The sequence below is a fragment of the Oryctolagus cuniculus genome, chromosome 3 (genome assembly GCF_964237555.1).
Source record: "Oryctolagus cuniculus chromosome 3, mOryCun1.1, whole genome shotgun sequence".
Taxonomy (NCBI): domain Eukaryota; kingdom Metazoa; phylum Chordata; class Mammalia; order Lagomorpha; family Leporidae; genus Oryctolagus; species Oryctolagus cuniculus.
This window is the reverse complement of record NC_091434.1, coordinates 58585444-58873801: the sequence shown is the minus strand read 5'-3', so window position 1 is coordinate 58873801 and position 288358 is coordinate 58585444. Positions and strand designations below refer to the sequence as shown.

Genomic DNA, 288358 nt, shown 5'->3' with positions numbered 1-288358 from the left:
TGAACAACACCTGACCATGGCACTCCCCTTCTTGAAAGTACTTCAGTGGCTTTTCATTGCCAAGGATTATGATTCATAATCCTAGATTTACCACTTGCCTACCAAAGCTTAAAGAACAAAAGAGCAAACTTGTGCAAATCTAGCCTCAGTGTTTATAGTTGATTTATATGGCAGGAGAGATAAGGGTAAGGTGAATAACTTATGATATACAAGACAGTCTTCAGTACCATCTCTCATTTGTGTGTGTGTTTCAGATGTTTACTTCTAAAATAATTACTTCATTGGGGCACCAGACCAGGTACCAAATCATTTCCTCTTTGCTTGAATTTTAATTAACATCTCATTCCTTCGGGGCTTCACTGAAGTGCCTGGCAAAGTTCATAAGCTTATTCTCATGAGTGTTAATAAGTTAATATACAATGCATTTCCACATACAGTGTTGCTATTTTGACAAATATCCTTCAAGATGACCTGTGAAAGGCATTTCATACCCTGAAGCAACAAGTTAAGGAAAAAGTTTGAGCAATGGGCTTTTGGACACCTTTTAAACCATAGACTTTTGCACTGACCATAAATAGAACTGGACTTGAAGGGAAGAACGAATTGCCTTTTGTATAATCTGAGCCCTTCAGAAGAAGGGACCATGCTCCTCTGTATAATACTATGACCTGGCACAAATCTATGCCAATATATTTTGTTGTCCAACTGTGATTCATCCTTAAATTGTCCATATTTTTAAAGGAAACTTTTTTATATATGCTTTGCATGCCATCAAATTTACCCTTTGATACATTTCAGTAGTTTTTTTTAAATATATCATTACCATCACCCCCTTCAAAATATTATACCCATTAAAATCATTCTTAATTTCCATTTTTGCTACCACAACTCATCACTGGATAATAATTTCTTTTCTGACTATAGATTTCCTATTCCTAATTTTTCATATAAATGTAATCACATGAAATGTGACCTTCTATGATTTTCACCTCTATATTTTCAAGGGTTATCTATGTTGTAGCATATGTTGAAACTTCATTCCATTTTATTGCCTAATGATATTCCATCATATGGATATTCCACAGTTTGCTTATTCTTCAGTTGATAGGTATTTGAGTTGCTTCCCAATTTGGCTGTTATTAATAATGCTATTATGCGTACTATGGACATTTATGAACAAGATTTTGTGTGGACATATGTTTTCAATTCTTTTGGTATATACCTGTTGTGAAATTGCTGAGTAACATGGTAATTCTTTGTTTTTAATATTTTGAGGAACTGTCCATTTGTTTCAAAGGGGCTGTACCAGTTTATATTCCCATTTGTAAAATACGACAGATCCAATTTTGATGCATCTTTGCCAACATTTGCTGTTGCCATACTTGTGGTTGTGAAGTAGTATTATAATTTGGATGAGTACTTCTCTAATGATTAATGATGTTGATCATATTTTCCTATGCTTAATATAATTGGAGAAATATATTCAAATCCTTGGCAAGGTGATATAATGGGCTTTAAAAAATTAATTTTCAGATATAATAATTCTTCATATAATTTATATATATATCACATATACATAATTTTCAAATATTTTCTCCAGTTTTGTGGGCTGCCATAACTTTTTTTTTTTTTGGTGACAGGCAGAGTGGACAGTGAGAGAGAGAGACAGAGAGAAAGATCTTCCTTTGCCGTTGGTTCACCCTCCAATGGCCACTGCGGCCAGTGCGCTGCGGCCAGCGCATCGCGCCTATCCGAAGGCAGGAGCCAGGTGCTTCTCCTGGTCTCCCATGGGGTGCAGGGCCCAAGCACTTGGGCCATCCTCCACTGCACTCCCTGGCCACAGCAGAGAGCTGGCCTGGAAGAGGGGCAACCAGGACAGAATCCGGCGCCCCGACCGGGACTAGAACCCGGTGTGCCGGCGCCACAAGGCAGAGGATTAGGCTACTGAGCCGCGGCGCCGGCCCTACCATCACTTTTTTATTGATATCTTTCGAAGCACATTTTTAATTTTAAGGAGGTCCAACTTAACCACTTTTTTGATGCTTATACTTTTTGAGTAATATAGAATGAAGTACCATCTAATCAAAGGTCCTGAAGATTTAGTCACATCTCCTTCTAGGAGTTCTATAATTTTAGCTTTTACCTAGATCTCTGATCCATTTTAATCAATTTTATCTAAGGTATTAGGTAGCAGTCTAATTTAATTCTTTTACACATAGATAACCAGTTGTCCCCACCTCATCTGTTGAAATTACATGTGGCTTTACTTATTTATTTTTATTTTTTATTGTAATTGAGAGGCAGAGAAACATGGATAGAGAAATGGAAAAAGAATTCCTATCCACTGGTTCACCCCCCAGATGTCTGCAATAGCTGGAGTTGGGCCTGGTCTGAAGCTAGGAGACAGGGATTGGAAACTCAATCCAGATCTCCCACCTTGGTGGCAGGAACTCAGTCAGTTGAACCATCACTGCTTCCTCCAGGGTGTGGTGTCAGAAGCGCAAGGTGTCAATCAAATCCATTCTACTATGGGACAGGCCTTCTAATCAGTGCCTTAATTTGCTTGCCTCATATGTGTGGTTTTAAACCATATACAAAGTTATTAAGTTGTTATTTACAATAGCTGTCACCATCCTAGCATCCTAATAAGCAGTTTGAATTCTGAGGGACTGTAAATTTACATGCATTATACATCTCTTCTTGTAGCTGACTATTTTGTGAGTACTGTTATATTAAATATCTTACATATTTTGATGTATTTCATATCTCCAAAGCTAATAATTTATTACATTTAATATAAAAATGGTGAGTACTTTCTCAAGTAATTACTCTTGACCTGAAAGAAACCTAGCAATTCATATATTCATTCCCTTCACAAATATTTATTGAGAACCTACCATGTGCCATAGATTTACTACTGAGGACATAGTAATAAAAACACAAGTTTGTCCTTAAGGAACATGAAAAAACATAGCAAATAGATACATAATTGGTCTGACAACTGATAGGAGGAAAATGAAAGCACAGTAGGAGAGTAGTGAGTGGTGTAGAAAGGGATTTCTGATTTATACAGAATAGTCAAAGAAGGTCTTTTTCATTAAGATAACATTGAAGAAAAAACCTGAATGTTTCACAGAAATATTTATGCAAATATACTGAGCAAAAGAGTTCTGTGTAGTAGAACACTTTTGTGTAGTAGGAAAAGCAAGTACAGAGACTTGGCTCAGCTCCATTTTTTTTTCTCTCTCGCTTTTTATGTCTGCGCACATGAGTAATCTCTGTACACATCCTAATTTAACCACAGTTTCTCTTCAAAAATAATTTTGCCATAATGGATTGTACATTACAGCATACTTAAGAAGATTCCTTTAATGCTTCAAAATTTAATAAACTTGCAAACTAAGACAAAAACAAAACAAAAAGTTTTCCTATATTACATTTTATGTCCTTGCAAAAGCACTATTTCTGATACTGCCAACTTTTTTTAATACCTATGGTGATATTTCCCAACTGAACCATGTTTGTGATTCAGAACTTTCACTAGGGACTTAACAATGGCTGAGTAATTAAGGATAGTTAGACTTCAGTAATTTATGATAACTATAATAATATTCTAACAGTAGGGAATGTAGTAAACATTGTCACTAGGATTACTTAATTTCAAGATGTATGTTGAGGGATCTGGATGGCTTATGAGCAGTTTTCTTTGAGTGTCATCATTTATGACACACTGGGTGTGTACAATGTGGTCAGTTCATCACTTACACAGGGCCCTGGTGGTTGAGTGACTCACTAGAGTTAATTTTAGAAAATTGGACATTTTTGCCTATGTGCTATTTTCCATTGAGTATTAACATCCAAAGAGAAGACCAATTTGCTATGAAAAATTCAGTGTATTTTATAGTCATTACTTTTTCAGGAGCAGTGGCACAACAATCAATACCCAACTGTTCTCTGTTCATCCTTTCTCAGGTCTGTAATCTCTATTACAGATTATCTCTTCTTAGCAAATCTTCAGCAACTTGGATATGTGAAAGCAAGATGATACAATGCTTTCCATATTTAGACTTGAAACATTCCAGAATTCCCCAAATCTCCACATTTACCAGATACTTCTAGGTATAATGGAACTTAAAGATTTCCCAGCGAGACTGCTGGCAAGTTGGCCTGTAATGGAGGCACTTTAAACAGTAAAAAATTTTAAATAAAAATGCAATTATGGGGCCAGTGGTATGAGTGGTTCAAGCCACCATTTGTAATGCCAGAACCCTATATGGACACCAGTTCAAGTCCCAGCTTCTCCACTTCTGATCCAGCTCCCTGCTAATAGCCTAGAAAAAGCAGTGAAGGTTGCCCAAGTGCTTGGGCCCCTGCCACCCATATAGGAGACCCAGATGAAGTTCTTGGCTTTGGCCTGGCTCAGCCCTGGCCCTGATGTGGCCATCGGGGGAGTGAAACAGCAGAAAAAAGATCTCACTCTTTCTCTCTCATCTCCCCTTGCTCTCCCACCCCATAACTCTGACTTTCAAATAAATAAATCTTTTTTAAAAATGTGATTAAAAATGCCCTCTTGTCTTTTCATCACGTATAAACAATTACCTTCCAGTGACAAAGCTGAAATAATCCTTCCTGACCCTCAACTCATATCAAAACTTCAAAACTTCACTAACCTTTCGTATGTCTTGTTTTCTACTCTGATTTGTATATTGATTTGGTCTTCAAAAAAGCTTAAGGAAAATGAAATTATGAAAAAACTATGCAAATATTTAAAAATTTTTGTAGCAAAATAAACATATCTTTTAATTATACTTTCCACAGACTTTTAGAAGTAATTTTGTTATGTCTGTTGACTGCCTGTAGAGGGTTCTCAATAAATATTTACTAATTTATTATTACTATGGGTTGGAAGGATCAGGGAGATAAGTATCACAATGATCCCATCAGGTTCAGCTTTGTTTCTGTTTGGAGTTTTGGGATGTGATTGTTTAATTTAGTAAGACTTTGGCTTAAAAAAAAAAAAAAAACAGGAGCAGATGAGTGGGAAGAAAAATTTAAAATGTGTTATTCCTGAAGGAATATTTTTTTCTTCAGTTTTACCTGCACTGGACAGAAATAGAATTCAATTTTGTAAAACAAACAAACAAAAAATGTAAAGTCCTAATAGTGATTTCTCGTAAGTGTGACTGAAATAACATTCTTTAAAGGCTGTTACTATATTAAAGTTTTGCCAAGTAAGGAAGGAGGAGCTGTGTGAAAATGAGGTTTTGTTTAATTAGGTTATATAACATTTTGCTGAGACATGTTGGGAAAAGCAATCTCAAGTAGCATGGAATCAGTATGAAATCAAAGACTGGAGCACATCTTATAAAATGTACAGATATTTTGTGTTCATTTTGGAAAATTGCATAGTAATGCTAGGGAAAATGAACTCTGTTTAATGTGTGCATATATGCCTAATATTTGTAAGACTAGAAAAAGTACATATAGATACCTACTAAGAGGGTATTTCAAAAATATCATGGAAAAATGGAATTAAAAGAAAACGTTATTTTGGTGCAAAAGATTTGAAATACCTGTTGCTTTTTCATAATACACATTTTCATGTGTATTCCAATTTTGAATACCCATCATATATAGAATTATAAATCATTGTAAATATCTTTAAATTTCTTTTATTCTCCCACTTTCAAGAATATTCTTTCATAAAAGATTCAAATTTAGAATTCTTTGACTGCTTAGAGCTGTACGTTTTAAAAATGGAGATTCTGGGAGAGATTCCTCCAAAGCCCATAGTCTAGCCCCGCCACCCCCCTTTTTTTCCAACCCACAGCTGCTAACTGAAAGAAAAGAGTTCTTAAAGAGTATATAGGTGGCCACACCTGCTCAAATATCCAAGCTCTATCTAGACCTCCTGCAAACAGCTGCCACTTGGGTATTCCTCAGACCTAAAGAGTGTTTCATCCAGACAGCAACCTGTGCCCAGAGACAGACCAGGGAAGAAGCTAAAGTAGGTTCATGGCCATCATGGTCATTGTATGGGGTGTGGGTAATTCTGAGATTCTAGGTACCAAAGAAGGCAAAGGAGGGGGCACAATCATTTCATTCTAGAGTGTGCCCAGAACAGAGGCCTTCTTGCCAGGACTGAGAGTTGTTCTCTTTCTCTTCACACATACACATATACAAGTACATATCAACGATGTCAATCCCCGCTGCTTAATATCTTTTTAAAGATAGAAAGTTTAACATATCATGATGTATTAATTATCTTTTTAAGGGAGATGAATAATGACATGGATGATCCAAAGAACAAGCAATATAACACATTTGTGCTTGGGGGTACTAGAAAGATTAATTGGCTATGGATATCTAAATACTGCAAACAAAATAATGTTATACTATAAAATAGTGAGACTGAATCTCTTCTCAGAAAGGCCTGGAAAGCCGTCATGTTTCTCTAATGCATAAGAGAAATAAGGATCAGCTTTGCCTTATTCCTGGCTGCACTGCACATTACTGTGGATATAAGGAGTACTAATTCTTCTGAGCAGAGCCAGACAAAGGACTAGTTTGGGGATGACCACTTCAGCTACATCTCTCATGCCTTTGAAAGTCCTTATCCTTCTTTTATGCTCTTTGAAATGGTTTTTCCTTCTTTCTTTCTTTTATATATTTACTGGCTTATAAAGGAAACAGATGAAGAAATGCACAGGAGGAGATAGGGAAAAAGGGCAGAGAGCTCCCATGCTGTCTTTGGACATATCACCTTCCTCCTTGAAACTGACTTTTGGGTTGTTCTAATGAACTTCATTGCATAGGCATGATTGAAGCATGGACCACTATGTCAAAATGTGACTGGACAAAAAGGGGATCACCCAGTGCTAGCAGACTGGGGGAAGAAACCTAGCAAGGCCTGTCTAATCAGATTCTTCTTGGCCTCACTGTGCAGCATTCTTTTGGAATGAGGAGGGTCTCATGACCAACTATCAGACAAGGTAGAATAGAGAATGCTTTTATTCCCAGCAAAAGGCAAGGGGAAATTATAGTTTCTATGAATGCCAGAGGGAAGAGAAATTCTAATTTCTAAGGCCTGCCTTGGGGAGGGTGTTAGGAGCCAGGAACCATGGTTAAATACCAGAAAGTATGTATCATAATATCACATGCAACTCTTGGTTTTCAAACACAGATCCCTTCCGGAAAAACAATATACAACTCAAAAGACACCAGCATTACTGGAATTGGAATGAGTCTTCTTAAAAACATCCAACATTTTTTCCTGTGAGCAACAGCTCTCTTTAACACTGGTGACAGCTGAAGTTCAATCTTTAGTTTTCAAGTAAAAGCAATAAAGCTCTAACTATGTTTAGTTTTGTAATTGGGTAATATTGAGACATAATCATAAAAATGGAACACATGCATAAGAAGCTATGTTTTTAAAAAATAAATATTTTCTTTATTTGAAAGGTAGAGCGACAGAGAGAGAGAGAGAGATAGGACAGACAGACAGAAATATATGCACTGGGTTATTCCCCAAATGATTCCAACAGTCAGATTTGGGCCAAGCTAAAGCCAGGCATTAGGATCTTGATATGGGTCTCCCACGTAGGTTGCAGGGACCAAATACTTGAGTGTGTGTTAGCAGGCAGCTGGATCAGAAGCATCAGGTCTTGAACCAAACATTGCAACTTAGGCATCCCAAACTTTCTGCTAGACCCTGACCCCAGAAACTACTGTTTTTTTATGTATATGTGTGAATGTTTTTATGAGGTAATGTTTCAGCTAATGTCTATGTTTTCAGAGAAGCTAAAGACTTGAATGCAAATAATAGGAGAGGTGTCAGAATATATAAATGCAGTAGAGCAATTCTTAGTAAAATACTTCATCAGATACTTGAGCAATTATTGAAAATTTGTTTATGACAAGACTAGTGTCTGCTAATACTAACTGATAGAATAAAAAAGGGAAAGAACGATCCAACATGGGAAATGGGATACACAGCAGACTCATAGAATGGCAGATGTCCTAAACAGCACTCTGGCCTCAGAATCAGCCCTTAAGGCATTCGGATCTGGCTGAAGAGCCTGTAAGAGAATTTAGGCATGAAAAGCCAAGACACTCTGGCAAAAAAAAAAAAAAAAAAAAAAAAAAAAAAAAAGTACCTAAATGAAAGATCTCTGTGAGTGAGATCCCAGTGGAAAGAACAGGCCATCAAAGAAGGAGGTACTTTTCTCTGCTTTCTCTGAAGGGAGGATAGAACTTCCACTTTGACTATGACCTTGTCTGAATAAGATCGGAGTCGGCGAATACAAAAGGCTTCCATAGCCTTGGCAACTCATGACAGGAGCCTAGGGAGATTACTGACACCATAAACAAGAGTGTCAAACTGTTAAGTCAACAACTGGAGTCACTGTGTATTTACTCCTCATGTAGGATCTCTGTCCTTAATGTGTTGTTCAATGTGAATTAATGCTATAACTAGTACTCAAACATTATTTTACACTTTATGTTTCTGTGTGGATGCAAACCGTTGAAATCTTTACTTAGTATATACTAAGTTGATCTACTGTATATAAAGATAATTGAAAATGAATCTTGATGCGAATGGAATGGGAGAGGGACCGGGAGAGGGGAGGGTTGTGGGTGGGAGGGAAGTTATGGGGAGGGGAAAGCCATTGTAATCCATAAGCTGTACTTTGGAAATTTATATTTATTAAATAAAGTTAAAAAAATTGTTTATGTCAGGTCAGGCATTTAGCGTACTGGTTAGGATTCCACTTGGAACAACTGTATCCTATACTACAGAGCCTGGGTTAGAGCCCTAGCTCGGTCCCAGTTTTAGCTTCCTGATAATGCACACATTGGGGAATGACAGCAAACAATCACTCACATGCCGGTTCCTGCTACCCATGTGGTTGACGTGGATTGAGTTCCAGTGTTAGCCTGGCCTCCTCCTGGCTTTTGTAGGCCTTTGGGGATTAAGCCAGTGCATGGGATCTTTGTCTCCCACTGTTTTTCTGCCTTTCAAGTAAATAAATAAAAGTTTAAAAGTATGCTAAATAGTCAGGTTTAATAAGATACTTAATAAATTGAGGTAACTTGAGCTAGTGAATTTAATCTGTTGTGATATGATTGGCAAGGATTTGTTATGGGACAAGGTAAATTTCTTATATTGTAAGTGATCTACATCCTGGAATATGATCATTATCATTACTTGTGAGTCTCCTTATTACTAACCATATTCTCAAATATTTTAAATGGAAGAAGTGAGCAAGAATGCAAACTCCTGGGGACAAGGCCATCTCACTTCTTCATGACCCTTTTTCTAGAGACAAGAATCTAAAAAGTCTGGAGTAGGTTCCTTAGTAACAATGCATTAGTTAATGAAAGAGGTGAATTAATTTATATCAAGTATTAACTCTTGCCTAGGAATTAGTGTTTTAGATTGGTTATTGTTTACTTTGTTTTATGGCATTAACTCTTCTGGTACAGATATAGAAATGGAGGTTCAATGAATCTGTATCATTTCCCAAACAAAACATGGCTTGCAAAATCATGGAGTCACCTACCAACTGCCATAATTTCTATTCCCTCATAATATTTATACACATCACAACTGAAACCTTTTAGGTCTAACTGGAGTGTTAATATATTAGTTATATACGAATATGGTCCGTAACTTTCTTCCAAACCTAGCAGTCAAGCTGAAACAAGGAAGTGAGTGATCTGTGTTCCAAAATGGCAGATCTCTTTGTCAAGTGTTCCTGGTTGCTCTGCCTTGATGACAGGCAGAAGTCTCAAGCAGACTACTAACCTCAGCCTGGGAGCAATCAGTGGCCAAGGCATCTGAGGGCCACATGTAGCACAAAGAGCAGAGTAGGGCAAAAATCAAGTGGCTCTGGCCCTTCACAGTTACTTGTTCTCAACCTTTCTTTCCAATTCACAGTCCTCCTGGACTCTGGACCTTGGTTACCCAGAACAATGGTCCTGGTCAGTGAGTGCTTGGCCTTGCCAGCCTTCCCTGGACTGCTGCCTAAAATATAACAACTTTGTGCTCCTCCCAGCCTCAACTCTATGGCTCATAGTCTCCCTGAGGCTCTTAAATTCAGTATCTGCCAGAACCTACTGGCTAGTTAGATTCCTTGGGCCAGCGCCGCGGCTCACTAGGCTAATCCTCCACCTTGCGGCGCCGGCACACCGGGTTCTAGTCCAGGTCGGGGCGCCGGATTCTGTCCTGGTTGCCCCTCTTCCAGGCCAGCTCTCTGCTGTGGCAAGGGAGTGCAGTGGAGGATGGCCCAAGTACTTGGGCCCTGCACCTCATGGGAGATCAGGAGAAGCACCTGGCTCCTGCCATCGGATCAGCGCGGTGCGCCGGCCGCAGCGCGCTGGCCGTGGCAGCCATTGGAGGGTGAACCAACGGCAAAAGGAAGACCTTTCTCTCTGTCTCTCTCTCTCACTGTCCACTCTGCCTGTCAAAAAAAAAAAAAAAAAAAAAAAAAAGATTCCTATGTGTGCTGTCTGGGCCCAGAGAACCTCATAGCCACCTAAGAAATGGACTACAGGAAACCTTAGGAGTTCTTAAAAACTTTGAAAAATATGGGGCCAGCACGTGGCATAGTGGATTAAGTTGCTGTCTGTAATGTGGACACGCCAGATGAGTGCTGGTTTGAGTCCTTGCTGCTCTACTTCTGTTCCAGCTCCCTGCTGATGCACCTGGGAAAGCAGTGGAAGAAGGTATAAGTGCATGGGCCCCTGCTAACAACATGGGAGACGGATGGATTTGCAGGCTCCTGGCCCAGGTGCAGACTTTGAAGTCATTTGGGGAGTGAATCAGTGGATGAAAAATCTTTTTCTTTCTCAATTTCGTCTCTTTGTCTCTCTCTGCTTGAAACTCTGCCTTTCAGATAATTAAAATAAAAATTTTTAAAAATATATTGGAAAATAAATTAGCTGTTATTCTAAACTGCATTCTCTGTTAGTGTACTACAATTACGTGGGTCTGCCCTGCCCTCTGTTTGGATAAACTTAAGAACCTTCAAGAATATAATGATTATCTGCAGTTACAAATACATTGCAGTGTGTATCTGTTGGCTGAGTGTGAATCATTTTGGGTTGTTTTGCTATGGTGTTAAATGCTAGTGTAAGCTGAAATAAAATGGATTTATGATAATAATATCTTTACTGTAAATACTGATCAAACAAATCCACATCAGAGACTGTCCCTACTGTTAGCAAAAAGCATACATGAGGTGACATAATGACTGAGATGGTTTAGAGAGAACACTTTAAAAAATGTGGTGTATCCTGGCTCCTGCCATCGGATCAGCGCGGTGCGCCGGCCACAGCGCGCCGGCCGCGGCGGCCATTGGAGGGTGAACCAACGGCAAAGGAAGACCTTTCTCTCTGTCTCTCTCTCTCACTGTCCACTCTGCCTGTCAAAAAAAAAAAAAAATGTGGTGTATCTTTAATGTCTTTAAGAATTGTTTGGCTCACCAAGGACAGAGAACAAGGAGGGAGGTAGAGAGAAAATGTTGACTGGCCTTATCTAACAAGAAACTGAAATAATGTTACCAAGCTTACATTTTCACTCTAAAATAATGTATATTCAAATCATTGTCTTCTGTTCTGAAATGTGAAAGTTATTCATCATAAATTGATTTCAGAGTCCCTAGGGGAAAAGCAATTAACGTGTTTTCTAGGTTTTCACCTGACAAATTGTACAACAGGGAGATAAAATCTGGGAAGTTGCTCAACTGAACTAATTTGTTTAACACCTGATATTAAATATTTGATTAAATTTTGCTTACCAAACTCAGTTTGGAAATAGTTGAAAATGTTCATTTCAGCATATCTCAGACATGAAATGTGCTTTCAGATTGTCACTAGATTGATCTATATAGAAAAAGGTATATAACTTTAGGATATCTGGGAGTTTTCTGAGGCATTTGGAGGTGCTGAGGCATCTAGAATGAGCTATGGAGTGGCAGTAAGAATTCCACTGGCTTCTGGTTCCAGTTCTACCAATAACTAGTTTGGTGAGCTTGGGCAGGTCATGTGATCTCCTTTAGCTTTGGATTTCTTTCTTTGTAAAGGAGGGGCTGGGCTCTGATTTCTATGGTCAATTAAATATCTAAGGTCAATAAAATTTCTAAGGTCAATTAATGAAATCATGTGATCTTTCTAGATGTTTCTTTCAAACTACACTTTGCTTATTTATTTGTGTCTTACAGGTATTACTGGACCTTATCCAGTCATAGCTTCAGCAAACAATACTGCCACAGAAAGGCTACTTGCGTCATTCAATTATATTTTTTCACACTCAAACAATACCTGGCAAATAAAGAAAGTTTTCTAAATTGTGACTGGCACAATCATACTTGGTCAGCTGTGCTGAGAATTGAAGCAAACTATATAAATATTTAGGGCACAGAATGAAGATGAGGCCTGATCTGCTTTTACCTGCATGGTGAACCAAACATGTTATAAATTGTGGACATGGGACAAAGGCCAAAATCCAGCAACTTCAGTACTCTCATTTGGCTTTTCCACTAGAATGCACAAATACACCACAACTTTTTCTAGCTCTCTTGCTCCTGAATCTTCTATTGCATTTACCACCATACTCCAATTCTATTCCTGGGCTCCCTTGTTTCTTTGACATTATCCACTCTTCTACTGTGTCTCTCATTCTCATTCCCATAGCTTAACTTTAGCTACAACAAAATATGTATTTTTAAATCTTGTTGTTTTTTGTATACTGAATTTTCCTCTCAGAATTTTCTTAATTTGTCATTAATATATGGACAGCTCCCAAATTTATATTTTTACCTTGTATCACTTTTGTACAGATAAAACTGTCCACAGACTAAATTCTTATTCAGTAATTCATGTATTAAAAAGAACCCATAATATGAAATGATTCTTTAGGTAAGATGAGATGCATGAAGGATATTGTTTAAATATGTCATTTCTAGAAAGTGGTCTGTGACATGTCTCAATATTTGCTGCATATTTAGAAAGCATTCTCAGTTTTATATAGGACTAACTCAGAAGTTATATTTTATAGAGTTAATTTTTTATGATTCAGAAGTTATTTAGGAGAAATAGAATATAAGAATAAGACTTGTAGGGTTTTAGAATATATTTTCAATTAAAAGGAATCTTACTCTTGCAGGTAAACAAGAAGCTTCTGGTGTGCTAGTTTCTTGAGACTGCTCCCATGCATGTCATAAAATTACTCAGACTTTTCTTTCTACTTTAGAAACCTAAAGCATACTCTATGTCTCCAGCCCAAACCAGCTTTCTCCATTTATGTTTATAATAGTGTCATTCCCCAGGTCACCCAGCCTTAAAAAATACAGAAAGTCATGGCTTTCCCCTTTCCTCTTCTCTACTTGTATGCACTCTCTTTACTTTCAAAACCACGTCTCTGCATCTCTTCTGCACCCACCCAACTCAATGTTCTCATAACCTGCAATATTGCAAGTCTACTAGCTGTAGTCTCAATTCAAGAACCCCTTTCTAAATCTCCACTGAAACTTACCAATTTCATCTTTGTCAGCATTTTATATGATACTTCTATATCATTAACAACTTTCTAAGACTACAGAATGAAGTCTAAATGCTTCACATACAAGACCCACCATAAACAATCTGATCTCTTCAAGAAAAGTTAACTTCTATGTTTAGAAAAGGAAAAAGATGGTTTAGAACTGAAAATCAGCACCCTGGCCTCATAATCAGCCCTTAAGGCATGCGGATCCAGCTGAAATGTCCATGAGAGTATTTCAGGCATGGAAAGCCAAGACACTCTGGGAAAAAAAAAAACCTAAATGAAAGATCTCCCCGAGTGAGATCCCAGTGGAAAGAATGGGTCATCAAAGAAGGAGGTACCTTTCTCTGAAGGGAGGAGAGAACTTCCACTTTGACCATGGCCTTGTCTAAATATGATCAGAGTCAGTGAACTCAGGGGGCTTCCATAGCCTTGGCAGCTCATGACAAGAGCCTAGGTTGATTGCTGATGCCATAAACAAGAGTGTCAATTTGTTAAGTCAACAACAGGAGTCACTGTGCACTTACTCCTCATGTAGGATCTTTGTCCTTAGTGTGCTGTACATTGAGATTTAATGCTATAACTAGTACTCAAACAGTATTTTTCACTTTATGTTTCTGTGTGGGAGCAAACTGTTGAAATCTTTACTTCATGTATGCTAAACTGATCTTCTGTATATAAAGAGAATCGAAAATGAATCTTGATATGAATGGAAGGGGAGAGGGAGTGGGAAAGGGGAGGGTTGCGGGTTGGAGGGACGTTATGGGGGGGAAGCCATTGTAATCCATATTCTGTACTTTGGAAATTTATATTCATTAAATAAAAGTTAAAAAAAAGAAAAGGAAAAAAATAGTTTAGAACTGAGAAATCTAGAGAACTTTTGATACTTAGTATAGCTTATTTCTTATTTAATCTGTCAACAGGTGTGTTTAAAGATTATCTTATTTTGCAGTCAAACAGAAATTAAGAATACAACTATGGAAAAGGACTTTTAGAGCAAATATATTGAGGAAGGGAATACAAGCATACTTCAAAAGGTTAATGGAGAACTTAAAAGATAAGTTTATTTTGGTGCAAAAAATGTTATCCATGCACTTTTTCCCCCACAATATACATTTTTCATGAAATTTTGAAGACCTCTCATGAACATCGATTTCAAAATTTTTGTACCAAAAGAAACATCCTTTATACTCCTTTTCCATGAACTTTTTGAAGTAACCTCCTATGAATGGCAGAAAGCAAAAGGATCTGGGTTCCTTTTTTGAGTGAGCCCAGGGTCTCCTAGAAAATAACAAAGGTGGGGAACATCTGACCACAAAATTATTTGTTCTGACCTGCCTAGGCAACTTTAGGCAGGACTCAAAATTCAATGAATCTATAGCAGGCTAATTTTTAAGCTGATAATTCTGTATGGCCTGCAAATGATGTTATAAATATCCAAATGGCCCTTAGCAGAAAAGTTTTCCCACTCCTACAAAGCACAAGATAGAAACATCTAGAATGAGAGCATTTGGTGTCAGGCTCAGACTAGACATAAAGGAAGACTTTAATGTGCTTGTGCATTAAGGCCTAAGAGAAAAGACTTATAGAATAAAGACTTACTATGATCCTTTAAAAATCTATCAAATTTATTTGAAATCTATTCTCAGAATTACTGCATGTGAGACTTTATGGAAGCTGAAAATAGATAATGATACTTAATGTCATCAAATAGAATTGGTGACTCAATCGAACTACTTGAAACAAAGTAAAATATGGTATAGATCTTACAAATGACTGCCCAGGTCCAAATCCTGGTTATGCCCTTATTCGCTGTATATCCTTAAGCAAGTTACTTTATTTTTCCTGTGTTTCAGTTTCCTTAACTACAAAATATAGACAATAATACAATATATCTCATTTACTAACTAGTAAATGAGATAATGCATGTACGGTGCTTGAAAAGGCACCAAGTACATATTTGAGTACTTGTTCACAAACCTGTACAGTGAGCAGTATTATACCTGTTTGAAAAGATAACAAATCTATGCCATAGAGAGATTGGGACTTGCTAAAAGTAACACTGCTGCTAAGTGCTATAAACCTGTGCAACTCTAAAACCTTTACTCTTTCTCCACACTGCCTTATTGCTATGTATTGCTGAAAATGAAAGAATAGATAGGACATAGGACCTACCTTCAAGGACAACACTATAATACAGAAAAAAGCAAGACACGGATGAACAATTCTGCATAAGTGTTCAAGTTACAATGGTATTGTGGAATGTAATCTTGCCTTGAAGGGATAGAGATGACTTCTACAGAAATTTACAGCTAAACCATATCTTGAAGTGTGAGTAGAAATTAGGTCACTAGCTGCGGTTGGGTAGAAAGCACTCTAAACAGAGGGGAAACAGCAGGGAAATGAGTGGAGAGGATGCTGAACACACCAAGGTGCAAAGGCCGTGAAAGGGCACAGAATTCTGGTGCTTGCAATAGGCCAGCTCTGCTAGAATATGGAATGTGGAGTAGGGATGAGGCCTGATTTTAAAAGGACAAAGTCAGTGTGGTTCTGTTCTACCAGCTGTGGAACTACAAATCAAGCAGTAGAGGCAACACTACCTGCAACAATCAGTATGCTTATTGGATATATAGGCTGGTGCTTACTGGTATTGAATCATGGGTTAAAGTCCTTTTAAATACAATATATGCCTCAGACCTAAGGTGATCAGATCTGTCTATAGGTGGTATATACTTTCCAAGGAAAATAACCTCTTAACAATTGAAAAAAATATCTCTTACTTCCCACTTCCAGGTATTCTTTCTTAAGGAAACTTATGTATGTTAAAATTGCATGTTTAAATTTCTTTGTTTCTAATGGTAAAGCATCTTTAGTACTTATTGTGTGAAAAATATATTTTTAGTGCTTTATTCTAACAGTTCCCATGGTAGTAGACTAGTATCCTAGAGATGGGCTACAGAGAAGTGTTGGTATAAGAAGCACTTTAAACTCCATTCCTTTTTTAAAAATTTTATTTAAGTTATATAAGTTTCGTGTATGTTGTATATACATAATTAGGAACGCAGTGAGACTTCCAACCCTACCCTCCCTCCCATGCATGATCCAACCCTTCTTTTTCCTCCCTCTCCCATTCCTAAATTTTTACAAAGATCTACTTTCAGTTTACTTCATGATCATAAAGTTAACCTTATACTAAGAAAAAGAGATCAACAAATGGTATGAAGAAAAATAAAAAGACACTGTTCCTCAACAGAAAAGACAATGGCTATAAACATCATCAAATCTAAAATGTCCATTTCACTCCAATACATTACATTTCATGTACTCTATTAGTTACCTTGGACCAAGGAAAACTATCAGTCTTTTGGGGACTGGCTTATTTAACTAAGTATAATGGCTTAGTTGCATCTATTTTGTTGTAAAAGATAGGATTTCATTTTTTTTTTTTTACAGCTGAGTATATATGCACTGCTCCATAGTGTAGATAGACCATAATTTCTTTGTCAGTAGACATAAACTCCATTATTTAAAATAGATTTCTTATCAGTGGGATTCAATAGTCAGTACAAGTTTACTATTAAAAGGGTTATTAAGAAGTAATAAAAATATAAGCCTAGTAGGGCACCTTAACAAATTTCAGCATAATATGTTTTAACTCTTAAAGATAACTTCATACATGGTAAAAGTACTTCATTTAATGCCTTCTTGTATAGTTTGTGGTAAAGTTATCTGCATGATCCCAGTATGTTGAAAAACTACATATTTTAACAATATTAAAATCTGAGACTGTTAAAACTCCTGGGATGTAATAATCTTTTACCGATGAAGTATGTAGTAAGAGTCAGGTGCTTGGTAAGCACTAGGAAGACATAGCTGTGACCAGGAAAAAAATTTATATGGATTAAAAACATAAAATAACAGGGCTGGTATTGTGGCACAATGAGGGAACTACCTGAGATGCTGGCATTCCGTATGAGCACCAGTGTAAGTCCCAGCTGCTCTGTTTCTGGTCCAGCTTCCTGACAATGTATCTGGAAAGACAATGAACACATTTGTGGAGTGAACCAGAGGATGGAAGATCTCTTTTCTCTCTGTCTCGCCCTCTCTGCCACTCTGCCTTTCAAATAAATAATAATCTTTTTTTCTTAAAAAAGATAGAGTGAAACCTCTCTGTCAACCCTTAAAAACATAAAATAACCATGATGTAATATGATATTTAGTAAAATAGAAGTATGTATCAAATACTTATAGACTTGAGAATCAAGAGAAGACATTCCTAACTTGGAGGAAAAAAAAAAAAAACCTGATAATTAAGCAATTCGGTACAAATTTTTTTACCCAGTAACCAGACTTGGGAAGGTTGAGTCATTTATATAGATCAGAAAAACATCTGATTAGCATTAACTTGCCTAGTGTTTGATCCTAATTCAAATGATAATACTGAAATTATTAGTAGTTCTCTTATCTTTTAAAACAACTTGGCCTCCCTTAGAAGCATTTTAAAAAGCAAATTATGCAACATTCACCTGGGAAACTAGAAAAGTTTCCTTAGCTTATATAATATCTTTCAGTCAAGTCACTATCTAAAGTATGACGGCATTCCTGTGAGCACTTACTGTGGCTTATATAATTTTTTTCAATTAAGATTCTTCTGAGGGGCTGGCATGTGGCTCAGCAAGTTAAAGCCATGGCCTGCAGCACTGGGATCCCATATGGCTGCCAGTTCAAGCCCCAGCTGCACCACTTCCATACAGCTCCCCACTAATATGCCTGGGAAAGCAATGGGATATGGAACAAGTGTTTGGGCCCCTGCCACTTACATGGGGGACCCAGAAGAAACTCCTGGTTCCTGATTTGGCCTGGCCCAGCCTAGCTGTTGTTGCGATCTGTGGCATGAACCAGCAGATGGAACTCTCTCTGTCTCTGTCTCTTTCTTTCTCTCTGTAAATCTGCCTTTCAGATAAATAAGTAAATCTTCAAATATTCTTTTGAGACTTGAAAATGTACAAAACATTTCTTACAAACTGTGAAGAGTTTTTTTTTTTCTTTTTGGTTGCTTTTATTTTTTTTGTTGTTGTTGATGATATTTTCCCCAAAGAAACATTTTATTTAATGAGTACAAATTTAATAAGTACAACTTTAGGAATATAGTGATTCTTCTAACCATACTTGCCCTCCCACCCCACTTCCTCCACCCTCTCCCATTCCAAATCCCATTATCCATTCAGAAAACAAAAACAAAACAAAAAACAATTGTTCCTCAACAGTCAAGACAAGAGCCGCTCAAGTCATTGCTTCTCAAAGTGTCAATTTCATTTCTACAGATTACCTTTTAGGTGCTCTATTAATTATCACAGATAAGGGAGAATGGTATTTGTCCCTTTGGGACTGGCTTATTTCACTAAGTATGAGGTATTTTCCAGATTCATCCACTTTATTGCAAATGATTAGATTTCATTTTTTTTTTACCACTGTGTAGTATTCCATAGAGAACATATCCCATAATTTATGTATCCAGTCTTCAGTTGACAGGCATTTTGGTTGATTCCATGTCTTAGTTATTGTGAATTGAGCTGCAATAAGTATAGGGGTATAGATAACTCTTTTATTTGCTGGTTTCACTTCCTGTGGGTAAATTTTCAGAAATGGTTTTGGCTGGGTCATATGGTAGGTCTATATTCAGATTTCTGAGGTATCTCCAAACTGATTTCCATTTTGGTTTTACCAGTTTACCTTCCCACCAACAATGGAGTGGGGAACCTTTTTCCTCACATCCTAGCCAGCATTTGCGGTTTGTTGATTTCTATATGAAAGCCATTCTAACTGGTATAAGGTGGAACCCTGTTGTGGTTTTGATTTGCATTTCCCTGATGGCTAGTGAGGCTAGTGATCCTGAACATTTTTTCATGTGCCTGCTGGCCATTTGTATTTCCTCTTTTGAAAAACATCTGTTTAAGTCCTTGGCCCATCTCTTAACTTGGTTGTTTGTTTTGTTGCTGTGGAGTTTTTTGCTCTCTTTATGTATTCTGATTATTAATCCTTTATCAGTTGCATTGTTTGCAAATAATTTCTCCCATTCTATTCATTGACTCTTCCCTTTCCTGAGTGTTTCTTTTGTAGTACAGAAGTTTCTCAGTTTGATGTAATACCATTTGTTAATTTTGGCTTTGATTGTACCTCCAGGGTCTTTTCTAAGAAATCTTTGCCTATGCCAATGGGTTCCCCAATGTTCTCTGGTATCAGGTTGTAGATTTAGGTCTTTAATCCATTTTGAATGGATTTTGGTATAAGGTGTAAGGTAAGGGTCCTGCTTCATATTTCTGCATGTGGAAATCCAGTTTCCTAGTACTATTTGTTGAAGAGACTGTCCTTGATTCAGGAATTGGTTTTAGCTCCTTGGTCAAATATGAATTGGTTGTAGATGCTTGGATTTATTTCTGGTGTTTCTATTCTGTTCCCTTGGAATAGCCATCAGTTTTTGTACCGGTACCAGGCTGTTTTAACTGCCTTGTAGTATTTCTCTTGAAATCTGGAATTGTGATGACTCCAGCTTTGTTTTTGTTGTATAAGATTGCTTTAGATATTCGAGGTCTTCTGTGTTTCCATGTGAATTTCAGCATCATTTTTTTTAACTGAGAAGAATGTCTTTGGTATTTTGATTGGCATCACATTGAATCTGTAAATTGCTTTTGGAAGATGGATATTTTGATGATATTGACTCTTCCAATCCATGAACATGGCAGATTTTTCCTTTTTTTTTTTTTTTTTTTTGCTATGTTCTTCTATTTCTCTCTTTAGTGTTTTGTAATTCTCATTGTATAGATCTTTGACATCCTTGGTTAAATTTATTCCAAAGTATTTGATTTTTTGTGGTTATTGTGAACAAGATTGATCTTAGAAATTCTTTCTCAGCCATGGCATTGTCTGTGTACACAAAAGCTCTTGACTTTTGTGTATTGATTTTATATCCTTCTACTTTACCACACTATTCTATGAGTTCCAATATATATAAATCATGTCATCTGCACATAAAGATAGTTTGACTTCCTTTTCCCAATTTGAATCCCTTTTAATTTTTTTCTTGCCTAATGGCTCTGGCTAAAACTTCCAGACTATATTAAGTAACAGTGGTGGGAATGGACATCTTTGTCTGGTTCCATATCTCAGTGGGAATGCTTCCATCTTTTCTTTATTCAATAGGACACTGGCCATGGGTTTGTCATAAATTGCATTGACAGTGTTAAGGAATGTTCCTTCTATACCCAATTTGCTTAGAGTTTTTATCATGAAAGGGTGTTGTATTTATCAAATACCTTGTCTGCATCTATTGAGATAATCATATGGTTTTTGTTCAGTTTGTTAATGTGTTGTATCACAATGCTTGATTTGCAAATGTTGAACCATCCTTGCATACCAGGGATAAATCCCACTTGGTCTGGGTGAATGATCTTTCTAATGTACTATTGGATTTGATTGGCCAGAATTTTGTTGAGGATTTTTGTGTCTATGTTCATCAGAGAAACTGGTTTGTAGTTCTTTTTCTTTGCTGCATCTTTTCCAAGTTTAGGAATTAAGGTGATGCAGGCTTCATAGAAGGAGTTTGGGAGGATTCCCTCCCTTTCAATTGTTTTGAATAACTTGAGAAGAAGTGGAGTTCATTTTTCTTTAAATGTCTGATAGAATTCAGCAGTGAAGCAATCTGGTCCTGCACTTTTCTGTGTTGGGAGAGTCTTTATTACTTATTCAATTTCTGCAGGTAATGGATCTGCTAAGGTTTTCTATGTCTTCATGGCTCAATTTAGGTAGGTTGTATGTGTCCAGGAATGTATCCATTTCTTCTAGGTTGCCCAGTTTTTTGGTAAGCAGCTGATTGCAGTAATTTCTGATGATTTTTTCATTTTTGTGGTGTCTGTTGTTACATTTTCTTTTTCATCTCTAATTTTGTTGATTTGCGTCTTCTCTCTCCTTTTTTGGGTGAGTTGAGTCAATGGTGTATCAATTTTGTTTATTTTTTCAAAAAACCAGCTCTTCATTTTGCTGATCTTTCGTACTTTTTTTGTTTCAATTTTGTTGATTTATTCTCTAATTTTAATTATTTCTTTTCTCCAACTAGTTTTGGGTTTGATTTGCTATTGTTTTTCTACATCCTTGAGATACATTGATAGTTAATTTATTTGGTGCCTTTCCAATTTCTTGATGTGGGCACCTATTGATATAAACTTTCCTCTTAACACTGCTTTTGCTGTATCCCATAAGTTTTGACATGTTGTATTGTCATCTTCATTTGTTTCCAGAAATTTTTTTACTTCTTTTTTGATTTCTTCTTTGACCCACTGTTCATTCAGGAGCATGTTGTTTGGTCTCCATACTTTGTATATGTTCTAGAGATTCCTGAGTTGCTGATTTCCATCTTCATTGCATTGTGGTCCAAGAAGATGAATGCTATGGTTTCAATTTTTTTGAATTTACTGAGTCTTGCTTTATGACCTAGTCTGTGGTCAGTCCTAGAGAAGGTTCCATGCACTGCTGAGAAGAATGTGTATTCCACAATTGCAGGTTATAAAGTTCTATAGATATTTGTTAGACCCCATTTGTTCTGTAGTGTTGATTAGCTCTGCTGACTCCTTGCTAATTTATTTTTTTTATTTTTATTTTTTTTTTATTTTTATTTTTTTGACAGGCAGAGTGGACAGTGAGAGAGAGGGACAGAGAGAAAGGTCTTCCTTTTGCCGTTGGTTCACCCTCCAATGGCCGCCGCGGCCGGCGCGCTGCGGCCGGCACACCGCGCTGATCCGATGGCAGGAGCCAGGAGCCAGGTGCTTTTCCTGGTCTCCCATGGGGTGCAGGGCCCAAGCACCTGGGCCATCCTCCACTGCACTCCCTGGCCACAGCAGAGGGCTGGCCTGGAAGAGGGGCAACCGGGACAGAATCCGGCGCCCCGACCGGGACTAGAACCCGGTGTGCCAGCGCCGCTAGGCGGAGGATTAGCCTAGTGAGCTGCGGCGCCGGCCTCCTTGCTAATTTAATGTCTGGTTGATCTGTCCATTGCTGAAGTGGGATATTGAAATCCCCCATTACTATTGTATTTGAGTCTATGTCTCCCTTTAGATCCTTTAAGATTTCTCTTAAATAGCCAGGTGCCCTGTAATTAGGTGCATATATGTTTATAATAGTTATATCTTACTGTTGAATTGATCCCTTAGTCATTACGTAAAGTCTTTCTTTGTCTCCTTTAACAATTTTTGTGTTAAAGTCTATTTTGTCTTATATTAGGATAGCTACACCATCTCTTTTTTGGTTTCTGTTAGCATGCAGTATTTTTTTCCATCCTTTCACTTTTAGTGTGCATGTATCTTTATTCGGGAGATGTGTTTTTTGTAGGTGGCAAATGTCTGGGTTTTGTTTTTTAATCCATTCAGCCAGTCTGTATCTTTTAACTGGAGAGTTAAGGCCATTTACATTCAAGGTAGCTATAAATAACAACTTTGCCCTGCCATTTTTCCATAAATATTCCTATTTTTTACTCTTTGTAGGTTTTTTTTTTTTTTTGACAGGCAGAGTTAGACAGTGAGAGAGACAGACAGAGAGAAAGGTCTTCCTTCCATTGGTCCATTGGTTCACCCCCCAAATTGCCGCTACGGCTGGTGTGCTGCACTGATCTGAAGCCAGGAGCCAAGTGCTTCCTCCTGGTCTCCCATGTGGGTGCAGGGCCCAAGCACTTGGGCCATCCTCCACTGCCTTCCCGGGCCACAGCAGAGAGCTGGACTGGAAGAGGAGCAATCAGGACAAAATCTGGCACCTCAACCAGAACTAAAACCCGGCAATGCAGGCGGAGGATTAGCCTAGTGAGCTGCGGTGCCAGCCTTCCTTTGTAGTTTTACTGGTGGATTTCTTTCCTTTGCCTTCTTTGGTAGTGATTATCATGTTTTAGTGTTTCTGTGTGCAGTACATCCTTAAGCATCTTCTGCTGGGCTGGATGGGTCATGACAAATTCTTTCAGTTTCTGTTTGTCATGGAAGTTCTTTATTTCACCTTCATTCATAAATGTGAGTTTTCCAGGGCATGATATTCTGGGTTGACAGTTTTTTTCTCTTAATGCTTGGAATATATCTTGCCATTCTCCTCTAGCTTATAGGGTTTCTGATAAGAAGTCCACTGTGAATCCTGTGCGCTTCCTGTACTTGGATGTCCCTTTCTTTCTCCAAATTGGGGAATGTTTCTGTTATTTTTTTCATTAAAAAGGCCTCTAATCCTTTCTATCTTTCCACACTTTCAGGAACTCCTAGAACCTGTATCATTTGAAAGTATCTCATTTGAAAGTATCCTGTAGATTCCCTATAGTGTTTTTTAGTATTCTAATTTCTTCTTCTTGTGTTTGGTCTGACTGTATATTTTCCTGTGCTTTGTCATCTAGTCAAATATTCTTTCTTCTGCTTCACTGATTCTGCTGTTAAGGCTTTCCACTGCATTTTTTAATTTTTTCTATTGATTTCTTCATTTCCAAGATTTAATTTTGCTTTCTCTTTAAGATCTCAATTTCATGGGAGAAATTTCCTTTCATATCATGTATGGATTTCATTAGCTCATTCATTTGATTCTGATTACTTCTAAGTAATCCTATGGACAATGTTTTGAATTCAATTTCTGGCATTTCTTCCATCTCATCATCTTCACAATCCAGTACTGAAATGTTGTGTTCTTTTGGAAGTCTCATGTTGTCTTCCTTATTCTTGTTTCTTGAATTGGTGCATTTGTTACTCAGCATTTGTGGAGGTACTCTGGTTTGTTTTTTCGCTGTGGTGGGTTTTATGTTGGTATTATGCTACTGTAATTAGTGGAGTATCTGCTTTCAGTGCATACTTAGAGGTGTGTGGTGGGTGTGGCCAGGGAGCTCTGTTCCTTTCTCCAGCATGGAAGGCGTGTCTGAGCTGACACACCCAGGTTTGGTAGGGTAGATCTCTCTCTCTTTTTTTTTTTTTTTTTTTTTTTAATTCAGAGGGGGAGTATGTTCTTGTCTGTTGGCATAGACTCAACTGAGCTCCTCTCCTCAAAGGAGACCAGTGCCTGTGCACTAGCCACAGTGTGTATATTATTGGTCCACTCTGCCACAAGGACCACACAAATATTCTGTGCAGTCCTCAGTGTAAGCCCAGATTCCCGAGCAATGTCTCTTGCCCTGATCGTGTGTAGCCTCCCATAGTGACTTCCCAAAGTCCCAGCCACACCTTTAGTCCTCCCACACAGCCTCAGTGTTTTCACAGTCCTAGCACAAAAGCCTCCCACAGTCCTGAGAACCTAGCCCCTGTCTATTCTCCCTGCCAAACTCAGGATTCTCTGCTTGGCTAGTTGCTTGGCGCGGACATGAGCTGACACACCTGTTACGTATGTCCAAAATGGTGCCTGCTCTCTGTCAGCTTGTTACAGGACATCTTTTTAGGATCATCAGGGAGAGAGAAAATGTACCCTCCTTTTGTTTTTGCTTTTCTAGTTTGGCAGGTACACTATCTCCCATGGGGCTCCAAGCTGGATTCCATGTAGGTTCTCCCTGCAGCTTTTTCACCAGTGGACTAAGCTGCTGCACTCTGGTCTCACCTCACTCTTCAATGCTGGTGTGGAGGCTCTTGGCTGCTGGAGTCCTAAATTGTGTGCATCCTTGTCCTCCACGTAGGTCCATTGTGTTCCTTCAATTTGTGTAGAGTTTCCTCAGCTGCTTTCTCCCTAACTCTTCCCTGAGACAGCACTCTTTCTACTTTTTTAAAACTATCTTCTCCTAGAATTGAGCTGCAAGCTCCCTCCATACTCAGCCATCTTAATACAAACTTGGTTGCTTTTAGAACAGAAATTTTTAATCTGTGAGCTACTGATCCTTATAATCTGAATTCTTTATGATAGATAACAGATAAATCACAACTTTTTTTTAACATATAATGATTTCATCATCCCTCTACCCCTCCTGGACTTTTGGACTAAAGTAATTCCATACAACTCCTGCTTTATAAAAAACAAAAGGGAGGAATGTTAGGAAAATGGTGCATTTTTATCTATGGTGTGATCTACACCCTAACACCATCCTAGGCTCTAGCCCCCGCCACCATTGCTGGAAGCCAGATGGCCACATGGCCCAACCACCTTTGTCAAGCTCCACCCCCATCCTAATGGGATTTGCTACTCCTGCTTCCCTGCCCGATCTCTGGAAAAGTTTTAAAAGGACCTGTTCCTGAACATGTGGCTCTCTTGCTCTCTCTTCTCTGCGCTCTCTGCTCTCCTCTCCTCTCCCCCTCTAGTCTCTCTTCTCTCTGCTCTCTTTCTTCTCTCCTCACTAGATCCTCTCCTCTCTGTCTCTCTCTCTCTTATAATCTCCTTCTCTCTTTTGCCCTCTTTGCCCCTTCCCTCCAGTCTGCTGGGTTTTCCCTAATAAACCTTTTCCCTTAAAAAAATACAATGATTTAAATGTTAGTTTGTTTTCATCTACTTGGAAGTCAGAGAGAGAGAGACAGAGAGATAAATAAATATTTTCTCCCATCCACAAATTCACTCCTCAAATGCCTGCAGTAGGCAGAACTAGGCCAGGCCAAATCCAGGAGTGTGGAATTCCATCCAGGTCTCTAAGTGGGTTGCAGAGGCCCAAGCATTGTACCATCAGCTGCTGCCTCCCATAATGTATTAGTAGGAAGTTGGATGGGAAATGGAGTGGCTAGGACTTAAACCTATACTCAATATGGGATGCTGGCATCCCAAATGGCAACTTAGCCCACTGTGCAACAACATGCCACAACTCCTGTTCCAATAAATCACAATTTCAAATCTGAGCAATCCTTACATTAATGTGTTTTGCTTTTGGCTAGTGATAATTAGAACTTATGTTTTTATGGAGCCAGCGCCATGGTGCACTAGGTTAATCCTCCGCCGGCAGCGCTGGCATCCCATATGGGTGCCGGGTCTAGTCCTGGCTGCTCCTCTTCCAGTCTGGCTCTCTGCTGTGGCCTGGGAAAGCAGTGGAGGATGGCCCAAATGCTTGGGCCCCTGTGCCTGCATGGGAGATTGGGAGGAAGCACCTGGCTCCTGACTTCGGATCGGCGCAGCTGTGGCTGTTGAAGCCACGTGGGGAGTGAACCAACGGAAGGAAGATCTTTCTCTGTCTTTCTCACTGTCTGTAACTCTACCTGTCAAATAAATAAAATCTTTTTTTAAAAAAAAAGAACTTATGTTTTCTAAGGTACATGGAGAATAAATTTTTAGTATTTCCTCTACTTTTCCATGTAATGGTGATGTCAGCTTCTATTACCAACAAAGCTGTTAATTTCTTTTTGGCTACTCCAAAGAAATATAACTTCACTTCTTTAGCTCATTTATTTCATTCTCAAATTCCCTATACCTAATAAATATATGTCTGCAACAGAGTGATTTCATGATACATTAATGGGATTATTAGATTACAGGATTCACGAATCATTTAAAAAATTAGTGCCTTCCTATTTTTCAAGTTATAGAAAAGTAATGATTCTGGCTCCATGTATTTAAAAGCACAATGTTAACATGTGCCAAGTATGTCAAATCTGTTAATGTTGGCTCCCTTTCTCACTTGCTTCTCTACTTTCTCTAGCCTTTAGAATTTCCCTAGCCAGAGTCACTCTTCTCATCCCTGACAGCTTTTCTTTTTTTAAAAAGACTTTATTTATTTGAAAGTCAGAGTTACACACACACACACACAGAGAGAGAGAGAGAGAGAGAGAGAGAGAAAGAGAGAGGTATTCCATCCAATGGTTCACTCCCCAAATGGCTCCAATGGCTGGAGCTGGGCCGATCCAAAGCCAGGAACCAGGAGCTTCCTCTGGATCTCCTACATGGGTGCAGGGGCCCAAGGACTTGGGCCATCTTCTACTGCTTTCCCAGGTCATAGCAGAGAGCTGGATCAGAAGTGAAGCAGCCAGGACTCAAACCAGTGCCCATATGGATGCCGGCAGGGCAGGCAGTGGCTTTACTCACTACAGCACAGCACTGGCCCCAATGATAGTGTTTAAAAACTGATTGATCTTAGTAAAAAGATAAGAGGGATAGAAAATGTAACCAAGAATCTCTCCTTACTACTCCAAGTGAAAAATTCTCCCATCAGTTTGTTTCTGGTCTCACTTGCTTTTTGATGTTTTTAAAAGGTAATTTTGAAGCACTTGTCTGCACCATGAAGATGATAATTACTTGATATTGCAGTTCCTCCTTGTGGTTCTCATTAGTTAGCAAATTTGAGGGTATCACATGAAAAATCTTAGTACTCAATTCCTGTCTGGGTCAAGTAAAGGATCTTGTACAAACATAAGTACTTATTGAAAGTGAATAAAATGTTCATGGGCTGAATATTCTTAATTTAAGTATATTTAAATTGGTTATATAACTTTTAGTAATAGGAGCATAATTTTGAAAAAAATTAATTTTCACTAAGTTGTATATGATTTATTTCCAATGTTTAATGCACTAGGAATGAGATTAACAGTAAATATTAATAAAATTATATATATATTATATATATATATACATGCACACACATACACATTCAAAGGTACTTTAAAAGGTTGGTAGAAAATGGAATTAAAAGATAAGTTTTTTTGGTACAAAAATTTTTGAAATCCTTGCATATGTCTATTATGGAAAAAGTACATATGGATCTGAAAACTGAACTGCAACAAGCATGAACTTTTTGAAGTGCTCTTGCACAGACTACAGAAAATGGCCCTTCTGTTGATTCGTATGTTATAATATATTTTTAAATGAGAAATTTTGGTGAAAAGATTAGCAGTAGCATTAGTTGTTTTGATCAAGCCTAACTAACAGTTAAGGCCCTTTTTATTGATAGCTGAGTCAAATCCATCTGATGGGAAAACCAGGAATTCTAAAAAAATTTATAGATGTTGGCAGTTACATTAAAGTTCTCTGCAGTTAAAAGCAGCAACAGTTTATTTAACAGGTTGCCCAAATCAAGAGGAACTTACTGTTTTGGTATTTTGCCTCCCCCCCGTTTTTTTTTTTTTTTTTTTTTTTCCATTTACAAATGAACCAGTGCCCTGTAGAAACAGTTTTTAAATGTAGCCAAGCCAAAATGTCCTGCTTCCACCAATATGTTTTATTAACTGGAATGGGAGAACTTTTTTACTGGTACTTGGTCTACACTGGGTTTGTGTATTTGTTCACACATTCTGTTAAGTGAACACTAGCCAAAGCAAATATCAGAATGATATTTATACCAGATTGTTTCTATGTAGGAACACTATGTTAAACTGCTTGCTTCCTTGAAGTAACACAGATTAGAAATTGTGAATGTTGAATACAAACTTAGGTTACTTTTTTGGAAATCTTAACTCCAAGAAGAATTTTCAAACCTGGAGTTTACTGATAAAAGGACACCAAAAACCAGAATTTAAATGGCATAAATTGTTAATCAACCCTAGACACTAATTTTTCATCAATCAGTATAAGCCAATTTTTATAAGGAAATATCTGAAAATATTGATCCAATAGAACAATAGAACATCAAAATAGTGTAGGCATGATTCTCTCTTTCTCTTTGTTTGAGTGTTTCTTGCATTGCCAGACTTTTATTTCTTTTATTTTTTTTCTATTTATTTTTTTTTGACAGGCAGTGTTAGAGAAAGAGAGAGACAGAGAGAAAGGTCTTCCTTCCATTGGTTCACCCCCAAAATGGTCGCTATGGCCGGCATGCTGCGCCAATCTGAAGCCAGGAGCCAGATACTTCCTCCTGGTCTCCTATGCGGGTGCAGAGCCCAAGCACTTGGGCCATCCTCCACTGCCTTGCCTTCCCAGGCAACAGCAGAGAGCTGGACTGGAAGAGGAGCAACCGGGACAGAATCCAGCGCCCCAACTGGGACTAGAACCCAGGGTGCCAGCACCGCAGGCGGAGGATTAGCCAAGTGAGCTGCAGCACTGGCCTCTTTCTTTTTTTTTTAAAGATTTATTTATTTATTTGAAAGTCAGAGCTACACAGAGAGAGGAGAGAGAGAGAGAGAGAGAGAGAGGTCTTCCATCTGCTGGTTCACTCTGCAATTGGCCACAATGGCCAGAGCCATGCCGATCTGAAGCCAGGAGCCAGAATCTTCCTCCCGGGTCTCCCATGTGGGTGCAGAGGCCCAAGGACTTGTGCCATCTTTCACTGCTTTCCCAGGCCATAGCAGAGAGCTGGATCAGAAGTGGAGCAGCTGGGTCTCGAACAGGCACCCACATGGGATGCCGGTGCTTCAGGCCAGGGCCGGCCCCCAGACTTTTCAGTTTATTTGAGTGGCCTCTGATTATCAAGTTAATTGTTTTGAAGGCTAAGGAAAGAGCTTTGTTTAAGTCTAAACAGGGAGAGGACGGCAGAACTAAGGCCAGGATGTCTCCTTTTCCTAGGGTATTTCCACTGTAGCTACCTCATCCCTCCCTTCACACATCTTAACAAGCGTCTTCTCCACTTACATCTGTTCCACATATTTGAAGAAAGAGTTTGTAAAAAAAGAAAGAATTCTGTTTCTAAGAACAAATTTAGAAACCACTGTATTATCACATGTACCACAGGGAAAGAAGAGAGGGAATATCATAAGGATCCATATCTGAAACATCACTGTTAGTAGCCAGCATGAGAAATCCCAGATAGTGCACTACATATAATAATGGAAACAGGTTCATCAATGTATTTCTTTTTGTACAAATAAAATCTCATTTTAATTTTTCCACTTTTGTCTTGGACTTTGGTGGTTGACTAGTGTTTCTGGAAACCTAAATGGTACAGAAATGAACAAAGCTTGGTAGAGCAGATTCAAATGTGTTTCAGAATTCAAGATAGAGGCTATAAAAAGCAAAGAATTAACTTGTGAAAAGAAATTAGAAGAGAGAAATGCTAAACTGATATATGTTAGAATGCCTGATGGACTAAGAAACTCAGGAAGAATTCCCTGAAGAGGTAGCTTCTGAGATGCTCAAATAAAAAGAGGAGAAAGGAATGACATTCCTAGCAGAGGGAAATTGTAGAGATGAAGGTAGGGGAGAGCATTTTTACTGAAGGAAAAGAAAATAGATTTGAATGGAAAGAAGGGCTTATGTCCGTGGGATATAAGCTTGAATTGGTAAAACAGGATTACATTGTAGAAGGACTTCGAAGGGAATTAGTGGATGTTGTAGAAAGGCAATATATCACTACTGTTGGTACTCAACAAAAGAGGGCTCTGGTCAGCAGGCTGGCAGTGTGTTCCAAATTTTCAAGGGGTTTTTCTTCCACTGTCTTAAATTTCTAATGGTGGGGAAAAATCAATGGCATATCAAGCAATGCTAGACTGTTTTAACTGATTTAAAATTGCATATGCAGTAGTAGACAGGCTTGGTCGTTGTATACTGCTTTCACAATTGTGTCGGGCTTGGGGCGGAAAGCTTAGGACTCACACAGCAATGACCTAATCCATCTGTTTTATATCAGATTTATGTAATACACTTCCTTTTGTTTTATATCAGGTTTATGTACTACATTTCTTTTTAATTTATATCTCCTTTTCAAAAGAATTTGGAAACATATTAAGAAACTTTGCTTTGGTAAATTCTATTTGTTTGAGAAACGGTGTTTAAAGTAAAATACTCCTTCTTAGTTTATTATCTGGATACATTGGAAAAACAATGGCTATCAGTAGAGAATTAAAATCAGGGAAAGAATTTCCATTAGAAAGGCTTCAGTGAAATAACTCTGAAGAAGTGTTCTTTTCTATTAATAGCTTTTACTCGTGTTTCTCCATTATGCAATATATGCAAGCAAAATTTTACCTAGTATGAATAAATATAAAGAAGTAACTGGCCAGCACCTTGGTTCACTAGGCTAATCCTCTGCCTGCAGCACCGGCACCTTGGGTTCTAGTCCCGGTCGGGGAGCCGGAATCTGTCCCGGTTGCTCCTCTTCCAGTCCAGCTCTCTGCTGTGGCCTGGGAGTGTAGTGGAGAATGGCCCAGGTGCTTGGGCCCTGCACATGCATGGGAGACCAGGAGGAAGCACCTGGCTCCTGGCTTTGGATCGGTGCAGCGTGCCGGCCATAGTGGCCATTTGAGGGTTGAACCAATGGAAGGAAGACCTTTCTCTCTGTCTCTCTCTCTCTCTCACTGTCTAACTCTGCCTGTCAAAAAAACAAACAAACAAAAAAAGTAACTGGAAGTAACTTTGTAAGATAATCCAATTAATGGTTTTTAGGAAGAGCTTATTGTATGACATTAATTTTAAGGTGACAAAATAAACTTTTTTAAAAAATAGATCCCAATATATAGCTTAAAAAGATTTCAAATAAGAATTATCCTATAGAAAGATTTTTTAACTTACAAATATATTTCTTTGATCTCCAATATCTTGAGGCCTATAAATTAAAACATCAAATGGTGTTCCTCTCCTTCCTTTCTCTCTAATTTATTGTCCTTACTTGTGGGTAGATGTGAATTTGCATGCATATGCCGTGATTCTCCTTACTCAAATCTGATACAAACACAATTACTTCCCTAAAGAGCAAAATTTCCTGGCAGAACCTTCCTGGTTTTGCTGGATGGATTCGATGATCTGGGAAATGCACATGGGACATGTTCAAGAACTGTTTCAGTGAGAATAGTGGCAACTGGACAGACTCTGTTAATGGAGAGGAGAAATGCAGGAGGTGGCTAGAGGTCAGAGCATAATTCTGAGGAGCACTGGTAAGCCAGACAGCAACGTGAATGGTGAACTTCTTGGTACCCCCCCCCCCCCCCCCGGCACTTTCCACCACTGTAAACATTTAGTAAAATTGAACGCACTTGCTTTGGTATCGTAAGGCTGGATCTTCCTTCATGGTGGGCATGTGGGAAACAGCAGAAGCTGCCAGGCTCCCTGTGGGAGAGCACCCACCGCTAGCTCACTTACAGACAGGTGTACACAAGCACACAAGTATGTATCACCAGGGGAAAAAATTTCCAACCTCTCTTCATAAGTCATTCCCTCACTGACTATGGAAACTCAGTTTGTGTGAAATTTCTTCTGCTTTCAAATCACTGTAGTTGTACCTGGGGCTGAAGAAAGAACTTTATGAGTATTATATTCACAAACCGGTTTGGGCCTCTGATAAGACTTTGGAAAGGGATAGGAAATGTCAACTTTAATTGCTTCCAGGGCTGTACAGCTTGCATAATCATTAAAAAACTTTTCCAGCATTTATCTTATTTTCTTTTGCTAGAGATTACTTAATTCTTTTTGAATATTAAGATGTAAAACTCTATATGAAGGACTATATTCTAATTTTTATTCATAACTCAAGAAACACCAGGAAGAACATGCTGAATGTTCTTTTTCATGATGCTTTACGTAATGGTGAAACCATAAATATAGCCCCTTTAATCCTTTAGAAAAGATACTGTTGTCAAAATAAGCATAAAGTTATATAATTAATTTTAATACTGGATAATTTTTATTATGTGGCCTGATTGTTAGATATTTTGATAAGCAATAAAATATTTGTCCCACTTCTACATCTATTTTTTGTCACATCTTCATTTGTCCTACAATAACTATATTTTCTGAACTAGAAATGATGCTAGGGGTCAATCAATTCAGATAACCTGTGCAGATAATGATATAAATGTTATGCATTTCACAAGAATAATTTTTATGGAGTAATAAAGCTATGAATTATGAAAACAGAGTTCATGTTGAAAAACTTTCACAGAGACTTTGAAAAAACTAATTAGAATTTTTATTGTGATACTTTGAGATGAACAATATGTATTATTGATTTGCTCAATGGGAGGAACAATAAAACTGCATTAGGCTGCTTTTAGATATAAGTAACAAAACACATAGAAAGAAGTAGTAAATAGTAAGGAAATTTCATTTAATATTAAAATGTATTGAGTTTTGGTAGTCTCAGTATTTGTTAATTCAGTAGCTCAATTACTTCTTCCTTGAGCTAAGATTTTTCCAAAGTCAGGTTTTGTCATCTTCAGCATTTAGAGTTGTGAGATAAATATAAAACATCTACTTAAATTTGAATTTCAGATACAAGTGCATAATTTTTATAGCACATTCCAATGTTATTTGTTATCTGAAACTCAAATTTAGCTCAGTGCCTTCCATTTCTTTTTCCTCAACCTCAGATCCTTACCAGCCTATTGATTTGCTTTCTCAGATCAGCTTCCTTCAGGGTCACAAAATAGCTACCATTGCTCTTAGTGTCACATGTACATAACCATATCCAGTGTCATAAAAAAGATTCAGCTGGTAAGGAACAAGGTGAGGGAGTGGTGTTTGGTAGTTAGCCACTAACATAGGTCACCAAGGCAAATCTGAATTTCTGTTGACTAAAACATAGTTTCCTTGAACATTTAGTAATACTAGTTCTATAATAAGCTATTATACACCTTGCTTTCTGATTCAGGAATTCAGGAATAGGAAGCTGATCAGTCAACTGTCTTATTGATATAGAAGTTTCTGTCCTTCTTTTCTTTATTATGTTTTATTTTTGACACTCTTAACTTTCTCAGAGCCGGGAATGCCCATATCATTGAATCTGAAACAATTAATATGATTTTTATTGAGTATTCTGTACTGAGGGAAGAAGGTGATTTACCTGCAGTCTTTCTTTTCCCAACCTGTCCCTAGGACCTATATGAGCTAGTTCTCTGTGTTCATGGTTGGAAATTCTTTCCTTTTGCCATATGTGAGGTGTTCACATTATCCATGGCTAAATCCCTCCTCTATTTCCCATGTCCCCTTTACCTTCCACTCTACTCCCCCTCCCCACCCCCATCCTTTAAAACTATATCCATATCTTCAGGGCCCTGTTTGTATGTACTTAAGTGATAATAGCATTAAACATGCTAAAAAGACTAACCTGTGTTAATATTTACTCTGCTAATGTGTTGGACTCTGAAGTAATTTAAGGCTTTAATCATTTCAGATGTTCAACTCCTTTAAAAGCTCTTCAGGAATGCTGCCAGTTCAGGCACTTTAGTGGCAAGGCACTTGTAGCTTCCCCATTACACCCATAGAGGCAGGTGGCTACAAGAAAGGTTGGCCTATATGAAAGCACTGTCTGAAGCCTGTTTATTATGTCAGTCTGGTTTACTCCATGTTTCTTCCCTCATGGACTCACATTATAATCCACTGGCCTCTGCATCCCTTTTCTCCACCCTATTTCCTGGCTCATCCTGAGTGAGTCATACGTGACTTCAATATTTGTAAAGATGCCCCACCCGACACCCTAGACTCGTAATTTCTTGACTTCTGCACAGACATTTTCCTTGGGACTTTGGTGCTCTACTACCAGTGCCACACCCCAGTCCTACCTAGTTATCTCCAGCAACTCCTCACCTCCCTAATTACTCTTCACAATCATGCTGTCTTCATCCAATTTCCTGTTCATTCCATTTATCCCACTTCCATAAGACTAGCATACTGCTTTATCTAAAACCTTGGGAACAGAGCAAAGATTCAAGTCTCTGAGCCCCTGCACAGCCTGCTTCCTTTTCTCCTCTCCTCCATCTTCCATTAAGACTAAATTCTGGGGCCAGTGCCATGGCACAGTAGGTTAATCCTCTGCCTGCAGCGCTGACATCCCATATAGGTGCCAGTTCTAGTCCTGGATGCCCCTCTTCCAATCCAGCTCTCAGCTGTGGCCTGGGAAAGCAGTGGAGGATGGCCCAAGTGCTTGGGCCCCCGCACCTGCCTGGGAGACCAGGAAGAAGCACTTGGCTCCTGGCTTCGGATCGGCGTAGCGCCAGCCGTAACAGCCATTTGGGGGGTGAACCAATGGAAGGAAGACCTTTCTGTCTCTCTCTCCCTCCCTCTCACTGTCTGTAACTCTACCTCTCAAATAAATAAATTTAAAAAAATCTTTAAAAAGACTACATTCTATGATTTACCTCAATAATGAAATCTTCATCTCCTCTGTCTCTCAAATTTCCATCACAACCAACTTCTGAACTCTTATTCTTATTGAATTTTAAAAAAGTAATCCTATTTTGATTATTGTTTACAGACCTTGTATATACTATTGAGGAGTAATATATATTTTTTCTTTTGTCTTCTTACAATTTATTGAATTCTTTACTTAGTGGAGGGTTAAGCTTATGATTATGAAATAAATGGAAAGTATATCATTGTAAAAATTAAAAGAATAAGAAAGGAAATAGGAGGGAGGGCAGGAGTGTGGGAACAAGGGAGGGTAGGGTAGGAAGTATCACTATACTCCCTAATCCGTATATATGAAATACATGAAACTTTTTCACTTTATATAAATAAACAATACTTTTTAAAAAAGAAATCTTATATATTAAAACCTACTAAATAAAGTCAAGTCATTGCTACATGGGCCCTCTAGGGTGCCTGACAATAAGGAGGCAGCATAGGGGCCAGCATTGTGGCTTAGTGGCTAAAGCTGCTACCTGCAGTGCCAGCATATGTGCGCCAGTTTTTGTTCCAGCTGCTCCATTTCTGATTCAGCTCCCTGTTAATGAACTGGGAAAAGAAGGGGAATATGGCCCAAATGTTTGGTCCCCTGCCACCTATGTAGGAGACCTGGATGAAACTTCTGCCTCCTGGCTTCAGCCTAGCCCAGGGCCAGCCATTGCAGCCATCTGAACCAGTAGATGGAAGATTCTCTCTCTCTCCCTCTCCCTTCCCCTTTTTCCCACTTCTCTATAACTCTGACTTTCAAAGTAAGTAAATACATGTTAAAAAAAAAAAAAAACACCAGGAGGCAATGTGCAAACTAGTTAAAAGTATGGAGCTCTGGTTCCTGGCTCTTCCATTTACCAGTTGGACGCCTTTAAGAAATAGCTTGACCACTTCATGTCTCATTTTATTCATCTACCCAAAAGTGGGAAATTTAACCAAGGATTTCAAAGACCTCTATGATAAAAAACACAAAACATTAAAGAAATAAGTAGTAGAAGACATTAAAAAATAGAAAAATCTTCCATGTTCAATATCATTAAAATGTTCATTCTACAGAAAGCAATTTACAGATTCAATGAGATTCCAATCAACATACCAATCACATTCTTCTCAGATCTAAAAAAATTATTATAAAATTCATATAGAAAACTAGAGACCCTGAATGGCTAAAGCAATCTTATACAACAAAATCAAAGCCAGAGGCACCCGAATACCACATTTCAAGACATCACACACACACACACACACACACACACACACATATATATATATATATATATATATACACACACATAGCTACCAAATGATCCAGTCATTCCACTCCTGGGAATTTACCCAAACCAAAAGAAAGCAGCATATGAAAGAGCTTTCTGTACCTCCATGTTCACTGCAGCTCAATTCATAATAGCTAACATAAGGAATCATCCCAGATGTTCATCAACTGTTGACTGGTAAAGAAATTATAGTATATATATATATACACACACACACACACACACACACATATGCACTATGGAGCTATAAAAAATGAAATCCTATCTTTTGCAACAAAATGGATGCAACTGTAAACCATTATACTTAATGAAATAGGCCAGTTCCAAAAAGACAGATACCATATGTTTTCCCTGATCCGAGGTAACTAATAGAGTAGCTAAAATGTAATGTATTAGAGTGAAATGCACATTGAGATCCTGTGATTGTTTACAGCCCTTGTCTCTTCTGTTGAGGAACAGTTTTTTATTTCTTCAGACTATTTGTTGAACTCTTTTACTTAGAGGAGGGTTAACCTTAAGATCATTAAGTAAACCATGAAGTAATCTGAAAGTAGATCTTTGTAAAAATTAAGAGTGAGAATGGAAGAGGGAGGAGAAAGAAGGGTTAGAGCATGGGCGGGAGGGAGGGTAGGATAAGAAGTATCATTATGTTCCTAAATCTGTATATATGAAACAATGAAACTTGTATAACTTAAATAAAATTGAATGAAGAGAGTAGAATGGTGGTTATTATATGTGCTTGGAGAGGTGTTAGGGAGATGATGGTCAAAGGACACAAAATTTCAGTTGAAAAAAAATGAGGAAAAAGTTTAAGAGATCAGTTGTACAACATGGATTATAATTAATAATATATTATATTATTGAAAAATAATATGGCCGGCACAGCGGCTCAGTAAGCTAATCCTCCACCTGTGGCACCGGTACTCCAGGTTCTAGTCCCGGTTGGGGCACTGGTTCTGTCCCAGTTGCTCCTCTTCCAGTCCAGCTCTCTGCTGTGGCCTGGGAAGGCAGTGGAGGATGGCCCAAGTGCTTGGGCCCTGCACCCGCATGGGAGATCAAGAGGAAGCACCTGGCTTCTGGCTGCAGATTGGCACAGCGCACCAGCCATAGCAACCATTTGCGGGGTGAACCAACGGAAAAGGAAGACCTTTCTCTCTGTCTGTTTCTCACTGTCTAACTCTGCCTGTCAAGAGAAGAGAAGAGAAGAGAAGAGAAGAGAAGAGAAGAGAAGAGAAGAGAAGAGAAGAGAAGAGAAGAGAAGAGAAGAGAAGAGAAGAGAAGAGAAGAGAAGAGAAGAATACTAAAGGAGTGAATGTAAAATGTTCTTATCACAAAGAGATAACTAAATGAGGTAATACATATGAAAGCTGGCTAAATTTAATTATTCCAGAATGTATATAAAACATCATGTAGAACATGCTACCTATAATTTCCATAATAATAGTAATAAGCACAACCTTTAGAAAGTTCTCTTCTGGAAATTTAACTATTTTTTTATTTGAATCTCCTTCCCATTTAAAAGAAAGAAATGACATTTTAAAGTTACTTTTCTTCTTAAGATTTCATCTTTTAAAATAACCTTTTGTGTGTATATTTAACATTTCTCTTTCCTTTTTTTAACCAATAAACATGTCTTGTTCCCATGCACCCTCCTTCAAAAAAATGAAAAATCTTTCTTCAACGCTGCATGTCTTTTATGTTATTTACTTAATCATTGCATGTGTCTGCATTTACCATTTCTAGCTTGCCTCTCTCATTAATGTTTTACCAAACATGATAGTAAAATGAATATTAATGTAACTGAGAATAAATTCAGCGGGGTTAAGACCTTAGAACTTGGCTCTTTCTTCCTTTTTGGCCAGGCGTAGACATTTGGGATTTTAAACAGTTATATATTTGTATAATGGTTTTCCTGCTCTTTTTGTTCTTTGTGAGCCAATTAATTGTGTCAGTTTGAATACTTCTGCTATTTCCTGTTTTCCCTCTTATAATAGGAACCAGTACACAGATTCCCACTCTAATCAATGCTTCATTCTTCTCCATCCCCACCATAATTATTGTCCAGGTCAGCAATAACATCCATGTTGCCAAATCCTACATCTTAATCAGCTTCTCAGGAAGCAGGTAAATTGATCACTCCTTCCTCTATAAAACCCCTTTTCATTTGCTTTCTGGACAACACTTTCTCTTGGTTTTCTTCCTAACTTACTGGCTGATTTTTCTCAACCTCCTTTGGCTATATTATTCTCAGTCATATGCCTCTAAAATGTAGAGTATCTCAAGACTATATTCTTGGATAGCTCTTCATTCTTTACCAAAACACCCCTAGTGGTTACAGCTAGCTACTTTAAGCTTTGGATACCATCCATATGTTTATAACTCATTAAAATATTCCCGTCCAAATTTTTCTCCTGAACTCTATACTTATACCCAACATCTCCCTTGGTTGTCTAATAGCTTTTCCAAACGTAACGATGTCAACAAAGCTTTGTTTCCCTGAAAACTGCTCCACTGGAAGTCTTCTCTATCTTGGTTTTCTACTTTGCTAGATCAAGAAATGGAGCCATTCGTGACTCCTTACTTTTATACACTATAGCCAATCCATATGCAAATCCTCTGGGTTTTATTTTCAATATATACCCATAATATGTATCATTTCTTACCTTATTCCACTCTGGTAAAAGCTTAGATTATTTCATAAGCCTCTTGGTTTTTAATCCCTTCTTCTGCTTCTACTCCTACTAATCAGTTATACACATAGCAGTCAGAGTCAGTCTTTCAAAACATAAGCCAAAGGGGCTGGAGTTATTGCATAGCAGGTTAAGCCACTGTCTGCAGTGCCAGCCTCCCACATGGGTGCTCGATTGTGTCCTGGCTGCTCCACTTCTGATCCAGCTCCCTGCTAATATGCCTAGCAAAGTGGCAGAAGATGGCCCAAGTACTTGGGCTCCTGTACCCATGTGGGAGACCTGGAAGAAACTCTTGGTTCCTGGCTTTGGCCTGGCTCAGCCCTGGTGATTTGTGGTCATCTGGGGAGTGATCCAGTAGATGGAAGATATCTCTCTCTTTCTCTCTCTCACCCCCCAGCCCCCTTCTTCCCTCTGTAACTCTGCCTTTCAAATAATGGACAAAATCTTTTAAAAACAAAGCCAAAAGTCAATATCCCAATCGGCCTGTGTCTCAAAGAATAAAAACTAAATCTCTTCAGTTATTTGAAGACCCAATGTGATAGTTTTATACTGTCTCTCTCTCTCCTTAACCAGGGAGACAGCAAATTTGAGGGAGAGGAACTCTCAGGAACATAGTGATAAACTAGTAAATGAATCTGAGAAGAGAATCAGAAAATGTAAGATCAAAAATGAAATGAGAGTACTTAATTCTACCAAATTTATATGGTCACCTATAAAATGAGGACTAAAAAGCATTTCTGGATTTGGTATTTTGGAAGTCATTGATGATTACTATCTCAGGAGGTTTGGACCAGCTTACATGAGAAAACAGAACAGAGTTGGTCAGGATCATACAGTAAGAAGGCTAGCTGGTATTCATGGTTCAAAGCACGTGTGCACACACACACACACAATTTAAGTCAAACTTACTCAGAATTCCAGTTCAGAAGTGGATTTCTGAAAGTGTGGAGCCATATTTCCATTATTATATCTTATAAGTACTTCACATCTATTGTGTCCAGTGATACTAAATTTCCTTTACCTTGTTCTCCTTATTCCTAAACAAATTAACCCTAAATGCCAAAGTCTTATAAATTCTATATCATGTTGAATGACACCAAATTGTATCCAATCATGTAAAGGAGAAAACAAAGTTTAGAGATCATTCTAAATTTTCCTCTCCACCCATTTCTCAGCTGTTAAATCTTACTGTGGCCCCTATCTCTACCGCTCTAATTTGAATCTTTATCAACCCCCCTCCATGATACAAATGAGCTTCCTAACTGGGTCCCTTTTGTAAGCACTTTCCATGACCTACATTTTCAATTATACAGTTGGTAGTTAATCTTTCAGTAAAGCTCTTAATTTAAAAACTGAAAGTTGCTTTCGACTTCCCACTGGCAATAATACAATCCCTTACAGTAGCACAAGACCTTTGGCTTTCACCTCACATTGCAAGTTCCAATTTATAACAGTTTCCCACTTGTCTTAATATAATCAAACTGAAGTACATTGCATGGGATTATGCACGTACTTCCCTATGCTCCTACTTCTGCAATAAATAGCTCAAGCTTTCAATGTTCAAATATTTTTTCACCATAAATTGTAAATACAATTTCAAAAGACTTGGAAAAAGTTAGGCAGAGTATTGCCATTTTAACAGAACACCTTTGTCTATTTCTCCCCAATTTCCTCTGTAAGTTTAAACATAGCAAATGTATAATTTTGTATATTTCTCCCATATATATTATACTTAACCTATTCCTTGTCATGGGAAAAAATAACATATCAAAAACAAGAAAAATTTGAAAAGGAGAAAAACAGGATAAAAAAGGACAAAACAAGGGTGGGGACAAAATAGAGCCCTGACTAAGGTTGAAGATCCATAGCATGAGGATTTACTCATCTACCATGGGTGAGCAACACATTTGGCTCTCAATTTTTCTAGCAGTGAATGTAAAACGGAAAGTTTGTCAGTTATCCAATTCTCAGTGCCCATAAATTTCTCCTAGAACACTCAGTGACACACTAAATAATGTTTGGGAAGATTTCTTATAAGAGGTGGTTAATTCTCTTTTTATGTCAATGCTCATATTAGGAATCAATATAGGCAGATGCCACTCTGCATATCAGAGTGATTTGGTAAAAACCATCCTTGGGCAGTCACTGGATAGTTATCAAGGTACTCAGTTCTTTTCTGGTCTATTTGAAATAATGGATAAATATTAATATATACTCATATATAATGATATATTTGAGTATTAATAGTCACAGTAGTATCTGAATTTTTATCACTTAGAAAATTTTCTGAATATTTTTTCTCTTCATGCTACTTTTAAATAGTTCTTAGGTAAAATCTTAAAACTTCAGGTCCTATCTGGCAGTTGAGTCTTGCCTGAGAGGCTACATTTTAGGTTACAAAGCAAAAATTACACTTTCTTTTCATGGCCATTTTTAATCACTGGGAAAGTACTCTGAGTACAAGAATGCAGCTAGGTCAAGGATGTTACAGTTTTGGGCTTTTGTCCAGGATAGAGAATAGGATGTTATCATAGGGATAATCAAACACAAAGTTGAATAGCATGCTCAGATTTGCCGAGGTTGTCCCCAACCTTGAATGCCCTCCATAAATATGACTAGGTGGAGCTATAAGTTTTCGATCCAAAGATTCAACTTTACTGTGGAATTTTGATATTAAACGCTGTTAAGAAACATAGGTTCTAAAATCTTAATTTTCCCATTTCTCATGATTGCTTTATCAGTGTTTGTAGGGCTGTTGAGATACTTGGATCACATATGAAAGGAACACTCTTCAAGTTACAATCTATAAATGATTGGTCTTACACACTTACTTCCCCTGCTTAAATACATATAAGTTGTTTAGATATATGGTTACATTGTAAAGATATTTTTAGACAACATTTTAAGGATCTCAAGGCAGACCTAATCATTTGGCAAGAATAGTGGCCCATCTATTGCATTCCATCCTAGAGATGGAGGATTATGGGGCAAGTGAATTCTCTCTCTTTCTTTGTCATGTGAATAGAGGTTTGAGGTATTGCACAGTACTAAAAGACCTGTGGTAAATCTCACCCACATCTACATTGTAGGTACCAGTTAGTGTAGCTCCTTTCTCAACTCCACCACTATGAGTGTCAGTCCTCACTCCTAACATCTTTCAACTGGCTCCATGTGGTCTTCTAGAAAGCAATGTTTTATCCTTCGATTTTTCCCTCTCTATAAAGTGAGAATAATTCAATATTTATAGTTCTTATATTAAATGAGATAATATAAATATTGCACTAAATACATTGTCCAATATAAAGTTAAGGATTAAGAGATCCTATAAATTAAATGCAATCTGTGCACTGACTTTTATCCTGTGGTTATTTTATTTAATAGCAGTCTATTAATAAATACAACTTTATGTTGTTTGATCAGTACTATGCTGATGCTACCTAACAGTTGTAATAAATTTGCTACCTAACAACTGTAATAAATTTCTTTCCTCACAGAAATTTAAGTGGAAATCTGCTTCACTTTTTGGTTTGTTTGGAAACAGATTTTTGGGAAGTTTCAAGTTTGGGGGTTACAAATAAAAATTAATTACCCTTGACTTTGATCATATGTAGATTAATTTAAATATAAATAAATTAAATAAAAATCATTCCTAGGTAAGAGAGATATGTTTGGAATACTGTATAAATTCTCATTTTATAATTTAAAACCAATTACTTAACCATGTAAGAGAAGTGAAGATAAAAAATGTTCTAAAATGTGGGAAGCCAGAGTACTTTGCTCTGCCTATGAATACAGAAGGAAATGTCTGTCTGTTTACCTTGACCCTTCAATAGTTGATTAACTTTCTAACAGAGTTTTTATTCCCTTTACCAACAACTGTCACCATGCCTTGTAGAAACTGATAATCTGCAGGGAGTTCAAGAATACTTGTGTGAAATCAGTATGGCCTAGCTTGTTCCCACAACTTGGAGAGGGATCCCTTTTGAACAAGCAACACTTCCAACTGCAGGACCCCCTGTGTTAATTGGCTTACAAAAATATGCTGAGTCAATCTGTGATCATGATGAATTTACGATCTATTAAATTTTATAACAAGAGTTCTGTTAGCATTATGTGTTTAAGAATGTGTCTTTGTTGATTCTAGGTTTCTTCTCATTCATGAGATGTGAGCCGAAACTGATCTGTAGCTAGTTGTGGAAAAGAAATCACTTATAGTTCTGCTACAAAGTCTCTACAGGATACAAGGTAAGTAATGTGTTTTATAGATAAAGAATCTACATTGATTTACAAACCTTCCTCATGTTAAATATCTAAAATTTTTAATCCATTCTATAGTGAAATCACTGATCCCAGGCACTTTAGTAGGAAACTCGATCAGAAGTCGAGCACACAGGATTTGAACCTTGTGCTCAGGTGGGATGCCAGCATTGCAGACAGCAGCTTAACCTGATGTACCATAATAGCAGCCCCTAGACTTTTATTTTTTATAATAATTCAATTTTAGAAGTTTCTTAGGAATTAGCTCATTATTTTCTGTCTCTATAGTTCTATTTAATGTTATCATTTGATTAATCCTCATGAAGTTTTGCTTTATTTTTTAACATTTGTTTTATTAATTTGAAAGACAGAGTGTCAGAGGGAAAAATACAGAGAGATAAAGAGGTTTTTATTCTGTCAGCTTAACTTGCTCCACCACAACACCAGCAGATTTCACTTATCGTAAGTGTAATTTTAAAGGACTGAATATTGAATTTACATACAACTTCCTATTTTGTCCAAAATTAATCAGAAGAAAAGGATTATTAACTGAATATATTTTACAGCTTCTGAATTACAGACAGATCAAAAGGAACACTTAAAACCTTGGTTAAGCTATTGTGGATCTACCTGCTATGCTTACCACCACAGTGCTAGTTGACATGGTGTGTCTGTTTTGATATCCTACCTGCCTAATTTGGTACTCTGTGGTTGGTGATGGTAAGGGGAATAGGTATAGCCAAAAATGGTTTACCAGAATTCTGTCTGAGTCTGGCAGAAGCCTTGCTCTCTCCCCACTTGTCCACTCTCAAACTTGCCAAGCCTTGTTCACTTTGGCTTTATTTAAAAAAATGCATTTCTGGTGAGAAAAGGTTTTGTACTGTGTTTTCAATGACTCACCCAAAATAACTCCATTCAATTTGTAAAAGGTCCTGTTCTGAATGCAGATTGTATTTGTTCTGAGATGGGCATGAAGGCGCTGCAGAAGGGAGATTAGAGAAGGGAAACGAGGTAGGAGAGGCCAGTGCAAGTTATATTTATTCAGCTTCTGGCACACACCAAAAGAATACTTTAAAGACGTGTGTGTGTGTGTGTGTGTGTGTGTGTGTGTGTGTTTGAGAGAGAGAGAGAAAGTAACCATTGTGGGGTCTGTGCCTTTTAAAGCTTTTCAAAATCCATCAGTATAAGATAGATACTTGATTCATTTAGTCAGTCACCAGCTTTCCTTTTCCTGGTCTTCATAAAATGCAGAGTAGAGATCTACACATAAATATATAACTCCAATCACTCTTCTATGGACAGCAAACTCACACAATTTTTAAAAGTTCTTGTAGATATATATTATATATATGTAAACATAGGAACTAGAAAATAAACTAATATCTGGGAGTAAAAGTGAATCAATAAATTGATCAAATTGTAGGATGGCATTAATAGTAGGAGACACAATAATGACATCTCCTATTAGTTTTGTACTGCAGAAAAATCCTTAATATCCTTAATGTAGTTGTTATACTAAGCATTTGATATTGATACATACATGTCTCTAAAAGCTTTTATGATCCAAAATGTCAGAGATCTTTTAAAGCAGCATTTTAGGGCAGACTGAGAAAAAAGAGAAAGGATTGGTCCAAATGAGCATCAAGGGTAATTCAGTACATTCACAGAAGAATTTCAAACATTTTGGCTTTCCCATGTGTAACTGTGTCCAGTAAAGAGGATTTAAAACTTCCTTTGAGTTATTTCACAAATTCATGAAACCAAACAAATGAAGTTTATTCTGTTACATAATCTTGTTTCCCTCCAGTGTTGATGAAGAATAGATGAGCATTCTTACCTGTTGCTCAGAAACACCAGAGAATTGAGCCTCTGAAAAGAAAACAAACTAGCCACACGATTTCACAGTGCAGGAGAGAAATTTAGGATTCTGTGGTAAACTGAAGAAGCTGAGATATGTGAATATCTCACAAAGGCTTACAAGAAATATATCAAAGACTTAATCTAAATCAGACTAATTACTTCTTATAGTTCACTGATATGATTTGTAAATAAATCTTTGAAAGATTTTGAAGAGTTTATTCTCGTATTAAAGGATCCCAAAAGATTCTCTGTTAAGATAAATTTTAGAACTATTGGATTGAACAAAATTATACCATGTTTTTTAAAAAATAAATTTTGAATACTTCTCAAGTTTTTTTACATTCATTTGTGACCTGGTTGGAGGTGGAAGAAGTAGAGAGGCTATCATATGAAGAATTTTCCAAGCTTTTTCATGTAGAGTTTCTTATTTCAGGTAATTCTATTGAAATATTAAATGCTGCTGTGTTCATTTATCTGAAATTCTACTTAACTTATGCCTCCAAGCTCAATACTGTCTTAATAAGGGATGAAATTCTTATATGCCTACAACTCTATCAATCTTTGATCAGAGTTTGAATTATTAAAATTTTGAGGCACAAAATCAAATTTTTGATTACATAGATTATATCAAAGAAACAATACCTTAGCTGGAATCAAAATGCCTAGACTACCCAATAGTAAATTTTGCTTTGCCATGTTGAGGCCTGTGTTAAGGTTTAGAAAAATTAAAAATGACTAAAACAATTTAATTCGGCACACGGTTTCCCCTTAAAATTGTCTAATTTAACCAGAGTATGCATTCTGTACAAGCATGATTTGTGCCAATTTTAAAATACAACTACATAAGCATAAAGATAGATACTATAACTAGTATAATGATCCGCAATATAAATAAGTTGACTTATGCTTTCCCTTTTACAATAGTTATTCTAATAGGTATTCTGAGCACTTACTTTATTTTGTGTGATCCTGACATCAACTTGGGAAAGTAGTTATTATGACTGCTATTTCACAGATGAGGAATGTGATGGCTAGGGATATTACCTGTCTTGTCTGAGACACAGCTAGGAAAAAAGGGAAACACATTTCAAACTTTAGTCTAATAACATAGCCCCTATTGTTTCTACTTTATTGCACTGTTTGGAATTATCCACATCTCACACAAATTTATTGTTTCCTCTAGCATGTAAGAATCAATGATGTAAACAGTATTCTTTATGTAGAAGTTTCGAAATGTTGACTTGCAGTTGGTCTTCAAATCTGTACTTGTTTGGGAAGAAAAAAGTCAACATCTAGACTCTTCTCATATGAACATTCATTATTGAGTAAATGAAACACCATGAACATTTAAAAAAATTCAAAGGTGACAAAACAAGTAAAATCCTCTATGTGTCAAGGCATTACCACCCAGTTTCATGGAGATTTCCCTCTCTTATTTCTGCATCCTCAAAAGTTGCATGAAAAATGACTATCTAGAAGAAAACATTTACTTGTTCGGTTAGAGGATTGATAATTGCTATACTCTCTTATAATGTTAGTTGCTAGAATTTCCTCCATTATTTGACCCTGGGTGTTCTGTATTGAAATATAAACTATGGTTCCTTATTGCTTTTCTCAAGAATTCTTTGTTGTTGTCTAAAAATGTACTTAAATAAGAGCAAAGCTAAATAACAGATAAAAGGTCTTAGAGAAAATAACATGAGGCAAATATTTTATCAGTCTGAGTGCCTTTTCTGAAGAACATAATAATATCAATAGATAGGAAATTTACCTCAAGAAGGTTTATTATCCCTTGCCGGGATCAACTCTGTAAACAAAGTGTGAGAATAGGGGTACAAGAAAAACACTGAGAAATGTTCTTTCATCTCCTAGGTATACAGTCTGGCTGGTAAGCCAAACATCCCCTTCAGGGTTAGTCCCATTATGCACTGTACATTCCATTCAAGAAATAAATGCTATAGATATTCTGTGGTGTATCAGAGAACTGCGGGAGGGGTATGATGAGAAGTGGTGCAATGATGGAGTCGTGAGTTTCTGGCTAAGCTGGATTTTCAAAGTCCTGAAGGTACTGGACAGAAAGAACAGGAATGCATAAGAGGCAAGGACAAGCACCAGCTACAGCACATGGAGATGACAGAATTGAAGCTGAGCCCCAGTGGACAGTGCGGGACCCCTAAAGGCTCTGTAGGATACTGAAGGCAGCCTCTGTCGTAGGATTTCACCATCTCTTCCAATGCCTGCTCTTTAGGCAGTTCCTGTACTCCCTCTTACTCGCCCTGCAGGCAGCTAGATTCTGCCCTATAGTGCAGGGCCATTAAACTGTTGGCTGCATACTACTTTAGGATTCTTGAAGGCTGAAGACCTAAGGAGTCAAGGAAAATAATCCCTAAGAGTGAAATGTCAAGCCATGCAGAGACTTCAGTACCACTGTTCTTTACATTTCACAGGAAGCACATAAGGCCCAGGGTAATGTTATGATGGTTCTGGAAAACTCATTAGAAGTCGTTGATTTTAGTAAGAAATAGGGATGCTCCAAGAACTGTAAATCAGGAGCAATGTGCTAAACAGAAGGGAAGAATGAAAGCAGGAAAATCAGTATGCCACCTCTCATATTTTAGTACTCTGTGTGTTTCATGAGTAAATACCCGAATCAGAATTATGCACCGTATCACCTCAAGAGCATTCTGTGTCCTAACTTCTCCAAAAAATTGTGATTTCCTTCAGCTATCAATGATGATACATTTAAGTGCTAGGTGATACAAGTGTTTCAGTACCATGCTCTTGATTTTACTGTCATAATTTCCAAATGAAAAAAAATTTCTTCCTTAAAATATCATGTTAATGCAAAATAGTTTCAAGTAAGCATCAAAAAGTGTTCTAACGTGTTCTTCAGCGTATAGACAGTACACTAAGATATTGGAAGGCTTGCACAGAATGTGTAGGAAGCTTAGGGGCCATTGTTGCTTGTTATGCCATACTGTATCTGATTCTGCGTAGAATTTGAGTCTTTCTGCTAAGGAGATTTGAAAGTAACAAAAGGGAATGCTCAAGCTCATCTGAAACTTTGTTCTGAACTTTGACGTTTGTTTCTCATAGCTTCATGTAGCACCAAAACGAACCAATTAATCTACATTTTCAGGTCATTCCTTCATTCCCCCCCCCCCCTTGGTCCAAGCTTCCAGATGAAATGATTTTCTCTCAGTTCATTTTCACCCATGACTGCAATAACTAACTTTTTAAAGTCTGAGAGCAGCACGCCACGAGCTTGGCCATCCCTGGTCTGACAGCCTGACAGTGCCAATCACGCGGCTCTCTGTCAGCCTGGGACACCAACCTAGCTTACAGCCAGGCACCTCCTCAAAGAACACGTCCCGGGAGCTCAAGCAGACACTTGTTTTCACGCGGGGGCGTTTTGCGAGACTCGGCCCTCCCCTCTTTATCGCCATGTTCGCGCGAGGGAGCGGGAGTTGACAGGAGAGGAGACTCGGCCAGCACACTAAGCTCGCAATTCGGGGCGGCAGCAGCGGGGGGCGGGTCCGCTCGGCCCGCCGCGCCCCGCCCCGCAGCGCCGCGCCGCGCCCCGCGCGCCCCTGGCCGGAAGGGGGCGTGGGCCGCCGCCGAGGGAGGGGCGTGCCGTGGCGAGGCGGCCGGCCAAGGCTGGGGCGCGCCGGGCGGGGGCGGAGGCGGGAGGCGGGGGGCAGGGAACCGGGGCCGGGCCGGCGCTCGGCTCCCAGCCGCGCTCGCTCGGGCCACTCGCGCTCCCGCGCCGCGCCCCGCCGGCTTCATGTGAAGCGCAGGCCCTCCGCCCCCTCCCTCCCCTTCCTTCCCTCCCTCCCTCCCTGTCCCCTCCTCCTCCGGCGCCCGCTCTCGCTCCCCGGGGCCCCCAGCCCGGCCGGGCGCTGACAGCAGGGGCGGGGGGTCCCCGCCGCCGCCGCCACCGCCACCGCCACCGCCACCGCCGCCGTCGTGTCTCACGCAGGCTCCCGGCTAGCGCGGCCGAGCCCCCCGGTGCGGCCATGAGCCGGCCCCTGGCGGCGTCGGCGGAGGCGGAGGAGGAACTGGAGTGGCAAGTGGCGAGTCGCCGGAGGAAGGCCTGGGCCAAGTGCCGCAGCTCCTGGCAGGCGTCGGAGACGGAGGACCTGTCCACGGAAGCCACGACGCAGGACGAGGACGAGGACGACGAGGAGGACCTGCCCGGCGCGAAGCTGCCGGCGGCCGCCGGCAGAGGTGGGTGCGCCAGGCTCCGGGCTCCGGCTGCGGGTTCTGGAAGCTCCGCCGGTGCTCGACAGGCCGGGGAGGGTGGGAGCGGGGACACTTCCGACCTTTAAACGCGCGCGCTTGACGAGGCATCTCCTGCGTCAACGTAGACACCTGGCAGCCGTCTGCTTCCCCTCACTCGGGCGCCGAGGCGCGCCGCGCTTAGAAAGGCTGCCAGGGGCCCCGGTGGGTTGTCCTGCTTGGGAGTGCCCGCGGTGTCCCTCTGGGGTGGCTAACGCGCTCTCGTCCCCTCGCTCTGGCCCGCAGGAAACGTGCCCAACGAGAAGATCGCGATATGGCTCAAGGACTGCCGGTGAGTCTGCGGGCGCGCTGGCCGCCCGCGTCCCCCGGGGAGTTGGGCGCGCGGGGACTCCGGGCCGTGTCCCCGCGGGTCTCGTGGTCGCTGCAAGCTAGGAACCGGAAAGCGAGCCGGGCCGATAGCTTCCTCTCTCAGCGATTGGGAACGGAGGCAGCGCGGCTGCTGGTGACTCGGTGACCGCGTTAACTCCGCAGTTAGGACTTCGGCCCTGGCATCCTGGGCGGTCCGGGACCCTGAAGCGGATGAGCCAGCCGTCTTTTTTTGCTTGAGGCAGTGCTCACGTTTTGCAGGCTGTTTTGTCTTGCTTGTGTTTTGGCATCTGGGCATCTGGTAGTGAATCATCACCCTTGCAAGTGTGTTTTAGATAAGTTTCATATACAGAGCGGCGTGAACTAGGCTTTCATTGCCCGTCTCTGCCTTAATTCGGCTTGGAGAGCTGTTAGAACTAGCTAAGATTGTGTTTGGAGTTTGCTTCTTGGACATGGACTTGTCACATGGCATTGGAATTCACAGAAGGGAAATGGGGCTTAGAGAGCATTCAGACTTCACAGATCTGTTTAATTACATGTTTTGGCAACTGGTACAAAAATGCTTGATAAAATACAGCGGACGTGAGCCGCACTGCAAGTAAATCTGACTACAGTAAAAGGGGCTCGTTTCATATTGTTTCCCGACTTACTTGCTAGTTGTAAAATTTTATATGAGGAACGTAGTTTTTAACGTTTTTGATGTTGCCTCTGAACATATATTTGCCTTCTCGGTCAGCTTTTGTTAATATTTGGTTCACGTATCAGCATTTGAGAAGTTTTCTTTTTGCTTGTAGTGTTTTTTCTTGAGACTGATTCTCATGTGCTAGTTTATTTTTCTTCCCTAGAGACAAATACTGACTACTGCTACTATTATTGCCTTGTTCTGATGAATTGACTGGAACCTTACTGAATCTTTTCACTATAGAACTCTTTACCATTCACTGGAGATGTCCTAAGCCCTCTGGAGGCATTGTGAAATGTGTGGGTCTTCTCTTTAAAGATGCACCAGGGCAGACAGACTGCTTGATGTCTGGACCTCAGAATGAAAGTGACACTTTAATTCAATCCCGTGATTTCCAAATTAGGACAGTATGTCCTTAACTGCTTCTACTTAGAACTAGACTGTAGGTCCAGAACTCATCATATGCCAGTGTTTCATTAATTGTTCAGTAGCAACATGCTGTAAAATTTAAAGGTTGAAGAATTTTGAAGAAGCATTTCAGAACATCTCAGATCTTGTGAAACCAAAGTCTTTCAGGTTTCCTACTAGAAATGTGTCTGAAGAGGGTGTTTTATTACTTTGACTCAGGTTTTTAAAACCCTTCAATCTGACTCTTGATTTAAATACAGTCTGAAGCACAGTATTGGCTTATAATTAGTATCTCAAAATAGGCTGAGCATTCACAAAACAATCTAGTAGTGTTTTATTGTTGAAGTTCAAGTGTATGTTTGAAAGTGTTTTTAAAAATTAAGAGCAAGAGATGAATCACTTTATGATCCATGGGCATTTAGATTGTGTAAGATCATATGAAATAGTGCTCTTAAGTACATCTTTTGGGATAAATAGGCAACTGTTGGTACTCACCAAGGCACAGTCATTATGAAAATTCCAGAAGTTTTTGTTGCCAGTCTTGACTTATGTAGGCATGTTTGTAGTCTGCTGCCCCTTCTGTCATAGGTTCCCTTCTTGTTTCCTGCAGTTGCACCTATTCTATACAAAAGCGGCATTCATTTGTACCTTCGGAAAGCTGGAACAAGACGTTTTTTAATGCTAGCTATATTATCACAGATTTGGCTGCTATGATACGTGCAACTATATTTTTTTGTTGATACCAATTTAGATTTATCCCTAGAATTGGGCTTCCATGTTTCTTATGATTATGTACAAAACTGGAAGATAGCATTTTTCTTCACTGATAAGTTCTCAACTGTGCTTTGTTTTCTTATTGCTGTCCATATCCTAAATAAAGATACCATGTTTTCATTCCTTACAGGGAGTTTTTAGTTTGATAGCCTTTTTTTTTTTTTCCTAAGTGGAAATGCATTGCTTGAATTGACATCTGAGAAAAGATAGATATTTTGCTAGAATTTGGAGGTGGATAACTCTTAGCATAAGAGACTTGTTTTTGAAGGAGGATGGCAGTTACTTTTGCTTATGAGCCATTTTCTTTCCCTACACAGACTAATGGAGATATCAGTGGATGTAGTAATGTAGTGTTTTGAAGTAACTAAGAAAGTAGCCATAAGGGAAGAAGAGTGGCATTTTAAAGGCATACGTTAAAGTTTTATTAAAAACATGTGCAAAAACTTAGCTTAAAGGTTTTACTAATATTGTTATGATAGTTGATTTTGGCTCTTTAATATTTCAGAAGCACTGATCTTTTGCAGCTGAAATTATATATTTGCTTACAGAAAGTTTTATCATTTAACTGCCATTTCAGTAAATTTCTTTCAAAGTGTTATTTTTATGATAGATTCCAATTCTGAAGTGAATGTGTAGCAGGTATAAATTGTTACTAAAGAAAGGGTGGTATCACAAAATAGAAAATAAAGCAACATTCTTCTTACTGTAACTTACTTTTGAGAATATTAAATGTATTTTTGTATTTGAACAAGGGAATTTATGTCATCTATGTTTGAACTACAAGGATGTGAAAAAATTTTAGTAAAGACTAATTCTTAATGTTGATTGTAAGTGTACTATTTAGTATTTTTCAGAATTAAGTGAAATCATAGTTTAAAAGCAGAAGATGAGTCTCAGACTTTACCCTTTATATCAAAAAGTATAGTTTTGGGGGTAGAAGAGGTAGTACTCTGAAATGTTAGAGCTGCTAGTGATAAATTAATAGATGAAGAAAACTGTAGAGCCTCATTTCTTTTCTTCCTCTTAATTCTTTTTTTTTTTTTTAACAGTTTATTTTTATTTATTTGAAAAGCAGAGTTACAGAGAGAGGCAGAGATTTTCCAGCTACTGGTTCACTCCTCAAATGGCTGGGCCCAGCCGAAACCAGAAACCATTAGCTGCTTCTGGGTTTCCCGTTTGGGTGCAGGGGCCAGGCACTTTGGACCATTCTGAACTGCTGCTTTTTCAGGCACATTAGCGGGAATGCTGGATGGGAAGCAGAGCTGTTGGGTCTCGATCCAGCACTAATATGGGATGCTGGCTTCACAGGGGGTGGCTTAAACCACTGCACCACACTGCCAGTCCCATGTGCCTCATTTCTAATTAGACTCAACTTTTTAATTTTATTAAGGTTAAATTTTCATCTAATTCTGTTTTCCATTTCAGTAAAGGGCTCGAGAAGAACATTTTCTTATGAATTACTGTCAATCTGTGTTTGTTTTTGCAAAGAAAATGCTAGTTCATATCACTTGTAATTGCCGTTCTTGCTCTTAATTGCTGGCAAATCAGACATGTGATTAAATCATTCCTGGGAACTGACTTGACTATAGGTATTTGCTTAGTTAGTAAGATATTATTTATGTAATCCACTTGCATTCCTCATGTGTTTTGAGAGGAGAGTTAGATTAAGAGCTAGCTTTAAGTAAGGCTGTATAGGGACAACTCTCCAGATAGCTTTTGATGAGGCTAAGACCTCTATATTTCTGTGGTTTCAGTACGCCTTTGGGAGCCTCACTGGATGAACAAAGCAGTGGTACACTGAAGGGTAAGATAAAATTGTCTAAGTCTCTTCTGCATTGAGGATTTCACTTCATTTGTCCTCTGGGTGAAAGTGTGTATGTGAATGATAAAAGTGATGTTCATGTTTATAAAATAGGCATTCTGAGCTAGAAACCAAAAGGGAGAAACTCTGTCATAACCAGTAGGTGAATTTAAGCAAATTGCCAACTTTTCTACAATGTAAAGCTGGTATTTTTATTGTCCAGTCAGATATTATAAAGACTAATTAAATATAGAAATATGCCATGTAAATATAATGAAAACATATATTGAGTGAACTAGATCAACTGTAGTGCAGCATTTCTTTGCTTACATTAACTGAAATTGCCACACCTGAAATTTTACCAGCTGTGCAAGATAGAATTCTAAAGTTCAAAGTACAACAAGAATGTGCAGGTAGTGGCAAGGCATATAAAAAGCACTTATAGAGTCAGGAAAATCTAGCTTGAGATCCGGAATTAGTGCGAAGAGGATAAAAGGGATTGTTGCTCCAAGATTGGTTTTCCATGAAATTCTTGGGTACGGTATGTTAGCCAGTTGAACATCCTCAGAGGTGTAGTAAGCCTATAGATCTTGCTTTTGAAACTTTACCTGGCTGCAAGTATGGTTTCTTTAAATAAAATAAAGGCTTATACTTGCTTCTCGAAATTATATAAGCAAGAATGTCCAAGTATATTCAGGTCTGAAACATTTCACTTTATCTTATGAATAACTTGTTTGGTCAATTTTTTTTAACTAAAACCGGGGGAGAACAGAACAGATCAGAATTTTCTGAATTTTCAAACGTTTGTTTCAGGTGTGCTTGTGCGAAATGGAGGAAGTTTTGAAGATGATTTGTCATTGGGAGCTGAAGGTATATTTGTTGGGAAGAACTGTGTTTTCATGTAGTTTAAAAAAATAATAACTGATGAGAATGTTGAGTGTTTTCAGGTTTATGAATCTCAGAGTGAAATGTAAAAAGGTCTTAAAAGTGGCTCACATTTTATGGTACTTCCCTTTTATAGATTAATAATTTAATCATAGCCTGTAGGGTACATGGAGGGGTGACTCTGAAAAACCATTGTGAAATGTCTGTATGCATGTCTTCCTTGGACTTAAATGCTTAAAGAACTGTTTGTGACAGACTTGTGATAGAACTAAATGAAGAGTTGTCCTGAAGAAGGAAGAAAGCTTAAATATTTATACATGAGAAAACTAAATGGAAGCTTATTTTTAGTGTGAAGTAGACTTATGTCATACTTACAGCTGCAGTTTATCTTTTGCTTTGCATTTAAGTGTCCTTTCTTTTCCCTTCTTCTTTTTCCTGATATTTAGGTTAAAGGACAAAGAGAAAATAGCAGTTAGTAAAATTTAATTTGAGAGTATTATGTTCGTATCTGTTTCAGACTTCATTAGCATTTTGGAAGTGTCTTGTGCTGTTTTTAAGTTTTCATAGGTTTTAAATAATACTTCCCTGTAGATTCAAAATAAAACTTCCTGCCATGTAAAATTAATGATTTTCATTGTTTTACTAGTATTTTAAAAGGTTTTTTGTAGCTTAATGATCATGTTTTATTTCACTGACTTAAATTGGTTATTGATAGCTTATAGCTTATTATTAATGGAAACTTTTAAAGAAACTAATGATTTTACTAAAACTTTTAAAGCTGTAAGAAGATAGTAAATTTACCCACTGAATAATATACATGATGTTTTGCTATTTTAAATCCATCTGTAAGATAAATTTCTTGTTTAGAAACTTCTAATAATGAAAACTCTTATATGTAAATATATAAATGTGAATGTATTGATTTTTATTATTTTTTGTCAGTATATTTTCAAGGAGTAAACACCGTGAAACCCTAAATTTATTGCTTCCTAATCACAACAGTCTACTATCAAAATGAATTTCAGAATTACTGTAAAGGTCACTTAAAATATATTTATTTGAAAGACAACGAGAGTGAGTGAGAGGGAGATATTGATTGAGATGTTCCATCTGCTGGGTCACTCTACAAATAAATATAGCAGCCTGGGCTCTAGGAGGAGCCAAGAACTCAATCTGGGTTTTCCACATGGGTGGCAGGAACTCAGCTACTTGAGGCATCACCTGCTGCTTACCCCAATGCATATTCGCAGGAGATTGGAATCTGGCATGAAGCTGAGACTCAAACCCGGGCACTCTGATATGGGATGTGGGCATCTTGCACAGTGTCTTAACCACTATTGCAGATGCTTACCCCATAAATAGCACTTTTGATATCTGTCTTGGTACTTCCATAATTTTAAGTGATGTTATTGTAAATCAGACTGGGAAGAGGAATTGTAAACATGAGTCCATGAAACTATTACGTTGTTTTAAGGAAAATTACTTGGGAAAGTTACTTTTCGTTCCTTAGTGCCATGTGTTAAGTATCTTTCAGGTAGATGTACCAAGAAACAAAAAATTGTCATAGCTTTGCAGATATTCAATGATAAATAAATCAAGTGTGCTGTAATAGATATGTTTGTTGTTAATTTCATTCTTTATATTTGTCTATGCATGCTTAAATATATTTAATTCATGCAACTGTTAACATTTACTGCTTAGAATTTTTAAATCTAAGGTAAAGTTAAAAGGTAATTTTTAAAAGAAAATTTATGTTGAAAAGATTAGAGGGGTGGATGTTTGGCATAGCAGTTGAGTCACTATTTAGGATGTCCGCATCCCATTCAGAGGGTTTGAGTCCTGCCTCCTTTGCTTCAGATCCAGACTCGTGCTGTTGCTCATCCTGGGAGGGAGCAGATGATGACTCTGGTGTTTGGTGCTTGGGTGCTTGCCACCTATTTGGGAGGCAGAATCCAGGCTCCTGGCTTCATCCTGACCAAGCCCTGGCTGTTTGGAGCACTGGGGCGTGAGGTTGTAGATGGAGGATCCCTGTCTCTCTATCTTTGTCTCTTTGCCTTTCCAATAAAATGGGAGTAATTTAAAAATAAAGCTTTTTTTTTTTTTTTTCATTTGCCAGGTAGAGTTATAGACAGTGAGAGAGAGAGACAGACAGAAAGGTCTTCCTTTCGTTGGTTCACTCCCCAAATGGCCGGCACTACACTGGTCCGACCGAAGCTAGGAGCCAGGTGCTTCTTCCTGGTCTCCCACACGGGTGCAGGTGCCCAAGCACTTGGGCCATTCTCCACTGTCCTCATGGGCCACAGCAGAGAGCTGGACTGGAAGAGGAGCAGCCGGGACTAGAACCTGGCGCCCATATGGGATGCCAGCGCCGCAGGCAGAGGATTAACCAAGTGAGCCATGGCACTGGCCCCCAAAATAAAGCTTTTTTAAAATAAAGAAAAGAAAAAGAAATTTTCAAGTTATGTGCCTGAAACATTGCTTGTAATCTTATTAGAAAACCCACATTACAAATGATGTTTAATTATTTAATGCTGTGCCTAACCAATGATAAATTATGTTGTGTCTTGAGATATTCTTCATTAACAGCTTTTAAATTTAATAATTAGTATTCCATATACCACATATATGCCACCTGTTTTCCTTATTATTTCTAATCTAATAAACAAATTTAATTAATTTTAATAGGTCTTTTTATGTATTCAAGTAGGTATAGTTTTACATCACCGGAAAATAAAAGCACCTTCAAAACCTGCTAATCCTATCCTTTTCTATCTGATACTACTTTTAATGATGCTGATTTAATAAGTCATGACATAACATTGCCACATTGGGTATGTGGGTATAATATTGTAAGTAATTTGCTTTCTTGATATTTTTATCGTAGTAGTTGCGGTCCCACTAACAGTTGTTCTCTACATTTATTGTTTTTACCTGTAGCCAACCACCTTCATGAAAGTGATGCTCAAATGGAAAATTGGTGAGTATCTATTTTGTTCTCTTACTTCCTAAAAATGGAGAACATTCACAAAAATAAATGTCTGTATAATCTTATGTTTATAGCAATAATATCTTGGCCAAAGAGAGAAGACTACAGTTTCATCAGAAGGGGAGAAGTATGAATTCCACTGGATCTGGGAAAAGCAGTGGGACAGTCTCAAGGTAACTTACTATGAAAGTATGTTGTAGTTACATGGTTTTGTAGAGAACCTACCCTCATTACTTTTTTTATGTTTAACCTTGAAAGTGAGAAATTAGAAAAAACTTAGTGTTTCCTGGATCAGCACAACTGTCAGGAGCTTTTTTTTTTTAAATCATGATTAAATAAAAACAGTTTGTAATGCTGCTTGAATCCATTGATAGTATTTTGAATGCTATCATTGGCATCAAAGAGGAACTCCATAGTGGAGTAACATCAATTTGTAGAAAGCCAAAATATTTTATTAGGGATTTGAATTAACTATGACACAGATGTGAATTAGAATAGGGGCTGGCATTGTGGTATAGCACAAGTGGAGCCAAGTTTGTGTCCTGGCTGCTCCACTTCTTATCTAGTTCCCTGCTAATGGCCTGGGAAAAGAAGCAGAAGATGGTTCAAGTGCTTGGGCTCCTGCCACCCACATGGGAGGCCCACATGAAGCTCCAGGCTTTAGCTTGGCCTAGCCCCAACTATTACAGTCATCTGGGAGTAAGCCAGCAGATGGAAGATCTCGCTTTCTGTCTCTCCCTTGCTCTAACTAAATAAACCTTTAAAAAAATGAATCAGAAAAAAAAAAGAATCAGAATAAATCTTTCTAATTTAAAGTTTGAAATTTAAGCATGTATTTTCAATGTGTTAACCTAAAGATCTTGAAAATATGTATTAGAATAAGCCAAAAAATGTGTCTGTGGAACTAGTTTAAACTATTAGCCAAATTATTATACTGGATTCTGAGCATTTTCTCTGAAACTGATTCAGATGTCCTGTTCAAATTCCATCTCTAACTTTCCTATTTTCTTCAGAAAGTTCTAGAAAGCTTGGATTATCATTAGGGTGAGAGGAAAGAGATGAATAATGTTTAATTTTCAATAGAATCAGGGCAGAGAGTTATAGCTTTGTGGAATCCCTACTCTGAACTTTACTCTTGTCACTTCCTGTGTAGAAGGGACAGTGAAGAGTAGAGGATTAGCTCCATTCCTCTGCTTAGAGGTCAGGTGGTTACCTCTGTTGCCTTTCCTTGGCCAGAGATAGAAAAAAAGCTGAAGTCTTGCAGTGTGTTCCACAGGATCAAAGTTTTATCAACTTTCTGGTATATTTTTCCTTTTCATTTCTTCTTTAATCTGTTTACCCCGTCCCTTCTCATTTGTCCTCTAATTGTGTTTAATAAAGAAAAATAAGGTGAGCAATCACACCTTTTTTGCCACACTGGAAGCTTGAGAAAACTAATTGACCCAAAGCATTTTAGTATTCATTTAATTCACAATGTATAAAGCTATTGAAATAAGCAGTAATTTAAAGAGCAGAAGCTGAAATAAAGATTTCTCATAGGAGAGCAAGAAGATGTAATCATGTATAATGTGATGTGGATTAGGTGCTAAGATTTATTTCAGACTATAAGATGTATTTCTCAATATTTCTCTTTTTCTTCTATCATTTTGTAGTGTTTCAGAATTGTTGGAACTTTATGAGGAAGATCCAGAAGAAATTCTTTATAATCTTGGATTTGGACGAGATGAACCAGATATCGCTTCTAAAATTCCTTCCAGATTTTTTAATTCATCATCATTTGCCAGAGGGATAGACATTAAAGTATTTTTGAGTGCTCAAATGCAACGGATGGAAGTAGAGAACCCCAATTATGCTTTAACAAGTAAGGTTTTAAACACCAACATATTATTTTTTTAATTTAACATCCGTAGCAAGATGACCATATTTTAAAGGTTGATGGATTTTCAGAACTAGCACTGGATAATTAGTAAATGATGTTAATTGACAGCCTAGTTATGAAATCTGCATTTTTATTCACTTACCCACTCTTTATAGCTTACCTAGTGTTCTTCCAATTCCTAACTCATTTATTTAAGCATTATCATAATTTACTTGGAAAACCTTATGTTTGCCTTCAGATCACTTTTGTTCAAAAGTAGAGGAGTGACCTTAACATTAAATGAAGTTGATCAATTCAGGTGCTTTTCTGTAAATCAGAGAGCATAGCTAATTTGTTCATTTCTACCTGTAGTATATCTTTGCTTATTTTTTTCTCTTTGCCTAGAGGTTTGAAAATTAGTATTCTCTAGGTTGTTCATGGAACTCCTTGGAGAGTCCTCATTATTCTAAGAGCTCTATAAATATGCTTCCTCCTCATTCCCCCCCCCCCAAAATTAGGTATTATATATACATTTACTGTGTGCCTTTTTTTTTTTTTTTTTTTTTGACAGGCAGAGTTAGACAGTGAGAGAGAGGAGAGAGAAAGGTCTTCCTTCTGTTGGTTCACCCCCCAGATGGTTACCGTGGCCAGCGCGCTGTGGTGATCCGAAGCCAGGAAGCCAGGAGCCAGGTGCTTCCTCCTGGTCTCTCCTGTGGGTGCAGGGCCCATGTACTTGGGCCATCCTCCACTGCGCTCCCGGGCCACAGCAGAGAGCTGGACTGGAAGAGGAGCAACTGGGACAGAATCCATGCCCCAACTGGGACTAGAACCCGGGGTGCCGGCACCACAGGCGGAGGATTAGCCTATTAAGCCACGGCGCCGGCCTGTGTGCCTTTTCTTAAGAGAACATTTGTAAAAGTCTTAGTGGAGTCCACCACCTAAACATAGAGTCTGAGCTGTAGATCAATAGCTAGTTCTTCCTGGTTTATTTAGTGTTGTCATCATGCTTTGGTCTTATTTCTGATTTTAAAAAAATATAAATTCTAGTGTTTGTAGTAAAAATCTTACTTTCTGTGCTCATTCAGTAAATGGAGAGATTTCAATGTTAGATAAGGAAAATAGGTTTTCCTAATTTAAAATGTAAGTTCAGTTGTTAGAATTGTAAACAACAATAGTTTTTAACAAATATGTACACAGAGAAACATGTATAACCACACAGGTATATATATAATTTTTCTTTTTCTTTTTTTAGGCCGTTTTCGCCAAATCGAAGTACTTACTACTGTGGCCAATGCGTTTTCTTCTTTATATTCTCAAGTCTCTGGGACTCCCCTGCAGAGGATCGGAAGTATGTCCTCAGTGACCTCTAACAAAGAGGCAGACTCACCTCCTCCTTTAACTCGAAGTAACACTGCAAATCGCTTAATCAAAACACTATCAAAACTGAATTTGTGTGTTGATAAAACAGAGAAAGGAGAAAGTAGTAGTCTTTCTCCAGCAATTGAAAAGGGAAAAATTCTAGATGTTTCAATGATTGAAGACAGTGGCAATAAAAATGATCAAAAGTCTCAAAAAATCATAAAGAAGAAAGACTCGTCTTCTATGTTGGCTACAGTCAAAGAAGAAGGCTCAGGTTGTTCAGCAAGTGCTCTAGAGAATGCAGACACTGATAGACTTTCTGATGAAGCAAGTGGTAATTTTCACCAAGAAACTGAAAGTGAACCAAGTAAAGAAACTCAGAGTCATAAGAGTAAACTGGGTGAGGTGTCTGGCCTTCTAGAATCTGATTTAGGAAGTGATATCAACATATCCAGCCACGGTGTGTTAGAAAATAGCAGTGAGCTGAGAAACGTTCATGTGTCCACACCTGAAAAAGAGCCCTGTGCACCGCTCACAATCCCTTCCATAAGGAACATACTGACACAGCAGAAGGACTCCTTTGAAATGGAGGAGGTAGGTAAAAAATTACTGAGACCAACTTCCCTTAGTGAGCTAGAAGAAACAGGGCCCAAAAATATTTATAAAATGATGGGTAGCTAATAGATTTGTAATAGAAAAAGTCATCTCTTTTTGAGCTTCCAGGTTTCTGTTTCAAAAACCAAGAATTGGTCACAGGGTCACAGGATTATGTGATGTCAAGATAGTGGGACTGTTCAGCTCCTCTTCTGTGCTGTCATCCACTAGCTGATGCTTGAATTTCAACTTCTTCTCACTCACGTGTAAGATTTTGACACCCGAGGAAATCCTGAGAGTATATTGAAATACAAATCAGTATTGCATAATAGTTAAAAACTGCAGGCCTTGAAATGAAATGGGCTTGTGAATTCTTTCCTGCTGAGTTCCTGTGTGCCTTTAGGCAAGCTTTTCTGAATACATCTCAATGGTCAGGATAAGTGTAGAGTGCTTTGAGCATAGATGTTAGTTATGACTGGGAAAAACTTGAAGATGTTAAGCTTCTGCCCCTGTAGAGGTGGATGGGGGACCTTAGGAAGGAGGTTTGAAAGGCCATTGAATAGCATTTCTGCAAGACCAGAAGACAATGTTTGGTTGTTTTTAATTTTTACACTGTGATAGGCGTGCTGGTTAACAGAAATGTGCAGTTGAACAAGAGCTGACTCTTACTTTGATTCAGCTAGAACTGCTTTTGGAAGAGCAGGACTGATCTTTCTGAGGTAAAGCTACATGGCTTAGAGTGGACCCTGACATCTGTCAGACAGGTGTCCTGTGGTGGGCACCCTGGCCCTTGAAGTGCTTTAAGTCTACAATGCAGGCAGTGAAGGTCTCGTGGTACACATCAGGAAACTGAGGCATGTGTGTGCTGGTGAAGAGTTAGGGCAGTTTTTAAATAATGTACTACAGAAAGATTTGCTTTTGTAATAGTTCACAGTTGTTCTAGAATCACATGCCATTGGTTTAGGGAATTGGAAAATCGGTAACTGATTGTGTCCATAAATGTCCTCCTAGGTGTTTATCTCTTGTATTAGTGAAATTTTTTTATTTGTTTAAAATTTCAATTATCAATACAGCTATTCACATTTTGTTTAGTTTTAAATATATTCTTTTAATGCTTTAACTGCAACTTCAGGGTGAAATAAAAAGGGAGTAAGACTAGGCCTTTGGAATATTTTACATTTTTGAGCTTTTTTCCCCTCTATTCATAGACTTTTATATTTATCCTATTTCTTTAATTACTAATATAATTTATTTCTCATTGTAATAAGTATGAAAGGTGACTATTTTATAATGACTACACTAAAACCTCCCTTTATTGCATTTTGCCATGTGATTCCTTTTTGACTTTGTTTTGATCTAAACTTGTCCTAGTATTCATAATTAAGGGATAAGTTATTGCATTCTATTAGAGCCTCTTTTTTATGAAAATTAGATAGGATAGTCATCTTCAGTATTTTATACACTAGCAGCAAAGTATGAAAATCAAAACAGATTGTTAGGTAGCTGATATTGGTAACTCAACACAGTACTGTTGTATGTGTAATCTCAAGTAAATCAGAGTTCAAGTTCTTTTTAATTTCCAGAGTTCTAAGCTACAGTCATCTGTATGTGTTTAAAATACTGTACATAAAAAGTCTTTTCAACCTCTATAAAGTGCTAGGTGCACTTTGGTGGTAGGTTAGTTTGGCAGATTATATATATTATTGCTCCCTCTGCTGGCAGAAGAAGCTAATGAAGAAAGTAATGTGGCATTGATGGGACCCCCTTCCCCACTTTTAAGTACAGATTATATGTATTTGTGGTTGAAGAGTAATGCCAGATTTTTTAAAGAATATATGGTCAGCCATAACTATACTGTAAATATGGGTAATTCTAAGGATAATGCATCCTTATTCTTGAGATATTTTCAAATAACCGATAAAACCTCCTAGAATTGTGTTTTTATCCCTTTGGGAGCTTGACAAAGAGCTTGTAGAACAATGGATAAAGAAAGGAAATAATGTGTTACTTTAATTTCCTCTTCTCCCAAGCATGATTTGAATGATGCTGACAAATGAAGAGAACAATCTTACTGAAGCAAGCTTTTAGATCCCATTTAAAATAGCATGTTATTTTTCTTCTTTTGGACTTCTTTTGGTTGAGGTTTGATTCCTGTTGTGAACTTTGTTCTGTAAAAAAACAAAACAAAAAAAAAAAAACTGAGCAATTATCAGAGTTATTTCTCTCAGTAAGCCAGTTCTCAAACACCTTATCTGAACGCCAGCTGCTTTGGGGTACTAGGAAGAAGAATATGGTGCAGACGTGGCTCTGGGCACGAAGCTGGCTAATCTGAGACAGAAGGTAAGACCAGAGAGTCACCAGCAGCAAGCAGAGGAGATATTCAAATATAAAGAGAGCTAAATGGCTGACAGGACTAATCCAGGAGAATGAGAGTGGCTACTATGATGAAAAAAGAAAGAGAAGAGGGGAAAAGGGCAGAGTCTAGTTTCAATTAAACATCTTGTTGTCTCATAAGAAGCATTTTGCAATTTTACTGTATCTAAAAATTGGAGAACCCTAGTCTTGTGTTTTCTAATTCTTGATGACTTGTTGAATAGTTTTTATGTTCTTGACTGGCTTAAATACATTGTAATTTTCTGGAGCCATGAATTAGTAGTATGAATGATTCACAGTTAAGCCAAAATGATTCTAATTAATGAGCAATAATTTATCTTTTAAGCGTAAAGGACAAACTTCTTAGACCTCAGTGTTAGAGGAAGGAGAAATTTAACTTGTGGCTGTACATTTCTATTGTGTGATCTTTCTACTCTGTAAATGAATTTATATTTAAATATAACAACTGTTGGATGTACACACAGATTCTTTTTTTTTTTTTTTAAAGATTTATTTATTTGGGCTGGCGCCGTGACTCACTTGGTTGATCCTCCACCTGCGGTGCCAGCACCCCATATGGGCACTGGGTTCTAGTCCTGGCTGCTCTTCTTCCAGTCCAGCTCTCTGCTGTGGTCTGGGAAGGCAGTGGAGGATGACCCAAGTGCTTAGACCCTGCACCCACATGGGAGACCAGGATGAAGCACCTGGCTCCTGGCTTCGAACCGGTGTAGCGCCGGTCGTGGCGACAATTTGGGGAGTGAACCAATGGAAGGAAGACCTTTCTGTCTGTCTCTCCCTCTCAGTCTGTAAAATCTTTAAAAAAAAAAAAAAGATTTATTTATTTATTTGAAAGCCAGAGTTACACAGAGAGAGAAGGTGAGGCAGAAAGAAAGGTCCTCCGTCTGATGATTCACTCCCCAATTGGCCGCAACTGCTGGAGCTGCGCTGATCCAAAGCCAAGAGCCAGGAGCTTCTTCTGGGTCTCCCACATGGGTGCAGGGGCCCAAGGACTTGGGGCATCTTCCACTGCCTTCCCAGGCCATAATAGAGAGCTGTATAGGAAGTGGAGCAGCCGAGACTCGAACCAGCGCCCATATGGAATGCTGGCACTGCAGGCAGCAGCTTTACCCAGTACGCCACAGCGCCAGCCCCACACACTGATTCTTTTTAAGCTACCAAAGTTTTAGTAACTTTCTAATCCTGTCTTCATACTATTGATTTAACTTATTTACCTCATTACTTATTTTTAGCTGTTAAAATTATGAGATTACTTTCTATTTAGTGGCCTGAGTTAAAATAATCACAGATTCACAGATCGATCAGCTGTTTGACAAAGAGTTAAATTGGCCTTCCAAACTTTATGTTGAATGCAGGTCTGCTCTGAAATATCTATTCTTTTTTCTCTTTTTTTAAATTTATTTGACAGAGTTACAGAGAGAGAGAGAGACAGAGAGAAAGGTCTTCCTTCCGTTGGTTCACTCCTCAAATGGCTGCTATGGCTGGCACTGTGCCGATCTGAAGCCAGGGGCCAGGTGTTTCTTCCTGATCTCCCATGCGGGTGCAGGGGCCCAGGCATCTGAGCCATGCTCCACTGCCCTCCTGGGCCACAGCAGAGAGCTAGACTGGAAGAGGAGCAACCGGGACTAGAACCCGGTGCCCATATGGGATGCCGGCAGAGGATCAGCCAAGTGAGCCGAGGCGCCAGCCCCTGGAATATCCGTTCTTAACATGTGACGTGAGTGCAGATGTCTGCCGCTGCACAGCCCAGTTAACCAATGAATTTTGTTTATTGTTTATTTAAAATACCTTAAGCCAACATTTCTTAAAAAGTATGTTAAGTCAAAATAAAACATGTGAGTAGAAAATCTTGGGGTTTTTTAAAATAAACATTTATGATTCACTATAGGCTGATAAACAAATACAGAAAGAGAGCTTTGAATTTATTTTCCTGTTTTCTACCTTTCCAGATAAGCATTCCTACTCTACAGCAAGGACTCTCACAACATATGTCTATGAAATGTGAAATCTCCTTTAGTGTCAGTGCTTCAGGGGAAAGGGCACAGGGAGTGTTGGCCGCAGAGAACAGAGAGGGAGCTCCTGTTTTATTTCTTTTCTACTATGCTGTTTTAAAAATACTTTCACTAACTGTCACTTATTATCCTGAAGACCTGTGAAATAGTTTTTATTTTGCAGTTAAGACAATTGGAATAATTATCACAGATAATTGCTAAAAGCCATTTAACCAGGAAGCACCACACATAAGGCTTGAGTGCAGATCGTTCTGCAGACTGGCTGCTTTTAACTAAAGGTCAGATTGGTTGGGTACTATCAGACATTGAACAAAATTTAAATCCTTCAGATGCACAGCCCCAAATACTGCCGTAGATTTTTTGAGATGACGTTAAAAATTAAATTTGAATTTCTTAATCTCCAATTTTGATTTTATTTTAAAATAATTTTTTAAAAAGATTTGTTTATTTTGAAAGGCATAGTGACAGAGAGAGGAAGAGAGTGATATCTTCTGTCTACTAGCCCAATCCCCAAATGGATGTAGTGTCCTGGACTGGGCTAGGCCAGAGCCAGACGCCAGGCTCCAGGAACTCCATCCTGGTTTTCCACATGGGTGGTAGGGACCCAAGCTCTTGGACCATCATCTGCTGCCTTCCCAGGAGGACCAGCACAGAGCTGGATAGGAAGAAGAGCAATCAGGACCTGAGCCAGCAATCTGACATGGGAAGCCAGCATTAAAGTGGTGGCCCAACCTGCTGTGCCATAGCACTAGCCCCTAAAATTATTTTTATATACAACATCTCTGCAATGATCAGAGCTGTACTATACCGTGTCTCTTTAAACCTTAAAGGAAGGGTAATTTAAGTTAGAATATCCACACTTGGCTCTTCTGTAGTATGTAGTGAAGTGGTATTATATTGGGAAGATGCATCTTAGTCAAGATAAAGGGGACAGCTGTTAAAAAATCAGAGTAGGTGCCTGTCATGAGTAGGACGTTGATTCAGATAGTTTTTATTAAAATACTTTTAAAGTAACTAAAAACTTTTTAGTTTTTTAGTAACTAAAAATTTTTTCTTTTTACTCTAAAGCTCTTTTCTTCATCTTTATATTGAAAAATAGACCAAGTGATTTTATAATTTTGGGTTAGTGGGATTTTTTCCATTAAAAATATTTATTTGAAAGAGAAAAGAAGAGAATGGGAATGCTCCCATATGCTGGTTTACTCTGCAAGTTCTCATGGTGGCGGTGGCATAATAACTCCATTCAGGTCTCCCATGTGGTTGTCAGCAACGCATTTACTTGGGCCACCACTGCTGTCTCCCAGGGTCTGCATTAGGAAAGTGGAGTCAGGAGCTTAGTCAGGTATGGAACCCAGGTACTCCAGTCTATAATGTACACTTCCCAGCTGACTTCTTAACTACTAGGCCAAACAGCTGCCACTTCCATTTTTATTATGAAAAGCTTCAAACTTTCCCAAAGCTTAGAGAAAATATTATAATGAACACTCTTTATGTATCACTCAATTCAGTTACATTTGTAAATTGTTTAGTAAAAGGCCACGTGTAGTGGCATATAATGAGAGTTCCGCTGAGCATTTTAAACCATTAAATATGGAAAATCTTACCATAAAAATCTGTATTTGTTTCATTATTCTCTGTGGTATACCCCAACTTTAATTCATTTACACATTTTTGATCAGTAATGAAATAAGCTAAGAAATTCACTCATTATCATTAGCATGTCTGTTTCTCCGTTTAACAAGTGGGTACTCTGTTTTTTCTCAGAAGGATCCTCACAAGTTTCATTGGTGAAATTTTACCCTATGCCCTTTCTCAAAATTAATTAAGGAGTTTGTATTGAAAAGAAAGAGAATAGGAGCATCATGAAGGATGGAACGCTGAGGAAACATGTTCATTAAAGTCGTGCTATCTTATGATTTGTTTCCTGAGTCTGCAGAAGTAGAATATGTGATAATCTGCACTGAAAAGTGAGAAATTATAATTTGATGTATCATAGGGCTGTGCCTAAACTGAAATTCTTAGAGTATGAGTAAAACAACATTTTAATTTCTGTTACACTTTTGCTTTTATCTGGCTGATAATTATTTTATAGAATATTCTTTGAAGTACTTTGGGTCTGAATAGCAGCTAATAATAGACCATTTGTTTCATATAAAAAGAAAATGTATTTTGTGTCCTCGCACTCAAAACAATGGTTTTCCTGTTGAACTTACATCTGTTGCTTTGAAGAACATATTATAACTTTTTAAATAATAACAAAGAATAGAACTTTATTTATCTGATTTACAGGTGATAGTTTTAAATTACTAGTGTGCTTTCAGTGTTTAAAAGATGTTTAAGCTTAGATTCATGGTACTGTATAGAACAAAGATATCACAAATCTGGGGAATTTTTAGGTTGTGTAATATCTTTAGTATTTGGAATTTTTTCATATTATTTCACTTTTATATCAGTGGAATGGTTCTCTTAATCCTTAAACAGACTCATAACTCAAAGCTACCAGAGTTGTGTTGAAAATGTGTTTGCTGTTTGCTCTGTGGTTTTGTGAAAGGGTGAAAACCAACTTTTGGCTAGATTTCTTATTTCACTAAGATGATATTTAATATTTAAGTGTTAATTGCAGGGTAAAGTGACAGAAATTAGTATACTTGTGCAGTTCCCAAATGTTCAGTTGTTTTAGAATAGTTGGAATATCTGTGATATGGGGCTAAGAATTTAAAAATTCTTAAATGGAATAGGTAGAAAAGCACAAAAAGATGGCTTTTGTGGGTATGGTACCTTTTTGAACAGAATTTTATGTAGGATTTATAGTTAATATCTTCCATTGTCTCAGTTCTGTAAAAAAACTTACAATTCCCAAGTTCCCAAGTTAGGTCTTTTTTTTTTTTTTTTTTTTTTGACAGGCAGAGTGGACAGAGAGAAACAGACAGAGAGAAAGGTCTTCCTTTGCCGTTGGTTCACCCTCCAATGGTCACTCCAGCCGGCGCACCGCGCTGATCCGTTGGCAGGAGCCAGGTGCTTCTCCTGATCTCCCATGGGGTTCAGGGCCCAAGCACTTGGGCCATCCTCCACTGCACTCCCAGGCCACAGCAGAGAGCTGGCCTGGAAGAGGGGCAACCGGGACTAGAACCCGATGTGCCGACGCCACAAGGCGGAGGATTAGCCTAGTGAGCCGCGCCGGCCCCAAGTTAGGTCTTAAAAGAACATTTACATCAGAACAAAGCAGTCCTACATGTGTGTGGCTCTTAGTACCTGCAAATTTGTGGTATTTTTGAAAATTCTGCAAAGGGAACAGATTTTCTATTTGCAAAGATGGAAGTCTGGGAATTACCTCAACTGTATGTCAGTCATAGTCTGCTGCATAGGCTGTGTTTACATTTTTTCTTGGTTTTGACACTAATTTGAAGTTTTCATTTACAGAAGTTTTTCTAATGGGTCTCTTTTTCATCAACAGCAACTTTTTAAAAAAATTAGAGGGTTTAATATATGCAGTTATTTTCCTTTGCTAGCTACTAATTTGACTGCTATTGTTAAGGAAATTAGATCAGTAAATTGAGTCCTGGGGCATTCTAATAATTTTGAAGTAAATTGTCTTTAAATATAAAATGCATTGATGTTCTTTATGTACGTTGATTTATCAAGAGGTTATTCTTGGCCATAGATTCTTTTATTTTTAACTACTTAACATTCTTCTTTAGGTTCAAAGCACAGAGGGAGAAGCTCCTCACATTCCAGCCACTTACCAGCTAGGCCTTGCCAAGTCAAAAAGAGGTACGTAAAGGAAAATGCACTAGTTCCTGAAAACATTGCCAGAGTGTTTTTGGTTGACTTTGAAAAAGGGATGGTTTTATGTGTCAGTGTTCATAGTCCCTGTAAGGGTGCATAGCAAATTAACACAAGGAGGCATGCTTCATTTATTGTTTGGTTCCTTGAAGACTTTCATGCACACAAACTAATAGTTTGCTTAGCCTATAATGACTTTGTTACACAATTTTGTGTACTCCACATATGTTTCAGTTCTGCATGAGGGCTATAGGGAATGGAAAGAAAGCAACAGATTAAGGCCATATTTTACATCGTTTTGATTGAAAGATACATGTGTGTTATCCATCTCTGGGTTTTCATTATTCAAACACTTGTATAGCTCCTAGGTATAAAATGTGATTGTGTCTGGCAAAAGACACCAGTCTCTCAGAAATAATTAAACCTAGTTAAATTAAATTGAAGCTACTGATCAAAGGTGAGTGGCTGTAAGTATCATTCTTCTCTTGAATCATTAACTATCAACCAAAGAACCTTTGAATCCATCCTTTTCACTTTTAACTTGCAACCAGAAAAGAACATGTCTGGCCTTTAAATTGACAAAGCTTTTGAGATTTAGAGAAAGAGAAGTAGTAGTTAAAATGACCACTGAAGGTAAGGGTGTTTATTTTTAAAGCTTTACACATGCTGAACCACCCTGTTTTTTTTTTTTTTTTAAACAGAGTTATATGTATGTTCCTAGAATAGGAAATTGCATGTTTGTTCCCTCCTGATCTCTGAAATTACTTCATAAGAGTCAATTTGCATGTAATTTTTCTTTTATTACAGTATGGTACTAAGGAACAACAACACTACTCTCATAAGGTCACTACAGTTCCTGTCAGACACACAGTGAACTTTTATATTTAATTTCCCCTTTTGAAAGCCCATAAATGTATGTCAGTGTTTCTGAGCTGCAAGGCAGGGTTCACAGCAATAAAGGAGTCTTTACTTTAGATTTGTGGACAAAGGATACCTTGGGAATAGCACCTTTCTGTGTGTCACAAGAGGATATACATCAGTGAAATTTCTTGAAGGTCTTTTAAGAGCAGGCTCCTATGATGGGAAAGATGACTTGTGAATTGGGTACACATCTGGTACACATTCTTCTTATCACTTTTGGGTCTTTTATTTCTGGTGGCATAAGCAAAAGTGTTAACATTTTTATGAGTCAGATTTCTATAATAGTAAAATGATTTTGTGTATGTGAATGAAAAGAACATAATGTTTTAGTCATTTTGGAAGGTAGCTTAATAAATTTTGATTATGTATTATGTGTCTTAGATTAATCTTCATTGCATACTTAGAATCACTGGTAATACATTCACTTCATCAGTTTAGTAAAAATGGACATAGTATTTTAATAGTTCAAAGTTTAAAATTAATCTCAGGGCCAGCCTGGGCCTCACATACTGAACCCCAGAGAAAGGGTTTATAATTTAATAATTGTTGCAAGTTAATGGCAGGTATGTTGAAAGAAGGTTAACATTTTTCTTACTACAGAAGACATAGTACTTTCTTTAGCAGAAAATACATTGTTGTTTTGTTTCTTGATAGTAATGGACAAATAAAAATTTCCAGATTTTGCCATTTTTCCATTTTAATGTTACCTTTAACATCCTAATTTTAACTAGAGTACCTTATATCTTCAGGGTATATCAGATTCTTTTTAGATTTTTTTTTTTTTTTTTTTTTGGTGAAGAACCCCTTTTGTGTGTGTGTCTGAGACAGGAATGTTTGGCTAAATAACCTAGATTGCAGTTTTTAGTTTATACAAGACAATTTGACCAGGCTTCCATGTGGTACTTGAATAGCCCTATTAGATAGCAGAATTATTACCATCCTGTTTCACAAAGGAGAAAAGTGTTGGTTATGGTCATGGAACAGAGCCAGAAATTGCACCCAGGCCTCTGTTCTTTCCATTGCCCAGCACCTGCTCTGAAACTTAAGCAGCACATACTGTGACCTAACCTCTTTGAACTCAGGTGGGGAGTTACAGGTGGTTCCGTGTTGCACATAAAAACAGTTCTTAGCAGAGAGAAGCTAATCAAAGTTGGTCACTCTGGCTTTCCTTTGCCCAATCAGATAGGCAATTTCCCTTCTACATCATTTAATTGGCTGCTTAATTCTATTGTTGCTTAAGGAAATTGTCATCTAATTGATTCATTCACCAAACATTATTTATTGTCCGCTTCATCTTGGTACTGAGATACAAAGAGTAAATTAGTTTCCTGCTTTCAAAGGCTCACAATGTAGTTTGTTTAAAAAAGACATGCAAACGTTTAATTACATTGATAATGACTATGAGATAAGGTGTTATCATTTTCTAATTAATATAATGCCAAGTTAGTATGGTAACAGTTTATTATAATTTAGTGTAACAGTTATTTCAGTATACATAGGTTTATTAAGGATATGGAGTAATTTCTTATATTTCATTGTACCGTTTTGTTGATATCAAAACAGTGTTACAGTCTTTCCATGGAACCTGAGGCAATAGTGGTATATTTCTTAAAATCAAGGCTACCTTTATTTGATTTTGGATATCATCAATCATCTGATTCTGGTTACTGTATGACTTAAATGTTACATGAATGTGGATTTGGTAAACAGTTGAATTAGCATGTTACTTTTGAAGTTTTGTATAACGCTAGTGCCTCATAAAGCATCTCACTTAGTGAATGTAGTAAGGTCTCCTATTGTGGTGGTTGTGGTATGGATGGAACTTATGCTTCCTATGCTTAGTTGGCCATTGTAACATACTTAAAACATTTTTTAGGTTATAGGTATATTCATCAGGAATAGAGTTTTGAGGAAGAAAAGTGAGCAGAAAAATGTTAAACAATTAACATGTTAATTAACAATTATGTGCCAATTGCACCTGTTTTTCATGTAATAGGAAAGAATTATTTCATAAGTTCAAAATGCTTGCATCATTTGATGCCTTAGAGATATTTAAATATTTTTGAATTTGAAATTGCTTAATTTATTGGCCTTAATTGTATTGTTAATTTCTTATTAGGAAGATGCAGCAGTTTTTATCTACTATATATATATTTTTTTGACAGGCAGAGTAGACAGTGAGAAAGAGAGACAGAGAGAAAGGTCTTCCTTTGCCGTTGGTTCACCCTCCAATGGCCGCTGCAGCCGGCGCACCGCGCTGATCCGTTGGCAGGAGCCAGGTACTTCTCCTGGTCTCCCATGGGGTGCAGGACCCAAGCACTTGGGCCATCCTCCACTGCACTCCCAGGCCACAGCAGAGAGCTGGCCTGGAAGAGGGGCAACCGGGACAGAATCCGGCACCCCGACTGGGACTAGAACCCGGTGTGCTGGCGCCTCAAGGTGGAGGATTAGCCTGGTGAGCCGTGGCGCCGGCTTCTACTATATATTTCAATAACTTTATCTCCTACATACCTTTACATATTTACATAATGGAAATAGTTTATTTCTGGACTTCTGTTTTTATTATAGCCATCTTTTATTTCAGCCAATTATTCTCTAATGATAAGATAGTAATTGGATTTGCCACAGTACATTATAATTACTATTAGTTAAATATGGAGAGTTTCTGATAGAAGATCTGATTTAGTTTTGTCTGAAATCGTTACCTCCTGTGTTTTAAAGCTACAATTTTGCAAAAGTAATACATACTTTTCTAAGATATAATCAATGTTGTGCATCATTTATCTGTTGGGAATCATGTATTTGTATTAATTTTGTCCTGATTGAAATTTCATTTAGTAGTGTTTTGTAACTGCATTTTTTATTCATAGATCATCTATTACGTACTGCAAGTCAGCATTCTGATAGCAGTGGTTTTGCTGAAGATTCTACAGATTGTCTCTCACTTAATCATCTTCAGGTAAGATTTTTCTATTGTAATAAGTGCTATCATTAACTTCTTCATTTAAAGGTGATTTTTATTAATAATGACTATATTTCAAAACTGAATCTCATATTTATTTTTCAAACATTATTGACTAGAAATTTCAGATTTTGTTCTCCATCTCTCTGAATATTGAAAAACATTAATTTTGAACCACTATCAAACAATTTTTTTGATAATTAACTTGTTTAATCTGCTTTTCTCATTTTTTAAAATTAACATATTGTCTCAATACTTAATTTTTTAAAAGATTTATTTTATTTATTTGAAAGGCAGAGTTACAGAGAGAGAGAGGGAGAGAGATATCTTCCATCTGTTGTTTCACTGTCCAAATGGATTCAATGGCTAAGGTTGGGCCAGGTCAAAGCCAGGAGCCAGGAACTTCTTCAGGGTCTCCCATGAGGGTGCAGGAGCCCAAGGACTTGGGCCATCCTCCTCTGCTTTCCCAGGTGCATTAGTAGGGAGCTGGCTTGGAAGTGAGCAGCCAGTACTTGAACCAGCACCCATGTGGGATACCAGCATTGCAGGCAGAGGCTTAACCTATTATCCCACAACACCAGCCCCTTTTTTTGCTTATTTAATAACAGTCAGTATATACCCATTGCATTCTGAATGTTAGGTTTTTATGCTCTACTATGTTATATAACTCAGGAAGCAGGCCCATCTTCATCATCAAGGAACATGTAACCTGTATGAGGAGTACACAGAAGTATAGAAAAAGTGTTGTTTTTTTTTTTTCTATAAGCCAATTTTAAGGAAAATTGGAATGAGAAAAAGAGAACCCCAGAAAGCATTTAGGAACCTGACATTTAAGTGGTGAAGAAACAAGACATAGGTAAAGAGACTCAATCATAAAGTGGACAGAAAAATCAAGAAATAGAGGAGAGACTTGGAGAAGGGCAAGGTGTGACCATGAGAGCAGATGAGGTAGTGGCTGTCAGGGAGTGGCACTGGGGAGAGTGATTTTGAGGCAGCAAATGAGGCCAAAGGATGTTTGGGAGTAAACCAGTGGTGAGGATAAGGAGATAGAAATCTTTATTTTCCAAATAAAGAGGCTTTTTTTTGTTTTGTCTTATTAGCAAGAGAATGCCTGAGTGAAATTGTGCGCCTAAGGGAAGGGACTGTAAGACAAGGAGAGTTGGGTCCAGGGAAGTCTGCAAAGAAACTGGAGAAGTAATTGTTCATGGGAAGGATGCAGGCAGAAACATAGGTTGGAGGGATTACCTTTGAAAACAGGGACACAGTTTCCTTTCAGAATGGAGAGAAGGAGGGATTGATCAGCAGTTAAAGAGGATACTGACAGGTGTTGTGGTAGAATGTTAAGAAATTTTTGTCTGTTTTGTCTGTGAGTTTGTGTCATGTTGAAAGAAAAGGAAGAGAGTGATTGAAAGGGAATTTAAGGAAAATAGTGAAGATATGAAATAATCTTTGTGAGAGAATGGGGAAAAAGAAAGTTGTTAGAAGCAGCACTAGGGCCACAAGAGAGGTGGGAGACAGTCAAGGTGTAGAAGCATCCCATCTGTTTGGCATTTTGTTAATGATACTTCCTACTCTTCATCCTTTCACAGGTTCATGAGTCCTTGCAAGCCATGGGGAGTAGCGCTGATAGTTGTGACAGTGAGACAACAGTCACATCATTTGGTGAAGACCTTGTTACACCAACAGCACAAGATCAACCTTATTTTAATGAATCAGAGGAGGAGTCTCTCAGCCTTCTTCAGAAAGGAAGAGTGAAGGCTGCACCAAAAGCTGACAAAAGGCAGTCAGATGGCCAGGATTTGGCTCAGCATGAGACTGTTGAAGACACAGAAAACAAACAGTCCACCTGCAGCCCAGGGGATCACGTCACTGAAATTGAAGAGGATTTGTCTCCAGCACAGACAGTAGAGTTGCCGAGGGAAGCCAGTGCTGAAAGTGATTTGGATAAAAGCAGTGAATGTGAATTCACTCAGTATACCACACACCATATCCTGAAATCACTGGCATCTATTGAAGCTACTACATGCAGTGAGATGAGCTCTGAAAATAAGGTGGAACCTCCCTCTTCTGTGGACAGAGTTCATACAGCCTTGCAGAGAGCTCAAATGAAAGTTTGCAGTCTGTCTAATCAAAGGGTAGGGCGTAGCCTCATAAAATCAAAGGATCTGTTAAAACAAAAATATTTATTTGCAAAAGCTGGCTATCCTCTGAGGAGGTCTCAGTCTTTACCAACCACGTTACTGAGCCCAGTTAGGGTTGTGTCCTCTGTCAATGTCCGGTTGTCTCCTGGAAAAGAGACTAGATGCAGCCCACCTTCCTTCACCTATAAGTACACACCTGAAGACGAGCAGGAATTGGAAACAGGGGCTGTTGAGCGTGACGGTCAGTCTTTAGTTAAATCCACCATTTTCATCTCTCCATCATGTGTGAAGAAAGAAGAAGCTGCCCCTAGTGAGATGACCCAGCTGGAGGAATGCCATCCTAGAAGGACTGCTGCTGGTTTACACTTTGCTCCAGCACCCATCTCTCAGTCCACCTGCTCCCTTCACTCTGTGCACTCAGAGTGGCAGGAGAGGCCCCTGTGTGAGCACATGAGAACTCTGAGCACTCACAGTGTTCCCAACATCTCAGGTGCCACCTGTAGTGCCTTCACTTGCCCTTTCGGGTGTCCTTACTCACAAAGACATGCTGCCTACCCTCACCGAGTGTGCTCTGCGAATCCTCCTTCTGCCATTGAAATGCAACTGCGAAGAGTGTTGCATGATATTAGGAACTCACTGCAGAATCTTTCCCAGGTATGAGAAAAAGTGTATCTTCATTAACTTCATCTTAATTCACTGAGGAGTTGAGAGGCCCATCTGCCATGAAGGACCCTAGCTTTATATTCTTCCGTGCCTAGAACTTAGCTGGACCTGCCCTCCTCCGGACGCTTCCCTCCTGTCTCATGGGAAAAGCTCCTTCCCTTGCTCGTAGTCTCCTTCCCTTGCTCAGGGAGGGATTTTGCACAATAGGTGTGCTTTCTTTTTCAGCCTAGGCTCCGTTGACTTTGTGTTAGTCTAGAAACTTTGTCAAGTCATCCCTGTTGTTGAAATCTTCCCTTTCAAAGTCCTTTCTGCCTTTTTCTCTGCCTTTCTTATGTGCTGACCACCTCTTCCTTTTCTAAGTTTTCTTCCTGTTGGCATTGGTGGCCCCGTGTTCTGATTCTACTCATAGCTCTCTGACTAAGCTTTCCCCTTCACCTACTGCTGGTCTCCTGGCACAGAATTAGTCTACTTCCACTGGGCCCAAAGACTGGAACTACTCCAATAAAAATCAGGTAAAGTGTGGATTTGAATTAAAATGATCTATTAATAATAATAATAAATAATTTGTTAGTGGACTGGAAGTGATTTTTTTTTTTAAAAAAAGCCTTGAAAATAAGGTGTCTTCAGGTTTATCTTTCACATTTCCTTTCTAGATCTCTCTCTGAACTTAAGTAGGACACTGAGGTAATGAAGAAAATGATAATGTAATATAATGACAAGAGTGTCGTTAAGAGTTGGGAGGCCTGTGATGCCTGCAGTCCCCTCATCATGAAGTAGTAGGCAGGAAGCCACTTTGAAAGTTAAAAAGTGAAATTGTAACTTCTCAAGTTATAGTAAGATACACCAGAAATACAGGTCTTATCCTCATGACAGGGTTCTCACAATGGTTTGCAGTCTAACCAAACTGTGGGCGTTTCTTCCTCCTTACAAAATATGGTTGTCTGTGACTGCGCTACTTACCCTCTCAGCAGTAATTATGTGAGGCTGGGGATTTCCAGGCCCCTGCCCACCTGCACCCTCATGGTGTGCTCTTCTTTCTCAGCCAGTTTATACTTCTGCTCTAGCTGTGGTCTCTTTCTCTTGGCTGTTCCATGTAACTCAGCTCATAAATCCCCTCACCCTCAGAGACAGATGTTTTTCATTAACTGGCCTCTGTCACTCCAGTCGCATTCCATAGGTGTGTGCTTCTATTGGATTGCACGCAGGGTTCTGCGTGGTTGTTTATTTTTCTATATATGCACCTGCCCCCTTGTTTTAAACCTAGAATGCCCCACCCTTGCCTCTCTTTGCAAGACAAAGTTGTAGTCACTGGTAAGGCTCAGCCCAGTTGTTACTACTGTTGGGAAAGCTTACCTAGTCTGAATTAGTGTTTGTGTCCCTCGTGACATTCCCCCATTCCAAACATTATAATGTCTAAATTTCTCTTTTTTTGTTTTTGCACTGTAAGAACACTTAAAGTTGGGGTATGTCTTTTATTATCACTGCCTAAAATAATATAATAAAACAAAAGCTCAAATATCCAAGAGAAAGTGTGATGATTACTTGTTTCCTGCCGAGCCAATGGTCACTATAATCTCATAGTGGCATTTTTTTTTATTTCACACAGCAAGAACAAAGTCCTGTAAGACAGATATGAGCTGAGCTGTGCCTTTTCCCCTTCCTTATTTGAAGTACATTGACTTATACCTGAAACATCTAGGAGTAATAATTGGTAGAGCATTAGGGAATGATTACTTTGGTTCTTATTTACAATGTGAAGGATTTTTTCTTTCTGTCCTCAAGAGAAACATATGTAGCCCCCAAATTCTATCTTTTTAAAACCTTAATTTGGAGATAGTAGCGTAAACACAAGGTTTTAATCCTACTTTCCCTTTTTTTGAAGTACCCTATGATGAGAGGACCTGATTTTGTTGCTGCTCCATATAGTACTCAGAAATCATCTGTTCTACCTCTTTATGAAGTAAGTTCTTTTTTAAATCTTTGTATTACAAAATACTTTGTATGATTTGAAATATAATTTTGTTGTATTGCATTCTAGAATACTTTGCAGGAGCTCCAAGTAATGAGGCGGAGCCTGAATTTGTTTAGAACACAAATGATGGATTTAGAGTTGGCAATGCTGCGTCAGCAATCCATGGTTTATCATCATATGACTGAGGAGGAAAGGTAGAAGTTCATTTTGTTCCAACAAGTCAAAAAAAAATTTTCATTCAAAGGATTTTCAAAGACTGATTTGTTTATTTGAGAGGCAGAGTTATGGGGTGGGGGGTTGGGGGGAGACCTTCCATCCACTTGTTCACTCCCCAAAGGGCTGCAATGGCCAGGACTGGGCCAGACTGATGCCAGGAGCTTCTTCCAGGTCTCTCACATGGGTGCAGGGCCCAAGGACTTGTGCCTCCTCTGCTGCCTTCCCAGGCGCTTTAGCAGGAGCTAGATGAGAAGTGGAGCAGCTGGGACTTGAACTTGCATACATATGGAATGACAGCACTGCAGGCTGCGGCTTTAACCCACTGAGCCACAGCAGTGGCCCTGACTTGGCAGTTTTTAAAACTTGAGTTTTATTTCTGTTGCTGTGTATTTTCTGCTTTGTGAACCAGTGTAGACAAAATGAGGCATACCTGGTGTTACACTAGACTTTTTTGCCTTAGTGTATTAAGCAAGATAGTGATTGTAACCTGGTGATTGATTCTCAGTGTTTGGGATGTTTGTAAGAGAATAGAGGAAGAAATGGCTGTGATCCTTTATATAGAACTTGTAATTTTATTACCTTTTGTTAGCTTATAGTACTTCTCAAAAGAGTTGTGAAGTGGAATCCCTAAACTGCTTTTTCCAAACTTTGTGTCTCCCCATGTACTGTAGGTATGAAGTTGATCAGCTCCAAAGTTTGCGAAATTCAGTTCGTATGGAGCTTCAGGAGCTGGAACTGCAGCTGGAGGAGCGCCTGCTGGGCCTGGATGAGCAGCTGCGCGCAGTGCGGGTGTCCTCACCTTTCCGCTCCTCGGCACTTGTGGTATGCATGCACCTTGGGGCTTGACAGGAGCTTGCAGCAGATTCATATAGGATGTGCCAAGTAATTGAGGAGAAGTTGCTTTATTTTCCGCCATTTTCTGAATTACATTAGGTGCACGCAAGATGTTTAAAGAGTTTTCCTACAGATCAGTTGACTGTTCGAGCTGTGATACTTTGCTTAAGTAATTGTTATATTTAGAAATATACAGAAAAATTTTTAATGCTAGCTAATAATTAGGAAAATGATCAGTATAGAAGTTTATGATCTTTTAAGGAAATTGATAGTGGATTTATGAATGATTTAATTATTACATATAACTGCAGAGTAGAAGTATGTTACTTAGCCTTTATTTTTCCTTTCTTGGTTTTAAATAAATAGCTACTCCCATTAAGCATTTGCTTTTCATTCTGGATTCTTTTTCACACTTTATGTTCTTGTAAGGAATTAAATGAGTTGTTTAGATAGAAAACATGTTGATAACCAAGATTATAAAAAGAAACGTTATTTGACTTTGTACTATTTTTCATTCTAATGTTCCTTTCCATGAAATTTGAACTTCCTTGTTGTGTTCTTATTTTTCTGGTATTTTTGAAGTCGTGGAATATGTTGGTTTCAAATATTGAAATCATGAATTTTTCTCTTTTTTACTTTAACAACATAATGATTTTGTTAAAAATAAATGAATATATATATACATACACAGGTATGAAAGTACTTTAAAAAGTTCTTGGAAGTTCTTGAAGATGTTTATTTTGATGTAAAAAATGAAATACATGCATAATTTTTTCGTAATATTCCACATATGTCCTATGAACACATGTGAATATAAAATATAGAGAAAGTAGAATATGATATACATACACACATATATGTATCACATAGAGTATGACTCTTCTATTACATTAATGAATATAATTTTTCTGTAATTTTGATCCATCAATTTGAGAAGTGTTTGTTGGTGACAGCAGAGAATCAGAACATCTGAGCATCTTATGGTGTCAGCTTTCAACCATAACAACACCTTTTGTAGCATTCCATGACACCTGAGGGTGACATAAAGGGATGCTTCAGGGCAATAATTAGCCAGTTAAATTTTCTCATAAAATGCTTACATTGTGGAAAAAAATATATATATACATACATATATTATTCTTTTTCAGGGAATGTGTGGCAGTAGAAGTGCTGATAACTTGTCGTGCCCTTCTCCATTGAATGTAATGGAACCAGTAAGCCTTTCTCTTTTTCAGTCGTTGGGGAAGGGAATGCTGTACTTTTCATAAATGCAGAATTTTTCTATTGCATTATCCAGTAATTAAGATGTGTGTATATTTTCATGCAGATTGTGATGAGTTACTTGAATTGATTGGAAGTGAATGTGGCAGTTGTGAAGTATGTTGTCATCTCAGCTCACTGGAGAGCTAGCTTAGTTGCATAGTGTTTTATCTTTATTAGCTACAGGAGATAAATTCATCATAAAACGTATTTTATTTGTAGTCTAGTGCAAATGTGCTTTCACAGTCTAACCCAAGATCCTTTAGGAAGTTGGATCTGTAATGTAGCTAATTTTATGAACAAGAAGTCTGATTTTTGTTGTATTTTAGACAAGTTGATTCATTTAGGTACAAAAACATTAAGAGTAACTATTTTGTTTTTTGCTACTTACTCTTCCTGACAAGTAATTTGGGCCATTCCTGCTACCGTATAAAATTTTGTCCCATTATGTATTCTAGTTACCTATTTTATTGTTTAAATTCATTATGAAATTACATCTTCCATGCTGTTTCATAAGTGAGATACGGTAGTTCAGTTAATTAATAGAATTGTATAAGTTATATGATTTTTCACAATCATCACAGAATTTTAACTTTCTTTTTAACTACCAAGCTTAGTTTAGGAGAGAAAAGTAACACATTTTCTTATCTCCAGGTCACTGAACTGATACGGGAACAGTCATACCTGAAGTCTGAATTGGGCCTGGGGCTTGCAGAAATGGGATTTGAACTTCCTCCTGGAGAAAGCTCAGAATCTGTTTTTTCTCAAGCAACATCAGAGTCATCTTCTGTGTGTTCTGGTCCCTCTCATGCTCACAGAAGAATTGCAATACCTCCTAGTGACTCAGTAGGCAGACCTAAAACTCAGTTAGTGGCAAGAAAGAAAGTCTTCCGAGCATCAGTGGCCTTAACACCCACTGCTCCCTCTAGAACAGGTTCTGTGCAGACGCCACCAGACCTGGAAACTTCCGAGGAAATTGGAGCAGCTGAAGAAATCTCAGAAGTTGTTGGAATTAAATCTGAAGTGGAAGAAGAGCAAGGACAACTCCCGTCGAGGCCAGCTGCTGAGGAAGTGCATAAAAATGTAGAGCAAGATGAATTGCAGCAAGTTATACGGGAGGTGGGTAAAACTCTGAACTTAATTCTTTTATTTGGAGACTGATGTAAGAGGAACTTTTATTTGAACATTTATTATTTATAAGATACTCTTTCGATTCACCATATTCAATAATTTTCTGAGTATTTTTAAATTAACTTCCTCACTGATCCAGTTCGTGTCTGGGGAGACATGTTTATAATGGTGTTTTTGCAAATTCCATACCTCAGTGTGAAATAATTGCAATTGTCTGTGCAAAGTTAAACATAGATGAACACATTAAAAACTGTTTGGATTTTTTATTTCCACATCTGTAAAACTGAGAGTTTAAAACTTGAATCTGACCGGCGCTGCGGCTCACTTGGCTAATCCTCTGCCTGCGGCGCCGGCACCCCGGGTTCTAGTCCCGGTTGGGGTGCTGATTCTGTCCTGGTTGCTCCTCTTCCAGTCCAGCTCTCTTGCTGTGGCCCAGGAAGGCAGTGGAGGATGGCCCAAGTGCTTGGGCCCTGCACCCTCATGGGAGACCAGGAGGAAGCACCTGGCTCCTGGCTTCAGATCGGCACACTGCGCTGGCCGTAGCGGCCATTTGGGGAGTGAACCAATGGAAGGAAGACCTTTCTCTCTCTCTGTCTCTCTCTCTCTCTCTCTCTCACTGTCTAACTCTGCCTGTCAAAATAATAATAATAATAAAAAACTTAGATCTGATACAAGATTAAAAACCATCACTTTCATTTCAGTTGACATGAGAAAATAGTGTTTGTGATTTTAATAAGTATAATAGTTTTGATCTGTTTGGTTAGAGGGTGGAGAAGTAGGGAAATTACATGAATTATTCAGATTGACATACAGTGTGAAAAGACTTTGCTCTGACTGATAGCAATGGGAAAATTTGAATCTTTAAAATGCTAAGTTACCAAAGTGACTGCCAAAAATTATGATAGTTAATGGTTCAAGGTCAAATGTCAGTTGAAAAAATTAGTAAAATGCCTATTTTTAGCTCGAATACCAGAGAATAGGAAGGAATAGCATACATCAATTAAAAAGGTTGACCCTCTTAGACACGTTTTTTTTTTACATTTATTTATTTATTTATTTATTTTTGTAGATTTTATTTATTTGTTTTTTTTTAAACTTTTATTTAGTAAATATAAATTTCCAAAGTACAGTTTATGGATTACAATGTTCCCCCCCCCCATAACTTCCCTCCCACCCGCACCCCTCCCATCTCCCGCTCCCTCTCCCATTCCATTCACATCAAGATTTATTTATTTATTTTTAAAATTTATTTTTTAAGGAATACAAATTTCATATGTACAGCTTTAGGAATATAGTTATTTAGATGTACTTTTACAGTGACTTCTCTACCTTTTTTTCTCGAATCACATTTTCATTTTAATTGTGAAATCTAATAGCAATACATAGGATAAAAGTTAAATATATTGGATTTCTTCCATTATATTTCTTTGTCTTAATAGTTCTTAAGAGTAACTGAAGAAGAACCCTACTTATCTATAGTTTTTTTCAAGCAATATACTGACACTCAGGATGAGAAAGTCTCATTCTTTCTGTTGGCTAAAAAGAAGCCTATCCTGTCCATTAAAAAAAGTTATTTCATAGATGTCTAAATGTTTGTGAATAACAAAAAAAATACTAAAATATAAAATATTTATCTTTAAAATCTGGTAGGAAGGTAAGCAAGACTAACTCAATAAAAACTATATAGACAAATATTTAGTAAAAAGTATTCAAGAGCTAAGGATTTTGAAAATATAAAAGGCCAACATGGGCCGGCGCCGCGGCTCAATAAGCTAATCCTCTGCCTGCGGCACTGGCACACCGGGTTCTAGTCCCGGTCGGGGCGCAGGATTCTGTCCCGGTTGCCCCTCTTCCAGGCCAGCTCTCTGCTGTGGCCAGGGAGTACAGTGGAGGATGGCCCAAGTGCTTGGGCCCTGCACCCCATGGGAGACCAGGAAAAGCACCTGGCTCCTGGCTCCTGCCATCGGATTGGCGCGGTGCGCCGGCTGCAGTGCGCCGGCCGCGGCGGCCATTGGAGGGTGAACCAACGGCAAAGGAAGACCTTTCTCTCTCTCTCTCTCTCTCACTATCCACTCTGCCTGTCTTAAAAAAAAAAAAAAAAGGCCAACATGAACCAGAGAAAATAGGGTCAGTAGCTCCCTGTTTTTAAACTCATTCTAATGTATTTAGCAATGTAAACCTAGTGTGTTTTCAGAATTAATTTGTAACGTAGAATAAATTTCTAGTGGTTATGGGTCAAGGATGGTGGCAGAAGACCAAAACCTTCTCTCAAATGGGCTATTGATCCTCAGAGTTCAGAGGTTAGTTCATGGTTATTAGCTAAGTGATTGTAGTTTGAGAAATATATTAAAAATAGGCATAGTCACTTCTGCCATAGTGGGATATGTGAAATCCTGAAAAATCTCTCTTCTGTGCAACTTCATAAAATAAAAACCACAGGACTTATGTAGAAAATAGCCTTAGAGGCATAACACTCAAAACCTTGTTAGTGACAGATTAAAATGGTAGAAGATAGAAACCTTATTAATAAAACCAGTAATACAGGTTTATACATGTCAAATGATAAGGACATATGTATATACTATAATGAACATAGTGTTTTGCTTTGAAAACAACCTAAAGCTTGCTTGAGGAATTGGCTTTCAAAGGTGGCAGCTTGTGAGTTATTGTGAAGGAGTGGAAAGACAGTGATGTGAAACTCACAGAAAGTTTTACTCCCAGATGTGGATAGATGTAGGCTGAAAACAGAGAACCAGGGTAACTGGTAGATATTTATAGTGTATGCATTGTGTTACTGTGTTCCTAGGTTCACTTATCTCTGTTCATCCAAAGCATCTTGTGGGTGAAATTGCACATGAATAGAAGTGAAATTTTCATTGTAAGCAAATTGTTTGCTAGTATTTCATTCATAGCAAGTTCACATTTTCAAAACAAGCATTATGGCAGAAGACAGCCTATCATTTATTTTCATGATGTGAGTCCACCAACTGAAAATTTAAAAGGTCTGAAGTCTATGAATTTATTGGTCCTACAAATGTAATTATGTTTTCGCAGTTAGTTGTGGATGGCTAGTACCTAACTCTGTATATCTACTATACTCAGTAGGTGTGCCAATGATTGGTAATCCATTCCTGTTCATATGTTTTATATCAAAGACCAATTTTTGACTGAAATATTTGAGTTCTTCTTCGTACTACATATCCCAACTAACTGGGGAACTAAGTTTTAAGGTCATTTTTTTCCTTGAAATTTGATATTTTTATTCTCCTTAACTTGTTTTGGTTTGAGAGTTTTTCTGTAATAGTTGATTTTGTGTTGCATCTTTCTCTTAAATACTCCATTTATGTACACTTGAGTCTTCATTTTTAAAGTTTTGATGGCCTGGTATATGTTTTAGTTAGTTTCTTAGGAATAAAACATTCACTTTAGGCCAGAACATTTGTTTTTTTGGCCAACAGAACATAGCAAGAAAAGAGGCAGTTCTCATTACTCTGCCTTGATCATAGAGAATTACTTAATCATTTGTAAGGACAGCCCCTTAAATATGAAAGATTTTATGATTTCAGATATTCAATCTGACATGCCAAGCAAATTTTTGGAAAATTTTCTCAGAATTTGTTACTAAACCTGTTAATTAGAAGCTAATTCAGAATTTGGCATGTTTTAGAGGAACGTAGGCTTAACATTTACTCTTTTTTTTTTTTTTAAAGATTTATTTTATTGAAAGGTAGAGTTACAGAGAGAGGTAAAGACAGAGAGAGGTCTTCCATACGCTGGTTCACTCCGCAAATGGCCGCAGTGACTGGGGCTGGGCCAGGCAGAGGCAGGAGCCAGGAGCTTCTTCTGGGTCTCACATGTGGGTGGGTGCAAGGGTCCAAGCACTTTGGGCCATCATCTGTTGCTTTCCCAGGCATATTAGCATGAAGCTGGATTGGAAGTGCTGGGGCTTGAACCAGCTGCCTATATGGGAAGCTGGTGCTGCAGCCCCGGCCCAACATTTGCACTTTAGCTACCTATAAGGAAAGCCTTACCAAGCAAAACAGATCAAAGAAAGCATAAGAGAAATATTGATGTACTTAGGAAAACATATTCTTTTGAAGTACTTTAAAAGCTGGTTTTAATTTTATTTTTTAAGGTTCATTTATATTTTTGAAAGGCAAAGTGACAGTGAGGAAAAGACAGAGTGAAAGAAAGATCTTCCATCTGCTGGTTCACTTCCCAAATTCCTACAGTAGCTAGAAGTAGACCAGGCTGAAGCCAGGATGCCAGGTCTCCATCCAGGTCTCCCATTTTGGTAAAAGTCAAAAGCACTTCCGTTATATTGTCTGCTACCTCTAAGGCACAATAGCAGGAAGCCTGATTGTAAGCTCAGTGTAGCTGGGATTCGAACCAGGTACTCCAGTAGGGAACATGGGCATTCTAAGGGCTTAAACCCCTGCACAACAACGCCTGTCCTCTGGTTAAAACTTTTAAAAATAATTTGTTTTAATGTTGTCAGTGCAATTACAGTGATTTTTTTGTTAATATTTGTTTGCAAAATATTTAAAATTCAGATTCACCTGCATTTCAAATTGGTAATCTTTTTACTTAAATGCATACAGTACTGAATTCAATTATTTTTTCCCCAAAGTTAGTCTATCAGCTGTTAAGAAAATAAAATTCTATCTTCTCAGTAAATGTTGAGTCCCTGGCCTCATTAACAAAGCTACCATTCAGGAAGACAGGATTTAATCTTGGGTTGAACAGTTTTGCAGGTGAGGATTAAGCAGGTTTGGCAGGCACTTTCAGGGAAGCTTTCTTACTGCACTTGTGGGTGCATGAAAACAATGATGTCTGCCAGGGCTTTGTTTTCATCATTGCACCACATGTGAGGTTTTTAAAAAGAGTGATTTCATTGTTTATGATGTGTTATTACTTCTTTGGAAGAAGAGCATTGAGAGAAAGTCCTTACAGACAAATATTTAATTTGCTCATTCAGTAACTAAACTTTTGTCCTCCTACAGCTAGCCTTGTTCTGTGCAGATTGTATATGTTGCTGTAGAAAAAAGTACACTGTCTATAGACTTTGCCAGAGTCATCTGCGATGTATGTGATCAGCAGTTTGAGACTGTTTACAGTTGCTTTAAAAATGTCTATATGAGTATAAATAAAACATTTCTTAATAAAATGAATGAACATGTACCCACAGCAGCAAATTCAACAGAATTAAATCTCAAAGAGTAAACATAGATTGCTTCATGTTTAGAGAGTTCTTTGTTTATGGAACTTCCTGTGCTTGGTTCATGCCTACTAGAGTCTTTATTCCAGTTCATCTGACATGTTTTAAACTTGTATTTTGGTAAAAACACAGCTTGCCCATGTGTTCATATTGATCCTTCTTTTGGGGAACCATTAATATAATGGGTTGCCATGCAGCAGGTGCTCCGTAGATGCATGTTAATGGTATGTGTTGCCCTACCCTTCAGATTGCCAGTGAACATTCCTTTCTTAATCTCAAGTGTCTGTCTTTAGTTTACACTGCTCTTTGGAAATTGTGTTTGAAGGGAATCTTACCATCTATCGCAGTAGAGTTTTCTCACTTCTCATCCTTCCAGTGTCTCTGTGGTATATGAGACTTTAGAACTAATTTATTTGTTCATGCCTTTGTTTTTCCAATAAATTACTAAAGACATTTTGTCATTTTCTTTAAGTTACACTGGGTTCATGTATTTTATGTATACAAATTTAGGAACATAGTGATACTTTCCACGTTACCCTCCCTCCTGCCAGCACTCCATTTTATAATTTTCAATAGAGATCTAAGTGTAGTCATTTGTTTTTCTGTTTTCTCTTCCTGCCTTGCTCTCATTCTTGTGTTCTCCTGATCTCTCTTTGATTGGACATTTAGCTTAGGATACATTAACTAATCAGACCTGGTCCCCTCCTTGAAGTCACTCACAGTACACTTTCTATTTACCCGTACCCTCCTAGTGGATTTCATTCTACTCCCTATGGGAACTGTCTTTTCTGCAAGGCTCCATTCTGCTCTCTCATCCAACATGCTCTTGCTGCATTCTCACATTTCTACTATCTAAAAATTGCAATAAACAAGCAAATATGCCTGTATTTTCGTTTGCCACTGTTGAGTTGTTTTGTTTTGTCTTAGTAACAAGAGCACTTTTTGATTATTTTGCAAGGTAGACATTAATAAAAACATAAAGTAAACCTAACTCAGTCCTCCAAAATTATTTTATCTCATGAAACAATTTATCACCAAGTTTTCCAAAGCCGTCAATTTTAGGATTATGATATTTATTAATGTAGTTGGTAGAGTTATCCTAGACCCAGACCTCAGAATATGATCTAGGTCTGAGCATAATCTGCATAATCTGTATAGTCAGATTGAAGCAAATCTGATGGATTTGAGTCTCCAGTTTCCCTTTGTCTTGTATGGAGATTGTGATTTTGTCTATGTTGTAGCTTATTACAAGAATTAAATGCTATTCATGTTTTTGAAAACAAAAAAACATGAATTGGCTGGTGCCGCGGCTCACTAGGCTAATCCTCCACCTTGCAGCGCTGGCACACCGGGTTCTAGTCCCGGTCGGGGCGCCGGATTCTGTCCTGGTTGGCCCTCTTCCAGGCCAGCTCTCTGCTGTGGCCAGGGAGTACAGTGGAGGATGGCCCAAGTGCTTGGGCCCTGCACCCCATGGGAGACCAGGATAAGTACCTGGCTCCTGCCATCGGATCAGCACGGTGCGCCGGCCGCAGCGTGCCGGCCACAGCGGCCATTGGAGGGTGAACCAATGGCAAAGGAAGACCTTTCTCTCTCTCTCTCTCTCTCACTGTCACTCTGCCTGTCAAAAAATAAAAAATAAAAAAACATGAATTATGGTCATATTGTTAAATGCTTATTTTTCTCTTTTTCCATTCTAGATTAAAGAGTCTATTGTTGGGGAAATCAGACGGGAAATTGTAAGCGGACTTTTGGCAGCAGTATCTTCAAGTAAAGCATCTAATTCTAAACAAGATAGTCATTAAATGGAATTATAGGTAAATTCTTCTGAATTTCTTTGTTTAGCAATATGTAAGTTAGTATTTAGTTTTTAATTCTTTGTTGTCTTAGTATATAGGTCTGTTTATTTGATTTCTAAAATATATGTATGTTATCCTATAGTGTGAAGACCTCACACAAGGGTAGGGTATACTAATTAAATACTTTTAAATCTCTAAAGATTTATCCATATTATATAATTTTATTTAAAAGATTTATTATTTTGATAAGTAAATCTGAAATGGACCTGCAAACTAATTATAATGATATTTCAGATGAATGGTTTATGGAAAAAAATTTTCAGAATTAATCAAGTTCTTACTGTCTTTCCTAGTAATTTGTTTTTTAAAGAAGCATACTGCACAGATCCATTTCTAATCATAACTTATAAAAACAGTTTTATATTTTACTTACTAAAATGAATTACTATTATTTTATCTCATAATGTAATACATTTTATAAATTATATATTAATAGTAATACTTGGTAAATACAAAAACTAATAACATACTTCAGTGTAATAATATCTTTAATAGAACCAAAATATCCATTCAACAAAATATCAAGAGCAAAAATATTATTTGCCACGTAGGATGTAATTGCTACTATAGAAAATGAGGAAAAATATTTTGATAAATTACATCATAAAGCAACTGATATTCTTTCAAAGACATTGATAAAAGCATTAACACTCAGGAAAATGAATAGAGATCACAGGAAGATTATGTTTACTTGTGTATATATTTGGATAAAATTCTTGTCTCCCTTTAAAAATTTTTGTAACAATAGTGTTTATAATGTATATGACTGTAATTGACATTTTGAGATTGAATTATTGCTTATACCCCTATGTTATACTCTTAAAGAACAGTGGTTTTTCTACTGCTTGTTGAATTCTTTATTTAGCGTAGGGTTAGGCTTGTGGTTATCAAGAAATTTGAAAGTATTTCTTTGTGAAAGTTAAAGGAAAAATAAGAAAAGGACGAGGGGAAGATATGGTGGAAAATACCATTGTGCTTTCTCAAAACTGTGAAATACAAAAGAATCTTATTGCAAAAATTAAAGGAAAAAAAGAAAGGGAAAAAGGAGGAGGGCTTAAGGAAGGGAAAGAGGTATGGTCATCTTGAAATTCTATCTATGAAATGTGAAATCTATTCTCTTTATATTAATGAAAATGGAAAAATAGTGTTTGAAAGATGTTTCATGGTGATTTTTCTTTCTTTCGTGAGGTTAGTGTGGACCCTGTTGGCTGTGTGATTTTGGAGCTGTTGACCATGTACACTGTGGAGAAGTTACTTGTGCTTCAGAAGACACTTGCTGCTGAGTGGGGCTACTGTAGACAGTGTACCAGGTGTATCTTCTCTGCATATTCTTTAAAACATATAGAAACTTAGGCACTTTGCTGACTATTTTCTAAACTTTCAAAAGCAGTTTGTAACCTAATATTTATTTCTATGTTAACATTTTTCCAATTGATTCCCTATGTAGAATTAATTATAAAACTTGAATACTTCCAGACTTAATCCACTTATAAATAACATATTTCTTCAGACTAGCTTCTTAAAACACTGACCTCTGTGAGGTATGTACTGTGCAATAACTGATTCATTTTTTTGAGAGCTTGAAGCAACCAATGATTTTCCCTCCACTGCTGTTTGTTAGTGTCACTTCCAAGAAGAAAAACTGTTCTGTTGTACAAATTACTCTGAATTCTTGGGGAGGTTACTAATAGCAGTAGGATAGAATTATATGAGGTTACCTATAACTACTTAATGTTCTTACACTGTAAACCTTGTTACTTTATCCAAGACAAATGTAATTTTATTATAGCTTATGTAGTATTTTTGTTTTGGAAAAATGTGCCTTATGTTAAACACTATGTACCTTTTGCATTGTCCAGACTTCTTTATTCTAAGAACATGTTTCTTCTACTGTGTTGTAGACTAAGTAGTAGAATTTCATCAAAATAATGGGGCCTATGACTTGAATGGATAGAATTGAATAAGCTGGTTTTGTTTTTGTCAAAATGGAAGTAATTTAGATTTGTTCTCCTTATACATAAATGCATAAATGGTTTTAATTCAAGTTTTAACCAATGAAAACTGTTTTTTTGAAAAATGGAAAGTGGTTTCCTATTTGGTTTTGTATGTGTTAAATAAATGTGTAAAATAACTAAATGTTATTGGAATTCTTCTTTTAGAATTTATGATTTCCAACTATTGTTTCTTTTTGTGTGACACTTTAATCAAAAGTGGTTGAGATGTTAACAGGTTCTTTGAAAGAATATCTAAAAGGTTTATAAATGTTTGAAATACCACTCAAAAGCTGATTTCTAAAAAAAAACAATTTAAAACAATAAAGTATTTATTTTGCCTAAGATGTCATGATTTCTTTTCTTGAACTGCAGCATGAAGAATTTAGGATTAGATTTAATTCTTAACAAATAAGGTCTAAAGGAATTGCTGCATTTAACCTTGCAGTTTGGATCATCTCTTTTTTGGATCAGTAGAGGAGCTATTCTATCATGGTTTCAAAAAATGCTGTTAAGACTAGACCACCCTAGAGAGGGCGCATTTAGATGCTTCTTGGGATCATCTAGTTCTGTGGTCATAATGATTACCATCTGAGGCCAACTAAAAGTTTTCTTTAAAATGTACTTACTGGTAAACTATTAGAACAGATAGTAAAATTGTTTTTATTCTTTTGTTCATTCTATTCCTTTTAACCAGTTGATTCTAACATCAGTGATGACATGTATAAATCAGACACCCATGTAATTACAATATAGGTATCAACAATTTAATTATTCAGTTTTGTGGCCACTTTTGGTTCATTTATGACTATACAAGACATCTAGAATTTGGTAACCAAAATTAGAACTAAAACAGTTGCAATTATTGGCTGAGCCAGTGGAACAATCACTTATATAGTATACAAATGAAATGAAATGAACTTCAGCACTAAAAAGGTTTTATTTTTCCTCTATCCATTTTAGACCTTTGTGTACATAATAAACACTTGAAAGCTGTTATATTCAGGCCAGCATGTTAACTGCTATGTAGAATGAAGAATGAAAGAGGGTTTAAAATACAGTATCTTTTAATTTAGTATTCTACAAATAAACAGTTTTTAAAGAGTAAGAATTTGAGAGAGGGTAGCCTGAGGTGGTCATAGAAGTCTTTCCAAGGAGATGTGGCTTGAGTAAAGTCCTAAAGACTGGGAGGTGTGAAGTGTGGAGTTTGAACAGTCAAGAAGAGCATTAACAAAATTATCCAAATGGCAAATAAGTTTGAATGACCATGTAAATGATGAAAAGTCTTCGAAAATGCTAGCTGTCTATCCATAGCTTATACATATAATTTGCAACGAGCCTGCCCAAAGAAGGCATAGAAGAAAAAAAATGTGCTGATCTTGAAATTTGTTACACCATTGACAAAAATGAGCAGTTTCTCAGACTTGAAGTAATATTGTTCCACTAAGAATATTTGGTTGTTTTTTAGTAACATTTAAATATGCATGACATCAGATTGGAAAAGATGAGTGCAATAAAATGCACATTAAAAAAAAGGGGGGGAGGGCAATGCTGTGGCATATTAGGTAAAGCCACCGCCTGTAGTGCTGGCATCCCATATGGGTGCCGGTGTGGGTCCCAGCTGCTCCACTTCTGATCCAGCTCTCTGGTGTGGCCTGGGAAAGCAGTGGAGGATGGCTCAATTGCTTGGGCACCTGCACCCGTGTGGGAGACCTGGAGGAAGCTCCTGGCTCCTGGCTTTGGATCCTCGCAGCTATGGCTGATGTAGCCATCTGGGGAGTGAACCAGCGGATGGAAGATCTCTCTGTCTCTACCTTTCTCTCTGTAACTGACTCAAATAAATAAATCTTAAAAAAATAAAAATAAAAAGTTTTGGCGGGGATTCTGGAAGAAATGTTGACCTGCCCATGTTCCTCACCTTCCAAATGAGAAGATGGTGCTAGTGGACGAACCAAAAAAAACTATAGTTACTGCTCTTTTTCTGAGAATTTGTACAAATAGACTCTGGCTGAGTAGGTCTGGGGTCCAAATTTTTGCATTTCTAGAGGCTTCCATATGAGATTATTGGTGCTGGTCCGTGAACTGCCTTTTATAATAGTAGGGCTTATTGTATGTTTTGCAGGTGCTTCAAAGGAAAATTTTGTCAAGCAGGAAAAGGGCTTTAATATCCAAATGGATGCTGTCTTAGTGATCCCTCTTCAAGAAATTTTCACTGTAACCCAAAGTTCAAAATGAACCGAATAAGCACACATAAAGGAAGACCCCCAGAGGATTCACTAAGTCAACATGGAGATGTACAGTGGTCCAAAGAAGGCTGTGTGGCAGTGTGATGAGCTAAGAGTTGCTTTGCTGTTAATGATAGCCAGTATCAAGTCTTCAGAATATGGCAACTGGACACTGATATAATTCAGTCAAAATGTTCTAGGTCAACCAGTCAACCACCAGAATAAGACCTGAAAGGAAATAATTAGCTCTAGAAATGCTGCAACAATCATATAGCTCTAAGATGTAAAATTTGTTTGCAGTCATTATTGTAGATTAAAGAGTTTACCATTCCTTCTGGGAAGTTATTACCGATTAAAAGCTGCCACTGCAGTGCCAGCATCCCATATGGGTGCCAGTTCGAGTCCTAGCTGCTCCACTTCCAATCCAGCTCTCTGCTATGGCCTGGAAAGGCAGTAGAAGATGGCCCCAGTGCTTAGGCCCTTGCACCCGCGTGGGAGACCTGAAGGAAGCTCCTGGCTCCTGGCTTCGGATCAGCACAGTGCGCAGGCCACAGCGCGCCAGCCACAGCGGCCGTTGGAGGGTGAACCAACGGCAAAGGAAGACCTTTCTCTCTGTCTCTCTCTCTCACTATCCACTCTGCCTGTCAAAAATAAATAAATAAAATAAAGATTTATTTGAAAGACAGATAGAGGGAAAGATAGAGAGCTTCCAACTGCTGGTTCACTCTCCAGATGGCTGCAATGGCTGGGGTTGGGCCAGGTTGAAGCTAGGAGCCTGTGTCTCCCATATGTGTGGTAGGGACCCAAGTACTTGAACTATCATCTGCTGCTTTCCCAGGCTCAGCAGGGAGCTGGATCAAAGGTCGAGCAGCCAGAACTCAAATCGGAATTCATATGGGACGTTGGTTTTGCAGGCAACAGCTTAACCTGTGGTACCACAAGGCTGCCCTCTCTTAAGAGGTTTTTAAAAGATATTTTAAAAGTATATATTTGAGGAGCCAGCGCCATGGCTCCCTAGGTTAATTCTCCGCATGTGGCGCCGGAATCCCATATGGGTGCCGGATTCTAGTCCTGGTTGCTCCTCTTCCAGTCTAGCTCTCTGCTGTGGCCCGGGAGGGCAGAAGAGGATGGCCCAAGTGCTTGGGCCCCTGCACCCACATGAGAGACCAGGAGGAGCACCTGGCTCCTGGCTTCGGATCAGCACAGCGCCAGCCATAGCGGCCATTTGGGGAGTGAACCAACAGAAGGAAGACCTCTTTCTTTCTTTCTCTCTCTCTCTCTCTCTCTCTCTCTCTCTCTCTCTCTCTCTCTCTGTCTATAACTACCTGTCAAATAATAAAAAAAAAAAGTATATATTTCAGAATGAGAGTGAAAGCAAGAGCAAAAGTGAGAACTATTCCCTCTGGTTCACTTCCTAAGGACCTGCCTCACCTGGGATTGGCCAGGGCAGAAGTCAGGAGGCAGGAATTTAATTCAATTCTCCCTTGTAGGTGACAGGAATCCAATTACTAGAGCCATCATGGCTGCTTCTTAAGATCTGAATGAGCAGAAAGCTATAGTCAGGAGCCAGAGCCAGAACTCAAATTCAGGTATTCAGATGTGTGATGCAAGGCTCTCTCAACCGCTAGGCTAGATGCCTTCTCTCCCTAGAGTTATTTACGTATCTTCACAATAATCCTCATAGGTAATTCCAAGCACTTTCTTCTCTTGCTCTCTTTGTTGAGGATCCCAGTGTTCCCCTGCTCTTCCACTGGGGTTCTCAGTTGGCCAAAGTTAGGCTGACACCATGTTGTATGGATAGAAAGAGTACTTCTCCTGTATCATCTGTTATTTCCTTGGCAGAAAAGCGTTGCTTATAGCCCAGGTTTCTCACATGAATCTTTTGTGGCAGTATCTTTACTTATTTCTGCGTTTCAGTCCCACTTTCATGAGGTTGGCCATGGGAGAAAAGCACCTGAGACATTGTTGCTCTCCTTCCTGTCCCAGTTCTCTTTGAGAGCTGGTAAACTCTAATTCAAAGCTACCTTGACTGAAAGTATAGAAGCAAAAACTGGTCCTCTTCTATTTTGGGGTACAGAGTAGCATTTCAATGACAAGTACTGAGGCTTTATATTTTTACTATTTTCTAATCTGAAATCTCATCATAATTAGCTGAGTTCAACTAACATTTAATAAACAACTTTTGAGTATGAGGAACCAAGTTAATTTTTTCATGACTTTTTTTTCAATATTTTCTACTTTACTAATTATACTAGCATATGAGTCAAGTCATGTAAAATTCACGAGTGAATTCTTGTTTTGATGTGGTTTGTTAATACTTCATTGTTTGCTAAGAACCTGAAAGCTGAATAAAAATAATATCTCAATTTTGTTCAGTGTAATCCTAAATGGCTACCATAGAGCCACCATTAATTATCTGGAAGAGTTTTTGTTTGATCCACTGTTCTTGCATTGTCTATAATGTGAAAGAGAAGTAAATGAAATGGCCCATAATTCCTCAGATTCTGGATACACATTCTGACAGAAATTATTTGTAGAAGGGCATAAGGGCATTGGAGGAAACTTAATCCCCATCAGAAATTTGTGTGGATTAAAGTATAAACTTGTAATGATCAATCATGATGAGGTAGCATTTTTTTTTTCTCAAGCAGGCTTAACTTCACATGGGTTTTGGATTTTGTGGCCAACAGTCCATTTACCTTAATTCTTGCTTGATGGATTAGCTACATTATACTAAAGCTAGCTGTAAGCACATTGCTCTAAAATACTTCGTATAGTTTCCAGTATTAACAAAAGTAAAGTGGACATAGTAGGCGGTAGTTGGAAGAGTCAGTAATACCTTGAATTTGGGTCTTGGGTGAGAAAACATTTCTATGAAGGAAAATTTCTAACCACAGATAACTCACAGAAATATTTTCACAGTGTTTTGCTGTATTTTACTTAATGATCTTTCTGCTCTTTTCTTTCTTCTTTCCCTTCAAAAAGTTCCCTTGAGGCTTCAGATTGTGTAGAACAAGGTAGTTCTTTACGAGAGCTGGCTTATATACTTGAGTCTCTGCTGAGCTTTCTAAACCCCAAAGCCACTGTACAAGAGAATGTTGCTAAAAATATGCATAACTAGGCTGGTGCTGTGGTGTAGTAGGCTCCACCTGCGGCTCCAGCATCCCATATGGGTGCCAGTTCATGTCCTGACTGCTCCTCTTTTGGTCCAGCTCTCTGCTATGTCCTGGGAAAGCAGTAGAGGATGGCCCAAGTCCTTGGGCCTCTGCAACTACGTGAGAGACCTGGAAGAAGCTCCTGTCTCCTGGCTTCGGATCTGCACAGCTCTGGTCATTGCAGCCATTTAGGGAGTGATCCATCGGATGGAAGACCTTTCTCTCTGTCTCTCCCTCTTTCTGTCTGTAACTCTACATCTCAAATAAATAAATAAAATCTTTTAAAAATGCATAACTAAAGAAAGTAGAAGAATATCAGTGTTAGGAGATCCAATCCAGAGCTAGATAAGACTTTTCTCAAGCACCAGCCCTAACACTTTTTTCCTGTCTAATCATCTCCTTCCTGTGAAGAGGGAAGTAACAATAGCAGGTACCTCTTTGATTTACTGGGGAGATAAATAAAGTATAATAGCTAAAGTATATTTGATTAACTGCCCAGCATATGGAAGAGCTGAACAAATGTTAGATGCTAGCCATAGATAACAATAATAGTAGTGTATCAGTAATAAAAACAACAATGAATTAAAATATCAAGATGATTAACTGTATTGACTATCTGAGTTGAATATGAAAGGAAATATAGTTGATTTTAACCCAACTTTATGGGAAATACAACAATAAATAACAAAACTGTATATTTTGCCCTGCAGAATCTATTTCACTGAGGAAATGCTCCATTTGAGGTACATTGTTCAGAGTTTCTCTCTTCCACTATTTAAAGAAAGTACTTACTCTTTGACACCACAGTCAGCCACTAATTTGGATAGCTGTCAACACTGAAATGCATTGGCCTAGATAAATTTTTATTTTTTATTTTTTAAAGATTTATTTATTTGAAAGTCAAAGCTACACAGAGAGGAGAGTCAGAGAGAGGGAGAGAGGTCTGCCATTCTCTGGTTCACTCCCCAGCTGGCCACAAGGGCAGGAGCTGTGCTGATCCGAAACCAGGAGCCAGGAGCTTCTTCTGCGTCTCCATATGGGTGTAGGGGCCCAAGGACTTGGGCTATCTTCTACTGCTTTCCTAGGCCATAACAGAGAGCTGGATAGGAAGTGGAGCAGCCGGGACTCGAAGAGGCGCCCACGTGGGATGCTGGCACTGCAGGCGGCGGCGGCCACCACTAATTTATTTAAAGGATTTAAGTCTTCAGAAAAATGCCATCTTTGTTTTGGCTATTTGTAGTCTTTTGGGTATATTTTTTAAAGAGTATCTTGATACTCACTTTCACTCAGAATTATCTTCTTGTTTCTTTTCTGTGTTTCTCATTTTAAAAAATAAAGAACTGAATCAAGCTTTTTAAAACTGTATAGTATAGCAATTCTCAGACAGGCAAAGACTGGTATTAGACTATGTGTTGTGTGTGACACATATGGGTTTATTGTTTTTATTCACTTCTACACTTTTGTGTTAGGAAAAATATTCATTTGATATATAAATTATAGAAAACACAGTTTTTAAATCTGGGCTGATGAGAAAAACTATAACGTATTAAGCCAACTTATACTTACTGTGAATTCAGAATTAAATAATTTAATTGTTATCAACATAGGAACATTACAATTAAAGTACTCTATTCAGCGTGAAAAACAATTATTTACTTTTGCGAAGTTTTACTATTCAGAATTTTAGAATTCTAACTGATGTGTGATTAGTGAAGTGATTTTCAACTTCCTGTAGTTGCCAAAAACATGCTAAAGATGAATAAACATTCAACTGCTAGATGGTACAAAATCATTTGGATAACAAATTTTTAAAGTGTTGCTATGGAATAGCACCTTGTTGCTAGGGGGGGAAATGTCGAGGGTAGTTCAAAAGGATCAGGGAAATAGAATTAAAAGATGTTGATTTTGGAGCAAAAATTTTTGAAAGCCATACATATGAGGGATTCTCAAAAAGTCCAGAGAAAGTGTGTTATGAAAAAGTTGTACATGGATCTGTTATGAAAAACACGGATTTCAACATTTTTCAGCAACATAAACTTATCGTCTAAATCCATTTTATATAAACATTTTGAAGTTCCTATGTAGATCTGGTCTGGAGATTACTCAGAGAGCAATGCTTAACCATGACTTGTATATACTAAAGACTAAGAATCAGGAAGTGTGGACATCATGTTTCATGACCTTGACAACTGAATACAGGAAAGAAAACGAAGAAGGACTTTAGAGAAGTGATGGGCACTGCCAACTTCCTGGTTTCTTGTTTAAACAAGGAAATTTTAGGTAACTCCAAACTGTTTTAGTACAATGCTAAAAAAAATCCCTTATGCAGCAGGTGCTTCTTCCCAGCTCACCTATTTTTGTGGTTACTGGAGCAAAACTTCATAACTGCTTCTCTAAAAATTAAGGGACTTCCATTGAGTGATCCACATCTGTAACAACCATAAAAAGATCTTCATCACATCTATGAAAAGGCCCTGCTTTGGCAGATATTGAATTGTTATAATCAATACTTGGCTTCCCCTCAAGAAGAAATGAGTGAATGGCTTTACCTACTTGAGCCATCTGCACAGATTACAAATGTATTTTTAAAAGTTCCAGATTGTGCCATACAAAGATTGTTATTTGAAGGATTATCTATTTCAGATTACTTTTTATATTTTTCCCTTCCTGAAATAGGAAAGTACCATCAAACTCCAATTCCACTTAGCAAAAATTTATTGTCTATTTTATGACACGTACTGTGCTTCTTTTCAGCAAACCCTGAGATTCTAACTTTGTCATAGCAAGTTTTCTCTACTCTTACTATTTTAATCCCTGCTCTCTTTTCACATGAATTATGGATTTACTGCCTACAAGAAGTACATCTCTGTTTTATCAGGTGATGGTTATAAATGCAAATACGACCCTTTCAGCTCCTGACCTCCATTTTAAAAAGTCCTCCAATTATTCTCCATTGATTTTGAGCTAGAGTCAAATGCTTCCCTTTCTAGCGTCCCAGTCCTCATATCCTGAAATTCCTCAATACGCGGCTGTTCTTCAGCCACACTCGACCATGCTGCTCCTTGCGTATTTGTATTTGCTAGCTTCTGTTCTCTACTCCTGGGAGTCCTTTCCCTTTCCTCTACTGCTACACATCTGGCAAACAGCTCTTCCTCCCTGAAGCCCTCTGTGACCCGTCAGGCAGAGAAGATCATTGCTTTGTCTATGCCTCCAATTTATCCAGTACACACCTTTAAATGTGTATAACGGTGTGTGCCAACATCCTTGTTGAAACATAATTCGCATATTAAACAATTCACTCATTTAACATGTAGTGTTCAATGGTTTTTAATATATTCACAAAGTTTTGCAACCACCATCACAATCAATTTTAGAACATTTTTGTTGCCTCATAAAACTCATAGAACTCAATCCCAGTCACTCTTCCAATTCTCCCCAATCCACCCTCACTATACCCCTAGGTAGGCACTAATCTACTCTCTGTCTCTATAGATGGACCTATTCTGTGCATCTCATAAAAATGGAGCCATAGAATATGTGACCTTTTGTAACTGACCTCTCCGCTTGGTGTCTTATTTTGAGGTTTTATTCGTGTTGTGTCATGCAACACTACTTTGCTCCTTTAGATAGTCAAATGACAATATGTTATATGGATATACCCTGCATTCGTTTACTCGTTCATCAGTATATGGATATTTGGATTCCTTCTATTTTTTGCCTGTTATAAATCATGTTGTTTTGAACTTTTATGTGAAAGTTTTTGTACAGGCATGTGAATATGCTTTCATTTCTCTTGTTATACACAAATATATTTGTTGGGTCATCTGGGGACACTCCAAAAAGTTCATGAAAAGTGGTTAAGAGTTAAGGGTTTTGGGTGCGCCGGCCACAGCAGCCATTGGAGGGTGAACCAATGGTAAAGGAAGACCTTTCTCTCTGTCGCTCTCTCTCTCACTGTCCACTCTGCCTGTCAAAAAAAAAAAAAAAAAAAAAGTACTCATTTTCCATGATTTTTTGAAGCTAACTTTTACAGGTATGTTAAACATCTTGAGGAACTACTGGGTTACTCTCCATAGTGGCTGCACTATTTCAGATTTCTGCCTGTAGTGTATGAAGGTTCCAATTTTTCCACATCTACCCAAACTTATAATTGTTTGTCTTTTAAAATTCTAACTATCCAGCTATTTTTTATTTGAATGTGGGCTTCTCTGAATGATGTTGGGCATCATTTCATGTGCTTATTAGTCATTTAAAGATCTTTGAAGAAATGTCTGTTTTGATCTTTCAACCATTTTTAAATGAGTTCTTGTCTTTCTCTTATTGAGAGATAGTTCAGGTACAAATCCCTCAGGTAGATGATTGCAAACATTTTCTCCTATTCTGTGGGTTGTTTTACCTCTTTCTTGGTGGTATACTTTGAAGCACAAAAGTATTTACTTTGGATTGAGCTTAATTAATTTTTATTGTGCTTAGTGTGCTTGTCTTATACAAAAAAATCATTGTCCAGTCAAGGTCTTAGTCATAAGAACATTGTAGTTCTAACTCTTACCTTTATGTCTTTTGTCCATTATGAGTTAATTTTTACATATAAAATGAGTTAAGGATCCCACCCCATTTATTTTTGCATGGGATTGAACATACCTTTAACTTTTTATTTAAAATAATAAAATGCAATGAAATATTTGTGTATGTCTTCCCAATTACAATAATATAAATATATGACTTACCTAGCAGAGTGTTTTGCACATAGTAAGTGTTGAATAAACATTTGTTAAATGGGATTGACCTTTTTCTTTTTTGTTATTAAAACCAACAGGAGTCAGCATTGTTGTGTAGTGCGTTAAGCCACCACCTGCAACGTCGGCCTCCCATGTGGGCTCTGGTTCAAGATTCAACCACTCTGCTTCTAATCCAACTCCCTGCTAATATACCTGGGAAAGCAGTGGGCCTCTGCACCCACGTGGGAGATCCAGATGAAGCTCTTGATTCCTGGCTTCAGTCTGGCCCAGCATTGGCCATTGTGGCCATTTGGGGAGTGAACAAGTGGATGGAAGATGTCTCTGTCTCTATGTGTAATTCTAACTTTCAAATAAATAAATAAAATTTTAAAAACCACAATAGAGTATTTTGAACAAAATAAGAAAATTTACTTAAATTTTAGGGAGGTCCTGTTATATTGTAAGAATATGTCCTCTTTAGAAACAGATGGATTTCAAGACCAGGTTGGGACCATAATCTATCTAGACAATTTTTTTTTCATGATTAGAGGAACACAAGGTATATTACAGAGTGTTTAGTTTTTCTCTACAGTTTTGGCTTTGGTGAGAAGGAATATAGTCCCCCAATATTAATTCCTCAATGCAGTCCTTTTTTCACTTGGTGTAGCAAGTTGTATTTTCCAAAGATGTGTCCAACGGTATCTCCTGTCCCACGTAGTCTAGATCTTTGCCATTCCCCAATAAAGAGAAGGAGTCTAGACCTCCTCTTGCAACTAGTTGAGCCTTTGTGACTGCTTTGCACAATAAAGTGGGGGGTGGGGAGGGAGATAACAATCTGTGATTCTCAAGGTTAGGATAGGAAGATTGCCGTAAACTTTTATCTGATTCTCTTGTGATACTCAATCTTGGAACCCAGCCACCAGACTGTCAGGAAGACCAAGAACTGGGATGAGGCTCACACGGAGAAGAACAGAAACTTCTAGCCTTTGGCCCTGGCTGAATGCCCAGCCAAGAGCACTAAATCACCAATCATGTGGATAAGTTGGCATCCACATGGATTCCTCGCTGCTAGTCAAGCCATCCTAGGAGATACCAAGTGGGGTTGAGACAAACTGTCCCTGCTAAGCCCTGCCCAAAGCGCAGATTTGTGAAAACAAACAAGCAAACCATGATTATTGTTTCTATAAGCCATTAAGTTTTGGATATAGTTTACATATCTACAAGTAATAGTTAAAAAAGTTGGTGCCTGGAAGTGAGATACTGTTTTAACAAAACCCAGTCTGTGGCATTATCCTTCGCCCTAAGCTGTGGGAAGAAGCTGGAATAGCCTGGAGGAGACTGTGTGTGAAAGCAAAAGCATCTTGAGGACAGATTCGTGGAAGCCTCAAGGGCCTTGAGGAGGCTCTCGGAGAGACTGAAGGGGAAATGAGGAAAATGCTATTGGAAGCTGACAGGAAGAGAAACCTTGTTAGGTGATGGCATGGAGTTTGTCAACATAATCACCTGCTAAACTCAGTGATCCAGGTAAAACCATTTCCAGGCAGAATATTCAAAATGCCACCTGATTTTTTTTCTTGTTCCTCTGATAAAACATGGGCAAGACAGAGGAGCTAAAAATAAACTTTAAAAGGGGCAGAGCTTGATAGCTTTGCAATAAAAACTTCCTCATAGCCAACTTTTTTAGAAACAACTAATAAGTAAATGTTTCTGGAAAAGATAAAATCTAGAGTAGGTCTAAGGAGTATTTTTGTTAATATCTCAGGAGAATTTGAGAACGTGGCTCCGAAAGCACTGCAAACACAGGGCTGGTCCTTTAAGAAAAGTCCTATCTGCTCGCTTTGATGCTGTGATATGATAGTGTGCAAGACCCATAAGTTTTTTTTCCCCAAATAAACTTTTTATTTAATGAATACAAATTTCATAAGTAAACTTTAGGAATATAGTTATTCTCCCCACCATACCAGCACTTCCACCCCTCCTCCTTCTCCCTCTCCCCTTGCCAGTCCCATTCTCCATTAAGATTCCTTTTCAATTAACTTTGTACACAGAAGACCAACTCTATACTAAGTAAATATTTCAACAATTTGCACACACATGAACATACACACATACACAGAAGTGTTTGAGAACAAGTTTTACAGTTAACTCTCATTATACAACTCATTGAGGACAGAGGTCCTGCATAGGAAGTTAGTGCACAGTGACTCCTGTTAATTTAACAATTAACACTCTTATGTATGACGTCAGTGACCACCCCAGGTTCTAAGTGTGTTCTTCCACAGCAATCTCATAATAAGCCAAGGGCTGACCTTGAAGAGCTTTGTGCATTTGGATTTATCTAATGGGGTTTGTTATCAATTGATTCATAAGAAATGCACAAAATTTTTTAATGAATTTTTCCACTTGGACTAAAATCAGAAAAAGCAATATAAAAATGAAGAAGTCTTTGGATATCTAAACTTTTAGAGTTAAGAATCAGGCCATTTTTCACTCGCACTACTTTTGTGTTGCATCAGGATTGCCTTGTTTGGGTGAAATATACTTTTTTTTTAAATATTTGTTTATTTTTTACTTGAGAGTCAGTTACACAGAGAGAGGAAAGGCAGAGAGAGAGAGACAGAGACAGAGACAGAGACAGAGACAGAGAGTTCTTCCATCTGCTGGTTCACTCCCCAGTTGGCCACAATGGCTGATCCAAGGCCAGGAGCCAGGAGCTTCTTCTGAGTCTCCCACGCAGATGCAGGGGCCCAAGCACTTGGGCCATCTTCTACTGCTATCCCAGGCCATAGCAGGGAGCTGGATCGGAAGTGGAGCAGCCGGGACTAGAACCGGCGCCCATATGGAATGCCGGCGCTTCAGGCCAGGGCTCTAACCCACTGTGCCACAGTGCCGGCCCCAAAATATACTCTTTATGACATAAATTTCTGTGTTTCATTCTGCAGAGGACATTATTTCTAATATTACTAAGATTTAAAAAGCACGATGCTTTTCACAGTCCACTGCTTTATTAGGTTTCAAAGGTATCAAATCATCAGTCTGAGTTTCAGTTTGAAAAACACTGGACTTGGTCTCTTAGGATGTAGTTCCTTCCTATCAACAATCCATCATTCATATTTATCCAACAGTTTTTGCTTCCCTGTTATCTATTTTCTGAGATTCTTTCTGCATTTCTTAAAATGTATCAAGCAGCATAACACATAATGATTCAGAACAGATGTATGTACGCTGCTTTTGTCAAAGATCAGGACAATGTTATACCTATTGCTTAACATACTTTTCTTGATATCCATGAATATTATATTATTTTACCAAATAGGGTAAAACTGAAAGATTAATGAAATACATTTAATCATAATCAGAACGAGGAAGTTACAGTTTTAGCTGACTATATGTTTTATGGAAAATAATGTAGGAAGAAACTATCTTATCAAATGTGGCTAGTAGAAACAGTAAATATTGGCAGATCCCTGTTTAAACAGTGATGGAACATTGTTCTGTGTGTTTGCTATGATTCACTTCAGTGACGTCCGCTTGGAGGAGTTGAATTGCAGTCTAAATATATATGAGATCCTTCCCTCTATATATGGTAGCTTGGGATTGGAAGTCGATGTTGCAGTGGGTACATATTTGGGATTGTCCTAGCCCCTGAGTGAAGTACGTCTTTCCCTGTGCAGTGTGCATTTGCAGGGTCAACAGTAAATCACTATGTACCAGTTGAGCTGCACTCCTCATAAAACAATCTTACTATGGTAAGCCCAAAGACCTTAGCCCTGGTGATAATTTCCAGAGTGAAATGTTCACAAGATGAAATGGAAAAACATCAGCAGCTCATCTTTTTCTCTGTCCTTCTTGTTTATGAAATGTGAATGACCTGTCCTTGTTTTGTTTTCCAAGCTTCATAGGGACATATACAGAATTGGTCATTGTGGGTTAGCTGTTTTATGAAAGTTCTGTACAAATGGCTTTCAACAGTCTGAACAACCAGTTCCTTTTGCTGGATTCAAATTCAGTTACTGACAAAGAAGCAAACCAAATATGTTCAAATCCTTAACTCAAGGCCTAATGTTGAGTAATGGTGGAATCTCACTTTTTAGTCACTTATCATTTGGTTAGTTCAGTTTTGTAGCATTTAGCACTCAAATCAGAAGATAAAAGACAAACACTAAAATCCCTTTTCTCAGGGCTGTGATGCAGAGCTAATTCTGCAACACCAAAGAAAGGCTGTTTTATGGACCCTTGTACTCCCTAAGTCTCAACTGTGGCCCTCATGTTTTGACTGCTATGTGAAAAAAAACAGCAGTACAACAGGCAGCAACAAACACATTTAGGATTGGGGTCTGGAGAAGTAGGAGTGGTACAAGTTGGATATGTTAAACCCTGGTATGTTTGCTCTCTTCAAAAAATACTTTTATTTGTAAGGGACACAGACACACACACACACACACACACAGAGAGAGAGAGAGAGAGAGAGAGAGAGAGAGAAAGAGGGAGAATAGAATTCAAACATCACAAACTGTGTGTTAACCACTGTGCCAAAGGGTCATCTCCAACTCAGACAACTTTTGTAGAACCCTTGTTAAGAAGGACTTCCTGTAGAAAGAAAATCTCACTCCCCTTGTCTAAGGAAATTCTCAGGGAGGTGAAGGGACACCCTTTGTAAACTGGAAAGTTCATTAAAACTAGAACTTCCAATCACTGGATCAAAGTGAGGGAAGCTGGGGACTCCAGGAGAGGGATAGCTTCACACATTGCTTTTCATGTCCCTTCATTTTCACATCAGTGGATAAAGATCTGTGTACTTACCTTAAGAATCAGCTGGTGAGATTGTGCCCAGTGTTTGATTTGGGTACAGAAGCCCAAGGAATAGGATGGGAAAAGGAAGACTAATCTCTTGGAAAGTCAGTTGATCTGGTGAGTTTGATTGATACTATGACTCAAATAAAGTAGGTTTCTAATTCATTCATTGGGAATTAAATGTGTAGCTAGATTTTTATTTTTTTTAAATTGAGCTTGCTTACCATCTCCATTTGCATTTGATATAGCAAAATATAATTTTCAAAAAATTGAAAATGTGTGTCTTGCATTAACTTAACAAGTGTCAATGACTGAATTAATTACTGAAGAAGCTGTGGGAGATGCACATGATAAGAAGAAATATTATTATAATTAGAAAGTAATATCAGAATGAAATATGAAATTTAAATTTAAAATCTTAGATTTTGATCCTTTTTTCCCAGGAAGAAATTATTCATATTCCTACAGGGAAAATTTTATTTTACATGTTATTGGAAATCTTTTATTTCACCCGTTGTAATTCTCTACAAATTAACATGGACTATTTTAGAGTCATAACATGCCCTAATTAATAGAAAATATACGTTGAAACAAAGGTATATATTCTGGGGGAGTTAACCTTTGGCCTATTTTCTGAATTGAGATTTGATTTTTTTTATGTGCTGATGTAATTATTCACATTTTCTCTCAAAATAGGAGGTTCAGAACAAATCCTTCAGAGTTACAGTCCAATAAGGCAGTACAACTATAATACCAATATTTATCTTATATAAAACTGCATACCAGGGGCCGGTGCTGTGGCAAAGTGGTTAAAGCCCCCATCAGCAGTGGCATCCCATTTGGGCACCAGTTCGTGTCCTGGCTGCTTCACTTCCAATCCGGCTTTCTGCTGTGGCCTGGGAAAGCAGTAGAAGATGGTCCAAGTCCTTGGGCCCCTCTGCCCATGTGGAAGACCTGGAGGAAGCTCCTGGCTCCTGGTTTCAGGTCTGCACTGCTCCGGCCATTGCAGCCATGAGGGTAGTGGACCACTGGATGGAAGACCTCTCTCTCTGCCTCTCCTTCTTTCTCTGTGTATTTCTTCCTTTCAAATAAATAAATTTAAAAAAACCTGCATACTAATGTTATTTTTAAATTTTAGAAGTTTGTTCAGAGTCTTAAAATAAAATATATATTCTTAATGGGTTTCAAATGCAAAATTTATTACAAAATTCAATTATAAAATATAATTTAAAAGATACCTTATAGAACACAATTTAAAAGAAAATAAAAAGCTTTGTAATGATACTTTATAAAACATAAATGGCAAACACTGTATCATCCTATTATAAATTAAAAATAAAAATTTTTGAAAAGCAAAGTAGTAAATCATATCATTAGAAATAACATTATTCTTTTTTAAAATTACAATTAAGAAAAATAAAATTTGTGAATGGATTTGTGGTAAAGTGGCAAGATTCTCATTATCAAATTGTTCCAGAAGCTATAAACTCTAACACCAATATGAAGATGATGGAGTATAAGTGACACTTTCTTCCTTTGTATATTGTTTTTTTGATCGATTTTTATTTATTTTTTGACAGGCAGAGTTAGACAGTGAGAGAGAGAGAGAGAAAGCTCTTCCTTCCATTGGTTCACCCCCCCCCCCCCAAAGGTCTGCTACAGCCGGCGCGCTGCGCCGATCCGAAGCCAGGAGCCAGGCGCATCCTCTTGGTCTCCCATGCAGGTGCAGGGCCCAAGCACTTGGGCCATCCTCCACTGCACTCCCGGGGCCACAACAGAGAGCTGGACTGGAAGAGGAGCAACCGGGACAGAACCCAGCGCCCCGACTGGGACTAGAACCCGGAGTGCCAGTGCCGCGGGCGGAGGATTAGCCAAGTGAGCCGCAGCACCGGTCATTTCTGATCAATTTTTATTATATAAAAGAACAGATTTCATATATCAATTTTGAGTCCACAATCATACTTCCCCATTCTTCCTTGTTTCCTTTTTTTCTTTTTCTTTTAAAAATCTCAAGATGTCAGATTCTCTCACATACATTATATTGGTTTTGTACTCTGTATACTAACTATCACAAATCAAAGAAAACATGGTATTTGGGCTCTGGCTTATTTCACTAAGTATAACTCAGGACACCAGTTTTTAAAGTTCTCAAGTGTGCAGTGGCTCTCTGGTAATGTCTTAAGATGCAATGCTGAAAGAAGTAATTAATGCCAATTCCATCCCCTACTCTCTCAGTTCTGACTACTTCTAACTTTTTTTCTTAAGGCTGGTGTTTTGCAATTTGATTATGGATTACCTTGGTGTGTTGACTTGATTTCTTGGCTGAGATTCTTGGATCTGTGAATTTAGATTGTCACCAAATTTGGAAGTTTTATAGTCATTATTTCTTCAGGTTTTTTTTTTTTTTTCAGTCCTCTTATTCATTCCTTTTGGGAGTCCAACTACATGCACGTACAGTTTTTGATATTCCACCCCCAGGTCTTTAAAATCCTATCTGTGCTTTATTTTAGTTATTTCTTTTTATACATCTTCAACTTTATAGTATTTTTCTTCTGCAGTGTCAAATTTGCTTTTAATATCCTTTCCAAAGTTTTATTTAAAAATTTTTGGAGTGATATTAAAGAGAATAGATTTAATGTAGTTCATAGAAATGATTATAAGAATATAATGATACTTCCATACCTCTTCCTTCCTTCCTTCTTTCTATTTCTTCTTTCTTTCTTTCTTTCTTTCTTTCTTTCTTTCTTTCTTTCTTTCTTTCTCTCTCTCTCTTTCTCTCTCTGTCTCTCTCTCTCCCTCCCTCCCTCCCTTCCTTCCTTCCTTTCTTCCTTTCTTTTTCTTTTTAATTTTTGAGGTAACACATTTTTAATTTACATCATAATGAAAGGATTAATGCTCCAGTAAATGAGTTCAGCAAGTAAAAGGACCATAGTTCAGAAAAAAAAAATAGAAAATAGCTATAAAAACAATCAAATGAAAATATATCAATTTCACTCATATACAGTAAATTTTAAAATAATCACAGATTATTAAAACTATAATAGTGTATCATTCTTAATAATTTGGCAAAGATATAAAACAAAGTTTGATAAAGCTATATTTGCAGCAATACTGATATATATATAGGCATTTCTTTCTCTTTTTTAATTTTTTAAAAATTTTATCTCTTATAAGGGAGAAAATGTGGTATATGTCTTTTTGTGTCTGACTGTTTTCACTCAGCTTTTCCTCCAGTTATATTCATTTTGATGCAAACAACAGAGTTTCATTCTTTTTATAGATTAATAATATTCCATTGTGTGTGTTTGTATGTGTATATGTGTGTGTGTGTGTGTGTGTATCTCAATGTCATATTTTCTTTATCCATTAATCTGATGATGGACACCTTGTTTGATTCCCTATTTTAGCTATTGTGAACAGTGCTGCTATAAACTTGGTGGTGCAGGTATCTCTTACAATGTGTTCATTCCTTTTGGGTATATGCCAGGTAGTACAATTCCTGGTTCATATGGCAAGTCTCAATGTGGTCATATCAAACTCTGGAGCTTCTGCAGAACCAAGGGAACAATCAGTAGAGTGAACAGCAACAGGATGGTAAAAAATTGCAAATTGTCTCTCCAATAAAGGATTAATATTCAGAGTATATCAACAATTCAGAAAACTTAACAACAAAAAACCAATCAAGTTAAAAATAGGCAAAGGACCTCAATAGATATTTCTCAAAAGAAGAATTGTAAATGATCAAGAAATATATGAAAGAATGCTCAACATCACTAGCCATCAGGGAAATGCAAATTAAAATGCAATGAGATACCACCGCACCCCTGTCAGAATGACATTTATCCAAATGACAAAGCAGCAAATGATGGTGAGAATGTGGAGAGAGGGGAACTCTTAAACATTGTTCATGGAAATGTGAATTAGTGTAGCCACTGTGGAAAATTGTATTTTTCAAAGTTGTATTTTCAGCTCATTTGATTATTTTACATTTTACATTTATTTCTTCAATATATTCATGTTTTTCTTTTAATCCTTAATCAAATTTATATTTATAATATCTGTTTTAAAGTTCATGTCTACAAATTCCATGTTTGTTATTTTAGAGCTTGTTCTATTCACTAACTCATCTCCCTTCTCCTTCTTATGAATAGTCGTTTTTTATTAGGTAATGGTCATAGTGAATTTTTGTCTTTACATGCTCAGTTTTGTAGTATTTCTTTAAAGAGTTTTGGGCATTATTCTGACAGGGAATTAAGCTGCCCATTGATAAGCTTGATCTGATTCGGGCTTGTTTTTCAGCTTTTTAAATGTGAATCTATAGTAGTCTTTACTTTATCAATGATTCATGCTCAGTACTTACCCTGATCCTTCTTTTTTCACTATGGAATGCTCTGTATATTTAACATTTCATCCATCTCATTGGCAGAACTTAAAGAATTTCAAGGTGTGCATGTGTTCTGGCAATGGTTTTGTTTGCAGATGCCCATTAACTGTATTTTTTCATTTTTAATGCTTATTTCTTTTTATTTATTGGAAAGGCACAGTGACAAAGGAAGATACAGAAGAAGGGGGGAGAGAGAAATATCTTCCATCTACACGTTCATATCCCAAAATGACCATAACAGCCAGGCCAAATCCAGGAGTCTGGAACTCCATCCCAGATTCCCACATAGATGACAGGGACTCAAATATTTGAGCCATCATCTGCTGCCTCCCAGAGGATGCATGGGAAGTGGATTAGTCGGAGCTTGAACCAGGAACTCTCATTTTGGATGCAGCGTCCCAAACAGAGGCTTAACCCACTACCGTACAGTGCTTGCCCCCATAATTATCTTTTTTCTGCTATTTGTTCTTTGTGCAGCTGTGTTCAACTTAACTCTGACCCCAGAAGCCTGGTATTCCACTGAAGACTCAGTACTATCATTCCTGGGATGTTTTAGGGCTTATTCTCTGCAGAGCTCCTTCCTCTCTGGTAATCATCACTGCAAATTATAGCTGCCTTGGCTTCCTTCATCTCTGATAGCTGTCTCCTTAATTCAGTGTAACCACCATGATCCCTTTGGGTTTTTTCTCTCTGAACTGCTGTCTAGAAATTTCCAGGGTAATTATAAAGTTTACTTTGTTGATCTCCCTTTTCACAGAGAGAAAAGTCCTATCCTTTAAATGGATAAAACACAGGTTTTGTTTTTTGTTTTTTAAATATATTTTATCTAGTTCCTTAACTGCCATGGAAAGATGAATTCTGTAAGCAATTATGCCTTCAAAAGAGGATGCATCATTAAAGGACAGCAGCAAAATAATAATACTACTATGCCAGCAAAAATATCTTACTTAAAAATAACTTGCGCATTGATACAATAGAATGCCAACAACCTACGTAACTGTCACTGTGTCTACAGGAAGAAGAATAACTTCTGTTGTCTAGATCCACATCAGCTCTTGCTGATGTTTCAGGATTCATCAATGCCCTCTACTATGAGTTACAGCAACTCTAGTTTGGGCAGATGGTGGTGAAGCGGCTGCACTCAAGGTAGGAGCTCAAGTCTTCTTAGTTTAAAAAGCTGCATTACCTCAAAGAGGCTACTTCAAATTACAATTTCCTTATTCCCAGGTATCAGAGGTATTTGGCGGCTTTATGTCTTCCTATTTACTGAATAGATTCCCCTCCTACCCCACTGGGCTGGAGACAGGACCTGGGCCTCTTCGGAAACTCACCTATTCTTTCCACCCCTAGCGAATATTTTATTATGTTTTGTTACCTTTCCTTAGGCTAGAACACTGCTCTCACGTTATCTCCTGTACCTTTTATATTTAAAAATTTTTAGTGTAGACAGCTTTCTCAGTCTTTCATGCATTGGTTTTTAATATTTAAATGAAAGATTGTAGAATTTAAAAAGGAAGAAGTAGAAAACCTCCATCTGTATTTCTTGCCTGACTAAATTGAAAACTAAATTCAAGATCATCCTTACTGAAATGAATTTTAGGAGCCTATTTCTGAAACTTAAGCTACCTTTTCTTATGCTAACTATGTTAATCTTCTCAGAAATAATGAATATTTCTAGTCCAATAGGGTAAATCTTAAAAAATACAAAGAAGTACCAAAAAGAAAATCATAGTAATGCATATAAAATGTTGCATTACACAAATATTAGATTGTCAACCCATCCATAAATGTAATCAAGTCTCACAGGACTACTAGAACTCCAGTGCCTAACTCCTTCTATCTCTGTCAAGTTTCTTAATATGGATTCCCAGTGGATGGTGTGGCTGCCTGTATGCCATCTCCAGGTCTCACTCTGCAGGGCAGTACTGGTGCTTTCTGAGTTCGGTCTAACTCTTCCCAGTCCTAGTTTCCGGTGTGCAAGTTCTCCTCTGGAAATGGTGACAGAAAGCCTGCTCCTATTCAATTTATCATTTTATTTGATTTCTGTATAGAATTGCCTTTTGCTATTGCCTTTCTCTCTCTCTCTCTCTCTCTCTCTCTCACTCATTTTTTCTTTTTTGAATTTTAATTCTTGATTCTGTTTGTTCCCTAGAGTCCTTTTGCAACATCCCTTTAGGGACTTTCAGAATCTTTTGCAAATACACTTACTGATGATAGAATTTGAGGTGAGTATACAAATTAGATGCCTCTGGAATCTAACTCAAACGGTTTAAAATGACAGAGGGTATTTATTTGATCATATAATTGGAAGTTGTCATGTAAGTTGGCATCAGGATTGATTTATGTCTCTGCCTCTTGCAGGGTCAGCTTCTCTTTAAGTCTCATTCTACTTTGTGGTCACAAAATAGTTATCAACTCCCAAGGTATGGTGATTCTACATGTTCATCTATAGAGGAAGAAGGGGTCATTCATTTCCAGTAATGTTCCCAGAAGAAAGAATTGTTTTCCCCAGAAAACTTCTCTTTTGATCTCATCACTCTGAGGTCAGTCTTCCTGGTACAAATAACTATGACAAGGTGGGAGGGATGATGTTTGTTAGTTTGGGTGTTACCCACTTTCATCACTACCAGCATGAGATGCCAGTGGAGGTCAAGAAATCTGTTATGGTTTGAATATGACTTGGCCCCTGAATGCAAGCAGGAGTTTAAACCCCAACGTCATAAGAAAATTACACTAAAAGGGTGGAAACCTAATCCAGTTATAGTGTTTAGAGATAGAACCTTTTGGAAATGATTAACAGCAGATTAGGTCACTTGGGTGTGGCCCTCATGTTGAACTGGTAACTTTATAAGGAGCTAGAGAAAGACCACAGATTGATTGAGACAGATAGACTCACACACTCCTTGTCTCTTGCCATGTGATGCTCTGTGCCACCTGAGACTGCCAGCAAGAAGACCACTGCCAGATTAGGCCTTGCAGCTTAGAACTGTGAGCCAAAATAAAACTATTGTATTTATAAAGTTAGCCTGGCTTAGGTATTTCATTATAGTTATGAAAAGCCAAGTAATATAGCATCTGAATGAAAATTTAGGTAGTGACAAAAAAAGAAGGAGTGAATATTGGGGAGCAAACCATAATGTCTAGTACAGTATTTCTAACTATTCAGAAAATAATGTCTTTGAAAAAAAAAAAAAACATAGTAAGCATCTATTTATGGTAGTTTTTTTTTTGCCGTGTGACACTATCATATGTGCTAATGCTTCCACATATGTGTTTCTGACCCTGTTGGTTGCTTCTGCTTAGTCTATTACCTCTCTTCTCTGAGATTTTCCCATACACAGAGAGAAGAGCTCCTAGACCCTGTTTGTTGCATGGTGATCAGGCTATATAGCTTCCTTCTTGAGGAATTTCAAACTGGGGTTCAAATTGATCATATTCTTCTGGTCTGTGGCAGCAAATATAAAAAAAACAGAAGCTATGAGGCAGCCATATTTGTATGTGCATAAAGAAAAACAGAAAGCCAGTTTGGGGTGAAAGAAAAGAACAAAATAAGTGACCAAAGAGAAACAAAGTTAAGGCAGTGTTTAGCCCCAGAAAAGGAAAAAACAGAGAAACTATCAAATATCCTTGATTGTTGATGACTTTCACATTCATGATTTAGCTGTTCCTTGTGTCTATTATCTGCATTATTTTTTTGAAGGCTACAGGCAAAAAACAATGTAATAGATTCCCTCTTCACAGTGCCTCAGTAACTAAAGTGAAATGCTACCCCCGGGCATGATTTGCTAAGGGATAACAAGATGGTTCTGCCCGCATGGTCATGTGCCCCTCACGGGTTAAGAAGAGAAAGAGTTTGAAGGTTTCTTTGTGTGAGCTTTCAGTGCTATTCACCTCCCTCTTCCTCACAGAGCTAGAAGGATGCTTTCCCTTTATTCAGGCCCATGAGAGAGCTTCATGGGGACTCCAAGGAGATTTTGATAACTGCCCCGGGGATTTAAGGGCATGGACAATGGTTGACTTGTCTGAGAAGAAAATTAACAGAATCTTCTGGAGGTGGGTTGTACTTCTATTTGCCCCTGCCCCTGTAAAGGTGGGTTGACAAGGGATCATCTTAAAAGAGGACCTTCCCCAAAACGTATGTCACAGTGTTGACATACATGAAAAGTCAGTGGATTTCTGGATACTCAGAATAGAGTTCATCAGAGGAAGGCATTGCCAGGAACTGTATTGCAGATGGCTAGGGTTTGGCTAGGGCTTGTCTCCCAAAATGTTCTTTTTTTTTAAGTTTTTTGTTTGTTTAATTGTTTTTTTTTTTTTTTATTTGACAGATAGAGTTAGAAAGTGTGAGAGCGACAGAGAGAAAGGTCTTCCTTCTGTTGATTCACCCCCCCCAACCCCAAATGGCTGCCACAGCCAGAGCTATGCTGATCCAAAGCCAGGAGCCAGGTGCTTCCTCCTGGTCTCCCATGTGGGACAGGAGCCCAAGCGCTTGAGCTATCCTCCACTGCCTTCCCGGGCCACAGCAGAGAGCTGGACTGGAAGAGGAGCAACTGGGACTAGATCTGGCATCCATGTGGGATGCTGGCGCCGCAGGCAGAGGATTAACCAAGTGAGCCGCGGTGCCGGCCCTCCCCAGATGTTCTTGTGTTGGGAGCCTGGTCCTCAGGGTGGTGATGCTGGGAGGTGGGAATTTCAGCAGTCTGCAGACCTAGTGGGAGGTCTTCTGTCCACTGGAGTATGGCCTGGGAAAGCACTATGAGACCCTGGTCTCTCTCTGGCTTCCTGTTTTGGGAGGTGATCTCTTCCTCCCACAAATGCTCCCACCGCTGTGACACCAGCCTCCATGAGGTCCTCACCAGAGTCAAGACAGTGCTGATGTCTTGTCCTGGAACCTCCAGACCCATCAACTGAATAAACCTCATCAAGTTATAAAGTTACCCGTCCTCAAGTATTTTGTCATAACAATGAAAACCAGACGAACACACGAATCTTCAGTGAGAGACTTTGAAGAACCAACGAAAATGTCCAACTGAGGAAGAGTAGAGATATTTCTGCAGCCCTGAGAGCACTGAAAGCATGAGACAGCAGCCACTCAAACTGGCCCCTTCTCTCTGCTTCCTCTCTCCCCAGCCTGGCTTTGGAGAGGCCAGGGCTGCCACACAGTGTGGGGGGAGGCAGACAAGAAAAATGCATTCATTAAATAAAAACTTAAAAAAAAAGAAAGAAAGAAAGCAACCATGCCCGGCTCCCACCTCCAAACTGGTTATGAGGGAAGTGTGACATTGAATAAGTATTTTCATTTCTTTATTGCATTGGACTGTTTTTTTGGAATTATTAAACTAGACTGGAATATTTGTTGTAGAGACATTATTGAGAGTGAATACCAAACATGTGAAACTACTCAAGTTTTATTTTTTACAGTGACAAATAATACATCAATTTTGTTTTTACGTTTTGTTGCTGACTGATGTATCATAATCATAATCATTTAAGTAACTCTGCAAGGTAGACATCTTCTTAGTAGGGACTCTTTTCTCTGTTTTGTAATTGAAGAAACTGAGGCTCATAAGGGTTAAATTTTCCATCGTCTTGTAACCAACATCAGAAGAATAATGCCCTGAAATATGTATGAGGGAACTCCAAAACATTCATAGAAAATGGAATTAAAAGACAATTTAATTTTGGTGCAAAGTATTTTTGAAATCCATCCATATGAGAGGTCTTCAGAAGGTGCACAAAAATGTATATTATAATAAAAACTATGCTGGATTTAAAATGTTTTCCAAAATAAATGTATATTTCAATTTGATTTGCTCCTTGAAATTCTCAAAGTACTTTTATGTATCAGACTGAAATAATCATGCCCATTTTATGTCCACACTGTATTTCAGGGACCAGTTAGGAACTTGAGAATTTGAAATGGGCAAGATTTTATCTAATTTGGCAGATAAAGAATTTTCAGGCACAGGAGAACAGCTTGTAAAACGGAATTTTTGTAGGCAGCCTTTTGGAGAAGTCAAGACTAATCTAGGCCTTGAGGAATTCCTGGGATAAGAAAGTCACATACTCCCATCCTGAAGGAGGATGACATCCTGAAGGAGGATGATAATCAAGAATGCCCTGTTAAAATTATCTGTGCTACCGGAGGCCCTGCTAAGTTGCTTACGCATTTTGTTACCTTTTGTGCTTCTTTGTTCTGCAGCTGGTTAAGTAGAAATACCGCTGGGACTTTAGAATAAATGAGCCTTGATCAGCCGTGTTGTCTTGGCTCCATTCTCTGCGCCTCTGTCCCTCTTTTAGGTCCCCCTCTCTCCCTTAGGTTCCATTCGACTGGTGTGGCTGGCCCACACAACTTTTATTTTTTTTTTAAAGATTTATTCTATTTATTTGAAAGAGTTACAGAGAGAGGTAGAGGGAGAGAGAGAGGTCTTCCATCCATTGGTTCACTCCCCAGATGGCCACAACAGCTGGAGCTGCACCAATCCGAAGCCAGGAGCCAGTAACTTCTTATGGGTCTCCCACATGGATGCAGGTGCCCAAGGACTTGGGCCATCTTCTACTGCTATCCCAGGCCATAGCAGAGAGCTGGATCGGAAGAGGATCTGTCGGGACTAGAACCTGCGCCCATATGCGATTCCAGCGTTTCAGGCCAGGGCTTTAACCTGCTGCGCCACAGTGCCAGCCCCATGATAAAAAGGACTTTTAGGATGAATTGGTTTTCAGCAAGCAGAGACAGATAAAAGGAATTTCTGATGAGAAGTAACTGAACTAAGAAACTGATGCTGAATGGAGTGTAGTTCAGGGACTTTGATAATGTAATTTGGATACAAAATAAGGCTGGGGAAAGTTTAGGGCAAGGTAAGTCAGAAAACATTTTGAGGTAAGATAATGGTAATCCTTTAACCTCCTTTTTTTGTTTTAACCTTCATCTCTCTTGTACAACTGTCTACTTCTAATTCTCTAACCAGAAGTGTATATATATGTACACACACACACACACACACACATATATATATACACACTTTGTATATAATTTGGGAAGTAGAGACAATGCAGCAGAATATCATATGGTACAGGGGTAAATGTCCAGAGCTTTTGAGATAGGTAGACCTAGTTTCAAATTAATTACTATTACAAGAACATATTATTCCCGAAACTCAATTTTCTTTTCCATATCAGAAGGAGGTTATTACAGTGAAGGATAAACAAGATGACTATGACACATGTACGCATTTGTATGTATATGAGTTATACAAAATAATGACATGACCTTAAGCAAATCAGGAAAGTCATGTCTCTGCACTCAATTTTCCCATCCCATGGTGTTTATGTGATGCTTTGTATTAATGTTCAAAGTATTTCACCAAGCAAAATATTGTTTTTCTTATAAATGCTCAGTAAATGTCAAGTTAACTTTTTATGTGTCCAAAATTAAGCTTTATTTTAGTTACCATAAGAAAGGTCCTTTTGGTGAGGGTAAGAGGATACTTTAAACCAAAAGTTATAAATATTAGTCCTGAAATTCTAAATGGCCTTATTTAAAATGACTAGAAAGGTGCTTGAGGAAAGTAGCCTTTGTAGGCTTTCTTTTCTTAGGAAATCAATACTCATAAAGCTCAAGGTTGGAATCGAGAATTAAAAACCACAATGAGTTTATTTTAAAGCATGTAGTCTGTCATCTTTATTTTCCCTTTGGATAACGTAGTGTTTATATCTGAGGACTATTAATGTTGCTTCAACCCTTTCACTGACTTTGAAGTGAACTTTGTGTGGTGCTGGAATCAGAACATTAGGGAATAAGGATCACAGAGTCCAAACCTTCACTTCCAAAGAGTAAACCAAGGACAGAGAGGAGAGTGCATTGCTTCGGTATCTCCCTTGCTTTCCTCTTAGATGTTAACACCTCCTGTTGTTCTCAGTCACCAGTCTCAACCCTGAAGGAGGAAGAGTCCTCTGTTCCTTGTTCATCTCCTCTTATGGCTCTTTTTTAAACTTCAACTTTAAAATTTTATTTTGTTAAGGAATATAGCTTCATGCATTTAATATATACAGTTTGGGGAACTTGATGCTTCTTGTATCCCCCATCTCCTTCCCACCTGTACTCCTGCCTACCAGCACTTAGCAGGCCCTCCTTCTATAGCTCTTGAAAATAAAATTGTATATTTAACTCTGAATAGACTATTTCACTCTCACAGGAGCCTGATTAGTAACTCGCTGGCTTTCTTGCTGTGGCCTAGAAGAATCACTAATAATTGATAATAAATAAATGAATTAAAACATCCAGAAATGAATCACTACACTTCTGATCATATGCTTTGTGGAGTTACCTATGTGTGAAGCAGCATCACAGCCAATCAAAACCTTTCATTGTGAGCATTCTTCCCCTATAACATCAACAGACTCATGAAAAGCCACTGTTTCCCCTATCTAGGGCATCTTAAAACCTGTAGCACCTCCCATCCAAAGGGCAAGCACAGCCAGTGGGTAGAAGACAACTGCCTTCTCCCAAGTGTTCCTTCACGGGCCCATCAAACACATATCATTTCTTCTTATAAATCTGAGTCTCCAATAAGGTTAAGTGTGAAGGCAGTTCAAAAATGTGGAAAATGAAACAGAAAGATGCTTATTTTGGTGCAAAAATTTCAAATCCATGTGTAGCTTTTCATAATATTCATTTTCCATGAACTTTTTGAAGATACCTTTTGTTTACAAAAATGTATTTGGATGTGATTCATATACAAACAGATACTAATTTTATTTCTATGGTTAGCTTTAAGGCTATATGATTTGAAGACTACTTCATAGACAACTAAAAAGGAAGAAGAAACTAACTTAGATGCTTTGCATTTTGGGACTTCTGTCTAACGGGAAAGACAACTAACCCTTGATGTAGGCTTTCTGTATGTAGGAGAGACCAGCTGTTTCCCCCCTTTATTGGGGTGATCACAATGGTAATTAGACTTAAAAGACAGCAATAGGCACTTTTGTTGCAACCTGATAGCTCTCTGGAGATTCTACAACGAGGTAAAAGGCCTTTCACTAGTTCTCTAAATTCATGTAGCAAAATGAGTTCTGCTGCTCGCTCCACCTAGTACACTATGATTTATAGTCCTGGTTTCCAAATAGTGTTCAAGAACTCAAGTGTCCTCCTCCCACTCCCCCAGTGAAGTCCCAGGAGCATTGAGGGATGAATTAGTAAGGGAAAGCATAGCATCATCTGTTGAAAGTCAAGACAACTACTATTATTAAGTTATTGTTAATATTGTTAGCTACTTCTTTTGGCATAGGGACATGGCAAAAAAATTTACCAAGACCTTAGGGAGCCACAATCAAGAGAGTTCAGGAATCTGTGACCGCTGATCAAGAGTTAAGGGAAGTCCAAAACATCACTATTGACACAAGAAAATTCCATTCTATTTTTCTATTTATTGCCTATAAACATCCTCATTATGTTCTCAGCTACAGTCAGGAGCCAGATTTCAACTTCTCTGCCAGTTATCAATCTATTGTCACTTTACTAATAATAAACAATTTCTTCATATCTATCTATAGATAGTTGATGTTATCTGTATGCACGTATGCACAACATAGTAATTTTCCCCCCTAAAGATATTTTTTAGAAATTATTTTAGGGGTCGGTGCTGTGGTACAGTAGGTTAATCATCTGCCTTGCGGCGCCGGCATCCCATATGGGTGCCGGTTCTGGTCCTGGCTGCTCCTCTTCTCATCCAGCTCTCTGCTATGGCCTGGGAAAGCAATAGAAGATGGCCCAAGTCCTTGGGCCCCTGCACCCACATGGGAGACCTGGAAGAAGCTCCTGGTTCCAGGCTCCTGGCTCCTGGCTCCTGGCTTCAGATCGGCACAGCTCCGGCTGTTGCGGCCATTTGGAGAGTGAACCAGCGGACAGAAGACTTCTCTCTCTGTCTCTCCCTCTCACTGTCTGTAGTGCTACCTCTCAAATAAATAAAATAAAATCTTTTTTAAAAAAAGAAATTATTTTAGAAGAGTTAGCATGAGTTTCATATTACAGAATGTGTGAAGGCAGAAGCTAGGGAGTTATCAAATCCTAATTGGGTGTCTTCTTGAGAAGTGGGGAAATGAAATCAGTCTATCCTGGGTGACCTTTGCCAACGTTATAAGGTCCCTGATGACATAGTAGTCCATTTATAACACAAATAAAATAATGCAAATGTTATTGAGGTTCTGTGTTTATAAAATATTCTAGGATGCTCAGTTGAAAGATATGATTCACAGGAAATGCAACATATGAGCTACACCAACACGCAAAGTCAAGGTGATACCTTTCCATGTGATGGAAACTTGATATTTGACAACTACTTTGATAAGCTGTTTTCATCAGCTGTGCCTTTTCTCTGAAAGGTGTTCCGTGTTTCTTTCCCTTTTTCCATACCTGAAATCAAACTGGTTGACATTATAACCTGGAAGAGGGTCATTAGGTAATTACTTAAGGGAGACCTGCACAAATGTGATTTTTCAAAAGGTAAGGGTCATAAGTGTGTGTTTAAATGTGATTTTCCTTCATTTTCACTTTCTTAATGTCATCTTTTCTATGTATTTATTTAGAGGGGTGGGCTAGAGAGTCACTGCATTTCTTTCTCTTTTTAAATTCTATTTAAGGGGTTGGTGCTGTGGCATAGCTGGTAAAGTTGCTGCCTGTAGTCCCGGCATTCCACATGGGTTCCGGTTTGAGTTCTAGCTGCTCCACTTCCGATCCAGCTCTCTGCTGTGCCCTGGGAAAGCAGTGGAAGATGACCCAAGTCCTTGGGCCTTTGCACCTGAGTGGGAGTCCTGGAAGAGGCTCCTGGCTTCAGATGGATGCAGCCCTGGCCTTTGTGGCTACCTGGGAAGTGAATCAGCAGATGGAAGACCTCTCTCAACTCTCTAGCTCTACCTCTTTGTATGTAACTCTGCCTTTCAAATAAATAAATAGATCTTAAAAATTTATTTAATGTATACAAATTTCATGTTTTTCATACATAGAGATTTAGGAACATAGTGATACTTCCCACCCTACGCTCCCTCCTGCCCACGCTCCCACCGTTTCTTCTCTTCCTCCTTCCTCTCTTATTCCCTCTCCTAATTTTTACAATGATCCCTATACTCATAAGATTAATCCTACACTAAGTAAAGAATTCAACAAATAATATGAAGAAAAAAGCACTGTTCCTCAACAGCCAAGACAAGGGATGTTAAAAATTATTAAATCTCAAAATGTCAATTTCACTGCTATAGATTACCTTTTAGGTTCTCTATTAGTTACCACTGATCAAAAAACACGTATGGTATTTGTCTTTTTGGGACTGCCTTATTTCACTATGTATAGTAGTTTCCAGTTGCATCCATTTTGCTTCAATAAACAGGATTTCATTCCTTTTTATGGTTGGGTAGTATCCCATAGTGTGTGTGTGTGTGTGTGTGAGTGTGTGTGTGTATCAATCAAAATACCAACAACATTCTTCTCAGATCTAGAAAACAGAATGTTAAAATACATATGCAAACACAAGAGACCCAGAATAGCTAAAGCAATCTTAACAACAAATGTAAAGCTGGAGGCATCACAATGTCACATTTCTAGATGCACTACAGGGCAGTTATAAACAAAACGGCCTGGTACTTGTTAAGATTGCTTTAGCTATTCTGGGTCTCTTGTGTTTGTATATGTATTTTAGCATTCTGTTTTCTAGATCTGAGAAGAATGTCCTTGGTATTTTGATTGAGTTTCCATTGAATCTGCAAATTGCTTTTTGGTAGTATGGACATTTTGATGATATTAATTCTTCCAATCCATGAACATGGATGAATTTTCTGGTTTTTTTTTTTTTTTTGGTGTGTGTGTGTGTGTGTGTGTGTCTTCTTCTATTTCTTTCTTTAATGTTTTATAATTTTCATTATAGAGATCTTTCACCTTCTTGTTTAAATTTATTCCTCAGTGTAGGAGGACACAATGATATCTAAAAAATTATACTTTTTGTGGCAGACTTGTGCATCCACATGATTTCCAAGTTGATTTTCCTTCTCCTTATAATTGAAAAACCATTGAGAAAAATAAAATATAAATATTGCCTCAAAATTTTATATCTCTCTATAAAGCATCATCCTTATCAGACAACACTTTTCTGATCAGGTAGTACTATCCCAAAGACTTGCAGAATTAGCTACACAGAACATAGTGGTTGAAAAATTGAAAACCAAGGATTGTAGTGGAGAATTATTTGAAGGGTACAAAGAGTTGTTTATAAATCACAGAAAAGAGTAAGTTCTTCACAATTTTAATAAAGCCTGGTGCTCCTCATTTTAGGATGAATATAAACCACCCATCTTCTTTCTACATGGAGGTGCTGTGAGATTTATGGTCTGGTAATTTCCATTGATTTTCCATATCAAATTCATAGAGTCATGCAATGATTAAAAGAGAAAGAAGATTAGTGACCTTATACCCTGTCTTCTCCTACCCAAGTGGAAGAACTGGGGCTCAAAAGTTTTCCAACTTCCATTTCCTTCATCTGCTCCAAACACCTTTTACTCGCTCTGTGTGTATGTCTTCAAAAGTTTCTAATGTTGTTTTCTATTAACAGAAAAATCAGAATTCTCCTCTCATGGGCCATGGTTTTATTGCTGTGCTCTTGCTTATGTAGTTTCTCCACTTATAGCTGACTGAACCAGGCAGTGGAGATGACAAAGACATTCCAGGTGTCATCCACACATCACTTTCTAGTAGGAGAGAATCATGTAAACAGAGATTAATTACTCTATTATCTAGTGCCATAGATTCATGAAAATTATGAATTGAAACATGTGCAAACACTACTTCTGTGCCTGTTGGTATTGCAGAAATTCCATTAAAATACATATGAATAACAGAAAATATTTTAGTAGGTAATAAATCCATGATGCATACTAAAATAAAAATGGTGAACTCAACAAACCAGAAATTTTTAGTGATTCTTTGAAGTCAAGAGCAGATACAATAATCTTACTAGAGAAATCAGGAGAAAGAGAAATATAGTATAAAGACTGTGGTAGGAGAAGGCGCTATATTGTCATTGCAGCACTTCCTAAGGGAGGAACAAAAACAAGCCTCAGATTGAACAAATAAATAAAAACTGGAGAGGGACATCTGGGAAAATTAATTAAAAATTTTTTTAATAAGTAGGACTCAAGGCTCCACCCTCATACCTGTATCTTTTGGCAGCAGCAGTATTTGCTCCAGGATGAGTCCTGGAGGACTATTTGATAAACAAAATGAGCTACCTCCCTAGGAGAGTTCCTAGTGCAGAGGCTGGGGCTGGAGATGAAGGGAAACAGAGGCTGAGCTCACTTTGCAACTTCACATCCACAGTGAGGAAGGAGAGGGAAGGAGAATCACTGATTCTCTCTCACAGGACAAATTTGGGAAAAGAAGTGCGCTGAAGTTGAAATTTGGATGCAGGTTACTCCTAGAGTGAGCAGTGTACCAGTTAACTCCAACACAACAAGCAGCAGGGTAGGGAAGTCCCAGGAATCTCAACAAAATTGTTTATGTACCCTGCAAGTTTTTCCAACTTGACCCTCGCAGCAGACATCCTCAAAAGGCTTCTGTATTCTGAATTTCTATTCACTGATAGAAAAAGGGGTTCTCCTTTGTTCTGATGAAATACATTCTAACAATCCTTTTTATTAAAGCTGCTCAATCAGAAATATAAATAGTAGCCCCTCCCTCAAGCTTATTGAGGAAATTTTGGATGAAAATGAGTCTTTCAAAATATTGAAAAAAATCCAAAGAGTTTTTGAGCAACATGAATAGAAAAACACTACCCACACTTAGACACACCCTAAAGTAATTTAAGAAAGTCAAAGATAAAAATAAAATCCTAAAAGTTTCTCTGATGAATAAATTTTCTCTCGTCTAAATTCAGTAACTGGATACAAGTTGACAGTGGAGAAATATTAAAGTTCTGAAGAGCATTGAGTCACTTAGGTGGGAGGATGAAAAAACAGTCATGTTTAGTAATGCAAAGATTTAGAAAGCTTAGTACTTATGAGTCATTCCTAAAAAGTTTTCTTGAAGAATAAACTTCAGTAAGAATTTAAGAATGACTCCACAACAGAGAAATGTGATATAGGAATTACACTGGAAAAATAAAAGTTGATTTCACCATTGCAAGTGAGTGAAGATACGGGAAAGGAACATGCTAGACATCTTGTTTGTTTGGAGGTGAGTGTAGACAATGGATGTGTATTCACCTATTACATTAACTATTAGTATAATTAATATTTGTATTAGGGCAAAAAGCAACACGTAAAAATTGTTTTGTGAAATTCCGGAGAATGAAGCATCAGGTCACCTGGATTATTGTGAGCAGACATTTCAGCCAAGGGGACATTTGAACGCAGTCCTAAAGGTAGAGGTGTTAGGGAGAAGTGGTGGGCTGGAAGGATGCGCAAAGCAAAGTGATTGCAAGTACTACAAGTACAAATGCTTGGATTCTCTTCAACACTCCAGGAGTGAACCAGTAGATGGGAGTGCGGAGTGTATGCTCTCTCTTTTTCTGTCTCTCAAAAACAGAAGAAATCATTAATTAAGGAAAGAAAATTGGAACCAATGTTTAGAGTTGATTGAAAGCATGTATGTACTCTTTATCATCATTCCCCTGCCTTAATCACAGAGAAGCTGTAAAAGATAAAGTAACATGCAGAATGAGCTGGGTATTGTGGCGCAGTGGGTGGAACTGATGCTTGCATCCCAGTTAAGAGTGCTTGGGATTGAAGCCCCTCTTCTGCTTCAGATCCAGCTTTCTGCTAATGCTCATCCTTGGGAGGCAGCAGATATTGCCTCCAGTGTTTCAGTGCCTGCCACAAGCATGGGAGATCTGGATGGATTTTCTGGCTCCTGGCTTCAGCCTGAACCAGCCATGGTTGTTGTGGCCATCTGGGGAATGGGCCAGCAGATGGAAAGATGGAAGGTTCTCTTTCTTTCCCTCTCTCCCTCTCGCTCTCACTTTGTCTTTCAAATAAAAATAAATTAATTTTAAAATAACATATAGAACTTGCACTATGAGACTATTTATTGCTTACTATTTGTCTGTGCTACCTAAATTTCAAATTGAATTCCATAGAATGTATTTGTATTTATAAATGTTTAAGAGAAGATACTATTAAAATATTTCACCAAACAACCACAAATATAATAAAAAATCTTTTCTTTTTTTTTTTTTACATGCTCACGGAACTCAGATTCTGACTTTGTCATAACTTGTAATTAGAAAAGATTGCAGTAATGCTCCTTGCATAAAGATGTGGTTTCTACTCTGAGACAGGATTTTTCTAGATAAATCTAAAGTATCTAATGTCAATCATTTTTTTTTTGACAGGCAGAATTAGACAGTAAGATAGAGACAGAGAGAAAGGTCTTCCTTCCGTTGGTTCACCCCCAAAATGGCCACTATGGTCGGTGCACTGCGCCGATCTGAAGCCAGGAGCGAGGCGCATCCTCCTGGTCTCCCATGCGGGTGCAGGACCCAAGCACTTGGGCCATCCTCCACTGCCTTCCTGGGCCACAGCAGAGAGCTGGACTGGAAGAGGAGCAACCGCAACAGAACCGGCGCCCTACCTGGGACTAGAACCCGGGGTGCTTGTGCCGCAGGTGGAGGATTAGCCTAGTGAGCCACGGCGTCGGCCTCTAATGTCAATCTTTTAGGTGGAGAAGAGCCTTCCTGTTATTTCTCTGGGAAACTTAGATTTTCCTATGCTGCCTTGGAGTTTTAAGAAACTATTTGAGAATGTCTGAACATGAAGGTGTGAAACAGGAGATGGACCAAATACCAGCCAAAGGTTGGAAGTTTGAGAACAATAAATCAGAAATTTCACTGATCCCAGAGAAGATCAGAGTAGGCTGGCTTGGATTTATCTGATCTTCAACTTGGCATACCTGAGTATCCTTTAAAAAGTTAGATTCATTTTGGGGCAGGCACTGTGGGGTAGCAGGTAAAAGCTACTGCCTGCAGTGCCAGCACCCCATGTGGGTGCCGGTTTGAGTCCTGGCTTCTCCTCTTCTGATCCAGCTCTCTGCTATAGCCTGGGAAATTTTAGTCCTGGGAAAGCATTAAAGATGGTGCAAGTTCTTGGGCCCCTGCACAAATGTGGGAGACTTGGAAAAAGCTCTGGGCTTTGGATTATGGATCAGCTCAGATCTGAATGTTGAGACCGTTTGGGGAGTGAACCAGTGGATGGAAGACCTCTCTCCTTCTCTCTCTCTCTCTCTCTCTCTCTGGCCCCACCTATCTGTAACTCTTTCAAATAAATAAATAAAACTTTCTTAAAAAGTTACATCCAGGGGCTGGCACCGTGGCTCACTTGGTTAATCCTCCGCCTGTGGCTCCGGCATCCCATATGGGCACTGGGTTCTAGTCCCGGTTGCTCCTCTTTTAGTCCAGCTCTCTGCTGTGGCCTGGGATAGCAGTAGGGAATGGCTCAAGTCCTTGGGCCCCTGTACCCGTGTGGGAGACTTAGAAGAAGCTCCTGGCTCCTGGCTTTGTATCGGCACAGCTCCAGCCATTGCAACCATCTGGGGAGTGAACCATCGAATGGAAGCCCACTCTCTCTCTGCCTCTCCTCTCTCTGTGTAACTCTGACTTTCAAATAAATAAATAAATCTTAAAAAAAAAAAGACAGTTAGTTACTGTGCTAAGTAGAGAAGGGCTGGGTGCTTTGAGATTCTGGATCTCAAAAGTAAGTAGGAGTAAATCTGCTAAAGTTTCTTAGAAGCAACGATATTCAGTTGAGTCCTGAATTTTTCACAGAAATTTGAGCAACTGAAGGAGTTCAACAACTAGGAGCTTAAAAATGTCTCAGGGGTGGGGAATCTTCTTCCTGCCAAGGGGCATTTGGATATTTATAACATCATTTGCAACAAAATATCAACCTAAAAATTAGCCTGCTATAGATGTATTGAATTTTGAGTCACACCAGCAGTTACCTAGGTAGGGACAGACCAAATGATTTTCTATGGCTCAGGGGCCAGATATTCCTCACCCATGACTGTCTCTGGCCACACTACTCCAGATAGAGTAATTAATGAGAGTAGTTTTATTGGTATTTATAATGTAACAGGAACCTGGAATGGTACCCAATTCCTGCTGGGAAATTTTATTGGGAAAAAACCTAATCTATTAATGCAACTAGGTAACGATTTTCAAGAAGTCTGGTTAAAAATAAATCATTAGGCCAGCACCACAGCTCACAGAGTTCTAGTCCCGGTCGGGGTGCCGGATTCTGTCCCGGTTGCCCCTTTTCCAGGCCAGCTCTCTGCTGTGGCCAGGGAGTGCAGTGGAGGATGGTCCAAGTGCTTGGGCCCTGCACCCCATGGGAGACCAGGAGAAGTACCTGGCTCTTGGCTTCGGATCAGCGCGGTGTGCCGGTCGCAGCAAGCCAGCCGCAGCGGCCATTAGAGGGTGAACCAATAGCAAAGGAAGACCTTTCTCTCTCTCTCTTTCACTGTCCACTCTGCCTGTCAAAAAAAAAAAAAAATCATTAACACATTTGAAAAATCAAATTGAAATAAACTGGTTGAGGCCATCCTTGTTATAAGCTCTTTTTATGAATGTACCCATCTAAACCTCACAAGAAGAAAAGTCTCTTGCTGCTGAAGTTAAACTTAGTAAAGAGCAGAGGCAGGTTTGATCTGAAAGCTGCCAAATGTGTGCTCTAAAATAGTACCAGAGACAGTCATGGGTGGAGAACATCTGGCCCATGGGTAATTTTGAATTAACTCATTGAAAGTACTGTTTTCCTTTTGTTTAGAATCAATATGCAGATAAATGACTTCATTAATGATATTGTTTCAGATTTTCTTTCTCTAAGTAACTTTGTTAAATAAAGCATTATAATTTATAAGCTTCTCTTCAACACTCCAGAAATGAACTCATCACAAGATTTCTTGCTGGTTTCCACTATTATCCGGTTAAAAGTACTTTCACATTCACATCTTCATTTGCTTTCCCCCCCTACAGAGTAAAGAAAACTACTTGAATAATGCATGCCACTTTCTATATTCTTTCAACAAAACATTGTATACTTAAATCATTAAGATGGATTCCTGGTTATGGCATCAGAATTCTAAAAAATAAAACATAAAAACTTTGTAAATACCTGGAATAGTAGTTAAAGTCTAACTGTATAGGATAATTCCAAAAACATATTTAATAATCTATTCATCAAAAACTACCTCAAATGAGGATATCTCAAGTTATACTTGATAACTTGACAAATAACTCATGTTCTTTTTTAAAATCTATTCAGATAGCTTTTTTCAGACTTCCATCATGAAAGTGGTAGAATGTATGAAGACCATTGAGCCGTGCTACTGCCTCCTCTTTGACACTGAATGATGTGGCCATCAGGTCCATGTCCCCTCCTCCCTGACCACCGGTCATATGACCATCATCCTCTACCCTTCAGGAGATTTCTCCCTTTAGGCTTTTTCTCTGATCTTTATCCTTGCATACTTACTCACTATTGACAACAAGACACAGTGGTAGATGCAATTAGGTTTTCACTAATGTTTTCCATTCAGCCCTGTATTCTTCAAGTTGGAGGATATAACTGGCTCCATCAAGGAAATAAAATAGAGGTCATTTCAGTCACAATGACTCCCAAGCTGTTTGCTAAATTTAGCTGTCCAATACTTTCCGTTCTAATGAAAACTGTGAACTACAATTATAGAATGCTGGAACAGAATGGAAGATTAAAGGTCATTTATCTATTGAAGGTGTGGGGGCATAGACAGCGCCTGTGATTTTCTTGAGGCCACATAGCTTGTCAATGGTGGAGCTGGAGCCTGACCTGAGATGTGCTCTGCCCCAAGGCCATACAGTGCTTACCAACCATGGATGCTCTGCCCTCTACAATCAGTCCAACCTAAACAGATCTCACAGCATAAATACAGCTGATATCGGTTGTGGCTTACCCTCCATGGCCATTCCTCTATTTGGTGGCTGAATGTAAAATAGCAAAGGTGTCTGACTTATAAGTTGCTGCAAGAGAAATGAAATGATTCCATTCCCAAACCCTGCCCCCAACTCTAAAAACTTCCTGCTTAATCTTCATCAATAATGAATGGCCCATCCCTGCAATACTCAGAGGGAGCTTACATTGCACTTTTGAGCAGCCGGTGAGTTAATGTACAGTGGATAGAGCCTTTCTTTCAAATCCCAGGACAGCGGGTCCTTCAAGGCTAGCATTGCATTTTCAATTAGCTGCTGAGTGAATGCTTGGCATGTGTACTAGTGAACAGGCACACAATTAGCTTATTGTTCCTTTCTGTATTGTGCTGAGAGGATCCAAGGGACTGGTGGGGGAATAGGCAAGCCAGGCATCACTGTGGATGTTGAAGAGGGGAGTCACTCAGACCTCGGTATCTTCACTTGCCCACTCTGGAATTACAGCTACTTGTTTCAGAGCCCTCTGTGTATCTTGACAGACTGCACCCGAGGAAACACATCCAGGATACTGCTTGGGGTTGGTCTTTCTGAACTCTTCACATCTCTAACTAATTTTCATCATTGTCATGGAGCCCAATAGTCCCAAAAAGATACAATTTGCTGTGCCTTTATTCCAGAGTCAGATTGCACCAGAGGCAGCAGAGCAGGTAAGTGGAATTGGGTGGGGAACAATTCCTATACATGATCAAGTAGCACGGACCTACATTCTTATCATTAGTTGAACAGTTCTCTTCCCCTTGAATTTTCCTAACTGTGAATTTTAGGGTATGTGAATGAAAAGTAAGTTGGTTTCTTTATGAACTTGTATTTGTATTGCATTGGGAGAAATATTGGTTAAAACATAGCACTTTATTTAACACAAAATGAGCACCCATTGGGGAAAAATGGCTGCATTAGTAATTTAGATTTGCCTCCATAAATCTTTGCTATTATTTGTTAAAACAGCAGGCTGAACATTTACATCAAATTTAAAAGAGCCAAAATTAGCAACATTTTATTTTATTATTTATAAAATGAAGAGCTTTATTTAACAACAAAAGCATTAATTCTAGATTATAGGTTTAACATTTTATTTAATATATTTTTCATTGTGTATACAAAGCAGTGATAGTAGGTGTATGTAACATGATAGATGGGGTTTGTAGCTATCCGTATAATTTTAGAAACACTTTATTCAGTTATTTCAAATCGTCCTTTAATATTTGCTGTATTTTTTTCTATGTATAATATTTTTTTAGGTTTGTATCACTGCCAATATTCAGATTTACTCATACTCTTGATGCAGTGGCACACTTGAAAGATCTTTTGTGGTAAACTACAACTGTGGAAAGCTAAGGAATTTATGAGGATGTCAACTTAATATATAATGTCTTAAAACCTAAGTTATCTCCAAATCCTTTCCTAAAAATTTGATATAAGGTCTTAAATTAATTGTTGAATATGACACCCAAAACTTTCTAGGATGTTTTGACAATTAGAATTAGATCTACCTAGATTCTGGTCTGATAAAATACAAACCTGAACTTGTAACTGCTGAATGGGGCATTCCTTCTATCATGGACAAACTTTCATTGCTAAATTTTACCCTCTATCTTGCTGACATATGCTTAGTGAATTTACCTATATGGATATTTAAAGAAAATCACATTCAAAGATTTTAATCATAAATGCTCCTGTGATTCTTAAAGTAGCAAAAAAATCTGAAAAGGATTTTAAATGAATTATATGTTCTCATAATGTCTATATTCATTCTTAATTTGTTGATCTGTTCTAAATGTTATACTAGAAAATTAAAAAAAATAATTGAAACTAATAATTCATACTGTTAACTTCACAATGACGCCGGCTACAAAGTTGAGGTTTCTAAGCTTCTATTCCTCCATTTGGAAATGAGGGTAATGGATCTTGAAAAGATCACCAGTAATATGGAACTCCAAGAGATCCATTAGATTTAGTAAATCATCCCTATACCTTCACTGATTCATTTTCAGTTGCATCATTTGATTATATGCAACTAAAAGATTTTCTGTGACATATAACTTTTAGGTCAAAGAGGGTAATACTAATATTTGTCATTTTCTACTGTCTAGTTTTTTGTCATTTTAAAATAAAATTAGTGAACATCAACTGGGTGCCCTCCAGCTGTTTGCTTTTGGGTGTTGGGAAATGATGAGGACGGGACAGTTTTGCAAAGCTGTAGAGAAACAGGGTCTGATTCTCACTGACATTTGTTGTTTACAGATCAGGAAAAGAAGACCCACTCCAGCATCACTGGTGATTCTCAATGAGCATAACCCCCCAGGTAAAGAAACATGATGTCTTTTACACTGGTGGTACCAAGTAGAGTTGTTCAAAGAACATCAAAGAACATGTCGTTGCCTAGAAGTTTCAATTCCAAAGTTCAGTTAGCAATACTCCAACATATAAATATATAAAACGATCCATAACAACAATCAGAAATGAATATTATCAGAATAGTCTCTGCCAACAGTCTGCTTTTTCTCTAGGACAACACACTTTGGCGATGATATGCTGTGAAATGTTTTCTTAGCATTGGCTGTTGTATGTTCAGTGTCAGTGTGGAATTTGGTTCCATACTTATTAATGAGGTTCATGGAAAGTTGCTTAATTAGATTTAAGTAATCAAATTACAACCCTGAGATGTTTTTATCTTTACAGAGCAGTTTTTTTCTTTATGAAAGGTGGCCCTGGGGTGGGCAATGAGCTAACAGTGTTGGCTACGGCTTTGCTGATGATGTCATCTTGGAATAATGCAATTGACAAGTAACCGGATCAATTGTCAGTGCCCATTTGAGGGCCATTCTGAGCAGTCACATCCATTTGTTGAGGTTTTATTTTCCATTTCCTGGTAAAAGTAAATCTGCATTAATATTCCTGATAAAGGACTACTCTCTGCAATACACAAACATTATTTACTTACCGAGTGGGGTGATTGCAATCTCACACTGAACGCTGCTTCTACAAATATGAGCAGGACAGGAAAGGTCAGGGCCCAATTTGTAATCAGGTGGAGATGGTGTTGAATTTTTTTGCAGGTATAGACAGTAAGAGTGGACAAAAAGGATTTCAATTATGGAAACATAATACATCTAATAGTGGTTTGTAGTGAAGGATCTGTTTTAAGGACACCAGGGTAAAGTAGCCCTTGGCCTTTTCAGATTCTTTCTAATTAGAGAAACACAGGAAAAGAATGCAAAATTCTAATGGAATATTCATCATTGAGCCCATTTACAGGAACATTTTCAGCGGATGGGAAACAAGTAAGCTAATTTAATTCTACTGAAAATAAAGGATTATAGTTTGATCATTTCTATTTACTGTACTAGAGAACTTAAACACTATTTTCCACTATTTTAGTTCAATAAATGCTAATATACTTAGTTGAATAAGAGTTGAAAATGATTTGTACTCACTGTTTACAAATAAATACAAGTATATGCACTTAATTCCTCAATCTCAATTTGAAGGTAATTTTTAATATATATATATTTATTTATTTATGTGAAAGGCAGAGAGAGAGAGAGAGAGAGGAAGAGACAAACAGCAAAGAGAGATATTCCATTAGCTGATTCACTCCCCAAATGCCTGCAATAGCCAGGCCCAGGCCAGGATGAAGGCAGGAGCTAGAAACTCATTGCAGGTCTCTCATGTGGGTGTGGAGACCTAATCACTTGATACATCACCTGCTGCCTCCAAGGGTGCATCTTAGTAGAAATCTGGAGACAGGAGTGGAGCCAAGACTCAAACCCAGGTACTCTAATATGAGCTGCAGGCATTCCAAGCAATAGCTGTGAGGCTAAAAGGCCGCCCTTAGAAGTAATTTTCTGCCAATTTTCCATAATAGAGTTGCTTAGAATGGCAGATAAGCCACAATGGCCCAGACCTTTCCTCTCTATCCAGCCTTGACAAGTGCAGCCCAACTTGACTTCTTGGTGTACTTCAGCTCACAAGAGAGCAGCTTTCAGAGTGGTGCAGGCATTATTATCATTTCAATGCAGTGAAGGCAGGTTAACTGATCTTTGTGGCTCTCATTTGAACCCCCAAAATCATAACTATTGTTTCTTGAGTGCTAAATACATGTCATTTTGCAGACAAGGAAAATGTGTATCAGGAAAGTGAGAGATTTTGGAAATGTTGTTCCACCAGATGTGACAGATTCCCAAGACAAACTCATGGTTCTGATTCTAAAGTGCATTTGCAAGAGCCTAACACTGGCCTTGAACATTTTGTCTTGCATTGTATGGTAAAGGCTCTGTCAACAGAACTAGACATTCAGGCTGTACAAACAAGCAAATTCAATTTTCATATAACTGTTAGCTTAGTAGACTAGGAATTATATTTAAATATCCTAGAAACTACATTTAGTTTTTCTCTAGAAAACCTTTCCTTACCAGGCCTCCTGATTCTTCAGTGACACTGCCCTGTTTCTCTAAATCTCCTTGTCCTTCTCTGTGTTTAGAATCACCATCTGGGAAAAATGTTAGAAGTCAGTAAGATCTTATAGATGATATTCCTGAATCTTTACTCTCCTTTTTAGAAACCAATTTACTAAGGCCTTGGCTGTGGATTCAGCACTTGTATCTATTTGTATGTCAACTGGAGATTTTGGAATATTGATGGGTTCTTGCATAGAACTCCTGAAAGCTTATACTTTTCCCAGTAAAAACAGTTTAGCACTGTTGTTACCTGGGGAATAACTCCAAAAACTTAGACAAACAAACAGCACAAAACAACACCAAATCAAATGACACTAATCTTCATTAATGACGTGGTCTTGGATAAGGGACAGTTCCCAGGTTTATTTTCTCGTCTATAAAATAGGGATTGTAGTGACTATCCTTCTTCATAGCCCACAGGCTTGGTTCAGTTATCAAAAGAGCAAAAACATACCTCAAAGATTGTCAAGTGCAGCCCAATTTAAGTGTCATTAACTGATATATTTTGGAATATAGCTCTTGCGTATGATGCTTAAAAGGTAAAGTATACTAAAACAAGAACAGAATCTTCATAATCTGTACAGAACACTTCTGTTCTATACAACAATCCTTTATGTTCCAAACATTATCTGAACACTCTTTATCAAGCCAAGTAATAGCAGCAATAACAATAAAAAAAACCCCTCATAACTGCTAAAGGATCCTTCTAAAATAACTGTTTCTTCTGGCTCTCAAAAGCAATGTGTTCATTGGCAAGTGAAACTTTCATGCAGCTTTGAATTCTGATAAAATTTTAAAAATCTATTTAATTCATGGGAATTGCCTAAGAAATAATTGGGTTTTATTGGAATCACCTATCATTCAGGCTGTTCAAAATTCAAATCTCTGAAATTTTCTACTATCAATTAATAAAGCAAGGAAAATTTAATTTTCCATTAAGTAAATATAATTAACAAACTCTTCCAATACATAGGATTATACCAGTGTTGTATAATTATTGTAAGTGAATTAGACCTAGCTTGCTATTGTTTTTAACATTTTCCAGAGTTTGCAGAAAGTCAGTTATAAAAGAGCATTTAAAAGAATGATTTAATTTTAGATTTAGATATATATTCACATTTTGCTTGCATTTGGTGGAGGGAAAATAGAAGTTTCAGCATGTCAATAGATATTTTTCTGTTTGTGGGCTAGTTCATCTATGTAGCATAGATGAGGTAGCACTTCACTGGTTGGATTCCTAAGGCACACGATGTCTCATCAGTCACTTTCAAATGAATGACTTAGAATTTGCCACAGTAGAAATCCTAAGAGACAGATATATCACCTGTTAAGGCTGATAAGGCTATATCCCCTGTGGCATGGATTAGCAAATCAGTTTAACTCAATGGGAAATGAGACTAAAAGAAATCTTAATTGAAGTCTTTAGGCTTGGAAAACTTAATAGCAAAGGCTGTGTCTTGATGGCATGAAGGACAGAAAATATACACTTGTTCTCAGAAATAACTCTGAACATCTAGGTGGCAGCAAAAAGATACTGCGAGCCTGAGACATAGGCGTAGGAAATCACCAAAGACAAATTTTATTTTTTACAACATTTTTTGGATCTACCATGTGAATATTCTTCATAGGAAACTGCTTCTCTTTGTGTGGCTTCAGATCCTCTTCTGATTAAGGGCCTATTTATGATAAACTCTCTGAAGCTATCAGTAGTTTTTTAATTTTTTAAGGAATACAAATTTCATTAAGTATAACTTTAGGAATATAGTTATTCTTCCCACCATACCCGCCCTCCCACCCATATTTCCACCCCTCTTTTCCTCCCTCTCCCCTTGCCAGTCCCATTCTCCATTAAGATTCCTTTTCAATTAACTTTGTACACAGAAGACCAACTCTATACTAAGCAAAGATGTCAATAATTTGCAAATGCACACCCACAAACACAAAAAAACTGCTTGAGAACAAGTTTTACAGTTAACTCTCATAATACAGCTCATTGAGGACAGAGGTCCTGCATGGGGAGTTAGTGCACAGTGACTCTTGTTGTTAACTTAACACTTAACACCCTTATGTATGATGTTGGTGACCACCTGCAGCTCTGGAAATGAACAGCCTGGGCTATGGAAGCCGGTCCACAAACTCCATCAGCAATTGGACAAAGCCACAAGCGAAGTGGAAGTTCTCTCCTCACTTCAAGAAAAGTACATCTTTCTTTGATGGCCACTTATGTCCACTGGGGTCTCACTCACAGAGATCCTTCACAAAGAACATTTTTTGCCATAGTATCTTGGCTTTCCATGCCTGAAATGCCCTCACGGGCTTTTCAGCCAGACCAGGAAGCCTTAAGGGTTGATTATGAGGTCAGAGTGTTACTTAAAGCAATTGTCATTCTATTAGTCTGCTCTGTGGACTGCTTCCCAATAAGCTATCAGTAGATTTTTGTATGATGTCATGTGCTGTTTGTGTTTACTTTTGTATAATCTGTAGTTAATTAGTTGGCTCCATTTTTTTTAATTTAGAGGGATGACTTCACATAAATCCTCTGAATGTAGAAATAAACAGCAAAGCTGTTTTATTTTGTAATTTATTCTATCACATTTATAGATTTGCTTAAACATCATGACTCTTCAAAAAGCTTGTGGAAAAATGGACTTGAAAGGTAAGTTTAGGGGTGAGTGTTAGGCTCAGCAATCAAGACACCAGTTAAGAAGCTTGTGTCCCATATTAGTACCTTTGAGTTCTGGCTCCAGCTCCTGAATCCAGTTAATGTGCACCTGTGATTGTGGACCCTGGAATCCAGTGCTGATGTCCCAGGTTATTGGCTTCCTGCCATACACATGCAAGATCTGGGCTGAGTTCCTGGCTCCCTGCTTTGGCCTGGTCCTGTCTTGGCTGTTATGGGCATCTGGGGAGTGAACCATTGGATTGAAGATCTTTTTTTGTCTCTGTTTGCCTCCCTCTCTCTGTCTCTCAAATTATTTTTAAAAGGTAAGTTTATTCGGCACAAAATAAAGTACAGAAACCACTTTCTTCATAATAGGCATTTTCCTTGAACTTCTGAAGACCCCTTGTACTTGTCTTTATGAGACAAGTTTTGTGAGACAAAAGTTTATGACTTTGTGAGACAAGACTTCATGAGCAGAATGTGTATTAGACTACCAGTATTAAAAACATAATAAAAATGAAAAGAATTGCAGAATGTTAACACACATCTTCATGGAATATACACAGAAACCCAATCCAAATTCCTGAGATTGTCTCATTTTTCTATCCCTCAGAGGATAATCCATAATTGCTCCTTATTTTCAATTCCAGGTCTGAGAGTTTTAGAGGTTAGAAAATATAGTTTCTCATAATGAACTTGAGTATGATTTCCCAAAGTTATACTAAAATAGCTTTGTTTGTTGTAGTCAATAAAAAAAATCATTCTCTTACCTTTTGAAATACACAAAATAATTACTTATCATTTTTGTTCCTGAACTGAATATACTATGAAGAACTTAATGAACTCTATCAAATTTCTCCCTATCTCTCTCTGATTTTGGAGGCCAGAACCAAACATAGTCTTCCAGTAAAAAGCCTGTATAACCCAGGCCTCTTGAATATTAAAGTTTGTGGCATCTGTTCTTTTCCACTTACTGTTAGGCAGAAACAATGTGGTAACAATTATAATTAATGGACTTGCTGCCTATTAAACATGAGTGAACAGTAAGAAGCTTGAGCTAAGTGAAAATTTGGGTAAGCACCCAGGACTTTTTGGCAGCTTATCAATGCTTGTTGTACCATCTAAAAAGTGACACCACAAACATAAAGTAAAATGTATTTGGAGATATTTATTGAATTTCCTTATCACCATCAAATTTAGGAGAAATTAAATTCTCTTTGAGCCTTAAGCTTTAAATATCTTAGATACTAGGAATAAAAAGAAAATTATATTTTCATATGACTCTGTACCCTAGAACTATTTTGTATGAAGCATTTGAGATATATGAGCTAAATAACAAACTCTCTCATGAGTCATGATATTATTTCCAGTTAGAGGAGAAAACTGGGGTTTCCAGTTCCTTGAGCTATTCAGCTCCATCGAAAGCTGAAAGAGAAGTCACAGTCTATTCTACATGTAGTCTTTAACTTTCTAAACGATCCAAGCATTTCAGAACTCTAAAATTAAGTTAACCAATGAGATTTCGAAGGACATCGATTTGTAATCCTAAAACGTTGGATCATAGCTAGAAAATAATTTTGAACTCACAGGGAGGTGTTAAAAAAAATGGACTTCTAGAGATAACAGTTTTCTCCTCACTCAAAAATCAACAGTTTTTGTAGGGTTACCAAAATGCATATGGGGATATGGGGATTTACTTCCTTTGTTGAGGCATTCACATGCACATGTCTTTTTTTTTTTTTTTTTTTTTTTTTTGACAGGTAGAGTTATAGACAATGAGAAAGAGAGACAGAGAGAAAGGTCTTCCTTCTGTTCACTCTCCAAATGGCCACTATGGCCGGAGCTGTGCTGATCCGAAGCCATGAGCCAGGTGCTTCTCCCTGGTCTCCCATGCAGGTGCAGGGACCCAAGCACTTGGGCCATCCTCCACTGCTTTCCTGGGCCACAGCAGAGAGCTGGACTGGAAGAGGAGCAACCGGGACTAGAACCCAGCGTCCACATGGGATGCCGGTGCCGCAGGCGGAGGATTAACCAAGTGAGCCTTGGTGCCAGCCCCACATGCACATGCATTTTCATGGATACTCTTTGTTTTATGGAAGAAATGATTGTGGGGCCAGTGGTGTTGCACAGTGGGTAAAGCTGCCACCTGCAGTGCTGGCATCCCATATGGGCGCCAGTTTGAGTCCCGGCTGCTCCACTTCTGATCCAGCTCTCTGCTATGGCCTGGAAAAACAGTAGAAGATGGCCCAAGTCCTTGGGCCCCTGCACCCACATGGGAGACCTGGAGGAAGCTCCTGGCTCCTAGCTTTGGATTGGTGCAGCTTGAGAGTGAACCAGTGGATGGAAGACCTCTCTCTCTCTCTCTCTCTCTCTCTCTCTCTACTTCTCCTTCTCTCGCTGTGTAACTCTGACTTTCAAACAAACAAATAAATATTTATAAAAAAGAAATAAAGAAATGATTGTGGGATTGAGAGACATTGGACAACTTAAATGGAAGCTCCAGGGTTGACTGGGACTCTTAAGAACATCTGAGACTATTTGGATCCAGACCGGGGTATGCCAATCACCCACAAGCATTTCAAATATATTCAAGTCAAAGCTGTACAGCCATATAGTCCCTACAGTTATGTTGTAATGTGGTTGGAATTTATTTTAACCCACAGTGGTTTTTTTTTCCTTCTTAGTATTAATGACGATGCAAAACAAAAATAGGTCTAATGTGTGAAGAGCATTTGAGAGTTTTTTGGTATTGATTTCTAAAGATTTTTAAAGATTTATTTATTTATTCAAAAGTCAGAGTTACACAGAGAGAGGAGAGGCAGACAAAGAGAGACAGAGAGAGAGAGGGAGGTCTTCCATCCGCTGGTTCACTCCCCAATTGGCTGCAATGGCTGGAGCTGCGCCGATCTGAAGCCAGGAGCCAGAAGCTTCTTCCAGGTCTCCCACGTGGGTGCAGGGGTCCAAGGACTTGGGCCATCATCTACTGCTATCCCAGGACATAGCAGAGAGCTGAATCGAAGTGGAGCAGCCAGGACTAGAACCTGCGCCCATTTGGGATGCCGGCGCTTCAGGCCAGGGCGTTAACCCACTACGCCACAGCGCCGCCCCTTTCTCAGCACTTATTTCTGTGAGTTATAGAATGCCAAGTCATGTTGAATGATTTAAAGGCAAGTGACACGTCTGGCTTCTAGTGCTTCATGAGCTATAATTGACTTATTTTCCCATAACTGTTCAGTCTGTGCAGCCAAATAGCCCAATCAGTTGGAACAATTGTGAGCCAAAGACGAGTTTCCAATTTTTTACTAATGCCAACGTTTGCTGTACTATATGTATTTAAAGGAACTGTTGTAATCTTCATATTAAATGAGAGAAAAATGAAAGGGCAAGTTATAAACTGTGAAGCATTTCTATTTTATTTTGGCAAGATGGCAACTCTAGTCACTTTGAATACTAGCATATTCAGGTCACTGTTTATATGAATTTTTTAAAAACTAGAAATAACTTTGTGAAATATGGCAGAATGATGATAAGGTCAATTCATTTCATCTTTCTTGACTTCTGTTTTCCTACCTGTAAATGATAAAATTGATGAAAATATCGCTAAAGTATGTTTCATGATATAGAAAGGCACTGGTTTTGGAGTAAGCTCTGCATTTGAATACCAGATTTGTCAGTCACTGGTAGATGATATTGGATATCTACTTAATTTCTATGGATTTGATTTCTTCCTTTTTAAAACTAAAATAAAAAAATTGGGGGCCTGCACTGTGGCTTAGTGGGTAAAGCTGTTGCCTAGCATCCCATATGGGTGCCAATTCAAATCCAGGGTGCTCCATTTCCAACCCAGCTCTCTACTATGGCTTGAAAAGCAGTGAAAGATGGCCTAAGTCCTTGAGCCCCTGTACCCTCATAGGAGATCTGGAGGAAGCTCCTGGTTCCTGGCTTCGGATTGGCCCAGCTCCGGCCGTTGCAACCATTTGGGGGTGACCCAGTGGATGGAAGACCTCTCTCTCTCTCTCTCTCTCTTTCTCTCTCTCTCCCCCTCTCCCTGCCTCTGTCTCTGCCTCTCTGCAACTCTGCCTCTCAAATAAATAAATCTTCAAAAATTTTTTCTACTCTATTTTAGAGATATCTATTGAGATATGAGAAAATGCTTAGCATAGTGTCTACTACGAAACTACTGGAGACAGATGATCCCCCTTCCATCACTATGTTCATGCTAAGATAAACTTGAGTTCTCCCCAAAGCCGCATTTTTTATTCGAAGATGGCCTAGCTCATTTCCAATCCTGATCATGTCAAGTAGTGGTAAATGGAAACATGAACAGATAAGAGTACTTGATAAAACAAAGATGTAAAATACCTCCTAACACATCGGGAGAAAAGCACACAGTGGTGGAATTGTTCTATATCTCATACTATGGTATGGTTTCAAATCAGCATGGCTAGTTTGCAAGTATAATTTCATGGAATATGAATCCTTGAGAATCTTCTTTAAAATAAGTTTTTTACTGATGTCCATAAAGTTATGAGAAACTTTTTTAAAGATTTATTTTTATTTATTTGAGATGCAGAGTTACAGAGAGAGAAAGAGCCACACAGAGAGATCTTACATTCACTGGTTCACTTCCCAAATTATCACAATAACCAGGGCTGTGCCAGACTGAAGCCAGGAGCCTGGAACTTCTTTCAGGTCTCCCACATGGGAAGTGGCCAAGCATGTGGGTCATCTGCTGCTTTCCCAGGCGCACTAGCAGAGTTCTGGATTGAAAATGGAGCAAACAGGTCTTGAACCGGCACCCATATGGGATGCGCGTCTGTCTCGCAGGCAGCGGTTTTATCTACTACACCACGATACTGACCCCTCAAAAAAACTTTTGTAAGAAGTAGACATATTTGTGTCATACATGGGTTTGATCAAAAATGGAATTTATATTCTAATAGTATATAGAAAGAAGGTGGAATAATCAGTATAAAAATTTTAAATATTCCTATCAAAACTCCAGTGGCTCACTTTTGATTCTACTTCATTTTCTCTCTCTCCTTTCATATGTAAACCCTGTGCTATAGTCTAGCTAATATTTTTTTCTTTGCTTCTCCTATGTCAACTCTTAGGACTGGTTTTGGTCTAGACTGGCTTATTTACATGACTCAGTCACTACCTTTTCTATCAATTATTCTTATTTAAAATGCAGCACAAGGCTCCCTTAAATCTCAAAAGCTCTCCCTGACTAATATGACTCAATATCTGGTTGTGTTATTTTAATGCTTTCCTCCCTCCGTCTAGTCTTAGAGCTGTTTATTGGTTTATAATAATATGCTCAATTGAATTCAGTAAATATTTATTGAGTCCTTAACCTAAATCTTACAGGGACATGTGATTTGGGTAACAGATAATTATGAATCTAGATGGATCTGAATGAATTTGTAAAAATACAAATCCCAACTACTGAAACTAGGGTAAAATTAATTCTGGCCAAGGCATTGAGGCACGTATTGATTATGCTGACTATTCTATAGAGCATTTGTATGACTTATTTCAGGGGGCCGGTGCTGTGGCTCACTTGGTTAATCATCTGCCTGTGGCGCCGGCATCCTATATGGGCACTGGTTCTAGTCCCAGTTGCTCCTCTTCCAGTCCAGTTCTCTGCTGTGGCCCAGGAAGGCAGTGGAGGATGGCTCAAGTGCTTGGGCCCTGCACCCGCATGGGAGACCAGGAAGAAGCACCTGGCTGCTGGCTTCGGATCGGCGCAGCGCCGGCTGTAGTGGCCATTTGGGTGGTGAACCAACAAAAGGAAGACCTTTCTCTCTGTCTCTCTCTCTCTCTCTCACTGTCTGTAACTTGCCTGTCAAATAAAAAAAATTTTTTTAAATGACTTATTTCAGTTTTTTAGCTTTAAGCTTTTAAAGATTAGAATCAGCTAAAATTCTCATATTTATTTCAAAGGGTGAGTAGAGTAGATATTAAACACCCATGAGCTATAAAATTTAATTTAATAAAAACTTTTCAAATCCAATATAAATCTGTCAAACTATTTTACACCTATTATGATTAAGACATGGTGTTAGCTCTTCTAAAAGACAGAATAGTCATCATCCCTACCCTCACTGAGAACCTTACCTGAGACATATTCATAATCTGACAAATTGATAGTGAAATCAATGGAATATGAAAAAACTACAAAGTATATTTCAGTTCAATACAGAAATGCCTGCCAGAGGGGCAGGCGCTGTGGCATCATGTGTAAAGCCACCGCCTGTGATGCCCACATCCCATATGGGTGCCAGTTTGACTCCTGCTTGCTCCACTTCTCATCTACCTCCCTGATAATGTACTTGGGAAAGCAGCAGAGGCTGTCCCATGTTTTTGAGTACCTGCGCCTTTGTGAGAGACCCAGAAGAAGCTCCTGGCTCCTGGCTTCAGTCTGGCGCAGGCCTGGCCATTGCAGTCATTTGAGGAGTGAACCAGTGGATGGAAGATTTCTCTGTCTCTCTCTGTCTATCTCTTTCTCTCTCTCTCTCTGTATTCTGCCTTTCAAATAAATGAACTAAATCTAAAAACCAAAAGAAAAAAAAAAAAAGAAATGTCTGCCAAAGGACTTTTGAGGGATCAGATTACATGAAGTAGTACAGTCCACAGATGCCATGTAGATTGGGAAGGCAGACATGATATGCTTTACTGGGAAGAAGCTTTAGACTCATTCAGGCCTGCATATGACTCTCAGAGGGCTATGTACCACCTGAAGTACCCTAGGGAGGTGGCTCCTCCTAAGGCCCAGTATGTGAGGAAGCCAGGCTTATGTGGTTACAAAATGTGTGTCACCTTCCACATCACCATATTTAACTATATATAGAATATATAGCATCACCATACTTCACCATATATAGAATACACATTTACTCATGAGAAAGAAGGGTAGACTGAGTCCATTGAACAAATAGATGCATATTTTTGTGTCAATAATAGACACAGAAGTCATCACTGTCAGCTGCCCCTAGTAGCTTAACTGCACATTCTCTTTCAAATTTAAGATATAAAAGCATTAATCCTTCTCTTTTAAAAATATTTTTCAGAGAGATAGAGAGAGATATTGAGTGAGATCTTATCTGTTGGGGTTACTCTCCAAATTCCAGGATTTGGGAACTCAGTCCCGGTCTCCTAAGTGCCTGAACATGACCCAATTACTTGAGCCATGTCCTGCTGCTTCCCAGGGTTTGCATTAGTCGGAAACTGGAATCAAGGGCAGAGCCAAGACTTGAAACCAGGCAGTTCATTATGGGACACAGACATTCAAACTGCTAGGCCAGAGTCCAACTCTGCCAACAGCTTTCTAAATTCCCTCTACTCCCTGGTCAAATTCAATGAAACAGTAGTGGACTTCTAACAGATTTATTTATTTGTTTGAAAGGCAGAGTTCAGAGAGAGAGAGGCAGAGGCAGAGAGAGAAAGGTCTTCCATCCGCTGGTTCACTCTCTAATTGGCTGCAATGGCCAGAGCTGCACCGACCTGAAGCCAGAGGCCAGGAGCTAGGAGCATCTTCCGGGTCTCCCACATGGGTGCAAGTGCTTGGGCCATCTTCTACTGCTATCTGAGGTCATAGCAGAGAGCTGGTTTGGAAGTGGAGCAGCCAAGACCTAAACCGGCGCCCATATGGGAAGCTGGCACTGCAGGTGGCAGCTTCACCTGCTATGCCACAGTGCCGGCCTCTGTACATGTCCTTGTTTTGAGATTTCTCAGGAGCAAGCCTTCAAGACTTGAAATATTCTATCATTCACTTCCTTCCTGCATCCTCCCTCTGTCCCCCTCATTTTCTGGGCATGGCTTCCATAAACTAGAGATCCAATTCTGCTCTCAACAATTCCAGACAAAATTTAGTAGCAGAATTTAGTAGGGGATTCAATTAAAAACTTCCTGGGCAGGTGAAATAGATGAGTGCTGTGCCCCTGAATAGGGTAGTAGGGTTGTGATGAAGATTGCAGTCTGCTTAGAGAATGCACGCTCCACGCAAGCTCTGCAAACTAAATAGAGAAATCTATGAGGAATTTTTAAACAACAAAGCACTCTAAGAGATGGGCTCATTTCCATACTACCTGACATCTTTTGTGTGGGGAGCAGCCCGGACTGGACTGAGTTACTGGAATTAAGACTTATTCTATGCATCTGCTATCCCACAATATGGCGCTGGGAGAGAAGTAAACAGCTTCCGCACAGCTGCCTCCAGTTCAACCAATAAACTGTAGGACTTGCTACTGATTGGAGGAGAGCAGCGTACTCGGCGTGTGGGCAGCCGAGTTGGGATTGGCAGAGGAGGACTATAAAGGAGGAGAGAGACAGCATGCACCAGGAACATCTAAGGGGAACATCTAGCTGAAGGAACACCTGTGCAGCCCCCGAGAAGAGCCGGCCGGCGGTGTGCCGCTCCCCTGCGGAAGTGGGGAATGTGGCAGGGGGAACTGCCCTTCCACGGAGGTGGAAGGGATAGTAGCCAACCCGGGAAGAACCAGCAGCAAACCCGGGGAGGGCCGAGCAGACGAAAGAACAGCGCAGGGTCCTGTGTCGTTCCTCCACGAAGAGGGGGAGCGACATAATGGTGCCGTGACTCGGATATGAAGCCTGGGCAGGGCTTAGTGTTGCTCCTCCACAAAGAGGGGGAGCGACATTTTGAAGTTCCTGCTGACTTCTAAAACAAAAGTGCTCTAAAGGTATACCACACTGTCTTGACACCTTAGAAAAATCACCTGCCAGCGACTCAGGAGGGACCTGAGAAAGGCTGAGACACATGAGACATATCCTTGAAGAAAATGGCCCCTCTGTGAAGATTAGTGAACACCAAATCACCTCTCCGCTTCTTCACTGTGTATTGTCTCTGCTGTCTCCATACTCTGCCATTTTCAGATTGTTCCTAGCATTCCAAGGGTTCCCAGCACATGTTGGGATACATTATATCAATATCCCTGTGTCTCCTCTGTTATGGGTAGAATATTGTCTTTTATTTAGCTCAATGACTCTATCACTTGGAATAATTTGATATAATGACAACCAGGGTGCTTAGCAAAGCTATTTGTAAAGAAAATTGCCAAAAGCTGAACCATTAAAGGGAGATATATTGACAGTCTGGTTAGAATGCAATTACAATTTAACCTTGACAATGATGCTGAGGAAAAAGGATCATGTGAACTGAGTCAGAGATTTTGTAATCTGTCTTCCAGTTTAAAAACTCTCTAGGAGCAATCAATTGTCCATCATTATGTGAAGCAATTTTCAGAATTACATTTATATGTATAAATACACATTGACCTGCTTATAAATATAGAACTGAATGCATAAAATAGAAAATAAGAACAGTTACTTTGAAATTCAATTTTTAGAATAATTTGTCTCAATGATGTTTTTTTCCTTGTCTGATGATGGAGAGATTATTAGATAATATATACACAGATATCTGTGTGTACAGACATATCCACACATGCAAACAAACATCTGATACCCAATTCTGCTCATATGTAAAAAAACCATATGGCTATTTATACACATAACACAGGCTGCATCTGCTTAGTGACCTGATATACAAAGAGGCCAACTCCTAGAAATGTGTGGAAAACCTTTGTAAATTCAGGTTTTACATGGAATAAATAATTATTTTAGCTTCCAGCCCTTTGAATTCAAAATCAGTAAGTTAACAACTAATCACTTGATTTGAAAAACATTGAATAAAAAACATTGAAATTACTGACATAATTTCAAATAGTGATATTTATTAAATTATTTTCTAAAAAATAGGAGAAATGTTCTTTTTTTTTTTAAATAGAGCCTGGGCTCTTTTTTTTTATTTGACAGATAGAGATATAGATAGTGAGAGAGAGAGAGAGAGAAAGAGAGAGAGAGAGAGAAAGGTCCTCCTCCCATTGGTTCACCCCCCAAATGGCCACCACGGCTGGCACTGTGCCAATCCGAAGCCAGCAGCCAGGCGCTTCTTCCTGGTCTCCCATGCGGGTACAGGGGCCCAAGCACTTGGGCCATCCTTCACTGCCTTCCCGGGCTACAGCAGAGAGCTGGACTGGAAGAGGAGCAACCGGGGCTAGAACCGGTGCCCATATGGGATGCCAGCGCGGCAGGAAGAGGATTAGCTAGGTGAGCCACGGCGCCGGCCCCAGGAGAAATGTTCTTAAGATGAGTTGTATTTTTTGAATATTAACACTGTTTTAGAATTATCCTCTCAGTTGAGTAGGTTTCTTGTGCCCATTTTCATGATTTGTGGAGTAGTCTAATTAGATATAGAAAGTGAGCCCTTCCTGCTACCACTTGAAAGTCAGTGTCTAAATAAAAACATAGCATCCATCTTTGCAAATAAATTTTCAACTCTCGACATGAGCATTTCTGTTGTCATATCCTTTTTCTTCTAACCTGAACCACACAACCTAATTACCACTGGGTTCTCTCTTCTCCCCTGCCTCCTGAATATAGCATTGTCTTTTCTGCTGACTATTCTACAGTTTGAACCTACCCTGTATATTTTTATGGCTTCTCCTCAGACTACAGCAGTTATTGTTGTAAGTATCTAAGATTACATGGTAACGTCCACATTATTTCACCTGACTTTAACGCCGGGAGGTGATTTTGTATGGTGGTAAGAGCCCTAACTTTAGAACTTAGTGACCCTGGGGTTTAAATCACATATGATGTTAATCTCTGAGTCCTTGCTTCCCCTTCCATTAAAGCACATTACATTAAGCACCTGTGGTGTCAATCGTGTGGCTGGAACCACGTGAGATGATAGGTGCAGGCAGCACAATTGACACTAGACTTGTTCTTCATCCCCTATTGTAGTTCCTGGGAGAGACTCTTGGCAGACATAAACAAACAATAGGTGGTTGACTATAGCAGCTGTTCATAATTGATTTGTCATGAGCTCTAATTTACATCCTCTGATTTACCCATCCTAGCTTTAATAAGCTAGAATAATACACATAGGGTCATCTATGAAGAGCTCATATATTTCATCATAAACACCAATTTCATTTGTTCTTTCAAATGAGTTAGCCATTTCCTCCACAGTCTATAGAACCTTCAGTACAGAAGTGGTCCACAATTGCACTAAAGGTAATATTTGATTAATATTAATAAATAAACAGAGGAAAGGAAAATAATTATGTTTGATTACAGTTACTAGCACCACTTTGTTTCCTTTCTAATTTTTTGGCTGACAGTTCCCAAAACAGAATACAATGATTTGCCAAAGAGACTTTGCTATTGAAAATAAATTTTCAAAATGTATGAGGGTTTCAGACAATGAGGAACAGGCTCAGGCTGGATGTAGTTCCTGAAGCACTGTCAGGAATACTCATTCTTTTGCGTAGATTTGAAGCACTACCCAGTGCCCCCAGTGATTAAAAGGTTTTCAAGAAACAGTGCCAGAGACCCACTCACCATCATATTTCAGTGAAGTAAAATGGCAGGGATGATTGTGCTAAAATGGCTCATCTCAAATTCTACCACAGATCATTTTACTTGGTGAATAGCCCAGAGTTCCTGCTTCTCTCAGTCAATCAAAGACACTTTTTTCCTTCAGTGCCTGGAGACAACTGCAAATATTTTCGTACTCCAGTTCCACAGTATACAGCCGCGATTCTAATCAAGGAAAATACCAGCTGCCCTATTGTCGCTCCCCCTCTTCGTGGAGGAGCAACACAGGAACCTGCGCTGTTCTTTCTTCTGCTCGGCCCTCCCCGGGTTTGCTGCTGGTTCTTCCCGGGTTGGCTACTATCCCTTCCACCTCCGTGGAAGGGCAGTTCCCCCTGCCACTTTCCCCACTTCCGCAGGGGAGCGGCACACCGCCGGCCGGGTCTCTCGGGGGCTGCACGGGTGTTCCTTCAGCTAGATGTTCCCCATAGATGTTCCTGGTGCATGCCGTCTCTCTCCTCCTTTATAGTCCTCCTCCGCCAATGCTAACTCGGCTGCCCACACGCCGAGCACGCTGCTCTCCTCCAATCAGGAGCAAGTCCTACAGTTTATTAGTTGAACTGGAGGCAGCTGTGCGGAAGCTGTTTACTTCTCTCCCAGCGCCATATTGTGGGATAGCAGATGCATAGAATAAGTCCTAATTCGAGTAACTTAGTCTAGTCCGGATTGCTCCCCACAGATCCCCCTTTCTTTTTATTTTTTAGCGTTGATACACGCCTGTCTTCGGTGTCCCACGGCACACACTCTGCTCTACTTGCTAGAGTTGCCACAGGCTCTTACAAGTCCTATCAGGCAAACCGAATCCGGGTCCTCTCTTCGCCATGTTGTGAGGAGGTTTTTAGGCGCTGATGCGTGCCTGTGTTCGGTGCCCTGCAGCGCATGCTCTGCTCTGCTAGAACTGCCTGCAGGTGTTTACAAAACCTATCAGGCAAACCGAATCCAAGCCTTCTCATTGCCGTATTGTGGGGGAGACTTATTAGTGTTGGTTTGTGCCTATCTTCGGTGACCTGCAGCTCATACTCTGGTCGAGCTGCTTGCTGGCGCTTACCGCCTTAAATCAGGCAGACCGAATCCAAGCCTCCTAATTGTTGCATTGTGGGGAAGCTTTACTGATGTTAATTCGTGCCTGTCTTCGGTGACCTGCGGCGCATAAGCTGCTAGCTGCCCGCAGGTGCTCATCGCCTCACTTGATTAGGCAGACCGAATCCAAGCTCTCACATTGCAGTGTTGTAGGGAGGCCTTTTTATTTCTCTATTTCTCTATCTCCGGGCATTCCTATTTCTCCCATTTTACTTCTATCTTCCAGCATTCCTATTTTTCTCACTTTACTTCTAAACTTCTGTTTCTCTTATCCCTGCGGCTTTCCGGCACCTCGCCCCGCCAGCGGGTTCCCGGCTCTGCGCCGCTTCAGCCCACGCGCCTCTCTCATCTGCGCAGCTTCCCGGCTTTGCGCGGCTCGGCTTCGCGCGCTCCGCGGTCTCCACGCTTAACCCTTTCGCGTCTGAACCACGGCCTACGCCAGCCCCGTTCCCTATCTACTTGTGCCCCGCACGCTCTCTCTGCGCACGGCAGCCTCCGCGAGTCACACAGCGTGTAGCTTACGTGTCCGCCACTAGCATTCAATCTAAGTTCCCCGGGCTAGCCTGGCGAATTCAACCCAGCGTACGTCTCCGCCCCACGGTTTGGCTTCCCGTCCCCGGGCTAATCAGACGGATCCCAACCTGGCTCACGTTTCAGCTTCTGGTTTCAACTTTTCGCCCCCTATTCCCGGGCTAACTTGAGAATCCCAAAGTGGCTTTCGTGTCCGCCTTGGCCTGCCCCCCACGGCTTCAATTTCCCTAACACTTTTCTCTACCCGGTATGTTTCCTTAAGTTTTCTTCCAACAATATTCCTCCCTCATTTCTCCTGGCCTCTCCCCACAGTCCGCATCCGAGTTTGTTCTAGCTTTCACTTTCGCTTTCGACCTTAGAGATTTCTCCCAGCTTCCCCCCGTAGTCCGTATCTGAGTCTATGCCTAGGCTTTCAATAGCTTCTTCCGGCTCCTTTTTCGTCCGGCTTTTCCCTAGGCTGTTTGCTAGTTTCTCTCTCCGATATTTTCCCTAGTTCTTCCCGTTTCTTCCCTCCTAAGTTTCATATCCGTCCTAAGTTTCCTATCCGAGTCACGGCACCATTATGTCGCTCCCCCTCTTCATGGAGGAACGACACTAAACCCTGCCTAGGCTTCATATCCGAGTCACGGCACCATTATGTCGCTCCCCCTCTTCGTGGAGGAGCAACACAGGAACCTGCGCTGTTCTTTCGTCTGCTCGGCCCTCCCCGGGTTTGCTGCTGGTTCTTTCCGGGTTGGCTACTATCCCTTCCACCTCCGTGGAAGGGCGGTTCCCCCTGGCCGCATTCCCCACTTCCGCAGGGGAGCGGCACACCGCCGGCCGGGTCTCTCGGGGGCTGCACGGGTGTTCCTTCAGCTAGATGTTCCCCATAGATGTTCCTGGTGCATGCCGTCTCTCTCCTCCTTTATAGTCCTCCTCCGCCAATCCTAACTCGGCTGCCCACACGCCGAGCACGCTGCTCTCCTCCAATCAGGAGCAAGTCCTACAGTTTATTAGTTGAACTGGAGGCAGCTGTGCGGAAGCTGTTTACTTCTCTCCCAGCGCCATATTGTGGGAGAGCAGATGCATAGAATAAGTCCTAATTCGAGTAATTTAGTCTAGTCCGGATTGCTCCCCACACCCTATGTGTACAGACAGTTACAGAGTATACAACATATTTATTTAAAATATATTTTTAAATACATTTAGGACATAAAAGACAGAAAGTGCTCCCATGCTATAAGTAAAATAATTTAAAGAGAGAAACATATAAACTCAAAGGTAAAGTTTAAGGGAGAAATAACATATCTTACTTTTGGCACTTTTATGGTTTTCAAATCAATTTGACTTAGAATATATCTCCACAACAACTCTTAGAGATGAGTATTTTAACCTCCATTTTACAGAGGGAACGTGATAGGCAGGTTGCTCCAGGTCAAAGAAGCTATTAAGTTATCAGGTCTGAGATGTAACCATGTGTTGTCGATCAAGATAAAAATTTTCCCATTACATTAATGATGTTTCTCCCACTATATTAATAACATTTTTCTTTCCATAAATAAGCAACATCACAGTCTTGCTATTTTATTTCTGTTATACTTTGTTATACTCATGGAAATAAATATAAGCAAATTTGTCATTATTAGTTAGCTATGTGAGATTCTGTTTGATATGAGGTACCAGTACCAATTTTAAAATTATTTATTGGAGAGGTAGAGAAAGAAAGAGTGAGAAACAAATACACTCTGAGAGAGAGAGAGAGAGAGAGAGAAAGAGAGAGAGAGAGAGAAACTTACACCCATTGGTTCTCTGGTATTTGGAAACTGCAATGCCAGGGAATCTGAAGCCATGAGCCACGGACACAATCCAGATCTCCTACATGGGAGGTAGGAATGCGATTCCTTGAGTCATCACAGTTGCTGCCCAGGGTCTGCATTAGCAGGAAGCTGGACTCAGGAGCTGGAGCTGGGAATGGAATCTAGGTACTCTGATACAGGTGTTTTAACTACTAGCAAAATGCTCACTCTTCTGAATTTATCTTAAAATGGTTTTTCTATATCTTTTTTTCTTTTCTTTGATATTTATTAGTTAAAAGACTTTAGAGTTGCTAATACTAGATATTTTGTTTTATGAGCAACCCCCACCCCCAAATTAGATGGCTGAAAAGAAAAAAAAAATCTCACTTGTTAGTCCCTGCTTAGAGTTGGACCCCGTTATTTAACAGTCTTCTGGTTTATTACCCATAAATCCATATTAAAGGGTAATTTAAAATCTTATGAGAAACGTTGAATTAAAGATAAATTTATTTAGAGATCAAAACTTTTATTTTTTTTAACTTTTATTTAATGAATATAGATTTCCAAAGTACAGCTTATGGATTACAATGGCTCCCCCCCCCACAACTTCCCTCCCACCCGCAACCCTCCCCTTTCCCGCTCTCTCTCTCCTTCCATTCATATCACGATTCATTTTCAATTTTCTATATATACAGAAGATCAGTTTAGTATACATTAAGTGAAGATTTCAACAGTTTGCACCCACATAGAAACACAAAGTGAAAAATACTGTTTGAGTACTCATTATAGCATTAAATCTCAATGTACAGCACATTAAGGACAGAAATCCTACATGCATTGTTGGCTGGTGCCACGGCTCACTAGGCTAATCCTCTGCCTTGCGACGCCGGCACACTGGGTTCTAGTCCCGGTCGGGGTGCCGGATTCTGTCCCGGTTGCCCCTCTTCCAGGCCAGCTCTCTGCTGTGGCCAGGGAGTGCAGTGGAGGATGGCCCAAGTCCTTGGGCCCTGCACCCCATGGGAGACCAGGATAAGTACCTGGCTCCTGCCATCGGATCAGCGCGGTGTGCCGGCTGCAGCGCACTGGCCACAGCGGCCATTGGAGGGTGAACCAACGGCAAAGGAAGACCTTTCTCTCTGTCTCTCTCTCTCACTGTCCACTCTGCCTGTCAAAAAATAAATAAATAAATAAAATACATGCATTGTTTTTTCATAATATGCATTGCATTTCCATGAAACTTTTACAGATACTACGTATAAAAAATCATTGTCTTGACTTAAAACTTTATCAGTTGGAAGGCAAAGAGTTTACATAGCCAATCTACATACACTAGAATGTCATTGTCCTTTCCCATGTACTATAATCCTTATCCTTCCAGACCCAGATTAAATCCCTCTTCCTCCACAGAATCTTCATGAGTCATTCTAGTTGAAAGGTTTTTCTCCAGGAGGAGTAATAAGTCAAAGAACCATTACACATTTGTCCAACTTTCACTCAATGTCTTTGCATCCAAGCCAGGAAGGAATGGATCATAAAATTAATACATTTTAATGTGGATAGGAAGTAGAAATATTTGGTCATACAGCACTCCATGTATATCAGGCTTTAGTTAAGTCCTGTCTGGATAACGGAGCTGCAGAATAAGGCTCTGAGAACCTGGGGTGGGCAGGTGACTAGGAGGAACCCTCATTTGTGAAGGAAAATAAAGGCCATTAAAATAAATCTGATTATACGGCAAGGATTATTATTGCTTTCACACTTTGTAAGTACCTACAAATGCTGGTGCACAACCCAGTGGATCATCATGGGCGCCTGCACTAAATATTTATGGGCATAATTTAAAGTGGCCTTTGAAGTACAGCACACAGGATGAAAAAGGCCTTGGAATCATCTGCACAAAAATGAATTCGAACAGGTGGCCTCATTGTGAGTACAGAAATGTTTGCATTAGGGACCCAGGTAATTTGTGGCTGTAAATGCATGGGCAATTTTGGGTAGTGATGAGTCAGGGACTTCTTGAGTGTTAGAGAAAAATTTAAAGCCTGTACATATTTTGGATTAATGATCCATTTTATTATTTTGTTGTCTTTGAATTGTTTACATCTGATTTTATTTCATTTTTAAATTTTTTAGATTATTTATTTGAAGGAGAGAGTGACAGAAAGAGAAAGAGAGAGAGATCTTCCATCTGGGAGTTCAGTCCCTCAAATGACCAGGATGGCTGGGGTGCGTTCAGGCCAAAGTCAGGAGCCTGGAGTGCCATCTGCATCTCCCATGTGGATTGCAGTGGCCCAGGTACTTGGGTCATCTTCTCCAGCTTTCCCAGGCATAGCAGTAGGGAGTTGGATGGGACGCAGAGCAGCCAGGACTCCAATATGGGATGCCAGCACTTCAGGTGGCAGCATAGCTCACTGTACCACTACACTGACCCCTCATATTTAATTTTAGAGTGACAGTAAGATGGTGATGCTGGAAAATTGAGTATGTAATGAATTTGGCTGCTATCTTGCAAGAATATAGGAACTCTAGGGTTCACTACTATGAAATAGGAACAATCTCTATCTCACTGAATGGTTGCAGATTTTGCTTTTATGTTACCTAGATATGTACCCAGATAAACAGAGGCTAGGTTTTCATTGCAATTCCTTTGAAATGTAATATGACTATTTTATCCAGTAATTCTCTTCAAACTATTTCTTTGGTTGGCAATAAGGATAAGAATAATTAAGAACCTTGTAGTCAATACTGAAAATCAAAGAATTCCTAGCATATCTAAAGCAGTTGAATTATACAGCCTTACCTGAAACTCCATTTGATTGGTTTGAGGGTAAGATTTCTATGTAAGTGAAACTTAGTGATTGTAAGAGAAACCATCTAGTAAAGTGGACCCTATACTGCATTCCTCCTTTCCCTATTAACCAGGGAAACCATGGAAACAACATCCTCAGCCCGAGTGAATTGCTTGCAAGCATCCGTATGCATGTCTATAACTTCACATAACAGCATTCTAGCTGCTTCATTATTTTCTGAGTGTGAAAAGATTGTGTTCTATGTATTTTCATTATCTACGTGCCTATTAATACATCTGTCCTTGTGGGCTTACTGCTATTATATTGCATAACAATGAGCTCATTGCAGGCACCAGCTCCATTTCCTCATTTCTAACTTGGTTTGACATTCTTCCTGGCATTTTTTGCAGACATGCTGCAACCTACTTTCTTTCGAGATAATTGTTTCTCCTTAGTATTAAATTTTTCTGTGTAGCAACTAGAGTTTGGAATTGTCTTACTGTTTTTAGAGCTTTAGGTCTAGCTTTCATTTCAGTGGAAAATCCCAAAGGCTATTCATATTATGTTCTTTAAGAAAAATAACTTTATTTGATATGAAATAAATTTAAGCTATGACATAGAACAAATTGAGGAAAAAATAGAATACAATTTTACACTCCAAATGTTATTTTCAAAGGAAAATATACAAACTAAACTGAAATGGAACAAAAGGAAACGAAGAAAAAAAAAAAACAAGAAAACCCTTTGAAATATAATTTCTCTATATGTTATTAGATTTATATATTAATAACAATTAGCATATAATAACAAAAAGATTCTCTGTACTTAAGGTAGAAACTGGGATTTTAACTTTTATTAACAATCCTGATTTAATGTTGAATGAAGGAAAAACAGAAAATGACTAAGACAAATTCACCCAAATGATATTTTAAAGAACAATAAAAAATATTACTGGCTTTTAAAAATGTTGTTTATTAATACATTTTGTGATCTAGGCTGATTTACATGCTTTGAAACTCCAAATCCAGATGGGAAATAATGTTGTGGCCTCACTAATTGCCCCAAACTTTTGGTAGTGTGAAGCACATTCATTTAAAAACTGAGTTTATAAGATCACTCCAAGTATTGGGACATCGTAATTCTCACCAGAACTTCTAGAACTATACCACCCAGAGAATGGCAAAACCGAAGAAACAGAAATCTACTATCCCCCAGGTTCCCAACTACCATCAACCGTCATATCAGTACAGGGTTAACCTATATTCTTTCTCGTAGCTGAGCAAATAGCACCCCCCCCCCCCACCCCCAGAAAAAAAAAAAAGACAGAAAGCATTTCCTTGGACAGGAAGGTTATTAACCTCTTGGGAAACTGCTCACGTTTTGGGGAAATTGATTTTAAGGAAGTCATATAACTTATCAATATTTTAAACTATTGTGATAAAGGCATTTACAGCCTGTGCCTGTAGTTGAGACCTGTTCTACATATTGCTGCTTCATCTTTTCTGGATGTCACACTTGTATTTCAATGCTGCTGTTCACATTTTGCTGCAGTAATGCTTAGATTTTGTCTGAAGAAATCTCAGGTGACACCAAATTCTGTAACTACTTTTTTGCTGGGGCCTGAACTCACATCTTTTGAGTAGACTGGCTATTGTCCTCTAACCATTTCTACTTCAATAGAAATTTTTTCTACTTAGATTGAACTCACCGCTATCTTATTTTACCCAATACTTTCATTTTTGAGATACTCAGACCCATTTTATTTCATATATTTTGAGCATGATCAGACTTAGAAATGTGTTTTCAATAAGATCAGGGTAGAAAAAAAACACCACTAACTAGAATACAATTATATAGTGATTTAAATCCCCAAATTGCCTATTTCTACTACAGGTGGACATAAATCGGTTTTGTGGTATGTGTAACCTAATAAACTCAATAGTAAGTCTCTCTGATTTTTGTTGAATTGTAACTGTATTTCTCCTCAAACTGAATCTTGCCACTTGGATTTAGTACAAGTTTAATCATTGGGAAAAGTAGGGCTGAATAGCTACATAAACTCCCACTAAAATCTTCATTTCGTTAATTTTGTTTGCAAGTATTATTTTTGGAAATTTTTATTTATTTTATTTGTTTGAAAGTTGAGAAACAGGGCAAGAGTGGGAGTGAGAGCGAGAGTGGGAGCGAGAGCGAGAGCGAGAGTGAGAGTGTGTGGACAGTAATCTCTCATCTGCTGGTTCACTCCCCAAATGCCCACAACATCAAGAGTTGGGCCAGACTGAAGCCAGAATTCCAGAAATCATCATGGGTCTCCCATGTGTGTGACAGGGACACATCTGGTTGAGTCATCAGCTGCTTCCTTGCCGGGTGTGTGTTAGCAGGAAGCTGGAATTAGAAACTAGTCAGGACTCAAACCCTGCACTCCAAGGTGGAATGAAGGCATGCGAGGTGGTTTCCTAAATGCTGAGTCAAATGCCTGCCAGCCCCTGATGGGGTTCGTGCTCCTCCTGTTCCTCTCCTCCTCCTCTTGTTCCTCCTCCTTCTTCTTTTTTACAAGAAAAGAAAGTACACCGTAAAATTGGCAAGTGCCAAAGTATTGGTGCTGTTTTGGTCTCGGCACCACGCAGGATTACATTCTCCAGGGATTTCACCTGATGATTAGTCAGATTGCACCTGATCAATTCCAGCAATGAGCATTTTAGCAATTTTTGGCAACATTATGGCTGTGGTTGGACAGCTCCGATTGCTAGAAACAAATGCCTTATATCTAGTCGAAATATACTTCCTTAATCTTTCAACTATTGGTCTTGCTCTGGCCTCCCAAGGGATTTCAGAAAAAGGATGATACTCCCAGCTGAAAACCCTTTGGATGTTAAGTTTCCTGTGAGATCAAATTTTAGCCTTACATTGATACGTATAGCCTTGTATTGATATGATAAATACGGAATCAGATATGTCACTATTCTTCTCCATAAATATACTCAGAGTTTCATCACAGCAATCAAGTTTCATTCATTGAACAGAGAGTTACTGAACACCTACTGTAGGTAAGCCAGTGTGGTAGATGCAAGGATTCACCACAAAAGGTGATAGGGTCTGGATGGCAGAAATACAGGACACATGCAGGGGTGGAGAAACATTTTTTCTACCATGGGCCATTTGTGTAGTTATATCACCACCCATGGGTCATACAAAATTCTCTACTTAGAAATTAGAATGCTATAGACTTATTGAATGTTGAATGCTATCTGCAATTGCCCTGGCAGGGACATACCAAATGATTTCCTGGGTCTTATACAGCTCTCTGGCTGGCCATTGCCTGCTCCTGCTAGAGGCACACACCAGGAGCACATAATCCAATCAGTGAAGACTTAATGAAGGCAAGAAATTTATGCTGAAAACAGAGAAGGCAGGGAAGACTTTCATACAAAGGGAAAAGTGGGAGCAGTGGCCCAGAAACATGACAAGGCACTACAGATTGGAAGAATGGGAAGGAAACAACAGGATACAGTATGGTGTGGCATCAGGTGGAATGGACATTAGGTAGGTGCCATGTTGGAGGGTGTTGTGAAGTTTGCTAACGATTTAGGATTAGGAACCACAAAAGGTTTTTAAGTGGGAGGGCATACAATCTCAGATTTTACTCTAAAAAGATCCCTGTGGTTGTAGATAAAGAATGGACAGGAAGAAAAATGTGCAGTGCAAGGAGAATTAGTGGACTTGGTGATTTATTTGCTGACAGAAGGCGAGGCAGTGATAAGAAGGAATAAACATTGATTTAGGGCTGTAGACGTTGAGGCCTTTCCTAACAAGGAAGAGCACTCTGGGAGAAGTGGGGGTGGTGGTGATGAATTCAGATGGAACACATTATTCTAGATATGGTGGGCAAAATAGCTCTCATTCTATTTTCATATGAAATATTCATAACATTGTTGGAAGTAATGCCTCAATAATGGACTTACTGGTATTAAAACTCAATTTACTACAGCCATTTTAGAGTAAACATGCTGTACTTATTAAAAAGGAGAAATATTTGCTTAGTAATTATAACCTTATGTTGGCAATATATCTGCTATATAACCTGAAAAACAACTATTGCTCTTAATCATTAAAAGAAATTCAATTAGACATATATATCATTAGTCATTCAATTAATTTTAGCCACTTATCTCCATCGGTCTACTGAGTCACTAACATGCAGCCAATCTGGTGTGTGGGGTACTAGCCTACTTTGACAGCTGTTGCACATACATAGGCTCTGAGGAATAGCTGATCCCAAAGTGTAAGACCTCAGCTCGGTGTATCCATTCATAGTCAAAATCCAACAAGATGAACTTTGTCTCCCTCTCATTTTCAATTTTTAACAAAGTGAGCATGTGTGTGGGGGGTGGGGGTTGATCAAATTATGCACTTTTGAATGTTTGAAGTTTGAATATTTGTAAGTCAGAGGTAGCAAAATTGTCTCAACCTGTAACTAAGGGCATTTGTTATATCATCTTCAAATACGTGTTATTTATATGTGTAGTTTCAGGTCTAACTACCCATTTCCTTAGCTGGAAATCTTGCTGGTCTAACTGCACTTGCTGGTTATATATGACAGTGATTTTAAAAACTGAGGGATGAAGGGTTTTCAATGACCATTGATTAGAATTTAAAAATTAGCGGCTTAAAACTCAATGAAAGGGAACTTGGACTAATTTTTGTTTTTGTTGTCTATGATTTCACTAAGTAAAATAAAGACTCAATGATACCTGGAAGTGAGGATTTGATTGTAAGAGATAAATGGATACTTTGATTTTATACTAGAAGTTAGAAGACCCTTAAAAATATTTACTTTTAATTTCTTAGTCACGAATTAAGGAAGAGAAACTGTAAGTAGATTTAAGGTTAATCAGATCTGTACACATGGTGCAGAGTACTGATGAACAAAATTTCTTTAAAAATAAAAAGATGCTCTAGCCAGTTTCTATTTCAGGACTCCTTGATTTTCTAGACTGAAGGATAAGTGTTACCGTTGGATGTGGTTATAACAATGTACAAAATCACTTGGACCAGTTTAGATGTTGCCCTTAAAATTTCTATAGAGCTTCTCTGGCCCATCTGTTCCTTTGTTAACAAGGACCTTGAGTTTTAAGCAGTTTTTTTCTTGTAAGGCAGACGTGTTTAAATGTGTATGTGAATTCACGCACCATTATGACTGAAAAACAAGAAAGTTGAAACCACACCCTACACATGAGCCATTATGGAAAAATTTAAGGTACCACAAAAAACCAAGACACTTAAAATCTTGAGCAATGAACAAAATGAAAACTATGGACACTGCAGTCTCAGGATTTGAACTAACCTGCCTTCTCACTAATAACTAACAGTTTTCAAACTACTCATCACAGTGACTTTCAAAATGAGAACATAAGGTATGTTTTTCTTTAACTTTTTAGCTTATTCTTTATATTCTCATATTTTAGCTATGAAAATGCCTTGCATTTTGTCACTATGTAGAAGCAGTGAGGGAATAATTTAAAAAGTAAAAAGAAAAAAAACCCTGCTTGTGGGGAGCAACTCGGACTAGACTAAGTTACTGGAATTAAGACTTATTCTATGCATCTGCTCTCCCACAATATGGCGCTGGGAGAGGAGAAAACAGCTTCTACGCAGCTGCCTCTTGCCAACTTGAGTGATGACCTCCAGGAGCTGATCCTGCTCCTGATTGGAGGAGAGCAGCGTACTCGGCGTGTGGGCAGCCGAGTTGGGATTGGCGGAAGAGGACTATAAAGGAGGAGAGAGACAACATGCACCAGGAACATCTAAGGGGAACATCTATCTGAAGGAACACCTGTGCAGCCCCCGAGAGAGCCGGCCGGCTGTATGCCGCTCCCCCGCGGAAGTGGGGAAAGCGGCTAGGGGGAACCGCCCTTCCACGGAGGTGGAAGGGACGGTAGCCAACCCGGGAAGAACCAGCAGCAAACCCGGGGAGGGCCGAGCAGACGAAAGAACAGCGCAGGGTCCTGTGTCGTTCCTCCACGAAGAGGGGGAGCGACACCTGCTTATTGGAAATCTGAATTTAAATTTCCATTTTTTTGTCTGTGATTTCACTATTTAAAGAGGCTAATTACATCATGTCTGTGAACTGCATTTTCTAATTCTATGAACTGAAAAGCCATGATAAGGTGACATGCTTGTATCTTTCCCTGTGTTGAAATTGTTGAACACACACAAACACCCTACCTTTCAATCTACATGGTATTCTAACAAGCTGCATAAACTGATTGCTCATGATGTTCCATAATTCTTTTTTTTTCCTTAAAAAAAAAAAAGGTTTATTTATTTACTTGAAAGTCAGAGTTACAGAGAAGGAGGAAGGGAGAGGCAGGGAGAGACATCTCCCATCCAATAGTTCACTCTGCAGATGATGCAACAGCCAGGCTGAGCCAGGCTGAAGCCAGGAGTTTCATCCAGGTCTCCCATGTGGCTGCAGGAGCCCAAGCACTTGGGCCATCCTGGCTGCTTCCCAGGCACATTAGTAGGGATCTGGTTGGAAGTGCAGTGGCTGGGACTCCAACTGGCCCAAGCTTTACCCTCTATGCCACAGCGCTGGCCCTAATGTTCCATCACTCTATGAATGCATATCATGGCTTACTTATCTTAGAAAATATCAATAACAATTCAAATTAATCTTACTAGTTCCACAGTTACATTTACCTTCACAAGTAAATGTCATTTAATATCTGATTGAAATTTTAAGCTAAGCTTGAGACTTCATTGAGAGACCACTTGCATGCTGATTTCAAAACATGTCTTGAACATAATACCTTATTTGGAATTCTATGCTTTTGATGACAGTGCCATATTGAGCCATATGGTGGTGAAATAAAATAAAACTAGAGAATAGGTAATCTTTTATTGACTTCCACTAACCAAGGAACCTTAGTATAATAATTTGCCTTTTCTTTCTCAATATCCCTTCCACAAAAGAAAATATAGGTGGCCGGCGCCGCGGCTCAATAGGCTAATTCTCTGCCTGCAGCGCCCGCACACCAGGTTCTAGTCCCGGTTGGGGCACCGGATTCTGTCCCGGTCACTCCTCTTCCTGTCCAGCTCTCTGCTGTGGCCAGGAAGTGCAGTGGAGGATGGCCCAGGTCCTTGGGCCCCGCACCCATATGGGAGACCAGGAGAAGCACCTGGCTCCTGGCTTCGGATCAGCGTGGTGCGCTGGCCACAGTGCGCTGACCACAGCGGCCATTGGAGGGTGAACCAACAGAAGGAAGACCTTTCTCCCTGTCTCTCTCTCTCACTGTCCATTCTGCCTGTCAAAAAATAAAAAAGAAAAAAAAGAAAAAGAAAATATAGGCACAAATATGCAAGAGCTATTAGTTTTCTTTGTACCTATTACCAATGTAGGAACTGAAAAATTTTAAGTAGATTCAATACATGTAAAGTTGTTTCAAAATAGAAGTCACTATCTGCACAAATGTCTCAGCTATCCAGCTTTGGGACATATATTAAAAGGAAATGAAGTCAGCATATGAAAGAGATACCTGTACTCTGCAGCACTATACACAATAGTGAAGATAAGAAATCACTTAGATGTCCGTCAATGGATGGATGGATAAAGAAAATATACACAAAATGGTCTATTACTCAGCCATAGGAAAGAATGAAATCCCAGCACTTTCAAAATGAACAGAATTGAAGATTATTATGCTAAGTGAAATAAGCCAGACACAGAAAGACAAATAACATGTAGTCTCTCTTATGTGGAAATGTATGCCATATTATTTGGTATATGGTTATAAATGTTGTCTTCACTAAGCAGACTCTTTACATAATAATATATCTTTATATCTTCTTTTAAACAGATATATTAAGTGTTTTAGGAGATAGATATATATTTCACTGTGTTAACATTACACAGTGCATACATTTATCAAAATATCACATTGTTGCCCATATATAGATATAATTTTTATGTAAAAAATTTAAAAAGTTGAAAAGACCACAAAATAAAATAAAAATGTTAAAAATATATAAATATATATATATATGTACATTCAACTAGTTATTTGAAACTAAGGTTGTTATAAGCAAATTCTGTTTAGTGTGAGATATGAGTGCATTACAGTATGTTTGGGAAAATGTGAGCTGGCTCCTCAAAGCCACTGCTGGTGTCTGTGGTGAAGGCATATTGGTGAGGAAGTCAAAGGACACCACCATCTCTAACATTTAATACTTCTATTGCTTGTTAAAAATGCATATTTCATTTTCTTTGAAAGGGAGAGAGAGAGTGGGAGAGTGGGAGAGAGGGGAGAGAAAGAGAGAGAAAGAGAGAGAAAGAGGGAGAGAGAGAGAAATTTATTTTATATATCTGCGGATTCAGTCCCCAGATGCCCACAACAGGCATGGGCCAGGTCGAAGCTGGGAACCAGGAACTCTCTTTCCTGGTCTCCACGTGGTGGCATAGAACGAAGTGTTTGAGCCATCACCTGCTGCCTCCCAGCATTCACATTAGCAGGAAACTGGCCTGGAAATAGAGAAGCTGGGACTCTAACCTGTTTCTCTGTTAGGGGATGTGGGCATCCCAAGAGGCAACCCAACCACTCCTTGCTCCAAAAGCCCACTCTCCTTGCTGCCTTTGAAAATCATGCTTAATTATAATTATTGATGGTCTGCAATCAAAGAAAGCAGAAAATATAATTTTATTAAGTGTACTATATAGGCAGCAGACAAAATATGAGGGTTTTTTTGTAGGATAGATGTGGTTTTATGTCTCAGTCTCACCGCTTAATAATCAAAAGATACCACAAAAGTAAAATAATTTCCTTGAAAAACAGTTCCTTCATCTGGAGAAGACTACGGTATTATTCACTTTTTGTAAATGTTAAATAAGGTTAGATGAATTTATACATTTGGGAAAAATGTAGAAAAAAAGTTTGCTTTTTCCTTTCATTTTAAATATAAAAGTGCACTGAAATAGCTTTTTTGTACAAATAGTTCCATATACATTTGAAAGAAGAAGCTGATTCTAGTTGTTCATTTTCTTTGAAAGAAGAAACTTATTCTAGTTTTTCATAGCTGAAACATGGTTTTATTACAGCTTCTATAAACCACAGGCATCATTTAGTCAGACTACACATCTAATTTTGTCTTAGTTTTTGAAAACTAACTGTAAGAGGCTGGGTTCTTGATTATACAGTCAACTGGTTGTTTTCCCTCTATTATCTACTTAAAGCTAGTTAGACATCTGTTTAGGTTTTGTGCCATTTTTATAGGCTAGACCCTAAAATATTAACTTGTGTGATTCATAGCCAAATTTCCAATTACAGTGCTAAAATTTTAATCTCACTTTCATCATGATCCAAAAGGAATCCTTCTTTGTCATCACAGATACTTGATAATATATAGTTTACCCATATTTGAAGAGGTTGAGCCTTCTTTGAAGCCTTTGCCAGATACTTGGTAGGCCAATAGGTTTTATAAGTTTTCTCTAAAGGAAGAAATGGGGTCAGCCCCGTAGCATAGCAGACATCCCATATGGGCAATGGTTTGAATCTCTGCTGTTCCACTTCTGATCCAGCTCCCTGCTAAAGCACCTAGTAAAGCAGTGGAAGATGGCCCAAGTGCTTGGGTCGTGCACCCACGTGGGAGATGTGGAAGAAGCTCCTAGCTCCTGGCTCCTAGCTCCTGGCTCCTGGCTTCAGATCGGCCCAGTTCCTGACATTGTGGCCATTTGGGGAATGAGCCAGCAGATGGAAGATCTTTTTGTCTCTCCCTTTCAGTAACTGTATTTAAAATAAATAAATAAATCTTCTAAAATAAATTAAAAATAATAAAAGAAGATATTACAAATAGATCAACTTTATCATTAAGGCTTTTTATGCATTGAATTAGTATAAATTTAGCAATAAATTCATAAATTGATTGTGAAAGCACATTTCTGAAAACACACACATTATATCTATGTATATATGTGTGTGTGTATATAAAATCAGGACCTAGCAATGAATCTTGGTGATAATAATTTCTATTTTGGGGGTTCGTGTTGTGGCCCAGCAGGTAAAGTTTTTGTCTGTGACACTGGCATGCCATATGGGTGCCTGTTTTAATTCTTGCTGCTCCACTTCTGATCCAGCTCCCTGTTAAGGGCCTGGGAAAGCAGCACAAGATGGCCCAAGTGCTTGGACCCCTGCTGCCCATGTGGGAGGCCAGGATGAATCTTCTGACTCCTGGCTTTAGCCTGGCCCACGCTGGTCGTTGTGGTCATCTAGGGGAGGGAACCAGTGGATGGAAGATCTCTCTGTCTCTGTCTCTCTCTTTCTGTAACTCCAACTTTCAAATAAATCAATAAATAAATCTTCAAGAAAAATAATTTCTATTTTTCTAGAGTAGTCTAAGTTTATATTTAACTCTCTCATCCTTATCCAGCTATCTTTCCAAATTTTTGAAATCAGTATTATCAGATTTTTTTTCAATTAACTCTATGCTTTATATATAACTTATTGGAAAACTTACTCTAATTTCTCTCACACTTTTTTATCATCTGGTTTTAGGTTTGTAAAAATAATAACAAAAAAACCCCAGGGTATTTTAGAATGAGGTAGAGTAAATGTCTCCAACCTGACATTTCATGGCTCTGGAACAGACTCCAAATAATTCAACATAATTGCAAACTTCTGAAGAGCAGTTTTGTGTCTTGTTCATCTTTGTTCTTCACAGAGTGTAGTACTGTTCTTACACATTAGAATGTTAACATTTAAAGAACAGAGAATTGACATTTTTAATTCATTCATTCATTCATTCAATCAGTTACTAGGCATTGATTGTTGACTACATATTTCAGGTACTAGAGAGATAGAGATGAAGAAAACAAAGTGTCCATTCTATTGGTGCACTCATTCTATTGGTGTCTAGCAGGAAAGAGTTGTTAATCACTGTGTTATTATCTCTGATATGAATGCTTCTGTGGATTTGTGTTCTGTCAACAATAAGAGAAGCTGAAAATATAAACTGTGCTCTATTTGCAAAAATAACATTCACCTCCATATATTTAACGGGGGTTTGGTAGAGACCACATGGTTTTCATAGACTATCATACTGCAAAATTTTTGTAAGTCTCAACAGATGTGTCTGACACTAAATCTCTGGATTTCTGTGATATATCAACAAAGGGAGAAGGATTCATACTTTTTTGTTTTGTTTTGCACTGTAAAACTGTGTTTATATTGGTGAATGATCATTATTCTAAATTAATGTCAGTTTAAAGGATAAAGTTATGATTCAAGGTATAGTTCAAGGTTTTGAGACTTTTTGTTCATTCAGACTAACAAAAGCAGGCATCTCTATTGATTTTAGATCACATTTTGTCTGTTAGTTTTTTTAAGATTTCTTTATTTATTTGAAGGTCAGAGTTACAGAGAGAGGGAGAGGGGAAGGGAGGGATGGAGACAGAGAGAGAGAGCAGTCTTCCATCTGCTGGTTCACTCCCCAAATTGCTACAATGGCCAGGGCTCAGCTAGGCTGAAGCCAGGAGCCAGACCTTCATGGGTTGCAGGAGCCCAGGCACTTGGGCCATATTCCCTGCTTTCCCAGGCTATTAGCAGAGAACTGGATTGGAAGTGGAGCTACTGGGAAAGAAACTGGTGCCCTATGGGATGTTGGTCCACAGGCAGCAGCTTTACTCACTCTGACACAGTGCTGACCACGCATTTTGTCTTTGTGGTCTTAAATATTAATAGAAAATAGAGGGCCCTAATGTGGAAACATGGCTTCAAACTATTGTAGTTCTTGGCTGTAATGGTCTATCAAAATTAAACCAAAATAGAAATACTGAGAGTGTAATTACTGAATTCAATTTATTTCTCTTTTTAAAGATTTAAATAAATTTGAGAGGCAGGGTTACAAAGAGGCAGAGGCAGAGAGAGAGAGAGAGAGAGGTATCTACCATCCACTGTTTCACTCTCCAAATGGTTGCAACAGCCAGGGCTGAGCTAGACTGAAGCCAGGAACCAGGAACTTTTTCCAGGTCTCCCATGTGACTGTAGCAGCCTAAGAACTTTGGCCATGCTCTGCTGGATTCGTAGTGGAGTAGCCAGGACTTGAACCAGTGCCCACTTGGGCTCCTGGTGCTGCAGGTAGTGGTTTTACCTGCTACACTGCAGTGCCAGCCCCAGTTGAGTTCAATTTCTGTACTGGGTATGCTGGGATAAAATGGATCTCAAGGGCCTGAGCAGAGAGCTAATACACTAGTTTAAGGAAATAGGATGAGGAAATTAGAAGAGTTAATGAACATAGAAAGTTAGATAAAGGAGTTTCAATAAGACTGTAGACAGCTCATTATTTAATGAGTATTGCCAACAGCAATTGCTTTAAGATTTATGAGTAAGAGCTCTCAGGTGATTGATGTCTTAATATGACTTTATAGAGGAGTTGGAGTTTCATTCCAGGCATAGTCTGTGGAAAATCATGGAGGCAGAACATGTCATGTTCAGATTGTTCAGGTCATTGAGACTATAACGGATAATTAACACAGATGAAAGAGAATTTAGGTATGTGGGGTCCACTGTGTGAAAGACTAGGGTAAGTAACTCTAAATTTGTCTTGCAAGGTAGAAATCATGGGCATTGTATGAGCTAGAATTTGATGTGATCAAATGAGGCTGCCTTGCAGCATGCAATTTAGAATGAGGAATGGAATGCATGTCAATTATGAAACCCAGAGAATCCTGTAGGAATGAGTGATAAGGATCTAAGCTGGGAGATGGAAAGTAATGAGTTGTAAGCAACTAATTTGTGAACCATTGAGAAAAATTCAAGTATGGATCATTAGTAAATTGGAAACCTGGAGGAGGAAAACAACTTTGTGGTGAACATGAAGTTAATCATACATAATAATGTAACAGTTATATACATACCTACCTTATAATGTGTTAATTGCACATAATGTATGTGGTAATCTATCATGAAATCTTACGATAGTTATATTTATGACATGAAACATTGCTTAGGTACCAAATTCTACTTTGAAAATAAAACCAAATGATAGAGATTCATTAAAAGAATAAAATTTCATATAATCATAGATGTATCTTTATCTTTCCTAAGCCTTGGCAATTTATGGATACAAATGTGATTTTTATTCAGTAATTCCTGTAGTTCTCTTGTGTGGCAGCCATTACCTACTAATTTGAGCCCTTCAGGGCTTTCTCTCATCAGATGTTTTTGGGATCCCTTGGGTGGAGTGTCACAAGTGTGCCACCTCCTATTATTTTTACTGCTCCATTGCACACAGCTGCTGCTATTGGAGCTGTTTCAACCAACAGGCATGTTTTGTCTGTGTGTGTGGCCATCCTCAGTCCTGAGTGTCTGGTGTATTCAATGGTGCCATGCTGTTGGGTAAAAAAAAATAAATAAATAAAGACTCTTCTTGATATCAACACATTAGAGCAACTCCAAAATACTTAGGTGCAATTTTATTATGGGGTATGATAAATTGTCTCTTTCAGTTTTTATTCACAGGGCTTTTCCCTATTTTCACGTGAGAAATGAGTTCAGAGACATTAAGTAGCAACCTGATTCCGCATACCATATCAGTATCAGAACTAGGATTTGGGGATGGTGCTGTGGTGCAGCAGGTTAAAGCCCTGGCCTGAAGCACAGGCATCCCATATGGGCGCCGGTTCTAGTCCCGGCTGCTCCTCTTCTGATCCAGCTGTCTGCTGTGGCCTGAGAAAGCAGTAGAAGATGGCCCACGTCCTTGGGCCCCTGTACCCATGTGGGAGACCTGGAAGAAGTTCCTGGCTCCTGGTTTTGGATTGGCGCAACTCTGGCTGTTGCAGCCATCTGGGGAGTAAACCAGTGGATGGAAGACCTCTATCTCTGTCTCTACCTCTCTCTGTAACTCTGTCTTTTAAAAAAAAAGAACTAGGATTTGAACTCAGGTCTATCAAGCCACAAACCCTCTGCTCTTAAAGTGAAAACTTTATGAGACAACACTGAAATAGACTTCAGGGATTAGATCCCAGAGGTTTATAAAATCAACAAACCATATTAAATAGATACCCTTGAACTGAAGCCAACCTTAATATAATAAATTTGATAGAGTTTTCTTCCAAGTGAGCAGCGGCACATGGATCCATTGCTGTAACAGCAACATGAGAACATCAGATATACTGAATAAATGAGTTGCCTAAGAAATCAGTTCTCTGAACACATGAGCATTTGAAACTGGTTTAAACATGTTAGTTATTTGTTTAACATTCAATATTGAAACCTCATTAGAAGGATAATTAGTTTTCAGATGAGCATATGAGATTACGGACAACTAAAGGAGAAATGGAAAAGACTACAATGCCTATGCGTATTTGCATAGTAGTGTTATTTTGATTTTTGAGTTGGTAAATTGTTTAAAACACTTATAAATATTCATACTGTGATTCCTGAGAGATCTGAGGTAAATAGATTATGCATTTTAATTCCCACATTATCACTGAATTAGAATTAGAGGCAAGAGTAATTATGTGAAGTATAAGTAACTTATTTAGGCATGTTTGTGATTTCTGCATTTGGGAGTAAAGAATGTGAAAGACTATACAATCAGCTTTCCCTGTCTGTTTTCTTCTCTGAGAACCGCATGTGGACTCTTGTTAACCATGAGAGGCCTGATGGTAAAGGTCAATGTTTGGGGAAACTCAGTGTACAGGAAGTCCACTGGGGCCTCTCTCACCCTGGTGCTACTTGCATCCATTCTCTGACAGCTTCAGAGGAATTCACATCTTCTCAACATGCACTTTCTCTTGTCCTGCCATTCTTTGTCCTCTTTTGCTATAAGCATTCTCATTCCTGTCCTTTCTGGTATCTTTTCCTTTCCCTCCCCTCTGTCTTCCTTTCTTCTGTCTTAAAAAATATTCTTAAAAATTATTTGAAAGGCAGAGAGAAAGAGAAGAGAGAGGAAGATCTCCTATCAGCTGGTTCAGGCACAAATGCTCATGTTGACCATGACCGGGCTGAGGACAAAGCTGGAAGACTGCAGTGAAATCCAGGCCTCCCATGTGGAAGGCAGGGACCCAACTACTTGAGCCACTGCCTGCTGCTTTCCAGGGTGCACATTAGCAAGAAGCTGTTACTAGGAACCCAAACTAGAGATCCTACTGGCAAGCATCCCTGGTCATGTCTTATCCGCTGCAGCAAAAACTACCCCTCTTCTGCCCTTTAACATGAGTTGAGACCATATCTGAAGAAGAATAAGCAGGGAAAAACTGGTTCTGACCTGTGTGAACGCCTCGTTTATGCTCCTTGATTTCTCTCTGGCTGTTCGTGACTCATCTTTTCAAAGGTTGGTCTGACCTTGTTTTTAGATTCTCATTAGGCACTCAACCCGCACCAGTCTGGCGCTCACCAATCTCCTTTCCCTAATGTCATTTTTTATCCAAACACATATGTCCCTGTTCTGTACTTATCTGATTTGATCTCTCAGCTGCTTTTGAAAATTCTGACAATTCCTTCATAGAAATTCTAACTTTGGCTTACATGATTCTTCACCCTTTTCTTCAGTCACAGCTTGAAAAACTGCTTTCTCAATACTGTTAGCTGGTGGCTCCCCGTGCTGTTGAATCCTTACTCTGCTCAGTGTCACAAACTGTCTTTCTCTCAGCTCCTCTTTATGGCTGGGCCACCCTACTATGGGTCTTGTCAGTATTTATAGATTTGAATACTAACCATCCTTTATGTTGTAATATAAATAACTGCATATGCTTTTGCATTCATAATACTCAGAATAGATATTTGAAATATTTTATGCCTGTTTTGAAGAGATAGATAAATGATAGATAGAGATGATATTTATATATTAATGATTAGAAAAGAGACCCCAATTCATATACTTATCTCAGGTGTATGAATTAAACTCAGATTTCCCATCTTTTACACTTCTCTTACTTTACTAAAAGGTGTTTCTTTAATTTATGCACAAAGCACTTCTTGTACCATGTCATTTACTTCTCCCAATATTGTTATGAGGTTGGTAGTTCATGTGTTCCAAAAATCTGTTTTAAGATAAGGAAACCTGTTCTCAGAGACCTGACTTCCCTTGTTGGTAGATACCAGAGTTGCTCCTTAAACCCAAGTGTTCCGATTTCAAATCCACATTTCTTTCTGTTTATCATTTTGGGACAAGTATGTGTTGCATTATAATTTCATAAAGGTGAGCTCTGTGTAGTGCATTAAGTAAGTTTATAGAGTTAGATAGCTTTACATATGGCAGAGATCTAATCATTAGTTGTTGACCGTATTTCTACTTTAAATTAACTTCAGTTTCTAAAACAGGTTTTGAATTAAAGTGGAATAAATGGATATTTATAATTACATCTGTTGTGTTAAAATTTTCTCTAACAGAGAACTGTACTTGAACTTGAATGATATCCCCACTCTCATAGTCACAAAATAGTTTGAAATGAATTTTAAAGAATTAGCTTCCTGAGTACATTTGTACTACAAATTGAATTGTATATTTACTTTAAAAATTTTTCATGTACTGGCAGTAAATGTTCTGATGGAATCACTATAGTCTCATAATTTATAATTGGTGCAGATCAAGTGTCTGGAGAAAAGGTCGTAGTAGAAATTAGCAACAGGTGGCGGTAGGGAGGGAAGGGTGGGAAATATCACTATGTTCCTCAATCTGTATACATGAAATATATGAAATTTATGTACCTTGAGTACAATTAAAAAATTAGTGACAGACCTAAAAGACAAAATAAATGAAATTAAAAAAATGCTGGCTGGCGCTGTGGCTCACTTGGCTAATCCTCTGCCTGCAGTGCTGGCACCCCGGGTTCTAGTCCCGGTCGGGGCACCAGGTACTAGTCCCGGGTGCTTCTCTTCCAGTACCTCTCTGCTGTGGCCCAGGAGAGCAGCGGAGGATGGCCCAAGTGCTTGGGTCCCTGCACCCCATGGGAGACCGGGAGGAAGTACCTGGCTCCTGGCTTCGGATTGGCACAGCGCCGGCCGTGGCAGCCATTAGGGGAGTGAACCAGCGGAAGGAAGATTTTTCTCTCTGTCTTTCTCCCACTGTCTATAACTCTCTCTCTGTCTCTGTCTCTCATTGTCTAACTCTGCCTGGCAAAAAAAAAAAAAAAAAAAAAAAAAAGAAAGAAAGAAATTAAAAAAAATGCTAACAACAATTGTAATAAAAACATGTATAATTTATAATAAAGTAAAAAATACATAGTTTATATGCATATCCATATGGGTTGAGGTTACAGAGACATATTTTAGTATATGTTTCATTCAAATAATCAAATCTCCTCCATGGGAAGGGATGAGTTACAGTGAAACTGATTCTTCTTAACTCCAGCAGAATCTGAATGATTATCTCTCATACATATGGTAGAAAGGAATTCTCCATAGTTTCTTTTAAAGATTTACTTATTTATTTGAAAGGCAGAGAGACAGAAGGTGGGGGAACAGAGAAATACTCTATCTGCTGTTACACTTCTTAAATGTTCAAAACAACCTGGGTCTGGCCCAGGCTAAAGCTAGGAGCCAGGACTCCATCTGGGTCTCCCATGTGGAAGACAGGGGCTCAAGTACTTGGACTATCCTCTGCTGCCCATGTTCAATAACAGGAAGTGGGATATGAAGCAGAGCAGGTGGGATTCAAACTGGCACTCTGATATTGAATACAGATGTCATCCCTAGCAATACCATAACCTACTGTGCCACAAAATTGGCACCAGGAGTCTTGTATTGTTCAGAGAAAAAAAGGGAATACTCCAAGTGTAGGGATCTATTAATATGGCCCAAAGAATCATCCTGGTTTATTGTATGAATGATTGTTATTTCCTTAATATTTTAGAATCTCTAATACAGAAAAGGAGATATTTGTCATTTCTCTATACCTTTCACAAACTCTTCCAGAGAGGAAGAGCTATCAGAGAGAATGGAACTAATGCAATAAAAGGAAATCAAGTAAAGCAGCAGTTAGGAAACTCTGGAAAGCAGGCAGGAGACATTTGTCCCTTCTCACACAAAACAAAAACTGGTCACTGTAAACAACTGCACTAGCACTTTAAACAATAGAAGTACTCACATGACACATTGTAAGTGCTCAATAATTATCTACAGGCGAGGCAGTAAGAAATATGCAGGGGAGGAGAGATTACAGTAGAAAAGTCAGAAATTTAGCATAGGTTGTGAACAGAACTAGAAAACAAGACAGGCCCTGAAGTTGATAGTCAATGAGCAACAGATAACTAGATGTTTCTTCTAATCTTGATGTAATTTATATGTTAACCAGAATTAGTACTTAGAGTTTGACTAGTTTATACTAATAAATTTATGGTAAATAATTAATCAAAGCTATGCTATATATTGCAGGAAACAGATAATTTTTTAATTTAAGGAGTACAAAATTTTGTAAGTACAACTTTAGGAATATAGTGATTCTTCTTACCATAACCACCCTCCCACCCCATTTACAATCTACCTCTCTCTCTCTCTCATTCCCAGTCCAGTTCTCCATTAAGATTCATTTTTAATTAACTTCATACACCGAAGACCAATGATATATTAAGTATAGATTCCAACAATTTGCACACAAACACATACACACACAAAATCTGTTTGAGAACAGGTTTGGGTTTTTTTTTTTTTTTTTTTTTTGACAGGCAGAGTGGACAGTGAGAGAGAGAGACAGGGAGAAAGGTCTTCCTTTTTCCATTGGTTCACCCTCCAATGGCCGCTGCGGCTGGCGTGCTGCAGCCGGTGCATTGCGCTGATCCGAAGCCAGGAGCCAAGTGCTTCTCCTGGTCTCCCATGCTGGTGCAGGGCCCAAGGACTTGGGCCATCCTCCACTGCACTCCTGGGCCATAGCAGAGAGCTGGCCTGGAAGAGGGGCAACCGGGACAGAATCCGGCGCCCTGAACGGTACTAGAACCCAGTGTTCCGGTGCCACAGGTGGAGGATTAGCCTATTGAGCTACGGTGCAGGCTGAGAACAGTTAATTCTCATAATACAGCTCATTGAGGACAGAAGTCCTACATGGGAAGTAAGTGCACAGTGACTCCTGTTGTTAATTTAACAATTAACACTCTTATGTATGATGTCAGTGAACACCCGAGGCTTTTGAAATGAGCTGCCAAGGCTATGAAAGCCTTTTGAATCCACAATCTCCATCAGTATTTAGACAAGGCCATAAGCAAAGTGAAAGCTCTCTCCTCCCCTTAGAGAAAAGTACATCTTTCTTTGATGGCTACTTTTTTTCCACTGGGGTCTCACTTATAGAAATCCTTCATGCACAGTTTTTTGCCACAGTGTCTTGGCTCACCAGGTGTGAAATGCTCTCATGGGCTTTTTAGCCAGACCAAACTGCCTTAAGGACTGATTATGAGGTCAGAGTGCTATTTAAAGCCATTGTCATTCTATGAGTCTGCTGTTTGGGCTGCTTCCAATATTCAAACATTTTTAATTTAATGTGTTGTTATTACAAGACACTTGATCTTATTTCTATGATCCTTTTAACACTTAATCCTAGCTACATGATCAATTTAACACTTAATGTGATCACTTTAACACTTAAGATGGCATTTTTACCACCAGCTTAATGGGATTTGGGGTCTCATGGCAAGTTTTTAAACTGTACCCTTAGAAGTAAGTCCATAGGAATTTATGCAGCTTTACAGTTAAAAACTTCCTCCTCCTTCTCTTATTCCCACTCTTATTTTTTACTTAGATCTATTTTCAATTGACTTTCTACACATATGATTAACTCTAAGTTAAGTAAGGAGTTCAACAAATAGTATGAAGAATAAGAAGAAAAAAACCTGTTCCTCAAGAAATGGCCATCAAAGAAGGATGTACTTTTCTCTGAAGGGAGGAGAGAACATCCACTTTGCTTATGGTGCTGACAGAGTTTGTGGTCGCAAAAGGCTTGCATAGCCTTGGCAGCTTGTGGCAAGTGCCTCGGTGATCACTGATGTCATAAATAAGAGTGTTGATTGTTAAATTAACAACAGAAGTCACTATGCACTTACTCCCCATGTAGGACCTCTGTCCTTAATGAGTTGTACTATGAGAAATAACTGCAAAACTTGTTCTCAAACAGTACTTTATACATTGTGTGTGTGTGGGGGTGCAAACTGTTGAAATCTTATTATAGAGTAGACTTCTATATATAAAGTTAATTGGGAGTAGGAATTGGGATGGGAAAGGGGGTGGAAGGGTGGGGACTGAGGGAAGAACCACAGTGTTCCTAAAGTTATTCCTATAAAATTTGCATTCATTAAATGAAAGCTTAAAAAAAATCAGATGTTCCCCCCCAAAAGAAGTGGGTAATATATATTATGAAAAAACTACCCATGGATGTCAATAACTTTTTCACCAAAATAAACTTATCTTTTAATTCCAAACAAAATCAAAAACAAAAACAAAAACATGTTCCTCCACAGTCAAGATAAGGGCTGTTCTCAAAGTGTCAATTTCACTTCTACAGATTTCCTTTCAGGTTCTCTATTATGTATCACAGATCAGGGAGAACATATGGTATTTCTCCCTTTTGGGACTGGCTTATTTCACTAAGTATGATGTTTTACAAATTCATCCATTTTGTTGCAAATGACCAGATTTCATTTTTTTTAACTGCTGTGTACTTCAGTTGATGGGCACTTAGGTTGATTCCACGTCTAAGCTATTGTGAATTGAGCCGAAATAAACATTGGGCTGCAGATAACCCTTTTATTTGCTGATTTCATTTCTCTTGGGTAACTTCTCAGGAGTGGGATGACTGGGTCATATGGTAGGTCTATATTCAGATTTCTGAGGTATCTCCATACTGTCTCACATAATGGCTTTACTAGGTTACATTCCCACCAACAGTGGATTAGGGTACCTTTTACCCCACATTCTTGCCAGAATTTGTAGTTTGTTGGTTTCTGTATGAGAGCCATTCTAAATGGGGTGAGGTAAAACCACATTGTGGTTTGGATTTGCATTTCACTGACAGCTAGTGTTCCTGAACATTTATGTGTCTGTTGGCCATTTAGATTTCATCTTTTGAAAAATGTCTGTTTAAGTCCTTTGCACATTATGTAACTGGGTTTGTTTTGTGTTGTGGAGTTTCTTGATCTCTTAATGTATTCTGGTTATTAATCCTTTATCATTTGCATAGTTTGCAAATATTTTATCCCATTCTGTTGATTGTCTCTGCACTTTCCTGAATGTTTCTTTTGCAGTACAGAAGTTTTTCAATTTGCTGTGATCCCATTTGTTAATGTTGACTTTGATTGCCTATGCCTCTGGGGTCTTTTCCAAGAACTCTGACTATGCCAATGTCTTGCAGGGTTTCCCCAGTATTCTCTAATAATTTGATGGTATCAAGTCATAAATTTAGGTCTTTAATACATTTTTTTTGACAGGCAGAGTGGACAGTGACAGAGAAAGAGAGTAAAGGTCTTCCTTTACTGTTAGTTCACCCTCCAATGGCCACTGCGGCTGGTGTGCTGCGGCCGGCGCATTGCACTGATCTGAAGCCAGGAGCCAGGTGCTTCTCCTGGTCTCCCATGTGGGTGCAGGGCCCAAGCACTTGGGCCATCCTCCACTGCACTCCTGGGCCACAGCAGAGAGCTGGCCTGGAAGAGAGGCAACCGGGACAGAATCCGGTGCTCCAACCAGCACTAGAACCCGGTGTGCTGGCACTGCAGGTGGAGGATTAGCCTATTGAGCTGCGGCGCACGGCCTTTAATACATTTTGAATGGGTTTTTGTAGATTGTGTGAGGTAGGGATCCTACTTCACACTTTTGCATGTGGAAATCCAATGTTCCTAGCACCATTTGTTGCAGAGACTATCCTTGCTCCAGGGATTAGTTTTAGCTCCTTGGTCAAATGTAAGTTGGTTGTAGATGCTTGGATTGATTTTTGGCATTTCTATTTGTTCCATTCGTCTATCCACCTGCTTCTGTACCAGTACCAGACTGTTTTGATTGTAACTTCCCTGTAGTATGTCTTGAAATTTGGTATTGTGATGTCTCTGGCTTTTTGTTGTATAAGATTGCTTTTGCTACTTGAGGTCTCCTGCGCCTCCATATGAATTTCAGCATCATTGCATAATTTTTTCTACATCTGTGAAGAATGTCATTGGCATTTTGATTGGCATTGCATTGAATCTGTAAATTGCTTTCAGCACAATGGACATTTTGATGATATTGATTCTTCCAATCCATGAGCATGGAAGATTTTTCCATTTTTTTGATATCTCCTTCTATTTCTTTCTTTAATGTATGTAATTCCCATTGTAGAGATCTTTGACATCCTTGGTTAAATTTATTGCAAGGTATTTGATTTTTTTGAAGGTATTGTGAATGGGATTGATCTTAGAAGTTCATTCTCAGCTGTGGCATTGTCTGTATATGCAAAAGCTGTTGATTTTTGTGTACTGATTTTATATCCTGCTATGTTACCAAACTCTTCTGTATGTTCCAATACTCCCTTGGTGGAGTTTTTTGTATCCCCTATGTATAGAATGATGTCATCGGAACATAGGGAGAGCTTGCCTTCCTCTTTCCCATTTATATCCTTTTGATTTCTTTTTCTTGCCTTATTTCTCTGGCTAAAACTTCCAGGAATATATTGAATAGTAATGGTGAGAGTGGGTGTCCCTGTCTGGTTCTGGATCTTAGTGGGAATGCTTCCAACTTTTCCCCATTCAATAGGACACAGGACACTGGCCACTGGCCGTGGGTTTGCCATAAATTACCTTATTGTGTTGAAGGATGTTCTTTCTATACCCAGTTTCCTTAGAGTTTTCATCATGAAAGGGCATTGTATTTTATCAGATGCTTTGTCTGCATCTGTAGAGATAATCATATGGTTTTTGTTCTTCAGTTTGTCAGTGTGATGTATCACACTGATTGATTTGCAATTGTTGTACAATCCTTGCATACCAGAGATGAATCCCACTTGGTCTGGGTGAATGATCTTTCTGATGTGTTGTTGGATTCAATTGGCTAGGATTTTCTTGAGAATTTTTGTGTCTATGTTCATCAGAGAAATTGATCTTCAGGTCTCTGTCTCTGGTGTGTCTTTTTTGGGTTTAGGAATTAAGGTGATATTGGCTTCGTAGAAAGAATTTCCAAAGATTCCCTCACTTTCAATTGTTCTGAATAACTTGAGAAGAACTGGAGTTAGTTCTTTAAATGTCTGGTAGAATTCAGCAATGAATCCATCCAGTCCTGGACTTTTCTTTTTTGGGACAGTCTATTACTGATTCTATTTCTGTCTTGGTTATGGGTCTGTTTAGGTTTTCAGTGACTTCATGGATCAATTTAGGTAGCTTGTATTTGTCTAGGAATCTATTCATTTCCTGCAGGTTTCGCAGTTTGTTGACATACAGCTCTTTGTAGTAATTTCTGATGATTCTTTTTATTTTTGTGGTATCTGTTGTTACATTTCCTTTTTCATGTCTAATGTTATTGATTTATCTTTTCTCTTCTTCTTTTGGTTACTTGGGCTAATACATTTTGTTTATTTCCTCAAAAAAAGCTCTTCAATTTGCTGATCTTTTGTACTTTTGTTGTTGTTATTGTTGTTCAATTTGGTTTATTTCTTCTCTAATTTTAATTATTTCATTTCTTCTACTATTTTGGGGTTTGGTTTGCATTATTTCTCTAGATCCTTGAGATGCACTGATAGCTCATTTATTTGGTGCCTTTCCAATATCTTTATGTAGGCACCAATTGCTATAAACTTTGCTCTTTACACTGCTTTTGCTGTATCCTATAAGTTTTTTTAAAAGAGTTATTTATTTATTTGAAAGAGTTACAGAGAGAGGAGAGGCAGAGAGAGAGAGAGAGAGGGAGGTCTTCCATCTGATGGTTCACTCCCCAATTGGCCGCAATGGCTGGAGCTGCGCCGATCCAAAGCCAGGAGCCAGGAGCCTCCTCTGGGTCTCCCATGCGGGTGTAGGGTCCCACGCACTTGGGCCATCTTCCACTGCCTTCCCAAGCCACAGCAGAGAGCTAGAAAGTAAGTGGAGCAGCTGGGTCTTGAACCATTGCCCATATTGGATGCTGACACTTCAGGCCAGGGCGTCAACCCACTGCATCACAGCACCAGCCCCAATCCCATAGGTTTTGATATGTTGTATTATCATCTTCATTTCTGATAATTTTTTGATTTCTCTTGATTTCTTCTACGACCCACTGTTCATTCAGGATCAATTTGTTTAGTCTCCATGTGCTTGCATATGCTCTAGAGATTTCTGGGTTGCTGATTTCCAGCTTCATTGCATTTTGTCCAAGAAGCTGCAGAATTGCTTTATGACATAGCATGTGGTTGATCCTAGGGAAAGTTCCATTCATTGATGAGAAAAATGTGCATTCTGCAACTGTAGAATGAAAAATTCTATAGGTATCTGTTAGATCCCTTTGGTCTATTGTGTCAATTAACACTGCTGTTTCCTTTCTGATTTTCTGTCTGGTTGATCTGTCAATTACTGAAAGTGGGGTATTTTAATCCCCTGTTACTATTGTATTTTAGTTTATGTCTCCCTGTAGATTCCTTAGCATTTCTTTAAAATAACCAGGTGCCTTGTAATTAGCTGCATATACTTTTATAATAGTTACATCTTCCTGTTGAATTGATCCCTTAATCATTACATAGTGCCCTTCTTTGTCTTCCTTAATGGTTTTTGTCTTAAAGTCCATGTTGTTGTTGTTGTTGTTGTTGTTGTTTTTGACAGGCAGAGTGGACAGTGAGAGAGAGACAGAGAGAAAGGTCTTCCTTTGCCGTTGGTTCACCCTCCAATGGCCGCCACGGCCAGCACACTGTGGCTGGTGCACCACACTGATCCGATGGCAGGAGCTAGGTACTTCTCCTGGTCTCCCATGGGGTGCAGGGCCCAAATACTTGGGCCATCCTCCACTGCACTCCCTGGCCACAGCAGAGAGCTGGCCTGGAAGAGGGGCAACAGGGACAGAATCCGGCGCCCCAACCAGGACTAGAACCTGATGTGCCGGCGCCGCAAGGCGGAGGATTAGCCTAGTGAGCTGCGGCGCCGGCTCCATGTTGTTTTATATTAGTATGGTGACACCAGCTTTTTTGGTTTCTATTAGCATAGGATAATATCTTTTTCCATCCTTTCACTTTCAGTCTGCATGCATCTTTGTTGGTGAGATGTGTTTCTTGAAGGCAGCAAATATCTGGGTTTTGTTTTTTGAATCCATTTAGCCAGTCTGTGTCTTTTAACTGGAGAGTTGAGGCCATTTTCATTCAAGGTGACTATTGATTGATAAGTAACACCTTTGCCTTGCCATTTATAAAAAAAAAAATTCCTATTTTTACTTTGAATTTACTTAGTACTTTTACTGATAGATTTTCTTATTTACCTTATTTCATAGTGATGACCACATTTCTATGTTTCTGTGTGCGGCACATCCATAAGCATTTTTTTAGGGCTGGATGGGTGGTGACAAATTCTTTCAATTTCTGTTTGTCGTGGAATGCTTTTATTTCACTTTTGTTCATAAATGACAGCTTTGCATGGTACTGTATTCTGGCATGATAGTTCTTTTCTCTTTAGACTTGGAATATATCTCGCCATTGAATCCTAGCCTGTAGGGTTTCTGATGAGAAGTCCACTGTAAGTCTAATTGGAGTTATCTGAAGGTAATCTGTGTTTCTCTGTTGTACATTTTAGAATCTTTTCTTTATGTTTTACTGTGGAAAGTTTGATTATAATGTGTTGTGGTGAAGATCTCTTCTGGTTGTATCTATTATTAGTTCTATGTGTTTCCAGTACTTGAATGTCCCTTTCTTTCTCCAAATTGGGGAAATTTTCTGTTATTTTTTCACTAAAAAGGCCTTCTAATGCTTTCTCTCTTTCCATGCCTTTAGGAGCTCCTAGACCCCATAGTCATGTCATTTGATAGTATCCTGTAGATTTCCAACAGTGTGTTTTAGTTTTTAAATTTCTTCTTACTGCTTTTGGTTTGACGGTATATTTTCCTGGTCTTTGTCTTCTAAGTCAGATGTTCTTTCTTCTGCTTCACCAGTTCTGTTGTTAAGGCTTTCTACTGCATTTTTTATTTGTTCTATTGAGTTCTTCATATATAATATTTCATTTTGATTTCTCCTTAACATGTCTTTTTTGTAGGAGAAATTTTCTTTCATGTCATGTACAAATTTCATTTGTTTATGCATTTGCTTTTGATTACTTCTAAGTAATCTCATGATCATTTTTTTGAATTCCATTTCTGGCATTTCTTCAATCTTATTATCTTCACAATCTAGTATTGAAGTGTTGTGTTCTTTTGTAGGTGTCATGTTGTCTTCCTTATTCTTGTTTCTTGAATTAGTGTTGTTCTTTTTGGCCTTTGTGGAGATACTTGTTGATTTCTTCGTTGTTTTTTCACTGTGGTAGCTTTAATTTTCCTACTATGCTACTGTAGATTAGTGGAGTTTTTGCTTTCAGGGACCACATAGAGAGGTGTGGTGGGTGTGGCCAGGGAGTTCTGTTCAGTTCTCTGGTAAAGGGCATGTCCGAAGTGACACACCCAGGTTTGGTGTGCCAAATCTCTCTCTCTCTCTATTTTTTTTTAATAAGAGGGGAGGTTTGTTCTTGTCTGTTGGCATAGACTAATCTGAGCCCCTCTCCTTGAAGGAATCCAGTGTCTGGGCACTAGCCCCAGTGAGTACATTATTTGTCTGCTCTGCCATAAGGACCACAAAAATGATCTGTGCAGTCCTTAGTGTAAGTTCAGATTCCCCAGCAATATCTTTTACTAGGCAACCAGGGATCCCTGAGCATGTGGACCCTCCCATAGTAACTGCCCAAAGTCCCAGGCATACCCTGAGTCCTACCATGCAGCCTCAGTACTTTTACAGTCTTAGCACCCAAACCTCCCACAGTTACGAGCACCCAGCCCCTTGTTCTCCCACTTGGCTGTCTCCACTTGACTGGTTGCTGGGCATGGACATGGGCTGGTGCAGCTATTATGGATGTCAAAATGGTGCCTGCTCTCTATCAGCTTGTTACAGGATGCCACTGCAGGGTGATTGTGGAGAGAGAAACATGCCAACCATTTTGTTTTTCCTTCCCTAGCTTGGCAGGTACACTATCTCCCATGGGACTCCAAGCCAGATTCCCTCCAGGCTCTTCCTGCAGCTTTATTGCCAGTGGCTTGGGCTGCCGCAGTCTGGTCTCACTGCACTATTCAAGGCTGGTGAGGAGGCTTTCGGCTGCTGGGGTCCTGAGTTGTGTGTGTTCATGCCCTTCATATAGCTCCCACCGTATCCCTCTGATTTGCACAGAATGTCCTCTGTTGTTTTCTCTCTAACTCTTCCCTGAGACTGTATTCTTTCCATTTTTAAAAAACTATCTTCTTGGGGCTGGCGCTATGGTGTAGCAGGTAAAGCTGCCACCTGTAACATCCCCTATGGGTGCCAGTTCGAGTCCTGGCTGCTCCACTTCTAATCCAGATCTCTGCTGTAGCCTGGGAAAGTAGTAGAAGATGGCCCAAGGACTTGGGCCCCTGCACCCATGTAGGAGATCCGGAGGAAGCTTCTGGTTCCTGGCTTTGGATCAGCCCAGCTCCAGCCATTGGAGCCATTTGGGGAGTGAACCAGAGGATGGAAGACCTCTTTTTTTTTTACTTTTATTTAATGAATATAAATTTCCAAAGTACAGCTTATGGATTACAATGGCTCCCCCCCATAACGTCCCTCCCACCTGCATCCCTCCCCTTTCCCACTCCCTCTCCCCTTCCATTCACATCAAGATTCATTTTCAATTCTCTTTATATACAGAAGATCAGTTTAGCACACATTAAGTAAAGATTTCAACAGTTTGCTTCCACACAGAAACATAAAGTGAAAAATAATAGATGATTTTTTAAATGATGATGAAATCAGATCAGACCTATTGTCATGTTTAATCCCAGTGAGAGTCAAGTTGGGAATTGATAATTTCTTCTTTTTTTTAACAGAAGATCAGTTTAGTATACATTAAGTAAAGATTTCAACAGTTTGCACCCCCATAGAAACACAAAGTGAAATATACTGTTTGAGTACTCGTTATAGCATTAAGCCTCAATGTACAGCACATTAAGGACAGAGATCCTACATGAGGAGTAAGTGCACAGTGACTCCTGTTGTTGACTTTACAAATTGACACTCCTGTTTATGCACCAGTCATGAGTTTCCAAGGCTATGGAAGCCCCTTGAGTTCTCCGACTCTTATCTTGTTTAGACAAGGTCATAGTCAAAGTGGAGGTTCTCTCCTCCCTTCAGAGAAAGGTACCTCCTTCTTTGAAGACCTGTCCTTTCCACTGGGATCTCACTCACAGAGATCTTTCATTTAGGTTTTTTTTTTTTTTTTTTTTTTTTTTTTTTTTTTTTTGCCAGAGTGTCTTGGCTTTCCATGCCTGAAATACTCTCATGGGCTTTTCAGCCAGATCAGAATGCCTTTAGGGCTGATTCTGAGGCCAGAGTGCTGTTTAGGACATCCACCATTCTATGAGTCTGCTGAGTTTCTCGCTTCCCATGTTGGATCACTCTCCCCTTTATTTATTCTATCGGTTAGTATTAGCAGGTACTAGACTTGTTTATGTGCTCCCTTTGACTCTTAGTCCTTTTTATGATCAATTGTGAACTGAAATTGATCACTTAGACTAGTGAGATGGCATTGGTACATGCCACCTTGATGGGATTGAATTGGAGTCCCCTGGTATGTTTCTAACTCTACCATTTGGGGCAAGTCAGCTTGAGCATGTCCCAAAATTGTACATCTGGAAGACCTCTTTCTCTCTCTGCCTCTCCTTCTCTCTGTGTAACTCTGACTTTCAAATAAATAAATAAATCTTTAAAAAAGAAAAAAAAAAAAACCTGTTTTCTCCTACACTAGAGAAACAAGCTCCTTCCCTACTCTGCCATCTTAATCCAATCCTAAATTTTTTTTGTTAATACTATCTTCACACTCAAGTCATTCTATATTTTTAGTTAAGTTCCAAAATATTTATTGTGCATAGGCTCATCACTGTGTTAAGCTCTTGGAGGAAATCAGAGATAAAGGAATTGAAGCTCTTAAATTTGGATAAAGAGAATTTAATAAAGTTATAGACGGTTCCTTCTCAGTTATTTGTAAACTTTTAGAATTAAGACTTGCAGGGCCTACACTGTGGTGTAGCAGATAAAGGCACTGCAAGCAGTGCTGGCATCCCAAATGGGTGCTGCTTCAAGTCCTGGCTGGTCCATTTCTGATCCAGCTCTCTGCTATGGCCTGGGAGAGCAGTTGAAGATGGCCCAAGTTCTTGGTCCCCTGCAACCATGTGGGAGGCCTGGAGGAAGCTCCTGGCTCCTGGCTTTGGATCAGCTCATCTCCAGCCATTGTGGCTTTTTGGGGAATGAACCAGTGGATGAAAAACTTCTCTCTCTCTTTCTGTGTCTGCCTCTCTGTAACTCTGCCTTTCCAAAAAATAAAAAAAATCTTTAAAAAAAAAGAACTAAAACTTGTAAGACAATAAGATGACAATTACCAGTACCAGCGTCAGTTAAAGACACCCACCTTCTACACTGGAGTGCATGGTTTCAAGTCCTAGTTTTGTTCTCAATTCCGTCTTTTTGCTAATGCATACATTCAGGGAACCAGCAGGTGATGACTCAAGTGCTCAAGTGCTGCCACCCATGTCTGATACCCATATTGGCTCTGTTTCTGTTTCTGACTGGCCTATTCCCAGCAGTTGTGAGCATTTGGGGCATGAACTGATAGATAGAAGATCTCTCTTTCTGTTGCTATACCTTTCAAATAAATTAAAATAAATAAAATGAGCATCAATAAAATGAGTAAAAGTATACAATGCCTTAATGTCAATTAAGAAAGAAATAGATGACTTAGATCCAACTCAAAATACAAACTTCTCTGGTGAATTTTTATTTGAGCCCTCTAATTTTGTGGAATTTCTGCTAAGGGACATCTAGTACAGATATCTGGGGAGAAAATAAAACTCTAAAAAATAGGATCTGTCATCCACCACCATAAAACTTCAGGATCTCAGTAGAATATTAAAAACTACTAGAGATCATAATATCCAGGTTTTCATATTTAATGAGAAGATAAATGTACTTCCTTTATGAATAATATATATCACTATAGGTAGAATGAACACTAAATGCAGGGAATTTAATAATAGTTTTGGAAAATACCTGTGAAGCTATATTTCCCCATTCTTCCCCTACTAAATCCTCAGGTTATGCCAAGTGGGTAGAAAAATGCCCAGTCCTCATCTGTAACTTGAAAAGAAGACAATTAAGTCCCATATAAAGTGGGAATGGTGTAGAGTGATGCATAATTTGTCATATAAAAATATAGAATGGCAACTTGGTAAACATTCTAGAGAGAAAAACTAAAACCACACTGCAGCTTGCTAGACAAGTGAAAAAGCCAGCAGGAACAAACATACCATGCAATGAACAGGGAAAAAATCATCAATTCTTAATCATACGTAAATATGTAGCAACAGTCTGAGTGTCATGGTCCCATAGGTGAATCCTGAGATGATAAGAAGACAGATGAAATAAAGGGTGGATAATAGACCATAATAGCACCACTAAAATAACTTATAAACAAAAATGAAATGTAATAGGAAAACTAATAGAATTACTGATATGGAAGAAAGAAAAGCTTGAGATGATTTGGGCTAATGTGAAGGGAAAAGGCAGAATGAAACAATTAGAAAAAACAGGGAACACAATGAAATCTGAAACAGGGGTAAATGAGCTCAAATTCCTTCCCTCACCAAAAGAAAACAACAGAACAAATCCAAAGTTGGAATAGAAAATTTTTAATTGTGACAATGGAAGAAAGAAACGAATATTGGAAGATATCTAATTATCTAATAAAAACTTGCATAGTATATGGTAAACTATTACTGTTAAATTATTCAATAATAAATAATACTCCAGATGTAGATATTTAAAAGGCAAATTTCTCCTCACTAATAGCATTAAGTCATAGAAGGCAGCAGAAGTGTATCTACATGGCCTGGCTGTGAATCTTGGTTCTTTACCCAGGCATATTGCTTTTTCCTATCCCCATCATTGATCAGTGTCTGACTCACAGAGAAATTTTATTGTATGAGTAGACAGTGAAATGTTGTTATTATGCAAAACTAGATTTTAAATTTAAATGTCTAAGTTAGTATTTTACTAAATATTTTAACTGTTTCACAATATTAACTGTCTTTGTGTTAATTAGTTTTCAACTCATAAGCATTTTACAAGTCATTTCAATGGCTTAGTAGTTGAGTGTGGGGGGGCAGAGCCAAGATGGCGGAATAGTGAGGGCGTGCACCGATAGTCTGAGAAAATTTAGTTTAATAAAAGTGGAGTTACGGTAGCCTCAGAAAAAGGATCAGGAAAAATTTGCAGAGGAAACTCTTCCGGATCTAGTGGCTGTGACTCGGAGGACCTACTGGGAGAACAAGGTCGCCCACCGCGCGGAAGCCAAGCCGCGGGAGCCACAGGGTCTGTGCACCAGTGCAGGAAGGGGAGTGGATGTCACACAGACACCAGCGGGTAGAGCAGGGACGCCCAGGGCTCCAAGTCCACACATCGGCGCTGGAAGGGGAGGTGAGCTCAGTAACCCGAGACATTGGTGGGGAAACGGCAGTCAGAATCTAGAGGGGAGTGGGAAAGTTCACCAGACTGACTACAGGAGAGAAGGAAAAAAGGTCGGGGCGGGGGGTACTGGTACAGACGAGTTTCTCTCTCCGCCAACCTTGCAAAGGTGAGCAAGAGACAAAGAGCAGGCCCCCACTCTGGATTTACATAACAACAGGGGAGAGCTAAGGAACTGAGTCACTACAATTCAGTAGCCTAGGCAACTCAGTGGGAGTCCAGAGGAGAAACAGAGCCTGCACAGACTGTTTGGGTAGCAGCCAGAGATCTGAAGCTAAATACTATCAATTCTGCACAGCCGTGTGGTGTGGTATTACTTACCTCCTGAATAAATAAAATAAATAAATAAATAAATAAATAGAGAGAGATTTACCACGCATAACCTGAGGGTGTCACTTTTGCACACCCGTAACCCAGAAGAACCAAGCAGAGCTCTCAGGCCACACCCATCTCAAGCCTCCAAGGCTCCTCCAACAGCAGGTAGTCCACTTAACACAGACATAGTAGAAAATTAAAAAAAAAAAAAAAACGCAGAGTGACGAAAGAAGAATTAAATATGCCAAGCAACAAACACAAAAATCGAGGGAACAAGATCAACGATGACACTATGATGCCTCCAAATAAACAAAACACCCCAAGCCAAGATTATGAAGATGATGAGATAGAAGAAATGCAAGATATGGATTTCAAAAAATTTATGATAAGAACATTTAGAAGTTTTCAAAAGCAAATCCTTGAACTACAGAAATCCTTATTGGACAGGATTGAAAATCTCTCTCGTGAAAATGAAATTTTAAGGAAGAATCAAAATGAAATGCAGAAACTAGTAGAACAGGAAAGTGTGATAGTGAAGAGAAATCAAAATGAAATGAAGAGCTCAATAGATCAAATGACAAACACATTAGAGAGCCTTAAAAACAGAATGGGTGAAGCAGAAGAGAGAATATCAGACTTAGAAGATAGAGCACAGGAAAACATACAGTCAAACCAAAGAAAAGAAGAGGAAATTAGAAATCTAAAAAATATTGTTGGGGATCTACAGGATACTATTAAAAAAAAAACAACATTCGAGTTCTAGGAGTTCCTGAAGGCATGGAGAGAGAGAAAGGATTAGAAGGCCTTTTTAGTGAGATACTAGCAGAGAACTTTCCAGGTTTGGAGAAGGACAGAGACATCCTAGTACAGGAAGCTCATAGAACCCCCAATAAACATGACCAAAAGGGATCCTCACCATGACACGCGGTAATTAAACTTACCACAGTGAAACATAAAGAAAAGATCCTAAAATGTTCAAGAGAGAAACGTCAGATTACTCTCAGAGGATCTCCAATCAGACTCACAGCAGACTTCTCATCAGAAACACTACAGGCTAGGAGGGAATGGCGAGACATAGCACAGGTGCTAAGAGAGAAAAATTGCCAGCCCACAATATTATATCCTGCTAAGCTCTCATTTGTGAATGAAGGTGAAATAAAGACCTTTTATAGCAAACAGAAATTGAAAGACTTTGTGGCCACTTGTCCGGCCCTGCAAAAGATACTTAAAGATGTGCTACACTCAGAAACACAGAAACACGGCAATCAATATGAAAGAAGGTAAAGGAATAAAACCTACCAGTAAAAGAGCAAGGGAAGCTCAAAGCATATACTAGAAAATATCTCCGGGAAAATGGCAGGGCAAAGTCACTATGTATCAATAGTCACATTAAACATTAATGGTCTTAACTCTTCAGTTAAAAGACACCGATTGGCTGATTGGCTCAAGGAATACAACCCAACTATGTTGCCTACAAGAAACACATCTCTCTAACAAAGAGGCATGCAGACTGAAAGTGAAAGGTTGGAAAAAGATATTCCATGCCAACAGAAACCAAAAAAAGCAGGTGTAGCCATATTAATATCAGACAAAATAAACTTTAATACAAAAACTGTTAAGAGAGACAAAGAGGGACACTATATAATGATTAAGGGTTCAATTCAACAGGAAGATGTAACTATTATAAATGTATATGCACCTAATTACAGGGCACCGGTCTATTTAAAAGATATGTTAAGGGACTTAAAGGGAGACTTACATTCCAATACAATAGTACTGGGGGACTTCAATACTCCACTCTCAGAAACAGACAGATCATCTGGACAGAAGATCAACAAGGAAACAGCAGATTTAATTGACACTATTGCCCAAATGGATCTAACAGATATCTACAGAACTTTCAATCCTACATCTAAAGACTTCTCAGCAGTGCATGGAACCTTCTCTAGGATTGATCACATACTAGGCCATAAAGCAAGTCTCAGCAAATTTAAAAGAATTAGAATCATACCATGCAGCTTCTCAGACCACAGCGGAATGAAGCTGGAAATTAGCAACTCAGGAAGCCCTAGAAAGTGTGCAAACACATGGAGACTGAACAACATCAAAACTTATGGGATACAGCAAAAGCAGTATTGAGAGGCAAGTTTATAGCAATAGGTGCCTATATCAAGAAATTCGAAAGGTACCAAATAAATGAGCTTTCAGCGCATCTCAAGGACCTAGAAAAACTGCAGCAAACCAAACCCAAATCTAGTAGAAGAAAAATAATTAAATTCAGAGAAGAAATTAACAGGAGTGAATCCAAAAAAAAAAATTACAAAAAATCAGGCAAGCGAGGAGCTGGTTTTTTGAAAAAATAAACAAAATTGACACCCCATTGGCCCAACTAACTAAAAAAAGAAGAGAAAAGACCAAATCAATAAAATCAGAGATGAAAAAGGAATGTAACAATAGACACCACAGAAATAAAAAGAATCATCAGAAATTACTACAAGGACTTGTATGCCAGCAAACAGGAAAATCTATCAGAAATGGATAGATTGCTGGACACATGCAATCTACCAAAATTGAACCATGAAGACATAGAAAACCTAAATAGACCCATAACTGAAACAGAAATTGAAACAGTAATAAAGACCCTCCCAACAAAGAAAAGCCCAGGACCAGATGGATTCACTGCTGAATGCTACCAGATATTTAAAGAAAAACTAATCCTATTTCTTCTCAAACTATTCAGAACAATCGAAGAAGAGGGAATCCTCCCAAATTCTTTCTATGAAGCCAGCATCACCTTAATCCCTAAGCCAGAGAAAGATGCAGCACTGAAAGAAAATTATAGACCAATATCCCTGATGAACATAGACGCAAAAATCCTCAATAAAATTCTGGGCCAATAGAATACAACAACACATCAGAAAAATCATCCACCCAGACCAAGTGGGATTTATCCCTGGTATGCAGGGATGGTTCAACATTTGCAAATCAATCAATGTGATTCACCACATTAACAGACTGCAGAAGAAAAACCATATGATTATCTCAATAGATGCAGAGAAAACATTCGATAAAATTCAACACCCTTTCATGATGAAAACTCTAAGCAAATTGGGTATAGAAGGAACATTCCTCAATATAATCAAAGCAATCTATGAAAAACCCACAGCCAACATCCTATTGAATGGGGAAAAGTTGGGAGCATTTCCACTGAGATCTGGCACCAGACAGGGATGCCCACTCTCACCACTGCTATTTAACATAGTTCTGGAAGTTTTAGCCGGAGCCATCAGACAAGAAAAAGAAATTAAAGGAATACAAATTGAGAAGGAAGAAGTCAAACTATCCCTCTTTGCAGACGGTATGATTCTTTACTTAGAGGATCCAAAGAACTCTACTAAGAGACTATTGGAACTCATAGAGGAGTTTGACAAAGTGGCAGGATATAAAATCAATGCACAAAAATCAACAGCCTTTGTATACACAAGCAATGCCATGGCTGAGAAAGAACTGTTAAGATCAATCCCATTCACAATAGCTACAAAAACAATCAAATACCTTGGAATAAACTTAACCAAGGACGTTAAAGATCTCTACGATGCGAATTACAAAATCTTAAAGAAAGAAATAGAAGAGGATAACAAAAAATGGAAAAATCTTCCATGCTCATGGATTGGAAGAATCAACATGATCAAAATGTCCATTTTCCAAAAGCAATTTATAGATTCAATGCAATTCCAATCAGGATACCAAAGACATTCTTCTCAGATCTAGAAAAAATGATGCTGAAATTCATATGGAGGCAAAAAAAAACCTCAAATAGCTAAAGCAATCTTGTACAACAAAAACAAAGCTGGAGGCATCACAATACCAGATTTCAGGACATACTACAGGGCAGTTGTAATCAAAACAGCATGGTACTGGTACAAAACAGATGGATAGACCAATGGAACAGAATTGAAACACCAGAAATCAACCCAAACATCTACAGCCAACTTATATTTGATCAAGGATCTAAAACCAATTCCTGGAGCAAGGACAGTCTATTCAATAAATGGTGCTGTGAAAACTGGATTTCCACGTGCAGAAGCATGAAGCAAGACCCCTACCTTACACCTTACACAAAAATCCACTCAACATGGATTAAAGACCTAAATCTATGACCTGACACCATCAAGTTATTAGAGAACATTGGAGAAACCCTTCAAGATATTGGCACAGGCAAAGAATTTCTGGAAAAGACCTGGGAGGCACAGGCAGTCAAAGCCAAAATCAACTATTGGGATTGCATCAAATTGAGAAGTTTCTGTACTGCAAAAGAAACAGTCAGGAGAGTGAAGAGACAACCGACAGAATGGGAAAAAATATTTGCAAACTATGCAACAGATAAAGGGTTAATAACCAGAATCTACAAAGAGATCAAGAAACTCCACAAAAACAAAACAAACAACCCACTTAAGAGATTGGCCAAAAACCTCAATAGACATTTTTCAAAAGAGGAAATCCAAATGGCCAACAGGCACATGAAAAAATGTTCAAGGTCATTAGCAATCAGGGAAATGCAAATCAAAACCACAATGAGGTTTCACCTCACCCCGGTTAGAATGGCTAACATACAGAAATCTACCAACAACAGATGCTGGCGAGGATGTGGGGAATAAAGGGACACTCACCCACTGTTGGTGGGAATGCAAACTGGTCAAGCCACTATGGAAGTCAGTCTGGAGATTCCTCAGAAACCTGAAGATAACCCTACCATTCAACCCAGCCATCCCACTCCATGGAATTTACCCAAAGGAATTTAAATTGGCAAACAAAAAAGCAGTCTGCACCCTAATGTTTACTGCAGCACAATTCACAATAGCTAAGACCTGGAACCAAACTAAATGCCCATCAACGGTAGACTGGATAAAGAAATTATGGGATATGTACTCTTTAGAATAATATACCGCAGTAAGAATCAATGAAATCCAGTCATTTGCAACAAAATGGAGGAATCTGGAACACATCATGCTGAGTGAAATAAGCCAGTCCCAAAGGGACAAATACCATATGTTCTCCCTGATCGGTGACAACTGACTGAAACCAAAAAGGAAACCTGTTGAAGTGAAATGGACACTATGAGAAACGGTGACTTGATCAGCATAGCCCTGACTGTTAATGAACAATTTAATACATTATCTCTCTTAGTATTTTTTTGTCTGTTCTTCTTAATATGACTGGTTTAATTCTGTAATTAACACACAGTTATTCTTAAGTGTTGAAATTTAACTGAAATGTGATCCCTGTTAAACATAAGAGTGGGAATAAGAGAGGGAAGAGATGTACAATTTGGGACATGCTCAAGCTGACTTGCCCCAAATGGTAGAGTTAGAAACATACCAGGGGACTCCAATTCAATCCCATCAAGGTGGCATGTACCAATGCCATCTCACTAGTCTAAGTGATCAATTTCAGTTCACAATTGATCATAAAAAGGACTAAGAGTCAAAGGGAGCACATAAACAAGTCTAGTACCTGCTAATACTAACCGATAGAATAAATAAAGGGGAGAGTGATCCAACATGGGAAGCGAGATACTCAGCAGACTCATAGAATGGTGGATGTCCTAAACAGCACTCTGGCCTCAGAATCAGCCCTAAAGGCATTCTGATCTGGCTGAAAAGCCCATGAGAGTATTTCAGGCATGGAAAGCCAAGACACTCTGGCAAAAAAAAAAAAAAAAAAAAAAAAAAAAACCTAAATGAAAGATCTCTGTGAGTGAGATCCCAGTGGAAAGGACAGGTCTTCAAAGAAGGAGGTACCTTTCTCTGAAGGGAGGAGAGAACCTCCACTTTGACTATGACCTTGTCTAAACAAGATAAGAGTCGGAGAACTCAAGGGGCTTCCATAGCCTTGGAAACTCATGACTGGTGCATAAACAGGAGTGTCAATTTGTAAAGTCAACAACAGGAGTCACTGTGCACTTACTCCTCATGTAGGATCTCTGTCCTTAATGTGCTGTACATTGAGGCTTAATGCTATAACGAGTACTCAAACAGTATATTTCACTTTGTGTTTCTATGGGGGTGCAAACTGTTGAAATCTTTACTTAATGTATACTAAACTGATCTTCTGTTAAAAAAAAAAAGAAAACAAAAAAAGAAATTATCAATTCCCAACTTGACTCTCACTGGGATTAAACATGACAATAGGTCTGATCTGATTTCATCATCATTTAAAAAATCATCTATTATTTTTCACTTTATGTTTCTGTGTGGGAGCAAACTGTTGAAATCTTTACTTAATGTATGCTAAACTGATCTTCTGTATATAAAGAGAATCAAAAATGAATCTTGATGTGAATGGAAGGGGAGAGGGAGTGGAAAAGGGGAGGGATGCAGGTGGGAGGGACGTTATGGGGGGGAAGCCATTGTAATCCATAAGCTGTACTTTGGAAATTTATATTCATTAAATAAAAGTTTAAAAAAAGGCTTAGTAGTTAAAGAAGTTGCTGTGATGAATTATGTGTAATTTTTTTCCTGTGTAAAATTCTCAACTTTCTTTCTATCGATTCTAAATACCTGGGAAGGGGAAAAGTTAGCTTGTTTTTGATTAATTCCAGCAAGCTTTTACTATAGAGACACATGCTATATTTACTCATTTCATTGTTCTTTTTAAACTGATTTATTTATTTGTAAGGGAAAAGCAAGATTTATTTAAGTCAGAGACCTCCAGCCAGAGTGGCAAAGGGGAGTGGGGTGGGCTCCAAGAGGGAAAAATTCAAAGGGGCTGGTGATATTGGGGTTTTTAAGCACAATTTGGGAGAAGGAAAAAAAACTTACCAGCTTGACATTTAGTTATAAGGCAAAGACATAACCCATCAAAAGACCCGATATATAATTTTATTTGCTAAGCAGTAGGATAGGTAACTTGTTTTTTACAGTAAACTGTGAGTTCAGAAGGATGGAGTCACCACTCCCTTGCTATTCTTATGATAAAATTGGAAATTCCTAAGGAACAGGACATGCACTTTTGGGCTTGCTAAAGATAACTTTTGGGGAAGAAAAATTTTGTGCCCTAAATTCCACTGGCGTCAACCTGACTGACTCCTTACTTTCCCTCCCCTGAAGAATGGGCCCTAACTTCTGCTAGGGGTATGGGGAGATGACTGCTCTGGATTCTTCAATCAGAGTAGAGGAAGAGTAGGGAACAGCAGTCAAGACAGGAAATGACCTTTCAAGGCGGGCGGGGACGCAGTGCCAGCTTGCAGAAACTGCTTCCATCGGAGGTTTCAGGTGCATGGCCATCTAGAATTTCACTGTTTCAGGTCTGGTGAAATGAATCTATCAAGCAGATTAAATTAACAGGGTCTAAAACAAAGGACAGAGTCATTCTTAGAAGATCTAAGAAAGGTGCTATCCAAACCTTGAGGAAGTTTTCTCACTGAAAAGTAAATAGAAACTGACAAGAGGGGCCTGATAACAATCGGGTGGGCTAAGGGCCTGGTAGGAGGCCTAGATCTATCTGTCTCTTCACGTAGGGTACCAAAAGAGACATCACTAAGAGAAGTATGAACCTCCTTAGGAAAAGCACCCTGTTGACTTCCGTTACCTAGCTAGCCTAGAAGGAGAGCTGGCCTGAATAGAAAGCAGGTGGCATCTCTAAAGGAATTTACATTTGCAATGTTGCTGACCCTACATGGCTGTCCTCTCAATAGTGGTGGCTACTTCGGAAGTTGTGTGTTGTTTATCTACACATAAGGACTAAGAGGGGAATAGAAGATAGAATTTCTAAAAGAAGTACTTTCAAGAAATTGAGTTAGAAGACTGGAGCTCTCTAAATTTCTTTTGAATTCATTTGGTAGTCCAGGGGTCCTTTTCCTCTTGTACAGTCTCTTAAAATCGATCTCAAAAACTTCTTCTCTTAAGGATTTGACCATTTATTATTTGATTTGCCTCTGTTTGTGGCTCTAAATTGAGGATAATGATAATCATCCACTAGTGTTAATGAAAAAGATTAAATAGGATAACATATGTTACAATGCTTAGCATAGTTGTGAAACAAAGTATCTTTAAAAAGTTGCTATTGAATTGTTACTGTTATTATTTGCTGCTCATTTCCATGATTATATCTAAAATTCACAAACTTTTAAAGTGAAGTTGGTACACAGGCATACTCATATTTAATTCTGTTTCTTTGTATAAATATAGTTTTTGCATATTGAGTTGAAATAATCAACTCAAACACTTATTTAGAAGATGATCTCAGACATCCCAATGTATTTCACTCTCAATGTTTTATAATTTTAAATTTATTGAACCAAAGTTAAGGCAATAATTATACCTTAACACTACCTGACAGAGTATTTGACAGAGAGTCATAATGTGTTTTATTAAAATATTGTTTTAAAAGATTCTCTCTCTCCATATATATATATATATATATCCATATATAGATATCAAATGATCCATGTACAAGCACTTACATTTACAACTTACATTTCAAGGGAAAATCACTAGAAGCCTAGATTTTTATCTTATCCTTCTATAATATCATATTTTAAGGAAACTGAAATATTAGCATTCAGTTTTTAGAAACAATATAAAGTTAAAGAATATGTAACAACAAATGAATTTCAAAGAGTGGTATGGATTTGTAAGAATTATATCAGAAAGGCTAAATACTGTAACAAGCTTGAAAATAAAACATTATGACACAAACATAGCTTTTATATCCTTTAGGAGCAATAAGAAGGACATTCCCAATTGCTTTGTTAAGATACTCAAAGTATCAAATGTTAAATTTCTTTCATGTTTTTCTACATGTAAAAGTATCCTCTAAATCAGGATGTGCTAGGAACACTATTCAAGGAAACTCAAAGCTCAGTTCAGACATAAAATAAGAGACAGTGTTGTTACTTTAAGTTCAGATTTCCAGACTCAGAAAAAATAAAACAAAAGGTAATAAAAGTATAGCTATTGTGGAGTCTGTGCTGTGGCATAGAACATTAAGCTTCAACTTGCAGTGTTGGCATCCCATGTGGGTGTCGATTCAAGTCCTGACTCTTCCATTTCCAATCCAACTCCCTGCTAATACATCTGGGAAAACAGTGGAAGATGGCTAAAGTACTTGGGTCCCTGCACCCACATGGGAGACCCGGCAGAAGCTCCTGCCTCCTGTCTTTGGCCTTGGCCACCCCCAGCTGTTGCAACCATTTGGGGAATGAACCAGCAGATGGAAGATCTCTTTGTCTCTCTTCTTCTTTTTCTCCTTCTCTCTGTATCTCTGCCTTTCAAATAAAATAAACAACTCTTTAAAAAATTAGCATTTGTGAACAAAAAACCCTCAATATCTACATTTAAAGATACAAGTAAAATCAATTACTTTCCAAAAGCCTGTAGATAGCCCTAAGGTTCATGGTTGAGAAAACATTGCAGTTAGGAACTGTGAACTGTTCATTTGACATTAATTTAAAGCATAATCTATTAAAGATATCTGAGGGATCTAAAATAGCTATTACTAGTTACAACAGTATATTCATTAAAATTATTTCTCTGTATTTCTACTCTTATATTATAATAATTAAGAAGGGAATATACATGTACACATGTACATCAGCAAGACATCTCACAGGTATCCCTGATAAATATATGTGTGTGTGTGTGTGTGTGTGTGTATATAAATGAAAATTAATCTTGACTATTACATTCAGGGAATTAATAAGTTTTAAATAACCATATCTAAATAGCAGTGAATATATGTGTGAACCTGAAGTAAGTTACCTTGCTGACTTGCATCTGCTGTCTTGTCATTTACTTCCTTCCCAGTTTGTTTGATATTTTTTTATTAGTGACTCCTAGTGAAGTCTTTCTAATGCCTCAAAGATGGAAAGATACATTTAGGCATTGGATGGCAGAATCAGTCAAAGAGCTATTTGGATATAGTGCAATCCTTCAAGATTAAATATATAAGGGAGAATATAAGATTCTGTATTTATTTAAAATTGAATGTGTAAAGAACAAGCAAATGTGGATTAAATTTGTAGATTTGTATGGACAATAGCTTGTGTGTGCCAAACGCATATAGCAGCTTATATGGTCTTTCTGACACTAAGCTATATGCCCTTATGAATGGAGTCTTCAGTTTTAAGAATTAGCTTCTGAGGGACATCAACTGACCAGAGTAATAAGATTCTTCAAAGAAGCAATGGGTAGGTAGATTTTATCTCAGAACCCAGAACAATTTTTTTAACAGTGAAGATTTTATAATGGGTTGTCTTAGAAGACCTCAATTCACTCCTTTATGTTTTAACTGTTTAAGCTAATACTGAAGGAATACCTGTTAGGTTTCACAGGCAGGATTGCTGCTTTGAAAAGGAGCTCGGAGTCCATGCTTTAAAGTAGCTCCCATTATGTCCTAAGTATCTCTGTTCTTTATTTTTCAATAATACTATAAAAGTAACTTTCCTGGCTATACAAGAATTAAACTTTTCTATTGTTTCATTAAGCAGTACAAATATTTTCACCAGGAGAAGAAACATAAGCCATTAATTAGCCATTTACTTTGAATTCGTTTCTTACATTGGTATTGTGGGTTATTTTATCACAATTTTGGTTGAAAATATCTTACAGATGGTCTGCAAATGACATTGCTCAAACCAGCGCCCTCTTAGAGACCTCATTTTGGTTGGACTGGCCATTTAAATCTTTTATCAAATCTCAAGTCTTAGTCATATTTTGAAATGTTTACAGCCCTTGTGCAGGATTTAAGCAGTGGTACAGTGACATATGCAAAAATATTTCTTTTTAAAAATTATTTATTATTTATTTGAAAGAGTAACAGTGAGAGGGAGAAAGAGAAAGATCTTCTATTGCTGGTTCACTCCCTAGATGGTACAACAGCCGGACTGGATCAGGTTGAAGCCAGAAGCCAGAAGCTACTTCCAGCTACGCCACATTGGTGTCAGGGGCCCAGGTACTTGGGCCATCTTCTGCTTTTCCCAGGCCATTAGCAGGTAGCTGGATTGGAAATGGAACAGCAGGAACATGAACTGGTGCCCATATGGGATGCTAGTATTACAGGCTATGGCTTTACCCTCTACACCACAAAGTTGTCTACTCCAACCTCCCTTTTTCTTAAAAAAAAAAAAAAAGATTTATTATTTATTTGAAAGAGTTATATAGAGAGAGGGTGAGACAGAGAGAGAGATCTCAAAGAATATTTTTTTAGTGGCTACGTTTTTATCTAAGGTGTTCTAAATTTGTAGAAAAAGAATGTCTATCATAAGCATTAGTAAGACCTTTATACAAAATCCTACTCAATAAAAATTGTCCCCAATGTAGCCATTTTGAGTAGGTAAGTAGTATGTGAAATGTAACTGCCATAAAAAGAGATTTTTTAAAAAAAATTTACTATTTTATTTGTGAAAAAACTACAAGCACAATTCATAAATAGATGTTTCTATTTAAAGCAGGAAATTGATACAGTGGCTTCTAATAGCATGGTCGTACACATGCCAGTAGCAGGAATATATTAACATCTTTTATTTTCTAGACAAAGAACAGTGTCCAATAAATCTCCCCCAAACCTTTAAGACCTGTGAGTTTCTCACCAGTTCACAAAACCTCCAACTGACACTTCAGCATGAAGGAAAATCAAACCCAACAGACGGTCAGCTCTAAAAATGCTGCGAAGCAGAAACTTCCAGAATCGCTATACAAGCTGTCTTCCTGGGCAAAGGAAAAATAGAGCTCATATAAAACACTGACAAAAATTCTCAATATAAGATTATCTTTTGACATACTCAATAAGCATTCTCTATTTGTCTCTAACAAACAAAGCTAACGAAATAATGTAACCATCTTTACAAAGTAAATTAAGGTTACAAGTCTCACACAAGAACAGAATGGCTTGTGCATTAGTAACTGTTCAGCTCCATTGTCATACTCTAAATGTTGGCTCTTAAACCATTTCTGGTTACATACAAGCAAAGGTTATTATATACTCAGCAGTTAATGAAGTTTCAATGATTTGAGATACAGTAGTTTAAAAAAGTAGACTGAGAATGGTCTTGATAAGGCAAGTGAAACTAGTAGAACTAAACTCACAGAAGCTTCTGCCAATGTTGTTGAAATAACCAGACTGAAATGGAAAGGTTCAGATTAACATATTTTGTGGGTGTCAATATGTCTTTTATTTTAAGCTGCATGACTAAAGCAGAGAAAGTCAGGTAAGCTACGTATGTGCACATGTAGGCACAAACGTGAAAGAGTGTGTGGTAATAAAACAAATGGGAAATTCCAAGTGTTAACACTGTGATTTTTGTTGTGTTTTGTAACTTGCCTTTTGTATTACTGAATACCAAGTATTTCTGGTCCTCTTTTAATATATCTGCTCATCATCTACACTAGTGTATTTACACACTGCCTACTTATTTTAAAACTCTTTTTTATACACTGCCTATTTATTTTAAAATTTTATCCTTAACCTTAAATCAATCAATCTATCTATCTATCTATCTATCCAACCTCAAACAATAAGGCATCAAATAAATTTTTAAAAACATGACTACAGCCAAGTGATGTATTTCTGTTCACAATTGATCATAATGATAGGACTAAAAGTCAAAGGGATCACATAAACAAGACTAGTGTCTTCAAATACTGATAGAGTAAAAAATGGAGAAAATGATCCAACATGGGAAGTGGGATACACAGCAGACCCATAGAATGGCAGATGTCCTAAACAGCACTCTGGCCTCAGAATCAGCCCTTAAGGCATTAGGATCCGGCTGAAAAGCCCATGAGAGTATTTTAGGCATGGAAAGCCAAGACACTCTGGCAAAAAAAAAAAAAAAAAAAGAGGCAAGTGAGATCCCAGTGGAAAGAACAGGTCATCAAAGAAGGAGGTACCTTTCTCTGAAGGGAGGAGAGAACTTCCACTTTGACTATGACCTTGTCTAAATATGATCAGAGTCAGTGAACTCAAAAGGCCTACGTAGCCTTAGCAACTCATGACAAGAGCCTAAGGTGATTACTGACACAATAAACAAGAGTGTCAAATTGTTAAGTCAACAACAGGAGTCACTGTGTACTTACTCCTCATGTAGGATCTCTGTCCTTAATGTGCTGTACATTGTGATTTAATGCTATAACTAGTACTCAAACAGCATTTTACACTTTATGTTCTGTGTGGGTGCAAACTGTTGAAATCTTTACTTAATATATGCTAAATTGATCTTCTGTATATAAAGATAATTGAAAATGAATCTTGATGTGAATGGAAGGGGAGAGGGAGTGGGAGAGGGGAGGGTTGCGGGTGGGAGGGACATTAGGGGGGGGAAGACATTGTAATCCATAAGCTGTACTTTGGAAATTTATATTCATTAAATAAAAGTTAAAAAAAAAACTTGACTACTGGAGGATAATAACCAACTTTTAGAAAAGGAAGAGACAACTCAGCATTTTTATTTTAATTCAGTATTCATAGTGTTATATTTAGATGAGTGTGAAATGCATTTGGTCAACCACTTCATATTAAGATTCATGTGTGGAAGTAAATTTGATCCATCTGCTCCTGAATTATTTTCTTAAACCACTAACATCTTATTTTATAAGAACTTATTTCCAAGGAGTCTTATGATACCCCCACCTCCTGCCAAACCTACTCAAATTATCTGAGAAACTTCCTAAAGCAGACATCTTTATAAAAATTAAAGTATGAAAAAACAAACAAAAGAATATCTGACTTATCTGCTATAAATGGCATTCATGTGGAAATCAAGCATAGAACATGAAAAAATTAAAAAAGATCTATTTAGTACCTATTTTTTCATATGCTGTAGGGCCAGGTATGATCTGATATAGCTAAATTATCTAGACAGCAAATCATGTGTGTAAGAAGTTTACATATGTGCCACTGGTTTACATGTGGAGTGGTTGATCCAGGAGAAATTCATAGCTACTCTGAAGAATGACTTACGTCATACAGGTTACCAATGAAGTTTTCCTACCTGCTCCTTCTCTACCACTTTGCCTCTGTACACACCTTTAGTTGTTACTCTTATTCTTGGTAGCCACCTAAGCTCCCCCTTTGTCTAGCTTTCCAGCCTCTTCCTGGGCTCTGCCATCTATTCCAATTGCTTCATTAGCTATGTAGAGATTGACAACTTGTCGTTCTGCATCTTCAGCTCTGCTTTCACACTTGAGAGTGGCTTTTTTTGACTCCCTGTATTTGGATAATCAAGTAACTGAAAATCAATAAACCCATGAGTATTCAAAATCTAATCTAAAATTGGATACAGTTTTTGATTCTTTTCTTGTTTTATCATCTGCTACGCCCCCATACACACATCTAGTCATTGTCTGAGTCCAGTCCATTCTTTCTCTGAAACATCTTTCTAACCTGATTGAAACCATCACATCCATCACCTGAATAACTGCAATCCCTATCAGATGAACTACCTGTATTCATGAGTTCAACAATCGACTCTTCATGTAGGTGTCAGATTTCTCTTCCTAAAAGAGAAATCTGAGCGTGCTTTCTGCTTAAAACCCTTTAATGATTTCCCATCACTTTTAGAATAAAGTCCAAACTTTTAATATAGCTTTAAAATTCTAAATCATCCATTTTTCTTAGAGCTTTAAACTCTTCTCTCTGAATTCATCCTTGTCATTCTGTGTTCCAAGACTTTAAAAATGCCATGCTGTCTCATACTTCATGGACCTTCCTACAAACTGTTTCTTCTGGTTGAAACCTCTTCACATATCCCATCTCACTCCACTCAACAACCTTACCTGCTAACCTTTCTGTCTTTGCTAGCCACCCCACTAGCAATCACAAAGAGATTTCTTTCCTTCAAGAAACATTTCTGTCTCTGCCAATGCTAAGTTAAATACCTTTGTTGTGTGTGGAAGTTCCCACCCCACTTTATGCCTCCCCTGTTACATTCCTTATTTATCACACAGCACTGTGGTTGCTTCCTCAATCATCTGTATCTTTCAGGAGAAATCAAACTCTCTAAGAGAGTTCACTACAGTTCCTAACAGGGAACTGTACATGCAGTACATTACTGTTACAATAATGGGCAAAAATAATGGGCAAAGTTTAACCTGATAAAGGATTTATATATATATATATACATACATATATACTTATATATATAAACATTTATGTGTATACATATATATAGTAAAAGAAACATTTGGATGCCACATTATTTGGCTATGAATAGTTACAAATGTTGTCTTCATTGAATTATACTTCTAATATAATAATATATAAACATCTTTCCTCATTTTATGAACTTTGTCATGGATTCCATATCATGTGATATTAATGTATGTATGTGTTTTTGCATATATATGCTTACATATAAATAACCCCTAAATTAGTCATCAAAAATTAACTAGTAGTTCATCGATCATAACTTTAAGCTAGAGAGTCATGATAAATAATTAAATTTATGATATATAAAGAAATATTTTAGGAGTTTGGCTTTTATTTTACTTTATCTTTCTAAAATGTGAAAATGTTTGCTCTGGCTGACTAATACAAGCCACAAAGCAGGTTTAACTAGTCATTATATTAGTAGTCAGTATAAAAAACAGAGACCACTCTGCAAAGAAGAAAGAGAACAGAATATTACAAATATTGGTAAGGAGCTAACTCTATTCTAATTCCAATGCCTGTCTTGTCCATCTTTGGGGTGTTCTCAAAATTTCCTGCCAGCACTGTTCAAATTGTTAATCTCTGAATAATTTTCTCATGCTCATGCAATCATTTTGTCTCTTTTGACTTGTTAGGAAACTAGAACTTCATTTGGGGATTTTGGTGAGAACACTTTTGAGATCTCTTAGGTAATAGACAAATGACTTTAGGACTTTAAAGTAACTAATGTCTACGTTATTTAACTCCTAACTACTTAAAGGAAAGTAGAGGTCAAAATGACATAAAACATATTATTGGGAAGTTTAATAACGATAATTAATAATCACATCATAAGCAATTACTTCAACATACCTTGCCTGAGACATCTGATATTTTAACATTAACATATGAAATTAATGTAAAAATTATGTTTTGTAATCAGTTCTAAGTGACTTTCTGAAAAGAAGATGGATTGTTTTTAGAAACTAGAATTTATTGGAATACGTGTGGCTGTTTGGGATTTCAAACTCCTCCTTACCCCCAAAAAACCAATTCATTCTGTGAATCAACTTATTTTCCTGGAGCAAATGTAGCAAATTTGAATTCCAAGAGACAGAGAAAATTTAGCAAGAACCAAAAGTCACAACTGATAAGATGCTGCTACAGCTCCTTGGTCCCTCTGTAAAGTGGTTGTGTGGCAGAACAAAATATGTTTAAAAGAGAAACTAGGTTCCCAAAATTGAGAATACTAATGGAAAACAGATTTTTTTGAGGTTTCACATGATCTGTATGTTTTTTTTTTTTTTTGCTCTTCTTTTATTGTGCTTGGAAGTGGCAGCAGAAATTATGAAATATAAACAAAAGGTAGTTTGGAAGATTTCTAACCTCAATCACAAGACAATTACTGGTTCAGAGAAATTTTCTCCACAAACTCACATGATCTATTTCGTGCTTTCTTTGTCATTTCCTTCACTGTTTTCACAGATGATTCTTTGTACCTGGCTGCCCCTAAAATGAGCCATTGGGGGATGAGCTGAGAGAGAAAAAGATATTAGGTAATTAGGTTATCTTCCTACTTTAATCAAGTAAAAATGGAAAGCTATAAATAAGATGGAGCCAGACTACAGGGGAGTCAATCGAGGCATGCTAGGGTGGAACTATTTTTTCTGTGTTTGTCTTCCCCCCACATCCTCCTTTTTAGTGCACAGAAATTCATTGCTCCGGTCATTTCAATTTGGGCCCCAGTTTGACTAAATCTAAGTGCTCAGAGGAAGACAGTTGAAACAGTTGCCTGGTGGCCTAACATGAAGCCTGAAATGAAAGGCTTCCAAGAGACCCCAGCAGGTTTTTAGTCAAAGGGTTTATGAGCTCATTTGGGAGATTCTGAGAAGTCATGCAGAGAGGCTACACCATGACTATGTTGGGGATTTTGCATGGTCCGATTACATCTGGCACAACTCAGAAGAAATGCTGAGAATCCCATTCCTCAACTGTATGTAAGAAATCCATGATAGATTTCTCTGGTACTTGAATTGGACTGCTTCTATGCTAGAATCCTGAAACCACAAGGAAATGACAAATGACAAGACGAAGAGCTCAGCTGGGCACAGCAGTTTCTTTCATTTGTATTTGCTTTATTCCTTTTCAGTTCTGAAGCCTCTTGGATCAATGATTGTTCTTAAATTAGCAGACCAAAAGCCCTCTATGGAATTTTCGTCTTTGATTGTCCCCTCCTTATGTTGTTCAACTGTAGGTGATCCAGACAATAATTGTGATTCGCAGGTCTCTGGAAGGAGGTTCTACCTTCAAATTTGTTAAATACAAAAATAGAGAATCTGCTGAAATGTGACAATTTAGATTTCAATGCTGTTTTCAGAGATAAGATGGTAAATTCCTTCTGAGACTGTCGAAGATAGCACCAACCTCCTTGTGATTAAATCTCTCAAAAAGAGGAATATAAATTGTTTGCTCTCTGTTGCTATTCCACTACAGAACAGAATTAATTCGTTTTTTCCTGATAGGGTAGTACTGGAAAAGAATAATTAGAAAAGCTAATGAAAATAGTATGGCATCCTAGTTTGCAACCAAGGTCAGTAACCCCATTTATTAGAAAGAGGGGTAGAATACAAATCTGAAAGATACACACAACATTCTTAATGGTGTTATACTAATAAAGTAACCGCAAACTTTTCTTATCAGAAATATGTCAGGAATTTTATTTCCATTATCATATTCAAAGAGAAATGGGTGTTGTATCATAATTGTAAAATGCCCTGTGGTCCAGAAGTATGCAAGGTTAGCTTCCACTTTGTCTCTGCCTATTCCATTCCCAGAATTTCTCCTTGAGAAATTCTTGAGAAAGTTCTTGAGAAAGTCGAAAAACTGTGTTTAGCTGGTCACCTCTGCATGCAGCCCTAGTAAGAGCGTCACACGAAGACTTATGTGGATGAAAAGAAAAGTCTAGCAACAGTATTTTCAAATGACGAACTACATAAGGAAATTTACAAAGTCAATTTCAATCTAAAGAAAGAAATGTATTTTTATATGATTTAATATTTTACTTCCAGTTTGGAAGGATAATTATACTGACTATAGAATTCTGAATTAATAGATATTTTCTTTCAGAACTATAAATGTTATCCCACTAGCTTCTGTTTTGGCCCATCTTATTACTTTTTTAAGATAATGTTTTTGTTTCTGCTGTTATTTAAAGTTGTGGTTTTTTAACATTTTCTCTTTTGTGTTTGGTCTTCAAACACAGTTTGCAACCTTTGTGTTGATTCTTCAAAAAGAAATTTTACTGTGATATGTTTATGTGTAGTTTTCTTTCTTCTTTTTTAATGGTCTTTTTCTCCTTCTTCCACCCATTCTGTTAGAGATTTGTTAAAGTTCTTACATCAGTCAAATGGTGGTTTTGTTTATTTGCTCTTAAATCTTGGCTGTAATTCTCGTCTTCCTTTCCTTCTAGAACTCCAATTTCCCTTATTTTACACATTTAAGTTTCATCTTAAATGTTTATTTTTTGTTCTCTATTTTTCTTCTTAATTTTATGTGTACTTCACTTTGGATAATTCCACTGACCTTTCTCCCAGTTTGCAAATTTGTTATCTCCTGCTGTATGCAATATGCCTTTAAGATACTCCACTGAGTTCTTAAATTCAAATCTTTGTTGAAGTTCATCAAGTTGCAGCTTTTCATGGATTTTCTTTCTCTGTTCAAATTAAAAGATCCTTTAATCTACTTTGTTTTCCTTTGGTTTTGTTAATATATTAATCATATCCTCTGGCTGCTTAGCTTCAATACCTGAGAAAGTATTGTGAGGCTGCTGAATTATTTTCTTTTAGTTTTCCATCCTATCTTTTTTTTTGCCTAGTAATTTTACTGAAGGTTGGACACTTGTGGTTAAGAAATTTTAGAGGCCTCCCAAACATTTAAATATTCTAAAAACTCTTTAAAGCTTTATGCATTCCTTTGTTAGACATAAAAGATGGGAACTGGTCACTAAATCCAATCATAAACTATGCTAGGGGGAGTCTGGATTTCAGTTTTAACATGACTCAGTTTACCTATATTTGTGTCTGTTATAGGGCTACATTTTGTGTCTGTTGTATTTTTGTAATTCATGTTCAGCTTTTAGGATATTTTCGTGTTATTTGTTTGCTCACCTGTTCAGCTTCAGGAACTCTCAAATATTTTAAGGTGGAGGCAATTGTACGTTGAAGCCCCTCAATTCTTCAGTCTCTAATCTCACACAACTGGCAGAACACCCTCTGGATTCCTCGTTCCCTTGTAGTGGTCCTCTTCCTCGGGCCAAATAAGAATCCTTAGCCTGTCACTCTGAAATCTCTCTAATCTCTGTAGTTGTCTCTCTTCTTGAGGTCTGCATGTCTTTTATGATTTATTTTACTTTTTTAGTTCTGATGAGTGGTAACATTGGCCTGCTGTGAAATGGTCCCTATTACTCCAGGCAAAGCCTCAAAATTTAGTAATAAGAAAAGTGTTCTGTTTTTCTGTTGATATTCCTCATTCTGTGCATGTCCCTGCAGTGTCTGCTGTCTTTTGGTGTCTATCTCTTACAGCATGAGCTCTCACTTGCTTTTTTTTTTTTTTTGATGGGCAGAGTGGATAGTGAGAGAGAGAGACAGAGAGAAAGGTCTTCCTTTGCCGTTGGTTCACCCTCCAATGGCCGCCGCGGGCGGAGCGCTGCGGCCAGCACATCACGCTAATCCAAAGCCAGGAGCCAGGTGCTTTTCCTGGTCTCCCATGGGGTGCAGGGCCCAAGCACCTGGGCCATCCTCCACTGCACTCCCTGGCCACAGCAGAGGGCTGGCCTGGAAGAGGGGCAACCGGGACAGAATCCGGCACCCCGACCAGGACTAGAACCCCGTGTGCTGGCGCTGCAAGGCGGAGGATTAGCCTAGTGAGCCGCGGAGCCGGCCCTCACTCACTGTCAGTAGGATCCCATTTGCCTGATCCTAATGCTTAATTTCATGAAAGTTGATCTTCACCATCCATTTCCAGCACCATGCTCATTTGTACTGTAGTTTGAAATCCTAATTCTGGTCTTTAGGACTGAATTACCTCCTACCTCCACTGCACCTGCTGACTTAGTCTCAGTCTGAACTTTTGAACACAAAATTGTTTCTTAACAATGCTGGCCCAAGAAACATTTAGCATTTTAAATCATAAATCTTTTTTTTTTAAACTTTTATTTAATGCATATAAATTTCCAAAGTACGACTTATGGATTACAATGGCTTCCCCCCCCATACCGTCCCTCCCACCCACAACCCTCCCCTTTCCCACTCCCTCTCCCCTTCCATTCACATCAAGATTCATTTTCGATTATCTTAATATACAGAAGATCAGCTTAGTATACATTAAGTAAGGATTTCAACAGTTTGCTCCCACACAGAAACATAAAGTGAAAAATAATAGATGATTTTTTTAAATGATGATGAAATCAGAGCAGACCTATTGTCATGTTTAATCCCAGTGAGAGTCAAGTTGGGAATTGATAATTTCTTTTTTTTTTTCTTTTTCTTTTTTTTTTTTTTACAGAGGATCAGTTTAGTATGCATTAAGTAAGGATTTCAACAGTTTGCACCCCCATAGAAACACAAAGTGAAATATATTGTTTGAGTACTCGTTATAGCATTAAATCTCAATGTACAGCACATTAAGGATAGAGATCCTACATGAGGAGTAAGTGCACAGTGACTCCTGTTGTTGACTTTACCAATTGACACTCCTGTCTATGGCATCAGTAATCTCCCTATGCTCCAGTCATGAGTTTCCAAGGCCATGGAAGCCCTCTGAGTTCTCCAACTCTTATCTTGTTTAGACAAGGTCATAGTCAAAGTGGAGGTTCTCTCCTCCCTTCAGAGAAAGGTACCTCCTTCTTTGAAGACCTGTCCTTTCCACTGGGATCTCACTCACAGAGATCTTTCATTTAGGTGTTTTTTTTTTTTTTTTTTTTTTTTTGCCAGAGTGTCTTGGCTTTCCATGCCTGAAATACAAAGAAGTTAAAAACTAGTATCTTTTAATTGATGTTTTTAGACTACTTTTGTTTAGTGTAATTACTGATATGTTAGAGTTTTAGTCTGTGATTTTAGTTTTTGTTTGTTTATACTCTTTGTTTCTGCTTTCTTTTCCCTACTCTATACATTATTTGAATGCTTTTATAATTCTATTTTCATTCATCTTTTAGTGTTTTATTTTACTGAATTTCTTCATGTAATTCTTTGTATAACTTTGTATAGCTGTGATTGTGCTATTAAATATACATAACTGCCGGCGCTGCGGCTCACTAGGCTAATCCTCCGCCTGTGGCACTGCCACCCTGGATTCTAGTCCCGGTCGTGGCACTGGATTCTGTCCTGGTTGCTCCTCTACCAGTCCAGCTCTCTGCTATGGCCTGGGAGTGCAGTGGAGGATGGCCCAAGTCCTTGGGTCCTGCACCCGCATGGGAGACCAGGAGAAGCACCTGGCTCCTGGCTTCGGATCAGTGTGGTGCGCAGGCCGAAGCATGCCGGCCACAGAGGCCATTGGGGGGTGAACCAACGGCAAAGGAAGACCTTTCTCTCTGTCTCTCTCTCTCACTCTGCCTGTCAAATACACACACACACACACACACACACACATAACTTACTACAGTCTTCTGGTACCAGCATTTTACCATTTCACATAAACTGTAGAAAGTTTATTTCCCTTTACCTTCTTATTTACATGATTTTTAAAAACGATTTATTTATTTTTTTGAAAGACAGAGTTATACAGAGAGAATGAGAGGCAGAGAGAGAGGTCTTCCATCCACTGGTTCACTCCCCAATTGACTGCAATGGCTGGAGCTGTGCAGATCTGAAGCCAAGAGCCAGGAGCTTTTTTCTGGGTCTCCCATGTGGGTGCAGGGGCCCAAGGTCTTGGGCCATCTTCTACTGCTTTCTCAGGCCACAGCAGAGAGCTGGACCGGAAGAGGAGCAGCCGGGACTCAAACTGGCGCCCATATGGGATGCTGGCACTGCAGGTCGCGGCATTACCCGCTACACCACAGCTCAGGACCCTACATGATTGTTTTAAATACTTCCTCCATGTAAATTGAGAAGTGAGTCAGACAGTATTATAATTTTTTGTACTCACAATAAAATTATATAGAAAAGATGAAAGTTAAAGTCTGTGATATTACTCATATATTTGTTCTTTTCATCATTCTCTTCCTTCCTGATATTGCAAGAATCCTTTTTTAAGTTATTTGCCTCTGGATAGATAGGTGTGTTTTTTTTTTTTTTAACTATTCTTTTAAGGTTGGTGTGTTGCAGATTCTCTGTTTTCCTATTCCTTTGTTTCTCCTTCGTTTCATGAGTATTTTTTCAATGGATACGGGATTCTTGAGTGACAGCTCTTTTTGTTCAGCAGCTCATGTGCAATTTCCTTCTGGCCTCACGAATTTTGATCAGAGGCTGCTATTTTACAATCCCTTTTTCCTGTTGGTAAGGTGTTATTTCTCTCCTGATGGCTCCTTACACTGCAATCCCATTTGGATTCCTCCAACAGAGTTGAGGAGAGGGGCATCATTTCATTTTTGCTGAGTAGGGATAGACGTCAAGGTTCCCATTTGACCTAATGTCAGCAGGAGCATCATCGCCTCGAGGGCTCTCAGGTGTTGTCTAAGGCAGTTCCCCAGCAGAGGGAGGGGTGTCGCCGCGCAGCTAGGTGAACACAGACATCTAGATTCCCCATTCAGACTTTGCTGACAGGAGTGGCAGTGGCCATCCCCCCCGCCCGCACACACCTCCATAGTGAGTTGAACAGTTATTGCTAAACTTTTTCTGTAGTACTCTCCCGCTGCTCTTCTGATCCTTTCGCTGGAGAGGATAGGCTTTCTTGGGAGGTTTTGGACTTTGTGTTTTTTATTTTTGTCTGTTCCCATTAGCATTTTTAGATTGTAGGCTTCTCTAGCATCTAGTCCAGGATATATGAGTCAAAAAGAAAACCCAAGAACTCACTGTTTGAGTCCCCAAGTCCATGCTGGTCTGACTTCTCTCTGCACATATTTGCCTTCATCCATTTTTGACAGCTAAAACAAAACACGTAAGGCTGGGCAATTTGTAAAGAGAAAAAGTCTATTTTGGTTCACGGTCTGAGGACCCCAAGAACATTCCATTAGCATCAGCTCAGCTCCTGGTAAGGGTCTCATGCTACATCAGTTCATAGTCAAAAAGCAGAAGGGAAGCAGGCTCATACAGGGAGAAGACAGAGGTTGATCTGCTTTGGAACAGCCCAGAGTTTTGGTACCTAATCTGGTCCTGAGAACCTTAAATTACTCCCATGAGTAATTTAAACATTTATTTACTTATTATTTGAAAGTCAGAGAAACAGAGTGGGGGGGGGAGGGAGAGAGAGAGAGAAAGGGAGAGAGAGAGAGAATCTTCCATCTGCTGCTTCACTCCCCAGATGGCTGCAATGGCCAAGACAGGGCCAGGCTGAAGCCAGGAACCAGGAGTTTCTACAAGGTCTCCCACATGGGTGGCAGGGGCCCAAATATTTGGGCCATCTTCCTCTGCTTTCCCCAGGTCATTAGCAGGGAGTTTGATCAGAAGTGGAGCAGCCAGGGCTTAAATTGGTACCCATATGGGATTCCAGTGTTGTAGATGGTAGTTTTACAAGCTATACCACAACACTGGCTTCCTAATCCACCCTTGGGAGAACTAACCCAGTTTCTTAAGGAAGACACTAATCTAGTAATGCCTACTTTTGAGGTTCAAATCATATCCAAGTCCTTATATAATGAGATAGCTATAGCTATAGTAAGGATATGTAGGGAGATATATCCATATCTGTATCTATCTATCTTAAGGTTTTTAGCTATACTTAGCTCAGACTAGAGTTTTTCACCCTTTTTTGAGGTTTTTATTTACATGACTATAATTTTATATTTCTGATTGCTTCTTTTTGTATCTGTTGTTTCACTTTAACCTATTTCTGTTATAATATTTCCTACTTTTTAAAAATGCATTTAACTTTCTTTGTGTCTTTGTTACAAATAAATGCATTTTAAAGACATTTTCAAATTGCTGTGAAGTTTTCACTTCATCTGAAGGAAATTTGTCTTCCACTTGATTTTGGGGTGTTACTCTTAAATTTCCCTTTTCTCCTGTTTTGAAATTTCAGTTTCAATTCTTCATGAGTGACCACTTTCTCCCTTTGTTCTCACCATTCCTTTGTAATGTTTTTAAGATTTTTTTCGTTCAAGCCCCTATAGTCCTTTACTCTAGGAAGAGGTCTTAATTGGGTCTCAAGGACTCCTATCCTACCGTGATGGTAAAAAATAAAGCAGGGGCTGTCATGGAGGCAGTTCATGGTGGCTGGTCCCAAGTCATCTGCTTTCTCCTGGCTCTCTGGGTACAGAGAGAAGTGCTCTTAACACAGACGAGAGAGCCCTGCTTCTGGTTCCAGGCAGCAGGCAGTAAGCCCGACTTTTCTTTCCTCTTCATGAAGTTAGTCCCTTTACCAAGTTGTCGTGGCCTGCTTCTGGATCTGTAGACTAAGGCCCAGGGTTACTTCTCTGCTTGTAACAGTTTGCCTTTTCATCTTTATGGTCCTTAGAGATGTTTCACTAACTTTTGATTGTGGCTTTTTCTTTTGAGTCATCTCTTTTTATATTTCATCTGTCATTGCTATGGCTTTTGGGCCTAGGAGTCTTCAAAGCATGAACTTGGAACACTGTTTTCATTGGAAGTCCTCCAATTTCCTCTAAACTGACATTCCACCTCTCATTTCAAAATAACTGCCTAAAATAAAGACTCAAGTGACCCTCTGCTATCTCATTTCATCAAAATTCTGTATCTTTGAGGTTTATTCCAAGAAATCAATGTCTATATATGGGCAAGTGCTCTCCTGCAGCCAATATCCCAAATAAATTTTGACATTTATAGTAATTGCCTGAGACTGATTTCTAGAAAAGAATACATTAAATTTGACTAACACTTATTTATAATTTCCTTTATACACACACACATATACTCACATATAAGATTTGATCCAGAAATCTTCTAGAAAAACAGCACAGCAAACTTTTTTCCTTCTATAATTCCCATTTGAACCAATTAGGTAATATTTATTAGAATCTGAGAACTCTAGCAATGTCTTGGGCCTAGTAAAGTGGTTTTAAAATAGAAGTCATAATTTCTGCCTTAAAAAGTTTTCAAATCAAATACTTATTTGTTAAAAAAGTATTTAGCAGCTACTATGAGCAAGTACTTGCCATACTATTGTATTTTGTACAATAGATAAGCAGCAAACAGATGGACTTGTTTTATGAAACACTCACATTATGATATATTTATGTGACAAGCTGTTATTGTGTGCCAAGGATGCCACTGTGCTACATCTGTAAGATAATCGGGCATGGAGGCTAATACGATTCCTTTCAGGTCGTCTGGGGAGGTAAGATGCTGATGATCACATTACAATACTATTAGCACTATTAGACATGCTGAGACACAGATACAGGTGCTATTGTGTGTGTGTGGCTGGGAGAGGTGGGGAGGGGGCCATGGCTTCCAGTTGGAACTGGGGAGGCAGGGTTGGGAGATGCCATTTGCACAAAATCCTGAAAGATGGTAGTGTCAGGCATGAAGGAAGGAAGTTCAGGATATGAAGAACAATCACACAGAAGCACCATGCTGGGAATACTATTTTCTATTATACTTTGTTCCATCTCTTCTCCCCTTCAATCAGCAAATAAATCCAAGTGAAGGGCTCTTATTATCACTGGACATGTAATTTTTCTATTAACACATCTCTGCTAGTATCAGCATTCAACAATTTCAACTCAATTTTTTATTTTTTACTAAGTTTATTCCTACTTTTTCCTCTATGTTTTTAATTGGCTATGCATAGCATTTCTTAAAATGATATTTTCATGGCTTTCTTTCTCACTATTTCACTTACTTTCATTTTTAATAAGATTAAGTATTTCATTTGCTTGGATTGGGGAGTATGGACTGCATTCCTGGCTTCTGGCTTTAGCCACAGCCCAACTCATGGCCCTTCTAGGCATTTGGAGAATGAATCAATTGGTTGGAGCTCTCTCTCTGCCTCTCAAATAAATTTTCAAAAAATTAAAAATAGACAATATTTTAAAAGAGAGTTTTGGATTTAAAAAAAAAGAAGAAAGGAAAATAAGGACATAGAACACATTGAGGGACCTGCATTGTGGCATAGCAGGTAAAGCTGCAGCCTGTGACACTGACTTCCCATATGGGCAATGGTTCAAGTCCTTGCTACTCCACTCCCAATCCAGCTCCCTGCTAATGTGCATAGGAAAGCAGGGAAAGATGGCCCAATTGCTTGGGCCTCTGCCACCCATGTAGAAAATCTGGATGAAGGTCCTAGCTCCTGGCTTGAGCTTGGCACATCCCTGGCCATTGCAGCCATTTGGGAATGAACCAGCATCTGGAATCTCTCTCATTCTTGCTCTCTCTGTCTTTCTCTCTGTGTAACTCTATTTATTTCAAATAAATCAAAATAAATCTTAAATTTAAAAAAAAAACACACTAAGACCCGAAATTCTCTTATTTACACATAATATCTCTGTTATGGACATATTACACTAGTTAAAATATTACATTATGATAATTAATTATCAAATATTGATATATCTTTACTAATTGAAGTCCGTATTTAATTCAAACTTCATTAGTTCTATCTGATGCCACTTTTGTGGACTAGGATCCCATCTAGAATACCCTATTACATGTAGTTAACAAGTCTCCTTAGATTCCTCTTGGCTATGACAGTTCCCCAGACTTCTCTCTTTTTTTTTTTTTAAGAAAATATTTTATTTATTTATTTGAGAGGTAGAGCTACATACAGAGAGAGGGAGAGACAGAGAGAAACATCTTCCATCCTCTGGTTCACTCCACAAAAGGCCACAATGGCCAGTGCTGGGACAGTCTGAAGTCAGGAGCCAGGAGCTTTTTCTGGGTCTCCCATGCAGGTGCAGGGGCCCAAGCACTAGGGTCATCTTCCCAGACCATAGGCAGAGAGCTGGATCAGAAGAGGAGCAGCCAGGACATGTAGTGGGCAGAGGCATCGCCTACTATGCCACAGCGCCAGCCCCAAGATGACGAGACCAAGGCCACTTCAGCTGGCTGATAAGGTCACAGCAGAAGGTCTGTCTCAGCAAGGCATGAGAAGGACAGCTGCAGTCCTCTTGGTGGTTTTAGGTTTGATGGGAACTACAAGCTGGAGCTTCCTGGTGGTCCTGCTAATGATTGCTGTATTCCTAATTTTATAGAAGAGCACTTAGTCTCATAACCTCCAAAATGTCCATTGCCTTGTAGAATTTTAATCAAGCAGAATGTTAGTGTAGAAGAAAGGGTTAATGCCTTATGCAATGTTGAGCTGTTTGTAGAAAAGAAAAGAATTAAAAGGCAACATGCTCTCTGGTATATACTTCCCACTAGAATAAAGATAGATGTTAATAAAGCTTTAATTCACTATATGCTACAAATACTACAATGGTTAGGATGCCAAAACTGTAAAATAGATCTAAGTAAACCTTTAAATAAGTGCAATAAAGAAATTAAAGAATTACAGAAAAAATTGCAAAGAGGGGATACATTTTAAAAAGGCTCTGCTTTGAACTTGGGGCTTCTAGTAAAGATTAGATTAGGAAGGTACTATTCTAGCAAATGCTTAGAATATACTAGAACATTTTATACCTATCTTCATACTCAAATTCCTTCAATGTAATGACTTGTACATTTTTTTCTCCTAAATTAAGGAATTCATTTGCTCAAATCAAATGGACTTTCAGAGAGGAAAAATATAGATAAGATAAATCTGGGGCAGGTAAACAGAAAATTTGCTGGTTTTGATCATGAATACTCAGCTAACAAACTTTTCATCAGTTAGCATTACTTTGCTGCTCCAAAATAGTATTTTTTCTGTTTTAGTGAGTAAGCTGAACAATTTCTAGATGGGCATCTGCTATAAGAATCCATGAGGTTATAGTATTTCTGAATGCTACTCTGGCTGGCCATGGGCCATAATTTGAGATCCTGAAGAGAACATGCAGACACTATCATTATCTGTTTTGTTGTTGTTGTTGTTGTGTTTTTTTTTTCTTTTGAAAAGTACAGATGATGTTTGCAAATGTTTTTTTTGGGGGGGGGTCTTTTTTGTCACAGATTATTTGGTATAACCTATAGAAAATACTGGGTTTCTGCTGTCCAAGTGTGTTTGTGCCCTCCAAAAATGTAATGTAGTGTAATGTGTGTGTGTGTATGTGTGTGTGTATGTGTGTGTATGTGAAGTGCTTGGGGGACAGAGAAGAGTAAGCTCCCTCCACAACTTAGTAGCAATCTATTAAGGAAAATATAAATGTGTTCAAAATCATAGGATCTTAAGAAAATTGTCACCTTTTCTGTTACTGCTTTGTATATTTTTGTGAATCACTTTGTCTTGAGTCATTTAACTTTCACTTTTCAATTTCAAGAATACAGAATTGAATTTTCTCAATCCTTTTTCATGATACAGATATTTTATTTATTTACCAAAAAAGGAACCTCATTGATATTTAATAATCCAATGGATCACAACATATGTGCTATTACATATTTGATGAAATATTTGTGACTAATGATTTTTCATTGATAGAACTATTCAATTTGATTTATTTACAGCTGCCCGCTACCTTCAGTGATTTCATAAGTATATTGTAATTACTATCCTAAACCAAAAGTTTCCTGTCTCTTTTCTATTACATAAAGTAGTTAAATTTATTATATGTTTTTCTATGACCTCTTTAAGGTTCCATAACTAATATTTCATATTAGAATAAACAATAATTATATAGTTTCCTTCTAGCTGTTTGACAATTTGGTCTTTTACTATATGAAATATCAACTTCATCCATGGTTGGATTTATATAGAATTTTTTCTGCATTTTATACACACACACACACACACACACACACACATGCATATACATATAAATGTGTGTCTATCCACAAGCTTATATACATTCTTCTCTTTATTGCAAAATAAGAACAAACAGTATATAGATAGGTACAAAACATGAAGTGTTATTCAGTGACCCAGAGATAACTACAGTTAACATATTGGTAACCTATGCATATATATGCATCTCTCTAGCTATATGTAGTTATTATTCACAAAATAAAAATGCCACACATGTAATTTTGAAATATTTTTCACTTATATAGTGTATGTTTTCATTTCAATCTCTATATATCTATGTCATTATCTTCAAGTAGCTATTCATTGATGAAGTCCTCATTCAATTTTTGTCCCAATGTATTAGCTCTTTAGCCTTAGAACTAGCATAAAGGGTCAGAGAAAGATGCCTGGGTCAAGAAGCTCAGAGTTAGAATCCATGCAATGTGGGTGAAGCGGTAGGAAAAAGCCCCGCCCAGAATGTCCTCCCTCTGTGGAAGGGACCGATGTGAGCTCTTCTTCCTCTAACCCACCCTTCCTCACAACTGTTTTGTCCACAGACTGTATAGGTTGCTTCAGCATTGTCCTAAGAAATACTTAATTGACTAATTGGTTCTTTTGAGGAGGATATGAAAGAAAGTGTGCCAGCTTCCTTAGAGTTGTGTGACTTAGGCTGAGTGGGAAAGGAAATTTCTTCTGGTTAGTGACAACACTCAGAGGGAATTTTCCAGAGGCTACAGTGAATCCACAGTGGCAGCAGCAGCAAAACCAAGGAGAAAAGCATGTCGCTGATGTTTTCAAGTTGTGAGGTTGATGTCACCAATGGTTGTCCCAAGAGTCATTTCCTAGGTCCCCTTTCTGAATTCCTGGAAGGTAGGTAATATCTGGGCTGTTAACAGGAATGCTTCTTAAAATTATTATTATTTTTTACACCTTGAGAAAAAGGTTGTCTCAGAATGAAATCATTACCATTATTGATCTCCCCTTTGCAGCTCTGAGCCATAGTTGCTATGTAAGAAATGGAGTTATTAAACCATTTTGATATGTGTTGCTGAAAGTGTTAATATGTGTATTTCAAAGAAGAAATTAAAATTCTAATAAATTATACCTTTTGTTGCAGAAATAGATGACAAGAGAGCGACTAACACTCAAGGAGAAGTAAGTTTGCTTATATTTTACATAATTTTTGTTTATGTATTCAAATCAATTAAACTATCTTAATTTGATGCAATAAAATGCAATATGAATATAACTATGGTGAAAATTATTTACTTATGCTTCTTTTTCTGACTGAAGAAACAATAAAACGGTGACATTAAAAGCTATGCCCCTTGGTTACCTTGATTCTCTACCTGTAAATGCTTTCCCTTGCAGAAATTCTAATAACACACAATGGCAAGGTATGATAGTGACAATTTCCATTTAGTGAAGGATTGTGTGTGAGAACTACAATCTAGGGCTAGGCAATGTTGGAATCGTGAAGCAAGGAGATGGTGGGCATAGGGGCAAACATCTTTTAATGGGTCTTCTGGTGTGAGTGAAAGTGGACCCCAAGTCCAAGTCTGGGGAGGCTGAAGTCCTCTAAAGCCTGGATGACAAGATCCAGGAGATCCACCAAGAAATGTCTTCGGGAGTGGGCCTTTGACACAGTGGTTAACATGCTGTTTGGGATGCACCCATCCCATGTTCGAGTATCAGCTCTACTTGTAATTCCAGATTTCTATTATTGCACACCCAGGGAGGCAGCAGGTGATGGCTCATTTGATTGAGTCCCTTCCACCTATGTGAAAGACCTGGCTTGAGTTCCTGGCTCCTGGCTTCAACCTGTCCCATCTGCAGCTGTTGTGGGTGTTTGGGGAGTGAACAAGTGGATAGACGATCTCTCTGTTACTGTCACTCTGCTTTTGAAATACATACATACATACATTAAAAAGTTTTAAAAAGATAAGTATATTTAGATTTAAACCTAGAAACTAGTCTGAAAGATGTCACTTTCTATCTCTTTGGCATACACATTTAGGAGTCCAGATAGAAAACAGGAACTAGAGAAAGCAAAGGGAGCTGACATTTATTTCTTTTTTATTTTTTGACAGGCAGAGTGGACAGTGAGAGAGAGAGACAGAGAGAAAGGTCTTCCTTTGCCGTTGGTTCACCCTCCAATGGCCGCCGCGGCAGGCGCGCTGCGGCTGGCGCACCGTGCTGATCCGATGGCAGGAGCCAGGAGCCAGGTGCTTTTCCTGGTCTCCCATGGAGTGCAGGGCCCAAGCACCTGGGCCATCCTCCACTGCACTCCCTGGCCACAGCAGAGAGCTGGCCTGGAAGAGGGGCAACCGGGACAGAATCCGGCGCCCCAACTGGGACTAGAACCCCATGTGCCAGCGCCGCAAGGCGGAGGATTAGCCTAGTGAGCCGCGGCGCCGGCCGGGAGCTGACATTATATTATGCACAGAAATATAAAGAAGTGCATAGACTTGCATCAAGAAATGGAACAAATACTGACCAAGTGGCAGCTATAATCCATTCCCACAATTTCAGAATTGGGCTTAAAGCAATAATTAAAGAAGAAAATACAGAACGGATAAAATAGCAAACAGTATCTCACAAAACTTTTTGGAACATTTGGTGAGAGAGTAAGTGAGAATGTTTTGAAAACTAAACTCATACATAAAGTAGTTTTTATTACTTAAATCTGAGATATCAATGGACTTGTACATAAATTCTCATTGATTAGGGTTTCATGTTACAATGGGGGCTGGGTGGAATCAGAAAGCTCTTTGAAACATGGCAATATGTATCCTGCTCAGAGTTCTGTTGACATTATATTTTTATCAAAATGTAAGCCTTTTACTTTTTTCCCTTCTCTTTCCACAGTCACAGAATGCATCCCCTAAACAAAGGAAGCAGAGCGTGTACACACCACCTGCCATGAAAGGTACTGTTCGGGTACTGTTTTGGGTTATGAGTGGTGAGCCATGCCTCATAGGCTGCCTTGTGTTTGACCACAGCTTGATCTAGGCTCAACTCTACACTGCTGTAGTGTCATGCTCACTTACATACTTTATTTAAAAGTTAAAGTTAATTTTGTCAAAAGTAAAACAGGCAGTTGAAGAAGTAATAATTAGGGATCTCAGAATGTCAGCATGGAAATTGAGCATTTACAAAATAATGACAAAGTTGTTTGCTTTTTTTTTTTTTTTTTACCCTTACTCACATATTTTCTTTGGAAAGATTTTTTCCAGAAGTCCCGATTACTCTTCCCCAGTGTTGGCAGTTAATTGTCATTCGTTTTTCCTGGTGTAAGCAAAGCAGAGTAACTTGAATTTTGGAGAGACTTCATATAAAGTGTTGCAGCAGTGTCATGTGTTGGGAGCAGCTCTAAGGAGCCCAAACAGTTATTTGCTGTACATGTAACAGCTGTTGCAACAGCAACTAAGAGTGTTAGTCAGACTCTCACTTTTCCAGAATTTTCCTCCCAAGGGGAACTGCTGAAATAACTTCTAAATGTATCAGTATTTTGACCAACACTGCTTCCAGGGACGGCTTCTTTGATTCCTCACACAAAAATGCTCCTGACACGAGGCAGAGTCTGTTCAATGCAGTAGCTCATGTTCCAGTCTGGCACTTGGGCTGCTGGCCCCAGGGTTCATCATCCAGTCACCCAGCTCAGTTTCAACTGCATGAGAGGCCAGCTGAGTAGTTTCCTCTGGAGTTCAGAGAGATGTCTAAATTGGGAGTGAAATTTTCCACTCTGTATTCCCTCTAGATTTGGGGCTTTTTCAGGGAGGTGGGATATAAATGGACACATTAATAGCTGCTTGCAGTAAACTTCCTTCCTGTGCAGCCATAAAACACAATGTTTGCTTGTTTGTAAGACTGCAATAAATAATACAATCTTTAGCATTGTTGTTCTTTTCTTTGGTAATTGTTGAACCTGTTAGACATCCCTCTCTGGACATAAGTGCAATCATTTTAAGATATTTTCCTCGTTGGAAATGATTTTGTTCTTTGAAGGCATTATCAGTTTTGGCATGAAGAGGCAAGAATGAAAGATATGTTTCATCATTTATTTATTTCCTCTGTTCTATTTTAGATTAGCTTAAGCTGAATAAAGTAATGCTGTTCTCACATCCTCAGAGGATAATACCATTATTTTTAAAGGAAAATCTTAAACTGAAAGCCCTGAGGACCCATGACATTCATTATATTTAGCTCTCAAATATCATAAGAATATCAGATCCCCTTCTTATGAGTTAAGGAAGTTGATTCTATTGTACATTCTTCATATAAGCTTACACTGGCAGTTCTCCTAAGATGGTGATTCAATGACGTGTATTTCTGGTCATGTTAAAGACTTGAGAAAGTACAGTGATTCTGTCAAGAGGATACCAGAGTGATATGAAAAGTTGCATTGGTCCTTGTTTATAACCAGTAAATAACTTGCTAAAGCCGCTGATGATAAAACTGAAAGCTAAAACAACATGTTTTATTCAGCTTATCTTTCCATAAGAGCTAGCAATGAATATTTCAAGACAAAATTAAGCAACGATAACATATGGTGCATTGTGAGCACATTAAGAAGTTTCAATCACAAGAAAGATGAATTGAACAAAGGAAATGTTATTGAAATGCTAAACAGAGTAATCCAATTGCTCTGAAATGCAGAATTCTTCACAGTGCAGTGGAAAATATACTTGTTAAGAGTAAAAATGTTAGCCGGAATCAGCAGATGTGATTAAAGTTCTGAAAAAAAATTTTTTGACAAAAAGGTCAACCAGGCTTCATGAAAAACCCATTGGCCAACTGGTTAATTAAAATAAACAAACCAGGAGAACTCCTTCCTTTTTGTGTCTGTGTAGATTGTAAGGAGTTACTGGATACAGGGGTCAATGTCGCAGGGCAGATACTGCATCCTACTTATGCTATTTCATATGAATTGATATACAGAAATAGCCTATCTCCTAAATCCATTCATTCTTCCCTTTTTCAACCGTTATGGTGTTTCTGATTATGTCTTGTGATGAGGGGAGGATTTCACAAAATGGAGAGAAATGGATCAATGGAAAACTTTTTAACAGGCATACTACCAGGACTGATATACTGGTATCTCCCAAATTCATAACGCCAGTCCTAATATACATCCTGAACTTCAGGCTCCCCTTTCCACCTACGAACCAAATTTCTTCACTTGAATGTCCTTGGACTTCTCAATTTTAATATGGCCAAAATCAAACTCACTTGCTCTTTTGCTGATTTTTTCCAATTCAATAATTATTTGTCTGTTGAGAACAAACATCTTGTATAATCTTTGACTCCTCTCCCATTCAATCCATGATCTACTATTGAGAGCTGTAATTTCAGGTTGCATTCCTCATCTGGCCACCTTCCATCTCTTCAATTGCGTTTTGTCTTGTTCAACCCACTGCCCTTTCTAGCCTGGACTAGAAGTAGCCTTTTCCTGGTCTCACTGCTTTCTCTCATGCACCTCTACAATGCGATCACTACTCAGAAGTGACACCATAGACAGGAGTGTCAATTGGTAAAGTCAACAACAGGAGTCACTGTGCACTTACTCCTCATGTAGGATCTCTATCCTTAATGTGCTGTACATTGAGATTTAATGCTATAACGAGTACTCAAACAATATATTTCACTTTGTGTTTCTATGGGGGTGCAAACTGTTGAAATCCTTACTTAATGCATACTAAACTGATCCTCTGTAAAAAAAAAAAAAAAAAGAAATTATCAATTCCCAACTTGACTCTCACTGGGATTAAACATGACAATAGGTCTGCTCTGATTTCATCATCATTTAAAAAAAATCATCTATTATTTTTCACTTTATGTTTCTGTGTGGGAGCAAACTGTTGAAATCCATACTTGATGTATACTAAGCTGATCTTCTGTATATTAAGATAATCAAAAATGAATCTTGATGTGAATGGAAGGGGAGAGGGAGTGGGAAAGGGGAGGGTTGTGGGTGGGAGGGACGGTATAGGGGGGAAGCCATTGTAATCCATAAGTCGTACTTTGGAAATTTATATGCATTAAATAAAAGTTTAAAAAAAAAAAAAAAGAAAAGAAGTGACAGTAATTCCTCTAAGCCTCCAGTATGATCATGGCATCACCCTGATCAAAAGTCTCAATGATATTCAGAATGAAGTTGAAAATTCAATCATAATTTGCAAGCTCCTGAAAGCCCTGAATCTGATCTCCTTTCATACTGCCTGTTGTTCATTGAGATCCAACCTCATGGACATGTCCAATATTTTAAAACATCAGAAACACACTTCCAGTTTGTAGAGTTTGTGTTTTCTATGTTCTGTGCTTGAAATACACTTTCCTTTGTGCTCTCATAGGTGGCTCAATGAATGTTATCTCCTCAATGAAATCTTCCTTTCTTAAACCAGTTATCTTACACAGCAACTGGTCTTTCTCATCAGCATTATCCATCTTCTTATTTGTTGCATAATCCTCACCATGGTGTACCTAGACCAAGGTGTCCAAAACAAGGCATTGTTTGAGTAGCTCCAGCAACTGACGCACAGTAGGTATTCAAAAAATCTTTGAAGAATTGCACTTTAATGATTTGGTGGAATCCAGTCACGTTGTCACCCACTCAGAAACAAGTATTACTTACACTCGTTCTACTGATGGTCATACTGGCGACTCTGCTGCTGTTTCTCTTTGCTTTGCTCTCTGCCTGATTCTCCTCGACTTGTGTGTCCCCATGACTTCTATTTTTTATTTTTAATTTCTCCCCACTTCCTTCTGGTCAAAGAGAAAATGTGATTTGGCAAATTAATTTTCACCCATATTTGTGCATCAGTTAGGCTGGATAGACAACTGGAACTACTAGGTTGTTGCCTTTACCCAGGGCCTAGTTTCTGGATCAATTAGTTTATGAGCAAGTTGGCAGAATTATATGATACAAACACGGCAATGTAAGTAGAAGGATCCACATATGGCTTTCTCTCTGTAAAGGTGTCTCATGGACTATATGGAAAATTCACTCCTAGAAAGTGATAATTGAGCTAATGCTTGTTCTGACAATCTTTACACTTATAACATTTTAGGCACTCAAAGTTGTAAAGGAGTTTAAAGTTTAACTACTTTAATTATACTAGATGACTGAATTTTTCCATTGCTTGTAACCTCAGAGCATTAAATTGGCTGTGTTCTCTTGAGGATTCTCATTTATTAGGTCTAGAGTGAAGTCAGATACTCAAAAGTTATGGGTAATTCTTGTTTCATAGATCTGGAAATTGATCAGATTCTGATATCAAATCACCTTAAAATATCAAAGTCTCATGGCGATACTAAGGTCAAACTATCACATGTAGAACTGGCCTTTTGATTTTGTCCACATAAAAATTTCTCTTCTCTATTCTTAGGAAGAGGGATTTTCATCTGCTTGCACATTAGGAATGTACAATGACCTCTTCCTCAACCTCATTGATTTTAACAGTTGAGCACCAAGTCTTGTGGATTGCACCCTTTAGTATTTCTGCCATCTATCTTCTTCTGGTGTCTCCATTTCCATGATCAGATTTCAAGTCAAAGTTGTCTCTTTGTTAGGTTAGGATACAGATGGTCACTCCCTATTCAGTTTTTCTCCTCTCACCCCCATTCATGTTCTACATTGTAGCCAAACTGAACTTTCAAAAAACACAGAAGTGATTATGTCACATCATTGGCTGAAACCCTTTAATTCCTTTCCGTTGACCTTAGATAATAATTCTATTCCAGAAAATGGTTTTCAAGGGTTATTGCCTTGTGGCTCCAATCTACCTCTCTTGGCCTCATCTAATGGGTCCCAGGCACACTGGAATTCTGTCAGCTTCTAAATGTACCAAGACACTTCCTGAATCAGGAAAAGAGCACATTCTTTCTTAGCTTTACACTCTTCTCTTCTGACTCTTATTTTTCTTAATCTTCGTCCAGCCAATTATGACTCATTATTCAGTCCTTTTGTCCAAAGGTGACTTCCTCAAAAGAGGTTCCCTTCATTCAAAACTCTCTAGGGTTATGTATTCTTTATTGGCCCTCTCTAGAGTCATAATTTCTCTATAGCCTTTGATTACAAGTAATTACAATGTCTGATTGTTCATTTATTATCTTTCCAATTTGATCAGAAATTATCTATATGTAAACAATAACAGTATTTTTTATTTTTCACTCTCGTATCTGTAGGGCCTTTACATAATCTGTGTGATATAAATAGTATTCATAAAAGATATTTCAAATAATTTAAATATACACCCAGCTGTTTACTGTTGGTAAAAGAATCATTCCCTGAGGACATCTAGTTTCTTCCTGGGCAGTCTGACTACTAGAAATATCATTACTACTGAGGCCTCTTAGAAATTTGCATTCATAGGTTCTTCGTTTTGTTCTATACATAAAAAATAAAATAATAAAAATATAAATATCATATACCTAAATGTTTCAACATGTTTAGCAGCTTCTTGTATCACTTTTGACTTAGTTTTTCCAGTTTAAATATCTTAATGTCAATTATGTAAGCCATGCAGTCCTTTTGCATTCACTCTTGATCTCCTTTGGTAAGCTTCGTTTTGACTGTGTCATTTAAAATCAGCCTAATATTTAAAGTGTGGTCTCACTGGAACAGAGTGAAGAACTCAATTATGCCTGATACTTCTTTCAACCCAGATAATTTAATTCTACCAATGCAACATGAAATCTTATTACTTTCTCTAGCAGCCTTATTGATTGTTGACAGAGAGTGAGGTGACTATAAATTCAAAATTCTCAAGCCTTTTCACGTACTGCTTTCCATATTATTTACAATTCATTCCTCATTTTAAAATCATATGCTTGTTTTTTCAAAAAGCAAGTCAGTCATCCCAATTGAATTTCCTATTGTTAGAGGCAAGCTATTACATCAATATGTCATATTTCATAGTTTGATTCTATTATCTACTTTATTTTCAATTACTTCAATAATGTGTCATCCACAGATAAGATAAACTTACCTTTGGTATTTTTATCTGAGTCTGTATTAAACAATTCATACAGAACAGGATTAGGAGTTCTGCCCTACAAGAATCCCACTCTAGTTGACACCGATCTCCTTCAATGCAACCATTTAACCAATCCTTTCAAACCAGAAGTTGCCATAAGCACTTTCGTTAGATGCAGTGTTATATTTCAGAAATCTTATGCAGTCTACAATTTTTATCTGTACTAAGCCATAAATTTATTATGTATAGCATGCATAGAAAACAGACTTTTCCATTACCCTGAATGAAATAGTGCTTTATAATTATACAAAGTAGAAAGATCTGAAGATTATCAGAAAAATGATTCCAGATGACTGAAAGCCCACACGCATTTCATTGGTGTTTTTATGATAGTTTGCCATGTAATTTACAGAACAGTCAATTAAATTATTGTTGGATAGCTTGAATCATGTTTTCAGAAAAGTAAAGTGGATTTGAATCTTAGGACAGGAAATGGCTGCCTCATTTCCACCCCCATTTTGTGTGTGTGGGTGTATGTGTGTGTGTTTTATTGGAATGCAAATGCCCTCTGCTGAAGAAAGCCAAGTAAGTGTTATTGATTTAAATGGAACTCTGAACATTAAAAAAGCAGCTGACTGAAAAATGGCTACATATAGCAGGGCAAATTAGTATTACATTACCATTTTTAATGCATAGCAAGTCAGATTTTTCATTTATTTCTGAAAACTTCTTCTTTTCCAGTCTTTATAGTTTCTTGTGAAAGAAAATGGTAGCAATTTATTTCTAGGTATTGCACTTATGACATATCAAATAGCTCTGTAAATATTTGGGGCATGTTGACATCCAAGGAGTTTTGTTCCTCAAAAATGGCCACAATTTTGATATTTTATCTTGATTTAACTCTTCTCAAAACAAAGCAATAAATGAAAATAAGGAATCACCCTGGGAAGGAATCAAATCAGCCTGATAAGAAGGTTGGTATAGTTTTGGAGGATGGTAGATGACAGTAGCAAGGATGGGGCATGCAATATTAACTGAAGGGTAATCTTCCCTATGGACAATGCTGGTGATCATGGTAATTGCATGAGACCCAACATGAAAATGCAAGGACTTTGAGATACAAGTGAACAAATTCAAACCATCACTTTTTAGCTGTGCGACTTTCAGAAAATCTCTTCTCTTTTGTAAAATGGGGATAGTATCTACCAGGCAGGGTACCTGAAGGCACACAGTGAAATAAACTTTGTGAAGAAAATTTCTAGAATAGGCATACATTGTGGGGATTATTTGAGTAATTAATTGAACCCTGAATTGGGGGGAAGGCACTACTGCCTCCATTTCTACTTAGGTTACAAAGTGGAGGGATGGGGAGTTAGCCAGAGTAGAAGGATGAGGGGACCCGGAAATGACTGCCACCTCTGCCAGAGCCTTGCTGTCATCCCAGTGGATTGAAAAGCCAGATGGATAGGTCCTAAGAAGCATGTGTATCACTGAGCCCTGCAGCATACATCACACTTACAATATACATTGACACCAGCCACAGGGAGGTTTGTGTAACTCAACTTTGACACTTTGCTTAGTTTCATAGAAAACCTGACTTTTTCTTTATTTAACCTAACCCCACCCTTCAGGTACCACATGTATTTCCCACCTCACTGATATTCCTCTCAGAGATATTGATATTTATACAAGCAAGACTTCAAATCAAAAAGTTGAAGAACAAAATGATGGCAAGTGCTTTATTTGGGTATCCTCAAGCAGATCATGCAATGGATCTTTCCTGCTGGAGTAGGCAGAGCAGCAAACCACACTCTCAGGATACAGCCTGTAATTAGGCAACCAAGACAAATGAACACTGATTATATTGAATTCTGACCTGATTTCAAACATCTTATCACTGTGACTCAAAACATTCTCAAAAGGAATAGACCAGCTAGAATACTATACTCTCAATATCCTCTGCTATTGAAAACCAATGGTAGGCAGAGGAAGAAGAGCAGTTTTTAGCCTTCCCCAGACCATCAGCCTGTACTATATGGTCCTTTTGAAAAATATTTCTGACCCTCTGGTGGAGTTCTCCAGGTATTCCTCATAGTTGTCTTTCCAAATCTTGACATTTTCGTTTATGCTGGCTCTGTTTACTTACTGTGTGGGGTGAGGCTTATTTATGCTACTCCAGAAACATTTTTAACAGATTTCTAGATAACAATGACCATTTTAAATACACGCAAGTCTTGTTCTTTTATTGTTGTTAAGCCAAGTATTCTCATACCTCCATTTATTTTTTTTTTAATATTTTATTTGTTTATTTGAAAGTCAGAGTACACAGAGAGTGGAGGAGAGGCTGGGGGGGGGGGTGGTCTTCCATCTGCTAGTTCACTCCCCAATTGGCTGCAATGGCCAGAGCTGGGCCAATCTGAAGCCAGGAGCCAGGAGCTTCTTCCAGGTCTCCCACATGGGTGCAGGGGGCCCGAGAACTTGGGCTATCTTCCACTGCTTTCCCAGGCCATAGCAGAGAGCTGGATCAGAAGAGGAGCAGCAGGGACACGAACTGGTGCCAATATGGGATGCTGGCACTGCAGTTGGCTGGTTTACCTGCTATGCCACATCACCAGCCCCATACCTTCATTTCTACTTCCTTTGCTACTCTTTAATTTCATTCTCATCAGTTTCATGTTCATCTTTCTTCATATCTTTGAGTATGAAAAGTGACATCTGGTTGGAGAACCTATAGGAAAGCATACCTTTCTTGAAAGCCACATATGTTTTTATTTATTAGAGGAAAATGCTTCAAGTATGAGTGGACTTCAGATCTCACAGTGCTGTCATGAATTATTAGGTGAAAAAGCATTTTGAGATGAACTAAATTTCAAATTTCAAATTTGGGACTGTAATTTAGTTCATCTCATGTACTGCCACTTCAACATTTGAGAAGGAGCGTAGAATATTTGCCACATGGTTTGTCAGAATGTTTTCATTCATTTACCTTCATATATTTGCCTGATTTTAAATTACTGTTCTTAAAGATTCATTTGTTTATATAAAAAGGCAGAATGACAGGGAGAGGGAGATACATTTGGTTCACCCTCCAAATGGCAATGACTGTCAGGGCTGGTCCAGGCTGTAGTCAGGAGCCAGAAACTCCATCCAGTGGGTATTAGGGACCAATGCACCTTGGCCATCTTCCATTATCTTTGCAGGTGAATTAACAGGAAGCTGGATCAGCAGCAGAGAAGCCAGAGCTTGAACCTGTACTCCAATATGGGATGTGGACATAGTAAGCAGTAGCTTAACCTCTGTGCAATAGCACCAGCCTCAGATGAACCTTTTTAGTTTAAAACTCTCTATATAAATAACATACAATTTTAAAACTGGTTCCTATCTTAGAAGCAAGCTGAAAGTTAAACTTTTGCATTTGATTTGAACATCTGAATCAAGACTTGGATGTGTTTACATATTTCCTAAATACACAAACAGCAACATTTAATTGTGTAAGTGCTAAGAATACACTGCCACAAACCCCCAATGACTTTCCTTGTTTTTGACCTTGAGAGTTTTGAGAATACTGGTCAGATGTATTTGTATAATACCCCTGTACTGGGATTTGTGTCATGTTTTTCTCATGATTAGACCGGAGTGACAGATAACTGGAAGAACAAACACAAAGATAAAGGGATGTGTTCATCATATGATGTCAAGGGTATGTACTCTCAACATGACTTACCACTGCTGTTATTGACCTTGGGCCTCTGGCTGAGGGAGTGTTTGTCAGGACTCTCCATCTGTATAATGTATTCTTTGGGAGGAGGTCACCCTGTGTAGCCCATACTTACAGAGCAGGGAGTTATGCTCCATTTCCTTGAAGGAAGTGTATATAAGTAAATTATGTGGGATTTTCTGTCCAGGGGAATGGTCTCTCCTCTCAATTATTTATTCAATTACTCATTTCAATCAGTATGTCATGGATGTTTATTTCATACTGGGGTTATAACCCAGTGCTACTTTATTTTGTTGCTACATAGTTCCAGCTTTGGCCACTGGGAGCTTTCTTGATGGACTTTTGACACTGTGACGTACCTCACTGGTGAAGGGCAGGAGTTCTTTGTTTTTGCAAGTCCTTACTTTGTGGCACTACAAGATTCTCCAGGCTCATGTTTTGTAAGTCTTGTTCTAGTCCTAGAATCAGTCATTTATCCAAGGAACTCTCAAATTTTAGTTTCATTCCCATTTGACCAGCACAATGTGGAAGGTGTGTTTGCATCAGTATATGGTTGCTAACAAAAGAGAAATTGATCTCTCGCTTTGCAAAAAGTTATGTGCACCATCTCTGTTAGTAGAGGGAGGTTAATGCTATACTCTCAGCATGCTAAGTTACACATTACCTGCTATTATTAATGCTAGTGGGAGTTCTAGGGAGAAAAAATAGTAGAATAAGAAGATGCTATCATTACGGGCCTGCTGTTCTTCATTTAATATTTAATGTAGTATTCCCAGTTGTTGTCTGTGACAAAACTTATATTGTCCCTTTATAGAAGTGGTTTAGTAATAGCTTTTCAGTCTTGTTGACTTGCTGTTTGCTTTACTTATTTTAGAGATTTTTTTTTATTTACTTGAAAGTCAGTTACAGAGATAAAGATGAAGAGACAGAGAAAGTGAGAGGAAGAGAGAGAGATCTTTTATCTGTTGGTTCACTCTCCAGATGGTCACAACAGCCAATACAGAGCCAGGCTGAAGCCAGAAGTCAGGAGCTTCATCCAGATCTCCCACATGAGTGACAAGGGCCCAAATATCTGGGTCATCTTCTACTGCTTTTCCTAGGCCATTAGCAGGGATCTGGATCAGAAGTAAAGCAGCCAAGACATGAACTGGTCCCATATGGAATGCCAGCATTGCAGGTGGCATTTTTAACCACTGCACCACAAAGCCATCCCTTATATCAGAGATTTAAAAAATATATTTACAAAAAATGCATTATATTTATGTAGTGTTTCAGGGCACACGATGTGTTTTTATATAGCTTATTTGGCTTTTACATAAGATAAGTAAGATGAGTGATATCTTTTATTTTAGAAATAAATGAGCCTCACTGAAAAGCAGAATACCAGGGTAAATGTTCCCCACTTTTACACAGCTAAATTGGGACATGAGCCTTTTTTTAGGGTGTCTGATGAAATTCTGTTGAAATACCAAGAGACCTCAGTTTTTCCATTTGCCTGTTTATCCCTTTTGACTTAATTAAAAACCACTTACTGGGAAGCTTTACACAATCTTTTTATGCCAAAGTTTCTACAAAATGCTCAGTACCTTTTTTAAAATGATTTATGGTTTAAAATCATGCTGTAAGCCCATATATAATAACAATTTTATATTCAAAAGCAGTTTACCTTTAGTCTTGTCTTTCTCTGATCTGCCTTCCCTTCCCTAGTCAGCTGGCCACACGAATTTGACTCTTGTTTTACATCTGTGCAAAGGTGCGCATCCCAGGGGAGTGAGGCCCAGAAGTAGCCTGCAGGGCTCCTCATTCCTGCCCCGCTCCTCTCCTGCCGCTGCCTCCTTTCTTCTCGTGCTGCAGGCATGCTGAGCTGAATTTGGTTCCCTGAAAATAATACATGCTTTCTCATCTTTGTGCTTTTGTTCTGTCATTTGCATGAAGGGATTTTCTCTGTCTCCCACCTGCCCCGGTTCTAAATCCTTTGAGCTGTGCTTGTCTGAGACAGGCATCATGTATACCAATGTATGTGATACGGGTAATTCTCTCCACGACAACATGAGTCCCTTGAGAACAGGGCCTCAGTCTTGTCTTCCAGGAGTATTGTTACTTGTCTTTCACTTGTATTGAAGAAGGCTCTTTTTTTAAAGATTTATTTTATTTATTTGAAAGGCTGAGTTACAGCAAAGGAAAGGCAAAGATAGAGAGCGAGAAAGAGAGATAGAGAGAGGGAGAGAGGGAGAGGGTTTACTCCTTAAGTGGCTGCAACAGCAGGGGCTGGGCCAGGCCAGAGCCAGGAGCCAGGAACTAGGCACTTCCTCCAGATCTCCTATGTGGGTTCAAGGGCCAAGGACTTGGACCATCTATGGCTGCTTTCCAAAGCACATTAACGTGGAGCTGGATTGGAAGTGGAACAGCTGGGACTCAAACTGATGCCCATATGGTATGCTAGTGTTGCAGGCAGCAGCTTAGCCCATTACACCACAACACCAGCCCTGAAAAAATGCAGAAGGCTCTTAATGAAAGCTGAATCAGTGGGTGAACTATCTGATGTACAAATAAGTGCAACTTGGCTGAATTTTATCATATTGAAAAAAAGGATCTGGTGTGTATTTTATCTACTTACTCACCCTGCAAACATCTATAAAATGCATACTGTCTGCCAGGTCATGCATTAGGCTCCTGCAGGCAGTTCCTGTCTATAAGAAAAATGCAGTCAAATAGAAGAGAAAGAAAGTTACAAGAAAAATAATTATAAGTTCCTGAATGTTGATATGGACTCACAGAGAAGGAAACTCCACTTTTTGTCACAGCCAGGGAGGAGTTCACAAAAGAAATGAACCCCCTTTCTAGATTGAGGGAAGACTAAATGGTTTTTTTCTTTTAAAGATTTATTTATTTATTTATTTGAAAGGCAATGTTATACAGAGAGGGAGAGACAGAGATAGACACAGGGATCTTCCATCCTCTGATTCACTCCCCAGATTGCTGCAGCAGCCAGGGCTGGGCCAAGTTGAAGCCAGGAGCCAGGAGCTTCTTCCAGGTCTCCCATATCAGTGACCAAGCATTTGGGCCATCTTTCACTGCTTTCCCAGGCCATTAAAATGGATCTGGATAAGATGTGGAATAGCCAGGACACAAACAAATGTCAATATGGCATCAATACTGGTGAGCCACAACGCCGGCCCTCAGAAGAAAGATTTGAAAAGGGAGGCATGAGGGGTGGAATTCAGGCAGAGGGCTTGGCAGACACAGAGGTATAGAATGTGCAGAGGGCACAGGCACTTTGAAGGTTGTGAGCTGTGGTTAGAATGGGAGAGCGTGGACAGCTGTTGGGGAAGCACAGAGATCTTTCATGTCCTGTGCTCAGGACTGGGATTATTTTTATCCTGAGACAACAGAGCACTTCCTGGTAGTGTTTAAGATGATTTGATGTGTTACCATACTTTTGTGAGTGCTTTGAAGATATGAGAGTGGATGGAAGGGACAAAGAAGTTGACTCAGAGAGTTAAGTTTTGAAAATTAATCGACCTTAAGCTGCATTTGTCACAGCTTGTCTTCCTGTTCCCAGTGAAGAATGGCTAGCTAGTATTGTCAACCTCGCTTTCTTTTCCTAAATAATAGTTATGACTTCTGAGAAGCTGAAATACTCATCACATTATCTTCCAAAATAAGTGAGTTTTACTCCATGTAAAACTGTGTTACAGTATAAAAATGTCAGATACCCTGAGAAACTGGCTCTCAGTGAGGCAAATTTAAAGGAGTATTACATTGTTTGCAAACTTATGTCCATCTATACAACTTTTCTAAACAGTTCACCTCTTAAAAGTTTACATTCTTGTCTGAACTTCGGAAAAAAAAAGTCTGATGTCAGGACAACTCTCGCAACACTTTCATTAAATGCTTTCTCAGTGGGTTCTTGTGACAAAACCCCCGCATTGCAGTTGTGGCAGAGCTGGCTACCTGTGTCCTGTTGACTGTTTTCTGTGAGATCATGATGTCAGTATGGCTGCCAATCAATATACAAATATTTATTAAACTTGAACTCTATCCAAGTTCCGTGCTATGTGTTATTTTAATCAAGTGAATTACCAAGTTCTGAACATCCTAGGTCAAATTTTGAGACAGGTTTATAGTTTTGATTCTGTCACTAAGAGAGAAAGTATCAAGTAGGAACAAAAGTGTCCAAATATTACAGTTTCAGGAAATTACTAGGCTCATCATATAAAAAGGTATGATAGGCAGTGCATTTATGATCTGTATTCTGTGTTGTATCCTTTCTTACCATTAGCAGTGGGAACCTTGTTATAGTTTCTTTATCCTTGATAGATTTGCCAAAACTGTATTTCATTCTTTTTATAGAAATTTTGAGCATCACACTTTTTGTTACATTTTATTTTCAAAATCAGGATTAAAATCATTTTATTGACTTTCAACAAGCTATCTTTTGGTAAAGTTTCCACACACTTCTAACCAAATAGACAATTTAGCTTTTAATATTATTGAAGCCAGAATGAGAGAGGTTATTGAGAACTTGAAATAGCTATCATCTTGCTCACTTTGAGTCTAAGGTCATTGATTAGTTTATTATTAACTACTAAGTTCTCAAAGCTTATTGGTTCTCCTGGACCCTGGCAGGCTAGAGGCAAAAGAAAATGTTGATTGAGAGGGAGAAGTAACAAGTCAAGTGGATGTAAGAGCTGTGAGAGCTGGCTGGCTGTTGAGGGAAGAAGCAGAAGTACAACAAAACTGTGTCACTGTAGAGGACAAAAGATGATCAAAACAATGTAGTCACAAGGGGGGAAAATGCAATAAGTTACGAAAGGCGGGTGGGTGCTCACTGTGAGATTTGAAATGCTTCTTTCCTTCCAAGAGGTTTTGTTGGTGATTGTGCTTCACATTGCATGAAAATGCATGTTCTTACCCTCTCACTCTTGCTTTTTCTGAAGCCTCTTTGACCAGTCCTTGGCAATCATCAAACTGATTTCTTGGTCAGCCAGGTTGTGAAATGACAAGAAGTTGAGAGTACAATGGGGTCTAAACTGTGCTCTCGGCATTTGAGGACATTAGTGAGGCTGTGAAAATACCCCGGGCCTACTGAACAATTTTGCTTCCGTCAACACTTTGCCTCCTACGTGCAGAAATTTCCTTTAGGATTTTCTCAGAAATCTAAAGGTAAAGACTGGCTTCCAAGATTTCATCCATTCCACCACGAAGCATTTCATCTGGTTTGAAAAGTTGAAAGTCTCATTTTAAAATAATAGAGGGTGTTTTTCCTTTTTGAATGGTGAGCTCTTGAGTCAAGTTACTAACATAGCTATTTATTCTCACAGATAGCCACATTGCAAGGTACTTTTATGGACTATTTTAGAAAATAACTAATAAATGGAGTAAGTACAATTATTCTTCCATGCTGTGATTGTTGGAGAAATATTCCACCTAATTTCAAATTTTGATAGAAAAATAATTTTATGTAAGACATGTTAAACTATGAACACTGAGTACCTTCAAATTTTGAAGAGAGTTTCCTTTTGAGGTTTCATTTGAGAATCTATAGCTTGGTTTTGCTGCATTTTTGCTGCAATTTATAGTAGTTCTAGAGAATTAGAGTAATGTATTAATGTATTGAATATTAACACAAAATGATAATGCTTTTATTGTGTGGAAATAGGTCTCAAAATATTTTCATATGGAAAGCAATTTTTTCTTACAGCAATTAAAATGTGTTTTATTATTAATATATATTGATAATGAGTGTTCTTTTATTTTTCATTTTAAATTTAGTTCCACTGTTTGTTGATGTTTGTCTTAAGAATTTACTCTTTTTTTTTTTTTTGACAGGCAGAATTAGACATTGAGACAGAGAAACAGAGAGAAAGGTCTTCCTTTTCCGTTGGTTCACCCCCCAAATGGCCGCTACAGCCGGCGCATTGCACTGATCCTAAGGCAGGAGCCAGATGCTTCCTCCTGGTCTCCCATGCAGGTGCAGGGCCCAAGCAATTGGACCATCCTCCACTGCCTTCCCAGGCCACGGCAGAGAGCTGGACTGGAAGAGGGGCAACCGGGACAGAATCCGGCGCCCCAACAGGGACTAGAACCAGAGGTGCTGGCACCGCAGGCAGAGGATTAGCCAAGTAAGCCACAGCGCCAGCCAAGAATTTACACTTAATAGAGTAAATTGTGAGAATTAGATTGAATCTTTTTGGGCTAGTTCTTAGCATCTCTTTGAATTATCCATAAATCGAGGGGTTTGAGCTTCTACAAGAAGAGGATGAGGAGAGAAATCGTCTCTGCACCTTCCTTGTCTTTTACATTACTAAAAATTACGATCTGTTAGAACAAGGTTAGGGAATTGCAGTGAAGGAGAATTGGGTCTGGTACTTCCTCCACAGCTGCCCTTCATGCTTTAAGCCTTGATCATTAGTAAAGTCAATCAGAGCTCTTTTAACCCTTCCATTACTCCTAGCCATAATTCTTCTTCTACACAATGAATTAATTAGCACTTAGGCAATTATTTCTTTCAAAATATTTTGCTATTGATCTTTCTCAATTATGTATGCCTATAGTATCTTGCTTATGTTATTTTCTTCAACATTGCTGTGTTTGTTTTAAGAAACTCAGTTGGATTTTAAATAATATACCTGTAAATCCTAGCATAAAGAAATACTGTATGGGAAAAAGGTTTGTTGCCAAAGATTCTTAGCCTATTTGATAACGTTGATCCCTACGTACTCTTCAAGCCAATCTTACTCATTCCAAGCATTGTGAAAATAATAATAGAATTAATTTTTCCTTAGGGTTTCTTAGAAGAGAGTAGACAGAGTATTATTTGATTATTATTTTACTGATATAATTCTATAGTTACTTGGGCTTACAAATGTGTCTCAGACATAATGAAAACTTCAGGAAAAAACTAGTCTACCTTCAACTTTAAAAAGAAAAGTAATATGAGTAGTCAGTTCTATAATTGTAGGATAAAACTGTCTTTTAGAAACTCTGAGAACCCCAAAACATGTTTCAGGTTTCAGATAACATAAACATTACCACATTAAGCTACTTTTTTAGTAACATGAAATGTCATGAACTTAAATGACATTTTGGGGTTAAGACACATATTCTGAGAGCTGAATCATGATAAAAGAGAAATACTTGATAGCCTTAATTTTAATAGAAGTCAATTTTAATTACCATGTGAGTATTGAAATTAGTGATAAAATTTATTCTGAAAGAAAATGCACAGGGCCTCATTGTCATTGCCAAAACTTCCTTTTACCTTATTAATTAACTGAAAATCATCACAGGTCTTATGTCTGACTTGTAAGTCCAAACCAAAGAATTCTTTGCATCTATATCTGCATTCCTAGTTTTCTAGACAGGCCTTTTAATCCTCTTTTGATCTCTGAGATAGATACTTTTTTTCACATAATTATATAATAACTTGATAGACTAGAACAGATCCCGTGGAGACACTCCAGTGTGTGCCGTATAAATAACGTTCTGTTCTACCCCTGGTAATTAGCCAATAGATCCCCCTTGGAGTGTTTTGATCTCTTCAATAAACACTACATGAGCAAGATGGATTGACTCAGTATTTTCTTCATTGGCAATGAAACTAGAAAGGCTTCATGTCCAGAGTTTATTGCATCACTTTAAAAGGAACAAACCACTTGTGAACATGCAGCTTTCTTTGCTTGTTCAAAAATTTAAAATTATCTGTACAAAATGTCTATGAGCCACAACCCCTTAGGAGAAAAATGTGTCAATTTTGGTAAGAAATGGATTTAAATTAAGGAAGTAGTTAGATGGTGAGCCACCATGCTCAGTGTCCGTCTGTAACCATTCAACTACTACGTGCGCCTGTCATAGCTTGCTTTCTGCAGTATAAAGCAGACTCTAGAATAACAGACAGGTATTTGTCTTGGACAACCCTAACAAAGGAAGCTTCACATGTCTTTCAGCCCCACTTCAACACTCCGTTCTCCACAAGGCAGAAGATTATTTACTGGGGGGCCTTAAAGTATACTTGCCCCACATGAAGGAGTGGCAAATGAAAGTGGAAAGAAATAAATGTCTTTTCCAAATTGACCAATTTAAATCCTGGGCATTTCACTTTTATGACTTTAATAGCCATCTGCTTCAAGTTATTTATTTATTCTCTTTGCTGTTTCTTGTTCACATCTATAATTAGGAGATGTTTGTTGGTTAAGCAATGTAGGTGTAGTGCCCAGCATGTAGCAGATGTATATTAATTGTAGTTAACACTGCCCCTGAGAAATGCAGGTTTCTGCTCCACTCAACCAAGAGTGTTCCAGGGAGTGTCATGGAGAAATAATTTCCTTCTCCAAAATTACATGCAGTCAGTCATAACAAATAAATAGTTTTTATTTAAAGAAGTTAGTATAGTGTGACTTTATCATGGTTACATAATCTATAATCAAATCCTATTTATTTTTGATAGAGATAAGACCAGAAATATAGTTGATCCTACAGAATTGTAGATCCCAGCAATCATTATATCAGGCTATAAAAGAAGCTAGGCAAACAGCATATTCTCATAAAGAGGATTTAGATAATGAATTGTAGATGTGGTCAGATTATTATAAATAAATCCATGTCTCTGATAGCTCTCTATGACTAAGATAGAAAATGTATTTATTTTAGTATATTAGGTTTTAACGAGACAGCAAAGGTTGTATAGTCAAATAGCTAGTTAAACAGCAGTTTTTTAATCAAATAGCTAGATAGAGAAGAGTGCCTTGAGCCTAGCGTTTTATATATTCTGAGTGACAGTTTGCCTTCAGGTTATCCTGTGCTGTCTCTAGTTCCCTAGACATAGGTTAGGTCACTATTTTCAGGTAATAAAATAATAATAATAGAGGAGCAGAGGTAGTGGGTAGGTGCAAAACCATGAAGCCAGAAAATCCGGATTTGAATTCTAACTCTATTTATCTATCTGACCTCAAGAGCATATATTGGATGCCTCATCTGTGCTTCATTTTCTTTACTTATAAAATGGCAGTATTAAAAGTACACACTTTGTTCCCCATGGCTGCCTTAACCCATTACCATAACCCTTATGCTTTAAATCAAAAGTAAGTTATTCTCTTACAGTTTAGGAGGCTGGACATCAAGGTACTGCATGGTCATGCTTCCTCCCTGGGAAGAAGCCTTCCTTGCCTCTTCCTGCGCCTGAGGGCTCCAGGTGTTCCTTGGCATATTTTCAGGTATTGCTTGGAGCCTAACTCCAACCTCTGCCCCTTTTTCCATGCAGAATCCCTTCAAAGTCTCTGTGTGTCTTCTCCTTTTCTTATAAGGGCACCAATCATTGGTTTCAGGATACTGTATAACTAATCTGGTATGACTTCATTTTACATACATCTGCAAAGACCTTCTTTCCAAGTAAAGTCACATTCTAAGGTTCTGAGTGGACATGAGTTTCTGGAGGACATTATAAATCCTCTCTGCACCTCATAGGTCTGTCCTGAAGCTTAAGCAAGTTGTTGTACAGAAAGCACTAGAACAATGCCAGCTAAGGTGACTTCTAAAATTCTACTTATAGTTCAATCAATTTCATCCAAGTTACAGATTCTCAGTTGTGTGTATCTGTCCACTAGCTCTGCCAATGGACGGTATGCCTTAAACTCAAGCCTCCTAAAACTGCCTTCAGTTTCATTCTCAAAGGAGAAACATTGGCTCTTCAAAGTCTTGCAAACTTCTCCCCCTTTGTTTCCATATCTTCTCAACCACTTGATCCTATCGAGTGGAACCTGAGAGAAGTTCACTTGTTATAGTCTCAGTTCTGTTTCAGGTAGGCCTTTAACATTGACCCAGATGAAAAATGTAACAACACACAGTAAATCCCAGCACACCTGCACACACATTTCAAATGGCAAACATATAACTCACTGGATATCCTTTAACTACAATCGTAGGCCTTTATGAGTAAATGAAAAATATAGAATGTAATACGAAATAAAGTGGCCTTATTTAGTGGCTATATATGTAAACGGACTCTAGGAAAAAAAGAACAGAAGTCTTGGGGGAAATATTTATTATGCTTTTAATTTATAAAATGGTAAATAAAGCTATTTTATTATGCATTTATTCAGCTCAGACATTTTATAGCTCTCATCTCAGTTTACTTATTTGTAAATTGTGACCTTGAGAAAGTTATTTCAATTCTCAAATTTTACAGATGATGTTTTATTATCTGTGAATTAAAGTTATACCTACCTATTAGGCTTTCGTTTAGATTAAATGAGAAAATTACATGTAGAACTCTTCAACATAGTACTATTCAAGTACACATTAGTGATTACATATAATTTTAGGATAACATTGACATCAACTCTCTAAAATTCTTGCACCTATTTAGTTGCTGCTTCATTTGATGGTTCATTTCATTTAAAGTACATTTCCAGATTCTGTTGAATTTTAGCAAGGCAGTGTGGTTTGGGCACAGTATGCACAAGTGTTAGGAAGAATTTGGTTTCTGGATCATAAGCTGCTATGAGGAATACGAGTGGTGTATGCTTTCTGCGTGCAGTGTCCTCTAGTGTTCGTATTTATAAAAGGATGTAAAATGGAATGTGAGAATTAAATTGCACACAGAAAGTCCTCAGTAAATGGCATCTATAAGTATCATACATCTTTTTTCAGGTCTTAGCTTTCAGATGGATGTAAACATGTGCCCTTAATCTCTTTTCCTTTTTCTTTGTGAAAGAGGATACAATCTATTATGGTGCAGAGGTTATATGAAGGATCTACACAGGCAGAATTAGAATATCATGGTAGAAATTCTTGAAATCTTCATATTCCTATTGCTAGGATAATCAGCATATACTCAGCACCTATTGAGTGCTGAGATTCTGGTTAGCGATGGATCAAATGAAAATGATCACATAGTAAAGTGAATGGAAGAATCTTAATTTCAAGATAAAACTAGCAGTTGAGATTCCACAATTTCTGTATACCCTTTTATTTTTATTTTTTAAGATTTATTTTATTTATTTGAAAGAGTAACAGAGAGAGGTAGAGACAGAGAGAGAGGTCTTGCATCCACTGGTTCACTCCGCACATGGCTGCAATAGCCGGAGCTGAGCTGATACAAAGACAGGAGCCAGAAACTTCTTCCAGGTGGGTGCAGGGGCCCAAGCACTTGGGCCATCTTCTACTGCTTTCCCAGGCCACAGCAGAGAGCTGGATCAGAAGAACAGCCAGGACTAGAACTGGCGTCCATATGGGATGCCAGCGCTTCAGGCCAGGGCGTTAACCCGCTGCACCACAGCGCCGGCCCCTGTATACATTTTTAAATATAATGCCAACAATAAAAACTTGTACTCGCAGGAAATACAGTGACTGTATCTCATATGTGTGATTGAAAAGACATTCAGACCACACTTTACACATGCCTAATGCCTCACATAAGGCCATGCCCATTTCACTAGGGCTATTTATTTGGCACACTGCCAATTCCTTAGACCAATACATTTAGCTATAAATGTCAGGTAAAGAAGGTTCATGTGCAAAAACTTTGTAACCAATGAGAAAAAATATACCAACAAGTTCAGGCTACACACACATACACCCTGTGCACACACACAGGTACTTTTTAAAAAGATCTTCCTCTCTGCTTGTAGCTCACAAATCAGATGCCAGCACACAGATATGAGCAGCATTATTTATTCTCCTTCAGCTGCCACTTTGTATCCCATAGAGACAAACAAATTTTTTTTTCTTGCTTTTAGGAATCTTATGAGTTAGTTAGCAATACTCACTTTACCCATACAAAGAATAAAAACACGCCTGTGAAGCAACAACTGATAAATGCACAAATGTGAAATTGGAAGTCCTTTGCCTTTATCATGATGGAAGCTTGAGAGGTAATCTGAGTGAGTACAATTAGGAAAATATTTTGTAACAAAGATCTCACCTTTGTTTTTAATTTTTAAGTAAGTTTCAGATTCTAACAAAATCATGGGGCATTATCTCTAAAACATGTTTTCAAATGTTCAGCAAACAATCATTGTTGGAAAATTATTCTGAGACAGAGAAACTTGACTCACTGTATTTCAATTTGACCTGGCAAGGGAGCCTTAGTTGTTGCTGCCCATTCTGTCACTCATACTACTTTACTATTGTCTTTATTGGTTTTGTATCTGCGCCCGCAAGAACATGAACTCAGGAGGTTCTACATATATGTTGATCATTCATAGAAATAAAAGAATTTCAAGATTGAAAGAATTGTTTCAATACATGCACTGTCAAACACTAAATGCCTCAGTAGCATTTCTAGGTGACCCCTTTAATCAACTGTAACACAAAGGGAAGACAGACATTCCTTCCTATATTGTTGCAGGCCATGCACTGCCTGGACAGGGAGAATGCAGTTGACAATGCTTTATGGAGCAAAAATGTACCTGATGGAAAACTGCAGCACTATCTGGAGTCTGGTGACACCCAGTGGGAAACCATGGTACACAGTAGGATCGAGTTCATTTGGTCCAACTTACTGTGTGAATACTGCGTGTACATATACCTTGAAAAGTTGCAATCCAGGACCAGAACATAGTAGATTTCAAGGAGGCCTTATATGGGTCTAAGAGTCCAAAAAAGAGGTGTGTGTTATTTGTGACATTAAGATCCCATCAATTCCTCAAGTTGCTAAAGTTTAGGAAAAATCTAGTTATAAAATAAAGAATATATTTTCATATTTTTAATTGCTTATTGGCTTTTGGTTTGAGTATTTTGAACAACATAGTTGAATAATTAGATTAAAGGTAAACATTAATTTTCCTTATCTGTTTTATTTTGCACCATTTCCATTGTGCATTTCCATCCCCATGCACATGAACACACATGCCACTCCCTCAAACTATAAAACATTCTGAATATTCATCCTGTGATTGTAGGAAGTGAGTAGTTACTAAAATTTTTTTCTAAAATGTTCATCAAAATTTGATATAGCTTTACTTCTTAGGCATCATTGGATAATAAACATGAATACAGGTGCCAAAGATGCTACTTCTAAAAGATAATTAAATTTTGGTTCAATTCACTTTAGACAAAATGGAAAATGTCTTGTTTTTTATTGTCTCTAGCTTCTCACACTAAAAACTTGTCTATAGGTAATGCTTGTGCTGCCTAAGGCAATTATCTTCTTTGGCTATACAAAAGAACCAACCTCGGTTATTTTTGTTGAAGTTCAAATATTTATAGGTAATTTCTAATCAATAAACTATAAAGCATCATGCCACAAGGGAACCTGTTTTATAACAGAAAGGGAAAGATAGAAGGCTGATCACATAATACACCTGGTGGTTCTACTTTTTGCCCTCGCATATATATTTGTTGTTTGGTCAAATGAAAGTACATAAATAAATGCATGAAAAATAAACCCTAGATGGATCATAGTTTAAATGTTAAAAATGCAGGCAGGTATTTGGGCCAGCAGTTTTATCACCACTTGAGGCACCAGCATCCCTTAACAGAGTCTGGTTTGAACCCCAGTTCCTCTGCTGCTGATTCAGCTTCCTGCTAACATGCACCTTGGGAGGTATCAGATGATTATGGAAGCACTTGGGTTTCTGTCACCCAAGTATGAGACCAACATGAATTTCTGGGCTCCTGGTTTTTGCCTGATCTCACTGTGCTTGTTGCAGTTCTTTGAGGAGTGAAACAGCTAATAGGAGCTCACTCTCTCACTCTCTCTCTCTCTCTCAAATAAAATAAAAATAAATGAATGAAAATTTTAAAACATTTGAAATGAAACCATAGAATAACCCAGAAGACAACATATAAGATATTGGGTCTGGAACTATAAGTGAATTTACAAAATATATTAAAAACACAAATGCAAAGTTGAAGTAAGAATTTACAAAGAAACACACACACACACACACACACACAGAGAGAGAGAGAGAGAGAGAGAGATAGAAGAGAAGAGAGAGAAGAGAGAGCTTCTATCAGTTTGTTCACTCCCCAATTGCCCACAACAGCCAGGACTGGGACAGGCTGAGGTCAGGAGCCTTGAACTTCATCTGAGTCTCCCATGTGGGTAGCAGTGACCCAAGTTCTTGAGTCATTATCTGCTGCTTCCCAGCGTGCACGTTAGCTAAAAGCTAGACAGGAAGTAGAATAAGCACTTGAACCTAAACCCTCTGATGAGATGTGGGCCTCATAAGTGGTCATGCAACCCGCCACTCTACAATGCCAATCCCCTTGAACTGTCAATTTTTCACTTGGATTGTCATAATTACCTCTTAACAGGTACAAATTTGTAACTATAGTCCATTCTCAATGCATCAACCAAAGTGACTCTTTTTAGTGCTGGTAAGGTCTACAAGGCCTGGGATCTAGGTCATCATTACCTCTCTGACTTCTTCATCCACTATTCTCCCACTAGGTCACTGTGCTTGAAACTCAGTGACTTTTTTATTATTCCTCAAAAGTGTCCATTACCCCGGTATTTGTACCATCTGTTTTTCTGCTAATTACTTTCTTCCCAAGACATTCGCATGGCCAGCTTTCTACTTCCTTCAGATAGTTCCCAAATGTATCACCTTGTTAATGAAATGTGTATGGACCACCTTATTTAAAACCACAGCCACTTGAATGAAGCTCATTAAGTTCCCTTTCACTGCTCTGTATCTTCCCTTGATGCTGTTATCTTTCAAGCATACTTTACAGTTTTCGTAGTTATCATGTTTCATGTTTATTATCTGGACTTGCTAAAATATACTCTACAAAATCAGGAATTTTTGTCTATTTTGTTTGTTTGCATAATTTCAGTGCACAAAAAAATGCCTGGTATATAACAGGTATTCTAGAAACATCTACTGAGAGAATTAAAGGATGCTGCATTACTGTAAGATTCCGGGATATTAAACATGTCTGCTTTGGTGACTACTGGGTCCCCAGAACCTAACATGCTGTTTAGCACAGAATAAATAAGAGTTAGCTGTGCATTTAAGAATTGTGACATAACCTTTTGTCACTAGTCTAGAGTTTCAATACATTTTTCTTTTTTGTTCAACATTAGAATTCCTTACAAAAGTTTATGTTACACAATGGTAGTAATAAGCTCCCACAGAACACGACCATGGAGTAGGAATGGATTTTTATTAGTAATAAGATTCTTTTTGGTAGTCCTCAGTAGTTATTTTTTAAACCTTTGTGGGGGTTTCCCCCTAACTTTTTATTTTGAAAAATTTAAAGCCTGAGTGCACTCTCTAATTGCAGAAAGACATTGCATGGTAGATTTAAATCTTCATAGGTAGATGTCTTAGAAAATTGCCTTGAATCTTTGTCCTTTGTGATTAGCCAGGCTAACCAATGAAAGGGCAAGAAAATCTTAAAACACCCACCATTTCCTGCTCAGGGACTTTGCCATCAGAAGATTCTGACCCCACACATTGTAAACATATTCTTGGGATACTTGCTGTGGAATTCTTCTAGTCCACAAGTAGGTTTTAAAAGACTAAATGGGGGGACTGGCGCTGTGGTGTAGAATGTTAAGCCTCTACTTTCAGTGCTTGCATCCCCTATGGGTGCTGGTTTGAGTCCTGGCTACTCCACTTTCAATCCAGCTCCCTGCTAAGGCACCTGGAAAAGCAGTGAAGATGGTCCAAGTGTCTGGGCCCCTGCACCCATGTGGGAGACCCGGCAGAAGCTACAGGCTACTGGTTTCTGCCTGGTCCAGTCCCTGCCATTGCAGCCCTCTGGGGATTAAACTAGAGGATGGAAGACTCTCTCCCTCTCTCCCTCCCTCCCTTCCCCCCTTCTCTGCCTTTCAAATAAATAAATAAAAATATGTATCTTTAAAAAAAAGACTAAATTGTCACTAAACTGGAAAGCATTATTTGAGGAGTTTTGGAGGAGCTAGTTGATGCTTATACATGACAGTCCCAAATGTGGATTTTGTTTTTTTGATTGATTATCAGAGTTCATAGGGTAGAATCCAGGTGATGGAGACATAGAGTGTGGTCCAACCAAAGAATATATATACATAACTAGGCAGAGATTGGCAATTAGGCAAGGCAAACCAGAGATTTGGCACTTTTTTTTTTTGACAGGCAGAGTGGACAGTGAGAGAGAGAGACAGAGAGAAAGGTCTTCCTTTGCCATTGGTTCACCCTCCAATGGCCGCCGTGCTGCGGCCGGCGTACCGCACTGATCCGGTGGCAGGAGCCAGGTACTTATCCTGGTCTCCCATGGGGTGCAGGGCCCAAGCACTTGGGCCATCCTCCACTGCACTCCCGGGCCACAGCAGAGAGCTGGCCTGGAAGAGAGGCAACCGGGACAGAATCCGGTGCCCCGACTTGGACTAGAACCCGGTGTGCTGGCACCGCAAGGTGGAGGATTAGCCTAGTGAGCCGCGGTGCCGGCTGGCACTTTTCTTATTGTAGAATTTCCAAACCTGGGAACACTCATTTGTCATGTAACAAGGCAGTCACTGATGTCACTGTGGTACAAGTATTTATGTTGGAAAGTACAGAGTAAGGATCTGGGCAGCTATCACTTAATTCTTGGTATTAGGGAATGATGTTCTTATAGATGACAGATTGAGAGGTGTGCATTCAGCTCAGGTGCAGGTCACTGGTTGGTCTGCAGTGCTGTGGCACTCCTGTGATTGGTCAGTAATACTTGTGTTCTTTTGGGACTTTTGGTGATGATAAAGTAAGCCTCCATCAGGCAGTAGTCACTTTGATCTGGGCCTGAGGTTTCTGAAGAAGTCCTAAGACTGACATTATAAATAAAGAAGATAAATGACCTCATGAATCTTGTGATCTGGGACCCTGTGGAGCCTGTTGCATCACTTCCTCAGTTTAGTGAACTGATTTTATTAAAAGGTTGATTGCAACCATAGAAACAGCACAAAGGAGACTTTAGGCCTGATAGCATATAGCATCTACACCAAAGGTACTGCATCGGGACTCGGTTGTATGTGTGTGTGTGTGTGTGTGTGTGTGTGTGCTGGGAAGTTGCATGGTATTCTAACTATGTTGACTGTTTCTTTTTCACTACAACCTAAAAATGCATTCTTTCCTAGGTATTTGGTTTATTGGAATCAGGAGTAAGACAAACAACTTTTCTAAAAGGGTTACAAGTAGTGAGCATGCTATAAACATACTTGGCCTAAATGAATCATACTCATTCCTTGAAATACACATTTTTTATTCCAATTCATTTATACTGTCTTAACAAAGTCCCAATGGGAACTATACTCTGGGTCTTTTCCCAAACTTTGTTTATTTATCTGAGAGAAAGAGAGAGAGAAAGAGAGAAAGAGAGAGAGAGAGAGAGAAAGAGAGAGAGAGAAAGCTTCATTCCACTGATTCACTCCCCAAATGCCCACAACAGTCAGTGGGTGGTGGGGGAGGAGGGCAAAACTGGTTTCTAGGATCCTAATTGGGGCCCAACCATTTGATCTACCAATGCTGCCTCCCAGGGTCTGCGTTAGTGGCAAGCTGGATCCAGGGATCAAATCTGAATAGTTCAAGTTGGGATGTGAGCATCTCAGCTGGAGTCATAACAGTAGGCCACATCCCTACCACCAGGCCTTTTTAATAGAGTGAGACAATCACAAATGCTGCAGAATAAAATGAATAAGGAGTTAGCCTTTCTTTTATCTAGACAACGAACTCAAACTGGCCTTGAGCAGGACCATCATTTAAGGCCTGGTTTTGTAAACGAAATTCTGTGATTATAGTGAAAATCCAGCTCTGAACAAGAATGTCCAGCTGGAGCCAGACAATTCTGAAATAGATTCCAGCTGTTTGGATTATCTCAACCCAAGAATAACTAAATTCCACCACTGAAAGCACTATCTGTAGCAAATGCTGTTTTGAAGCTGTAGGTAGCTGCAAAGCCAAACCCTTAAAGATCACCCTCATGCAGCAGTAGCTTGGGAGGGGTAGAAAGAGGAAGAGATTAATTCTTACTTGTGGTTTGAATTGCCCTACTACTATAATATACTTGGTATCTCAAATTGTTCCAAGCATGAGTATGGTTTGCTAGATATATATATTTCCAAGTTTATAAAAGCCAGCCCTTTTCAAGGAAATCTATATTTTGCTAGCTTCAGAATAAATGTTTCCTGTGCTTCTTTAATACTTACAATTGTGTGCTGGGTTGTGTATTTAGACTCATATTTAGCTTTTTCATCTTTTTATGAATACAACCAGGTATAAAAACATCTGTAAACTCTCATTTTCATTATGAAGCAAGTAATTATTAAAGCTTAAGTATTATTTTTAATATTTAAAGAGTAACTTTGTTGATACCTAGAGGGAAATTTACTTTATTCACAGTAATCATTAGTATATTGCTAATTAATCTGGTATTATTCTATCTTAGTCATACACTAATTTGTAGGAAAATGAATAATAGTACATATCAATTTCTGAAAATTTGACCTCATAGTTTTATTCTCTAGGAAAATAAGTCTTCTAAAGTTTAATTCACAAAACATTATCTTTCAGTGGTACAGGTCTTTTAAGGCAATTTATATTTATTTAAATAAATTCCATTTTATGTGATTATCATGATTGTATTCTCACTTTACAATCACATGCTCATAAGTTATATATTTGGATTTATTTTTCATCTGATAGTCTATACAAATAAAATCGTTTAAAATATAAATATTTAGTCTCTTAAGAAGTGGATTCATTTTCCTTAATATGTGTGCTATACATTTAATTTGGACATCCTCATCTATGTAGACGTAACAAGCCTATCCTATAAAAATACTTTGTATAAAAATGAGTACTCATTCTGATTGGATAGAAAATTGGAACCAGAGCCAAAATTCATTTTGCCAGCAAATGTTATGTCAAATTACTGTTAAACAATTCTCTTAAATTATAAATTGTGTGTGTGCATGCATATAGAGAGGGAGAAAGAGAGATGGAGATTGAGGGAGAGAAGTAGCTTAATATGCTTTCTTACAATGAAATTGTAAGGAGTCAAATGGTAAAGAATGTTTTTCCAACCTTAAACAAGTAGTAAATTGGCTGACATTTTCTATTTATAACAGATAGAAACCAGATGAAAATTTATTTCTGCTGTAACTTTCTGAGCAGTGCACTGGAAACTTATGATTACTAGATCAACTCAGATTCTTTAATGCTATGCTTAATAATTAATCTGAATGTAAGTTAGTTTAGAATTTGAATAAATAAGACATTCAGGATGTAATCTTCTAATACTGATAATCCAATCTTGATATGGCTAAGAGTAAAGTTAGTAAGACAGATTTTGGCAGTCAGATGATAACTAGTTAGTATACCAAAGTATCTAAACTTTCAAACTAATATTTTAAAGCCTACATTATCCATGCAATGTCTTCATAGTTGAATGGAAATATAAACCATTATTTTAAAAATAAAAACAATAAACCTACTTTCCAGGGCAGGTGGAGTTGTCCCAATAGTTCCTAGAAGCAAGAACATGGCCAGGATTAAACAAGACCAGTATTAAAAGAGAAACAATGAGTAAACCGTTTTAGTAGAGATGGGAGAAGGAATCACATAGAAATAGGTGGATGAGGGAACAGGAAGTGAGAAAGCAAAGTTGCCAACAAAGGCAGATATTTTGTGGAGGACAGATATTATAGCAAAAGGGTTATGCAGAGTTAAAGGAAGGTTGTGGTTTCTTGATTCAGGATGGAAGATACTTGGTATGTGCTCTAACGTCAGACGAGGTGGGAGTAGAAGGATGGAGAAGGCAGAGCCCTATCCCTTGAGGAGAACGCAGTTGGGATGTGTGTGGGAATCCTCCCTGGGACCTTTCCATTTTCACTCTGCTCTTACCTGAGACCACCATAGCTCCTCTACATTCTACAGAATACACACAACTCATGTGTTTGTGACATTTCTTTGTACCCCGTGCATCTTGCCAGCCTGTCTCCTTTGGGATCTTTTTTTTTTTTTTTTTTTTTTTTTTTTTTTTTTAAACTTTTATTTAATGAATATAGATTTCCAAAGTACAGCTTATGGATTACATTGGCTTCCCCCCCCCCACCAATGACTTCCCTCCCACCCACAACCCTCCCCTTTCCCGTTCTCTCTCCCCTTCCATTCACATCAAGATTCATTTTCAATTTTCTTTATATACAGAAGATCAGTTTAGTATACATTAAGTAAAGATTTCAACAGTTTGCACCCACATAGAAACACAAAGTGAAAAATACTGTTTGAGTACTCGTTATAGCATTAAATCACAATGTACAGCACATTAAGGACAGAGATCCTACATGAGGAGTAAGTGCACAGTGACTCCTGTTGTTGACTTTACCAATTGACACTCCTGTTTATGGCATCAGTAATCTCCCTATGCTCCAGTCATGAGTTTCCAAGGCTATGGAAACCTTTTGAGTTCTCCGACTCTTATCTTGTTTAGACAAGGTCATAGTCAAAGTGGAAGTTCTCTCCTCCCTTCAGAGAAAGGTACCTCCTTCTTTGAAGACCTGTTCTTTCCACTGGGATCTCACTCATGGAGATCTTTCATTTAGGTTTTTTGTTTGTTTGTTTTTTTGTTTTTTTTTTTTTTGTTTTTTTTTTTTTTTTGCCAGAGTGTCTTGGCTTTCCATGCCTGAAATACTCTCATGGGCTTTTCAGCCGGATCCGAATGCCTTTAGGGCTGATTCTGAGGCCAGAGTGCTGTTTAGGACATCTGCCATTCTATGAGTCTGCTGTGTATCTCGCTTCCCATGTTGGATTGCTCTCCCCTTTTTTTTATTCTATCGGTTAGTATTAGCAGGCACTAGACTTGTTTATGTGATCCCTTTGACTCTTAGTCCTTTCATTATGATCAATTGTGAACAGAAATTGATCACTTGGACTAGTGAGATGGCATTGGTACATGTCACCTTGATGGGATTGAATTGGATTCCCCTGGTATGTTTCTAACTCTACCATTTGGGGCAAGTCAGCTTGAGCATGTCCCAAATTGTACATCTCTTCCAAACACCAGAATTTAAACTTATGCTAAGAAAGGTTGTATGGTAGAGGGGGTGGGGGGAGAATCTTCCATCCATTTGTTTACTCCTCAAATGCCTGCAACTGCCTAGGCTAGTGCAGGCTGAAGCTAGGGGCCAGGAATTTCATCTTGGTCTCCCACGCAGGTAGCAGGAGCCCAGGGTATTGAGCCATCATCTGCTGGCTCCCAGTTGCATTAGCAGGAACCTGGATCAGAGGTGCGGATTAGCTGGGTCTCAAACCAGGCACTCTGATATGGGATGTTGGCCTCTGATGCAGCGCTTAACTTGCTGAGCCAAAATACCCATTCCTCAGTTATTTTTTAAAATGTGTGAAAATTAATGGACAGATGTTCTGAGGCCTATGGTTTTGTTATTGTTAGTTTAGAAAGATGTTGAATAGAATCCATTTCACTCCACATAATTTCTGTACTGTTTTAGTTAGTCATAACTTCAGATTCTTTCATTGCAATCTCTTTTGTTTCCTCCAGTTTTTTTTTTTCTTTTGGAGGTACTTGTTGGAGTTCAAAGACGTCAGAAAGCTGACCTTGTAGGACTACTTCCTCAGAGTGTTTCAGGGCCATCTCCAGAGGCCTGGCCAATCAGATTTTAGGGGTCTAAGTCCAGAGACAGCAGGCTGGAGAGGGTCCCTGAGTGGGGAGTAGAGTATGGGAATAGCAGGCGCCAAGGTGAGGGAGAAACACTAATGACCAACAACCTACTGGGAGGACACCAAACTGAGAAGCCCCATTACTGCTCTGGTCACTGTGGGAGGTAGCACTGTCATTTCCTAGGTATGCAGCTGTAAGCAAGTCACATAACCTTCTGCTTACACATTGGTATTTTAAATGTGGGATGCTGAGGAAATGATACGAGTTCCTTCTGCTCCAAAGGACTATCTGTGGGCATGGTGCAGTACCACTCTCTGTGTTTCATGAGTATCTTCCTGAATTTAAACCAGCTTAAAAAATATTTCCCCTTCCTTCAATTCTCTTTGGTTTAACTTTAGTTTGACTTTTACTCTCTACTTAGCAAACAATGGCGTTCCTCTCTGAGATTCATGCAATCTCTGTTCTGATCCTTTAAAACATCCTCTACATGTGAGAGAAGGTAATCTGTGTCCAAATTCCTTTCCACTGTGGTTCATCTCTGACCCAGAGAACAAAACTGTAAGGCTTCAGCCATGATGGGGATGTGCCTTGGTTCCAGGTTCTATGACACGTCAAATATTCAAATTACATTTCAAAGATCTAGAAGTGCTGGAAGGAGCCTTCCTGACTTTTGAGAGGAAATTGGGGTCCCTCTGTGACTCACTTGTTGTCTTCCTGCAGCTTTCCACAAGATCAAATATTGGAACACATTCATCCCACGTCAGACTGCTTTGAGCTATTGTCTTCAGAATGTCTGTGACTCCTGGCCCTCATTCAGCATAATTTTCAGATTGGCCTTACTTGAAAGCAGAACCATCCTGTGAGTCAGGTGATCTATGGATATAGCAAGTCAGAGAACAATGGGGCCCTGGAGTCATCTCTGATGACATCATTCCACTGACATTCAAATTATATTTCAAAGATCTAGAAGTGCTGGAAGGAGCCTTCCTGACTTTTGAGAGGAAATTGGGGTTCCTCTGTGACTCACTTGTTGTCTTCCTGCAGCTTTCCACAAGATCAGCTGCAGCCATTTATAAAACACCTGCATTTTCCTGGAAGCCTGTAATTGCTTTCTATTTATACCTGTATTTGTTTTGCCTTCTTTGCTTTCCAGCATAATGTGTTTTTTTTTAAATAAAAAAGTGTCGTGTAATCATTCCAATGTCATGTATGATAGGAAAGGTGAAATTAAGTTTGTTGTGAACTTTTTAATGGAATAAATGACTCGCTAGGGAAAACACATGTCAGTGTCAGTAGTCTGACGTGGGATGAATGTGTTCTAAGAGGCAACATAACTGATGTGCCACAGTGAATAGGATCATGTGGCTTTATAAGAAGAGATGTGAGAGCTTACTTCCTCTGTCTCCTCACTTTTCCTCATCCCCATGTGAGGATACAAGGAGAAAAAAAATCAGGAAGAGTGCCCTCATCTTTCTGTGGCTCCCTGATGTTGGATTTACAGACCTATAAGAAACAACTGTTTGTTGTTTAAACCATCCCATCTATGGATTTTTGTTGCAGCATCCTGAAATGATGAGATTGTTTTTGTATGCTTTACAGGGATTTATTAATTCATCAGTAATGAGATCTGAGCTAGTATTCAATATCCTTTGGGATCTTATGCCCCAATGCTTGTGATTAGCCCTTAAATGCAAGTATCCTCCCAGGGCTTTGTAAAGACTTCGAGGGAAAAGACCCATGTCTTTGTTCACCTATCCCACTACCCCACGTTTGGGAATTTATCCAAAGGAAATGAAATCAGCATATGAAGGAGATACCTGCACTCCTCTGTTTATACACATGCAGCCCAGTTCACAATAGCAAAGATATGGAATCATTCATATCTTTCAAGTACCTGTAACATAGTGGCCCTCAAATATTTGCTAAATGAAAAGAGGACAGATTGTAGAATGACAAAAATACCAATGTTAGACTGAAAATCATCATTTTTTAACCTACAAGATGGAAGTAACTTAGCTACAAGGAAGAGAGATTAAAAGAGATTTCAAATATACTGAAAGATTACCATTTATATAGATGAGAGCTCATTCATAGAAATTCATATTCTCCATTTAAGAAGCAATTTGATTTGTTTGTCCCATGTAATATATAATATTTTCTTTCTAACTTTTTCCATTATTAAACAGCAGAGTTTAACACAAAAGTTCAGATGTCTGGCTTGTATTGGAAAGGCAGATGAGGCAATACTTGGCTTACATTTCTGCATGACAACAATCACCTGTGTTGTTTTTTCTTCTTTGACAGAGAAGAAAAGATAAGACAGAGATAAAGATAGACATAGAGAGTGCTCTTCCAACTGCTGGTTCACTCCCTAGGTGGCCTCAAACACCAGGGCTGGGCCAGGCTGAAGCCAGGAGCCAGGAACTTCGTCAATGACTCCCACTTGGGTGGCAGGGGCCCAAGTACTTGGGCTGTCCACTATTTTCCCAGGTGCATTAGCAGGGAGCTAGATCGGAAGTGGAGGAGCCAAGACTAGAACTGGCACTGGCACCCCTGTGGAATGCTGGCATTGCAGGTAGCAGCTCAACCTGTTACACCACAGTGCTGGCCCCAATCACCTGAATTTGAGTTGAGGCTGCCCCTACATACACATGCAAGATAAAGCACATGGTCCCATTTGCAAAGTTCCTACCATTCAGTATAATATCTGTAAGCCATAATTCAACAGGCAGCTGTCATTTATTACTGAGCTTGATCTATTGTTTTTTAAAGGATGACTGCTTCATCTGTTTATGTTACTTGTCTGGCCTCTTTAGGTATTACTGTCTACAATCCACATTATTTGCAGTATTCAGCTTATATATAAATGTTGTACCAGTGGGCCAATAGGTGAGATAAAGTAATATATTCTCTTCACTCACTGCAAGGATCATGAATGACACTCCTGTAACAAAAAATGCAGATTAACAAAATTAAAGTATAATGCATTTACTGAATCAAAGCTTTATGTGTGACATGGGAGCCCTCAGAACTGAAGACCCTGTATCCTGTGATGTTGCACAGAATGCTAAGTCTGCAAATCCTGAACCCCCAAACTCAAGCACTGGTTCAAGTCTCAGTTGATTTGCTTTCAGTCCAGCTCCCTGCTGATATTCCCGGGAAAGCAGTGGGAGGTGGCCCAAGTGCTTGAGTCCTTTTCACCACTATGGGAGACCCAGATGAGTTTCTAGGCTCCTAGTTTCTGCCTGGCCCAGGCCAATGGCAGCAGAATTTGGGGGAGTGAGCCAGCAGATGGAAGATCTTTCTCATGTCTTTCCTTCTCTGTCATTCTGCCTTTCAGAGAGAGAGAAAGAGAGAGAGAGAGAGAACAAGCAAGCAAGGAAAAAGGATATGAAGACTCGAAGTCCAGGGAAAACTGCTTTTGCATGAAGTCTGACAAAAGCAGTGGAGGTTGTAGATACCATCCAACAGAAATAGACTTGGTGGCTGGCGCCGCGGCTCAATAGGCTAATCCTCCACCTAGCGGCGCCGGCACAACGGGTTCTAGTCCCGGTCAGGGTGCCGGATTCTGTCCCGGTTGCCCCCCTTCCAGGCCAGCTCTCTGCTATGGCCCAGGAGTGCAGTGGAGGGTGGCCCAAGTCCTTGGGCCCTGCACCCCATGGGAGACCAGGAGAAGCACCTGGCTCCTGCCTTCGGATCAGCACGGTGCGCCAGCCACAGCAGCCATTGGAGGGTGAACCAGCGGCAAAAGGAAGACCTTTCTCCTCTCTATCTCTCTCACTGTCCACTCTGCCTGTCAAAAAAACAAACAAACAAACAAAAAAACTAGACTTGGGGACTCTTTTTTTTTTTTTTCAATTTTCTTTTTTTTTTTCTTTTATTTAATGAATATAAATTTCCAAAGTACGACTCATGGGTTACAATGGCTTTCCCCCCCATACTGTCCCTCGCACCCACAACCCTCCCCTTTCCCACTCCCTCTCCCCTTCCATTCACATCAAGATTCATTTTCGATTATCTTAATATACAGAAGATCAGCTTAGTATACCTTAAGTAAGGATTTCAAAAGTTTGTTCCCACACAGAAACATAAAGTGAAAAATAATAGATGATTTTTTTTTAAATGATGATGAAATCAGATCAGACCTATTGTCATGTTTAATCCCAGTGACAGTCAAGTTGGGAATTGATAATTTCTTTCTTTTTTTTTTTTTTTTTTTTTTTTTACAGAAGATCAGTTTAGTGTACATTAAGTAAAGATTTCAACAGTTTGCACCCCCATAGAAACACAAAGTGAAATATACTGTTTGAGTACTCGTTATAGCATTAAGCCTCAGTGTACAGCACATTAAGGACAGAGATCCTACATGAGGAGTAAGTGCACAGTGACTCCTGTTGTTGACTTTACAAATTGACACTCCTGTTTATGGCATCAGTAATCTCCCTATGCACCAGTCATGAGTTTCCAAGGCTATGGAAGCCCCTTGAGTTCTCCGACTCTTATCATGTTTAGACAAGGTCATAGTCAAAGTGGAGGTTCTCTCCTCCCTTCAGAGAAAGGCACCTCCCTCTTTGAAGACCTGTCTTTCCACTGGGATCTCACTCACAGAGATCTTTTTGCCAGAGTGTCTTGGCTTTCCATGCCTGAAATACTCTCATGGGCTTTTCAGCCAGATCCGAATGCCTTTAGGGCTGATTCTGAGGCCAGAGTGCTATTTAGGACATCTGCCATTCTATGAGTCTGCTGAGTATCTCACTTTCCATGTTGGATCAGGCCAGTTGGTTCAGATGATTTTTACCTCAAGATGTAAGAGGTCATAAAGAATGAGGGTCTTATAATCCGCTTTTAGTGAGATAGGCAAGAGAATTCCTTTAGGATCATGTTTCACAGGAGAAAGGAGAGAAGGTGAGAGTTACTTCTTGCTTCTGCAGATTTCTCCATTGTCAAGGTGCCATACTTGGGGGTAGTGTGTTCCAAGCTCTGAGAGGGCTTTCCATTGCTGTTAGATGTAAACTGCTTATTTTGGCTAATCAGGCTTTTCATAAGCTGACTCCTCCTATCTCTCTGACCTCCCTTTACAACTCTACACTTGACTTTAAGTGAACTCCCAGATTTTGTCTTCAGTGACCCTCTTCCTTTTTCTTAACAGGTCGTGTTGCTTCCAGCCTTTGTATTTTCTGTCCCCTCAACTAGGAATGTCTTCCTCAGGATGATTGACACTGTGGTTCCTTTGTTCTCCCATAAGTGAGAGTAAAGGCAATAGAGTTCTCCCTCAAAACTCTGACTCCTGTCTTAACTTTGCCACAGATGCAAATATCTGTTGATAAGCAACTCCTTTTGTTAAATCCTGCAAGTTGTTGTGAAATTTCAATGCACATCATCCCTCTGTCCTTTCAAGTTCTCCAACAACCAGCTTCCATGAGAAGATTATTCAAGGGGGAGGTGACAATTTCCTGGAGGAAAGATTAACTTATTCTGATTAAAATCAGATGCCAAAGTGCATACAGAACAGATTGGAATCCTAAAATTAGGCTCCACTCTGAAAGATATAAGCTATTACTAGATTTTCAAATCCTATTCATGTAAGTGCAAGAGTGCTCATTTGATGTATCTAGCTAATAGACATTTCTTAAATCTCATTTCTTCAAATAATAATTATTTCTAGCATGGTATATTACAATTAATAAGCCCTCTGGTATTGACTGGAGTTTTGGATGATATTTATTTCTTTATTTAAAAGGCAGACAGGGAGAGAAGGGGAGAGAGAGAGAGAGAGAGAGAGAGAGAGAGAAAGAGATCACTAGTTCACTCCCCATACAAATCCACATCTAGACCAGGATGAAGCCGGGATCCAGAAACTCCATCCTGGTCTCCCACATGGGAAGCAGTGGCCCAGATACCTGGGCCTTCTTCTGCTGCCATCCCTGGGACATTAGCAGGAAGCTGGATCAGAAGTACAGCAACCAGGACACAAACCAGCGCTCTAATTTGTTATGCTGGTGTTGCAAGCAGTGGCTTAACTTGTTATGCCACAACACGGGTCCAATGATTAGGATACTTTAAATCCTTGCATTAATCGATCACTTTGAAGGGGCTATGGGGTTCCCTCACTCCTGTACACTTTCACTGACAAATATCACAGTCTCTTGTGATATGATTTAAAGTTAATCATAGGGGCTGACACCGCGGCTCACTAGGCTAATCCTCCGCCTTGCGGTGCCGGCATACCAGGTTCTAGTCCCGGTCAGGACGCCGGATTCTGTCCCAGTTGCCCCTCTTCCAGGCCAGCTCTCTGCTGTGCCCCGGGAGTGCAGTGGAGGATGGTCCAAGTGCTTGGGCCCTGCACCCCATGGGAGACCAGGATAAGTACCTGGCTCCTGCCATCGGATCAGCGCGGTGCATCGGCCGCAGCGCGCCGGCCACGGCGGCCGTTGGAGGGTGAACCAATGGCAAAGGAAGACCTTTCTCTCTGTCTCTCTCTCTCTGACTGTCCACTCTGTCTGTCAAAAAAAAAATAATTAAAAATAAAAATAAAAAAAACAATATGTTAAAGTTAATCATAGGAAACAATGACTAGGTATTCTTCCTACATAGAACAAATAATTGAGAATTCTCCTTCCCCACCTCCCCACAAGTTCTGAGTGAATTTACTTTGGGGGAACATGTTATTTTACTACTGGGACTAAGAATGCCTGATCCACCCCTTTTCTCTTTTCACGAGTCAATGAGATTTGATGAACTTGTTTCTGGCACCTCCCACTGTAATTTGGAATGGGTTGGGTCACACAGAAACAAGAACTTTCTGGATTTGCCCAGAATGGATGTGCAGGTTCTTCATTTCTGGGTCTTTGTTAGATCAGCTTTGCAAGTCTTCCCTGAATGACTGACCATCATGAAACCCAGGTTATGTCCCACCTCCTTTTCCCTTTCACTCTCTGAATACATTTTTGCACATTGATATAAGTGAGTACTGCAGAATTTACATACTATTTGACAGCATTGGCTGAGGAGAGGGTGTAGTATCAAACACACCCACACAAACTCTCCTAAAACCCTCATGAGACATCTCTCCTGTTCCAAGTGTCAACACCTTAGAGAACTGGTCTCTCTCCTTCATTCCTACCTGAGACTCAGCTAAGCTCCTGCTGATCCCTTCCCTCTTGTCTTCCAAAACAACGGAGTTTCTTTTCCTTCACAGTGAAATTCCCATACCATTAAAAAAAAAAAAAAAAAAAAAAAAAAAAGAAGCCTTGATGGGGCCAGCGCTGTGGCACAGCAGGAGGTGGGGCCACTGCCTGCAATGACTGGATCCCATATGGGTGCCGGTTTGAATCCCGGCTGCTCCACTTCTGATCCAGCTCTCTGCTATGGCCTGGGAAAGCAGTAAAAGATGGCCCAGGTGCTTGAGCCCCTGCACCCATGTGGGAGACCCGGAAGGGGCTCCTGGCTCCTGGCTTTGGATCGGCACAGCTCCAGCCATTGCAGCCAATTGGGGAGTGAACCAGCAGATGGAGGACCCATCTCTCTCTCTCTGCCTCTCCTCTCTCTGTGTAACTCTGACTTTCAAATAAATAAATAAATCTTCAAAAAAAATCCTTTATGCCAGTAGATAGCAGACATCCCAAAGCTTTAGCCTCCCACACACATAGGAATATCAAAAACAGAAAAATCTTTCCATCTGAGGGTTTATATATCAACAGTTTAGAAAAATAAACAAAATATATTATTACATCTATGCCTAGAGAAATTCAAACTGAGTTCCAAATGCCATTTCTTTCTCTCTCTCTCTCTCTCTTTCTTTCTTTCTTTCTTTCTGGGATATCTTTGCATTTATTTCAATATTTTTCCTCAAGAAACCTTTTATTTAAGGAATACAAACTTCATGTATTTCGTAAGTAAAACTTTAGGAATATAGTTATTCTTCCCACCATACCTGCCCTCCTACCCACTCTCTCATACCTCCCCCTCCTCTCTCCCCATTCCCTGTCCCATTCTCCACTAAGATCCATTTTCGATTAACTTTATACACAGAAGATCAACTCTATACTTAGTAAAGAGTTCAAAAATTTGCACAGATAATTAAAAAAAAAAACTTGTTCTCAGTGAATTATCTGTCTGCTGTGTTGTTGGATTCGATTGGCTAGAATTTTTTGGGGGGTGGATGGAATGTCTTTTCTTTTAACTTTTATTTAATAAATATAAGTTTCCAAAGTATAGTTTATGGATTACAATGACTTTCCCCCCCCATTACTTCCCTCACACCCGCAACCCTCCCATCTCCCGTTCCCTCTCCCATTCCATTCACATCAAGATTCATTTTCAATTCTCTTTATATACAGAAGATCAATTTAGCATATATTAAGTAAAGATTTCAACAGTTTGCACCCACACAGAAACATAAAGTGAAAAATACTGTTTGAGTACTAGTTATAGCATTAAATCACAATGTACAGACACTAAGGACAGAGATCCTACATGAGGAGTAAGTGCACGGTGACTCCTGTTGTTGACTTAACAATTGACACTCTTGTTTATGGCCTCAGTAATCACCCTAGGCTCTTGTCATGAGTTGCCAAGGCTACGGAAGCCTTTTGAGTTCACAGACTCCGATCTTTGTTAGACAAGGTCATAGTGAAAGTGGAAGTTCTCTCCTCCCTTCAGAGAAAGGTACTTCCTTCTTTGATGGCCTGTTCTTTCCACTGGGATCTCACTCGCAGAGATCTTTCATTTAGGTATTTTTTTTCTGCCAGAGTGTCTTGGCTTTCCATGCCTAAAATACTCTCATAGGCTCTTTAGCCAGATCCGTATGCCTTAAGGGCTGATTCTGAGGCCAGAGTGCTGTTTAGGACATCTGCCATTCTATGAGTTTGCTGTGTATCCCGCTTCCCATGTTGGATCATTCTCTCCTTCTTAATTCTATCAGTTAGTATTAACTGTTGAGGATTTTTATTTCAATGTTCATCAGGGAATTGGTCTGTAGTTCTCTTTCTCTGATGCTTCTTTTTCAGGTTTAGGAATTAAGGTGATGCTGGCATCATGGAAGGAATCTAGGAGGATACCCTCCCTTTCAATTGTTCTGAATAACTTGAGAAGAATTGGAGTTAGTTCTTCTTTAAATATCTGGTAAAATTCATTGTAAAGCCATCTGGTTCTCGGCTTTTCTTTGTTGCTATGGTCTTTATTACTGATTCAATTTCTAATTTGGTTATGGGGTCTGTTTAGGTTTTTTATGTCTTCATGGCTCAATTTAGGTATGTTGTATGTTTCCAGGAATCTATCCATTTCTTCTAGGTTTCCTGGTTTGTTGGTATACAACTCTTTGTAGTAATTTCTTATTTTTTTTTTTATTTCTATGGTGTCTATTGTCTATTGTTATATTTCCTTTTTCATTACTAATTTCATTAGTTGGGTCTTCTCCTTTTGTGGTTAGTTTTGTCATTGGTTTGTCAATTTTGTTTAGTTTTTCAAAAAAAAAGCTCTTCATTTTGCTGATCTTTTGTATTTTTTGTGGCTTTAATTTTGTTTATTTCTGATCTAATATTAATTATTTCTTTTCTCCTGCTAGTTTTGGGTTTGGTTTGCTGTTGTTTTTTGAGGACATTGAGATGCATTGATAGCTCATTTATTTGGTGCTTTTCCAATTATTTGATGTAGGCACCAATTGCTATAAGCTTTCCTCTTAACATTGCTTTTGCTCTATCCCATAAGTTTTGATATGTTGTATTGCCATCTTCATTTTTCCCCCTAAAGTTTTTGATTTCTTCTATGACCCACTGTTCATTCAGGAACATGTTGTTCAGACTCCATATGTTTGCTTATGTTCTAGAGATTCCTGAGTTGTTGATTTCCATCTTTATTCCATTGTTGTCTGAGATGATGCATGCTGAATTTTATTTTTTTTAATTGGCTGAGACTTGCTTTATGGTCTAGCATGTTGTTGGTCCTATAGAAAGTTCCATGCACTGCTGAGAAGAATGTGTATTCTGCAACTGTAGGATGAAAAGTTGTATAGATATGTTAAGTCCCTTTGGTCTATAGTGTCAATTAACTCTACTGATTCATTGCTAATTTTCTGTCTGGTTGATCTTTCCATTGCTGAAACTGGGGTATTGAAATCCCCCATTATTATTGTATGTGAGTCTATGTCTCCCTTTAGATCCATTAATATTTCTTTTCAATAGCCAGGTGACCTGTAATTAGGTGCATATATGTTTATAATCATCACCTCTTCCTGTTGAATAGACCCCTTAATCATTACATAGTGTCCCTCTTTTTCTCTCAACAGTTTTTTGTGTTAAAGATTTTGTCTGATATTAGGATGGCTACACCAGCTCTTTTTGGTTTCTATTGTAATGTAATATCTTTTTATATCTCTTCACTTTCTGTCTGCATGTATCTTTTTTGGTGAGATGTGCTTTTTGTAGGCAGCAAATAGATGGATTCTATTTTTAATTCATTCAGCCTGTCTGTGTCATTTAACTGGAGAGTTAAGGCCATTTACATTCAAGGTAATTATTGGTAATTAATGAATTGTCTTGCCATTTTCCCATAAGTAGTCCTAATTAGTGGTAGGTGCTCCAGTTTATGGAGTGCCTGGATTCACTATCTGGCTCTGACTCCTGACTCCAGTTTCCTGCTAATGTGGATCCTTGGAAGCAGCAGTGGTAGTTCAAGTAATCTGGTTTGTGTTCCTGACTCCCAGGGGATGGGGGAGGGGATGGCTCTATTTATTTCTGTGTCTCTCTTTCAAATAAATTAATAAAATTAAAGAAGAAATTGAAAAATTTATTGTTATTGTTACTGTTAAAGGCCAAATGATAGAGTTAGGATCAGGAAATTAATAGGGGTAGCAGAAGGGAACCCCACTTTGTGTTGGTGAATAATAACCATAAATATTGAGAATGTAAAATGAAAGAGCAAAAGAAAGAGCAAGAAATGTCCAGAGTAATCCTCCCTCCTTTCTACACAACTGTTTGGCTGCCTGTGGGGTGGTTGAGGTAAGTTATGCTTATGTGAACTTTACTTTTACCTAGAATTGGCTGTGATCAGAATGTGAAGAAAAGTTGCATAAGTGGCAAAATATAGATGAACAACTACAACAAAAAACCCTGTAGTGAATCAAGAATGATAGAATTGTAAATCCCAGTTATTTGTATTACAAAGCCTAATTGAAAGAATGAGTCAGTTAGGAAGAAGCTCAAGTTATTTTATTTGAGGATTTAAAAAAAGTTTTCACTTGCTATATTTTCCTAGAATCTTTGGGAGATTGCTTTTTAATGTCTTATGATAGCATGTATGTCAGTATCTGATGTAATCTTTTACACATTTATCACTGAAATAATTTACAGGACATAATGAGAGCTCTCCATTAATGCTTGGAGCTTCATGTTAATAATGTTATTCCTTCAGGTACCAAGAAAAAGCCTGAAGCAAGTTTTGACCTCTGATCTGCAACCCTATGATACTGATCCTTCAAAACATCACTTGTAGCGGGACAATTCTGATTTTAAAAATAAAGTCCCAAATTTTCTCCATTATAGCAGTTTTATCCTTATCCATGGTTTCACTGTTTTAGATACCCACAGCTAACAGTAGTCTGAAAAAGTAAAATGGAAAATTCCAGAAATAAGCAATTTATATATTTTAAGTGGCTTTTATTATAGTATATTATTATATTTTTTCTATTTTATTAATAGTTATATTTAATTCGGTCTAATTAATAAATTAAACTTTGTCAAAAGATTGTATGTGTAGGAAAAAAATATAGGCTATATAGGGTTTGGTACTATCCAGTTTCAGGTCTCCACTGAGAGTCATGTAATGTTTCTTCTATGGAATAGAGGGAGGGTGGACTACTGTACTTTAGTTCTGGCAATAAGTCTCAGATTTAGCAGTAACCAAAAAAATATTCATGAGTTCATGAGATATAGTGAAATATTTGCCATCTTTGTCCAGTTCTGCATTCATGAGTTTCATTCAAAGCTGGGGAAATGGATGAAGAAAATATTCCAGTTTCTTTTCATTTTGCCTTCCTGTTTCCTATCTCAAAAGGACATTTCAGGAAGCTATAACAAAAAATGGGTTAATCAGGGTGCTTTGGTTTCATATATCAAAAATCAAATATAAGGGGTCAGTCCTGTGTTGTAATGGGTAGAGCCACTGCCTGCAATGCTGGCATCGCATATGGATGCTGGCTCAAGTCCCAGCTGCTCTATTTCCAATCCAACTCTCTGCTATGGTCTGGGAAAACAGTAGAAGATGGCCCAAGCCCTTGGGCCCCTGTACCCACATGGGAAGACCTGGAGGAAACCCCTGGTTCTTGGCTTTGGATTGGCGCAGCTCCAGCCATTGCTGCCAATTGGGGAGTGAACCAGCAGATGGAAGACATTTCCCTTTCTCTCTGCCTCTCCTCTTTCTGTGTAACTCTGAATTTCAAATAACTAAATCAATCTTTTTTTATTTATTTTTTATTTATTTATTTATTTATTTATTTTTGACAGGCAGAGTGGACAGTGAGAGAGAGAGACAGAGAAAAAGGTCTTCCCTTGCCATTGGTTCACCCTCCAATGGCCGCCGCGGCCGGCGCACCACACTGATCCGATGGCAGGAGCCAGGTTCTTCTCCTGGTCTCCCATGGGGTACAGGGCCCAAGCACTTGGGCCATCCTCTACTGCACTCCCTGGCCACAGCAGAGAGCTGGCCTGGAAGAGGGGCAACCAGGACTCAAACTGGCTCTCTGATATAGGATGCCAGTGTTGCAAGCAGTGGCTTAACCTACTGTGCCACAGCAGAAGCTCCAAATAATAGGCATTTTTGTTGTTTTTGCTGGTAACAGCAAAATCAGAAATCTCCCATATTTTATAAAGCTCACATACAAAATACTCATAAAGCTTCACACATGCATACTTATTACAGGACTATACTATCTAGATTGCCTCATAACTTTTTTAAAATATGCAACCAAGTAAGTAAAACTTTGTTGAGAAACTAAGTAAATTGTATGGTTAAACACTTTCCCCTCTTATTCTTACATTTGAATATAGCAGGCTAGAATTAACAGAAAACTATCATTTTAAGCAAAAAAATTAATATTTTTTCTTTCATATAAGTTACATAAAATTGCTGGTGTTTATAAAATTTGAACAACAAATTACTCCTTTCATCAAGTATTCTTAAAGAATTGCTTTAAGAAGAAGAAACTAAAAAATGGTGTGAGCTCATCCATGGAGAGTTTGTTAGCCTTTGACGTAAAAAGAAGAGAGGCTAGGATTTGACATGTCTAAGACAAGACCAACTGTAGGACAGCAAATTGAAGAGGAAAGTAGGCCAGTGAGCCCCATGGCAATACAATTATGTTGCTATTATATAAAGAGAGAGCCAGAGAGTAAAGCTGCCTGTGAATAAGAATCTGTAAACAATGGTAAATCTGACAGAAAGGCAGGGTCAAGGAAAATAGGCACAAGCCTTGGACTGTGAACTACATGACCTCAGATCAAGCAGAGGTCAAACAGCAGGACCCTCTCCTCCTTGAGGAGCTCCCTGGTGGTCAACAAGCTGAATGATGAGAAACAAATTGAGCCACAGAGAGAATGGAGGAGAATAGCCTCAGGATATGGAGAGACTGTCAACTAATCATGATCTGTACTTTCCAATAGAAGAAAAAAATTAAGAAATGGGATAAGCACTGAGGAGACCAAAATACTTAATGAGATTCATTTATTTCACTTACATATACCCAATGGGATTAATTAATTGTGTTTAGTGATGAGAGACTAGGGTAAAGTACCATTTATTCTTTTCATCTTTAAGATTTACTGCAAGTTTTCACACTACTAGGTAGAATTTTAGGATTATAATTCTGAATCTATGTTGGTAAATTAAAATAGTATAGAAGATTGAGGCAAACTCCAGCACCAAAACCCTCTACCCTTTTCTATTTTTCTCTTTTTCCCTATCATTTCAATCCAAATTTAGCCTTGATACTGTTGTGCCTTGGATGGGTTTTGACAAATGAATATTGACATGTATTTGCCATTATAGTATCATATAGAATAGTTTTATTGCCCTCTAAAACCCTCTGTATTTTGCTTCTTCATTCCATCTTCCCCTCAACTCCTCCCAACTACTGATGGTTTTAGTCTCTCCATAGTGTTGCCTATTTGGGGGCATCATGAAGTTTGGATAGTGTGGGATGTAGCCTTTTCAGATATGTATCTTTTAAAAAAATTATTTAATGTATATAACTTTCATGAATTTTATATATACAAATTTAGGAACATAGTGATACTTCCCACCCTCGCTTCCCCTTCACCTACACTTCTACCCTTCTTTCTCTTCTCTCTCCTATTTCCACTCTTAATTTTTACAAAGATCTATTTTCAGTTTACTTTGTACTCATAAGATTAACTTTACACTAAGTAAAGAGTTTAACAAATAGTATGAAGAAAAAATACTGTTCAACAATAGAGACAAGGGCCGTAAAAAAATCATTGAATCTCAAAATGTCCATTTCACTCCAAAACATTTCAGTTACTCAATTAGTTAACATAGTTCAGGAAAAATATATGGTATTTGTCTTTTTGGGACTATTTTATTTCACTAAGTTTAGTGGTTTCCAGTCACATCCATTTAAAAAAGGATTTCATTTTTTTTAACTGCTGAGTAATTTCATAGTGTAGATATACCACATTTTCCTTATTCAGTCATCAGTTGATGGACATCTGGGTTGATTCCATATCTTAACTATTGTGAATTGAGCTGTGATGAATGTGGAGGTAGAAGTAACTATTTCATATGCTGATTTCATTTCATTTGGGTAAATTCCTAGGAGTGGGATGGCTGGGTCATACGGCAGGCCTATTTTCAGATTTCTGAAGTATCTCCATACTGTCTTCGACAATAGCTGCAGAAGTTTACATTCCCCCACATCCTTGCAGCATTTATTATTTGTTGATTTCTGTATGAAAACCATTCTAACTGGGGTGAGGTGAAACCTCATTGTGGTTTTGATTTGCATTTCCTTTATGGCTAGTGATACTCAGCATCTATTCATGTGTCTATTGGCTATCTGAATTTCCTCTTTTGAAAAATGTCTATTCAACTGGCCAGTACTATGGCGTAGTGGGTAAAGCTACCGCTGGCAGTGCTGGCATCTCATATGGGCACGGGTTCAAGACCCAGCTGCTCCACTTCCAATCCAGCTCTCTACTATGGTCTGGGAAAACAGTAGAAGATGGCCCAATCCTTGGGCCCCTGCACCCACGTGGGAGACCCGGAATAACCTCCTGGCTTCTGGTTTTGGATCAGCACAGCTCCAGCTGTTGTGGCCATTTGGGGAGTGAACCAATGGAGGGAAGACCTCTCTCTCTCTCTTTCTCTCTCTCTCTGTCTGTCTCTCCTTCTCTCTGTGTAACTCTGACTTTCACATAAATAAATCCTAAAAAAAAAAAAGAAAATTGTCTATTCAAGTCTTTTGCCTATTTTAACTGGATTATTTGTTTTGTTGTTGTTGAATTTCTTGAGCTCTTTATAGATTCTGGATATTAATCCTTTATCAGTTTCATAGTTTGCAAATATTTGCTCCGATTCTGTCAGTTGCCTCTTCACCTTGCTGAGTGTTTCTTTTGCAGTGCAGAAGCTTCTCAACTTGATGCAATCTCATTTGTCAATTTTGGCTTTGATTGCCTCTGCTTCTGGTATCTTTTCCAAAAAGTTTTTGCCTGTGCCAGTGTCTTGCAAAGTTTCACCAATGTTCCTGAGTGATTTGGTGGTATCAGGTCACAGATTTAGGTCCTTGATCCATTTTGAATGGATTTTTGTGTAAGGTGTAAGAAAAGGGTCTTGTTTCATGCTTCTTCATATGTATATCTAGTTTTTCCAGCACCATTTGTTGAAGGACTGTCTTTGCTCCAGGGATTGATTTTAGCTCCTGTGTCAAAGATAAGTTGCCCATAGATATATGGATTGATTTCTGGGGTTACTATTCAGCTCCATTGGTCTACATGTCTTTTTTTTTTTTTTTTTTTGCCAGTACCAGGATGTTTTGATAACTGTCTTGAAATATGTCTTAAAATTTGGTATTGTGTCCCTCCAGCTTTGTTTTTGTTGTATAAGATTACTTTAGCTACTTGGGGTCTTTTGGGTGCCCATATGAGTTTTAGCATAATTTTTTCAAGATCTGAGAAGAATGTCACTGGAATTTTGATTAGGATCACATTAAATCTATACATTGCTTTCAGTAGTATGAGCATTTTGATGATATTTATTCTTCCAATATACAAACCTACAGGATTTTTCCATTTTTCTGTGTCTTCTTCTATTTCTTTCTTTAATGTTTTTTAAATTTCATTAAAGAACTTTGACCTCCTTGGTTGAATTTATTCCAAGGTATTCAATTTTTTTGTAGCTATTATGAATGTGATTGATTTTGGTTCTTTCTCAGCCATGGCATTGTCTGCTATTGATTTTTGTGTGCTAATTTTATATCCTGACACTTTACCAAACTCTTTTTTTTTATTTTTGACAGGCAGAGTAGACAGTAAGAGAGAGAGACAGAGAGAAAGGTCTTCCTTTTGCTGTTGGTTCACCCTCCAATGGCCACCGTGGCCAGTGTGCTGCGGCCAGCACACCGTGCTGATCCGAAGCCAGGAGCCAGGTGCTTCTCCTGGTCTCCCATGGGGTGCAGGGCCCAAGGACTTGGGCCATCCTCCACTGTACTCCCTGGCCACAGCAGAGAGCTGGCCTGGAAGAGGGGCAACCGGGACAGAATCCGGCGCCCCAACTGGGACTAGAACCCAGTGTGCCGGCGCCGCAAGGCGGAGGATTAGCCTATTGAGCCACGGCGCCAGCCACCAAACTCTTTTATGAGTTCTAATAATCTCTCAGTGGAATCTTTTGGTTCTCTCTATATAAAATCATGTCATCTGCAATTACAGGTAGTTTGACTTCCTCTTTTCTAATTTTTATCACTTTGATTGCTTTTTCTTGCCTAGTTGCTCCAGCTAAAATGTACAGGAATATATTGAATAGCAGTGGTGAGAGTGGGCATCCTTGTCTGGTTCCTAATCTTAGTGGAGTTGCTTTCAAGTTTTCCCTATTCAATAAGATGCTGGCTATTCATTTGTCATAATGCCTTGATTGTGTTGAAGAATGTTCCTTCTATACCCAATTTGTTTAAGGTTTTCATCATGAAGGACATAAGTTCTTTCATCTGAAAGAAATTTTAGTAGGTTGAAAAGCATTCATAATTTGCAGTTTTAATGAAATGAACGTGTAGTTATAATTTCTTCAACTTAAATGCATTGAACATTTATGCTTTCAGGCATTGATTTAGGATCTGCTGATCAGTCAGTTAATCAATGCGTTCCTCTGATTTCATTATGGTGTGAACAGTTTGGGGGTGGGAGACACATACTACAAAAGCTTAAAGAAATACATTTTACAACAGGAAGGGAGAAGTGCTCTAACAAAAGGACAAAAGAAATCACAGGAATAAGAGAAAGAAGCATGGGATACTTTAGGTGGGATAGTCAGGAAGGCAAATCTGGAATGGTGACAGTAAGCTGAGACCTGACTGCTTACAGAAATGATGAGAAGAAACAAGTCATGTGGATCTGTCAGAGAAAGGCGGATTCAGGAAAAGAGGGAGAGGGACAAGTCCTTGAGGCTTGAGAAGCTCTATTGGTAAAAGATCAGTGTGCTGAGCAAGTGAGGGGACAGGTGGGAGGCGACAAGATCAAAGGAAGACAGGACGTAAGTCCCTAATAAGCAGTTTGAAATCCATTCATAGGATAATGGGATGTCATTGATGAATGAGTGACATGATTTGGTTTGTTTTTACTTTAAAAGATTCAAGACTGGGGAATTGCCTGTGGGTGGAAGGAGAGAAAGTGGGGAGACCAGTCAAGGCTAGTGAGGGCATCAAGGTAGAGATTAGTGGTAGATTGTCCAATCTAAGGTGTTGTGCTGAGATTGAAATTAAGAAATTTTGCATTTGGGATATAATTTTGCATGCAGAGTCTTTAAAATTGTGTCATGAATTGGAAGAGTAATAATATGGTGGTGGCATTAAGAACTAGGATTTTTGTACCAGACGCGGGGGAGAATAAAGGAGAGGAAGGGATAGGGTAAGGTTGAACAGTAAGCACTAACCTATTAACAGTAGAAATATAGGTGTTCTATTTCGTAGTAGGTGACTATATATAACAAAAGTGTACTGTAAATGAGGGTGTTTTCAAAAGTTCATGGAAACTGTAACAAAAATTTAGTTTATTTTGGTGCAAAAGAACTAAAAATCCATTCATATTAAAAGTTCTTGGACTAGTCCTGGTCGGGGCTCTGGATTCTGTCCCGGTTGCTCCTCTTCCAGGCCAGCTCTCTGCTGTGGCCCGGGAGTGCAGTGGAGGATGGCCCAAGTGCTTAGGCCCTGCACCCCATGGGAGACCAGGAGAAGCACCTGGCTCCTGGCTTCGGATCAGCGCGGTGCACTGGCTGCAGCGCACCGGCCGCAGCGGCCATTGGAGGGTGAACCAACGGCAAGGGAAGACCTTTCTCTCTCTCTCTCTCTCTCTCTCTCACTGTCCACTCTGCCTGTCAAAAAAAAAAAAAGTTCTTGGAGGGTTCAGCGCTGTGGTGCAGTGGGTTAACGCCCTGGCCTGAAGTGCTGGTATCCCTTTGGACTCCAGTTTGAGACCCGGCTGTTCCACTTCCAATCCAGCTCTCTGCTATGGCCTGGGAAAACAGTAGAAGATGCCCTAAGTGCTTGGGCCCTTGCATCCATGTGGGAGACCCAGAAGAAGCTCCTAGCTCCTGGCTTCGGACCAGCACAACTCTGGCCGTTGCGGCCATCTGGGGAGTGAACCATCGGCTGGAAGACCTCTCTCTGTCTGTCTCTGTCTCTGTCTCTCTCTCTCTCTGCCTCTTCTCTCTCAAATAAATAATTTGTTTAAAAAAAAGTTCTTGAAAAATGCATACCATGGAAAAACTATACATGGATTTCAAAAACTCAAATTTAGTGTCAAACTAAATTTGACTTATAATTCCATTTTCCATGAATTTCCTGAGTTTTACTTATTGTATTAGTCAACTTCCCCTTATGACAACATAATACCTGATATAGCCTACTTATGAAGGGAAGAGATTTTTTTGGCTTATGGTTCTGGAAATTCAAAGGTCAAGTGGCCCCACTGGTTCAGCATCTGCTGATGTTCTTACTGGCAGAGCATCACATGGTGAGAAGGAGAAGATGTGTCTATGTCTGTCATTAAAAAGCCACCATGAGTCAATCATGGGGTCCTAACCTAACAATCTAATCCAATCTAATCATTTCTCTTTAAAACATCGTAATGGGAGCAAGTTTTCACCCTCTGATGTCATTATCATAAGACTTTGGGGACCAAGCCTTTTAACACATGGGCCTTTGGGAGACATTCAGCATCCAAACAATACCCATAACAGCACTTGCATTCTTAAAAAGTTAGAAGAAAGGATTTGAAAGTTTTCACCATATGACCAGTGTTAGAAGAGATGTTTTCCTTGATTTGAAATTACACATGTATACATGTATTGAAACATCACACGGCACACCAATAAATATGTGAAATTTTTATGTGTTAATTAAAAAGACAAAAAGAAAGAATTGGTCCTTTTGGAAAGTGATTGAATCACTGCTCTCGGGAATGGATGAATGCCTTATTAGGGTTGCAAGGAACTAGAACAGGTCCCTTGTTCTCTTCTAAGCTCCTGTGCTATGAAGACACAGCAACGTCAGGGATATGTCCTTAGAGTTCCTGTCCTCTAAACGCTGAGAAATTTCTCTCCTTTAAAAATTTGCCAGTCTCAGCCCGGCGCCGTGGCTCACTAGGCTAATCCTCCGCCTTGTGGCGCCGCCACACCGGGTTCTAGTCCCAGTCGGGGCGCCAGATTCTGTCCTGGTTGCCCCTCTTCCAAGCCAGCTCTCTGCTGTGGCCCGGGAGTGCAGTGGAGGATGGCCCAAGTACTTGGGCCCTGCACCCCATGGGAGACCAGGATTAGTACCTGGATCAGCGCGGTGCGCTGACTGCAGCGTGCAGGCCGCGGCGGCCATTGGAGGGTGAACCAATGGCAAAGGAAGACCTTTCTCTCTGTCTCTTTCTCGCACTGTCCACTCTGTCTGTCAAAAAAAAAAAAAAAATTCCCAGTCTCAGTATCAGTATTTTGTTACATATACACAAATAGATCCAGATGATATACACAGGTAATGAAATAAGTATCTCATATAAATATCTGCACTTGCATTGGAGTTCAACTGGAGTATTATTTGAAATAGACAAGACAAAACCTAGGTATCTACTGGTAGATAAAGAATATATGAGGAGCCGGTGCTGTGGAGCAGTGGGTTAAAGCCCTAGCCTGTGGCACCAACACTTGATATGGGTGCCATTTTCAGTCCCAGCTGTTCCACTTCTGATCCAGCTCTCTGCTATGGACTTGGAAAGCAGTGGAAGATAGCCCAAGTCCTTGGGACCCTGCACCCATGTGGGAGACTGGGAAGAAGCTCCTGGCTCTGGATCTGCTCAGCTTTGGCCATTGTGGTTTGGGGAGTGAACCGGCAGATGGAAGACCTCTCTCTCTCTCTCTCTCTCTCTGGCTCTATCTCTCTCTATAACTCTATTTTTCAAATAAATAAAGTAAATCTTTTTATTAAAAAAAGAACATGTGATATGTGCTCACACATACATACACGCACATAAAATAGAATGTTATTCAGTCATAAAAAATAAGGGAACCCTGCATGCAACAACATAGATGGACTTGGAGGACACTATTCCAAGTTCAATAAGCTGGACATTGAAAAGCAAATACTGCAGCATCCCCCTTATGTGCAGAATCTAAAAACAACAAACTCATGGAAACAGAAAGTAGAACATCGAATGGTGCTTACCAGGGTAGGTGCATGGGAGAAATCTATGTAAAAGGGTAGAGACTTTTAGATATAAGAGAAATAAGTTCTGGGGTTGCAAGTTTTAGAGATACTACACAAAATTATGTTTACTTGAAGTTTGGTAAGGTTATAAATCTTAACTGTCTTTACTTCACACATACAAAGGTATGTGTGATGATTCATGTGATGAGCAATTTGATTGTGGTAATCATTTTTAAGTGTACACATATATTAAATAATTACTTTGTACACGTTTACTACATATGACTTTTATTTGACAGTTATACTATACTGAAGCTGGGAGAATTTAGAGATTATCTTTAAAGCAATGATAGTGTATGAGATCACCAAGAGAATGCGTGTAAATAGCATATCAAATAACCATGCCCTGGGACGAGTTGGCATGTAGGAGTGAAAATTTGTAGGTTATCTAGCAGAAGAGACTGCGGCTGAATAGCCTTAAAGTAGGGGGAGAAGACAGCTGTTTGGTCTTCTTGACATCAAATTAGTGTTTCAACCAAGAGAAAACGATCTACATTGTTGAATCTGTGGAGATTTTTGTAGAAAATGAGTGTGACACTGACTGGATTTCCTCAGATGAATTTGTTAGGAAACTGGACAAGTACATTTTAAAGGAGTGATTGGAGTGAGAGTAAGCAACAATTTTAAAGTAGTTTTGTTCTGTCAGGAATTTTCAAAGAAAGAAATAGGGAGCCCTGGCATGGAGTCAGGAGAGGGTCTTCTGAAACGGGAGATAGTATAGCAAGTTTCTGTGGTTCTGAGAATATTTTAGCAAAATGGAAGAAAATGATGATGATGATGACAACGTTGATGATGAGGGAGCGAGAAGGAGGGGGAGAGAGAGAAAGCTAGCTATAATTTTAGGAGCATTCCTTGAAAGGGGAAAGAATGTAAAACTAAGGGGCTAAAAAATGAGAGCTGAGTCTTATGAGAGAAGACAGATATAGGAGTTTGATCATGATAATGTCAATTCTTTAATGATCAGTTTGTAAAATCAGCAGTTTGAGGAGGACATGTGGATATTAGAGGTTTGAGGAGTGAACAGCACTCTGAGGACTTTGATTATTTAAGCAGGAAATAAAGTAGATGCTTCAGAAAATTTTGAGGCCCATTTAAGAATTGTGGTTAAGCTCCCTGCTAATGCACCTGGGAAAGCACTGGACGATGGCCTAAGTGCTTGGGCCCCTGCACCCATATGGGAGACCCAGAAGATGCTCCTGGCTCCAGGCTTCAGATTGGCCCAGCTCCAGCTGATGTGGCCAACTGGGGAGTGAACTAGCAGAGGGATGATTATCTCTCTCTGTCTCTCTCTCTGTGTCTCTCTGTCTCTGTGCCTCTGCCTCTGCCTTTCTGTAACTCTACCTTTCAAGTAAAAATAAATAAATCTTTTTTTAAAAAAAGAACAATTGTGGTTAAAAATTTTGTGTGAAATCAGTCATGACTGTAAGTTTTTTTTTAATCAGCTGTGGTTTCCCATCTACATTTGGCAATGATTATTAGAGAAAATTAGATTTCATCTTGATTTTAGTTTTGCTATATGAGTATCTGTAATACCAGAGCTCAGCTCTGGGAAGAGCAGGTTCAGATTCTAACAGGCCAAAGTACTGAGAAGCTGACTTGCAGCTTCTTACCTCTGTGTTCTTGTGGTGTTGGGCGAGCACACAGGGAGTCTACCTTCGCACTCTGGTGGTGGGCGAGTGTACACCTCTGAATATAGATGCTCAGCTATGCCCCCAGCATCCTATATATTCTTACATACATTAGTGGCAGGCAGCCAAATAGTTACATAGCAGAAATGTGTCAGCTTCTGGGCCTGCTGCCTGGCAGCTTGTAAGCAAGGAAGCCTGATTGACTTCATTTTCTCAACAGCATCATAAAGGAGAAGAGGACAAAGCTATTGGGAGTGAAGGTAAGGAGTCTATAGAGAGAGGGCCCATACCCTTTTACCTGAGTAAAGAGGAAAGTAAGGGGAAGGGCGATGGATCACCTTGGGGGAGACTGAAGTCTTCAAGAATCCCCTTTGGAGTAGGGGTTGGCATTGTGGCATAGCAGGTAAAACTGCTGCCTGCAATGCTCTATCCCAGCTCCTCCACTTTGCATCCACTTCCTGCTAATGGGCTAGGAAAAGCAGCAGCAGATGGCCCAAGTAGTTGGGTCCCTGCCACCCATGTGGGAAAACTGAACAAAACCCCTGGCTTCCTTGTGACCATCTGGGGAGTGAACCAGTGGTTGGAAGACTCTCTCTCTCTCTCTCCCTCTCTCTCCCTCTCTCTCTCTTCCTCTCTCTCTCTCCTCCCTCTCCCATTCTCCCTCTCCTTTTCTCCCTCTCCTTCTCTCTCCTTCTCTGTAATTTTGACTTTCAAATTAAAAAAAATAAGTATAGACTGCTCTCTGGAGTAATGTGGAGATATGGAGAGAAGTATGGGGGTGTTATAATCTCCAGAGAATTTGGTCTGGTCCTGAGTTTGGCACATTACTGCAAAAGGCGAAGTGGAGCTCATATAGTCTCATGGCAGCTGCTTCCAAGAAGCTGAGTGTTTTATTGAAAGCAGGCAGAACCCTGTGGCTGTGATTTAAACCAACCGAGGGCATTTCACAGTGGAGGGAGGAGGATAGGAGGATCTTCCATACCTACTCCAACTCTCTGGGTACATTAGCTGGCTAGCACTGCCATAACCATGCTCTGCAGCTCAGTGCTGAACAGCAGCTGTTTACTGTCACACAGTTTTGGAGACCAGACTCTGAGTTGAAGACATCTTCAGAGGTGGCTTCCCCTGAGTGCTAAAGGAGAATCTGCTCCATGCCTCTCTCCTAGCCTCCAGTAGCCATAGATGTTTCCTGACTTGTAGATGGCATCCTCTCTGTGGCTGTACATCATTTTCTTTCTATACGTGTCCCTCTGTGTCCACATTTCTCTGCACTGATGACTTCATCCTATCTTGATAATCTACAAAGACTATTTCCAGATGCTGCTGGTTATTGGAAATTCAATGTCTTGTTAGGGGACACAAACTCAACTTATACCAATGGATTTTCCTCAAATTCTGCCAGTGATAATACATTGCCAGGAGAATTTGGGCTTGAAAGGAATTTTAGTATTTATCAGTTTTAAAATTTGTAATCTTTCAGCATATGAGGGCCTGAGAAAAAAAATGGGCCTGTAAATGAACTATTTACGAAATAATTCTAAAGAAGTGTTTTTGCTCCGAATTATTCCAACTTAAGGCTTATGATGATTTAAGTTTGTCAGTACTTTCAGACTGAACATGGCTCCATCAATGCCATTATTTAAAATCCAAACATTCCTGCCTTATTTTTCTATAAATGGCATGGATATAGAAAAATGTATATGAAAACACAGTATTTTAGAGAGGGAATGAAAAGCAAATTGAGAATGTTTAAATATGATAAGACTTAGTGTTTGCCTAAGGCATGCTTGTTCTTTTGCAACTGGATATGACCTCATTGATGGGTCTTATCTGAAATCCATTACTACAAGACTTCCAGTGGTCACTTAATGTTTCCTGTCAACACACTAAATGTCTAATCAGTTCTCTCTTCCACTCCCTTACATTACTGCTTCACCATCTCTACTCTCCTGCAAAACTCTAACACATCCTCCCCATAATGACCCTGCTCCCTACTTTGATCAAACTGAAGCCACCAGTAGAGAACTTTCTGAGACTGCCACTACTGGGTCTTCCCACCAACAGCATCTCCTCCCTTTCTTAGCCAGTATATTTATGCTCTCAGTGTGTGTAGTTTATTGTATTTCAATGATATTACATTGAAGTGGGGAAAAAGTTCCATTTGACTCCACTGTGCTTACATCCTAATACAGAAATTTTTTGTTCACAGAGCAAAATTATTTGAAAATGTTATCAACATTCACCAACCTTATTTCTTCATACTCCTTTTCTTTTTTAAAAAAAGATTTATTTATTTATTTGAAAGAGTTAGAAACACACACACACACACACACACACACACAGAAAGAGAGACAGGAAGAGAGACAGACTTGGGTCATCTTCTGCTGTTTTCCCAGGCACATTAGCGAGGAGCTGGATCGGAAGTGGTACAGCTGGGTCTCAGCCAGTGCCCATATAGGATGCCATTGTTGCAGGTGGCAGTTTTATCAGTTATGCCACAAGGCCAGCCCCTCATACTTTTTTAATACCCTTCAAAACTGGACTTCCACCCTATACTGCTTAACTGCTCTTGTGTAGGTCATGAAAGACTTGATTATTGTTAAATTCTGAGGTCAATTCTCAGTCATAATTTTTTGACCTGAGCAGCTTTTGACACTGTAACATCATGTCATCTCTTAATTATATCCTTTATCCATTTGATTTGCATGCTTCTACATTTTAGGTCTTTCTCCTACTTCATGCAGTACTCCTGGATCATATCCTTTTCTGTGTCATCCTATTCTCCTTGACCTCTTTGTGTTTAACTACTCAAGTCTCAGGTCTTACACACCTTTCTTCTTTATTCCTGCTCTTGGTGAGCTCCAACAGTGTAATAGTTTTACATATTATATTACAATAATAACTTCCACATTTATAGTTGAGCCCATAATGCTATCTTGAATTAATTCAAGACCAATATATCCATGTCTCCACTGGGGTATACATTGGAAACCTCAAGTTTAACATTTTCAAACTGAACTCCAGATATTCAATCCAAAGATTTCTTTAGGAAAGTCTTTCCATATTAGTTAGTGAATATACTATTCTTTCATTTACTCTGGCCAAAATCTTTGGTGCTATATGTGACCCCTCTTCATCTTTTATGCTTCAAATCCAATTTTTCAGCAAATACTACTGGCTCTGTCTTCCAAATGGATGCATTGTGTAAGTTTTTCCCAACATTTTCAGTACTGTAAACCTAATCTGGCTCCTATCTTGCTTCTTTTAGAATTATGCAACTCTCTCTTTTATGTTTTTTTTAATTATGGGAAACCAAAGTGATATGATTTTTTATCATCCTAACCATTTTAAGTGTGCAGTAGAGTAACACAATAGTGTCAAATATATTGTACAACAGATCTCAGACTCCAAAAACATCTTGCAAAAGTGAAACTCTATATCCATTAAACAATTGTATTTCTTGCTGCCATCTCCTCTTAACTGTCTCTTAATTTATTCATTGCCTAATTGCAGACTGTTCTCAATATTGCATCTAGATTCATGTTTTAAAGAAATTAACTAACTATTTGGTGTAGAAGTTTTAGATTTACTGGGGCTGCATTGTGGTGTAGTGGGTAAAGTTGCCACTTGCAGTGCTGGCATCCCATATGGACATCTGTCTCGGCTGTTCCACTTCCCATCCAGGTCTCTGCTAATGGCCTGGGAAAATCTGCTGAGGATAGCCCGAGTCCTTGGGCCCCTACACCCACATAGGAAACCCAGAAGAAGCTCCAGGCTCCTGGCTTCAGACCAGCCCAGTCCCAGCTGATGCATCCATCTAGAGAGTGAACCAGTGGATGGAAGATATTCTCTCTCTCTCCCCCCCCCGCCTTTCAAACAAATAAATATGTAAAAATGAAAAAATGTTTTATATTTGTAGAAAAATTGAGCTCTATACACCAAATACCCCATCCATACATACATACATTTCTCCCCATTTGTACACAGTTGCAACTGATGAATCCACCTCTCATTTTCTCTCAAAGACCATAGTTTAAAGTACTTGACACTTAGTGTTATGTATTCCAGAAGTTCAGACAAGTATGCATGATGTGTATCAACACATTGTAATATCATAGAGAAGAGTTACACTGCCCTGAAAATCCTCTGTGTTCTGCCTGTTCCTCTAGTCCTCCTCCCTAACCCTGGCAAACACTGATCTTTTTACCGTATGCTTAGTTTTTAGCCTTTCCAGGGTGTAATATAGTTGGAAACATAGTGTATACTGTCTTTTAGGATTGGCTCCTTTGATTTACTCACACTATTTTTATTTATGTATGTATTCAAAAGGCATAGTAACACACACACACAGAGAGAGAGAGAGAGAGAGAGAGAGAGAGAGAGAATCTTCCAATGTAGGTTCACTTCCCAGTGGCCTCAACAGCCAGGAGGGAGCCAGGCTGAAGTCAGAAGCCAGGAGCTTCCTCCGGGTCTCCCATGTGGATGCAGGGACCCAAGGACTTGGAAAATCCTCTGCTGTCCTCCTAGGCACATGAACAAGGAGCTGGATTGGAAGTGGAGCAGCTGGCACTTGAACTAGCACCCACATGGGATGCCAGCACTATAGGCTGGAGCTTCAACCCACTGAGCCACAGTGCGGTTTCCTATTTATATTTTAAGTTTCCTCCAAGTGTTTTCATGACTTGCTAATTCATTTCTTTTTAGCACTAAATAGTATTCCATCATCTGGATGCACTGTATTTTTTCCTTGCCCCTACTGAAGGATCTCTTGGTTGTTCTTAATTTTGGGCAATTATGAATAAAGTGCTGTCAACATGTATGCATAGGTTTTTGTATGGACCTGTTTTCAATTTAATTGAGCAAATGCCAAGAAAGGATTTCTAAAATGTATGGTAATAGTGAGTTTACTTTTGCAAGAAGTTGCTGAATTTTCTTCCAAAGTGGTTGTACTATTTTTCATTCCCACTAGAAATGAGTGAGAATTCCTGTTGCTACATATCTTTACCAGGAGTTGGTGTTTCCAGTGTTTTGTGTTTGGGGCCATTCTTGTAAGTGTATATGGTACCTCATTGTTTTAATTTTCTTTTTTTAAATTTTTTTTTGACAGGCAGAGTGGACAGTGAGAGAGAGAGAGAGAGACAGAGAGAAAGGTCTTCCTTTTTGCCATTGGTTCACCCTCCAATGGCCGCCGCACCACGCTGATCCGATGGCAGGGGCCAGGTAATTATCCTGGTCTCCCATGGGGTGCAGGGCCCAAGTACTTGGGCCATCCTCCACTGCACTCCCTGGCCACAGCAGAGAGCTGGCTTGGAAGAGGGGCAACCGGGACAGAATCTGGCACCCCGACTGGGACTAGAACCTGGTGTGCCGGCGCCACAAGGCGAAGGATTAGCCTAGTGAGCCACGGCGCCGCCTGTTTTAATTTTCAATTCTCTAATGACATGATGTGATAATTTCTTCATATGCTCATTTATCATCTGTGAATCTTTTTTGGTGGAGTGCCCAGATCTTTATTCAATTTTTAATTTGGTTGTTTGTTTTATTATTGTTGAGTTTACAAATCCTATATTATATTTGATATTGGGCTTTAATTGAATGTGTCTTTTGCAAACATTTTCTTCCTGTCTGTAGCTTGTCATCTCATTCTTGCCATCTTTCACAGAGCAGATGTTTTTAATTTTAACAAAGACCATCTTGTCAGGTTTTTTCCTTTCATTGTTTTTGGCCTTAGTGTCTATACAAAGGTCATTTTCACATTCCAAGGATATCTAAGTTTTTCTCCTATGCTGTTTTCTAGGAGTTTTATAAATTTGTTTTTTTCATTTAGGTCTTTGATCCATTTTGGAATATTGCTTGTGAAAAGTATAAGATAATCTAGATTCACCTTCTTTTTTTTTTGTCAGATATCCTGTTCTAGTGCCATTTGTTGGTAGACTGTATTTATTCTGTTTTGTGGCTTTCTGCTTTGTCAACAATTACTTGACTACATGTATATTGGTCAATTTCTTAGCTTCTCTGTTCTGTTTCATTGCTCCTTTTTTTTTCCTGTTCTGTCACCAGTGTCTTACTGTTCTGGTGACGGTAACCTGATAGTATGTCTTGAAGCCAGGTAGTATCCTCTGTCCCATCTCCAGGAGTCCCTGCAAGTTGCCACTTTGGAAAACTCTTGGCCAAGCTCAGCATCTCATCTTCACAGTCTGCCAAATGCATTCTTCTTTATGGTGACCAAGAGCCAGTTGAATTTGAGATATCTGAACTCAACAAAAGCATGCCAAAAGTGACATTAAAATTGGAATGCAAATTTGTTAGTTCATAAAAGGAAATATTACTAACAAGTGAAGACAGTGCCTTCTCTCCTTGTAAGCAAATTCTGCTATTGCAAGTGTTCTTTCGTGCTTAGGATCTGAGATGGGTGATTTGGTTATGTTACTGGGACACACGCTGACATCAGAGCATGGTAGCCTGCAGTGGCCGTTGTTTCAACAGGGAAATGCCCTGCCTGGAGGACAGAGTTCCAAAATACCAGCACAGGAAGTCCTTCTCAGGATGCCCTTAAAAACACAATGTTTGCTTCTGTGGCTGCAAATGCAATTCTCTTTTTGTTATTTTATTTTTAGTGCTTTCAAAGCTAACCACTGACTCTTGCTAATCAATACTTTCTTTATTTTATATATGCTATTGTGGTCAATCAATTGCAATCAAGAGTTGCACCCTGGCAGCCATTCTCTCTCTTTGTAAAGTGAAATTTTCTGATGCTGTTTAGCTCCATTATACATAGGTTTAAAAATTTAACTCTATTTCTAAATTCACGGGGTGAGCATTAGCTTCAGGAGAAAAAGGAAGTATTAGAAGGATACTTAACTACTGAGGGCAAAAGAGGTGCCCTGTCTTTCAAAGTGATTTTCATCCTAGACTGAACAGCAGAATCCTTGCAAAATATATTTGATTTTAATTAAATTTGTATATACATGTATATAAATAACTCTTCTTTGACTCTAATCTCAGCCTTATAGATCAAGATGCTTTTTTACACTATGATAAATTATACCACATTACTCTCCAAATATATTGTTTATATTCATACTTGTAATAATAGTTTTTAGTAATGTCTTCTCTCTTACATTTTCAGTACTTACTTCTAAATCTTTCATTTTATTTTAACTCCTGAGGAAAGGCTTTGGTAAAATATATGATAGATTAAAAAATAAGTATTAAATATATGATACTTCTAAGTGCCTGTTAATATCACAGAAACATGTTGTCCCTATTCCCATGTACGATGAAGAGAAAAGCATACTACATGTTTATTCTTCTGCAGGGAATTTCTTCCCTCAGTAATGAGGAATTAAGTAAAACAATTACATGTTGCTTTGCCATTCATGTTAATTGACCAGGCACTATGTTAGAATGAATTTAATTGTGCTGCCTTTATGCAATTTACTTTCAAAAAAAAGTAGAAAGGGATAGATTTATGGTGTATTTGGGACATAGTTTTGATTTGGAATGAAATAGCTCTCTGTGACCCTCACTATATTAATGTAAACCTGTTCCTTACCAGTAAATTAAAAGTGGATTAACCAAAATATAATATGTATGAAAGCATTTAGGGAAATGTAGAATACATTTTCAAATTGACATATGATGGACTTCTGCTGGGGCACCTTTCTCTACCGTATTGTAGATTCAATTATGTTCCTTGAGTATAGCTAGCATGATTATTTGGATAAAGTTGGTTGTACTCAAGGAATTACTGGAAAATCATCTTTCTTGGGCCATGGAAATCATTTCCTGGGACCCGGTCTTCAGAAAACTAATTCCTGGTCAATGTATGTTGCAAATAAGTTTTCATAGACATAAGCCTTTCTGTTTCCCTTAATGTAACCGGCAAATTGCGCAAAAAATGCTTGTCCAGATTACTTTACCCCAAATTTGAACTCGACTTTTTCTTATCAGCACTCTGCTTATGCATTATTTGTTCTATTGGTCCATAGCACTTATTCATTAAGTTAGCCTATCTATATGTACCTTATCACTCTTTGGCCTATAGCTCTATCTGGTTTGCAGGTTTATCTCTTTTATGCTCAGCATACAGGAAGGGCGTTATGGTACTGAACACATTTTGCTTGATTACAACTGTGTCTCATCACCACAGACTAGACCATGATAGTTTTTCTGTGACTTCCTGAGTCTAGTTCCAGATTTGAACACAGACGAGAGAAAGGCTGTCTCTTTCCTAATGACCTGAGCATTGTTTGTTACTTGGGAATGATCTTGGGCAAGCTTAAATTCTGTATCTTGTTGACTCCAAATTCTATGAAAAGAACAGCACTGAAAATTATGTTTAAATTTACTATGTAAAGCCCTTTGATAATGAAAAGGGTCCATAACCTTGAACTGCCCTATTTTCCTTTAGGTTCTAATTGGGAAAGGATCAGTGCTACTAGAAGACTAAGTCCCAATGATTCAAGTAATGAGTTTCCAGTAGGAATTAGAGGCCAAGGTTTGTGTTTCAGCTCAGGAAACAAAGAATTTGTGAATTTAACCAAGTCATTTCAATGTTTGAAAGTGTTCCTTTATTTTCCATAGCCTTGGCAACTCATAGCAAGAGCCTAGGGTGATTACTGATGCCATAAACAAGAGTGTCAATTTGTTAAGTCAACAGCAGGAGTCACTGTGCACTTACTCCTCATGTAGGATCTCTGTCCTTAATGTGTTGTACAATGTGAATTAATGCTATAACTAGTACTCACACAGTATTTTACACTTTATGTTCTGTGTGGGTGCAAACTGTTGAAATCTTTACTTAATATATACTAAATTGATCTTCTGTATATAAAGAGAATTGAAAATGAATCTTGATGTGAATGGAATGGGAGAGGGAGCGGGAGATGGGAGGGGTGCAGGTAGGAGGGAAGTGATGGGGGGAAAAAGCCATTGTAATCCATAAGCTGTATTTTGGAAAATTATATTTATTAAATAAAAGTTTAAAAAAGGAAAGTGTTCATTTATATTTAAACTTAAGGGATTAGACCAGTATTTGTATTTGTAATTGTTTGGAGGCTAGAGATTCTGCTGAAAATGATGACCTTCTTCAGAAAAAAAAAAAAAAAGCACAAATACAACTATAAATAGAATATCAAGGAGGTCATAGCTCACTAAAATCCACCCACAGATTCTCTAGGGGACTTGAGAATGATTTTTAATGTCTAAAGTATGTGGTTGGGAAAAAAGAATATATTTACATTTGTTGCTTCTAATGTGAATTATTTTTAAAATGTGGATTTAGGCTATTATGTCATTTTAAGTTACAATTGCCTTTGTTTGTAACTTTCAGTACTCATAGCAAAGCAAACTTTTCAATGGTACAAAATATTTCCTTTATAGATTAACAGCATCTCAGCATCAGTGGGCTGACTGACCTGTCAATGCAGTGTCTATCTATTAGTCTCCTCGGAAGTAGAAATTTAACTTTGACATAAACACACACAGTGATGGTAACTCATACATGTATTACTGGGAAAACAGAAAGCATTTAAGAAATTTCTTCTTTTTAAAAAAAAATTTGTTAATTAGAAGTAAGAGTCACAGAGAGGGTGAGACAGAGAGAGAGAGATCTTCCATCCACTGGTTCACTCCCCAAATGACAACGTCCATGTGGAACTCCCACATGGGTGCAGGGACCCAAGAATTTGGGCCATGCTTTACTGCTTTCCCAGGCACATTAGCAGGGAGCTGGATTGGATGTAGAGCAGCTAGGACTTGAACCAGCACCCATAAGGGATGCCAGCATCACAGGTGGCTTAACCCTCTATACCACAACCAGAACTTTCTCCTTTGTATTGAGTTTTAATCTGTCCCCTGCCCTTATATGCACATAAGTGTCAGCTTTTTACCTTATTTTTGCTCTCAGAATCTACATGGATTAATTTTATTTGTTTTAATAGAATTTTAATTGTTCAAAGAAAGCCTATATTATTTTCTCCATATTAAATGTTTCAGTTTCATCTACAATTCCTCTAAAAAATCATTTTCATTAGATTTCTTTCCATCCCAATCATCCTTTTCTTATTTTTTTAACTTGATTTTATTTTATTTTTTGACAGGCAGAGTGGGCAGTGAGAGAGAGACAGAGAGAAAGGTCTTCATTTTTCGTTGGTTCACCCCCCCCCCCCCCCCCCAGTGGCTGCTGTGGCCAGTACGCTGTGGCTGGCGTGCTGCAGCTGGTGCACTGCGCTGATCCAAAGCCAGGAGCCAGGTGCTTTTCCTCGTCTCCCATGCGGGTGCAGGGCCCAAGCACCTGGGCCATCCTCCACTGAACTCCCGGGCCACAGCAGAGAGCTGGACTGGAAGAGGAACAACTGGGACAGAATCCGGCGCCCCGACCAGGACTAGAACCCGGTGTGCCAGCGCCACAGGGAGAGGATTAGCCTAGTGAGCCGCGGTCCCAATCATCCTTTTCAATGGTCCTCTAGAAATGCAGAGCCCAGAACCCAGCAGCATGTTGTGGCAAAAGTCTGACCTGGTTAGAGACCAAGTCTCTTTCTAAAACTGTCCACTCCGCCTTTGAGAATGCCACCAAGAGCATCAAGAGCTGTTTTCTTTGTAAAAGATAACACCTATTTCACATTGAAATTGTAGTAGCCTAAGACCTTTGCTATGTTCAGTCAAGGTGTTCCTCATACTATATTTTTTAGAACTAAAATATCTTTTCTAAAAACAAAATCTCTGATAACCACTATCTTAACTGCTTAGGCAAACATTCCAGCTCTTGGAAACCTTTGGAATACTAGTTTTGCCATTCACTGTATCATCTTTCCCAAATTTCTCATTAACAAATGTAGTAAACCTGACATGTTAGGTTCTAAACTAATTCATAAAAATATTGACCTGTGTTTAGCTGAATACAAGCTTCTACATAAAGGTTCACCACTCCTAATTCTTTATTGGGCTGCTTTACAACTAAATCCAGTCCACATTTCACCACCTGACCTACAGAACAGAGAAGAGCAGATATATTGTGTTCTTGTTGGTTACAACATTTATTTATTTTCCCTTTCTTCCTTTATTCAATCTACTTTCTTTTCCTACAGCTGTTTTCATCACCACTTCATGCATTCATACAACATAACGGGAGCCTGCATGTCTTCCTGTATGCTCATATTGCTATGGAGAAAAGAACAACCCCTGTTTTCTTGGGATCTCTGTGCCTTCTGCCTATATGCAGCCCTGACTGAGTCTGTACTCGCGCCAGGAGGCTCTTTGCCTTGTGCTGAGCCATAGCCCCTGTGCAGATGGAGCATTTGCCTATGTCTTTAGCATTTGACAGAGGAATCTTTGAGAATTTCAACAACATCCACATATAAATCTATTTTCCTCTACTTTCAGAATTACTCAAACATCAAATGAAGGTTTAAAGAAAACTGAAAGAAACCCAAGCATTTGTGTGTTTGAGACTGGGAAGGGATGTAGGGAAAAGACAATTCTTAGGAAGTCCTCAGCAGACTTCACACTTTAATAGCAGCATTAATGTATCTGTACCCCCAGTGAATATTGCTGGAAGGCAAAGAGAAAGCTTGTCCTGAAGACTATTTCAAAACACAAATTAATGGGACTTGCATTGTGGTATAGTGAGTGAAGCCATAGCCCGTGACACCAGCATCACATATATGGGCACCGTTTTTTGTCCTGCTCCTCCATTTCTGATCCAGCTCCCGGCTAATGGCTGGAGAAAGCAGCAGAAGTTGGTCCAAGTACTTGGGTCCCTTGCACTCATGTGGGAGACCCGAATGAAACTCCTGGCTCCTAGCTCCTGGCTTCTACCTGGCTCAGTCCTGATTGTTTCTGCCACTTACGGTGTGAACCAATGGGTCAAAGATCTCTCTCTCTCTCTCTGATTCTGAATAAATCTTTTTTAAAAATCACATAAATTAACCATTTTTATCCAATTGAAATATGGCATTAGTGTAAACTACTCTGGGAATCAAAAAATTTGTAGGAGATATTCTAAAGAACAACTCTGTGATCCAATGTCATCAGCTTCTGCTCTATCAAAACATTTTGCGTGGAAATAACTATTATCACAAACAAATAAAGCTAAGAATGGAACCTTCCAAGGTTTCTCCCAGTGAGTTATTTTACTTTTTAAAAGGCATAATTTGGGGACTGGCGCTGTGGCATAGTAGGCTACGCCTCCACTTGCAGCACCAGCATGCCATATGGGCACAGTTTGGTATCACGGCTGCTCTTCTTCTGATCCAGCTCTCTGCTATGGCCTGGGACAGCAGTGGAAGATGGCCCAAGTGCTTGGGCTCCTGCACCTGTGTGGGAGATCCAAAAGAAGCTCCTGGCTCCTGGCTTCTGATTGGCCCTGCTCCAACTGTTGCAGCCACTTGGGGAGTGAACCAGTGGATGGAAGACCTCTCTGTATCTCCCTCTCTTTGTAGCTTTACTTCTCAAATAAATAAATAAACATAATTTTCTCATATAACTTTGTGATCATTATTATTATAAATTAAATATGCGTTAGGTTAAGCAAGCAGATCTATATTCAAGTTTTGGAGGTTGTTAGTTAATAAGTTGGACATTTTAATTCTTGATTTTTAATGTTGGACTCTCTCATTTAGATAAACCAATCTTGGCATCAGGTCATTAACGCTCATTTTAAAAGAATTGTCTTGAATACAAAGTAATTATTTTCTGTTTACCTTATGGATGAAAGGGATGAGCTGTGAAGTCAAATGGAAAATATGCAAACCTGTAGAGTTAGTCTAATTCAGCTGAGGAAAGTAGTGGCAGATGGCTGAATCGTTATTGTGTTTTAATATTTCAGAGGGAACCTCAGGACCCTCTGAACCAAGTAAATTGGTATATCTAAATATATGTTGAAGCCTACAGAATAATAGCAAAGTCTGGGTCAGCACTTCAGAAGCTGAAGGTGAAAATGAGTTGCAATATCCTGCTAATGCAATATTATGACTCATTCATCCATTCAATATACTGATATATTGAGAAACTATGAAATGCCCTTTAATATTTTCTCTCAGGACCATACTATTCCTATAATCATGAACTAATCACTTATTTTAGCCTAAATTTAGCCATCCAGGTATTTATCTGATGGAGTAGTTGTGAGGTTTAGAGGTCTGTAAAACTCTAGCAGTGAAACCAGTTGGATGTTCAGTGAACTCCCTTCCCTTTCCCTTAGCATTTAGATCTCCTTTTCATGTAGTTTATAATAATATGAAATCCGTTCCATTCCTTTATAACAAATTTCTCTCTACAGTCTTGAGTCAACAGGAATTGTGAGTGATCTGTGTTTGCAGATGAAGTTAAAGTATTTAAATATTATTACAACTGATCAAATATTTTTGCTAGATAATCCACCAAGCCCAAGGATGTCATTCTTTGCCAAAGGCACTCTCAGGCTTGCTGACTACAGTACATGCATATCCAGATATTTTTTGCTTGTCTGCTTCAGAGCAAAAATGAACAGTGGCTTCCTTTCATTTATCAATTATAACTGGAGTTTTTCAGTAATATGTATAAAAATCTTATGAATTGATTTTCCAAAATATAAAAAGTAGCAAATTTTTCATATTACCTGTGTGCATGGAGTTTCAATTAGTTTGCTGTCTTAACAGAATAATCCCAAAGTAAATGAGAGATAATTTCTTAGGTTGACTGTTGTAGTGGTTGCCTCCAGAGTTATACTCTAAATTTGAATGGTTTGCAAAAAAAAGTCCAGATAGGTTATTGAGAAACTGCCAAATTCTTTTTTTTTTAAATTCTATACCAAACTTTCTCTTCATTGGTAATTCAATCAATCATCTAGCCAATACATATTTATGATCACCTGCTGTTTGCTAGGCATTGTGCCTCTGGCTCTGAACTGAAGCTGTTTTCTGACATACAAGGAGTTCACTCTAAAAAGAAAGATATATAAACAATAAGTTGTGTAAGTTAATTGGTTCAGGAGTAGGTGACCCACAAGCAGTGGGGGAAGATGTCAAAGAGCCAGCTGAGTGTACAAGGGGGATTGGCGTGTCCTTCAGAGAGGAAGCAAGCTGAAATGAAGATAAGTGGGAGATGACTTGGTATGTGAAGAGGAAGAAGAGGTTTGGCAGTAATAACAGAAAGAGATAGGCCTGGAGGACTGAAGGAGCCAGGGGTGGCCAGGGAATGGGAAAGAAGAAGTTATTGCTGTTGAAGTGTGAATTTCTATTAAAGGCAGGAACAGGAAGGGCTGGTGAGAAATGGGGCTCAGTAGGTAGCGGTGAGGCAAGATCATTAGAGCCTCATAAGGACAAAGGAATTTTCATGTTTTTTCCACTCTGTAGGTTAGGGGGGAAGTTGTAGAAGGATTTTGAGTAGAGAATTCTCATAACTGAATTCTGAAACCAAGTTCTGAAAGAAGACAAACAATATTGTGATTGTTTTGTTGTTTACAAGTTCCAGAAATGGCACACACACTATTTTGTTACTAGGAGCTTCAATGATTCTCGTTGTAATAGAGTTCAGGGGTGCCAAAAGCAATATTTGAACTAAATGATACATCAGAATTATAATAAGCATCTGTGAACATATTATTAGTTAATAGGTTTTTAATAGGCTGTGATGCAATCCTTAATGCAGGAGATTTAATTATGAAAGATAGCCTGTCTCAAATGGAAAGTTGACTGGGTGTGTTTTTATTGCTCAGTATATTAAAAGGGTTATATAGGATTACATTGTTGAGAATCTTGAAGAAAAGCACCCATATCCCAATGAAAACCTTCTGTTTATTCCCTTTATGTCTTGCTGCAAAGCTGGAACTCAATTACACTGAAATTTTTCACATTCTTTTTAATAATTTCAGGAGTTAAACATCTGAAAGGTCAGAATGAATCAGCATTCCCTGAAGAAGAAGAAGGTGTAAATGAAAAAGAAGAACAGTGGGACCATTAATTACCTGTCTACAGCAAGAAGGCTTCCCGGGAATAACTGAACTGTTTACTTTTCTGACACCATGGATCTCCACTGCTTGACCTCAACAGCATTCTCCACCTCTGCACTCCACACACGGACAGTAGTAAACCATCTCCTGGAGCCCTCCTTGACTGAACTGTAGAACTAAGTGCAGAGTGTTCCACATCACTTACTATTCAGCATTTATTTTATAGAAATGTTTCTTTTTAACTATATAGAAATTTGCAAACACGTGACCATCCTAACTTTAATTCTGTCAGAGCTTAATCTCTGATATCTTACTGATATGGTTTGCATTTAAGTTCAAATGTAAATAGCATTACTTCAAGAGTAAAAAATAAATATTAAATAAATGTAGACATAAGCATGTGTGGGTTTCACTTAAGAGGAATCTCTAACAAAGCTTTCAAGCTAACATCTGCATTTATCAAATATTTTCCATATACAGAACTGAAGAGTGTTTGTTGCAGAAAAATGACGAAATGTCAGATTGAGTCAAAATACCACAACAGGTGCCAACGTTGTTGTGCTGTAGGTTAAGCTGTTGCTTGCAATGCCAGCATCACATAACTGAGTGACATTTGAGTTTCAGCTAATAATGTGCCTGGGAATGGAGCATAAGATGGCTCAAATAATTGCTCCTGTCCTCAATCCATGTGGGAGACGAGAGCAGATCTTGGCCCCTTGCTTTGGCCTGGTCTAGGCCTGGCAGTTCTTATAATTTGGGGAGTGAACCAGCCAATGGAAGATTCTCTTTCTCTATATCTTCTCCCCTTGCCCTCTCTCTGTCTCTCTCTGTCACTCAGTCTTTCAAAGAAATACTTAATCTTTTTAAAAGAATGGCAATATTACATACCAAACATCTTCCCCCTGACACAGCTTGTTAAATGGTATTTAAAGAACTATATAATTTTCCTAATTTGTTAAACCTATAATATATATGTATATAATCCTTAGTGTTAAGAAAGAAAAAAAACTAAATCTAAAATAAAATATACTAAATTTATTCTGCCCCCTTTTCAGCTGTTACTTGAAATCTGGATCATTTACTTCATTTTAGTAAGTCATTATCATTTTATAAATCTTCTTTATAGTAAAAATTCCATTAATCCATTGTATAGTCATTTATATATTAATTCAACAACTATTTTTATGAAGCTATCCCTAGGAAGGTACTCTGCTAGGAGTTATAAAAATAAAGAAAGATAATCCCTTCCCCACAGAACTGGCACAGAAGATAAAGCATTCAGACAAAGTAAGATTTTACAAGACTATATTCATTGACTGTGATCTTGTGATAAGTCAAAGTTCTCACACTCTGAACAATTTTAGTCATTGATAACATTTGAATACAAATTATCTATAATGCAAGATTTAATGGGGGTGGAAAAATATTCATATTGGAGCCTACATTGATACTAGTGAGGTTCAAATGTTTCATGAATAAAAGAGAAATGTAAAGATTTCTCAAAAGTCAGAAAATGGGGGAAATTAATAAAGGAAGGAAAAAATCAGATGTAAAATTCACTGTGGGATTTAATACTAAGATCCAAAGGAGGCGAATGATTGCTTTTAA

At 38.6% G+C, this 288358-nt stretch overlaps 2 protein-coding genes and 1 long non-coding RNA gene across 6 annotated transcripts in view; 2 read left to right on the top strand and 1 right to left on the bottom strand.

Annotated features, from left to right (window-relative positions):
* The window catches only part of ITPRID2 (ITPR interacting domain containing 2), a 104099-nt gene extending 12894 nt beyond the window's left edge, over nucleotides 1-91205 (top strand). The window contains exons 2-20 of one of the 4 annotated variants that reach the window (XM_070071517.1): nucleotides 43585-43685; nucleotides 49537-49784; nucleotides 50082-50127; nucleotides 53781-53830; nucleotides 54641-54697; nucleotides 57650-57689; nucleotides 57773-57871; nucleotides 59351-59559; nucleotides 60809-61509; nucleotides 69611-69683; nucleotides 73487-73575; nucleotides 75168-76373; nucleotides 78265-78342; nucleotides 78421-78548; nucleotides 79242-79392; nucleotides 80553-80618; nucleotides 81319-81783; nucleotides 88711-88827; nucleotides 90063-91205. In XM_070071517.1, the coding sequence (XP_069927618.1) occupies nucleotides 49574-49784; nucleotides 50082-50127; nucleotides 53781-53830; nucleotides 54641-54697; nucleotides 57650-57689; nucleotides 57773-57871; nucleotides 59351-59559; nucleotides 60809-61509; nucleotides 69611-69683; nucleotides 73487-73575; nucleotides 75168-76373; nucleotides 78265-78342; nucleotides 78421-78548; nucleotides 79242-79392; nucleotides 80553-80618; nucleotides 81319-81783; nucleotides 88711-88815 (3774 nt within the window). In that variant the 5' untranslated portion in view covers nucleotides 43585-43685; nucleotides 49537-49573 and the 3' untranslated portion in view covers nucleotides 88816-88827; nucleotides 90063-91205. Of the gene's footprint in view, nucleotides 1-43584; nucleotides 43686-49422; nucleotides 49785-50081; nucleotides 50128-53780; nucleotides 53831-54640; nucleotides 54698-57649; nucleotides 57690-57772; nucleotides 57872-59350; nucleotides 59560-60808; nucleotides 61510-69610; nucleotides 69684-73486; nucleotides 73576-75167; nucleotides 76374-78264; nucleotides 78343-78420; nucleotides 78549-79241; nucleotides 79393-80552; nucleotides 80619-81318; nucleotides 81784-88710; nucleotides 88828-90057 lie in introns of those variants that run through there. The other 3 variants (XM_008258809.4, XM_051849379.2, XM_051849378.2) reach the window with 3 other exon arrangements.
* LOC138843087 (uncharacterized) lies at nucleotides 17498-46650 on the bottom strand. Its single transcript, XR_011387577.1, has 2 exons — nucleotides 46511-46650; nucleotides 17498-17577 (listed from the first exon to the last, which is right to left on the bottom strand). It is a non-coding gene; the product is annotated as an uncharacterized lncRNA (long non-coding RNA).
* A 38256-nt stretch (nucleotides 91206-129461) lies between the features above and the next one.
* Nucleotides 129462-287139, top strand: PPP1R1C (protein phosphatase 1 regulatory inhibitor subunit 1C). Its single transcript, XM_002712322.5, has 5 exons — nucleotides 129462-129781; nucleotides 131376-131436; nucleotides 216068-216105; nucleotides 217819-217879; nucleotides 286673-287139. The coding sequence occupies exons 1-5, from the start codon at nucleotides 129701-129703 to the stop codon at nucleotides 286759-286761; spliced, it is 330 nt and encodes a 109-aa protein (XP_002712368.1). The 5' UTR covers nucleotides 129462-129700; the 3' UTR covers nucleotides 286762-287139.
* The last annotated feature ends 1219 nt before the right edge of the window (nucleotides 287140-288358 follow it).

What these genes read in the sequence shown, in the direction of transcription:
- PPP1R1C (XM_002712322.5), top strand. Translation starts at nt 129,701, where the DNA reads ATGGAGCCCAATAGTCCCAAAAAGATACAATTTGCTGTGCCTTTATTC. An exon ending in CGACTAACACTCAAGGAGAA is followed by an intron (nt 216,106 to 217,818) that starts GTAAGTTTGCTT and finishes CTCTTTCCACAG; the next exon opens with TCACAGAATGCATCCCCTAA. An exon ending in CACACCACCTGCCATGAAAG is followed by an intron (nt 217,880 to 286,672) that starts GTACTGTTCGGG and finishes TAATAATTTCAG; the next exon opens with GAGTTAAACATCTGAAAGGT.